The 204,198-nt window shown below is 38.7% G+C and overlaps 2 protein-coding genes and 1 long non-coding RNA gene across 38 annotated transcripts, besides 5 other annotated features; 1 reads left to right on the forward strand and 2 right to left on the reverse strand.

Moving 5' to 3' along the window:
• Positions 1-4,977: 4,977 nt before the first annotated feature.
• Positions 4,978-70,643, reverse strand: TMEM156 (transmembrane protein 156). 15 transcript variants are annotated; one of them, XM_017008629.2, is made up of 8 exons: positions 70,460-70,643; positions 66,679-66,831; positions 36,874-37,143; positions 31,972-32,232; positions 27,085-27,204; positions 24,570-24,653; positions 9,266-9,371; positions 4,978-5,875 (listed from the first exon to the last, which is right to left on the reverse strand). In XM_017008629.2, the coding sequence occupies exons 3-7, from the start codon at positions 37,019-37,021 to the stop codon at positions 9,304-9,306; spliced, it is 681 nt and encodes a 226-aa protein (XP_016864118.1). In that variant the 5' UTR covers positions 37,022-37,143; positions 66,679-66,831; positions 70,460-70,643; the 3' UTR covers positions 4,978-5,875; positions 9,266-9,303. The 15 variants fall into 15 exon arrangements, with proteins under 15 accessions (XP_016864118.1, XP_047272149.1, XP_047272146.1 ...); XM_047416193.1 differs by lacking the exon at positions 66,679-66,831 and adding an exon at positions 69,662-69,727; XM_047416190.1 differs by lacking the exon at positions 66,679-66,831 and having other exon boundaries at positions 9,266-9,368; positions 36,958-37,143.
• Positions 26,513-27,012: an enhancer, noted in NCBI's record as "H3K27ac hESC enhancer chr4:38989899-38990398 (GRCh37/hg19 assembly coordinates)". NCBI's record gives its function as "activates a minimal SCP1, AML or CMV promoter by ChIP-STARR-seq in primed H9 embryonic stem cells {active_cell/tissue: H9 hESC(primed)}" and the evidence as "EXISTENCE:reporter gene assay evidence [ECO:0000049][PMID:30033119]".
• Positions 75,161-75,690: an enhancer, noted in NCBI's record as "H3K27ac-H3K4me1 hESC enhancer chr4:39038547-39039076 (GRCh37/hg19 assembly coordinates)". NCBI's record gives its function as "activates a minimal SCP1, AML or CMV promoter by ChIP-STARR-seq in primed H9 embryonic stem cells {active_cell/tissue: H9 hESC(primed)}" and the evidence as "EXISTENCE:reporter gene assay evidence [ECO:0000049][PMID:30033119]".
• Positions 82,841-83,570: a silencer, noted in NCBI's record as "silent region_15366". NCBI's record gives its function as "represses an Ori minimal core promoter by ATAC-STARR-seq in GM12878 lymphoblastoid cells {active_cell/tissue: GM12878}" and the evidence as "EXISTENCE:reporter gene assay evidence [ECO:0000049][PMID:35858748]".
• KLHL5 (kelch like family member 5) lies at positions 83,061-181,335 on the forward strand. Of its 22 annotated transcripts, XM_047415750.1 has the most exons (15): positions 83,065-83,330; positions 100,793-101,269; positions 114,199-114,381; positions 119,337-119,473; positions 120,197-120,393; positions 124,749-124,961; positions 134,926-135,112; positions 141,521-141,745; positions 145,803-145,965; positions 151,254-151,466; positions 153,393-153,564; positions 164,928-165,091; positions 172,155-172,289; positions 173,521-173,804; positions 180,719-181,335. In XM_047415750.1, exons 1-12 carry the CDS (start codon positions 83,185-83,187, stop codon positions 165,027-165,029), a joined length of 2,415 nt encoding a protein of 804 aa, XP_047271706.1. In that variant the 5' UTR covers positions 83,065-83,184; the 3' UTR covers positions 165,030-165,091; positions 172,155-172,289; positions 173,521-173,804; positions 180,719-181,335.
• Positions 107,303-139,997, reverse strand: LOC105374418 (uncharacterized). The gene is made up of 3 exons (XR_925235.4): positions 139,958-139,997; positions 133,988-134,013; positions 107,303-107,368 (listed from the first exon to the last, which is right to left on the reverse strand). It is a non-coding gene; the product is annotated as an uncharacterized LOC105374418 (long non-coding RNA).
• Positions 173,796-173,845: a silencer, noted in NCBI's record as "silent region_15367". NCBI's record gives its function as "represses an Ori minimal core promoter by ATAC-STARR-seq in GM12878 lymphoblastoid cells {active_cell/tissue: GM12878}" and the evidence as "EXISTENCE:reporter gene assay evidence [ECO:0000049][PMID:35858748]".
• Positions 179,512-179,706: a silencer, noted in NCBI's record as "fragment chr4:39142898-39143092 (GRCh37/hg19 assembly coordinates)". NCBI's record gives its function as "represses an EF-1alpha promoter that drives an FKBP-Casp9 reporter gene in an ReSE screen in K562 erythroleukemia cells {active_cell/tissue: K562}" and the evidence as "EXISTENCE:reporter gene assay evidence [ECO:0000049][PMID:32094911]".
• Positions 181,336-204,198: the final 22,863 nt, after the last annotated feature.

The following is a 204,198-nucleotide window of genomic DNA, read 5'->3' on the forward strand; positions in this document are numbered from 1 at the left end:
CTCTCCCTATCCTTCCCTCTCTCTACCCTTCCCAACCTCTAATAACTACAATTCTACTCTCTACTTCTACAAGCTAGTTTTTTTTTAGCTTTTGCATGAGTGAGAACATTTGGTATTTATCTTTCTACATCTGGCTTGTTTCCCTTAACATGATGTCCTCCAGGCTCATCCATGTTGCTGTGAATGACAGAATTTTATTTGTGTGTGTGTGTGTGGCTGAATGGTATTCCATTGTTTATACTGATATGGTTTGGCTGTGTCCCCACCCAAATCTCATCTTGAATTGTAGCTCCCATGGTGGGGAGGGACCCAGTGGAAGATCATTGAATCAGGAGGGCGATTTCCCCCATACTATTGTCATGGTAGTAAGTCAGTCTCATGAGATCTGATGGTTTTATAAGGGGAAACTCATTTTGCTTGGCTCTTATTCTCTCTTGCCTGCCGCCATGTAAGACATGGCTTTCACCTTCTGCCATGATTGTGAGGCCTCCCCAGCCATGTGGAACTATGAGTCCATTAAACCTCTTTTTCTTTATAAACTACCCAGTCTTGGGTATGTCTTTATTAGCAGTGTGAAAACAGACTAATACATATATGTACCACATTCTCTTTATTCATTCATCCATTGATGGATCTGTAGGTTGGTTTCATATTTGGGCTACTTTGAATAGGGCTGTAATAAACACTGAGGTGCAGGTAGTTCTTGGATATATTGATTTCCTTTCCTTTGGATAAATACCCAGTAATAGCACTGCTGGATCGTGTGGTAGTTCTATTTTTAGTTTTTTAAGAAACTTTCGTACTATTTTTCATAATGGCTGTACTAATTTACATTCTCACCAACAGTGCACAGGAGTTTCCTCTTCTCTGCATCCTCTCCAGCATTTATGTTATTTTTTGTCTTTTTGAGGATGGCCATTTGACTTGGAGTGAGATGATACCCCAGCATGGTTTTGATTTATATTTCCCTGATGATTAGTGATGTTGAACATTTTTTCATATACTTATGTCTTCTTTTAAAAAAAAGAAGTCTATTCAGAACCTTTACCAAAGTACATAATTCCCAGTTCACAGAAGATTTTTTAAATGTATATTTTAGTTTTCATGGCTCTAGGTTAATCTGGTAATACACCTTACTTAAATTTTCAAAACTTAAGAACTCCTTTCCACTCATTATCCTAAGATTGCCATCCATCATAATAGTACAAATAGTTGGAGATGGTGAAGAAACATGTAGACAGAAAAAGAAGTAAAATAGACAAGGAGACAGAGAAGGAAGTAAATGGAGTCAAATTATGAGAATAAACTGTGTCAGAAAATTGAGTCCAAGTCTTTATTCCACAATGTTTGACAGAAAGGGAAAGGAAGATAGTTCAGAGAGAGAGAAACAGACAGGAGTTCTCTACTGACAGAAGGAGAAGGTAAGGATGGATGCAATTCAGTACAATATTTGTCTATTTTTGAATTTTATTTTACTAAATATTAAGTAGGTACTAAAGTTCATTTTACAATATATATAAGCTATATAGAATTGTGACCCAATGAACTCTCATACACCTGCCCCCAAGTTTATAAAAGAACATTATCCTTGGGCTAGAAGGCCCTGATGTGTGGGCCTCCAATTCCATCCCCTTACAGATAACCTGAATCTACAGCCAACATCTGGCTAACTCCATTAACCCAGATGACTATTGCTTGGGAGAAGCAGGTTGGAGAGAAGTGAGTACCTATCATCAGAGACTCAGAAGCTGGAGATGATATGGTTCCCTCTCTCACTCACAGTCTGGTAGGGAAAGAGAAATGAATACAACTAGCTGTGGTACAAGGCAAGATGTGAGAAGTACCATGATAAGAGGACTAAATCCTAGAAAAACACAGAAACAACAGACATTGTTCCATCTGGGGTGAGCAGGGGAAACTTCATGGACAAGGTGGCCTATCTGCCTTTCGTGTAAAGGATTTATAAAGATGAAAGGAAAGGGCAAATGTAACAATCATTAAAAAGGCAGGGAAAAGAAGGTGGTCTGAATGACTATTTCATCCAGGGATGACTAAGTATAGGAGAGGGAAGAGTCCAACTTCAGGCTAGGATGAAAGTACAGAGTTTGGTAGAAATCCCCTGGAAAATAAAAATTCTTCTAGAAACTAAAAACTAGCTATAAGTTTGGGCAATATTTATTTTCTGCACACGGGAGTCTGGAAGGTTGTCATGTGTGTCTCATCTCTCCTCCTTTCTCTGCCTACCCTATCACCCCTGCATCAAATCACTTACCAAGCACCACCAATTCTCCATCCATATCCTCTCTTCTATCTCTTCTTTTTGTCACTCTAATTCCACTGTGTGCTTAATGACTGAAAGACTCCTGCATGGTGCCATGTTTCCTCTCTCCCTCTTCAATCTACACCTGAATCCTTTGAAAGGCAGGCTAGGGACCTGGCTGCTTAGCAGGACACAGAGGTCAAGGAGGTGAGTGTGGCTTACAGCTGGGGAGGAAAGCCTGCAGTGAGAGCCACGAACACAGGACTAAGCCACAGGTCATAGGGAGGGGGTATGGGTGGGTCAAGGTCAAGTTTGGAACCAACTGGAAAGCAGGGTACACGAAAAGCTAGTGGTGTCAATGGGAAGCCTTCAATCATACCAGGCACCAAGGACCACTGGTTGGTTTTTACTGGGGCCAGTTGTATGGGGAGGGGGACAGAACTACCAGGCTAGGGGAGGCACACAGAACCAGTGACCACATAACAACTCCAGTGAGATGTCTTCTTCCAGGGCCCAGTTCACCCAGCCTCCTTGCGCTCCTTGAAGACATCTTTGACAGTGCTCTCAGCCGCAGCCACTTCTCTCAGGCACGCCCTCCATCCATTTTGCTCCCTTTGCCCTGTCTCTACCCCACAAGGCAGATTGTAGAAGCTGCACAGGTTTTGCAGCCTGACCAACCTAAGACTGAAGAATATCAATCAATAGGATTGGTGAGCTTCACTTGGCCTCAGCTTCCTCAGAGAGAATGACACCTGTTTCAAGGCATCATTGTGAGGAATAAATGAGAGTACACGGGGCCCATGCCAGGTGTAGAGTGAAGGCTCGATAAATAGGTCTTCTTAATTTTTCAGAGACAGGGTCTCACTCTGTTGCCTAGGTTGGAGTGCGGTGGTACAACCATAGCTCACTGCAGCCTCACACTCCTGGCCTCAAGCAATCCTCCTGCCTTTGCCTCTCACAGTGCTGGGATTACAGGTGTGAGCCACTGCACCCGGCCTAGTGCTTTACCCAACAAATATTTACAAAGAACCTACTGTGAGCCAAACACCTTACCAGCTGCTGGGGATTTTATGGTGAGCAGAACCAGACATGTTCCCTGTCCTCATGCAGCTTCCAGTCTAGAGGGGAAGACAGACATTAATTCGTAACCACAAAAATAATGACAAAGTAACAGGTATGAAAAGGGCTATGGGGGCTGAGAACGTGTTTATTTGAGAGGTTTGGTGATTCTGAGAATCAGGAAAAGCCATCTTCAAAACCCTGCTCAAAAGCCTGCCCTAATTCCTCCCAACTGGAAGTGATCCTATTGGCTTGTAAATTCTCAGCAGGAAGCATGCATCCTGCAATTGACACTTAGCTTACCGTATTGTGTCCAGTATTTTCACCAGTGGTGTACACATCCTGTCTCCTCTGCCAGAGTGTAAATTCTCTGTAGGCAGAGTAGGCCATCTACATCTTTGCGTGCGTCACAGTATCTGTTAAAAGTCGATTATTTTAATGAATCGGCGAAATTAGCTTCCTGAAAGCTGCCACAATTTAACTGGACTCGAAGCTTTATGTTTGCTTTTTGCAAGCCAAGTTCTCATTGATTTCTAAGTCATTGGTCAGAACATAAGAGGTGGTGTGTAGGGAAACAATAATTTGGCTTCTGAGAAATTGCATAATATCCATACCTCACAGGGTGTAATGCCCCTTCACTACCGCTGAAAAATCCCAGACCTGAGTTTGACTCACCTATTATTTAGGGATACACAGACCAGAAAAAGTGAGACTACTGTAATTCCGTTTGCGAAATCTTCAATCTCTAAATTTTACAATTAGAATCTCAATTTGTGATCTAGAGAAAAAATAATCGAATACCAGAAAAAAAAACCTCTGTGTGCTGGAATATTCATGCCTGTTAGATTGCTTATGTAGGAAGGGAAAAATATCTTTTCCTCCTACCCTTTTAAATTCAGAGCTGAATCCTTTATAATAAAAGATTAACCAGAGAAAAACATAGTGGTTTATTTAAACAAGTTCTACGTAACACAAGGGCCATCCTCAGGAAGTGAAGATCAGAGGAAACAGTTACACTTGAGTGTTTTTAGTAGTAGGTTTGATGAAGAATGGAGAGACACTTGCAGAAATATGATCAGGCAAAAAGAGTACTAGATCTAATAGGAATAAATGGAGGGAAACTTAGCAGAGCCCGTTTGTTCAGATTCTCCTCTGGGTCCCTGTGTCTTGGGAGATAGGGAACTGCCTTTCCTCTGTGGATACAGGAAGAGCACCTCTCACATGAGGGTCCTATGATGTGTTTTAGAGGAAGGTCAGCAAAGGTTTTATTACCTGCTTCCGGGGAGAAAGGTGGCAAAGGAAGGTCAGAGTAATATTTCCACTTAAAATTTGCCATTTTCTCAAATCCTTCAGCTTAAAAAATTCAGTTTGCCAAGGTGCCATATTTTGGGGCAGCGTGTCCTCAACCCCATCACTGATTATTAAATCTGACCCTGCAGTTAATCCTGTAAATCAACTCAGATAAGCAACTGTAGCCATATAATGATGGCCAGGAGATTAAGTTCCACCTTAACTCTGGAAAAGCATGTTTATATTTTAATGTCAAGAGCTGCCCTCTTGTCTATATGTGCTTTTTTATTGTTATTAGTAACTATAATTATGCTTGACATTAACAATGGCTATAACAAATATGAAAGCCAAAAGAATCAAAGGAAACGTTTTGCTATTAAAGTACTTAAGTATTTTATTTAAATTCGTTTTATTGGTATCTTTGATTTTTTTTTTTTTTTTTTTTTGAGACAGAGTCTTGCTCTGCACCAGGCTGTAATGCAGTGGCGTGATCTTGGTTCACTGCAAACTCTGCCTGCCAGGTTCAAGTGATTCTCCTGCCTCAGCCTCCTGAGGAGCTGGGACTACAGGCGCGCACCACCACACCCAGCTAATTTTTGTGTTTTTAGTAGAGACAGGGTTTCACCATGTTGGCCAGGATGGTCTCGATCCCTTGACCTCATGATCCTCCCACCTCAGAATCCCAAAGTGCTGGGATTACAGGCATGAGCCACTGCGCCTGGCCTCTTTGAATTTTTTTAAAAACATCCTGGTGCTAAAAGGCAGCAAGATTCATAAATGCAAACAAACATATAAATAAACAACCAGGCCCTCTTCCCTTTTAAATAATCTGTGAAATAAAAATAATCTATCTGCATAGGAAACAATTATCAAATCAGCATCTACAATGTGGCCCAATAAAAGAAAGGGTTTTCATATTTGATCCTGTTTTTGGTTCCTCAAAATTAAAAACTTGGCTCCACTCTGTGCTGTATAATGATAGATTTTTTTTAAGAAGAGAGAGAGTGGGAATTCTCTTGCTGTTTCCATGGGTTTCATCATCTTTTTTTCCATGACTCATAATGGCTTCTTGCAAACACTCTTGTTCCCTTGATCTCATGGAGCGAATGAATGCTCTTAAGCTAGTTTTCATCAACCAGTCAGCATTCCTCCTGCTTTCCAACTGTGCATCCTCAGCTGGACACAAACATTTTCCAGTCTACTCATTCACAAAATAAACTTCTGAGTATTCTTCAAAGGGCTCGGTCCAACTTGCCCGGGGATATTCTGAAGATTTAAATAAAAGCAAGAAAATATTATTCACACAAAAATTTTGTTAAGTGTTACTTGAATTAGAATGGGCAGAAAACAATTTTAAAACCGTTTGTTAAAACTATGGCTTATAAGACCACCAAAAAATGTTCTCAAGTCTCTGATTCAGGGCTCTTTCAGGGCAACCTGACCGCCTCAGCCTCCCAAAGTACTGGGATTACAGGCGTGAGCCACCACACCCTTCCATGACTTCTTTTCCTTTGGGTAGATACCCAGTAGTGGGATTGCTAAATGGAACAGTAGTTCTATTTTTAGTTTTTTGAGAAATCTCCATACTGTTTTCTGTAGTGGCTATACTAGTTTACATTCCTACCAGCAGTGTATAAGAGTTCCCAAAGTTGGGACAGTTATTCTCCCTTTTCAGGGTGACCCCAGGACTGATTCTGTGTTACGCCATGACACCCCCCATTATATCCCTAAGAAGACATTGTGCTCAGTGATAACAAACTTCTCAGCCTAGGACCAAGGAAACCTAGAGTCTCCACTAACCTCTGCTGCTACAGCATGTTTGGTTTATTTTCTATATCTATCAAATGAAAGTGTAAGTGTTCATGCCAGTTTCTTTCAATTATAACATTCCATGATTCTAACACAGAGACATAGAAATTGGGATTTATTCATTTACTCAACAAATCCTTATTGAACATCTAAACGCTAGGCATCATGTCCTCTGAAGGAGGAGTCTCTCTATCGTGCTCCCCAAGTCCCTCTCTTCACATGTGAACACCTTTATCATGTTACTTGAGTCTTTATTGGAATTAGGGCTTCTCTAATCTGACTCCTCCATTGACTACATTGTTGTTTTTGCCAATGAGTAGGATTCTCAACATACAGTAGGTGGTCAAAAATCATTTGGTGAATGAACAAAGAAAGAGGAACTCTTCAGATGCAAAGATAAGCATCCCAGAATGAACAACCAGAATGAGAGGTCTCGAGCATAATAATATCCAGTAATATTTCATTGACACAATCATATGACTACACTATATGCTACTTAGGAATTTCTGAGCCAACAGCAGACCCTGGTTGCACTGAGACCCAAAGTACTAAGACCTGCCTCTCTTTAACCTTGAACACAGACAGATTCTTGGCACTAAGTTTCAATTTGGCGTATTGAGCCATCGACGCTGGATCCCTTTGGCTGCCTCTCCCAATCTGCCCTCCACTCGTTTCCACCCTACTTGGTGCCCTGGGAGGCCAACTTACATAACTGCCTCCGCTGGGCTCCAGTGCCCTCTGGCTCTGGCTGGGTTTGGTCAATGGGGGAGTACTAGCACATTAGAGGAAGAGATGATGGCAAAGTTGGGGTTTGTTTGTACAAATTTATGGGGTACCTGTTAACTTTTGTTCTATGTATATAATGCATAGTGATTAGTGATCAAGTCAGAATACTTAGGATATCTGTCGCCCAAGTACAATACATTTTTGTGTAATTATAGTCACGCTACTGTGCTTTCACACATTCAATGTATTCCTTCTATCTGACTGTACATTTGTACCCTTTAACCCATTTCCCTTCACTTTAATCCATTTCCCTTCATCCTCTCCCCACAACTTACCTTTCCCAGTCTCTGTTCTCTATCTTTCCACTCTACTTCCATGTGATCAACTTTTTTAGCTCTCACCTACAAGTGGAGAACATGTGATATTTGCCTTTTTGTCCGTGGCTTACTTCACTTGAGATAATGACCTCCAGTCCCATCCAAGTTGCTGCATATGGCACGATTTCATTTTTTATGGCAAATATTTCATTGTATATATGCACCACATTTGTTTATCCATTCACCTGTTGATGGGCACTTAGGTCCATTCCATATCTTTGCTATTGTGAATAGTGCTACAATAAACATGTGAGTATAGGTATCCCTTTGCTATAGTGATTTATTTTCTTTTTCCGTTTCTTTCTTTTTTTGTTTTTTAAGACATGGTCTCATTTTGTCTCCCAAGCTAGAGCGCAGTGGCATGGCATGAACACAGCTCACTGCAGCCTCAACTTCCCAGGCTCAAGTGATCTTCCTGCCTCAGCCTCCCCAGTAGCTGGGATTTCAGACACGTGTCACCACGCCTGGCTAATTTTTGTATTTTTTGTAGAGACAGGGTTTCACCATGTTGCTCAGGCTGGTCTCGAACCCCTGAGCTCCAGCAACCTGCCCACCTCAGCCTCCCAAAGTGCTGGGATTACAGATGTGAGCCACCACACCCTGAGGTGATTTATTTTCCTTTGGGTAGATACCCAGTAGCGGGATTGCTGAATGGAAGAGTAGTTCTATTTTAAGTTTTTTGAGAAATATCCTACTGTTTTCTGTAGTGGCTATACTCTTCCTACCAACAGTGTAAAAGAGTTCCCAAAGTTAGGATAGTTATTCTCTCTTTTCAGGGTGACCCCAGGCTATAGTGTCCCTTGACCAAATGTCACAGCTCCTGTAGGACAGCCCTCCTCACACACTGTGTGTGTGTGTTTGTGTGTGTGTGTGTGTGTGTATACATGCATGCATGTCTGTCTCTGTCTCTGTCTCTCTGGGTTTCTTTCCCCTTTAGTCTTAAAGACAGTAGCAGGGCCCCACTCTTCCTAGTCTCAGGGTGCTGCATTCTCCCTTTTAGTTTTCCCACACCCTAGTTTAATATGCCCTTCATTAAACTAATCTCAAATTATTCAATTTGAGTGCAATATCAATTTCCTGATAGGACCTTGACTGAAAAACCACCCACGTATTCTGAAGAGTAAATGATATAACCAATTACCACAAAGCACAATAAGTGGGATGCTTATAAATGCTAGTTTCCCTCCCCTTCCCTGTTATAATTTTTATACCCCCTACAATGGCTATTCCTAGTGCCTTTAACATAATTGCTACTTAAGAAAGATTTGATGAATGAATAAAAAAAAATTTCAACACTTTTGACCATACTTTTAGACTTAAATTCATGGAAATCAATATGCATTAATTTAGATTATCAGATGTTACATTTAGAGAAGTTTTTATTTCAATAATTGTGGAGGAGGCAGTTTGCTTTACACATCTCATTCTCTATTTTCTCATAGTCTAACTAAGTTATGGCTCAACTCCGGAAAAACAGGGCCAAGGGATAAGCTATCATCTCAGGAGCAGTTTAAAAGACTAACAGATTAGTTTAACAGACTAAGAGATCCATCTACTGATCCTTCCTAGATCTTAGAGAAAATAGTCATTTTATTTCATGTCATCTAATTCATATGAACTGACTTTGCAAATTCATCATTTTCTACCTCCTACCAGATAGAAATGGAGTTTGGGATCAACTGTGCATCCTTGAATTTATCTGTGTTTATAATGAAGAAGTCGATAAAGCCGAATCATCACTCACCGTGTATATTGATCTCACTGATGCACTGTGGAAGTAACTTATAGTTCTGGAATTGGGGGAAGCACTTCCTGGACTTGATCCAAAGGCAGCCTCTGCGTGGTCTCTGCTATTTAAGAAGGAGAACTGTTTTAGTCTATATGTAGTAAATAGCAAAAAGAGACAGGCTTATTCTAATGTAGTAAGAGTAGCAAGAGAAGCATGCTCTACCTCTAGAAAGGATTTTGGGACTTTCTACCCTCACTAATTTTCCTGCCTACCTCTCTAACACCTTTCACCCATTTCTCTCAACTCCTCACCCCACGTCCTGGGCACAAATACCTGAAGCATAGTTAAGGAAGACAACGTAGAGAACAAATTTAAAGTCCAGTGTCAAGTAGCAAGCAAAGAATCTTAGTTTGGAAACTGACTGCAAACATTTTATTCTATCACATTTTGTTGAAATATGTCCCTAAGGAGAATATTAATGATGTCTTTGATCTCAGGGACAATTTTACCAAGAAGCAAAGTCACAAATTAGATGAATTCTAATCTGTCTTCCTGCTCATGACTGTATGACTTTTTAAAATTCTTCTAATATTATCCTCAGCTGACTTCGAGGTGGAAGATGAAACTTTATTTCCTACATCATGACATCTCGTTCATTCTCCTAAGATCCACGGTCTTGTTTTTCTAGCTTTTATATTGAGAATTGAGTTTTTGTTTCATAGACATCTCTACTTTTGATACAAAGCCCTGAACACAGGTGAAATTGAGGTGACCTATAATTTTTTTTTTTAAGACAGAGTTTCGCTCTTGTTGCCCAGCCTAGAGTGCAATGGTGCCATCTTGGCTCACCACAACCTCTGCCTCCCGGGTTCAAGTGATTCTCCTGCCTCAGCCTCCCGAGTAGCTGGGATTACAGGCATGCACCACCATGCCCGGCTAATTTTGTATTTTTACTAGAGACGGGGTTTCTCCATGTTGATCAGGCTGGTCTGGAACTCCCAACCTCAGGTGATCCACCCACCTCAGCCTCCCAAAGTGCTGGGATTACAGGTGTGAGTGACCGCGCCCAGCCGAGGTGACCTACAATTTAAAGAGAAGTTTGGGTGGTTGCTACTTAAGAAGAGAAATCAGAAAGGGAGATTTAGTGTATTCAAGAAAATTATGCTTCTTGTCCATGAAGATGATCAAACACTGGTACAGAAATACTGTAGAACCTTCTCTGGGAATTTTTTTTTTTTTTTTTTTTTTTTTTTTTGAGACAGAGTCTCACTCTGTCGCCCAGGCTAGAGTGCAATGGTGCGATCTCAGCTCACTGCAACCTCCGCCTCCTGGGTTCAAGCAATTCTGTCTCAGCCTCCTGAGTAGCTGGGATCACAGATGTGTGCCACCACACCTGGCTAAGTTCTGTATTTTTAGTAGAGACGGGGTTTCACCATGTTGGCCAGGCTGGTCTTAAACTCCTGACCTCAAGTGATCCACCTGCCTCGGCCTCCCAAAGTGCTGGGATTACAGGCATGAGCCACCATTCCCTGCCTCTTTCTTTCTTTTTTTTTTTTTCTGGGGAGTAGTGGGGAGGGATTCACTGCCTTCTATACCCAGAAGGTCAATATTCTTGGCACATAGTAGGCTCACACCAAAAAACTGTTTTTGGAAGAATTTATTCTGAATGAGCCTGAGCAACCTTTCACGTGTGTAAGCGCCAGCCGTTTGTATTTCCTTTTCTGTAGGCAGTCCAGTCTTATCCTTCACCATTTGCCTCCTGCATTGTGGTCTTTTCTTCAATTATTAGAAGCTCCTTATTTACTAGAGATTTAGTTGCTTACTCGATAAACTGCAAATAATTTTGCCCATTAATTGTTGGTCTTTTTTCTTAGCTTGTGATAGTTTTTTTGCTGTGTACATTTTTTTCCACATAGTCAATTTGATGAGTCTCTTCTCTGAGTTTTGTGTCATGATTAGAAAGACCAATTTTGCAGTTATAAATGAGTCGTAGCATTGATTCTTCTATTACTTTTATAGTTTAATGTTTAAATTAAAATCATTGATCCATTTAAAAGTCACCCTAATGTGAGTGTGAGATCTTGATTAAGTTAACTTGTTGTCCTAAACGATTATTCAGTCATCCCAATACCAGTCAGTTTGTAATCCAGTACCTTGATGGAATGAATACCTCTCCTCTATTCTTCTATTTCAATTTTTTCCTGGCTATTACTCACAGTTTACTTTTCATAGGGATATTGAAATGAACTTGTTTATTTCAAAAGATATTATTTTTATTTATTTAGGAAGAATTAGCATCTTTATATATTCGTCTTCCTCTTCAAGAACATGATACATTTTTCCTTTATTCAAGTCATTTTTATGTCACTCAGTAGCATTTTACTGAAGTTTTCTTCAGAAAGATCTTGCAAATTTCTTACTAAGTTTATTCCTAGTTACTTTATTTATAATTGTTTTAAATACAGTGTATCCTCTAACTGGTTATTGTTTAAGTAGGTGGATCCCATTAATTTTTTAAATATTTTTGTACCCTGTCCCTTACTAAATTTTTCTTTTTTCATGATTTCTTTAAGGGAATTGTCTTAGGTTTTCCAGGTACACAATTGTATCATCTGCAGAATACGTGATCATTTTACCTATTCTTTCCAGTTTTGAAACTTCGTATTTCTGATCACTTAACTAACTGTGTTGACTAGTACTTCCAATACAATGGTAGATAAAATGGCAGTAGTGGACACCCTGGAAAATTTCTGGCTCGGCAGGGCACGCTTTTAGTGTTTCCCTATAAAACATATTTCTGGGGTTTTTTGTTTGTTTGAGAGAAATATATTTTATCATTTTATCACATTAAGGAAGTATGTATTTGTCTTATTTTTATTAGAAGTTTTAATGAAAAATGCATTGTATTTTGTCAAATGCATTTTTAGTATAACCAACCATTTATCTCTTTACATCTATAAATATGATGATGAGTAACAGGTTTTCTAATGCTAAACTGTCCTATAATTCCTGGAATAGGCCCCCTTGATCAGGAAGGAGTGCGTGTGTGTGTGTGTGTGTGTGTGTGTATGTGTGTGTGTGTTATTTTTAAACTGTGCTACTGGATTGCTAATGTTTTATTTAGGATTTTTGCATGGATATACACAAGTAAGATTTCTCAATGATTTATTTATTTTTTCTTTCTTTCTCTCTTTTTTTTTTTTTTTTAGACAAGCTCTTGCACTGTCACCCAGGTTGGAGTATAGTGGTGCCATCATGGCTCACTGCAGCCTCAAACTCCTGGGCTCAAGCAGTCCTCCTGCCTCAGCCTTGCAAAGCCCTGAGATTACAGGCATGAGCCACTGCATCCAGGCTGATTTCATTTTAGACTCAATCTTTCTTGGATTTGAATATTATTAATAATGTTTATTTCAAAAATAGAATTAGGAAATATCTTTGGTCTTGCAACAGTTTAAATACATTGGAAATACCTATGTCTTAGAGATTGGTAGCATTCTCCTGCGAACTGCTCTTCCTGTTACTTTTTGAAGGACAATTAACACATTTTCTATTTCTTCCATGACAATTTAGATTTTCTAATTCTTCTGGTGTTGGGTTTTATACATTTTTCCCAGAAAATTATATATTTTAACTGAAGATTTTTTTTAATTAAAAGTAATTTTTTTTTTTTTTGAGATGGAGTTTCATTCTTGTCGCCCAGGCTAGAGTGCAATGGCATGATCTTGGCTCACTGCAACCTCTGCCTCCCGGGTTCAAGAGACTTCCTGTCTCAGCCTCCCAAGTAGCTGGGATTACAGGCACACACCACCACACCCAGCAAATTTTTTTGTATTTTTAGTAAAGACAGGGTTTCACCATGTTGGCCAGGCTAGTCTCAAACTCCTGACCTCAGGTGAACCGCCCACCTCGGCCTCCCAAAGTCCTGGGATTGCAGGCATGAGCCACCGCGCCTGATCTGAAGATTTTTAAAATTAAGATAGTAACTACTGTTTAAGGGGCAGGAATAAATAGGCCATTTCCAGCAGATATTGAGGGCCCTTAGATGTCTACGGAAAAACTAAAATCACCACTAAAGTTAGAATTTCTTCTTACCCTTTAGACTTCTAAAGGGTAAATGACAAAACTTCCTTTGACTTATTAGGACAAAGAGGGGAAAATGAGACCCGAGGCCATCTTTACCTGGCCCACAGCACTCATCTCCTGCTCTCCTCCACACACATCCATTGCATTTGAGCCCCTTGGCATCCTTAACTTTTATTTTATTGTCATTAAGTACCAACCACATCTATGGGGCTATGTCTGTCAGCCCAGTCTCACACTAGAAGTTCCTAGCAGTCTGTGATTTTTTTTCTTTTCTTTTTTCTTTTCTTTTTTTTTTTTTTTTGAGACAGAGTCTCGCTTTTTCACCCAAGCTGGAGTGCAGTGGTGCAATCTCGGCTCACCGCAACCTCCACCTCCAGAGTTCAAGTGATTCTCATACCTCAGACTCCCGAGTAGCTGGAATCACAGGCATGTGCCACCATGCCCAGCTAATTTTTATATTTTTAGTAGAGATGGGGTTTCATCATGTTGGCTAGGCTGGCCTCGAACTTCTGATCTCGAGGCCTACCTTGGCCTCCCAAAGTGCTGGGATTACAGGCATGAGCCACTGCGCCTGGCCTGTGATTTTTGTCTTTCTAAAAGAATGGCTGTGGATCATTCTAAGATAGTCCCCAGGAGTCCCACCCCCCTGATGTGCAATACTCATTATAATCTCCTCTCCTTGAGCGTGGGCAAGACCATGAACCAGATGGGATTTCACTCCTGTGATTAGGTCATATTATAAGGCATAGATGAAGGGATTTTACAGGTATGACTAATATCCCAAATCAATAAAAGGGGAGGCCATCTTGGATGGGCCTGAATTAAAGAGGTAAAATCCCTTAAAAGAGAAACGGCCCTTCCTGAGGTCAGAAAGACTCTCACTAGCCTTAAAGAAGCAAACTGCAGGCTGGGCGCAGTGGCTCACGACTGTAATCCCAGCACTTCGGGAGGCCAAGGCGGGAGGATCACCCGAGGTCAGGAGATCGAGACCATCCTGGCCAACATGGTGAAACCCCATCTCTACTAAAAACACAAAAATTAGCTGGGCATGGTGGTGCGTGCCTGTAATCTCAGTTATTTGGGAGGCTGAGGCAGGAGAATCCCTTCAACTCACTCGGGAGGCGGAAGTTGCAGTGAGCCAAGATCATGCCACTGTTCTCCAGCCTGGTGACAGAGCTAGACTCCGTCTCAAAAAAAAAAAAAAAAAAAAAAGCAAACTGCCATGCTGTGAAATGCCTATGGACAGGGACTCCTGGTGGTGACTGCCAAGTGGCCTCTGGGACCTGAGGACAGCCTCCAGTGGACAGCCGGGAAGATGCCAAGGCCCTCCGTACACAGCCGTAAGTGAATTCTTCCCATAACCCGAGTGAGCGTAGATGCATAGCATCCAGATGGGAATGCAGTCCAGCTGACATCTTGATTTCAGCCTGTGAGACCCTAAGCAGAAGATCCGGTTAAGCCACGCACAGATATCTGACCAACAGAAACTGTGAGATAATAAGTGTGTGCTGTTTTAAGCCACTAAGTGTGTGGTAATTGGTTACACAACAACAGAAAGCTAATAAGTACAGTGACTGACAGACCCTTGGCCTGAAAATCAACAGAGGTAGTTATTTAAAATGCATGTTGCAGATCTATTGAATTAAGAATCTATCTTCATAGAAGCCTAGGAGCCTGGATTTTTATAGACATCCAAGTTGATTCTGACGCACATTAAAGCTTCAGAATGAATTTACCATGCAAATAACAAAGCATCTTATAACCCACAATTTAACATTTGACATTGTTCTTTTGTTGTTGTTGTTGTTGTTGTTGTTCTTGTTTGAGACAGAGTCTGGCTCTGTTGCCCAGGCTGGAGTGCAGTGGCACAATCTTGGCTCACTACAGCCTCCACCTCCCAAGTTCAAGCAATTCTCCTGCTTCAGCCTCCTGAGAAGCCGGGACTGCAAGCGTGCACCACCACACCGGCTAATTTTTGTATTTTTAGTAGAGATGGGGTTTCACCATGTTGGCCAGGCTGGTCTCAAACTCCTGGCCTCAAGTGATCCGCCCACCTCGGCCTTCCAAAATGCTAGGATTACAGGCTTGAGCCACTGGGCCCAGCTGAGATCATTCTTTATAAAGGTTAAGATATCAAAAGAGCCTATTCATGAAACTAAATAATTATCCAAGGAAATTAACAGAGTTCTTTTCGTTGAAAAGCCAAACCGCTGGTTTGGCTGGTGTTTGCTGGTGTTTATAGCATAAAATATAACTGTAATTTACAACAGAAAGCGATTGCCTGTCAAAATGATGGCTAGTCTAAAGTAATTCTCTAGTGGGGCATTATCTTCAGTTTCTTTCAGTATCCAAAGTCATGTAACTTATATGGTAATAGCAAATCTTCTAAAAATTGATTAAAAGGCAAAAAGGTAGGATATATGTCATTTTAATGCCTTCTTCAGAATAGCTAAAACGGGTGGAAATTTTTTCTGGTTCTACATAAGAAATACAATTTCTTTCAAATAATATTAATTCACCAACACTAGTTAAGGCAGTAGAAACAGTCAGAAATATTTTAAAGCTTCACAGCAGTCTTTTCATGAATTTATCAAATCTCTGAAACAAACATTTCTATGACTTCTTTTCAGAAACTTCAAACAGCCTTAAAAAAATTTTTTTAAATCCCAGTCTGAATTTTGACCTGGCTGAATCTAGTGAACAAAATGGATTTTCAGGAGTAGAAACTGATTAAAAATAAAATTCCATGCCTTATGCTCTCAAATAAAGCCCCTATCACACTATCCCTGACCATGCCCAGGCAGCCCTCGGATGCTTCTTCTTTTTCTTCTTTTAGATAAAGATTTCTATCGCTTTTCAAAGGTGCTTTATATCCATGACATCTGGTATCTAACCTCAACTCATCTTTCCCAAGTAACTTTTGATTCCCACTGAGTACTGGAAACTTGCAAGGTGTTTTCGTTACTTTGGTCCTGATGATTTTCATGTCAAAGACAAGGTCCATCTCCCACCATGAAAGCTCATCTAAAACTTCTTCATCCTAGCCAGCCTCTCTTGACTGCTAAGGGAATTTGCCCCAGCCATTTTTTTTTATTCTCTTATCTCCAAAACTACTTGTTCAGCTACATTTTATATGGTTATTAAATTGGAAAGCCAAAAGTAACTTTTAAAAAAATACCAAGAAGGAGTAAATAGGGTTAGGAGATCACACAGTATCTGTCCCTCTGTGCCCTCCACGTCCCAAATAGAGAACTTACCCAACTTTGTTGTAATTACTCATTTGTCTGCCTCCTTGAGCACAAAGCTGGTATTCTGGGCACTGTTTTATTCCCCAGAACCTACCTTAGACACATAATAGGTACTCAACAAATATGGGCTGAATGATCAAAAGAATATCATTTAACGCCTCTGTGCCTCATTTCGCTCAGCAACAGGGTATGGGTTCAGGCAGTTCAAGGAGCAATTCCAGAGGGCCACCCATGATTTGGGGGTAACAAAAATAAAATGGTCCTCTGATTTTAATCTATAAAATCAGCACACGATCAGCACACAGACACACAAATTCATCTTCAAAAAATTATTCCCAATCCAAAGCTTGTTAAATGTTAAAACCTCTCTGTTAAATGAGCTTGTCAGGCTACCCCTAAAATGGGGAGAAAGTCTCAAGCTATCTGCCAAGGAATGCATTTTTTTTTTCTTTTGAGACAGGGTCTCGCTCTGTCACCTAGGCCGGAGTGCAGAGGCACAATCACATCTCATTGCAGCCTTCACCTCCCAGGCTCAAGGGATCCTCCCACCTGAGGCTCCCGAAATGTTGGATTACAGGTGTGAGCCACCACACCTGGACTGGCAAGGGAATGCATTTTAAGACCTAACCAACATCTGTTTCCTGTGATTTGACTTCCCACACGGATCTGTCTTGGGAGAGAAAATGCACATTTGCTGTCAGAAGTGTTTGATCTGTATTTCTCTCAATTGTATCATTCTTTATGGATTAATGCACTGGCCTTGAGGTTTTATAAACCTGTTGGTGTGAACTGCATTATACAATGGATCCTTCTTGATGTGCTGCCATTGCAGGAGGCTAAGTCCCCAGGCATAAAGGGAAGCACTGGACCAGATAGATTCACCGACATGAGGCACCTGTGCAGCCTTGTGGGCAGCAGCAGCCAAGCAGCCAGTCCTGGCAGGGTCCTGGCCTTGCCCCACACGTTCCATTCAAAGTTTTGGCAGTGGGGACCGACACCTGCACAACCAAGATCACTTCCCTGTGGCTTTCGCAAAGCTAGTGTGGCTGCCTTGAGGCTAAAAGGAGGAAAATAAAGGTAAGGATAAAATGAGATGAGAACTGTGAATTTTGATATATTATACTTGGGAAAATAGAAAGCACTATGAAGCACAAAAAATATTTTCACCAGCATCTTTTTAAGCCCTCCCAGGGGGCATGCACAGAATTTAGTAGGAGCCATATATATTCAGCAGGGGAGGCCTATGGGTAGCTGACCTTGGAAATGATGTCCCTAGCTCCTTCTTTTCTCCATCACACTTTGGGAGATGCAGCCATCATGACTCTTCATGGAAACTATGGCAATAAATGTCTAAACAGTTATCCATGAAGTATTTGGGTTTCCTCACAAGAGCTTCTCCAAAAATGAAGGAATTCAAGTTAGTCTTCATAGATTACTCAGGTCAAGACAGCTGTGAAAATTTTCTGATGGTTTAGTGATTCTTATTCAGTTCAGTGATCTGGCTTCAAAAAACCTTCCAGTCTTAATTATGTCTCCTTATTACCAGAGAAATGCAGAACTTCAATATTGCTATACATCATTCTGACCTTTTCATCACATAAAAACGTTGGCAGTTTTCTGTAAGCCCAAGATAGCGAGTAGCCTTTTAGGGCTAACAGAACCAATTATGGCCGCTTAAAATAGATTTCTGTTATTCAAGGTGCCAACTTCTTCCCATGTTCAAAGCTCCATCTGTTATTAACAATGATCCTAAAACTAGTCATCTGCTCCAAATCTAGTCAATGTGAAAATAAAATGAGGATGGAAAATAAATGACTGCAAAATTTTCCAGATTAACTAAAAAAAAAAAAAAAAAAAATCTTGAACTGACAGCTGCCAATATTCTGAGACACTGATTCAGTTTCTGGTTAATTCACACTGCAGGTATCTTTAATACTCCAAAGGATAAAACTGATGAAGTGTTTAACCATTTTCTTTTTATTATTTTGGATAGGCATAATCAAAAGTTATAAGTTAGAGGTGAAAGTATTTGAAAGGCTTTTGTAAGACAGCAGCAGCCATTCTTTCAACGCAGTCAATGTAGAGTTGTATTTATTTGGCAAATATTTATTGGGTACCTATGACATGCCCATATATATGCATTATGCTATGAGCTGGGGATGCAGTGATGAGTATCATCAGATAGTGTCCTTGACCTCAAAGAGCCAACTGGCTCATGGGAGAAACACTAATCAAATAATAACACAAAGCACAATAACACAAAAATGTAAAATAGCAACAGTGATTGTTGCTGCAAAGAAAGATGTACGGTGTTATGAGGGTGTGTAATAAGGAGAATCGACCTAGTCCAGGAGGTCTGAAACAACTTCGTTAGTTAAGCCAAGATCAGATGGGAAAGGAAAGATGGGAGCTAACGAGACAACATCAGGGTGGGAGGGGAGCAGGTTTGTAGAGGGTGGCAGGAGAGGCGGGATGGTTCAGGCAGGGACAATCTATATTAAGATGAAGGAGATGTTTATGTGCACATGTTTTACCATCAATTCTTCCAGGCCTGACATATATGCCTGTCACGTAAAGGCATTCAATGAATGACTGGAATAAATCGTCCTATTCCGCCTATAGATTCTTCACATTTGTGAATTTCTTCCTGCAAAAAGAATCATCCTCTTCACTTTGATCCATTCTGTAACCAAGCAGATGGCTGTAACCTTTCCTGTTTTATGAACCCAAATCTGTATTTTAAGAGTCATAAATAAGATAGTTAAGCAAGTAAAAATTAAATTTTCACGTTATCTTTCTTGGTTGCAGGACATCTGGCACCAGTAATTTATCTTCTCATCTGCAGGAAGTTGAAACCTGCTTAGTATTTATTATAGCGGCCATAAACATGTTCCAAATTATAATTTTACATTGCCATTAGTTTTATTTTGGTGTAATATAAATTATTGGGTCATCCACTTCCTTTTGACATTTAGTAATTCTCTTTCACAATAAAACTCCATTTTCTTTTGCTTCGTGTTCCCTCAGAACCCACTCACATTAATTGCAAGAAAATTTCAGCCAGTGCCACAATGAGGATGACTCACATTGTTATACACAAGCTCTTAGGACCTTATATAGACAAAATGTTTTGTCTCAGTTTCCAATGAGAAACTGAAAATGCAAAAGAGCAGGAAGGCTTTTGATCTGTGGCTTAAACCCCCAGTCCCCCAGTTCACTATTGACATTACATGGCGTGCTAGAAAGTGCATCAGTTGGACAGAACTGAGTTTGAACCCTGGCTCTGTTAGAAACCAGCTATGAACCAGTTACTTAAACTCCCTTATCTTCAGTTTTCTCATCAGGAAAAAAAACGGAGTTTTGAAATCAAATGAAATGATGTGCATGAAAGTACAGAACATACGGAAGGTGCTTAATGAGATATTAGTTTCCCTTCTCCTATGTCAACCACAGGTAGAATCTCCTTAACTATGTTGGAAGCTCTATAAAGGCAAGGACTGTGCCTATGGTATGTGCCCATTATATCACCAATGCTTAGTATAATGGCTGACCCGTAGTCAGTATTCAGTAAATATTGGTTAAATACTTAATGGTCGTAATGGTTAATATTGAGTGTCAACTTGACTGCATTGAAGGATGCGAAGTATTGTTCCTGGATGTGTCTGTGAGGGTGTAGCCAAAGGAGATTAACATTTGAGTCAGTGAGTTGGGAAAGGCAGACCTGCCCTCAATCTGAGTGGGCACCATCTAATCAGCAGCGATGGAGGCCAGAATAAAAGCAGGCAGAAGAACCTGGAAAGATTAGACTGACTGAGTCTTCTGGACTCCATCTTTCTCCATGCTGGATGCTTCCTGCCTTGGAACATCGGATTCCAGTGTTCTTCAGCTTTGGGACTCGGACTGGCTTCCTTACTCCTCAGCTTGCAGATGGCCTATTGTAGGACCCCACCTTGTGATTACGTGAGTCAATACTCCTTAATAAACTTCCCTTTATAAAGACTCAGCCTAGAGTTACTTTTGCATAGTTTTCAAAATCCCTTCTTCAAGACAGTCAATGTTATTTATGATTCTTTGATATCCATAGCCCTTCTACAAAGCGTACTATGCCTTCTTTAATAAAGTGGAATTCTATGCCCTGTAATTACTCTGTCTCTTTATCTGTTGTCATATTTCCCAATCTCTCAGACTCATTTCTTGCTCATCCGCTCTTTTTACTCTATACTCATTTCCCTTGAGGGTTTGCGAGATTTAATAAGCTGTTATAGTGCCAGATATTATGCTAGCAACAACAATCCACAGATAAAAAAGACAGAGATCACCTGTGTGAAGATGATAGTTAAATGAATAACTATCATTTAACTATCCTATTAGTTCTGTCCCTCTAGAGAACCCTGACTAATCCAATGTGAAGAATTTCAAGTTTTAAGGATTTCACTCTTTTTGATGGACATATAGGGGAGATATGAAATGAACTTTTCACTGACCCACACAGCAGGAGTGGATGGAAACTCTGATCCCGGAAACCTGATGTCGATATTTATTTGGCAGTCCAGCATGTGGACATGTCAGGGGTGATGACAAGTATGCAGAAAGCCAGAAGAGCAGATATTATCCCCTCTCCCTGCTTCCTGGCACCTGGAGTACCACTGTATGGCCTCCCCTCATACTCCTCCTTGGAGCTTGCAATCCTGAGGAGAGATGCAAAGCTGCAGGGTAGTCATAGGAGTGGCCCCAGCAGTTCAGAGGGGGGTGACACCAGCGGGAGCATTCTCACCAGACCATTCCTGACATGCAACTTGGACTGTATTTTTGGTTTCCTGCCCTCCCTCACCTTAATACCTGTTTATTTTCCACGCTTAGTTTCCCTAGCCTCCTGTTGTTTCTGTGGGCTACCTACTGGTTTTCCAACAAATGTCCTCTCTGCAGTCAGTCAAGTGGGCTTCTATCATTTGCATCCAACGATTCAGATTCTAATCCACTCCTCCTGCCCCTGGCTTTGGTTTCCCAACATGGTCAACTCATTAAGCACTCACTGTTTCTAGGGGTACGTTTTAAAGTTACTTTTTTTTGAGACACAGTCTTGCTCTGTTATCCAGTCTAGAGTACAGTGGTGTGACCTCGGCTCACTGCAGCCTCGACTTTCCAGGCTTAAGCAATCCTCCCACCTCATCCTCCTGAGTAGCAGGGACTATAAGCATGTGCCACCACATCTGACTAATTTTGTTTATTTTTTATAGAGATGGGGTTTCACTATATTGCCCAGGCTGGTCTTGAACTCCTGGACTCAAGTGATCCTCCCACCTCGGCCTCCTAAAGTGCTGGGATTACAGGCGTGGGCCACCACACTCGGCCTAGAGTTACTTTTGCATGTTTTTCAAAATCCCTTCTTCAAGACAGTCAATGTTTTTTATGATTCTTTGATATCCATAGCCCTTCTACAAAGCGTGCTATGCCTTCTTTAATAAAGTGGAATTCTATGCCCTGTAATTACTCTGTCTCTTTATTTGCTGTCATATTTCCCAATCCCTCAGACTCATTTCTTGCTCATCCGCTCTTTTTACTCTATACTTATTTCCCTTGAGGGTTTGCGAGATTTAATAAGCTTTTATAGTGCCAGATATTATGCTAGCAACAACACTCCACAGATAAATAAGACAGAGATCACGTGTGTGAAGACGATAGTTAAATGAATAAGATGGAAAGTAGATTAATGCCCAGCCAGGACACATAAGCTGTCACGCTTCTCAAAGCAAGGAGGAAAATATTAGAGACACATAAAAGATGGGGATTTGATTCAGTTTGACATCTCTTTCTACAGCAGCAGGATGCATTTATTCCATCAGTGTCCACCGTGCCCCTAGAATCTGCCAGGCACAATGTGGTGCCTGCGTCCTGGTAATCTCTCCTTATTTCTCTCTTGTAGGATGAATAAGCTTCTTTTGGAGGTACGAGCCCATTTATCTCTCTCTCTCTCTCTTTCTCTCTGTCTCTCTCTCTCTCTCTGTGTGTGTGTGTGTGTGTGTGTGTGTGTGTGTGTTGAACAATACTCACTTTTAAATGCATGAACAAATGGAGAGACATCCTGGAATGTGTGGCTAGTGTTGACAACAAGCTGCTTCTGCTGAATGTGACACAGTCACCACCGCTTTGAACTACATTTTTTTTTTCTACCCGTGTTACTGCATCTCCAGAGAACCATGCTGACACATTTTTCCCGTACATTCTCACTGCTGCCTATAATCCATCACTACAAAGAGAGGCCTTAAAAACTGCACTCAAGGGAGACATGATTTCCTTTCCCTTTCTCTGTCAGAAAAGCAACTCATAATAGGGAAGGAAAAGATTGCATTTAGGTTAAAGGAATATAAATAAGAAAGAGTCTGCCTCTTTCTCTCTTTAAGACGCTAAGCCTCAAAAGGGTTCTTGGTTTTAAAAAGGCCATCACCCCTTGACCTACACTAAACATTAATATTATATACCTGGTAATAAAGCCAGAGGATTTTTAGTGAGAGCTATGAAAGGGAAAGGATGGCTAAGACAGGTTTCTTTGGTGGATGAAAGTCACAGGCTCATAAATACAACTTTGCGAGGTTAGTCTTGTGGTTAGCTAGTACTTAAAATTTGTGATTCCCTCGACTATATGGGTTGACGGGGGAACTATAGACTTTTTCTCAGACAAGACAGCAGTGCTCAAAATTACGACTTGAAAACAGAAACGACCAGAATTCCTAAGGTGACCAAAAAGCCCCACAGAACTGTGTTAAAACTGTCCTCATATTTGGACACATGTACTGAGTAAGAGGGGAGCCCAGGGAAAAATGCCATTTTTGCCTTTTAAAAATTAATTTTGCCATTGAAAACAACGTTATAGCTTTTAATTTATTAATCAAATAAGATTTTCATTGACTGGACAAAATTTCCACCAACTTACCCCACATTTAACTGGTGTCAAATGATTATTTAGCTAATGCTTATTATCAGTCATAGCTTAATACTTTCACTGCTAATGCTGGGTAGAAAGCCTAAATTTTTAAAATATTTGAGCTCCTTAGGTGCACTCAAGCTAGGGTTCCGTGTATCTGCTAATTTAAATGGCTAACAAAAGCCCCCAGTGAACAAAGTCCCCAGTGAAATGCGGTGCAAATCTCTATGTCGCTACTGATGCAGCTGTAGGGTGGGGGACTGGAGGTTTGCTCGGCATCCTCCCATTTTTGAAAACTGTTTACATGCCAGACTTGAAGCTTCCTTTTTTTTCTAACTTCTCACAAAGTACGAAGGCACCTACTCGCTGGCTGTGTACAAGGAGCTTTGGTAACAGCACTCATAATTCTGTGGTTTTCACGGTCAAGGATATTATTTCTCTCTGCTAAAGAAGAGGGCTTCGTCCATGTCACATTCTCTCTCTTTCTCTTTTTAACGTGATTTGACAGCTTGAATCCAAAAGGAGGCTTCACAATTAGAAGAAAGGGATTGAACCACAACATCTGTGCTAACAGCCCCCATCACTGCTCTAATTAGAATTCCCTTATTCCATTTCTGTTTCTCAGGAGAGGACAGGGGGCTTTTTAATTGGGGCTATTAGAAGTTCTCTTTACACAATGACACCCTCTGCTAAGGGAAGGCTCCAGCGAAAGCCATGCCCACTCTGCAATTACTTCTTGCAATTCTGGGGAATAATGGTATCTTGTCTCATTTAAAAATAAATCTAAGTCTTATCCCTATTGCTTTCTCTCCTCTGCCTACTCACATGAATTTCTTCTTGCCAATTAAGCAAACTTTCCATTATTTAAGGAGATAGTTTAGATTGCTACTGTCCCCTGATAATAAGACATATTAAACTGGATTTCATTTGCCCACAGCTCTGTTATTCCAGATACAAGGCTAATTTACATAAGCTCAGATCTCAGATCTTGAGTTTACTGTGTAGTGAAACCATGCAGCTTTGGAATTTCCTGAGTGCTGTTTTGTTTACATGCCACAGAACTTACCTGAAAGAACCTGCACATTCAATGCTCTCAGTTTCTCCGAATCACTTCCTCTTAAGAGAACAGATGTAGGTTTGTCTCTATGACCTATTCCCAGAAAAGAAATGAAGTATTTAGATGATAAACAAGCGCATTGTTAACATATATTCCCCATGTTGGTTCAAAGGATTACCAAAAAGAATGGAGCCATTCATGGCCAGGCACGGTGGTTCACGCCTGTAATCCCAGCACTTTGGGAGGCTGAGGCAGGGAGATCACGAAGTCAGGAGTTCGAACCCAGCCTGGCCAATATGGTGAAACCCCATCTCTACTAAAAAATACAAAAATTAGCTGGGCGTGGTGGTGCATGCCTGTAGTCCCAGCTACTCAGGAGGCTGAGGCAAAAGAATCGCTTGAACCCAGGAGGTGGAGGTTGCAGTGAGCCGAGATCATGCCACTGCACTCCAGCCTGGACGAAAGAGTGAGACTCCATCTCAAAAAAAAAAAAAAAAAAAAAAAAAAAAAAAAAAAAAAAAAAAAGGAAAGCGACAGCTCTTATACACAGAAAAGTATATTTTTATCTTATTATATACATAGATATGATGTGAAGAATATTCAATGTATGTTTAATATTCAATAACATTTAATGTGCTAAGTAGTGTGACATTTTTTATTACTTTGTATGCTTGGATTTGCAAGCCTTTGAAAATCACTAAGTCTGTCATTTGGGCAGATATTTGTAAGAATTTAATTTGACTCCCCACTACTGGTCTCCTTCTAGACATTTTTTCTAGCTCACTTCTATCTCTCTTTGCTTATAGCTTTTCATATGGGAAAATGGGTCAAGAAACTCAGAACTATACACTATTTATAAATAACACACATTTACTTTAAATAATAGAATTTTCAAAACTAAATACCCTACATCTTAGTTCTGACATTTTACTAGCTGTGCAGCTTTGGATAAACACTTAACCTCTCTAAGTCTCAGGGGATTTTTATCTACAAAATAAAAATAGCATATATCCTGTTTACACAGTTTAAGAATCTAGTGAAAATGCTCTGAAAATGGTTATTCTACAAATAAACAGTATTGATTATGTTATTAACCACTGCACAAAGGGCTTTATTACTAAGGTATCAATGATAACACTTGATATGAAACTGCTCTCAAAAATATCTGCAACAAATACCTAGTCAAAAGAATGAATTGCAACTTTACTGAAACCTGGAGGCAACCACTTGTTCTGCCTACTGAAATGGCTAACACAGCCTTGCCTGGTAAAGAAGGAAAGAGTCTTGGGAAATCATACAACCACCACAATACTACTGTCCTTTAATGAAAACTAATTATGCACTAGACACTGTGGTAAACTTTGTAAGTAATCTCTGTATTTCCTTACCTCAACCCTGTGTGGTAGTGGTGATTATGCTTGTTTTACAGAGGATGTAAGGGATGCTCACATAATTTAAATAACTTGCTTAATGTCACATAGCTAGTAAGTGGTAGTACTAGGACTCTAACATAAATCTATTTATTTTTAGTGCCTATTCTTATAGTAATACATCTTGCACTGTCTTTAAGAGACTAGCTACTCATATTATGAATTGTCCATTGGGCCTGATAGTCATCCATTTTATGCACTGGGGACATGCCAGTAGAGCCAGTATTTGCATGGGTACACACCGGTAGCATCATACCAGTAATTTACAATCAATGTCCATCCTGATAGGTGGGTGCCTAGGTCATACGAGTTATTAAATATTTTTAACGTTGCTCCTACTGTCCTGATTCCTAATTTCTAATTTCCTTTAGCTCAGCCCTGCCAAAAATCTGATACCCCCATGCTTATTAAAGATCGACTCTGCCTCACACCCGTCACCTACAGCCACTCTGCTCAAGATCTCCAACTCTGAAATTCTTGTTTTTGTGACTGAGTCTTGCTCCATTGCCCAGGCTGGAGTGCAGTGGCGCGATCTCAGCTCACTGCAACCTCCACATCCTGGGCTCAAGTGATTCTTGTGCCTCAGCCTCCCAAGTAGCTGAGATTATAGGCTTGCGCCACCATGCCTGGCTAATTTTTGTATTTTTAGTAGAGACGGGCTTTCACCATGTTGGCCAGGCTGGTCTGCTGGTCTCAATCTCCTGACCTCAGGTGATCCGCCTGCCTCAGCCTCCCAAGGTGCTGGGATTACAGGCATGAGTCACCGCGCTCGGCCTGAAATTCTTTATCCCCACTTCCTGTTCTTCTCTCTCTCTCTGCCCTCACTTCCGCTAAGCCCTGCTCAATGTCCAGCTCATCAGCTTCTTCCTATTCACCCAGTCTTTCTTCTTCTCTTACTTGCCCGAGTAGAAGAAAGATGAATGAAGCTCCTTGCATGCTGGAACTGTGTTTTATCTACGTTTTTATTCCTTGAGTTACCAAGAATCACCACTTATTCACAGTAGGTGCACAAGAAATGCTAAATTGTACTAAAAAGGAAATGAAATCCATAGAAGAGATCAGGAGTTCCTCGGCACTACAGGGATTATACTTACTCTGCCACTTTTGCACTCTTCTCTGGCCTTCAAGTATTTTGCGGATAGTGAGGATGATCAAAAATATAAAAACTAATAGAACTAAAATATACCAAGTGATCTTCATGGAACAAGTGATATCTGTAAAGAAAACAAATACTGTAAAAACCCAGTAAAATTATTCAACAGATAAAAGGCAATGTGGCAGTGTAGCTGAGTTCTACAACATATTCTGCCCTGAATTGAAAAGCTGAAATTATGACCATCACTGTTACAGGGTCACTAGCTCTCCTGAATTCTTTCTTGATATATGAAATGAAGGTATTATACGGGTAAACTTGAGTAGGTAGCTTCCAGCTATCCATGTAGTTCCAAAATTCTAGGATTCCTTTCACTTACAGGTTATGCTGATATTAGTTTCACTATCCTCGCTGTAACTAAGGTAAGACCACAACATAGCAATCCCAGAATCAGAACCACTTACAATTCATAATTTTGACCCTGGGCCAGGCAGCCCAAAAATATGTCCTCAAATCAGCAAAGATGCAGTGAGTACAAGGAAGATGGGGAAGAAAGAGAAAGGCAGGCAGTCAAAGGACTGGTCTGAGGCATATAAGTGGCCAGGACAATGAATAATCAGACCCTCTTTCCACAGGGTAATAGGCGGTAAGTACAGTGCTTTGCACGCCAATGATCAGATCAAGTGCATGCACTAATTAAACGTAGTTGCCCTGGCCTAAATTTAATAAGGATACAGGTATAAACTCATTCATTCAGATGACAATGAGGCAACATGGGAAGGATGTTCACCATGCAGCAGTAGCTTAGCACGGTCTCCCATGGTCTCATAAAGACACACTGGCCAGCAGAACCAGGAATCAGTGACTCACACAAGGGTGGCATCATCATAGCTAACACACAACTGTCTACTGACTCATTTTTTATTTTATTTTATTTTATCTTATTTTATTTTATTTTATTTTATTTGAGACAGAGTTTCACTCTTGTTGCCCAGGCTGGAGTGCAATGGCGCGATCTCAGCTCACCACAACCTCCACTTCCCGGGTTCAAGCGATTCTCCTGCCTCAGCCTCCGAGGGGATTACAGGTGCTCACCACCACGCCCGGCTAATTTTTTGTATTTTTAGTAGAGATGGGGTTTCACCATGTTGGCCAGGCTAGTCTTGAACTCCTGGCCTCGGGCAATCCACCCGCCTCGGCCTCCCAAAGTGCTGGGATTACAGGCGTGAGCCACTGCACCTGGCCTGTCTACTGACTTTCTAAGCCCACCCTGTGTACACTCTTCTTTGCATACAAAAGACAGCTAGTACTTATGCACCTTAGCAGAATGTATACCATGTTTATACTCTTGGTATGAACTGCCTTTGTGGGGTTCATAACCTGGGTGTCCCCTTTACAGGAACCCAGATGTACACTAAATAGGCATTAAGCATTCATTTAGAGAGGTGGCTAAGTAGAAAAAGGGCAGAGGTGGATTAGGATGGCGGCGCTCAGCCTCCCCAAGACTATTCCACGCTCTTCAGCTGCCAGGCTTGCATTCCTCACGCAGCAAAATAAAAGCATGAAGTTAAATAGCAGAGAACACTGGCAGTGCCAGCAACGATCAGGATGGGTCCAAAGACCAAGGTGTCATTGGGCACTGATAAAGCTATGGAAACAGAACCAACTTCATATTGCAATAACACAAGACACATGATGGGGACCAGACCAGCCAGTGCAGCCACCAGCATGATCTCAGAAGAGTGTATCTCCTAGGGTCCTGTGCTGCCCACCCATCCCTGCAGCCTTCTTAGAGAGGAGCAAGGGGAAACAGACAGAAATCTGGGGGGAACATCGAGGAACAGTTTAAATTATTATCTCAGAGTAAATTTGCCAGACTGGATCACATTTAGTTTGACCCCCTGATGGAGAAGGCTTTTACTCCCACCAAAGTACAAAGTTGGTTGTTGCTGTTGCTTTGTTTTTTTGGTTTGTTTTCTGGTTTTTTTTTTTTTTTTTTTTTTTGAGAGGGAGTCTCACTGTCACCCAGGCTGGAGTGCGGTGGTGCGATCTCGGCTCACTGCAACCTCCACCTCCCGGGTTCAAGCGAGTCTCCTGCCTCAGCCTCCCGAGTAGCTGGGTTTACAGGCGCATGACACCATGCCCGGCTAATTTTTTGTATTTTTAGTAGAGACAGGGTTTCACCATGTTAGTCAGGCTGGTCTCGAACTCTTGACCCCAAGTGATCCACCCACCTTGGCCTCCCAAAGTGCTAGGATTACAGGCATGACCCACCTCGCCCAGTTAAGAAGGCTTTTAAGCAAGATCAAATTAGTTTTTGCACAGCAGAGTAAACTATGAATAAAGTTTTAACTGTCTTTTTCTTTTCTTTTCTTTTCTTTTTTTTTTTTTTGAGACAGTGTTTCACTCTGTTACCCAGGCTGGAGTGCAGTGGCCTAATCACAGCTCACTGCAGCCTTGTCTTCCCTATCTCAAGCAGTCCTCCTGCCTCAGTCTCTGAAGTAGCTGGGACTAAAGGTGTGCACCACACCTAGCTTATTTTCATCCTTTTTGTAGAGTCAGGGTTTCACCATGTTGTCCAAGCTAGTCTCGAACTCCTGTGCTCAAGCAATACACCCACCTCAGCCTCCCAAAGTGCTAGGATTACAGGCATGAGCCTCCACCGTGCCCAGCCACCTTTAACTTTCTACCCATGGCAAAATGAATATACTTTTCGCAGAATACAAGAGTACATATTTGTGCACCACTGCTATCTTTGTGGACACCCAAAAGCTGTTAACTATTATTTCACTTTGATTCTAGAATTTATGGATTTTTTTCCATGAACACACACACAAAAATCTTAAAATTATTATTATGGAAGTGCTTATTTTTTCTTTATTTTAGAAAAAATATAAAATACAGTTAGGTGGATATACAAATGTACATTGAAAAAAATATGTTTTTGATGTCTATAATCTAAACTTCTTTACCCTTCAGATTTCACTACAGTCACCTTCTCTAGGCAATCTTTCCAGAGTCCATCTTCCAATTCATTCACTCCTCAATCAGAGGGAACTGATCCTTCTGTTCAGATCTACTCAGATCCTCTTCCATAGCCCCCACTCATGCACACACCTTGAAATGACCCCTAATTGCAGAGGTTATAGGGCCGTGGGAAAACTTAGTCACAGGAGAAATTTCTTTGAAGTCTCACATTTTATCTTAAAAATGCGTGCACATTATATATTTCTGTTTGCTTTAAAGTGAATGTAATATTTTGAAAATCATTACCTTTACAATAATTAAAGCTTTAGAAAAGCAATCTGAAAGGCTTCCGTATGTCTGGAATATCAAAAAGGACAGCAAATTACTCTCCCATAGCACCTGTGGCACTGGAAGGCACTTGCTGGTGTAGGTGAGGGGTCGCCCTCTTTCAGATTGTTTCATATCATCTAACTTCATGACCCCAACACCTGACACACTGCCTAGCATACAGCAGGCACTCATTAAATGCATGTATCAAAAGATGCTCTCCAGGAATAGATTTTTTGGGTGAAGTAGGGCATACTGCTTAGTAGAAAGGAATAATTGTGGTATTTCAGAATAGGGTAACTAGGAAGTTAACCAACCTTAAACAGAATTAAGTTATGCAAGTATGTAAGATTTGTCTTTTAATCTCCTATTTTTTCCTCTAGGTGCCTAATCTGTACCTCACCCTATCTTCACAGCATTACAGCAAACTCCCATTTCATCCAGGCCTGGTTCTCAGCTCCAAGAGAGAACATGTTAAATCAACTCAAAACAAAAATTTAATAGCATATCACAATGTGCTACATATATATATAATATATTATATAATATATTATATAATATATATATATTATATATATATAATATATATATAATATATAATATATTATATATATATATATTTTTTTTTGTCTTTTCAAGACAGAGTCTCACTCTGTTGCCCAGGCTGGAGTGCAGCAGCGCGATCTCGGCTCACTGTAACCTCCGCCTCCCGGATTCAAGCGATTCTCCTGCCTCAGCCTCACAAGTACCTGGGACTACAGGCAAATGCCACCACACCCAGCTAATTTTTTATATTTTTAGTAGAGACGGGGTTTCACTGTGTTAGCCAGGATGGTCTCGAACTCCTGACCTCATGATCCTCCCACCTCAGCCTCCCAAAGTGCTGGGATTACAGGTGTGAGCCACCGCACCCAGCCAATATTCATATTTTAAAAGAAATGCCTCCCTTTAGTACACAAATATGGTGGTATTATTTCACTCACAGAAAATAGGCATGTTTCAAAGTTATTCTGTGGTGGCTCATACCTGTAATACCAGCACTTTGGGAGGCCAAGGCAGGTGGATTGCTTAAGCCTAGGAGTTCAAGACCAGCCTGGGCAACATGACAAGACCCCGTCTCTACTAAAAATACAAAAAATTAACCAGGTGTGGTGGTGCACACCTGTAGTCCCAGCTACTCAGGAGGCTGAGGTGGGAGGATCACCTGAGCCCGGGGAAGTCAAGGCTGCAGTGAGCAGTGATCGTGTCACTGCACTCCAGCCTGGGCAACAGAGTGAGACCCTGTCTCAAACAACCACCACCACCCCACTGCAACAATAAAAAAAAATTATTCTGAGGCAGAAGGTCTTTCCAGTGCTCCTCAAATCGTGACCCATAAATGCCTCCTCTTTCTCAGGTTACAGGTAGGCCCCATAAAAAGCATATTTTGAAAGAAAAATAAACAGATAAATAGACTAACATTCTTTCAGGCTATATTATTTCATCAGTAAAATTCTTCAGCTATTTGGCTTTCAGTTAATGTGATAGCCCTTACTTAATTTTACATATCTATATCGGATAACTCCTTTTCCCTTTAGTTTCCTTAAAAACTTACTTTTTATATCCATCTCTAGGTGCAAAGAAATGTGTATACAATCATTCGGGTATTCCATGATTCTACAAGTGTAGTTTATCGATTTCTCCTTGCTTGGCTCATCCTCCATGATTGTTGATCTTCCAGTGTGGTTTTTTAGATGACAGGTAGTGTTATATTCCTCCAAGTGGTCAACCAGAGGAGCTACACTGAAGTTAAAGTGCTGACAAGGTGAATGAAAATCATTTGCTTTCACTTCCATTGATCCTCTCCTGATAAGAACTAGAAAGTGATTAAGAAAATGTTATTTGCAAAATATTAATACATAGCAAGAAAACACATACAATTCAAAACTAAATCTCTTCCTTTCTATACAAGAAAGTAGAAACAAGAAGTTTCCTACACTAAAAATATATACATATTTTTGAGACAGGGTCTCACTCCGTCTCCCAGGCTGGAGTGCAGTGGCGTAATCATGGCTCACTGCAGCCTCACCCTCCCGGGCTCAAGCAATCCTCCCACCTTAGCCTCCTGAGTAGCTGGGACTACAGGTGTATGCCACTATGCTCAGCTAATTTTTTTAATTTTTTGTAGAGATTGGGTCTTGCTATGTTGTCCAGGCTGGTCTCCAACTTTTGGACTCAAGGGATCCTCCCTCCTCAGACTCCTGAATTGCTGGGATTACAGGCGTGAGCCACTGCAGCCAACCTAAAAATAATCAGTAAGGTGGTTATATTTTTTAAGATCATGAAAACCAGGTTGTGGTAGTGTTGGAATAGGATTGGAGCATCTAAAAGAAAATACACACATTTCCCCAGTGACTTGTGGGACAGACTGTATTGTGTGACCAATATGGTCACAACAATATTTCCCATTCCACACTGTACTAGTTTTTTAGGGCTGCTGTAACAAAGTACCATAAACTGGGGGGTTTAAAGAACAGAAGTTTGGGCCAAGCACGGCGATCCTGCCTGTAATCCTAGCCCTTTAGGAGGCCGAGGCAGGCAGATCACCTGAGGTCAGGGGTTCGAGACCAGCCTGGCCAACATGGCAAAATCCTATCTCTACTAAAAATACAAAAATTAGCCAGGCGTGGTGATGTGTGCCTGCAGGTGTAGCTACTTGGCAGGAGACTCGTTTGAACCTGGGAGGCAGACGTTGCAGTGGGTCAAGATTGCACCACTGCACTCCAGCCTGGGTAACAGAAGGAGACTCAGTCTCAAAAAAAAAAAGAAAAGAACAGAAGTTTGTCTCACAGTTCTAAAGCTAGAAGTGTGAGATCAAGGTGTTGGCACGGTTGATTTGTTCTGAGGGCTGAGCCCCTCTCCTAGCTAATGGTGGTTTGCTGATAACCTTTGGCATTCATTGACTTGGAGATGCATCATCCTGCTCTCTGCCTTCATCTTCACATGTCAGTCTCCCTGTGTCCATGTCTCTGTGTCCAAACTTCTCCTTTTTTGTAAGAATATCAGTCATATTGGATTAGGGCCCATCCTAATGACCTCATCTTAACTACATCTACAATGACCGTATTTCCAAATAATGTCATATTCTGAGGTATCGAGGGTTAGGACTTCAACATGTGAATTTGAGAGGACCCAATTCAATCCATAACACACATGTTACCCTAAAAACTTCACCATTTGCTCATTAAGGAATCTAATTCCTTTCCCCTTGAATCTGGTAGCATTCGTGATTTGCTTTTAATTCCTTTTCCTGGCTGGGCTCAGTGGCTCACGCCTGTAATCCCAGCACTTTGGGAGGCCAAGGCGGGTGGATCACGAGGTCAAGAGACTGAGATCATCCTGAGCAACATGATGAAACCCCGTCTCTACTAAAATACAAAAAATTAACTGGGCGTGGTGGCGCACGCCTATAATCCCAGCTACTCCGGAGGCTGAAGCAGGAAAATCACTTGAATCTGGGAGGCAGAGGTTGTAGTGAGCCAAGATCACGCCACTGCACTCCAGCCTGGTGAGAGAGAAAGACTCCATCTCAAAAAAATAAATACATAAATAAATAATTTCTTTTCCCTTGAATCTGGGAAGGTTTGTGATTTGCTTATAACCAATCAAAGGCAGAGGAAGTGACACTGCATGACTAAGTCAGAAAAGGCAAAGAAATTCCTGTCTTGCTTTTCAGAACACTCATACTGGAGCCTTGAACCACTACGTAAAAGTCCAAAACCTTAAGGCCACCATGATGTGAAGACACCCAGACTAGCCCAGGTAGAAAGACCACATAAAGGAAACAATCAGCAGAGTGAAAAGGCAACCTACAGAATGAGAGAAAATATTTTCAAACTGTTTATCTGATAAAAGGTTAATATCCAAAACACATCAGGAACTCCTATAACTCAATTGCAAAAAATATATATATCAAATATTTTTAAATGGGCAGAGGACTTTCATAGACATTTCTCCAACAAAGATATATGGCCTATTGATATATGTGAAAAGGTGCTCAATATTACTAATCATTAGGAAAATGAAAGTCAAAACTACAATCAGAAACACCTCGCACCTGTCAGGATGACCATTACTAAGAAAAAAAAAAAAAAGAACAGGTGCAGTGGCTCACACCTGTAATCCCAATACTTCCGGAGGCCGAGGCGGGTGGATCACATGAGGTCAGGAGTTTGAGACCAGCCTGGCCAACACATGGTGAAACCCCGTCTCTACTAAAAATACAAAAAAAAAAAAAAAATTAGCTGGGCATGGTAGCAGGCGTCTGTAATCCCAGCTACTCAGGAGGCTGAGGCAGGAGAATCGCTTGAAACTAGGAGGCAGAGGTTGCAGTGAGCTGAGATCGTGCCACTGCATTTCAGCTTTGACAGCAGAGTGAAACTCCATCTCAAAAAGAAAAGAAAAGAAAAAAAAACATAAGCGTTGGCAAAAATGTGAAGAAATTTAAGCTCTTGCACAGTGTTGGTGGGATTGTAAAATGGTCCGGCTACTATGGAAAACTGTCTGGCGGTTCCTCAAAAAATTAAAAACAGAACCACCATATGATCCAGCAATTCTACCTCTTGGTATGTAGCCAAAAGAACTGAAATCAGCATCCCGAAGACACAATCTGCATTCTCTTGTTCATTGCAGCATCATTCACAACAGCCAAGAATAGAAACAACGTCAATGTCCATTGATAAATGAGTAGATAAAGAAAAAGTAAACTAGATAGATAGGTATCTGGAGAGATGGATAGATAGATAGACAGATAGATCAATGTCCATTGATAGATGAGTGGATAAAGAAAATGTAATAGACATAGCTAGGACCCACACAAAAAAAGAAAATTTATTTAATAAAATTATTGCTGTTTAAAACCATTGAGTTTTGGGGGTACTTTATTACAGAGCCACAGCAACTGGGACAATGTGTCAATGTGCTGTTTTCACCTTTCAAGGAGGCAGAGAAGATCTGTGAGCTACCAACCCTTAAAACACTTCCTAGTTCTCTGTCATCATAGAGGCATTTTCACAATTTGCTTTCTGTTGCATTCAGCCCAGAACCTGGAGGAGTTACGGCACTACTTGAGTAAGAACTTCATCCAAAGTCAATGACAAGGGGCAGAGGGGTGAGGGTTGGAACATTACCTACTGGGTACAATGTTCACTATTTGGGTGATGGGCGCACTAGAAGCCCAAGCCTCACAATTATACAAAATATATTCATGTAACAAACTTGCACATGTACACCCTGAATCTATAATGATATATTTTTTAAAAGAAGAGATACATAAATGCCCAATAAGTACATGAAAACAACAGAAAAACAAGGTAAATGCCAAGAAATTATGTTCCCATTCTCAAAGAATGCCAAAAAAATAAATTTCAGTATCTAGTGATAAGGAGGCAACCTCTCTCACTGAATAAATACAAGTAATAAATTTGATGTTTGGGCTTGAGGCCATCAGCATATTTTATGATTGTAAAGGAATTATTTAATTTCTCAATGATCCATTTTTATTTGATTTAATTAAATAATATAGATTGGTCTCATGATAACTGCAAGGTTCAGTTAGGCACTGCAGATAATAAGCAGTTATTCTTTATTTATTCAGTTGTTCATTCCACAAAAATTTACTGAGTGTCTACTAGGTATTATGTCAGACATTGTGCACAAAGCTTGAAATTTAGTAGTAAGCAAAGACAAAGGCCCTGCCCTCAAGAAGCTTACTGGAGAGTCAGAGAAGTAAAAAGACTTCACATACAATGACTAAATGTTAAGCAGGAGTAGGTATAAATGCAAGGGCTCAATGATTCCTTAGAGAATCAAAGTTTGATTTTACTATAAGAAACTACAGATTCACTTAAAATTGTTTTTTAAAGATTTACTACTTTTGAAGAGAGTATATGCCAAATAATCCTCTACCCATCATGTGTATATGAATTACAGTGGCATTTTGATGTATTTTAAGAATTCTTTGTTTTCAATAAGTCAAAGTAAACCAAAACCGAGTAACATCCCAAAGCCCAGCAAGTCACTCATCAAGAGCCACATCATTGAATGTTCCAGTGCCACTGGATCTAAAAATGGAATATATTGGCCAGGCGCTGTGGCTAATACACCTGTAATCCCAGCACTTTGGGAGGCTGAGGTGAGTGGATCACAAGGTCAGGAGTTCGAGACCAGCTTGGCCAAGATGGTGAAACCCTGTCTCTACTAAAAACAAAAAATTAGCCGGGTGTGGTGGCAGGCGCCTGTGGTCCCAGCTACTCGGGAGGCTGAGGCAGGAGAATTCCTTGAACCTGGGAGGTGGAGGTTGCAGTGAGCTGAGATTGCACCACTGCACTCTAGCCTGGGCAACAGAGCGAGACTCCATCTCAAAAAAAAAAAAAGAATATATTATTAATACGTTTTTAACAGAATAAATTAATTTATACCTGATACCATTTTATTCTCACCTTCACTTTGTGTTTACCTTTTGATGTTTGTTCCTGAGAAATAAAATCCATGTTTCCTTTAGACTCACAAACCAAACACGAGGAGCACATTTTAAATTCACCTGTGATGTCTTGGCAAGTCCTGGTGAAGTTACGAAAATTGGAGGGATTTAGAAAGATTCTCATGATAATCTGAGTTTCCCTTACTGGTTGCAGAAAAGTCACAAAAGAAAAATTTAAGGAGGAGAGTGAATAGGTAAAATTAGATTGCAAACACACTTCCAGACATGATAGCTCCAATGTTCTTTCTGTAAAGAAAAAAGAAAAACACTTTCTTTACTGTAAAGCTTTGAGTTTTTGGCATTCAAATAAATACACAGTATGCTCCCAGTTTTTCTTAGGTGGATTCAGTACATTTCAGCTTATCAGAGACAAGACTGTTTTTTAAACTTGAATTAACAATAACTATTCCATTTAAATATTTCTATTTCATTATTTTTATTTATTTATTTTTTTTTTTTTTTTTTTTTTTTGAGACTGGATCTTGCTCTGTCGCCCAGGCTAGAGTGCAGTGGTGTAATCATAGCTTACTGCAGCCTTGGCCTCCCAGGCTCAGGCAATTCTCCCAACTCAGCCTCCAGAGTAGCTGTGACTGCAGGGGCATGCCACCATGCCCAGCCAATTTTTAAAAAATTATTTGTAGAGACAGGGAGCCATGGTGCCCAGCAACATTTCTCTTTTAAACCTGTGAACATTCCCTATTAACTTTCAGAGAAGAGGTGTCTTTATAAAGAAGCGCTTGGAATCTCAGCATTTTAACCATTCTCTATTCTGGGGAATTTTTTATGGACAAACCTTAGATTCTTCTGAATCCATCTGTTCCAAAATAAAGACTCAAGTCAATTGCATGGAGTTGAACAGGGTATGAAAACTTTGAACAGTATCTCTGTATCAGTTTCCTAGGGCTGCTGTAACAAATTTCCACAACCTTGGTAATTTAAAACAAGAAAAATTCATTCTCTCACAGTTTTGGAGGCCAGAAGTCCAACATCGTTTCAGTAGTCAGAAGTTGAGAGGTCTACATGATTGTACTACCTCTGGAGGTTCTAGGGAAGAATCTGTTCCTTGGCCCTCTGGTGGCTGCTGGCATTCCTTGGCTTGTGGCCACATCACTCTAATCTCTGTCTCCATAGTCATATTGCTTTCTCCTCTGTGTCTCTGTTTCTACTAGCCAAAAAGGCTAATCCAGAATAATCTTCACATCTCAAGACCTTCAACTTAGTCACATCTGTAAAGACCCTTTTTCCTTATAAGGTGACATTGACAGGTTTCCAGAATTAGCACCAGATATCTTTAGACGGCCATTATTCAGCCTACCACAACTTCTAAAGATGAAATTTAACAAGATGACAGCCTAATTTTTACTTTTGTCTGAAGACAAACATAAGATATGGAAATTATGGTATAATAGAAATAATACTGAGTTCAGAAACAAAAGACAAACACTCTAGGCTGGGTGTGGTGGCTCACACCTGTAATCCCAGTCCTTTTGGAGGCAGAGGTGGGCAGATTGCTTGAGCTCAGGAGTTTGAGATCAGCCTGGACAACATGGCCACCCCATCTCTACAAAAAATACAAAAATTAGCCAGGCGGGGTGGTGCACTCCTGTAGTCCTTACTACTCAGGATGCTGAGGTAGAAGGATCACTTAAGCCTGGGAGGTTGAAGCTGCAGTGAACCATGATCACACCACTGCACTTCAGCTTGGGCAACAAAGGGAGACCATGTCTCAAAAGGAGAAAAAAGATTCCAGTGCTATATCTGTCAGTCATTAGTCAAGATACTTAGACAATTTACTTAATCTCCACGAGTCTAATTTTCTTACTAGCAAAATAGAGATAAGCCTGCTAATCTCATGGGGTTATAGTAACATCAAATTGTATAGTACATATGAAAACACTTTTGAAATTTGTACAAATATATGTCATTTAAAATGCAAATCCAGGCCAGGCGCAGTGGCTCATGCCTGTAATCCCAGCACTTTGGGAGGCTGAGGCAGTTGGATCACTTGAGGTCAGGAGTTCGAGACCAGCCTGGCCAACATAGTGAAACCTCATCTCTACTAAAAATACAAAACTTAGCCAGGCATGGTGGTGGGCACCTGTAGTCCCAGCTACTCAGGAGGCCGAGGCAGGAGAATTGCTTGAACCTGGGAGGTGGAGGTTGCAGTGAGCCAAGATCGCACCACTGCACTCCAGACTGGGCAACAGAGTGAGACTCCATCTCAAATAAATTAATTTAATTAAATTAAATGCAAACCTATATTCCAAAGTAAAAATTTTAAATTCATCTTTCCTTTAGGACAGAATTATCTATGATTTAATTCATAAAAATAATCAAAGCTTACTGTGTAAAAATTGGGAATTCCTATTTAGCAGTAATGATCAACTAAGGAATAGGCAACCTATCTTTCAGAAATTCCCAGTCTGATAGTCTTTTGTTAGCATAAGAAAACAACCGACCACTTCGGGAGGCTGAGGCGGGTGGATCACGAGGTCAGGAGATGGAGACCATCCTGGCTAACACAGTGAAACCCCATCTCTACTAAAAATACAAAAAAAAAAAAAAAAGAAAAAATTAGCTGGGCATGGTGGCGGGCACCTGTAGTCCCAGCTACTCAGGAGGCTGAGGCAGGAGAATGGCGTGAACCCAGGAGGCAGATCTTGCAGTGAACCGAGATCGTGCCACTGCACTCCAGCCTGGGTGACAGAATGAGACTCCATCTAAAAAAAAAAGAAAAAAAAAAAAGAAAGAAAACAACTGACATGGTTAATTCCACCTTTATGTAGCATCTTCACCATTTCTCATATAATCATTTGGGGCAAAATATATTTTTAAGATTTCTAAATAATATGGAGCACAATGAAAGAATTACTTCTTCTTTTTTTTTTTTAATAATTACCCCTACTCTCAAGTCAATCCTAAGCCAAAAGAACAAAGCTGGAGGCATCACACTACCTGACTTCAAACTATACTACAAGGCTACAGTAACCAAAACAGCATGGTACTGGTACCAAAACAGAGATATAGATCAATGGAACAGAACAGAGCTCTCAGAAATAACGCCGCATATCTACAACTATCTGATCTTTGACAAACCTGAGAAAAACAAGCAATGGGGAAAGGATTCCCTATTTAATAAATGGTGCTGGGAAAACTGGCTAACCATATGTAGAAAGCTGAAACTGGATCCCTTCCTTACACCTTATACAAAAATCTATTCAAGATGGATTAAAGATTTAAACGTTAGACCTAAAACCATAAAAACCCTAGAAGAAAACCTAGGCTTTACCATTCAGGAAATAGGCATGGGCAAGGACTTCATGTCTAAAACACCAAAAGCAATGGCAACAAAAGACAAAATTGACAAATGGGATCTAATTAAACTAAAGAGCTTCTGCACAGCAAAAGAAACTACCATCAGAGTGAACAGGCAACCTACAAAATGGGAGAAAATTTTCGCAACCTACTCATCTGACAAAGGGCTAATATCCAGAATCTACAATGAACTCAAACAAATTTACAAGAAAAAAACAAACAACCCCATCAAAAAGTGGGCGAAGGACATGAACAGACACTTCTCAAAAGAAGACATTTATGCAGCCAAAAAACACACGAAAAAATGTTCACCATCAATGGCCATCAGAGAAATGCAAATCAAAACCACAATGAGATACCATCTCACACCAGTTAGAAAGGCAATCATTAAAAAGTCAGGAAACGACAGGTGCTGGAGAGGATGTGGAGAAATAGGAACACTTTTACACTGTTGGTGGGACTGTAAACTAGTTCAACCATTGTGGAAGTCAGTGCGGCGATTCCTCAGGGATCTAGAACTAGAAATACCATTTGACCCAGCCATCCCATTACTGGGTATATACCCAAAGGACTATAAATCATGCTGCTATAAAGACACATGCACACGTATGTTTATTGAGGCATTATTCACAATAGCAAAGACTTGGAACCAACCCAAATGCCCAACAATGATAGACTGGATTAAGAAAATGTGGCACATATACGCCATGGAATACTATGCAGCCATAAAAAATGATGAGTTCATGTCTTTTGTAGGGACATGGATGAAATTGGAAATCATCATTCTCAGTAAACTATTGCAAGAACAAAAAACCAAACACCGCATATTCTCACTCATAGGTGGGAATTGAACAATGAGAACACATGGACACAGGAAGGGGAACATCACACTCTGGGGCCTGTTGTGGGGGGGTGGACGGGGGAGGGATAGCATTGGGAGATATACCTAATGCTAGATGACGAGTTAGTGGGTGCAGCGCACCAGCATGGCACATGTATACATATGTAACTAACCTGCACAATGTGCACATGTACCCTAAAACTTAAAGTATAATAATAAAAAAATTTAAAAAATGAAATAAAATAATTACCCCTACTCATATACCTTGCTTCAAACTTGAAAAAAATCAAGCTCATGATTGATATTAAAGCATTTTTAAAATGTGTATAATTTGTATTTTGATAGTAATTCCATAAGTGTTGAATCACTGGTGATTTTTGTTTTTATTTAATAAATTAAGAGCTAATTTACTAGCCTTCTATATTTGAAATTTCTTCTGTAATAATTCACATTTAATTTCCAGCTATACAAAATTTACTCAAATACACAATTTCATTATGTCTTAATATATTTATTTATTTTATTTTATTTTAAGATGGAGTTTTGCTCTTGTTGCCTAGGCTGGAGTGCAGTGGCATGATCTCGGCTCACTGCAACCTCTTCCTCCTGGGTTCAAGTGATTTTTCTGCCTCACCCTCCTGAATAGCTAGGATTACAGGCATGCACCACCACGCCCGGCTGATTTTGTATTTTTAGTGGAGACGGGGTTTCTTCATGTTTGTCAGGCTGGTCTTGAACTCCCGACCTCAGGTGATCCGCCCACCTCGGCCTCCCAAAGTGCTGGGATCTTAATATATTTATAATCAAAGTTGTAATCAGATTGTAACTACAATAAAAAAAAATTGCCTTCACTAATAATGCCCCAGGAAGGATATGGAGATGCACCATCTGATGGAACTCCATAATCTGTATCTTTTTTAATATCACTAAAATACATGAAAAACTGATTTCTTGCCATCTTTCCATTTTCCTCACTGGCACTTTTCATTTTATGAAACTTTCAACTTCTTCAATTTATATTGCTATGATATGACCTAAAAGAGAGATAGAGAAATGTTTACTGTCAATAGTGTAGTCTTCTTATTCAATAAGTGACCAACTGAGCTTTCTAGAATTGATGACAGATCCTTTATATTCGGCTATGGGGTAATTTCGTGATGACTTTTAAACCTCAGCTTTAAATAATTGAATTGGAAAAGAAATAAATAGAAGACACATCCTTCCCCAGTATAATTTTAAGAAATAAATAAATTCTACTCAATCATTTTTGCTATCAGGTGGACTATATTCTCATCTCCATAAGCAAGGATTTATGAATTTAACTGCTGCCATTAATACTGCTGAGAGTCAACATCTAAATGTTCACTCTCAGAGATGGAAATGCATTCCAGAATTACTCCAGTACTAAGACTGCAACCTCTCAGAGGAAGTACATAGAATACTGAACAGAATTGGGAAAATACATGGCACTATAGGACAAATGCTCAAGTCAAATATTTTCTCTTTTTAAAGAAAAGCAACAGTAAGATTAAAGAAACATCAACTACCTTTCTTTTTAAACTTTTATTATAAAAATATATTATACACACATATATAAAATGTATTGTGCCAGTTAAATAATAATAACTAAGACCCATGTACCTATCACCCAGATTAAGAAACAGAATATTACCAATGCATTTGAAGCACCCCTATCTCTTCTCACCCCTACACTATAGCATAGTTTAGAAATATATACATATATATGGAATATACCATATGTATTCTGTGATTTGCTTTTACTTTGCTTAACATGTTTTAGTCATGTTGATACATAGAGCTGTAGTTAATTATATATGGTATTTTTATGAATGAATATACTATAATTTATTTATTCATTCTTCTGACAGTGAACATTTGTGTTGTTCCATTTTTTGCTGTTATGAATAATGTTGCTGTGAACTGAAACTCTCATACATTGCTGGTAGGAATGTAAAATAGTATAATCATTCTGGAAAACAGATTTTCTTATGAGTTAAACATATACTTACCATATGACCCAAAAATTCCACTCCTAGAAATTTACACAAGAGAAATAAAAACATATGTCCACATGAAGACCTGTACGTGAATTTTTATAGCAGCTTTCTTACTTATAATAGCCAAGAACTGGAAACAATTCAAATGTCTAAAAACTAGTGAATATATAAACAACTCTTGCTGTATTCATGTAATGGGATACCACTCAGCCACAAAAAGGAACAAACTACAAGCAACAGCGTGGATGAATCTCAAAAGCATTATAAAGAGGACAAAATCAAGTGACTATATATTGTATGATTCCACTCATATGACATTCAAGAAAATGGAAAAGTGCATTGGCAGTAGGAGAAGGGCTCTTCTGTAATGGAGCTTTGTAATGTACGATTCGGCTTTGTGTCCCTACCTAAATCTCATCTTGAATTATAATCCCCAGATGTTGAGGGAGGGACCTGGTGGGAGATGACTGGATCATGGGTTAGTTTCCCCCAGGCTATTCTTGGGATAGTGAGTGAGTTCTCACAAGATCTGATGGTTTTATAAGAGCCTCTTCCCTCTTTGCTCTCCCTTCTGTCTCCTGCTGCCTTGTGAAGAGCTGCCTTCTTCCCCTTCACCTTCCACCATGACTGTAAGTTTCCTGAGGCCTCCCCAGCCATGCAGAACTGGGAGTCAATTAAACTTCTTTCCTTTATAAATTACCCAGTCTCGGATAGTATCTTTATAGCAGTGTGAAAACAGACTAATACAAGCAAGAAGAAACTTTTAGGAGTGATAGAAAGTGTTATATCCTAATTGTGGTGGTAGGTACACTGGTGTGTACATTTGTCAAAACTCATCAAACTATACACTTAAAGTAGGAGCATTTTGCTGTACGTAAATTATATGTCTGTGAAGTTGATGTTAAAATAATGCTACTCTGAAAATTGATGAACATGTCTTTAGTGTACACTAAGGGTTTAATTACTGGGTATTTAGTGTTTCTTCAGTTTTACTAGAAATGCCATATCATTATACAAAAATGGTTTGTATCAATTTATATTCCCACCCGCAGTGTATAAAAATTCTTTTTCTTTTTTGAGTCAGACTCTCACTCTGTTGCCAGGCTGGAGTGCAGTGGTACGATCTCGGCTCACTGCAACCTCTGCCTCCCGGGTTCAAGCGATTCTCCTGCCTCAGCCTCCTGAGTAGCTGGGATTACAGGCATCTGCCGCCATGCCTGGCTAATTTTTGTATTTTTAATAGAGATGAAGTTTCACAATATTGGCCAGGCTGGTCTCAAACTCCTGACCCCAAGTTATCTGCCCACCTTGACCTCCAAAAGTGCTGGGATTACAGGCATGAACCACTGCCTGGCAGTTCTTTCTTTTTGACACACATTCTGACCAGTGCTTTTCAGATTTTGCCAATTTGGTGAGTGTTAAATAGAATCTCATCATGGTTTTAATGTATATTTTCCTAATTTTCTCGATTTTTTCTAAGTTTTGATTTTTTGTTAGGTTGTCTTTTATTTAATTAATGTTTAGAAGTTATTTACGTTTTCTGCTTAAAATTTCAATGAATTCTCTACATTTTTTATCAGGATATCTTCTCACAGTACCTTATCTATTTATTTTTTTTGATCTTTCAGTTAAAGGGAGCTCTTAATGTAGTGAATTTATCAACCACTTTCTTTCTAATTTGAGCTTTGTGTCTGAAGTCCTTCTTCCTTAAGGTTAAAAAGATCTTTACCTATATTTTCTTCTAAAAGTTGTTTTTAAAGTTTCGCCTTTCACATTTCATTTCTTAATATACGGACTGCCTGGGCACAGTGGCTCATGCCTGTAATCCCAGCCCTTTGGGAGGCCAAGGTGGGTGGGTCACTTGAGTCCAGGAGCTTGAAACCAGCCTGGCCAACGTGGCAAAACCCCATCTCTACAAAAAATACAAAATAATAATAATAATAATGATAATAATAATTAGCCAGGCGTGGTAGTGCGTGTCTGTGGTCCCAGCTACTACAGAGGGTGAAGTAGGAGGGTTGCTTGAGCCCAGGAGGTTGAGGCCGTGGTGAGCCATGATCATACCACTGCAGTCCAGACTGGGTGACAGAGCAAGAACCTGTCTAAAACAAACAAACAAACAAAAAAACAAAAACATGGAATTGTATACAGTACGATGTGTGGAACTAAATTTGTTTTTTCTTTATGTATAACCAATTACACTAGCATTTATTGAGTAGTCTATCTTTCCTTATCTGTAATGACACCTCTGTCATATAAAGTTTCCAGGTACATATAAGCGTGTTTCCGGGTTCTCAATTTTGTTCCTTTAGTCCATTTTTCCATCTTTGCAAAGGTATCATGCTGGCAAACTACTTTTCCTGTATACAAGCTCTTATATCTGAGAGGAAAAAGTCCCGTCGCCTTGTTATTTTTCTTCAGAAGTATCTTAGCAATCCTTCGCTCATTTCAATAAATTTTAAAATCAGCTTGTTAAGTGGTGAAGTACCCGGTGGTACTTTTGACTTGATTCTAGAAATCAGTTGGAGAAGAAAGATATGAAACTGAATCCCTCCTATCATTCATTTCTTCCTTTCTTTTTATTTATTTATGTATTTATTTATCTATTTTTTATTTTTTTATTTTTATGTTTTGAAACAGAGTCTTGCTCTGTCACCAGGCTGGAGTGCAGTGATCTTGGCTAACTGCATAACTGCAACTTCTGCCTCCCGAGTTCAAACGATTCTCCTGCCTCCGCCTCCCAAGTAGCTGGGACTACAGGCACGTGCCACCACACCCAGCTCATTTTTTTGGTATTTTTTGGTAGAGATGGGGTTTCACCATGTTGGCCAGGATGGTCTTAATCTCCTGACCTTGTGATCTGCCTGCCTCGGCCTCCCAAAGTGCTGAGATTACAGGCATGAGCCACTGCACCCAGCCCTTTCTGTCTATTTATGTAGAGTTCTTTGGTTTCTTTGATATCTTTCAATAAGTTTTCTAAATTTTCTCCATTATGATCTTATATATTATTAGATTAATAATTAGTTAGATTTCCTCCTAGGCGCCTTGCTTTTTGTTGCTATTGTCAATAGCATCTTTTAGGAAATATGTTTTCTGTCTGTTGGTAGTATATGGAAATACAATTGACCTTTAAATATCAATCTTATTTTTTGCCACTTTATTAAACTTTTTTATTAACTTTAATTTTTATAGCTTTTGGGCTTTCTATGCAAATATGCATATTGACTGCAAATAATTATAACTTTATTTCTTACTTTCCAATCTTCATACTTTTTATTTCTTATACTTGTCTTACTGCAATGTCAAGGACGTTCAGTACCATGTTGAATAGAAATTATGAGAGTGGGCATTCTTGCTTGCTCCTGATTTTAAGAACACTTACAATGTATCATCATTGATAATATTTCTTATAATTATTTTAGATGCCCTTTAGCAATTTAAGCAAATTCTCTTTTAGTCCTAGTTTGCTGGGAATTTTTAATTATAAGGGCTATTGAATATAATTGAATGCTCTTTCAACAATTATTAAGATGATTATATAGTATTTCTTCTTTGATCTGTTAATGTAGTGAATTACATTATTAGATTTTTCTAATGCTAACTTAATCTTGCACTCCAGTAATAAATCTAATTTGATCATTCTTCTACATTGCTGCTTGTGTATTCTTAATGTTTTGTTTCAAAGTTCTATGTCTATATTTATAACTGAGATTGGCTTGTAAATTTTTCTTTTTGTCTCATTTTTGTTGAGTATGAGTAACAAGGTATACTAGCCTTAAAAAATAAGTTGAATACCAAGAGGCACTCTTAAAACCAGACAAATACATGGAAACTCAACAACTTGCTCCTGAATGAAATCAAAAAATTCTTTGAAACAAATGAAAATAGAGAAACAATCTACTACAACATCTAGGTTACAACAAAAGCAGTGTTAAAAGAAAAGTTTATAGTGCCAATTCCTATATCAAGAAGATAAATCTTAAATTAACAACCTAAGCATACACCTAGAGGAACTAAAACATAAGAACAAATTAAACCCAAAGCTATCAGAAACAAAGAAATAACTAAAATCAGTGTAGATGAAATGAAATTGAGGCCCCAAAAAACCATACAGAGGTTCAATGAAACAAAAGTTGTTTTTTCAAAGGATAAACAAGATTAATAAACTGCTACCTAGATTAAAAAAGAAAAAGAGAAGAGCTAAATAACCATGATCAGAAATGACAAAGGTAACATTACAACTGATCACACAGAAATACAAAAGACCCTCAGAGACTACTATCTCTGCATACAAACCAGAAAATCTAGAGGAAAATGGATAAATTTCTGGAAACACACAACCTCCCAAGACTGAACCAGGAAGGAACAGAAATTTCAAACAGACCAATAATGAATAAGGAAATTGAATCAGTAATAAAAAACCTACCAGCCCAGAACAGCCCTGGACCAAATTAATTCACAGCCAATTTCTACCAGACATAAAAGAAAGAGCTGCTACCAATCCTACTGAAATAATTCCAAAAAATTGAGGAGAAAGGATTCTTCCCTAATTTATTCTATGAAACCAGTATCATCCTGACACCAAGATCTAGCAAAGACACAACAAAAAAAGGAAACTATAGGCTAATTTCCTTGATGAACATAGATGCAAAAATTCTCAGCAAAATATTAGCAAACCAAATCCAACAGCATATCAAGCAATTAATTCACCACAATCAAGTGGGCTTTATTCCTGGGATGCAAGGATATTTCAACATATGCAACTCAATACATGTGATTCACCACATAAACAGAAATAAAAACAAAAACCGTATGATCATCTCAATAGACGCAGAAAAAGCATTCAATAAAATCCAACATTTTTTCATGATAAAAGCCCTCAACAAACTAGACATTGAAGGAACACACCTCAAAATAATAAGAGCCATCTATGGCAAGCTTACAGCCAACATTGTACTGACCAGGCAAAAGTTGGAAGTGCTCTTCCTAAGAATGAGAACAAGACAAAGATGTCAACTCTCACCATTCTTATTCAACAAAGTACTGGAAGTCCTAGCCAGGGCAATCAAGCAAGAGAGAAATAAAAGGAATCCAAATAGGAAAAGAGAAGTCAAGTTATCTCTCTTCATTGATGATATGATTATATACCTAGAAAACCCTAAAAATTCCGTGAAAAGACTCCTAGATCTAATGACTTGAGCAAAGTCTCAGGATACAAAATCAATGTACAAAAATCAGTAGCATTTCTATACACCAATAACATTCAAGCTGAGAATCAAATGAAGAATGCAATCCCATTTAAAATAACCACAAAAAAACATGAAATAAAACACCTAGGAATACATCTAACCAAGGAGATGAAAGATCTCTGCAAGGAGAACTACAAAACACTGATGAAAGAAATCATAGATAACACAAACAAATAAAAAAGCATTTCATGCTCATGGATCAGAATAATCAATATCATTAAAGCATCCATACTGCCCAAAGCAATCTACAGATTCAACGCTATTCTTACCAAATTACCAATGTCACTTTTCAGAATTAGAGAAAACTATTCTAAAATTCATATGAACCACCCACCCACCACACACACAAAATAGCCAAAATAGCCAAAGCAATCCTAAGCAAAAAGAACAAAGCCAGAGGCATCATATCTTCCAACTTCAAACTATACTACAAGGCTAGAGTAACAAAAACAGCATGGTAATGGTACAAAAACATTAATAGACACATAGACTAATGCAACAGAATAGAGACCCCTGAAATAAAGCTGCACACCTACAACCAACTGATCTTTGATGAAGCTGACAAAAGTAAACACTGGGGAAAGGATACTCTATTCAATAAATGCTGCGGAGAAAACTGGCTAACCATAGGCAAAGAATGAAACTGGACCCCTTTCACTATATACAAAAATTAACTAAAGGTAGATTAAAGATCTAAATGTAAGACCTCAAACTATAAAAATCCTAAAAGAAAACCTAGGAAATACTTTTCTAGACATGAACTTAGGCAAAGAAATTATGAATAAGTCCTCAAAAGCAAACGCAACACAAACAAAAATTGACAATTGGAACATTATTAAACTAAAGGGTTTCTTCACTGCAAAATAAACTATCAACAGAGTAAAGAGACAACCTACAAAATGGAAGAAAATATTTGTAAACTATGGATCTTACTAAGGGCTAATATACAAAATCTATAAGGAACTGAAACAAACCAACAAGAAAAAAACCAACCCCATTAAAAAGTGGGCAAAGTACATGAACAGACACTTCTCAAGATATCCAAGCAGCCAACAAATATATTAAAAAATGCTCAACATCACTAATTGTTACAGAGATATAAATCAAAACCACAATGTGATACCATTTCACACTAGTCAGAATGACTATTATTTAAAAAATCACAGACATTCACAAGGTTGCAAAGAAAAGGAAGTTTATATGCTGTTAGTGGAAATACAAATTAGTTCAGGCCCTGTGGAAAGCAGTTTGGAGATTTCTGAAAGAACTGAAAATAGAATTGTCATTTGACCGAGTAATCTTATTATTGGGAATATACCTAAAAGAAGATAAATCGTTCTACCAAAAAGACACCTGCACTCATACGTTTATCACAGCACTATTCACAGTAGCAAAGACATGGAATCAATCCATCAGTGGTGGCTCATGCCTGTAATCCCAGCACTTTGGGAAGCCAAGGCAGGTGAATCACGAGGTCAGGAGTTCAAGACCAGTCTGGCCAAGATGGTGAAACCCCATCTCTACTAAAAATACAAAAATTAGCCAGGCATGGTGGCAAGGACCTGTAATCCCAGCTACCCGGGAGGCTGAGGCAGAGAATTGCTTAAACCCGGGAGGCGGAGGTTGCAGTGAGCCGACATCACATAATTGCACTCCAGCCTGGACAACAGAGTGAGACTCCATCTCAAAAATAATAATAATAATAAAAGAAAATATGGTACGTATACACCATGGAATACTATTCAGCCATAAAAAAGATTGAAATCATGTCCTTTGCAGCAACATGGTTGCAGCTGAAGGCCATTATCCCAAGCAAATTAATGCAGAAACAGAAAAACAAATACCACATGTTCTCATTTATAAGTGGTAGCTAAACATTGGGTACACACAGACACAAAGACGGGCTCAACAGACACTGGGTATTCCCAAAGTGGGAAGGGAGGGAAGGAAGCAAGGGCTTAAAAACTACCTATTGGGTAATATGTTCACCACTTGGGCAATGGGATCATTAGAAGCCCAAACCTCAGCATCACATAATATATCCATGTAACAAACCTGCACATGTACCCTCTGAATCTAAAATTTAAAAATGATATAGTACTTAAAAATATATTAATGAAATACATTACATCAGTGGGTCTAAAAGAATATGAACTACATCTAGATGCTTCAAAATCACGTAATAAATATCACATTTATTTGCAAATTACTATATTCTCTTTGTAAAAGAGAAATATTCTTACATTATAAAGTCTATCTGTCTCAGACCAAAATATCAATAGCACTAAGGATACTGATGTAAATATATTTTAGTGATAAACACTATAAATATTTATGTCAAAGTTATGAAAAAGCAAGAAATTTTCCCTATAAATATTTGCCAGGAAAATCTGCCAAAGCAATTAGGAGAAAACATTGATTAGAAATAGGTGGAGAAGGTCGGGTGCGGTGGCTCACACCTGTAATCCCAGCACTTTGGGAGGTCGAGGCAGGCGGATCACCTGAGGTCAGGAGTTCGAGACCAGCCTGGCCAACATGGTGAAACCTGGTCTCTAGTAAAAATACAAAAATAGACCGGGCATGGTGGCTCACGCCTGCAATCCCAGCACTTGGGAGGCTGAGGCGGGCAGATCACTTGAGGTCAGGAGTTTGAGACCAGCCTGGCTGACATGGTGAAACCCCATCTCTGCTAAAAATACAAAAATTAGCCTGCCGTGGGGCAGGTGCCTGTAATCCCAGCTACTTGGGAGGCTGAGTCAGGAAGAATTGCTTGAACCAGGGAGGCAGACGTTGCAGTGAGCCGAGATCACGCCACTGCACTCCAGCCTGGGCAACAGATTGAGACTGTGTCTCAGAAAAAAAAAAAGGAAAGAAAAAAAGAAAGAAGTGAAGGAAACAATGCTTGGAAGTGTTGGAAAAGAGTAGTATGAGGCTGGACATGGTGGCTTACGCCTGTAATCCTAGCACTCTGGGAGGCTACTGTGGGTGGGTCTCTTGAACTCAGGAGTTCGCGGCCAGTCTGGGTAACAAAGTGAGACCTCGTCTCTATAAAAAAAATACAAAAATCAGCCGGGCATGGTGGCACATGCCTGTAGTCCCAGCTACTCGGGAAACTGAGGTGGGAGGATGGTTTGAGCCTGCGAGGCAGAGGCTGCAGTGAGCAGAGATCTTACCACTGCACTCGGCACTCCAGCCTAGGCGACAGAGCCAGAACCTGTCTCAAAAAAAAAAAAAGAAAGAAAGAAAAAGAAAACAAAGAAAAAAAAAGAGTAGTATGACATAATTGGTTTATTTATTTATTTATTTATTTATTTATTTATTTATTTATTTATTAAGACGGAGTCTTGCTCTGTCGCTAGGCTGGAGTGCAGTGGCACGATTTCGGCTCACTGCAACTCTGCCTCCTGGATTCAAGCGATTTCCCCTGCCTCAGCCTCCCGAGTAGCTGGGACTACAGGCACACCTCACCACGCCCAGCTAATTTTTTGTATTTTAATAGAGACGGGGGTTTCACCATGTTGGCCAGGATGGTCTCAATCTCCTGACCTCATGATCCACCCGCCTCGGCCTCCCAAAGTGCCGGGATTACAGTCATGAGCCATCGCGCCCGGCCAATTGTTATAATTATTTACAGACAAAAGTGTGTATTTAAAAAAGCTAAAACAGTCAACTGAAAAATGGTAAAAATTAAGAGGATATATCTGTAATGTAGATATACCTATACATTTCACTATGTAAGATCATTCATCCAAAGGTTTAAATACTGTCAAATACTTATATTTTATAATTGTAGTGTAATGTAAATATATAGGCCATGGTCTGCAACTTAGTTTCTATAAGGGGTCATTTAGTAAATGTTTTAGCCTTTGTGGGTCATATGGTCTCTGTTGCAACTACACAATTCTCACCTTATAGGATGAAAACAGCCACAGAAAATGCATATAAAAATGAGTATGGCTGCATTCCAATAAAACTTTATTTATGGATACTAAACTTCAAGTTTAATATAATTTTTATGTCATAAAATATTCTTTATTTCCCAACCATTTTAAACAAAAGAGGCTGTAAAAGACCATAGTTTACTGACCCCTGAATAAGCTATAAGTGATATTATCACGAGTCAATCTGCCATGTATTACGACATCAAAAACAGCACTGTCAAAGTCCATATCATGTCATGAAGAATTTCATAAACTTAATGGAAGAAAGATGATTGACTAACAGATATATAGGCAGGAAGATAATTTTGAATGTAAAGGTTAGGAAGGGCAGGTAGAAGACATTGAGGGGTTTAATGAACCAATGAAATCATCTTCTCCAGTTTCTGTAGATAGAATCACAATAAATTCTGATGTTGCTTTTGTCACATCCCTATGCAAAAATCAGCAAGAGCCAGGTGTGGTAGTTCACACCTGTAATCCCAGCACTTTGGGAGGCGGAGGTGGGCAGATCACTTGAGGTCAGGAGTTTGAGGCCAGCCTGGCCAACATGGTGAAACCCTGTCTCTAATAAAAATACAAAAATTAGCTGGGCATGGTGGTGTGTACCTGTAATCCAGCTACTCGGGAGGCTGAGGCAGGAGACTCTCTTGAACCCAGGAGGCTGAGGTTGCAGTGAGCGGAGATTGTACCATTGCACTACAGCCTGGGCAGCAAAGTGAGACTCCATCTCAAAAAAAAAAAAAAAAAATCAGCAAGAATTTCCCAGTAAATAAAATTTTCATCTTTTTTTAAAAAAGAAATAAATAAATGTCTCCTCTTTTTTATGCTTTGAAAAAAATTACATAAAATTACATTTATCTGTTTGGTCTGTTTCTTGAAAGTTTGGCAGGAATTGCCTGGAAAATCATCTGAAACTAGTGTGAAAATCATCTGAAACAGAGAAGATTAAAAACCATGGACTGAGTTTCTTTAATTGTTGTAAAACTCTTGAGCTTTCCATTGCTTCCTAAGTAAGTTTCCTAGATATGTGTCTTTGTGTTTCAAATTTATTGACATAAATTATTCACAATATCCTCTTATTACATCTTTAATTTTGCTATGTCTGTAGTTATATCCCTTTTTAATTTCTAACATTAGTTACTTGTACCTTCTCTCATTTTTTTTATTATTCAGTTTTGGCAGGCAGAATAAGTGTCCCTATCTTAATTCCTGGAACCTGTAAATATATTACATAACATGGCAAAGTGGAATTAAGGCAGAAGATGGAATTCAGGTTGTTAATCAGCTGATCTTAAAATGAAGAAATTATCCTGGATTATCTGGGTGGATCCAGTGTAATCATGAATGTGGAATTGGGTAGCAGAAGAGTCAATGTCAGAGTGATACAATATGAGAAAGACTCAGCAGGCCATTGCTGGCTTTGAAGATGGAAGGAGGCCACAAGCCAAGGAATTCAGACAGCTTCCAGAAGCTGGAAACAGCCAGAAAATGGATTCTAGTCTAGAGCCTCCAAAAGGAACACAGTCTTACTGATACCTTGATTTTAGCCCGGGGATACCTCTGTTGAATGTCTAACCTATACTGTGAGACAATACATTTGTGTCATTTTAAGCCACTAAGTTTATGATCATTTGTTACAGCAGCCCTAAGAAATTAACTGATACGGTTTGGCTGTGTCCCCACCCAAATCTCATCTTGAATTGTAGCTCTCATAACTCCCTCATGTTGTGGGAGGGACCCAGTGGGAGATAATTGAATCACGGGGGCTGTTTCTCCCATACTGTTCTCATGAACAGTCTCATGAGATCTGATGGTTTTATAAGGGGAAACCCCCTTTTGCTTGGCACTCATTCCCTCTTTGCCTGCCACCAAGTACAAAGTCCTTCCGCCTTCCACCATGATTATGAGGCCTCCCCAGCCACGTGGAACTGTGAGTCCATTAAACCTCTTTTTTGTTTATAAATGATGTATGTCTTTGTCAGCAGCATGAAAATGGACTAATACATTAACATATGAATCTTTCCAGTGGTTTATCCATACAAATAGTCCTTTAAAATAACCAGCTTGGCTGGGTGTGGTGGCTCACGCCTGTAATCCAGCACTTTGGGAGGCCAAGGCAGGCAGATCACGAGGTCAGGAGATTAAGATCAGCCTAGCCAACATGGTGAAACCCCATCTCTACTAAAATACAAAAAATTAGCCGGGCATAGTGGTGTGAGTCTGTAGTCCCAGCTACTCAGGAGGATGAGGCAGGAGAATTGCTTGAACCCGGGAGGCAGAGGTTGCAGTGAGCTGAGATCACATCACTGTACTCCAGGCTGGGCAACACAGCAAGACTCTGCCTAAAAAAAAAAAAAAGAAGAAGAAAGAAAGAACCAACTTGTGATTTTATTGATCCTTTCTGTATCTATTCTTTTAAGTTCATTGACTTTTGCTCCTGTGTTTATTATTTCCTGCCATTACTTTCTGGGTTTATCTTATTGTTCTTTTTCTGATGTTTTAGGTATAAGCATTTAAAGTTATATGTTTTGGTAATATTGCATAAGTTTAAACAGATAGTATTTTTTAATCATTCAGTTACAGTATTTTCTATTCTCCATTATAGTTTCTTCTCAACTATAGGTTATTTAGAAGTGAATTTTCTAAATTTCCAAATATATTACCTATTTTTAGCTTTCTTTTTGTTACTAGAATCTAATTTAATTTCATTTAGTCAGAGAAGTATATTAAAGATTGTTTGAAATGTATTGAGGCTTGTTTTTATAGTCTGGTATTGTATTAGTCTATTCTCACGCTGCTAATAAAGACATACCCGAGACTGGGTAAATTATAAAGGAAAAAGGTGTAATGGACTTAAGTTCCACATGGCTGGGGAGGCCTCACAATCATGGCAGAAGATGAAGGAAGAGCAAAGAGATGTCTTACATGGTGGCAGGCAAGCGAACTTGTGCAGGGGAACTCCCATTTATAAAACCATCAGATCTCATGATATTTATTCACTATCACAAGACACAGTATGGGGGAAACCACCCTATGATTCAATTACCTCCACCTGGTCCCACCCTTGACAAGTGGGAATTATTACAATTGAAGGTGAGATTTGGGTGGGGACACTGCCAAACCATATCAAGTATGTATTTCTTCTTTTTTTTTTTTTTTTTTTTTGAGACAGAGTCTCGCTCTGTCTCCCAGGCTGGAGTTCAGTGGCACCATATCAGCTCACTTCAAGCTCCGCCTCCCAGGTTCACACCATTCTCCTGCCTCAGCCTCCCGAGTAGCTGGGACTACAGGTGCCCGCCACCACGCCTGGCTAATTTTTTTTGTATTTTTTTTAGTAGAGACGGGGTTTCATCGTGTTGGCCAGGATGGTCTTGATTTCCTGACCCCGTGATCCACCTGTCTCAGCCTCCCAAAGTGCTGGGATTACAGGTGTGAGCCACCGCACCCAGCCCAAGTATGTATTTTTATTCCCTGAAAAGAATATGTGTTCCAGATGTTGAGTTCAATATTCTAAATACATCCATTAGATAAAACTAGCTATTTGAATTGTTTGAATTGTCTATATTCCTATTCTTCACATGGTTGTATTTTATGACTGGGAAGTATGTTTAAAATCTCCCACTAAATAATGGATTTATAATTGTCTTTTTAAAGCTATCTTTGTTGGGGCATATAAATTTAGAATTGATGCATATTCTTGTGAATTGAAACTTCTATCCATATATCCTGACCTTCTTTATTGCTAGTAATGATGTTAATCTTAAAATCTTACATTAATACCATGGCATGTGCTTTCTTCAGTTACTATTTGTTCCGTATATTTTTCTCATCTTTTCACTTTTATCTTAATGCTTTAGATAGGTCTGTTTTAAATGGCATATTTCCGGAAATTGCTTTTTTAATCTAGTCTGATAATTTTTTGTCTTTTTACCTGGATAGATTTGCCCATTTACATTTACTGGGATCATTGGTATATTTAGATTTAATTATATCATATTATTAATGCTTCCTATTTGTACCATGCTTTCTATTGTTTCTTGCCTTTCTGGCTGTTAAATTGATTCAGTGATTTTTTTTTCTCATTCCATTATTTTTCCCTTTAGTTATGTGAGGTTAGATACTATATTTCTATTATTTTAGTAGTTACCATAGTAATTTTTAACATGCATTCTTAAAGCCTAAAGTCAATCAACAGTTAACCTCTCTCAAACAATACAAGGGTCTTAGGATACTTTAACTCGGATCATCTCCTTCCTGACTTAAAGGTTACTTTTATACAGCATTTTGGTTCTATCTTGTTTTTTCACTGACATACAAATTAGTTGAGTTTTTAAATTTTATGCATCTAATATTTTCAGGATTTGTTTAGATTTACTCACATGTTTATAATTGTTGTTGAGGTTTTTTTCCCTGCCATTTCTTCTTGCATCTCTGCCCTTCCTTCTGGGATTACATTCCTTCTCCTAAAGCTAATTATTTAGAAGTTCTTTCACTGAGGGTCTGATGATTGTAAACTCTCTGTGTTGTTTACCTGAAAATATACATCTCACCAATTCTAGGTCAACAAAAATTTTGCCTCAGCACTTTGCAGGCATTTTTCACTGCCTTCTGATTTTCATTGTTGTTTTCAAGAGATGAGCTATCAGACTATTGTTCCTTTAAACTTTTTAAAGACAATCTGCATTTATCCCTGGTTATTTAAAGATCTCTTGGCCGGGCACGATGGCTCACACCTGTAATCCCAGCACTTTGGGAGGCCAAGGTGGGCAGATCACCTTAGGTCAAGAGTTCGAGACCAGCCTGGCCAACATGGTGAAACCCCGTCTCTACTAAAAATACAAAAATTAGCTGGGTGTGGTGGTGGGCTCCTATAATCCCAGCTACTCAGGAGGCTGAGGCAGAAGAATCACTTGAATTTGGGAGGCAAATGTTGCAGTGAGCCAAGATCACGCCACTGCACTCCAGCCTGGGCGACAGAGCGAGACTCCATCTTAAAAAAACAAAACAAAAAAAAAAAAAAAACCTCTTCAGTTTTCATGCTCTGCAGAATTTCTCATCACTTATTTTGCTTGGGATTTGTGGGTTTCCTGAATTTGAGGATTTACGTCTTTCAATGATTCTGTAAATTTCTTAGCCATTGTCTCTTCAAATATTGCCTTTACCCTATTCTATTTCTTCTATCCTTTGCAGCTTTGATTAGAAATAGCTCCCTTTGCTTTCCATGTCTCTTAACTTCTGTGCTATGTTCTAGGTAATTTCTTTAGATCTCTATTCCAGTTCACTAATTCATTATTTAGTTGCATCTAATCTGTTCATTTCATTCCTTGCATTTCTAATTTATTATATTTTTCACAATTAGAACTTCCAGTTGGTTCTTTTTCAAATCTGCCTGGTAACTTTTAATAGTCTTTGTTCCTTGCTCATATTGTTTTTTAGAATCACAAAATGTGGCAGAGCATTGGATCTCCCCACATATTTGTTTTATATTATTTTTAGGCTGGGGGAATAAACGACTCTGTTTGTCCTCCCTATTAACTTTGTGTGTACGAATTGTTGCTATTTTTGCTATTTTCCCAATCACAGTACCTTACATTTTGCTTTAAACTTCATATATTTTCAGGTGCCTTTCCCCAAGTTTTATTAAGGTATACTTAACTAACAAAAATTATATATATATTTATGGTATACAATGTGATGTTTTGAGATATATATATTGTTAGGTGATTAAATCAAACCTAATAACATATCCATCACTCACATACCATTTTCGTTTGTGTGTGGCGAGAACATTTACTCTCTTAGCAATTTTCAAGTATATAATCCATTATTATTAGCTATAGTCAATATGCCATACAATAGATCTCCAGAACTTATTCATCTGTCTAAATGAAATTTTGTATCCTTTGACCAACAACTCTCCATTCCCCTCACCCCACCCTGTCGTCCACGGTAAACATCATTCTATTCTATTCTCTGCCACTGTGAGTTCAACTCTTTACGACTCCATATATAGTGAGATCATGTGGCATTTTTCTTTCTGTGCCTGGTTTATTTCACTTAGCATAGTATCCCCCAGATTCATTCATACTGTTGCAAAAGACAGAATTTTCTTCTTTGTTAAGGTGGAATAGTATTATCTTGTGTATATGTACCACGTTTTCTTTATCCATTCATTCACTGATGGACACTTACATTGATTCCATATCTGGACTATTGTGAGTAATGCTGCAATGGATATGGGAGTTCAGAGTGATTCCACATCCGGACTATTGTGAGTAATGCTGCAGTGGATATGGGAGTTCAGAGATCCTTTGACACACTGATTTCCTTTCCTTCAAATATAACCAGGAGTGGGATTGCTGGGCGATATGGTAGTTCTACTTTTTTTTAAAGAGACAGGATCCTACTATGTTGCCCAGGCTGCTCTCAAACTCCTGGCTTCCAGCGATCCTCCCAACTCAGCCTCCCAAGTAACTGGGACTACAGGTGCATGTCATTGTGCCTTATTAGTAGTTCTTATTTTGAATTTTTTTTATTTTTTTTGAGATGGAGTCTCACTCTGTCACCAGGCTGGAGTGAAGTGGCATGATCTCGGCTCACTGCAACCTCCACCTCCCGTTCGAGCAATTCTCCTGCTTCAGCCTCCCGAGTAGCTGTGACAACAGGCACATGCCACCATGTCCAGCTAATTTTTGTATTTTTAGTAGAGATGGGGCTTCACCATGTTGGCCAGGATGGTCTCGATCTCTTGACCTCATGATCTGCCCACCTCAGCCTCCCAAAGTGCTGGGATTTCAGGTGTGAGCCACCGCACCCAGCCTAATTTTGAATTTTTTGAGGAGCCTTTATGCTGTCTGTCATAATGGCTGTACTATTTTACATTCCCACAACAGTATACAAGGGTTCCCTTTTCTCCACATCTTCACCAGCACTTGCTATATTTTGTCTTTTTGATAATAGCCATCTTGGGTGTGAGATAATATTTCACTGTATTTTCATAAAATTTCAATTTGTATTTCCCTGATGATTAGCGATGTTGAGAATTTTTTCATATATGTATTGGCCATTTGTATGTCTTCTTTCAAGAAATGTCAGCCTGATGCAGTGGTTGATGCCAATAATCCTAGCACTTTGGGAAGCCAAGACAGGAGGATCGCTTGAGCCCAGGAGTTTGGGACCAGCCTGGGCAACATAGTGAGACCCCGTCTCTACAAAAAAAATTTAAAAATTAGCCAGTGTGGTGACCCACACTTGCAGTCTTAGCTATTCAGGGGGCTGAGGTGGGTGGACCGCTTGAGCCCTGGAGGTCAAGAATGCAGTGAGCCATACTACATTCCAGCCTGGGCAACATAGTGAGACCTTGTCTCAAAAAAAAATAAATAAATAAAAAGAAAAGAAAAGAAAAAAATGAAAAAAGAAAAAAGTAAAAAAGAAATAACTCTTCACTATCCTTTGCCCATTTTTAAATCAGGTTATTTTCTTGCTGTTGCATTGTCTGAATTCCTTATATATTTTGGATATTAAACCCTTATATATATGGTTTGCAACTATTTTCTCTCATTCCGTAAGTTTCTTTTCACTCATTTCCTTTGCTATGCAGAAGATTTTTAGTTTGATACAATCTCATTTGTATATGTCTGCTTTTGTTGCCTGTTTTATGGGTCATAACCAAAAAAATAATTGCCTAGAACAATGTCATTGATATTTTTCCCTATGTTTCCTTCTAGTAGTTTTACAGTTTAGGTCTTCAAGTCTTTAATCCATTTTGAATTGGTTTTTGTACATGGTGTGAAATGAGTCTGATTACATTCTTCTGTGCTTACTCATACTTTTTGATGTAATATTTTCTGTACTGAAACAAGCTAAATATTTTCTATTTTATATCTCATAATTCCAATATCGGAATTCTTTGAAGATCCGATTCTGCTGTTTGTTGTTTCTGTTGATTCTTGTCCATTGAGTCTTCACGTGTTTTATCATTTTTGATAATAGCTATTGTTCCTTGGAATTTTACTTTGGGAAATTATTTGAGGAATGGTGTAAAGATGTTTTCCTCCAGAGAGGATTGGTGTTTTCCTCTGGTGAGTGTCTAATGGCACCATTAACCCAAAGTGACTTTAACTACATTCCTGGATTGGACTTTTCACACGTCACAGGTAATGATTCTCAACATCCAAGTTATGGCCAACTGTGTTTATAAACTCTCAAAGGACTCTTTTTCCTTTCTCCACCCATAGCCAAAGTGAAGACAGACAAATTTCCTCAAAACCAGACATAATTTGTGCTAGATTACTGTTTTATGGAGCATATCACTTTTTAGTATCTCAGTCATATCTCAGTCTTACACTTTGCCTTCTGTCTCCTGACGTATGACCCAGTGAAACTGAAATTCCAGGCCACCAGAGATTTGCAAATGCTCCTGAGGCACAAATTTGTTCACTCTTGCTTAGCCATACGTATTTATAATTCCTACTCATTTTCTGCCTCCAAGGAGTCTTATTGTCTTATCAGTTTAACTCTACATTTCTAAAGTTTTAAATACATTTTATTTCACATTTTTAGATATTTTGTCCCAGGAGTATTTTTCAGAGTATGACTGCAAGAAAAGAAATCTCAACTATCCGTTGACCTCTACCAATAAGTGAAAACTTATTTGTAGAATATCTTTCCATAAAATTTTAATGTAAATTAAAATCTTCATTATTTGACAGATAGTAGGCACACCAGAGGCTACTCTAGGTCAACTCACATTTTCCCAAGACCTCATTAACTAGTTGTCAGGGAACTTTGGAAGAAATGTAGATTATTTCTTTGACTATACATATTCTAAGTGTTATTAATTCAGTATATTAAATATAAACTAGAGAAAATGAGAATTTTTTGCTACTAGAAATATTGCTAGTACAACCACTTTAGAGAAACATCTGTCAGCTTCTTGTAAAATTAAACGTACCCAGTGAAATGGACTAACCGTTTGTGTACCCCTAAAATTCCAATATGATGGTATTTGAAGGTGGGGTCTGTGGGAGGTAATTAGGTCATGAGAGTGGAGAGCTAATGGATGGGATTAGTGTCCTTATAAGAAGAGACCAGAGAGGTAACTAGTCCATCCTGTAAGAATACAAAGAAAAGTCAGCATTCTGCAACCCAGAAGAGGACCCTCATCAGAATCAACCATGCTGGCATACTGGTCTTGGATTTCCAAACTCCAGAACTGTGAAGGCTGTTGTTTACAAGTTACTCCGTCTACAGCACTTTGTTACAGCAGCCCAAGCTGACTAAGACACCCAGGTATTCCACAACTAGAGCATTATTGAATAGAAATAAAAACATATACTGACACAAACATTTGTACAATAATGTTCATAGCAGCATATTTATAATAGCCCAAACTTGAAATAACCCAATAGATAAAGGGACAAATGTTGTGTATTTATATGATGGAGTACTTTGCAACAAAAAGATAGGAGCTACTAAATCACTCAGTAGCATGGATGAATCTCAAAAACATGCTAAGTAAAGAACCCAGACCAGGCCAGGCATGGTGGCTCACGCCTGTAATCCCAGCACAGTGGGAGGCCAAGGTGGGCGAATCACTTGAGGTCAGGAGTTCAAGACTAGCCTGGCCAACTTGGTGAAACCCATCTCTACTAAAAATACAAAAAATAAAAATAAAAAAATCCAGGCATGGTGGTGGGCACCTGTAGTCCCAGCTACGCAGGAGGCTGAGGCAGGAGAATCACTTGAACCCAGGACGCAGAGGTTGCAGTGAGCCAAGATAGCACCACTGCACTCCAGCCTGGGTGACAGAGTGAGACTCCGTTTAAAAAATAAAAAATAAAAATAAAAAAAGAAGCCAGACCAAAAATATTTACTGTGTGATGAGTCCATTTACACAAAATAAAAGAAGAGACAAAACCAATTTATGGTGACACAGGTCAGATGTTGCCTTGGGGATGCTGGAGGAGATTTGAAAGGAAAGAGCCAGAGGAATCTTTTGTTTGTTTATTTATTTGTTTGTTTTTTGAGATGGAGTCTCGCTGTTCCGCCCAGGCTGCCATGAAGTGGCGCCATCTTGGCTCACTGCAACCTCCGCCCCCTGGGTTCAAGTGATTTTCCTGCCTCAGCCTCCTGAGTAGCTGGGGATATAGACGCGTGCCACCACACCCAGCTAATTTTTGTATTTTTAGTAGAGATGTGGTTTCACCATGTTGGCAGGCTGGTCTCTAATTCCTGACATCCTGTGATCTGCCTACCTTGGCCTCCCAAAGTGCTGGGATTACAGGCATGAGCCACCATGCCCAGCCGAGCCAGAGGAATCTTTACTGGGGAGATGTAAATCTGTATCTGGTATGTGATAGTAGTTACACAGGTGCACACGAATGTCAAAATTCATGAAACTGAACACTTAAGATCTTTCCATAAAGAAAATGTGGTATTATATACACCATGGAATACTATGCAGCCATAAAAAAGAAAGAGATCATGTCCTTTGCAGAAACATAGATGGAGCTGGAGGCCATTATCCTTAGCAAAATAACACAGGAACAGAAAACCAAGTATCACATGTTCTCAATTATAAGTGGGAGCTAAATGATGAGAACACATAGAGGGGAAAAACAGACACTGGGGCCTACCAGAGGGTAGAGGGTGGAAGGAGAGAGAAGATCAGGAAAAATAACTAATGGGTACTAGGCTCAATACCTAGATGATGAAATCATCTGTACAACAAACCCCAGTGACATGCATTTACCTATATAACAAACCTGCACATGTAGGCCTGAGCTTAAAATAAAAGTTTTTTAAAAAACATCTTTCCATTTTATCGTATGTAAATTATGCCTGTTAAAAACATAGTCGATTATTTCTAAAAATCTTTCACATTATTAGTTATTCTATAGCATAATTCAGCAATTTAAAAATATTAGCTGTCAGGATAGGAGAAACCTTATGGTTTAGCTGCCTAATTTACAGAGACATTCATTAACATATGATGTTTTCCTTTGGTCACAGGTCTGCCTTCTTTAACAGTTGGAATAGGCCGGGTGCGGTGGCTCATGCCTGTAATCCCAGCACTTTGGGAGGCTGAGGTGGGCAGATTGCCTAAACTCGGGAGTTTGAAACCAGCCTGGATAACATGGCAAAACCCTGTCTCTACTAAAAATACAAAAATTAGCCAGGCGTGGTGGGGGCGCCTGTAATCCCAGCTACTTGGCAGGCTGCGGCAGAAGAATCGCTTGAACATGGGAGGCGGAGGCTGCAGTGAGCTGAGATCGCACCACTGCACTCCAGCCTGGGTGACAGAGCAAGACTGTCTCAAAAAAAAAAAAAAAAAAAAAAAGATTGGAATAAACTCAAAAAGATTATCCACTTCAATAGCAAAAACTAGATTATATTTCAATTTGGAGGCCAATCATTGAAGGCTCTCTGGTAATATTGAGCAGAAAAGAGGGAAAAACATATCATATTGTGTATGGGTGATATATCTGTAGTGTCAGCCAGATCAGGAGCAAGGGACTACGGATTTATTCATAGGATATTTGGGAAAGACCATTTGAAATGTTTGCTGGAGGCAGGGAGCAAAGTTTGGGATAACTTTCGACATACCATAGCAATATTTGAAAGGCAGGTTTGAGACATAGGAGACTGCTCATTTTACTTGTCAAAATAAGAGAAGCAAATGAATATTATGAAATTCCCTGTAGATAAAGAAAATGGCAGGAAAATGACTCAGGGTAAAAAGACACATACCTTTCAAGTAAAATATTCTGCAAAATAAATTTCACACGCTAGCACAACTTAAAATCTCTAGGTTTGTGATGAAATTTAATCTTTCAAAAATATGAGGATAACACTTGGCCTGCCTAAATCACAAGATGTTTGTGAACGTCAGATGAGAAATGCCTCCTTCAAGGTTTTCTTTTGATTTCCTTAACAGTATGATTCAGCAAGTTTGCTCCCTCAACAGATATTCATTGAGTGCCCTTAATATGACAGACACTCTCTTAATTGCTTGAAACACATCAGTGAACAAAGCAGACAAAACCTCGGTTTCATGGAGCTTACATTCTATTTGGAGAAATCAGATAATTTTAAAAAATGCATAATAAATAAATCATATAGGTGATAAAATATAAGTGATAGGAGAAAAGAAACAGAACAGTGTAAGGGGAAGATATATCACCATATGAATGTTTTAGAGAAAGTCTTTTTTTTCTATTAAAGCAAAAAAGATATGCTACTCAGGAGGCTGAGGTGGGAGGATCACTTGAACCCAGGAATTGGAGTCCAGCCTGGGCCATAAAGCAAGACCCTGTCTCTCTTAAAAAATTTTTTTAAAAAATTAAAAAAAAAAGAGATATACTAAGGGAGCATTTATCCACCAAAACAATGAGACAAGCAGTTAGAAAGCACCCTAAGCAAGGATTGTTGGTAGGTATTGCAACCTAACAGATTAGAGAATAAAGCCAGTTCTGTCAAAGTGATGAAAAGCGTTATATTTAACACATTTTTTTGCCAACACCTAGTGCCTAAAATATATATATGAAAATATTGTGTCCATTAGTGGCCATTTTAAAATTGTAATGATTCAGAAAATTCAATAAGAAACAAAATCTGGCTGGGTGTGGTGGCTCACACCTGTAATCCCAACACTCTGGGAGGCTGAGGCGGGTGGGTCACTTGAGATCAGGAGTTCAAGACCAGCCTGGCCAACATAGCAAAGCCCCATCCCTACTAAAAATACAAAAATTAGCTGGACATGGTGGTGCGTGCCTGTAGTCCCAGCTACTCGGGAGGCTGAGGCAGGAAAATGGCTTGAACCCTGGGGTTGGAGGTTGCAGTGAGCCGAGATCACGCCACTGCACTCCAGCCTGGGTGACAAAGTAAGCTGTTGTCTCAAAAATAAATAAATAAATAAAAATTTTTAAAAAGAAGCAAAATCTTACCACAAAGTACATTTATCCATCTAGTTTTATTCCTTCTTTCTAAAGATTTTCAGAACATTCTCTCTTGAGAATGATGCTGCGCCATGAATGAGTAGAAATATTTGACACATTACTGTGAATTATTATTTTGTAAAATATATGTCAAAGTACTTGGCATATTACTGGCACATGTAAATGTATTTGTTAAAATAAAAAAATTGTTTAAATAGTCATAAGGCCTTATTGGGGATTACTGATTAAATATTTATGAATAAGAAAAAGAGCATTCATTTTTGAGAACTAGAATAACACTTTCAGGAAATTAATTGCAATTACCCTTGATGTGGTGGTCATTATAATATAGACTTAAACACTGTGAACATATGCTCATATTATGTCAGTTTATCCTATAGTTGCTTTATCCTTTGTTTTCTTCAATTTCACTGTTCATTATACCACCATTTCCTTCACAAAGCGTGAAAGAGAAGGGGAAATGAAAGCTGGTAAACAGAGTTTATGTCAGTTTGGCTCTTAAAAGAAAGTGAGGAAGTCAAAACAGATAAAATTAGGTCTGAGGTGTTTTCATCTATACTATTCCTTTTTTTTTTTTTTTTTTTTTTGAGACGGAGTCTTGCTCTGTCACTCAGGCTGAAGTGCAATGGGGTGATCTCAGCTCACTGCAACCTCTGCCTCCCAGGCTCAAGCGATTCTCCTGCCTCAGCCTCCAGAGTAGCTGGGATTACAGGCACATGCCACCACCATGCCCAGCTAATTTTCCTTTTTCTTTCTGTCTTTTTTCTTTTTCTTTTTTTTTTTTTTTTGAGAAGAAGTCTCGCTTTGTCCACAAGGCTGGAGTGCAGTGGTGTAATCTCGGCTCACTGCAACCTCCGCCTCCTGGATTCAAGTGATTCTCCTGTCTCAGCCTCCAGAGTAGCTAGGATGACAGGTGTGCACTGCCATGCCCGGCTAATTTTTAATTTTTTAGTAGAGACAGGGTTTCACCATTTTGGCCAGGCCGGTCTTAAACTCCTGACCTCAATTGACCCACCCAGCTTGGCCTCCCAAAGTACTGGGATTACACCGCGCCTGGCCCCAGCTAGTTTTTTGTATTTTTAATAGAGACGGGGTTTCACCATGTTGGTCAGGCTGGTCTCAAACTCCTGACCTCAGGTGATCCACCCGCCTCGGCCTCCCAAAGTTCTGGGATTACAGGCGTGAGCCACTGCACCCAGCCTCATCTGTGCTATTCTTATCCTGTATTGCCACAAATCACTGGGAGTACACTTGTGTGACTCACTGCAATTGCCACTTTCAGGAACTATTGATATACTGATATGAGAATATTTTATTTAATAATCGTCATCATTTCTTCTCTTGAAAAGTGCTTTTGCAAGCAGGTAAGAAGGAATACTAGGTGATCATTTGAACTCTGACAATTATTTATTTCTCTTTGCAAATGGAAATACAAGGAACGTCCTCCCAAAGACTGACGTGGAAGCAATACTTATGTTTCCATTGCATCTTGTTTACATCCCTGTTTCAGTTAATTCCTGTATTTTATTTAGTTGTTTGCCAGTCAGTTGTCCTCCCGACTGAAAACTCCTTGATCAAAGAGTTGTCTTTCCTTTTTGTAGCCCCAGGTTTCTAGCACAGGTGAAAGAATAAATAAATAAAAGATCACTGGGATTTACATGAGGGTTAGCCAAGTTCTGTCTTAAACACTGTAAGTCCAACAAAAACAGGTTGGAAAGTTTCTTATTTGGGAGTAAGCTAGCTCCCTTAATTGCAAGAAGCTCTGAATCAAAATATATCCACCACTCCCTTTTGTATCTCCATTATCTACATGTAATATAAATGCATCAAACCATTATATTAACTACTATATCTTAGCTGCCTTTCAAATAAATGGAAAGGTTAAAAAACACTGCTGTAAAATAGGTTATCTTGCTAATAGTGCATACCCAATGCAAACCCATTAAAAGTCTCACACAGTGTTGAAGTAGCTCCCTTTTTTGGTAAAGTTAGACTAAATAGCTTATACTGTGTAATTGTGATAATGGAATATTCCTACTAATAATTACTCAGAGACTCAGATACATTCTTGATGAAAAATTATCAAACAAGTTGCTTTATTTTTAACTTAGGACTTCAGAGGGCTTATTATTTCGAAATCAAATCTATTAAACATCATGAGTATATTATTTCTCATTAAGATTCCTTTTGAATTCATTTCACATGTTAAAGACAGGGTATCAGTGAATAATTTATAAGTAAAAATTATTTTATAATATTTATCTTAGAAATTAAAGTGAATAGAACATGAGAAAAAATGAAAAAAAAGGACAAGAAACGAATGGAGTAAGACTAGGCAGGGGAATTTCACAAGGTTAATTGCAGCACTTCTAGAGCACTCTTAGCTTACCATCAAATAATTTTACTAGCTATTTTATTTAGCATTAGTTGTCAATTTAACTCATTTCATAGGTCAACTATTATTGTGATTAAGAACTAATTTTTTTGGGAGGCCGAGGCGGGCGGATCACGAGGTCAGGAGATCGAGACCATCCTGGCTAACACGGTGAAACCCCGTCTCTACTAAAAATACAAAAAATTAGCCGGGCGTGGTAGCGGGCGCCTGTAGTCCCAGCTACTCGGGAGGCTGAGGCAGGAGAATGGCGTGAACCCGGGAGGCGGAGCTTGCAGTGAGCCGAGATCGCGCCACTGCACTCCAGCCTGGGCGACAGAGCGAGACTCCGTCTCAAAAAAAAAAAAAAAAAAAAAAAAAAAGAACTAATTTTTAAAAACCAAGACAATTATGTCCAAGTTTTCTTCATTTAATCAATATGGGACTATATTAAATGAGGCTATAAAAAGATGTTACTGGTGATCCATAAACCATTAGAAAAAAATAATGGTTTTTATTATTATTATTTTATTATTATTACACAATTGCATGTGTATAACATTTTGCCTAGTAATCAACTTTTTGTTTATGGCAGCTCTGTGCAAAATTCCTTCTACCACTAAATAATGTAAAAGAAGACAGTGGTTTTTGAACATTTTTGTTTGTTGGCCCCAAGTAGGGTTCCTTTGAAACAAAATTCCCCAATAAATCCACCTGAGTGTGGTGGTATGTGCCTGTAGTCCCAGCTGCTTGGGGACTGAGGCAGGAGGATTGCTTGAGCCCAGGAGTCAGCCTAGGCAACACAGCAAGACCCTGTCTCTTAAAAAAAAAAAAACAACCCATCAACCCAGAAAGAGTTTGGAGCATTATCTATGCTGTTCTTGGACCAGGAGAAGAGAAACAGCCATTTTAAGTTTGGGAAGGCAGTAAAGGTAGTATTGGGAGCTGATATAACCAGTTTTGAAAGCAAGAGAACAAACATCATTATAAATGATGGTTGACTATTGACAAGATGAAGAAGAACTGACACATTACTATTAGGCCAAGGAAGTTTGGCTAAGATGGATTTTATAAGAGCTCTTTCTTCTACCTACCAATAGAAGGGGCTCCCATCTGTCCCCCACTAAGAATTTCTCTGTGCTTCATCTATCTTCTTTCTGCTCACCACTGCCCCAGAAGGCCATGCTTCTCACTTTGAGAAACAAAAACTAAAAGAACTACATGTCTGCCCCAAAATGAAAACCTTTAACATGCTCCTGTAGTCACCAGTTCTCATAAAATACTAACCAATAGTTAATTAAGTCATTTTTGGGATGATTACCTGGTTTTTATTAGATCCAACCTGATTTTTAAGAGGTGCTAGGTGTAGATCGATAGCTAGCTAGCTAGCTAGATAGATATATAGATAGAACCTACTCCGGATAACTATTAAATGAGCTTACTCTCAGCCCACAATATCTTAAAAATAGATTATCTTTATTCTAACTATTCTCTTTATAACACATTTTCACCCAGTGGAATCAAGCACTGAAAATATGTGCTATGATTGCTTCATCTAAGTAACATAATGCCAGAAAACCAAATTGTAGTCATAGTGTTTATTTAGCAAAAATATTTTTAACTCGCTACTTAGCATCATGTAAATGCAACATCAAATAATCACTGAAATATGTCATCAAATATAATTAGCAAAAATATTTTTATCTGGCTATTTAGCATTACATATATGCAACAATAAATATTCATTGCAGCAAATAATCAAATATGAGTTTTTCTCTGATTTTAATCAAATTCATATAAAGACTATTTAATGATAGAATACAGCCTTTTCTTTTCACCTTTTCTTCTTATTAAATGCTAGGGAGCACAATTACCATTTGAACCTCACATTAATAAATTTTCAAGTCCTTTGCTAACATCAAAATAGTTTAAATTTATACCTATTTATTTTCCTAATCTAGGTTTCAGCAATTATATCACAATTTTCTGAAACGTTCACAAAGTTAATTTTGTTCCATTTTTCTCCAGTTACAAATACATACACATACATCTGTTTAAATTTCCACTCACCTTATTTTGATTGTATTTTCAAAATATATAAACGCTTTTTCTTGTCAAAAGGTGACGGTAAGTTATCTGTGTGAAATAGTTGTAGTAAAGGGAATTCTAGCATTTTTAACACAATAAATATCACTTTCTTCATTAAAGAATTCCAAAATGTAAAAAGCATACTTAAAGCTGCTTTGGGCCAGGCACAGTGGCACAAGCCTGTAATCTCAGCATTTTGGGAGGCCGAGGTGGGTGGATCACAAGGTCAGGAGTTCAAGACCAGTTTGGCCAACATGGTGAAACCGTGTCTCTACTAAAAATACAAAAATTAGCCAGGCATGGTGGTGGGCGCCTGTAATCCCAGCTACTCGGAGGCTGAGGCAGGAGAATTGCTTGAATCCGGCAGGCAGAGGTTGCAGTGAGCCAAGATTAGGCCATTGCACTCCAGCCTGAGCGACAGAGACTCCATCTCAAAAAAAAAAAATAAAAAATAAAAAAATAAAAAAAAACTGCTTTGAAGAAAGTGTTTCAAAGAGCAAAATCATGATGCAATTATTGTAATCTCAATGTCTGAAATCTAGACTACAGATTTTAAATATTTTCATTTTTAGGTATGCTATGATAATTAAGTACTATGAATTAGGTTACTGTACTATATAACAGTCAACTAAAATTGCAATCTTGTTTTATTAGTTTTTCAGATCTAGAACTTCAGCCTATGCAGCATGTGTCCAAAAAGAGGATCTTTTCTGTAACCACTAGCTGACACTAATTTTTTTAAATTAAGAAAGGAAAGCTAGATTACAATTATATACTCACCTTTCGGTGTCTTGAAATATTCCGGCAAAATTAAAATGAATGTGATCACTATTGCCACAAATAATTTAAGGAGGGCTGTTTTTGTCATGTCTCTTCACATGACACAAATGTGTTCCCTTGCAGTACATTCATGGTATGTTGCTTCCTGCTTTAAGTTTATCTCTGCAGCACTTTAGGTTAATGCAGTTCACCTCATACTCACTTCCTTTTGAGTAAGACTTAAAAAAAAAAAAAGGTCTTGAACTGAGACTTCACTTTTGAGTCACTTCCCATTAAAAAAAAAAACTACCCCCCAAATAAGCACTTTCAGACCATTTATTTGTCTTTCTAAGCAAGAAAGGTAAATAAATGATCTCAAGAAGCAAGGGGATCTTCTCCCCACCCAATTTATAAATATAAACCCACAGTATACTCACAAAAATAAAACGGTGGGCTGGGCGAAGTGGCTCACATCTGTAATCCCAGCACTTTGGGAGGCCAAGGCAGAAGGATCACTTGAGTTCAGGAGTTTGAGTCCAGACTGGTCAATAGAGCAAGCCCTCCTCTCTACAAAAATAATTTTAATATAGCTAGGTGTGGTGGTGCACTCCTGTAGTCCCAGCTACTCAGGAAGCTGAGGATCACTTGAACCCAGAAATTTGAGACTGCAGTGAGCCATGACAGGCCACTGCACTCCAGCCTGGGTGACAGAGTGAGATCCCTTCTCAAGAGAGAAAGAAATAAAAGGGTGAATGTCAGTCATGTCTAGGTTGCATGCACATGACTCATTCATTTACTTATTAAATGATTGTCGATCCTGTTTGGTGCCAGGTGCTGTGCTGAATTCTGGTGTTCAGAAAATAGTACATCTAGAAGATAGAAACATTTTAACCATTGCCAATTTAAAAGGAAAAAAAAGTATTGTTTAATTTGCATTTGTTTGGTTGACAGTAATTCTAAAGATTTTTAATATTTGCTGGCAATTTGAATTTCTTTTGTTAATTGCATGTTCATGTCTTTTATTGCAGCATTTATATCCTTCCTGTTGATCTATAAGACTTTTTTCTCTATTGGGAATATGAAATCTTTGCATATGTTTTGCAAACATTTTTCCCAGGTTGTCATTTGCCTTTTCATTTTGTATATGGTGGGAGTTTTTCCACCCAACTATTTTGTAACAGAGTATAAAACACGTACCTAAAAGTTTTATGCAGAGAAACACAGTTCTTCATTGTATTTCTAATATTACACGAAATAATGTATAGTTTATCAATTTAATCATTTATTCTTTTGTTTTTGTTTTTTGTTTTTTGAAACGGAGTCTCAATCTGTCTCCAGGCTGGAGTGCAGTGGTGCAATCTTGGCTCACTGCAACCTCTGCCTCCCAGATCCAAGTGATCCTCCTGCCTCAGCCTCCTGAGTAGCTGAGACTACAGGCATGCACCACCACGCCCAGCTAATGTTTTGTATTTTTAGTAGAGACGGGGTTTCACCATGTTAGCCAGGATGGTCTCGATCTATTGACCTCGTGATCTGCCCACCTCAGCCTCCCAAAGTGCTGCAGTTACAGGCGTGAGCCACCAAGCCCGGTCTCATTTATTCTTAAATACAAAGTTTACTTGCAGCCTGATTTTGGCTTCCTGAAATGCACCAAAACTCGGTCATCTCCCTTGAAGTGGCAACATCTGACTCTCTAACATCCTGTTAGGGTTGATGATAATACTAATGGCCCACATCTCCATAGTTTTGTTTTACAATTTCCAAAGCACTTTTACAAATATTAGATTATTTTTTAAAAACACAAATATTAGATTATAAAGGGGATTCTAGGAACTGCTAGAAATGGCTACAAATCTGCAATTACTTACCCACTGCAAGCTTCTCCTTCCTATTTCAATGAAGGAATAAGAGATTAACGAATCTCAAACACAAGAGGTTGTTGCTACTACGCTAGTGTTTAACTTTCCTAAGTCTTATATTTCATATCTGAGATCCAGGTTCTCAAAAATACTTTAATGTGTTTCTATTTCTAATCAAGACCAAACGTCTTAATTAAATAATTATGCATTCTGTGTTAGATACAAATGTTTAAAATTGAGAGGATCTTTTATATCAAGGAGGTGCTCTACCCTAGGAAAGCAAAAGCAATATACTTTTTAGAAAATTATAAATAGCAGCCTTAAAAAGGATAGTTTAAATTTAACTTCTACATATTTATTAATATACGAAATATACGCTTTTATATACTTTATATGAGTAATTTTTTTTCCTAGTTGAAACTGTCCTCTATCCCTTCACTATATTCTGTGGAAAGGTCTTTATTGGATCAACAGCAGCAGCAACAATCGATGGCATTTACTGAACATTTACTATGTGCTACTGCAGTGTTGAATGTTTTGTATGAATTATTTTATCCAATTCCCCAGCAACTCTCTCAGGGAGTTGCTGTTATTCCAATTGGATAGACAAAGAATATGGGGTATAGCGAAGTCAAGTAAGGGCTCAAAAGTCACATAGTTAATAAAGGGTGAAGCTAGGTGTCAAACCTAACTCTCAACCCAACACTCCATTATACCTCCACTGTCAGACTGTGTGGGAACATTTGTCAAGAAGGGCCACTTATAAAATAATAATCATAGCAAACACCAATACAGTTTTTACTATGTGCCTGATGCTGCACTAACCCAGGGTTTCTCACTGGTGGCACTATTGATATTTTGGGACAGGTCATTCTGTGTTGTGCGGGATATCCTGTACATTGTAGGATGTTCAACAGCTGGTTCCAGTAGCAGCCCTCTCCACCCCAGTTTTTATTTTTTTAATTAAAAAAAACAAAATTAAAAGACAGGGTCTCTATCACTTATGCTGGAGTGCACTGGCATGATCACGGCTCACTGTAGCCTCGAACTCCCAGGCCCAAGCAATCCTCCCACCTCAGCCTCCTGAATAGTTGGGACGATAAGCATGTGCCACCGGGCTTGGCTAATTTTAAATTTTTGTAGAGATGGGGCCTCACTATATTACCCAGGCTGGTCTCAAACCCCTGGCCTCAAGCAATCATCCCACCTCAACCTCCCAAAGCGCTGAGATTATAGGCATGAACACCACACCTGGCCTCCCCGCCCCAGTTTTGACAAACAAAAGAAAAAAAATGTTTCCAGATATTGTCAGATGTCCCTGGGGTGACAAAACAGCTCCCAGCTGAGAACCACTGCATGAAACGCTTCACTTATATTAGATCATTTAAAAAATTTTTTTTTATTTCCATAGATTTTTGGGGAACAGGTTATATGAGTAAGTTCTTTAGTGGTGATTTGTGAAATTTTGGTGCACCCATCATCTGAGCAGTAAACACTGAACCTAATTTGTAACATTTAATTGTTGTAACCACCTTATGAAATAGTTACTATCATTATTTCCATGTTAGTCACTTCAGGCCAGTTCTATTCTAGGTAACCTAATCAGCCAGAAAGTAAACTTAAAAGACAATCCATAACCTGGATCAGCCTAACTACTTATCTTTCTTTTCTTTTTTTTATTTTTGAGACAGGGTCTCGCTCTTTTGCCCAGGCTGGAGTGCAGTGGCACAAGCAAGGCTCACTGCAGCCTCAACCTCCTGGGCTCAAGCAATCCTCCCAACTCGGCTTCCTGAGTAGCTGAGACTACAGGCACACATCACCAGGCCCAGCTAATTTTTGTATTTTTTATTTTGTATTTATTTTGTATTTGTATTTGTATTTTAGAGAAGGGGTTTCGCCATGTTGGCCAGGCTGGTCTCAAGCTCCTAGGCGCAAGTGATCCACTCAGCCTCCCAAAATGCTGGGATTACAGGCGTGAGCCACCGCTCTTGGCCCCTAATTACCCCTAATTGTGTTACTGGCAGATAATCATCTACTTTGGCAACACAGCAATTCTTAGATTAACACATTTTTGTGGGGAAAAATAATCTCTTTTTAACAAGGTCTACCTGAGTATGGAGAGGGTCCCCGGAAATTCCAGTATCCTCATTCATTTTGTGGTCCATTCAAAAAATATTTACCCAACACTAACAAGACACTAGGCAGCGTCCTGAACGCTGGAGATCTAGCAGCAAGCACGCAAGGTTCTCACGCTCACATTCTAGTGAGAGCGTACATTCCAATGAGAGAGAGTAATTAAGTAAATAATAATTTATTTTCAGTTATTGTGGGTGTCCTGAAAAAAAAATCGGGCAAAGTATGAGGGTGAGATGTGCCAGCAGAAAGTTGGGCAGGGCACATGTTGGTTTAAATAAGGATGTTAATGAAGGCCTTGTCATTAATACAACACTTGGGAAAAGGCAAAACCACAGAGACAGAAAATAGATCAGTGGTTGCCAGAGGCTGGAGACAGAGGGAGGGGTTAATGACAAAGGGACATAAGGGAATTTTTAGGGTGATGGAAATGTTCTATATCTTGATTATGGTGGTGATTATACAACTGTGTGTTAGTCAAAATTCTAGACCTGTACCCTGAAAAAGATGTACATCATTTACTGTATATAAATTATAATTTAATAAACATAATTCTGTCTCTCTCCACTCACACAGCCTGTTTGCTATTTTAGAAACAGATAATTAAGAAAGGGGCTGTGGTGTCTCTGAGGCTGGCGGCTCTCCCCTGGGCTGGAGCTTGAACTTAATAGAGCAGAAATCTAGAGAGAACCTCTGAGCAGGCCAACAGGAGACAGCAGTGGTACCTTCAGTGGCTGTGGCAAGGTTGCGGCAAAGAACTCCATGACATGAGTGCACACAGGAGGTCACCCCTTCAACAGCCAGGTTGAGTCAGCCCCTCAGAGAACCGGAAAAGGTGCTCAGCACTGCTCAGACCCCAGGCTGCGGGTCACTGAGCTGCCTTATCTTTGTTCACTCAGTGCATTTCTTTTTTATCATTATTATTTTGTTTTTTTTGAGATGGAGTTTCGCTCTTGTTGCAGTGAGCGTGATCTCAGCTCCCTGCAACCTCCGCCTTCCAGGTTCAGGTGATTCTCCTGCCTCAGCCTCCGGAGTAGCTGGGATTACAGGCGTGCGCCACCACGCCTGGCTAATTTTTGTATTTTTAGTAGAGACGGGGTTTCATCATGTGGGCCAGGCTGGTCTTAAACTCCTGACCTCAGGTGATCCACCTGCCTCGGCCTCCCAAAGTGCTGGGATTACAGGCATGAGCCACTGCGCCTGGCCCACTCAGTGCATTTCTCCTGTAAGTGGGGAAATATGGTTTGACCTGCCACCACCGGGTTTAGAATCCTCAGTGGGCAGAGTTTGCCCCAGGCCCTCACACTCAGGCCTCCTGAGACGTGGCTGGTCTTCTCATGCGCAGCCCACACAGGGCTGCTTGGCCCATTGTGTCCTGACCCCAATCACCTGTGGCTGGAAAGGCAGTTTGTTTTCACTAACAAAACCCCCTGCACTGAGACTGCAGCTTAGACAGGAAAGAACCTGTTGGAGCCTCTTTCCTCAAAAGAACTATGAGTCAGGCTTGTCTGCCCAGCTGTATACTCACAGAGTTGCGGGGACAAGGAGGGAAAACCACCCTGGAATGGATTCTGGAACCACTGTGGTATATTTCAGCCTCTGGAAACAAAGTCTGGCAACCGAACCACAGAATTCATTATATTGTTAATTACATGCATAAACAGGCAGGAAAGCATAACCAAAACATTCTTCATGATGGTAAATATAACAACCATTGAATATGTACGAGATAAAGTAAAATAAATTGCTCAGAGTCTGAAAGTATCAGGCCTAATAGATCCAGTCTCAGATAAAAAGAACTGGCTGCAACAAGAGAGCCCGTCCGACTCTAAGTAATACCATTTCTTGGTTTTCTTGGGGATAGAGCAGAGGAGAATGAAATGCTTGGTTTTGTTTTTTTTTGTCTGTTTGTTTTTTTCTTCCTTCTTTGTATTGCTTAGCCCGTTGACTCTGAATGTCTTCAAATGTGTACAGAGAGTGCCACCCTCTATTCACTCACTGTTTGTGTATTTCAGGTCAGCTGCTTGTTACTTAGCTAGAATCTTTCCCCAAGAATTCTGTGCTAAGTATAGTCACTGAATATAGAATGCAGGTGTGAATACAGGAATATGTGCTTTTACAAAGATGAACAAGATGGAGCTAGAAGAAGCTTAATAGTTGATAAGAACTTTGCAGTTTACATATCTGATTCATCTTTATTCATTCTCTCCCTCATAACAAGTAGCAGTGTTTTCTATGCTGTAGCCCTCTTTATAATATTTGGTAAATATTTTGTGATTTCTGTACACAAACTGTCAGCACAGTAACAAACCTAAATGCTTAAACTTGTATAGCGGTTATGAACTTATTCTCTCACAACATGAAAACAGAAGTCAGATTGAGTAGTTCCATTCTGTTAGTGAATCAGGAAGTAATATATCAAATACAAAGATTCATCCTGGAACTTTTTTTTTTTTTTTAGACGGAGTCTCCCTGTGTCGCCCAGGCTGGAGTGCAGTGGCACGATCTCGGCTCACTGCAAGCTCCTCCTCCTGGGTTCACACCATTCTCCTCCCTCCACACCATTCTCCTGCCTCAGCCTCCCGAGCAGCTGGGACTACAGGCACCCGCCACCATGCCTGGCTAATTTTTTTTTTTTGTATTTTTAGTACAGAAGGGGTTTCACTGTGTTAGTCAGGATGGTCTCGATCTCCTGACCTCATGATCCACCCACCTTGGCCTCCCAAAGTGCTGGGATTACAGGCATGAGCCACCGCGCCCGGCCCATCCTGGAACATTTTTAACTCATGAGACATCAACATCAATTAGTAGTCTTGCAACTGTTATTTTCAAAATGTAAAATAATTATATAGAGATGCTGAAATAATTTTTTAATACATGAAAGTATGAAATAATTTTTTCAATGCATGGAAATAAATACAAGAACTTTGTGTTCATAACCTTGTCCTTGTAAGTTTCTGAAATCCTAAGTTAATGACCTTCTAAAGTTTAATGAAACTCGTAGTAAAACACTATAGAGGAAAGGTCCTGTCTGTATATGTTATAACACTCAGTGGAAAAATGGCCATACTCAAGTAAGTTTTTGTTTGTAAAGGCTTCATATGCAGGGGGAGGGTGGATTTCATTCATTCATTCATTCATTCACTCATTCATTCAGAAATATTTCTGAGTGCCTGCCATCAAAGACCTCTCAGCTAGTCAAGGAGATAGACAACTAAGCCAATATTCACAGCCCATTGAGTAACTGCTACAATGAAAGGGGCATCCAGTGTACTTTGGGGGTACGAAGAAGGAACTCGTTCAGCTTGGAAAGTTCAGGATAAAGATCACCAGAGGAGGTGACCCTGGAGCTGAGTCTTGAGGGCTAGCAGATATTGGAAAGCAGGGTATTTCAGAAGGAGGAAACTTATTTAAAAGCACAGCTGTGGGATAAATGATATGTTCTCGATGCTGCAAATAGTTCAGAATGGACATAGGGCTAAATAGGTAGATAGGGGTTAGATTACAAAGGACCTTACAACAATGCTAAGGTGTTTGAACTTTACTTTTAAAGCAATAGTCACTAAAGCATGTTAAACACGGTCCTGAGGGATGAACAGAATTAAATTTGTATTTGAGAAAGGTTAAGGAGACTGACAGGAAGTACGGAAAGTCTTTTTGCAAAGACCTTTTTATTCAGTCAGTAACTATGGCCTGGTTACAGGAGACCTACTTGTAAATGGGTGAATGGAAATACTTGCATGAGAGAATGCACATTCCTTCCCCATGTCCCCAACGCTGTGTTGGGCAGTTCTTTCGGGAATGCTCTGGGGACTGCAAGGAGTGGCCTGACAGTGGGCCGGTGATGACCTTCCCAACACGTGTAAAGAGTGAGTCTCACCTGAAGAAGCAGCTCATATATTAGGACAGTCACCATAGTCCCGCAGTTTGACCCGGACTATGCCATATCCCTCTAACCAGAAGAATGGGGACAGAGGACAAGTGGGGCTTTTAGTCTTGGCTGTGACTGGGACAGGCTTGTGGCGGCCATGTGAAAGACAGAAAAGTGGGCCAGGCATGATGGCCCATGCCTGTAATCTCAACACTTCGGGAGGCTGAGGAGGATCACTTGAGCCTGGGAGTTTGAGACCAGCCTAGGCAGCATAGTAAGACTCCATCTCTACAAAATAAATAAATAAAATTAGCCGGCATGGTGGCTTGTAGTCCCAGCTACTCGGGAGGCTGAGGTGGGAGGATCGTGCCACCGCACTCCAGCCTGGGTGACACAGCAGGACCCTGTCTAAAAAGAAAAAAAATAATAAGACAGAAAAATGACCTTACTGTGCAGAGAAAGAAAGAGAGCCTAGAGGGAAGGAAACTAGGCAGGTTGCCTGCAAATTTATATCTCCCCTTGGGGATGGAAGTTTGTTCCTGGAAGAATGTAAATGGAGAAGAGAAGCTGAGCAAATGAATAAAGTTATCGGTGTTGCTTATATTTTCCATAATATAGTAATAATTTCATTTTTATTCTCCTTTAGATTTTAGCAAAGTTCACTTAGAAATTCTAGATTGGTTTAGCTGTGGTGAAGAGAGCTGAGGCTGGGCGTGGTGGCCCATGCCTGTAATCCCAGCACTTTGGGAGGCCGAGGCGGGCAGATCACGAGGTCAGAAGATAGAGACCATTCTGACCAACATGGTGAAAACCCGCCTCTACTAAAATACAAAAAGTTAGCTGGACATGGTTGTGCAGGCCTGTAGTCCCAGCTACTCAGGAGGCTGAGGCAGGGGAATCACTTGATCCCAGGAGGTGGAGGTTGCAGTGAGCCGAGATCATGCCACTGCACTCCAGTCTAGCAACAAAGCAAGACTCCATCTCAAAAAAAAAAAAAAAAAAAAAAAAGCTAAGGAAATTCTCTTTCTTGTCTTTTCTTTTTTTCTTTTTTTGTATTTGGGCCAAATTGACAGGTGAACCAAGAGAAACCAGAGTGAGAATATAAGGTAAACTTCAAGGGACACACTTTTAGTTGGATTTACTTGGCCACCTTTCTCTCCTGATTTGGAGATTTGCTTCCCAGGGGTACGATCTGGTCATATTTATATAGCTCTCTATTTTAATGAGACTGATTCCACAGGAGGCTGTTCATGTCAGAACTTGGAGAGCAGAAATACTACTAAAAGAACTCCTAAGTCCTCTAAAAAAGATCACATTCCTGGGATCCAGATTTTGAACATATATACTGTATATAATCATAGTTTAATCTTTTAATCCTCCCCACCCACACACCCAGTAGGCAGAGTACAAAATGAAAAATCAAACCGTTTCTTTATTAAGCGCATTTACATACTAGGGTTAAGTTCTCTTTACTATGTATTGGTATTACACTTTAACCAGACTAAAACATTGTTAACCTCATCATCATAATTATCAATTAAAATTATTTAAGCATTCACAAAAGACATCCTACTGACATCATGTATCAAATTATCAGTAGAGTTGTCAAATTTTCTGATTATGGCTGTGTTTCCTCTCATGGAAAATTATTAAGACTTTCACAGCATGTATTGATCCATCATACCCCTCTGATTCTATGGATCCATTTATGGGCAAAGTTATAAGATCTCAGCGTAAATTCTTAGCTGTGAATGCTTCTTCAAATCCTGTTCCTTAGTATTGCCAGAATGAGAGATAAAATGCCTTTTCAAATTCTACGTTTTTTTTCTTTTGAGATGGAATCTTGCTCTGTCTCCCAGGCTGGAGTGCAGTGGCTCAACCTCAGTTCACTGCAACCTCTCCCACCCAGGTTCAAGCAATCCTCCTGCCTCAGCCTCCCAAGTAGCTGAGATTACAGGCATCCATCACCACGCCCAGCTAATTTTTGTACTTTTGGTAGAGGTGGGGTTTCACCGTGTTGCCCAGGCTGGTCTCAAGCTCCTGACCTCAAGTGATCCACCCACCTGGGCCTCCCAAAATGCTGGGATTACCCGCATGAGCCACCGCTTCCGGCCAAATTCTACTTTTAAATAAGGTAAATGTGGGCTGTGTTTTAGACCTTATTAATACATCTAAGTCACATGATTCAGTTATAAGATAAATTGCACGAAAGCTGTTTGGCCACTACAAAAGGAATACGAGCTATCTCTCCTATTTGGATTCATTAATTCATTCAAAAAATATTTGTTGATTATCTACTATATGACAGATGTGGTGAATAATAGGCACTGGAGATTTAAAAGTAACAAAACAAAGCTCTGCTCTCATGAAGTTTACATTCCAGTGGGAGCATAGAGATAAATAAACAGATGTATATGTCAGGTGGTGCTCAGTGCTGAGAAGTGAGGAGTTGGGGGGCGGGTTACAGGTTTACATGGATAGTCAGGAAAAGTGACATGATGGAGGAGGGAGTTAGCTGTGAGAACAGCTAAGAGCCTGCTAGACAGAGGAACATGTGAAGGCTGCATGGGCAAGCACTTGGCCTGTTGGCAGAAGAGGAAGGAATCCAGTGTCTGGGAGTAGCATGAGAGCCCATGGAGGCAGCCAGATCACAGGGGATGTTTTATTTAATTGTTTTTACTGGGCTGATGGAGCAAATGAGCTGAAAATACAGATCAGTAAATAAAATAAGTTTCAGGATAGAACAAACAATATATTTCACCAGGAAAAATAAAAGATCATGTATGGGAATGCCTATTTCTTTCTTTCTTTATTATTATTATTATTATTATTTAGATGGAGTCTCACTCTGTCACCAGGCTGGAGTGCAATGGCACAATCTTGGCTCACCGCAGTCTCCACCTCCCTGGTTCAAGTGATTCCCCTGCCTCAGCCTCCCGAGTAGCTGGGATTACAGGCACGTGCCACCATAACCAGCTAATTTTTATATTTTTAGTAGAGACGGGGTTTCACCATGTTGGCCAGAATGGTCTCGGATCTCCTGACCTCGTGATCCACCTGCCTTGGCCTCCCAAAGTGCTGGGATTACAGGCATTAGTCACCACGCCTGGCCGGGAATGCCTATTTCTTAAATCAGGAATTTTTACTGCAATTGTTATCTGATTAGATTGCAATGCTTTTCTAGTCTTTCTCATTATAAACCTGAAAGAAAAATGCTGAACTAAAAATCCAAGACTGAACAAGTAACTATGAGCAGGGAAGAAAAAAAAAACAACTATGAGAAGAATGTCATTGCGGTTAATGTACACAAAGGTAAACACTGAAAAATCCAATAAGGGCTGAAACGTAGTACCAAATTCCAAAAATTCAAGCAGTGGGTTTGTTTACACAATTGTCTTTTGTGTTTAAAAACAAAGTTACTGAGGTCATTTTTATCTATGGGCGTAGGTGTCATGGCACAGGAGGTGGAGGGTGTCTCTTCCACATAGCTCCGATAAAAAATGTATCCTGTACTTTGTGGTTGGAACCCTCCTTGGGAGAGTTTGTGATGTATCTTCTTCCTGACTGTAACAATCTTAAATTGTCCCATCCGCTTCCCTTTGAACTAGCTGTCCATGTGAGTACTTCATTCTTTTACATCATATTGTTTTTTCCTAACCACTTCCCCAAGTGGAAGTGCACAAAACATCCCTAAATAGATCTCCCAGCCACCCCAGGCTACCACAATTTGGTTATGTTATTTGATTATCAGTCTTCTGGACCACTTGCTTTGCTTGCATTGGGTTTTTATTACGGAGACAAACTGAAGAGCTCCTGAACAAATGTCATCTGGGGGGGAATGACCACATTCAACCATCACGGACGGAGAGCATACAGCTAACTCAGAGTAGCAAACACTAATCTACGAATAATGAACATAGGCATTATTTTAAGAACCAAAAGAAAGCACGTGGGCATTTGGTTTACACATCACTCAGAGACAAAGTAAGGAAATCCCTCCCTTCCTAATGCATCATGAGCTACGGGGGGCAGGGACCATAGCTGTTTTGCTCAAACCTGATGATGAATTAATATGTAAAGTACTTTAGTGTTTTCATAAGGCGCCAAATAAATTAGTTGTTATTCTCACGACCTAGCATATAGGAGTTCAATGTTGGGTAGAGGAATGAATAAAGAACCTACTTTTTCTGATTCTTATTATTCCACCACTGGAAAACAATGATTATGGTCACAGTGCTGAGGATCATAATTTCGATGCCACAAACCCACCACCTAGAGCACACTAATTATCAGATTATTGCAAGGGGAATGGTTACTGAGGCTGGAGAAGGGAGGCGAGTCTTAGTGAGTTCCCTTTAAGCTCTGAGACAACAGAGGCCGCCTCTCTCACGGCCTTCCAGCCCTGCAGAGGGACCTCTTCCTAACTTCCACCCCCAGGAATTCCCCTAACCCCAGTTTCAAGGGGCGGGGAACAACCAGAATCTTTGTCAGGTCCTCTACGCCACGCCCCCTCCTCGCCAGAGCCCCGCCCAGCCTGACGTCCCCTTCCCCCACTAGCTCCTCTTGCCACAGACGCTCCCGTTCCCCCACCCCCTTCCCCGGCTCGGGCCGTCCCCACGCCGCGCAGGAGAGCAAAGAAACCCCCGGCGGGGCAGTGGCGGCCGCGGCCTCTCCGGGCGCGCGACCCGGCGAGGGGGCGGGGCCTGGCGGGAGGGGGCGGGGCGGGCAGCCGACTGCGCCGCGCCGGGACTGACGGGCTAACCGGTCCCCTACCCCCACCTACTCGCCCGCCCCCTCCGGGGCCACCCGGGGACTCTGACCCCCCGGCCTGGCGCCGCCTGACGGAGCGGGAGTGGCTCGCTCCGGGCCGGCCGGCGCCGGGGATGAGGCTGCCCGGACAGGGTCTAGGGGCGCGCGAGGGGCCGAGCATCCCACTCAGCTCGCCGGCCCCGGCCCCCGCCTCCCCCGCTCCTCCCGCCTGGCCGCCCCGGCCCGCCGTGACCCACGGCCGCCTCCGGAGCCCGACGCGGTAAGTGCGACTTCCTTCTCGGCATCGGGGAGGGGGCCGCCTCGGGCAGGGCCCGCTTCCCGCCCCCACGCGACTCTCACGCCCCGCTGCGGCCTCCCGGAGCGCGCGGGGCGCGAAGACGCTGCCCCTCCCGGAGGCGGCTGCGAGGCCCTCGGGTCCGGAGGGGCTGGGCCGGGCGGGGGCCTCCGCACACCGCGCCCGGGGCTCGAACCCCGGCCCGGCCTCCCCGCTGCGCACCCCCGAGCGCCGGAGCCGGCGCCCGGGCCGCCCTGGAGTTGTGGAAAGTTGTGGACGCGGTGCTGGTGGCCGGCAGTGAGGAGCGGACTGCGGTGCACCCGTTGCTGCTTTCCCGGACTGTCCCTGCCAATAAAACAAACTGGAAACCATTTCGGATTTTTTTTTTCCTCTCCTTATTACTTGCAGGCAATTTTGACCTAAGTTTTTAAGCTTTTCTTTTAAATAATACCCTCGCCCCCGGAGTGTGGAGAATAAGACGGGGACTTCATTTTCCCGAGACCCGGCGTGCCTGGTGAAACTTTTGCATTTAGGCATTTATTTCAGTGCATGCTCTGGGATCAGAAGCTGGCGGTAAAAGTTTGCTATGTCAGAGAGTAAAGCGTTACTGTCGTTTTTTATCGCTTCATTTCATTTTCAAAAATATTCTTCAGTAGTCGACAAGTTCACAGAATTCAAAAGGTACAAAAGGGGCAGACAGGCTCACCCCACCCACCCCTGCACCCTCCCAATATTCTGTTTCTGGTGTCTTCTTCCAGAGGTTAGATGTGCGGATGCCCCTCCTGCTTGCTTTGAAAAATGAGCTGCTGTTATGTGCCTGGCATCTGCTGGTGCTAAATAAATGTTGATTCTCCTTCCTGTTAGGAAACAGTTTAATAACTCTTTTTGGTTATTAGACCTCTGGCGGCAAAAAACCAATCATGACTTTTTTTTTTTTTTCTGGTTTTCAGCATTTACAGATTTGACTGCATTGTGAATGTGTATGTCCTATTGGCTTGTTATGACTTATGTGAATACTTTTACACAAAGATGAATACACTGACGTTGTTGGGTAATTGGGCAGGGAGGGCAGAATCAACATGAAATTGTAAGAAGATGCAATATGTACAATATATAGTTCCAGAAACTATATATTTGAAGCAATCTAGCGACCATGTAGTACCATAGGATAAAACAAACTAAATGGGAAAATTGAGGTAGAGCAGGAAAAGAAGAACACAAAGTCAAGAAAAAAGATAATACCAAGTTCCTATTTAAAAGATCCTGTACTAGAGATGAGTCACAGTTTGGGCCTTGGGCTTCCTGGGAGCTAGGTAAAAAGAGAAAAAGGAACAACATAAGTTTCAGCCTGTTTTGTCTGGGCGCGGTGACTAACGCTTGTGATTCCAGCCCTTTGGGAGGCCGTGGCGAGCGGATCGCTTGAGCTCAGGGGTTCAAGACCAGCCTGGGCAACATAGTGAGACCCCTGCTTGAAAAGATAAAATAAAATAACAAAGTTTCATTTTGTTTCTAATTCCAAGATTAGAAACAAACCAGTTCTGCCCTAACCAAGGCGTTTTCCAGTAATGAGGCCTGAGAGGCGTATTTTCCTCCTGGGCCCTAATGAAAAAAGGAGATATGGGATGCAGTTGACAATATCTTTAAAACGCCCCTAAGGAAAATAGTGAATTTTGCACGACAGTGTTTTTCAATATAGGAGAGTGATAAAACTGTTAATAAGTTTTCTGAAGGAGTGGAGTCACTTGATCCATTTATAACATTTAGAATGATCTAGAACAGTATTTCCCAAACTGTGTTCTAAGGAATGAGAAAATATTTCCTTTCTTGCAACAAGATTCTGAGCTCAAGTAAGTTTGAGATAACTAGATTAGAAAATTGGTTTTACTACAGAATTTCTTGGAGATTTACTATACTAATGTTCAAGTTGCTGTTTTAAAGCGGGATGTATTTTGTAATATTTTCCAAATCTATATGACTATGTAACACAAATTGAGGACCACTGAACCTAGAAAAATAGATGAATTAGCTGGGCACGGTGGCTCACGCCTGTAATTCCAGCACTTTGGGAGGCCAAGGTAGGTGGATCACTTGAGGTCAGGAGTTCAAGACCACCCTGGCCAACACAGTTAAACCCCGTCTCTACTAAAAATACAAAAATTAGCCGGGAGTGGTGCCACGTACCTGTAGTCCCAGCTACTAAGGAGGCTGAAGGAGGAGAATCGCTTGAACCTGAGAGGTGGAGGTTGCAGTGAGCTGAGATGGTGCCACTGCACTCCAGCCTGGGCAACAGAGTGAGACTCCATCTCAAAAAATAAAAAAAGATGAGTTATCTATTCTTCAGGCAGTTCTTCATTAGTATTTCTTACAACTGAGGTTTAATGAGAATTGGAAAGCAAAGAGTTGAAGTTAGCCAATTTGTTAAGGACCAAAGTGAAGATAATCTAAAAGTCGGCATTTTAACATACTGTATAGCAAAGGAGAACACTACTTTCCCCCGAATTCTTTCACATTTCTTCATTGTTCTGCAAGTTGCCTGTTGAAGGACCTCTAGGGCACCTTCTTCTGTGCTTCAGGGTACTTAGTGTCTATGAATTAGACTAGGCATAGGCAAGTTGAAGTCCTTGAGGAATGACTTTATTCTTGGATGTAAATATGGGATTGACATTTTTTATCACAAACACTATTTGTACTGTTAATTTACTGTCAAATCATAAGCATTCCATAGCTATGAGAAACCTAAGAGAACACAGTACAGAGTGGAAAGAGCGAAGATTTGAAGCCAGAAAGTCTGGGATTGTGTCACTGCTGTATGTGCAGGGTTGTTTCCAGCCGGTTGATGAACCTCCCTGAATCTATTTCCTTATTTGTAAAATTAGAATGATGAGAGCACATAAATTCATTTATGGAATAAATGTTGAGAATCTACTGGGTACTGGGTAGTAGAAAAACAGCTTTAAGAGAACAAATGAAATAATGTATCAAGAATCCTTCACTGTCTAAATTTATTCCATTCCTGAGTGCAGGTGGCAAGAGTATGGAAGGCAAGGAATTGCACCTATCCAAATGTATTTGGTTCCAGAGTTCGAGATGGCAAGTACAGAGAGTTGAGAGAATGAGGTGTTGGTCCAAAAATTTATCAGAATCCATTCGGTTCTTGTGTTCGGATGATGAGTTTGGATAATGAGGGGCACTTCCATTCCAAAGTATTCTCCAAATGATAGTGCTATACAAAATGATACCATTCTGAAAATAGAGGGCCAGAGCTGTTCATTGCTTCACTCCATTTATGAGAAAGGGGTTTGCTGAGTATACCAGGCAGGATAGATTATGCTGTGGTAACAAAAGAACTCTCACATCCTGTTGATTTTAAACAGCAAAGATTTTTTTCTGTTATACTACATGCTGAAGCAGGTCAGCAAGAGAACTCCATTACAAATGGTCAGTCTCAGGCTGTTGGAGGCTGTATCTCAACACATGCTTCCGCAGTTGTTAGGACAGGGAAAAGGATGTGGTGATTTTACATTGGCTTTTTTTTTTTTTTTTTTTTTGGAGATGAAGTTTCACTCTTGTTGCCCAGGCTGGAGTTCAATGGCATGATCTCAGCTCACTGCAACTTCTGCCTTCCAGTTTCAAGTGATTCTCCTGCCTCAGCCTCCCGAGTAGGTGGGATTACAGGCGCCCACCACCATGCCTGGCTAATTTTTGTATTTGTAGTAGAGACGGGGTTTCATCATGTTGACCAGCCTGATCTCCAACTCCTGACCTCATGATCCACCTGCCTCAGCCTCCCAAAGTGCTGGGATTACAGGTGTGAACCACCGCGCCTGGTGTACATTGGCTCTTCAGGGCTTCTGTCTGGAAGTGACACTTAACTTCCACTGCTATTTCATTGGCCAAAAGTCACTTGACTACACCCAACTTCAAGGAGATGGGGAAATGCATTTCTACCATGTGCCCAGAAAGAGGAGAACTGGAATAGTCTGTGAACGGTCTTAATGACTACTAAAGAGGCTTCAGAGTCCCATGAGCTAACACAGAATCTAAATAAATCAAAAGCCAAATATGTCAGTACAGTATTCTATTTAGAAAATAGAAAACAGCATTTCTTTGTGTATGTGAGTGTGTTTAAACAGAATTATGCTAATGAGAATTATGAAGAATGTCTTTTATTAGTTTGAAATGAAATGCTTTTGAGAACTTCACAATTAAGTTTGTTATTTTGGCCAAATGAATTTCATTCTTTTTAAATTGTATGTCCATTCAATAAACATTTGTTGAATGTGTATAAGGGGCCAGGTGTAGTGGCTCAAGACTGTGCAGTCCCAGCACTTTGGGAGGCCAAGGTGGGAGGATTCTTCAGTCCAGGAGTTTTGAGACCAATCTGGACAACGTAGTGAGACCCTATGCCTACAAAAAATAAATAAAATTAGCTGGGTGTAGTGGCATGTGTCTCCAGTCCGAGCTTCCTTGGGGGCGGGGGTAGGGAGGTGAGATGATTGATCATTTGTGCTTGGCAGGTCAAGGCTGCAGTGAGCCATGATCAGGCCACTGCCCTCCAACCTACGGGACAGCAAGACCTTGTCTCAAAAATAAATAAATAAAAAATAAATAAATAAATAAATAAATGAAAGTGTATAAGGCACTGTGTTAGGCCTGTGAGGATAAAAAGATAAATGAGGGTCGGGCATAGTGGCTCACGCTTTTAATCCCAGCACTTTGGTAGGCTCAGGTGGGCAGATCACCTGAGGTCAGGAGTTCGAGACCAGCCTGGCCAACATGGTGAAACCACATCTCTACTAAAATTACAAAAAATATTAGCTGGGCATCATGGTGCACGCCTGTAATCCCAGCTACTCCAGAGGCTGAGGCAGGAGAATCGCTTGAACCCGGGAAGCAGAGGTTGCGGTAAGCTGACATCACGCCACTGCACTTCATCCTGGGCGACAGAGTGAGACTCCATCCCAAAAATAAATAAATAAATAAGTGGGGAGTTTACAATCACAATAGAAAATAGCTATACTTGAGTTTTCTCTCCCTTTCTCTTTAAGGCATCATTTACAGTATGTAAATGATGTGTATACACACATATATAAAATAGTGAAAAATACTAAATATATAAACTGTTACACTTTGTTCCTCTCTGCCTTTTTGGACTTAAGGAGTATTTCATGACAAATTAAACAATGTTACTTAAATTAGCATAAGCAAAAGAAATGTTATGTTAGAAAAGGAATATAGTTTGTATCAGAGTCCAAGGGCAAGAAGTACAGCTGGGCCTCAAAGCAACTGGCACCAATAACAGAAAGCTAGGAGCTAGGGCTACTTTCTCTCTCTCCAAGTCTATATGATTTCTTGCTAGTGTCTCTCTCTGCACATGTATTTCTTTCTTCTTTTTCTCTATTGATTAATTTTTCTCTATTTTGCTGTTACATGGATGTTTTAATCTAAGAGTTTATGAACTTGAAACTAGAGGCTTTAACAATTTCAGACAATCTAAAAATGTTTAAGTGCATTGTCTTTGTAAGCTCTTAACCACCAGACTTAGGAAATAATGCAGTTGACTCTAAGGTATAACAAATTAGTGTAATTGACAACTTTATAGTAGAGAAAGAGGCAGTTATAATAGCTTTCAATCAAAGAAACCGAGGTGCCATGGAAAGTTCTACACAATTAACATGAGCTTGCAAATTCTAGTGAGACAGGCTGATTATGATAATCAGGATAAGAAGGTATAACTGGATCTGACTTAAGTAACTACGATATTCCCTCCCTGAACACTGGCAAATGCCATCTCCATTGTAATCCTTTCATCCATCCCTTCTTCCTCTCCCAGGGTAAGGATTGACTGAATTGTCTAACTCTTATAAGTCATCTGCTTTGATCCTGATACAGAGCTTCCTGGCTTCTCCTCATGGGTAATAATGCAGGAAGAACGGCACATGTAATATACTACCTAGCTCTGCTCTTTTCTTCCATCCAAACTGGTCTCCTAGACACTCTTTATCTGGACATTTTACATTTTAACATGCTATTATCATATCTCTTCACCAATTTAATCTAATTTTATTCTCAATAAATTTCTATCATTTTCTGTTAGACTCGTGTATGTAGCTTCACTAGCAGAATTCCCTTGCATTTTCAAACTACGCGATAATCTCCTTTCTTCCTGTTTGAAAAATATCCATAGCTTCACCTCATCAGTGGCCGAAGAGATTAACTATGGGGAGATGGTATATGTTACCTGAAGAGGATTTCCCAGAAAAAAAAAAAAAACAAGAATATGAGTAAAAGCTGTGTATGAGATTAGATTCAGGTTGTAGAATATCTGGAATGTCATATTAAGACTCTTAGACACTTGTTTCTGTGCAAATGAAGGGGTTTTCTTGGGTTTAACTAAACTTCAAATTCAGAAAGCTTGTTTACTCAGAAGGCTATCAGACAGGAATCATAGTTTGCCAGCAGGGCAGCATCAAATGTTCCTCCTCAGTGGGAGTGATTTTCACAGCAGTCCACGCAGGCAGCTCATAGCCATCTGGGCAGCACCTCAGAGGAAGCTCACACTAGGTGGTGCAGGAGCTGCCTTGGCTTAAAAAAAGAAAAAACAAACAAACAAACAAACAAACCAGGTCCCACAGGAGCCAGTGTCTCTTACACAACTCCATAGACTGAGTTTCCAGGGTTCTGTAAAAGCTATGCTAATTAAAAGAGCCATCACAGGGAAGTCAAAGCTATAGCTTCCTTATGAGGTATTTATGGTTCATTTATAGTTCTTGAGTCTTGATGCAAATTTACTAATCACAGGGATCATTTTTACTACAAGTAGTGTTACCTAATAACAGTTGAGGTACCTAGTTTTACAGATGGCCAGGGAACAGAGCCAAAAGAGTTAACTGAAGCTTAACTCTACTCATACTTGTATTATCTGCAGTGCCTTTCATTAAGAAGTATTCCATAATATTTCTTTTGCTTATTTTGATGTAGTGTTTTTACTCTTTTTAAATTTATTATTATTGTTATTATTATTTTTGAGACAGAGACTCGCTCTGTCACCTGGGCTGGAGTGTGGTGGTGTGATCTTGGCTCACTGCAACCTCCGCCTCTCAGGTTCAAGTGATACTCCTGCCTCAGCCTCCCGAGTAGCAGAGATTACAGGTGCCTGCTACCACGCCCAGCTAATTTTTTGTATTTTTACTAGAGATGGGGTTTCACTATTGGCCAGGCTGGTCTTGAACTCCTGACCTCATGATCTGCTCCCCTCAGCCTCCCCAGAGGGCTGCGGATCACAGGTATGAGCCACCACACCTGGCCCATTTACTCTTTTTTATAATGGAGAAAGTGAAATAAGTTGAGAGGAAGGTGAGCCTGGAAAGGCAGGCAAAGACTACTAGATCATTAAAAATCCTGAATTCCATGCTAAAGATCTTAGCTTTTATTTATCTTGTAGCTGATCAAAAACAAACAAAAGTAAATGTTTTAAGTAGAGTGATGTAGTCAAGAATTGCACTTTAGAAGGCTACTTTGGCGATAGCATGGAGAATAAGAGAGGATTTAGACTTGAAGTTGGTTGGTTCATTTCTACTTAATATTTGCCTTTCTTTGGGGAGCTATTTCTCTGATAAGCAGAAAGAAGGAATACTCAAGTCCGTGCTCCGCAGGAGTTTAGAATTGATGGCCTGGTTTCTGCATGGTTCTTTGGAGAGGCCTGAATCAGTTTGTCCTAAATTTATTTGTCATCTCCTTCCCCCCATTGGAGTTTGGGAGGACTACTCTGAAGTGCCTCCTAAGAACATTGGATTTAATCTAATGCATGATTAACACTAAGAAATTCTAGCCTCGACTGATCTCCACTAATCTCCATTTGACCACTAACATCCTCATTTTGCTTTTTGCTGAAGTTAAATTATTGAACAGGTTATTGGTGGCTTTTCTTTGGGTCTAGTTTTAGGGCAAGCTAGGCAGTTTCTTTAATGGTTAACTGGTTTAATTAACATTTGTAGTGATTAACCATTTCTAATTATGAGCAGTTGAGAAATAGTGCTTCACATTTTCTCCTCTTTATTGCTTTCACTGCCCATTACTACCCTTTCCCTACCTGACTTATGCTGTTCTAACAAAAATAGATAATTTACAAAATCTGGATTGGTCCTACAGCAGAATCAAGTTGATCTGTGATTGGCTCATTATGTGATCAGAGAGCCCAGGCAACTTTAATTGATTATACTTGTGTCTGGAGAGTACTGATTCATTATTTTTCAGAAAAAATTTTTTTTAATCTCCATCACCATAAAGCTACGTGAAAGACAGAAACACTTCTGGATTTGGTTGAAGTCAGTAAAAGACAAATTTGTGGTTATCCAGATTGTTACTTTTTATGGCACATAAGATAATTGGGTGTCTCAGCACATGCCAACTGTAATGGATCAGGCAAGAATTTAGCAGTGGTTTTCCATCATTTTTTTAATGATATTACAGTTTTCTTCCTTGTGCACAGCAAATATGTGCTTAACACTGACAAAAATCTAAGGAGTGGATAGCAAGGGAACCTTGTGTTTTACCAGTCATCAAGCTGAAGGAATGTTTTCAAAAGTAACGATTTTGTTATATCATAGTAGTATCAGCTGTAATAACTTTTACAGGTGAGCTTAAAATAAAGGCTATATAATATTAATTTAGCTGAGTTTTAAAATGTCCCTTGCTTTACTACCAGGTATCAGTACTGATAGGTAGTTGTGGAATAAAACGATTCTTTTGATGTTACTGTGGGCCAGTACTTTGTAAGAAACAGCAGCAGCAATTGGGAGGGAGCTAAGTAGGGAGAAATCTGTGAGGCACTTGTACTTGGTGAATAAATGTCATTTTGGCATTTAACTGCAGTTACGATGAACTTAATTTAAGTTTCTTCTTATTTAAGAAATCATGTGTTCCTTAAGTATTCTGTTCCCCCTCCCCGCTGCCTTTTGTGCCTTACTTGCTTTTAGTTTGGTCAGATATTATCGGCAAAGAATTTGTCTGTTCTGCTACTCTCTACTAGACATCTAACCTTGTCCAAGTCAACTATACTCTCAATCTACTTCCTCATTTGCACAACTACTCTACCTGCCTCACAAGGTATTTTTGAGTAGTGAATGAGAATACTTCTTGCTTTGAAAGCAAGAAGCACTGTGGTGTATTCGAAAGTATATGGTTTTTAGGGTCCATCCTGGACCCTGCCACTCACCAGATATAGGTATTAAGTCAGGTTAATTAATCTCACTTCAGTATCTTCATCTATAAGGAGTGGTGGGCTGGGGGCAGGAATGACCCCTGTTGGACAGAGTTTTTCTGACAACAAAATGCCCCAGTCAGTGTAAAGTATTTTATATATTATTGTGCTCATTTGGGCACTTAAGAGATAGTAGCTGCTGCTATAAATCCTGACCGTTACTCAATACTTAGATGTGCCACTTACTTAATCCTATTACTGAAGAGAGAACTGAAGACAAAGGAGGTGAAGTGATTTGCCCAAATTATACAGCTAGCTGGTGAGTGGCTTAGCTGTTGACTCAGGCTCTTTCTGCTGTGTCACTTAGGCTACCATTAATAAGTGATAATGTGGGAAAATAACAGCAGAAGCGCTCTCCACCAACTGCTTCTGAACTGACTTACAGCTCTAACTTGAGGCACACTCTTCTGCTGTAAAATGTACTTACTGATAGCATGGGCCAACTGAACACTCATGGGTAAGCAGGCAGCTCCATAGCTGACCTGTACATCTCTGCTTACTCGTTGAATTGAGTACTTACCAGAAGTTGGTTCTGTTTATTCACAAACCTGTTTTTAACAGTTATACTTGTTATAGTAATTATAAAACATTAGTAAACATGTAAATTGATGAAAGTGTAAAGAAAAGATAATTCTTCCTATGAAAATTAAGTTGAATGCTTTGGGATGCCTCTATATAAATGAGTTATTTTAAAAATTCTATCAAGTTGGATAAAGGCTGGATAATTCTAAGAGACTAGGGAAAAAGTCATCAAAGTCTAAAGCAGGGCCTGTCAAAGGCCATCAACCAGCTACCTGGTCTTCAGACTACTAGGGGTCCTCAAGAATATAAGGAGTGCACATTAGAATATTAATTAACTACATTAGGCAAACTAATGCACACTGGTTCAGCAAATGTTTTGTTTTCATGGTGAGACTTTCTCCTTGAAGAAAGCGATGCATTAATTTACAATCTGGCACAAGTTTTTCCTGTGGTGGACAGACCACTGGTCTAATGGATTCTGTATTCATATTATTTCAGAAGTGCTTTTAAGTTCTGTTTCCATTTATAGAAACCATAAGTGGAAATCATAGATGATGGATCATTGTGGGTACAGCTTATGCAAGACAAAGGACCCAAACTCAGTAGGAGACCCCTATCAAATATATGGCATTAACCCTATATGAAAAGATTTACAAATGAATGTGCATGTATATGTTCAAGTTAAAATAACATCTTTAAAGGAATGTATTTATTATTTTTATGATTATTGACTTTTTTCTTTAGTGGACCATCTACAGGTTTCATCTGAAAAGGGGGCTTTCACTGTACTCAGAGTTCCAGGTTGACTGGAAATAAATCTTTGACCTCTGCAGCTGTCTAAGCTTGCCTTGCTATATCTTAGCTTATCATATGCATTCTGTGTGTATCTTCGTCATGCTGTATTATAATTTTTAAATTTAATGTCAGTTCCTGCATTGTACGTGATATGGTAAAGGGACATAGTTTAGTTTAAAGGTTAAAGTTTACTCCATTTACTTTTTTTGCCTTGATTTTTTTCCTCTTGATCTTCCCTCGTATACTTATAGGTATATATTACAGTGATTTATTTAGGATACACAAAGAAATAAAATCCCTATATTACATGGCTTTTACCATGAAGTCATCTTCAGTTTTCAGCATATATCAAAGTCCTTGACTGCTTAGTTTTCAGTCTACCATGTGGTTTGTAGAGCCAGATGTCTTGGTATAATACAACTGAATTTAAATTGTGTGTGTGTATGTGTATTGTGTCAATCTTGCCCTGTTGCCCGAGCAGCCGTGCAATGGCACAGTCTTGGTTCACTGCAGCCTCCACTTCCCAGGTTCAAGTGATCCTCCTGCCTCAGCCTCCTGAATAGCTGGAACTACACTGCATCCGACTAATTTTTGTATTTTTGTAGAGATGGGGTTTCACCATGTTGGCCAGGCTGGTCTCGAATTCCTGACCTCAAGTGATCCACCCTCAGGGGTGCTGGGATTATAGGCATGAGCCACTGCACCCGGCCTGAATTTAAATTTGACATTTTAAAATTTTCATTTACCAATTAAATTAGAAGTATTTCCCAGTTGTTTTTAACAAAGTGAAAGATTTAACATGGTGCTAGAAATCTTAGTTTTGAATTTCAAACTATAAGTTTTTTTAATTACAGAAGAAATTTTGGTGCCATGTGTTTGTGGTATCGAGTGAATAGAATACAAACATAACCAAAGATAACCAGTGTTAACCCAGGGCTCACTTGTTCACACTTTAAATTTCCGGTTTCTTAAATAGATTAATTTTTGGCTCTAGAGTCCTATCCTAGCTGTTTGATTGCTTGATATATAATTAAAACCAAACATGTCTAAAGCCTCACTCAATCCTCCTGAAACAATATCCTTACCTCCTTACTTATGTTAATTTTAGTGTTCTTCTTCCAGTCACTCAAATTTGAAAATGCTGTCATCTTTGACTTTTTCCTCTCCATTTGCCACAGCCATCCTATAAGGTCTCTGTAAAATCTTCAACTTCAACCGCCCTTTCAGATCTTGTTGCTTCCAGTCAAGTTTGAGCTGTGCCTCTCACATGGTAGAGTTTTCTAATTTGTTTCCTTATGAGGTATCTTCCCTTGTAAATCCATTTTTCACCATTGCCAAATTAATCTTAAGATATTATCTGTAAATCCTCACCTCAAAAACCTCAACTTCAACCAAATAAAGGACATACTTACCTCTTCTTAATTCAGTAAGAGTTTCATTCAAGACCCTCTGTTGCTGGATTTTAAAATCTTTCAAGTCAAGAGCTGTGCCATTAATTTATTCATTTTTTAAAATTTAAAGTCAGAAATTATTTAAATACCATGCACTGTACAGGTTGTTAGGGATATAGTGGTCCCTGTCCTAATTGATTTTTGTGGTCTATTTCCTTATCTTTGCATTCTGTTCTGCTTACAGAACAAAAGATTTGTTGCATTTACAGAAATACAGGATATTTTTTACATTTTTAATGTTTGCTTTTTATGAGAATGGAGAAGCAGTACAGAATATCTGGTATATTTCTAGAATTAAAGTCAAGGTTAGTAAAAATAGATCTCAAATCTTTTAGGGTAAATAACTGAAATTTTCCACCATCATACATTTTTAAGTGTTAGGGAATTTACATGTTGGTAGAATTATACTAATATTCAAATATTTTAAATCAAATTCTGATAGACCTAATTTGACAAAGTTTAAAAAGTATCCCTGAATTATTAAACTTTGGAGGGTGCTTCAAAATCATGCAATGCAACTTACTCTTTTTATAACTGAGGAAAAACAGAGAGGTGAGAGCTGCTGGGTTAGTATGGTAAAATTCTTGATTTTTTTAATGCAGTGCATATCACACACTTAAAACTTTAGAAATAGATTTATTAAAATTGATGAGCCATAAATACTGTTATCTAAAAAACTCTATGTGAAGAGAGATTGATGTAATTATGATTACTAATATAAACTAGTTACCAAATAGCCATGATTTAAGTTGAGTGAAGACATAGCTTTAAAAGCCACACTGTTGAAGTGAGCTCACCTTCAGTCTATCTTAATGACATTTCAGTGTTTCTATTGTAATACTGAATAGTGTCATCTTTTAAATTCACAGACAAGATTTGAGCGGTTTTGAAACAGAAGTTGCACATGGGTCCTTTAATTACATTTTGAAAAATGTATTCATAATTGACACATATTATCTATTTTAAATAATACGTGAGCTTTTGTATCTCAAGTTTAACCTGAAATAAAGCAAGGTTATAAAATTAGAGGTATAGAATATAATTTTGTAATTAGTTTGAAGAAAGTGTGTCCATTTGAAAAGACATCTGTTTAGCCATTGGATTTCAAGTGATAGAATTTTATGCCTTAAGAATGAATAGAAAAAAGAAATTCTTAGAATAACATTGTGATTTTTCTCCTAAGTTGAAAAAATACCGTACGATTTTGTCAGCCAGGCAGCGTGGCTGTAATCCTTGGACTTTAGGGGGCCATGGCGGGTGGATCACTTGAGCTCAGGAATTCGAGACCAGCCTGGGCAACATGGCAAAACCCTGGCTCTACAAAAATTAGCCAGATGTGATGGTGCGTGCCTGTAGTCCCAGTTACCTGGGAGGCTGAGATGGAAGGACCCCCTGAGCTCGGGAGGTTGTGGATGCAGTGAGCTGAGATCGAGCTACTGCACTCTAGCCTGTGTGACAGAGTGATACCCTGTCTCAAAAAATATATATATATTTTGTCACCAAGGTAAATGTGTCTGTAATTTTAAAATTAGATTCTTTATTTTATAATTTAAAAAATAGTATAAGTATATACTTTTATTATTGCTCTTATAATTGTTGGATTTTATTATAGCTCTTATAATTGTTGAATAATTTATGTATTCATTAGAGAAATATTTATTGAGCACCTACTGTCTCCTAGGTACTATTCTAAGTGCTGGGATTACAGTGATAACCAAAACAAAGCCCCACTTAAGCTTACTTTGTAGTGAGGATAAAGACAATAAGCAAATAAACATCTAATATGCCAAGTGGTGGTAACTGCTATGAAAAAAATTAGGAGGGTCAGCGGGCTTGTGAATGATGAGTCTAATTTACAGAGAGTAGTCAGTGAAGACCATTTTGATAATTTAATAATGTAATGATTTTTAATACGTATTGATCGTTTATAAATAATTTTCCTGGGAAATACTTGGCATCAGAGCTGGACAAATTTTGGGGCAAAACAATTTTATATTGTTGGTGAAAGTTGTCGGAACAGAAAAAAAAGTGTTATTTAAGTGAATGCTGAATTTCATGCCATAAAGGCATTAATGTTTAAGCTTACTTCATATTTTTATAAAGAAAATATCAGAAATATAAGAACTACAGATCAAGAAGATAAAGACTGATAACTTAATAGAAAAAAAAAGGGGCCTAAATAGCCACTTCATGGAGGATATCCAAATAACCAATAAACATGAAGAGTTATTCAGCCACATTAATAATGAAGAAAATGTAAAGGAAAACCAAATGGGATACCATTACACACCTGTCAGAATGACCAAAATTAAAAAGAGAATATGGCCAAGCACGGTGGCTCACGCCTGTAATCTCAGCATTTTGGGAGGCCGAGGTGGGCCGCTCACTTGAGATCAGGAGTTTGAGACTAGCCTGGCCAATATGGTGAAACCCCATCTCTACTAAAAAAAACAAAAATTAGCCAGGCTTGGTGGTGCACGCATGTAATCCCAGCTACTCAGGAGGCTCAGGCAGGAGAATTGCTTGAACCTGGGAGACGGAGGTTGCAGTGAGCCGGGATCACGCCACTGCACTCCAGAAACCCTGTCTCTAGTAAAAACATAAAAAATTAGCTGGACATGGTGGTGTGTGCCTGTAGTCCCAACTACTCAGGAGGCTGAGGCATAAGAATTGCGTGAACCCAGGAGATGGAGCCTGTAGTGAGCCAAGATCACACCACTGTACTCTTGCCTGGGTGACAGAGTTAGATTCTGTCTTAAAATAAAACAAAATAAAATGCACATACCTTCAACCCAGCAAGTCCACTCCTGGCAATAAATTCTGTAGATATAAAAGCCTCACAAGGATGTTTCTTTCAACATTATTTTAATGGCAAAAACCCAAAAACCTGAAATCAACCTGAATGCCCATTAGCAGGGAGATAGTTTAATAAATTGGTTTTTTTACAGTAATGAAATATCATGTAACTCTTAAAAAGATTATTAATTTATATTTCCATGTATATATAAAATTAGGTGAGAAGAGCAAAATGCTAAAAGATGAATACAATATGATCTCTTGTATAACAATAGCAAATCTCTTATATATGTGTATATAAGTTTGTCCATGATTTATAAACATGGAGAGAGGTGTGAAAGGCTATATGTACCAAGCTTGGCGTCAGCAATGATTACCATGGGAATGAGTGGAGGAGGATTGGCAAAATAAAGGTATCATTTTTCATTGCCAGATGTTTGCTGTCTCTGGCCCCTGCACACTCAATGCCTATAGCACTCTGGTCATTCCAACAACTAAAAATCTACCACCACCACCACCACCACCACCTATTTTCCAGAAGCCTTTAGGAGCAGGTTGATGCTTCCCTTGTTGAGAACCAGCTACTTAGAGTAACTGAAGTGTTTACAAAGATGATAGTGCCTGAGCTAAATCTTGAAGGATGAAGTGTGTTTTTTAAACCAGAGTTTCTCTGGGAGGCAAACAGTGTTATAAAAGAGGGAACACCATAATGTAGACTGCCTTGACCAATGAAGTGGTGTGTCTATGTTGGAAAATGGTTAGAAATAAAGTTGGATAGCTAGAGTGAAGTTAGAAGGATGTTGATCAGAAGGAGTCTGACAAAGGTGAGAGGAGAGGGGAAAGTGTCATTTCACTCTCTAATGCGTCCTGCACAGTACTGCCAAGTTAATTTCCTAAAACATTGTCCTGTTCAACAGTCCATTCAATAATGTCTTTGCTGCTTGCTCAAGGCATTTTATCTCATCGTATTCATCTAACTTTATCTCTTACTACACCTTAAAATTAATTTGGTATGGCTGGCTGATCAAACTGATTATTTCCCACTTCTTCCTTGTAGATATGCCCACTTCATGCTTTTATTAGAATCTTTTTCTGTAGAAATCTATCATTCTACCTAAACAATGTTTTACTATTCTTAGCAGCCTTCTCCCTAATGAAACTGGCCCATACCACTCCATTGCCATCCTGATATCTCCTTTCTTTCTTACAGTTTGTATGGTTTTTCCCGTATTATTTAGCATGAAATCATACTTGGCTTTTTATGCTTCTCATTCTTGTTTCTCTGAATAATTTGTATTAAGATAGACACCTCACAATATTTTTGTAAGCCTCCAAAGTAGTTTTTGTTTTTGTTTTTTGGTCAGCTTAGATAGGCATTGCCTTTTGTATGGAATTAGTTGATAAAGGAGTAAATACTGAGCACCCTGAAAACTCAAATTCTGCATTGATAGATCACACTTTAATATTGCAGCATTTTAATGTTTCTTATTTTACCTTATCAAATATTTTGTATTTGGTTCAATAGCTAGATTTAATTATTTTGGGGGTTAGGAACCAAGATATATATATCTCTGTGTCCCTGACAATGCCTAGTAGATTGCATTGTTCACAATAACTACTCAGTATTTTTGAGTTTATTTGTATTTGCTTTATCAATTTGCCTTAACTGTAACCATGTTCAAACCATTGTTTGTTTTGCTAACAACAGAGGGCACCATTAGGGCACTTGTACACCCAATAGTCCTATCCCAGTCCCTGGTAGCTTTTTTGAGCCGCACTTTTCCTTTTCCTAAGTAATGTCATAGAAATTTGGATGTTACACTAACTGGCAGTGGCCCATTTCTACTTATAGAGAAATCCTGGCCTCAGTTTATTTGAAAAAGAGTATTTGTTACATTTTGATCCTTTGTAGTTTTCAAACTTTTTATTCTCCTCATTATTCTTTATCCAAGTGAAATCTTACCCAGGATCTTACTGTATTAATTAGATCCATTTGTTTTCTGAAGGGAGAAGATAGAGGTGAAGGCAATAGTCTGGAGCCCCACCTTTGTACTCCGCTTTCCTCCTCATTCCCCATCCAAAGAGCACACCTGGAAAATCACCATAACTCATCTAATTTTACAAATGCTTTTTTAAAAACTTGTTTTGTGGTATTTCACTTAGGGACTTAGTTTAGAAATAGAAACATTTTAGTTTTAAAGTGATTATTTTTAAGTACAAAGGGAAATGCTATAGAATACATTTATTGTTTCAGCAATGAAAGAGTTAATATACTAAGCAGCAGAGACTGAGATACTGCAACGGGGATAGTGTTTTCTGTCTCTGTCATTTGTGGTTTAAGAAAAAGGGGGTGGTGTTCTGCATTTGAAAGGACTTTAATGAATGCTGTCAGTGTTTGTGAGACCTAATGGTCAGTATGGGAAAGGAGAGCCGGGAAAGTGGTCTAGCTGCTTCAGGATAGGTGGATGAGAGTTTGCTCTGATTGAACGGAATGTTCCACCGTGTTTCATCTTTATTCATTATCCTTTGTTCTTTAAAATCTGATATATTGGCATAAAAGTAATTGTAGATATATATATGAATGTGATTTATTTTCCTTTACATATTTTTGTTGTGTACAGCAGGGCATATACTTCTCTTGTCTTGGTTGGATGCACAAATCTGTGTGCAGTGCTTTTTGCCCGTTGCCTAGACGATCACTTGGTTTCTCTGAGGATGTCTGGTTCTCGTAAAGAGTTTGATGTGAAACAGATTTTGAAAATCAGATGGAGGTGGTTTGGTCATCAAGCATCATCTCCTAATTCTACAGTTGACAGCCAGCAGGGAGAATTTTGGAACCGAGGACAGACTGGAGCAAACGGTGGGAGAAAGTTTTTAGATCCATGTAGCCTACAATTGCCTTTGGCTTCAATTGGTTACCGAAGGTCCAGCCAACTGGATTTTCAGAATTCACCTTCTTGGCCAATGGCATCCACCTCTGAAGTCCCTGCATTTGAGTTTACAGCAGAAGATTGTGGCGGTGCACATTGGCTGGATAGACCAGAAGTGGATGATGGCACTAGTGAAGAAGAAAATGAATCTGATTCCAGTTCATGCAGGTTGATTATTTTCTTACTGTTAGAAAAGGGGTGTGGGGGTATGGCTCTATAATGTTTTTAAATAATTTAGTATTTATTATTTAAAATCTGATTATATATGTACATCTGCATACATATATATAATATCTTGGTATGAACATGTGATACTTCTGCTAGGGTTTTTTTAATGTTCTAATAGTCTGTAAAATTACAAAGACAACAAATAGCATTCATTTTGAAATATCTTGTGTTCTATATATAGATCTGGCTCAGCTTTGAAAATAATATATAGTAGCAATTTCATGTATCATTGCCTGTGGTTTGCTTCATTCATTAACCTTCTATATTCATATCAAAACTATAGAAGATATTTCTATAGTATGAAATTTTATGTGACATTTTAGTTTATAACAGATGATAGAGTCATTTTTTAATTTAATGAAAAGGAAAGGTTTTGCAAAGAGATGCACATTATAGTCACCAATTTTTTGACACAATTGTAGTTGTCAATAATATTTTTCTTATGGTTATTTCTCTTTGTCCTGTCTGTGTTACAGCTCTCCAGACTAATATAGAGAATACTAAGTAACATGTCTCTAAGATGACAGCTACTAATTCCTGTTACCTTCACTTTCACTGAAATGTGTGCTATTTAGGGAAATGAAGGACATTCCTCCAGGAGAGTTTAAGGGAATGTAGAGGGGCTAGATGTGATTATCTGGTGAAAAGGGGACAGGAAGAAGGGGAAATCAGTTAGAAGAAAGAAAATAAGGAAAAAAATAGGTAATTTCATAGTGACTTTATCTACCTTTATCTTGGAATCTGCCTTTATCTTTGAAATGGATTTTCTTATTCATCAGTTTAAACTACAATAAGATTATATAACAACTTAGAGCATGAAAGTCATCTTTCTGATTAATCTTCATTCGAAAATATTTCTAAATATTTAAAGGCACAAATAGCTTATCATTTGTCTAATTTGATTATTATATTTTTCTCTTAAAATTTCTGTGCAGCTTTTGATAACACTTGTAATTTGTAAGTTGGTTATTAATGATGTAGGTGTCATATGGATTGAGACAAAATGAATTTATATATTTAAGTGTCTCTTACTTGAGGATATTTACCACCTTTTCCTCTTCTAACCTTAAGAATGTGGACTTGGAAGGATAAAAAATGTTTACTCTAGTCATCTGTCATCTTCTGTGTAATGGAGAGAGGGGAATATCTGTATGTAGGTAAATAGTGTATTTAATTTAAATTTTTTTTAATTAGTTCATGACTTGGCATTATCTTAAGGGAATAGAAGCCACTAATTTAATTTGGAGATCAATTGAGCTAATGTGGTTCATTGTTTGTATTTTCTTTGGAGACTTGTTGCCATAAAGAGAACAATTTATATAGTAAAAGATTCATCATTTTTGTGGAGAACCAAAGAGTAAATGTTTCATTTGAAAATCAATATATCAAGAATATTTTAACAAAATTAGAAAAAATAAAACATTCATTTACCAACATAAGTAAATTCACATATAAAACTCTTAACATGTTATCTACTACTGGAGAAATTATAATGTGAATATAAAATTTTTATACATGTGTAATCTTGGAAAAATTATACACACATTGGTTGCTATAATTCCTTACAACAAAGGTAGTTTGCATGGCTAATGATTACTGAAATAAAATTAAGCTATTCTTTAGTATGCATACAGAAATATCTTGGTGGGCTATTCATTATGAAATAAAAAGATTATCCTTTTTTGACTGAGAGATTGCTATGTGCATTCTTCAAGAATTTTAAATTGACGTTTTTCATTTATAGGAGATATAAAAATAAAATGGCATTTTTAAAAATCTAAAATAAATGAAGTTGTTTAAAAAATGCTACTCAAGAAGACTCATCAAAGTAAGACGGGTGTGGACAGTTTACATCTTCAGTGACCAAACTATTCCAAAAATAAAATTTCAAAAATAAAATGTACTGTGAGAAAATGTTTTTGATTTTTAGATATGAGGGGAAATATGTCAAAGGAATTTAATATTTTGGATGGTTTGAAATTTCAATCTTCTTATTGCAAATAAGAAAAAAACATTCAAGATTTTAGAAAAGTCCTTTGTGTGTATATTCTTTTTCTCTATTTTTTTCTAGATTAAATAGATCTAATTTTTACATCTTCCTTCAACACCCTGGCTGAGTCTTTGACCTTTGTCATAAAGATACATTTATTTGCCCTCAGCTTTTTGATTAAGTGAGCAGTCAGACTTCTCTAAGTAGTTGTTCACCTACTGTAAACAAATCAAAGCCTGTCACTGTTAATGTCACACTGACATTCATCAATTTTTTTTTTTTTTTTTTGAGACAGAGTCTCGCTCTGTTACCCAGGCTGGAGTGCAGTGGCGTGATCTCGGCTTACTGCAACCTCTGCCTCCCGTTCAAGCCATTCTCCTGCCTCAGCCTCCCAAGTATCTGGGACTACAGACATGTGCCACCACTCCCGGCTAATTTTTGTATTTTTAGTAGAGATGCTGTTTCACCATGTTGGCCAGGCTGGTCTTGAACTCCTGACCTCAAGTGATCCGCCCACGTCCGCCTCCCAAAGTGCTGGGATTACAGGCGTGAGCCACCACACCTGGCCTCATCAATTTTTTAAATATAACTTTGGAACAATTCTTTTTCTTATATAATATTTTGCAAATAATATATAGTAAATATATAGTAAACATTCTGAGCATACTACAGATTGATATCTTAAAATGTTAGACATAATGAAGAAATGCATATGATATACTAATTACTCGTTTTAACCGTCATAATATTTACATGGATTTCAGAACTTAAACTGAAATTTTGAGTTATTAGAAAAAGGGGAAGACAGCTAAGTGGTCTTACATACTCAGAATCTCATTAACCATGGTGGATCTGGACAGTTTAAAGCAGGAATTAAGGGACAGCGTATGTTGGTCATGTTTTATCAATTGTATTCTAACAAGGAAAAATGTCTGTCTGAGTCTTAGACTTCTGGTAATTTCTACTGCCATCCACCTAAGTGATTTAAAAGTTTCTTGTCTTTTAACTTTGACTTTGCCTCTGTAGCCTAGCTACCTTTTCTCCATGACAGTCATCTAAGTCATTACTTTGCTATTAAAATACAAACTTAGTCTTCTTATAACATGAGGAATTTTAGACCTTAAGTAACAGAGCTGTCACCTTTTATGTGAGCAATAGGATCCTAAGTCCTTAATTGAGGAGGAATTCATACCAGGGCTAGCAAAATCTATATGGCGGCCCACCATGTAACCATAGTATAAACATGATTTATACTTCCCTTGATTTACTGACCTTGAAATTATGTAATTTTTGACATATTTTCAATTGGAGGAATTTTATTTCAAATTTCATTTATAAAGTTAGAGTTTAATATCAGGCTGTTTTTTACTCCTTTTGCATACAATTTTACTGCACTTTACAAGTACAGATGCCTCCTGACATAAAATTTTTCAACTTTACGATGATGGAAAAGCAACATGCATTCAGTACATTCCTCAACTTACAATGGGGTATGTCCCAATAAACCCACAATATGTTGAAAAAATATCCTAAGTTGAAAGCGCATTTTCTATTTTTGATGGGTTTATCCAGACACAACACCATCATAAGTTAAGGAGCATCTGTGTTAAAAAATAATCATTGCTGATACTAAGCAGTGCTTCCTAACTGTGAGGCACTGTTCTAAGCACTTTACTATATTAACTCATTTAGTCTTCACAACAAATTCTTGAGTTAGGTTGCTGCTATTATCAACCTAATTCTAATTTTATAGATGAGTCAAGTGAGACACAGAAAAGCTAACTTGCTCAAGGTTAGTAAGTAAAATAGCTGCATTTTTTAAAAAGAAACTTTATTTTTTTAGAACCATTTTACATTTACAGGAAAATTACAAAGATGATACACTAAGTTCCTATATACCCCATACCCAGGTTCCCCTGTTATTTATATCTCACATTAATATGGTGCATGGGTTATAGTAATGAACCAGTGGTGATACATTATTATTAACTAAAGTCCATACTTTATTCACATTTCTTTAGTTTCTTACCTAATGCCCTTTTTCTGTTCGAGGATCCTATCCAAGATATCGCATTACATTAAATCATTATGTCTCCTTAGCCTCCTCTTGGCTGTGACAGTTTCCTAGATTTTACTTGCTTTTGATGACCTTGGCAGTTTTGGGAGTACTAATCAGGTGTTTTGTAGAATGCCTTACTCAGTTGAGATTTGTTTTCCCATAATTAGACTGAGGTTATGGGCTTTGGGGAGGAATATCACAGAGATAAAGTGCCATTTTTTTCACATCATATCAAAGATACACACCATTAATCTGTCTTACCACTGTTGGTAGTGACCTTGATCACTTGGAAATGGTTGCATTTTTGAACTCAAATTAAGTTGTAGATTTCATGCTCTTAACAAACACTGTACTATTAATATATTGCCTATATACTTGTGACTAATCACAGAGTTCAGCTGTAGCATATAGCTAATTATTCATTCTAACTAGTTTCACCTTCTTTCTTCAGTTAATTCTCTTCTCTTAGTTCTTGAGAATGCCAAGCTTGGCTACATTACAAGTATAATCTCTTGACTCACCCATAACTCTTTTTTTTTTTTTTTTAGTGAGACAAAGTCTCACTCTGTCACCCAGGCTAGACTGGAATGCAGTGGCGGGATCTTGGGTCACTGCAGTCTTTGCCTCCTGGGTTCAAGCGATTCTCCTGCCTCAGCCCCCAGAGTAGCTGGGATTACAAGCACGTACCACCATGCCTAGCTAATTTTTCTGTATTTTTAGTAGAGATGGGGTTTCACCGCGTTGGCCAGGCTGGTCTCAAACTCCTGAGCTCAAGTGATCTGTCCACCTCGGCCTCCCAAAGTGCTAGGATTACAAGCATGAGCCACCACACCTGGCCCCATAACTCCTTATCCACAGTCTTCTACCCCATCTTACTGGTTGCTTGCCTCTCTGTCTTTCCACTGCAGATAGCCCAAACTCTTATTTTTTGGTCAGTTGATTTGCTACTCTTCAACTCATCCTGAAGGCATAGGTCCTCCTCCCCTCCCAACAAGAGGTTATCTGCATAATATCACCACTCCTCATGGGCATTCTCCTTTTTCTTGACCTTCTTTATGTTGTCTCTGCATCTTATTATTTGATCTAGTCTATTAATTCTGGTTCAGTTTTAAATTAAATTCCTCTAATGAAAAAAAAAATGTGTTTCCAGGGATAGCAGAAGAAGTTTATAATGAACTTGTATCTGGAAAGGATAATATTGCATTGTCTCCCCTCTCACATATATGCCCACATCTTATCATGGACTCCATTGAGAATGTGACATAAGCTATGTAACCTCTCCCCAGAAAACACTGTGTGTGTGTGTGTGTGTGTGTGTGTGAAATATTTCATATAGGGTTCAAGGAGTTCATGAACCCTCTGAAGGCTATCTGTATGCTGCATCCATCAAAGTTCTTAGTTTTAAGCAACTGAAGTTGACTGGATGATTTAAACAGAAATAGGAAGTTATTGAATCATAATAGTTCCCAGAACTGCTGGGAAGGCTGAAGAATTGGCATACGAAAAGGATAGGTCCTACAGTTACACAGTTGACCTTTTAAACTCCAAATTGTTTAAGCAGAAAACCTGTCTTTATGCCATTTATTGCTCACATTTTATTTTACCTGTGTTTCACTTGGAACTAGAGAGTGAAGTTTTAAGTGTTTAGAATCAGATATATTAGGCATGAAAACAATGGTATGTACATACACACACCTCATAGTTAACTACGTAACTACATAACTTGCTCATTTAACTTTAGGAAGTATATTAGTAAGGCATAGGCTAAAATGATATAACAAAGAGATTCAGAAACACAGTGGCTTAAATTAGATGGAAGTTTGTTTTTCTATCACCTCATAGGTGGGCAAGTGGCCCAGGGCGGATAGGTAGCTCTGCTTCACAAGTTCATTCAGAGACCCAGGTTCCTGTTATATTGTTTCTCCTTCCTGTAGGATATTATCTTTTCTCCATGATTGAAGCTTACTCAGCTGTCCCTCAGCATGCCAACCTGTAGGAAGGACCGAAGAGAGGAAGAGAAAACATTAAGCAAGCGACACAAGTTGCACATATCAGTTCTGCACATATTCATTGGTCACATGGCCACAACTGGTTACAAAGGAGGCTCAGAAATACAGTCTTACCCTAGGTAGCCATGTCTCCAGCTAAAAGTCATTTACTGTGGTAGATATAAAGAATGGATCTTGGGTTATAATCAACAGAGTGCAGGAAGTGAAGATGGCTGAATAGAACTCTTCAGAGTTCTTTGGATCTAATTTTTAAGTGAATTTTTCCCTATTAACATTTTATATATATATATATATATATATATATATATATATATATATATACACACACACACACACACACACACACACATACATATTTATACTATTTTTATACTTTTTTACCATATATATATATATATATATATATATATATATAAACCATAGAGCCATCAGAAAATAGAGATAAGTAAAAATGAAAAAAGTAAAAATCATCAACTACCTAGCCACCTCAAAATACCAACTGTTAATTTGGGGAAGTGTCCTTCTGGTATATTTTCTATACGTGTATAATGTGTTTTTAAAATAAAAATCTCAATCTTATTGTACATATTGTTTTGTAGCCTGCTTTTTTTTGCCCTAATGTAAGTTTTTAAATTAGGACTCGTGGTTGAAAATGACAGAAGCCCAAATCAAACTGACTTAAACAAAAACTAGAAATTTTCGGTTCACATAAATAAAAAGTCCAAGGATAGAGTCTAGCTTTAGACATAGCTGGATCCAAATGATCAAATAACACCAATAATCTGTTTTTCTCCATTTCTAAATTCTGTTTTCCTTTGTGATGGCATTATCTCAGGTAGTCTCTCAGTGCAGTAGCGGAAAGGCCATTAACAGCTCCAAGTTTACTTTTTGTCAGCTTAGCAAGCTCAATGGAAAGAAAGTGACACTTTTCCAAGAGTGTGATCAAACATCATGAAATTGACTCTGATTGGTCTTGTTTGGGTCCTGTGCCCACGTGAACCAACTGTTATTGCCAGGAGCTACAATACTCTTATTGGCCAGGCCTCATTGGCTTCTACACCTCTGACCATTCCCTGTAGACTAAGGCAGGGAATGTGTGGTTTCCCAAAAAGTAGAGGTGGGTTTTATTACCGTAAGAAGGAATGCTGGATAGGAAAAAACAATGTCCACTACACAGTTCTCCAGGCCATTAAATATTCTATATCTTTTCAAATGGCTCCATCATTCTTCCATGTATGGATTGTCTTTTTGTTTATTTGACCAGTATTCTATTTTTTTGAATGTAGATTGTTTCCGGTATTTCTCTATTAGAAACAACCTGTGATAAACCCTGTAGCTAGATCTCTGTACCTATTGATGATTCTTTCCTTTGGACAAAATCCCAAGGGGTTTTCACATTTGAGGGGTTTTGATTTGTATTTTCAAAGTCATTTCAGGAACATTTCTATTTTAATTCTCACCAGCATTGTATAAAAATGTCCATTTGCCCTTCCCCTTCATACTGGTTATTATTTAAGAAAATTGGATTCTTATAAACAGCATTTAACTCTCTTCACCACAGATATTCTGGCACTATCCCAGGGGAAAAACGCCCTATAAATTTCCAAATCAAAATATATTTCTCTTGAGGAGGGAAAGGGTGAAGACATCCATTTTCCTTAGCTCTTATTATTTCTCTTTACACAATTGCCTTGTCTCCTCTTCTTCCTCACCCATATAAATGTCAAGACATTTCAATTCTCACCTACTGCTTGTTGACTTTTTAAACACTAGCCCATACTGATCTTCCCCTTTTCTGTATTCCAGTAGCAATTATACTCCAATTAAAGATGCACAAGGTGATCAATTGGAGTAATGGTTAAAAATATATATAAAAGCTTCTATTTATATTTTATCTTTTAAATTTCTGTTTTTGTCTGTATATTATATAGAAATTGTACAATGGTGTCTATATCTTTTATAAATTAGTAAATTTGGGCACATGCTTAAAAGTATACTGAAAAGGATATGTATCAAATTTAGAGACTGCTAGCCTATACCTAGCAACTTGTAGTTTTGAATATTTGTAGAAGATGACAAAAGATTCATAATATAGTAAGCACACTTCTGCAAAAACATGAATTCTGAATGCCACAAACTAGGAGTAAATCACTTACCTAGAGAGTGAGCCAGACTATTTAGAGTTTCGGAAGAGCTTTTTTTCCTACTCATAGACAGTATAACTTTTATAAATTAATTTGTAAAACTTCTTTTGAAAAATTACTCCATTAAGAAATTCTAGTGTAAATTCTGGCGATAAAAGTAAAGGGATCTAAATAGTTTACAATAAAAAGGTGTATTGGCCATGGTGTGTATTGTGTGAGCACATGTACATGTAAGCACATTTAAAATCTGGGGAATTACAAGGGTTAGAGTTGCTATTTCACTTTTTCCAGATATGGAGCTTGACTCTTCAAATTCCAAATCCCTTCACTAGGGAATAATATATTTCTTAGCATTTCCCCAGTTTCTAACTGGTGCAGTGCTGCAACATTAATAGTTGCTCTGTGAATAGTTGGTGACTTGTTTCTATTTGATACTTGCCTCTTTTCTATGTTTAGGCATTTTTCTGACTTTAAAATTCATTGCCTACTGCAGAGAGAGACATAAGCTACAAATTAAATGTTTCCCTGTAGACTAGAAATATTCAGCAATGTATTCATTACAGTGAAAGTCTAATATAAAAGATTTGAATGATCTTATGTAATTTTCTGAAATATGATTTAGTGGTATCATATAAGCAAAACTAAGCAGAGATGTTAGATGTATTTCCTCTGTTGTTATGTAAAAGATCAAGTAGAAATCAGAGAGAAATATATTTTAAATGCTTCAGGAATGGCCTATTCCCAGATATTTGTGTTGTGGGTTAGGATGTCTACTGAGTTTACTAAAAGCCATTTTAAATAAGAAGTATGAAATTTAGTTATAAAAAATGATGATGCCAGGGATCATTTTTTAAAAAAGACAACCATCCAAACAACATTATATAAAGACAAAAGACTGTAATTACAGGCCTTCCCATTGGCCACTGAAAAGCAGGGTTCTACTAACAATAGCTTTCCTTGATTGTGTACTAATCTGCACTAGGGCTGTGCATGCATTAGATCGTTTAATAATCTTCTCTTGAGGGATCCCCTAAAAGACAGCACTATGTATTATTTCTGTTTTGCTGTTAAAGAAAGTAAGCCTTAGAGAAGTTAAATAACTTGTCCAGAATTATACATAGTGAGTGACAGAGTGAGAGTTGAACCGAGGTCTATAGGACTCTAGACCAGCACTGCACAATGGAACTTTCAGCATTGATGGAAATGTTCCATATCTGTACTGTCCAATTTGGTAGCCACTAGCCCCAAGAGAATACTGAACACTTGAAATACGACTAGTGCAACTAAAGAACTGAATTTAAAATTTTTATTTAAATTAAAATAGCCTCATGGGGCTAGTGGCTACTGTATTGGACAGCACAGCTCTAGAAACTTCCTAAAATGTGCTTCATCGCTCACCAATACCTCCTTAATTCTCTTTTCCTATTATATGCTAAACAAAAGATATAATAGGAACAAAAAGAGTAAGGAAGTCTTACCAGAGGTGCTTACCAGAGGCTGAGGATGGGGAGTGCCAAAGAGAGACTTGGGTCAGTGTGCACAAAGTTACAATTAGGAGGAACAAGTTCTCGTGTGCCATTGCACAGGAAGGTGACTATGGTTAATAGCTAAAAGAGAGGGCTTTAAATAGCTAAAAGAGAGGGCTCTAAATGTTTTTCACCACAAAGAATTGATAAATATTAGAGTTAATGAATTTGTTAATTAGCCTGATTTGAGCAGTTCACTACATATACATGTATCAAAACATCACATTATACCCTATAAATATATATAATTGTTATTTGTCAATAATATTTAAAAAATTATTTTTAAAATATGGTGTTCAAATCTCGCCTCCGACCTATTGAATCAGTCTCAGGGTATGAGGCCTTGAACACTGCGACTGAAATGCTCCCTGGGTTGTCCTGACTTGTTTCAGCATCTGAACCAAAATACCCTGAAAGTTCTTGACAAGAAAATTATTAACTGGGCATATGCCAACATCAGAAGTAGCCTATAATAACAGTGATGATAGTATTACAAAGTTCTGTTGTTCTTTCAGAACTTAACATTGATTAGCATCTGTGTTAGATGATGGCAGTTCATCACTCAAACATTCAACTAATTTATTTGTTTAATCATCACTTGTAGTTTGATATGAAGTACAAGAAATGTGATACAAAATATAGGAGTCTTAAGAAAGACGTACTTGATTTATTTACTTGTTCTTGAATTTATGGCTTATAAAAATTAGATATTATAATTTTTCCCCTCAGGTCACTAATGCTCTTATAATCATTTGTCAATATTTTAACAGTATAAAACTTTATCAAAAAATATTTTAAATCTTCAAGTTATTATTATTTTTATTTATTTATTTATTTTTGAGATGGAGTCTCACTCTGTCGCCCAGGCTGGAGTACAGTGGTGTGATCTCAGCTCACCGTAACCTCTGCCTCCTTGGTTCAAACGATTCTCCTGCCTCAGCCTCCCAAGTAGCTGGGACTACAGGCGTGTGCCACCACGCCCAGCTAATTTTTTTTTTATTTTTATTTTTTTTTTTGTATTTTTAGTAGAGACGGGGTTTCACCATATTAGCCAGGATGGACTCAATCTCCTGACCTCATGATCTACCCTCCTCGGCCTCCCGAAGTGCTGGGATTATAGTACCTGCGAAATCTTCAAATTATTATTCATCAAAACCACCATTATTTTTTTGCTTATGTTATCCTGTCTCCTAAATTTTAAAATAGTTTCTAATTCTCATTTATTTGTATAAGCATATATAATTACATACTATTCAACCCATTTTTATAATAATGATCTTAAATGTGAAGTTGAGTATTACTTGACTTGGATTTTCCAAGTCATTACACCAGTAATATTCATAGTGTACAACACATCCTTTCTAGATAATATACATTTGACTTCTGTTGTCATTATTGACAATTATCCTCCAAGGGCATTTATCTGATGCCCATGTTTGTATGGTACTGAAAATACATTGGACTAGGAGGATTTAGGAAGGAATATTTATCAGTTAAGGCACTGTTAACTTCTAAAACAGATAAATCTTAGTTCAATGTGAGTGTTCTTGCTTGAGTTATCTTTTATGTATTTTACTTCTTCCTTTTTCTAAGTCTTCAATCCTCTCCCTTCAACCCGTGTATAGAGAAAGAAAATATGGAAAAGCCATACCTGTTCTTAGCCACTTTAAGGTGAACTGTGTGATGTAATAGTTCATTTCCATAAGAACACATCTATTTGCAAGAGAGGCTGGGAAATATAGTCTAGCTATATTCTCAGGCGGAAAAAAGAATATTTTGGTGAACACATAGCAGTTTCTGTGATAGCCCTATCTCTGCCATGAATGAACTCTGACTCTTGGCAAGGCACTTAATCTCCTTAGCTTAAGTTCCTTTACTTTAAAAGTAAGAAATATGGTGACTTTTTTCTTTTTTGATAAGGTTATTATATTAACAAGATTCTCTTAAGATATAGTGGGGCTTGATTCAACAAAGCATATGTCACAACCATCATATCCTTAAAAGAAGATCTGATGAGAAATGAGAACTAAGTTATGGCACAGTCACTGGTTTTATAGTTAATTGCATAACCAACCGACTTTGATTACTTGATTTAAGTGATCCTGGAGAGGAGAACTGGGTGTGAGGGTGAGGAGGAAAGAACTGGACTCAGGACTTCATTCTTAGTCCTAACCTTTTCACTTTTTCACAGTTTTTATCAGTAAATCATATGAAAACAGAACATACAGGTGGGTGCGGTGGCTCACACCTGTAACCCTAGCACTTTGGGAGGCTGAGGTGGGCAGATCTCCTGAGGTCAGGAGTTCGAGACCAGCCTGACCAACATAGAGAAACCCCATCTCTACTAAAAATACAAAAGTAGCTGGGCGTGGTGGTGCAAGCCTGTAATCTCAGCTACTTAGGAGGCTGAGGCAGGACAATTGTTTGAACTCAGTAGGCGGAGGTTGTGGTGAGACGAGATCGCGCCATTGCACTCCAGCCTGGGCAACAAGAGCGAAATTCCGTCTCAAACAAAAAAAAAAAAAAGAAAGAAATCAGAATGCCTACTCTTCAAATTATAATTTAGAAATTTCAAATAATTTTTTAGACAGCTGTATTAGGCTATCAAATTCCTTTAACCTGTAATATAAGTTATAGATTACCTGGGCTTTTGAGGACTGGACAGAGAACCAAAATAATTATTTATAACACTGTTTTTATGACAATATATTTTTTAATGAACTTGACTTGAATTTGTATTTCCAAAATAATTTAATTGCCTTTCTGCCTTCAAAGATGAATGATCTCTTATATCCTTAAATATAACGTTAGGAGATGTGGTTATCAATATGAATATAGCTTAGCTCTTTTTCAGCAGAGACATTGGCTTTAACAGAGAAAAGACCTCACAAAAAGATACTACAAAGAATATATGTAGCAATTAATTAACAGTTTATATTCACTTACAGTGTTTACAAGAATCATATGACTTAAGGCATCATTGATTTTTAAGAGACTAAAATGATGAATGATTATACATTAATATTGATAGGTAGCATTGATTTCTTCTATTACATTTGAAGGCTTTCAAAAGACTTAATAGGAAAGATCTTTTTAATGTGATAGTGATATTTCAAAATGTGTGTTTTTTTTTCTTTTCAGGACTTCCAATAGTAGTCAGACATTATCATCCTGTCATACTATGGAGCCATGTACATCAGATGAATTTTTCCAAGCCCTTAATCATGCCGAGCAAACATTTAAAAAAATGGAAAACTATTTGAGACATAAACAGTTGTGTGATGTAATTTTAGTCGCTGGTGATCGCAGAATTCCAGCTCACAGGTAGTTGTTTTCTATATTTCTGTATGTGTGAAATATTTCCTCGGTAATTTAGATATGTATATTGAGGTAACCTACTTCAATTGACTATTATGTTTTTGGGAAGGGGTGTAGTTCATGGAATTTCCATCAAGAAAACGGTGCATATGAAATTATTACACATTTGGTGATCCTAAAAGGGTCATTTTCCTGCTGTAGAAGCACAATAACAAAACATACTAGCCTCATATAAGTTGGTATTGTTCGGTGTAGATTGCAGCTACTATAAGAAGCTTTTATGCCATATTCTACCTATTAAATACTTTAAGTAAACTCAGTGGCAATTAAAGTTTGTGGATATTTAGAAGAAGAAAAGCTGGTGAAGTGGACTAGCAAAAACTCTTAAGAGTTTTTAAAATAGCCATATCTATCCCAACTTCTGTTTGCTGATTTCCAAGAAGTATGAAAAGCAGTGCTAGGGAAAAAAAGCCTTTCCTACAAATTACATATTATTTCTTGAAGTAAGAAAAGGAAAAGAGCCATTTAATAAAGAATAATTCATTTTTTTATAATTCTGTATTCAGTTGTTCATTGTTAATCACCACTATGATTCTCAAAGGTTTTTTTTTTTTTTTTTGGATGCCCATCAAAACTAATTGACACTGTGTCCCAAAGGTTTTTTTTAAAAACCTTCCAAAGAGAGATAACATCGGAAAAAGCCTTCTAGACATTGGCTTAGGCAAAGACTTCATGACCAATAACCCAAAAGCAAATGCAACAAAAACAAAGATAAATAGATGGGACTTAATTAAACTAAAAAGCTTCTGCACAGCAAAAGAAAGAATGTCTGTAAGTTAACAGACAACCCACAGAGAGGGAGAAAATATTCACAATCTGTACATCCGACAAAGGACTAATATCCAGAATCTACCAAAAAACTCAAATAAATCAGAAAAAAAAAAACAGTCCCATCAAAAAGTGGGCTAAGGACATGAATAGATAGTTCTCAAAAGAAGATCTACAAATGGCCAACAAGCATATGAAAACATATTTGGCCGGGCGCGGTGGCTCATGCCTGTAATCCCAGCACTTTAGGAGGCTGAGGCAGGCAGATCACGAGGTCAGGAGATTGAGACCATCCTGGCTAACACAGTGAAACCCCGTCTCTACTAAAAATAACAAAAAAAAATTAGCCGGGCATGGTGGCAGGCACTTGTAGTCCCAGCTACTCGGGAGGCTGAGGCAGGAGAATGGTGTGAACCCAGGAGGCAGAGCTTGCAGTGAGCCAAGATCGCGCCACTGCACTCCAGCCTGGGTGACAGAGCAAGACTCCGTCTCAAAAAAAAAAGAAAACATGTTTAACATCACTAATGATCAGGGAGATGCAAGTCAGAACCACAAGGCAATACCACCTTACTCTTGCAAGAATGGCCACAATCATAAAATCGAAAAATAATCAATGTTGGCATAGATATTGGTGAAAAGGGGACACTTTTACACTGTTGGCAGGAATGCAAACTAGTGCAAACACTACAGAAAACAGTGTGGATATTCCTTAAAGAACTAAAGGTAAAAAAAAAAAAAAACAAAAAACAAACAAACAAAAAAACTAAAAGTAGATCTACCATTTGATCCAGCAATCCCACTACTAACTATCAATTCAGAGGAAAAGAAGTCATTATATGAAAAAGATGTTTGCACACAAGTTTATAGCACCACAATTTTCAATTGCAAAATTATAGAACCAGCCCAAATGCCCATCAATCAACAGGTGGATAAAGAAAATGTGGTGTATACATATATCATGGAATACTACTCACCTATAAAAAGGAATGAAATAATGGGATTCTCAGCAACCTGGATGGAACTGGAGACTTACTCTAAGTGAAGTAACTCAAGAATGGAAAACCAAACATCATATGTTCTCTCTCATAAGTGGGAGCTAAGCTATGAGGATGCAAAGGCATAAGAATGATACAATGAGGCCAGGCGCGATGGCTCACACCTGTAATCCAGCACTTTGGGAGGCTGAGGCAGGTGGATCACGAGGTCAGAAGTTCAAGACCAGCCTGACCAAGATGGTGAAACACCATCTTTACTAAAAATACAAAAATTAGCCCGGTGTGGTGGCAGGTACCTGTAATCCCAGCTCCTCGGGAGGCTGAAGCAGGAGAATTGCTTGAACCCAGGCAGCAGAGGTTGCAGTGAACCGAGATCACGCCACTGCACTCCAGCCTGGGTGACAGAGTAAGACCCTGTCTCAAAAAAAAAAAAGAATGATACAATAGGCCAGGCTTGGTAGGCTCAGGACCTGTAATCCTAGCGCTTTGGAAGGCCGAGGTGGGTGGATCACTTGAGGCCAGGAGTTCCAGACCAGCCTGGCCAACATGGCAAAGCCCCATCTCTACTAAAAATACAAAAACTAGCCAGGCGTGGTGGCGTGAACCTGTAGTCCCAGCCACTTGGGAGGCTGAATCATGAGTATTGCTTGATCCTGGGAGGCAGAGGTTGCAATGAGCCAAGATCATGCCACTGCACTCCAGCCTGGGCGTGGAGACAGAGTGAGACTCTGTCTTCACCCCCAGCAAAAAAGAATGATACAATGGACTTTGGGGACTTGGGGGAAAGGGTGGGAAGGGAGTAAGGGATAAAAGACTACACATTGGGTACAGTGTACTCTGCTTGGAGGATGGGTGCACCAAAATCTCAGAAATTACCACTAAAGAACTTATTCATGTAACAAAACACCACCCATTGCCCCAAAACCTACTGAAATAAAAAATAAAAAATAAAAAAACCTTCCAAAGTGGAAATAAAATCATTAGGAGGAATTGGCTTGGTATTAAAATTTTCAGTGACTCAATTAGCATACATTTATTGAGATACTACTATGTACTGTGACAGAAAGTCCAGGTTATGAACGTGGGTTTGTTAGAAAAGCTATTTCAACCCGAATTTCATAGAGGCACCTCAAATTCTGTATTTCCAAAACTGAACTCATTCATTACCTTACCTGCCATGCTTGTGTGAGCCATCAACATCTCACTTAGATGACTGATGCAAAAGCCTCCCAACTGGTCTCCCTGCCTCCACTCTTTGCCCCTACATTCTGTTTTAACGTAGCTACCTGAGTGATCCTTTAAAGTGGAACTCAGATTCAGTCATTTCTTTGATCAAATCTTTCATTGACTCCTCATGTCACTGAGTGTGAAAGGGAAAGTACATGCAATGGCGTACACGATCCAGCCTGCCGTATCTCTCTAGTATTGTCCTATTGGTCTCTGTCTTGTTCAGTCAGCATCAGCCACTCAGAACCTCTTGTAGTTCCTTGCATGTGCCAGGCATGCTGCTCCTACCTTTGGAATTTTGCACTATTTCTTCTGCCTGAAGGCTATTTCCAGATACCTGCATGACCAAATCCTAAACCTCCTTCACATCTTTGCCCGTGTCACTTTCCGGTGAGACCACCTATTTAAACTTACCACCCTTTCCCCATTTGCCTTTGCCCAACTTTTTTTCCCCTTAGCACTTATCACCTCTTAATGTACTACAGAATTTACTTCTACTGATCATTGTCTCCCTACCCTCTAAATGTAAGACTCCATAAGAGAAGGGATCTTTTGTCTTATTTTGTACCCAATGTATCTCAAGTATCTAGAACAGTACCCAGTATTTACTGGACACACATCAGTATTTGTTCATTAAATGAATGAATGAATGAATGAATGGGCAGTTTTCTGAAGAAGCAACCAATGGCCAATAAACATTTGAAAAACCTCACTAGCAATCAGATAAATGAAAATTGAAACAACAATGAGATATCATTTAACACTTTATGGCCAAAAATTTTAACATCTGATAATATTATGGGGAAAATGTTAGTCTTATACAATGCTGGTGGGGTCTAAATTGGTACCTTACTTTGGCAAATCTAATGGCTCAGCAGTGCCACTCCTGGGGAGGTAAGAAAATGGAATTAGAGAGGGAGCCAATGATTATCTGTATCATAATTTTTATTACTTTTAAAAATGAAAATGTTTATTTAAAATCTATTTAAGTGTGTTGACATGGAAATATCTTCAAGACATTATCCAGTGAAAAAATGCCTGTTTCAAAAATACGGCCAGGTGCTGTGACTCACTCCTGTAATCCTAGCTCTTTGGGAGGCTCAGGTGGGCTGATTACTTAAGGCCAGGAGTTCAAGACCAACCTGGCCATCATGGCGAAACTCCATCTCTACTAAAAATAAAAAAATTAGCTGGACATGGTAGTCACGTCTGTAATCCCAGCTACTCAGGAGGCTGAGGCAGGAGAATTGCTTGAACCTGGGAAGCAGAGGTTGCAGTGAGCCGAGATCATAGCATGGCACGCCAGCCTAGGAAACAGAATGAGACTGTCTCAAAAAAAAAAAAATTATAATTTAAATGTATTATATATGACCATTAAAAACTTAGAGACATAGCTAATATATTTTATAATTATAAAAAATATAGTTTTATAGTGTTATTACAACATAATTTTAAAACAAAATGCAGACTAAGATAATAATAGAATATTATAAAAGTTTAAAACTTGCTAGCAAAAACCATTTTCAAATGTCTCCCATATATTCACTACTTCTATAATTAAATTTTTTTAAAAATGGCTTAGTTTATTTTCAAAAATGATAAACAATAACTTTTAAATTTTTTCCTTTATATAGTTGATTTGATGCTATGGGCTTATAGCTTGTTTTCTGGATGTCATATAGCATTATTTGAGTAGTGAAGTGGTAAAGCATTCACCTCAGCAGAAAATTTGGTAATGGTAATTTATTATTCAAAGGAAGGAACTAGAGCATAAAGCAATTTGTCAAGCTTAAAATGCATTTCCTAGTACCATGCACTGTGAGTAACAAATAAAAAAGAAGCAGCAGCATTTATTAATGAACATCAACTCGAATGTGGTCATTGATTTTTTTTTTCCTAATGTGTTCACAGATTGGTGCTCTCCTCTGTCTCAGACTATTTTGCTGCCATGTTTACTAATGATGTCAGAGAGGCAAGACAAGAAGAAATAAAAATGGAAGGTGTAGAACCAAATTCGTTGTGGTCCTTGATCCAGTATGCTTATACAGGTAACGAGTCTGAAAATGTAAATTAAAACCTCTTAGATTTATGTTGTATTATTAGATTTCAGATTTCTGTTTTTAGAAAGCATGCCATAGCTAACAGTTAGTTCTGCTATTGTCATTACTACCCTTTGTATTTAACCTGGTGATGAATTAAAATTTCCATACTAAAACCTTTAAAATGGTTATCATAATTAAGTTTTTGAATGGCCCTTTAAAATGTTAATATAAAAATTAAATGAATTACATAGTGTCAAATTTTTGCATTTAAAATTTGAGAGTTGGCCAGGTGCAGTGGCTTATGCCTGTAAATCCCAGCACTTCGGGAAGCCAAGGCAGGACGGATGATCGCTTGAGCCCAGGAGTTCGATGCTGCAGTGAGCCATTGGTTACACCACTGCACTCCAGCCTGGGCAATAGAACAAGACCGTGTCTCAAAAAAAAAAAAAAATTGAGAGTTATACAGGTATATAGTAGACATAAGTTACTAACGTATCATTTTAAAATTCTGAAAATAAGCCATTAGTTTTTATTTTAGTAGATGTCTCAAGGAGCTAATAATTTTTTCCCCATTTAGTCCTTCTTTTCTTTTTGGGATGTCTTAAACCATGTAGGTCTGTAATGCATGTAATGAGCTCTTATATGGAACCACTACTGTTAACATCAATTATTTTATAAAATAAGGTTAATGTAGTTCCATGGCTAATGGAATTTCTTTTTATCATTAAGGCCGCCTTGAATTAAAAGAAGATAATATTGAGTGCCTGTTATCTACAGCTTGCCTTCTTCAGCTTTCACAGGTTGTAGAAGCATGCTGTAAGTTTTTAATGAAACAGCTTCATCCATCCAACTGTCTTGGAATTCGTTCTTTTGCTGATGCCCAAGGTTGTACAGATTTGCATAAAGTGGCTCACAATTATACTATGGTATGTATTTTTTGAAGGTGAGAAAGTCGATCCTCCATATGCATATTTCTTATTGTTGCAGGCTTATCTGCATGTTACTGTTTTCCCATGGCTCTGCCACGTGTCTTGCGATTGAGCTTCATTGCCTAGTGTGTCATATTTTCATTGAGTTATAATGGGAAAGCACCAAGTAATACTTCTCGTGGGTATCTGAATCAAGCCCTAAGTTACTGCAGTCACTGGGAAGCAGAACAGTGGCCTAGGACTGTTCCATTAAGATTTTCAGATTTGCTGCTTTTTAAAATAGGACTCTCCCCAAACATTTTACTTTGCTGCACATGGATGAATTTCAGGATTGTTCACATATTCACTGATAGAAATTGGTGACAGAGGTTGCAGCATATTGGTAGAGGACAAATGGGAGGCTTTTTGTTAAGGATAAATCTGACTATGTATAAACTATTTACAGCCATGTAGAATGATGTTTTTATTCATTATAGCAAATTATGTGCTCAATAAATCATAGAAGAGGTTCTGATTCAGTAGCCTGAAGGATGATAAAACGAAATAATCTGTACAACAAACCCCCATGATACAAGTGTACCTGTATGACAAACCTTCACATGTACCCCTGAACTTAAAAGTTAAAAAATGGATTGACCTAGGATAGTAAGAAAATAAGGGCATGTTGAGAGCATAGTGTTAGGACCACCCTCTGTGGTCTTAACAGTAGAGGGGTGCAGGCAAGGGAGGGTGTTATGGGTTTTTGAGGAATGTTGCCACACTGTAGCAGTTAGTTCTTCACACCTGGGCAATGACTGAAGAGTGTTGCTTTAAATGCTTCAGTTTAGGGCAATACAGTTTCTAAGAGAAGAAAAAATGTGAATATTCACATACATATGTACAGTTATGGATATTACCAATTTTATCAACATTTAAGAAATGTTATTTTGCCTACCCTCTCCTCCGTCGTTCCACTGAGTTGGGATATGAAGAGATTGAGAGTGCTTTAGGAATCTTTCATTAGAGAAATAGAGATTTGGAAAAATTGTAAGAATAGGTATTTACAAACTATTGGCAAGATCAATTCTGTCTACTTCATGAGCTTGGTGTGAGGATTAGATGAGTTAATGGAATTTTAACACTCAGAACATTGATTGGCATGTCATATATCCAGTCAGTGAGTCTCATTCCATTGTTGTCATCATCATTATATAGATTTCCTCTATCCAAAACAATAGAAAATTATGGGAGGGAACAAAAGCACTCACAAAACCACAGCCTTTAATGACTGGTTTTCCTCCCTGTGGTGTAATCATTTCTCAGGAATTTTTTATGATAGTCACAGAGTCTCAACTGAAAAAATAAAGAGATTGTACAACAGGATGATAATATATAGCCCTAGCATGCTATTATGTTGACATTTTAAAAATTAAGTCCATTGAAATGTTTTTTTCCCTCGGTCTTTATCACTCTTTATAGATTCTCATTTTAACCATACACCTGCAGTTTCAACTACTTTTTTGAATGAGATGAATATAAATAAAGTTGGATTTTTTTCTTCAAAATCAGTTTAGAATTTGAATAATCATCTTTTTTCTAGGAAGGTGTTTTATTCAGGTGAAAACATTTGTATGCATTTAGGTCACTCCTGTTGTTTACAGTAGAGGCATGATTGCTGCTTTAAGGCTTACACAGAAATTAAATTTAAATTAGCTGGATGTTTTTAAAGCTATTTTCATAGCCAATTAGTTGTGTTAGATTTTTTTTCTCAAGGCCATTATTTAACATTATTCAGTTTTAACAGAGACATGAAATTGAATTCTAATAACAATAAGTAATTTAGAGGCAGCTTGTCTGATTTGAATTGTTGCTATGGGAACCAAATGAAAATGTATAGCAAAATTCAATCTTCAATTTAAATAAATCCCTCCGTAATTTCAGTTGCCTAAAAACTATTCCAAAGGGGGAAAGGTCACAATGCTAGCAAGCGTTTGGTAACATGATAGTTGTGTATATTATAATATGGATTTAAAATGTAAAGCATAATGCCACGCCAGTGAGTTCAATCAGTGAATGGTGCGTGGACTGGGGATGTTCACTGATCCTGCACGAATACAAGTGGTAAAAAATGAGGAGTCCTCTCCAGGATCCATGAATCTGGAAACCTGTTTTCTCATTCTGCCTGCCACTGAACATGACCTGGAGCAAGTCATGTAACCTCTAAAAAAGTCTTAAGACTGGTTGTATGATTACAACTATTTAATGTCATTTTGAATTTATGACACAAATAAAAACATTTAATTTTAAAACTTAAAATTGTCTTTCTCAATCTAGAAGACTTATAAAAAACATTGAGATCTGCTAAAGTAGCTGCTTCAAAACCAAATTAATACTTTTGAAAAATACTTTGTATTCAACCTTGAGTTCAGTAGTATTTCATAAGTTGTTGAAAAACTCAGTTTTCACTTAATGTAAGTTATACTAGAATGGAATGGGCATTATTCTGAAATAGATATATCAACAAATAATTCGTCAAGTGCATATTTACGTGATAGTCCTTTTGTTACTGATGAAATCCAATTAATGCCATTTGAAAGTATGGCATAGTTATACCAATGTATAAATCTGTCAATTATACTTTATATGTTTAAGGAATTGGAAATATATATTATTATTTCAGTTTCTTCACAATCTCACATAACATTTTATCATAAGTACCTTTCCATGTACCTACGTGATCTTTGTCTTTGAAATTTTTAATGCTTATTTAATATACAGCTCCCTATAACTGAACATATAGGCTATTTCCCATTTTTTACCATTGTAAATAATAATACAGAGAAGTATTGTTAGGTAGTCAGCTTTGCTTTTTGCTTACAAATTATTATTAAGGTTTAAATTACAAGTGGGATAACTGGGTTGAGAGTTTCAACATTTTTGTAGATCTTGCTATGTGTTACCAAAATAATGTCAGTATGCAATTCAATAGAACCTTTTGCTTGAAGCCATTCTAGCACTGAAGTTTTATTAAAATATGTTTCTGAAAATGATAATCCATCATTTAAAATAGACTCATTTAGACATCCTTGAACAAATCATGATAAATTGAAGCAATTGAAATTCATTAATTATTCATGAATGGTTTTCCCCTTTAGAACTTCTACTGATAGGAATGTCAAGCTAATATATATTTTAGATTAGTACCTCACTCAGGTTACCACAGGCTATATGGAAAATATAATTCTCATTTTAATATAGAAGATAGTTATTGATAGTCCTTATTTCTAGCTCTAATTTAAACAGCTTTAGCTTCTTTAGTAAACCTCTGCATGCTGAGACAGCGATAATACATCAGGAAATATGAGAAAAACATTAAGGGACAATATGTGTCTAGTATTTGCATTTATAACCGTGTCAACTATCCATTCATTAAGACTTAAAACCTTTCAAATCAGATGGTATGTTTTCCTTCTCTCCAGATTATTTAGCATAATAGCCTATCAAGGTCATCTCACACCTAAGGGCATTTTTATTTCCCATTTCAAATTATAGAGGATTTGATTCTAACGTGAGGCCAGGACTGAGTCATCTTCAGTCTAATGTCCTGATCCCAGGGCATTATAGGTCACTACTTTTTTTTCCACCTTTGGTCCTTTTTCCTGTGAGACCAAAAGAGCTTTGTAAATAAATTATATTAGAAGAGATTAAAAATTTAAAAACAGACCCTTAAAAGAGATTAAAAATTCGAAAACAGACCCAAAATCCTAGATGATCTTATAAATATCATTAAAACGATCTTGAAGACCGATTTGACTGTCGTATAACTCTAAGAACAAATACTCATTCCAGGGAGGATCTGAGAAGACATCTGTGGTCTAGAATGATTCTGGGAAATGTAGCCACTCTGGAGGCCATTTCTTAGTAAGAGAAGTAACCAAGCTCTCTAGGTATTTGGCTCCACTGCTGGCCGAATTCTTCAGCACCCACAAATCCAAACCGCAAATCCACCCACTTCTGGTGTTAGAGTATCATACATCTCAGTGTCTAATTCATTATTTCTCTCTTCCTTCAAAAGAATTGCCAAAAGTATTTCCTAACTTGAGTGAAGTAACACTTAAATGTCCTAGGTCCATTTTTTAAATGTAATAAGTGATACAACACTTTAATTCTACTTGCATATGTTTAACAACATAATTGCAGTTTAATTTTTTTTTCTCTGCTGTGTTTCTTTCCTAACAAGTAAGTATTACATTGTAAGGTCTAAAATATAAATTGTGTGTTGGTAGCTAATATAAAAAGCTTTTACTTTCTTCTAAGTAAATTGTGAAGGTCAGAAGGAACAATATTGTTTATCTGCTATTTCTTCCCTCTAGGAGCATTTCATGGAAGTAATCAGAAACCAGGAATTTGTATTATTACCAGCCAGCGAAATTGCAAAGCTCTTGGCTAGTGATGACATGAACATTCCTAATGAGGAGACAATATTGAATGCACTTCTTACTTGGGTCCGTCATGATTTGGAACAGAGACGGAAAGATCTAAGTAAACTTTTGGCTTATATTAGGCTACCTCTTCTTGCACCACAGGTAATTAATAGGCACTTGTTTATAGGAATTTTTCTTTGCCTATTCTATCAAAGAAAATAATTGTACATGTATTCCTATGAAACGTGTAGGTGAAAAGATAGTGAGCTAACAAAATTCTGCTTATGCTTTCAGTCCAGAAGATCTGGCTACTTAAATTGCTTCAATTAAGTAACATTCTTTTTTTTTTTTTTTTTTTTTTTTGAGATGGAGTCTCACTTTGTTGCCCAGGCTGGAGTGCAGTGGCATGATCTCAGGTCACTGCAACCTCCGCCTCCCCAGTTCAAGTTATTCTCCTGCCTCAGCCTCTCAAGTAGCTGGGACTACAGGTGCATGCCACCATGCCTGGCTAATTGTTGTATTTTTAGTAGCGATAGGGTTTCACCATATTGGCCAGGCTGGTCTCAAACTCCTGACTTCAAGTGATCTGCCTGCCTTGGCGTCCCAAAGTGCTGGGATTACAGGCATGAGCCGCTGTGCCCGGCCTCAATTAAGTAACATTCTTGATTTTGGGTTAGTAACTTAATTGACTCAGCTACAAACCTATCCTACCAATTGGAGGAGAATTACCAAAACTGCTAATAAAAGGAGCACTGGACTCTTGAAACCAGAAAATTTAGATTAATTTCTTTGCCACATGTTTATTAAGTATCCACTAAATATTGGATTCTGGTGATATATAGATTAACAAGGTATATTAATAGTCAAAGCTCTGACATTTTAAAACTCTGTGACTTGGCATATTCACACAGCTGAGTTTCTTCATCTGTCAAGTAGAGATAACATCTTCCCTGACTACCTCACAGGATTATTATAAGGATCAGAAACATGCTCTATGATATAAAATGTGCTATGAATAAAAATATTATTTCAGAATTAAGAGATATCTAGTTGGTGTGTTCAAGGCAATCAGTCATAACATTTACATGCATAGTTTTCCCCTTTTTACAATTTTCACTGGAATATATAAAAATTTTCCCTGCATACTTTGCTGCCTATCTCAAGGCCTTGAATGCTGAAAGAGGTCTTGAAAGCAGAAAAAGAATGAGCTGTTACTGTTCAAGTTCAGACTTTCTTTTTCTTTTTTTAATTTAAAGTGTCACAAATGTTCTCATATTTGCAGTTATCTTGAGCATAATGTATTATTTCCTGCTGTTGTGAGCAAAAGTTACTGTTTGTTTTTTACAGAGACAGTAATCAATATGGATGCTTTCTAAGACCTTCCTCTTCAGAAATAGAATATTGTATGAATACATAGAACTGAAACTGCATGTGTTGATGATAATTCAGGAAAAGTAACATAATAAAATGTTTCTCTTGAAATCAGATTTTTAAAAGGGAGTTACATTTTTACTGCTACTTAGCAGATTTTTAAAAATTCTTTCTAGATGAAATCAAACCGAATTTGAAAAATCCGATTCGACTTTGAGAAGAATCTGTGTAATTAAGTAACCTGACAATTGACTTCACTTCTGTAGTTTCAGATATTTATGATACTATATTTGCATGACTCTCATAGACCTTTAAAATATCTCTTATCCAGGATACTGCTGATAATCCTAGCCATAAGTTCTTAGGGTTGAAAGGCATTTTGGAGATCATTTGTTCGAACACCTGTTGTACAAATGAAGTGACAGACCAAAAAAGTAAATCCATATGTTCAAAATTACAATGTGATTGCATAAATTCCTCTCTTTCTGCATTGTAGTTTTATTTAGTTTTTGCTATTTGGCTAACATCATAGGGCTAATAAGAGGCAGAGGTGGGACTTGAACCCAAGTACAGTTCTGTGCCTTGTCCACTAAACCATTCTGCCTCTTGAGTGTACTGTGTGTAAAATTGCTGGGGGTGGCAGGGAGATGGTATCAGATGGTGGAAGAAATAGATTAAAAAAATAAATCAGTGATTATAATGAGATGAAGACTGTGACAGATACATGAATGTGGCATTCTGAAAATAATAGAAGTAGCCCACCAAAAAGAGGGGGTTTTGACGAGAAGGCAGGGAGAATTTCTTACAGTGTTATTTGATCCACATTATGAATTAGCCACCCAAAAGAGGGGGCATGATAACCAGGAGAAATAGGAGCTTGTACTTCATCATGAAGTCATGAGCAAATATATTGTGTTTTGGAATTTGAAGGTAGTTTGCATGGCTGGACTGCAGAAATAAAAGGGGATAAAGTAAAGAGATGAGGCTGAAGAGGGGAATGGACCAGAACATGGAGAACCTCTAGTTATGCCAAGGAGTTTGAATTTTATCCTGAAAGCAATGAGGAAGCACTAAAGGATATTTTAATAGGAATTTTATTTCAGAAATTTTATTTTATTTCAGAAAGATTACTATAACTGCATTGTGGAGAATGGATCTGAGGGGTCAAAGCCAAAAACCAATTAGGAAGGCTTTTGGAATTCAGACAAGTGAATTAGGCACACTGTGGCAGTGGATATAGATAGAAATTACCAGACTCAAGAGCTATTTATGAGGTCAAATTGACAAAACTTCATGACTGAATGGTGAAGGTATACAAAAAGAGGAATCAAGAATGACTCTGATTTGTGCAATTAGGTTAATTAAAAGGTGCCGGCAATTGAAACAAGGAATATAGAATGAAGAGCTAATTCAGGGAATGGGGAAGGAAGTTGAAGAATCATGTTCCCAAAGCTTCTTGGCACCTTTAATTCTTTTAGAGTCTAAGGACTCTGAAGTCCTTAGACTTTTTTGAAAACTACTTCCTTAGATTGTTGAATCCAAAGGCAAGAGAATGACACTGGCCAAGGAGTACACAAGAGTGCTTGGGATGGAACCCTAGGAAACACAGTATATAGTGGTTGTTCCCAAACCTGGCTAATTAACTGAGTGTTATTAAAAATTGATGTCACACTTGAAAAAGGACGAAGTTTTATCATCATCCTTTGCTACAGAGAAGACAAGGAAGAAAAATCCAGTGGATTAGCCCAGTGGTTCTTAAAGTGTGATCCCTAACAGGAAGATCAGCACTACTGGGGAACTTCTTGGAAATACAGATTAGGCCTCACCCCACACCTACTGAATATGAAACTGTGGGGCTGGGGCCTGGCAAATGGTGTTTTAATAAGTCTTCCAGTGGCTTTGATGCATCCTCAAGTTTGAGAACCATTATCCACCACAAGTAGTGGTGATGGAAGCCACATTGCCTTGTATAATTTAAACAAGTTACTTTACCTCTCAGAACATTTTTCTTTCCTACAGTGATAATACTGTGCTGCAGTATTGTGACATTTAGAGATATTGTCAGGGTTGATTTTTTTTCATTGCCAAAAGTGAATGGCAAGATTGCAGAATTAGAGTTATCAAGTAATAAAGTTTTGAAGTAGACACTAAAATAATGAAGAAAATGTTGGATTGTATTCGGTATGTTTTATTTTAAAAGGTAGGAAAATATAACAATCATTAAATTGCCATATGCCAATCAAATAATAAATGACTAATATTTTAAAAATTGGGATTAGGTCTGTTTACCAAGAGAATTTATTTTTGTGAAATAGTTCCTTTTCCAATGATACCAACTAAATGAGATTTTATTCTACTCTGTTAATATGAAACATTCCACTTACCCTAGCTAGAAGGGATTCAACTTACATACAGTAATTTTATCATCGTGTCTCCAACAGTAGACTCTTAAAATAATATAGGAAATAATGCCTGTGATTGTAATCCTCTACCAAATGATCCTTTTTGTATGGTTTTTTTTTTTTTTTTTAGACTGAGTTTTGCTCTTTTTGCCCAGGCTGGAGTGCGGTGGCACAATCTCATCTCACTGCAACCTCTGCCTCCTGGGTTCAAGAGATTCTCCTGCCTCAGCCTCCCGAGTAGCTGGGATTAACAGGCACATGCCACCACCCCCAACTAATTTTGTATTTTTAGTAGAGATGGGGTTTCACCATGTTGGCCAGGCTGGTCTTGAACTCCTGACCTCAGGTGATCCACCCACCTCGGCCTCCCAAAATGCTGGGATTACAAACTTGAGCCACCATGCCCAACCTTTGTATGGCTTTTTAAAAAACTCTGAATAATCCAGAAGAGAAGTATTTATGGTCATTTTATTTTATATTTTGAGGCAGGGTCTCACTCTATTTCCCAGGCTGGACTGCTGTGGTATGATCATGGCTCACTGCAGCCTCAACCTCCTAGGCCCAAGAGATCCTCCCACCTCAGCCTCCTGAGTAGCTGGAACTACAGACACACACCACCAACACCACCATGCCCAGTCAGTTTTTAATTTTTTTTTTTTTTTTTTTTAAGACAGAGTCTCACTCTGTTGCACAGGCTGGAGTGCAGTGACACGATCTCTGCTCACTGCAACCTCCCATCTCCCGGGTTCAAGCAATTCTCGTACCTCAGCCTTCTCAGTAGCTGGGATTACAGGCGCATGCCACTACGCCTGGCTAATTTTTGTATTTTTAGTAGAGACAGGGTTTTACCATGTTGGCCAGGCTAGTCTTGAACTCCTGACCTCAAGAGATCCACCCACTTCGGTCTCCCAAAGTGCTGGAATTACAGGTGTGAGCCACCATGCCCAGCCGGTTTTTTAAATTTTTTTGTGGAGAAAGGGTCTCACCATGTTGCCCTGAGTGGTCTTCAACTACTGGACTCAAGTGATCCTCCCACCTCGGCTTCTCAAAGTACTGTGATTGATTTTATTTTACTTTTGAAAGCATTCCAAACATTTCAATTTGATCAAATTTTAAACCATGTGAATAGAAATACAGACATATATACATTATTTAAAAGATTTTGACACCTAAATTATGAACGTTTTCAATGTTTAGCCTGAATTTATAAGTATCTGAGTCTCCACTATTCTGCTCTCAGTTTAGTATTGTTTTCTACAGAAAGTCAGAAATATAAAATGAGTCAGTATTTACCTTTAGCATTCTTTTAGTTTACAAGGTCTTGATACTAAAACAACTTTTTTTTTTTTTTGGACAGGGTCTCACTCTGTCACCCAGGCTTGAGTGTAGTGGCACAATCATAGCTCACTGCAGCCTCAAACTCCTGGGCTCAAGTGATCCTCCCACCTCAGCCTCTCGAGTAGCTGAGACTACAGTCACTGTGCCCCATCACACATCTGACTAGTTTTTTTTTTTTTTTTTTTTTTTTGTAGAGACAGCGTCTCACTTTGTTGCCCAAGCTCTCTCAAACTCCTGGCCTCAAGCAATCCTCCCGCCTAAGCCTCCCAATATGCTGGGATTATAGGCATGAGCCACCTCGCCCAGCCTCCAAAACATTTTTTTAACATCTATAGAGTTAATAAATTATTCACATTCTATTTGTGTTTGAGGGGACAGTTTTAGAGCAATAGTCATAAGGTGAACAAATACGAAAGTGAGGATAAAAATTTACAAAATGAAAATTTATTCCTGTATTATGAATGCTTTCAGTTTAATAATTTGCTCTTCTTTTGTAGCAGAGAAGGCATTTAGTATTCACCAAAAATGCAGAGTTCATGAAAGTATATATTTTGTAGTTTTTCTCTCAGTGTCTTCTGAATAATTTTCTAAATGATACCTGGTTCCTCCCATTTGATTAATCTGATACTTAGATTAATGGCTTTTCTTACTCAAATAAAATTAATCCTACTTATTCATAATTTATAGATACTATCTGTATATTAGGAAATATACTTTGCTTCAAATTGCAGTTACTATTAAGTCTCCCAAGAGTTTACTTTCTACATTTTTTTCACATTTATTTTTATTTAGAAAGGACTAAAGTAATTGTATATAATAGAATTAACATAAACATTAAAATTAACCTTAATGAGCCAACTTTATGCATATTCACTAATGGTTTCTGTGACAAGTATAACTAGGTTTTGCGTGCATAGAAAAAAATGTGGAGTAATTAATACCAAAATGTATATTCTGGTGTAGGTCGGGGACTTAGGTCTTAATTTGGCTTTTTTGCCTTTCGTATGCAGTGCTAGTTTCCAAATACCACCAACTTTTTTATAGTGACTCTTTTTAGAGACTGTTTCTCTCTTCGTCTATAAAAACATGAACATATCATCAACATCATTAGTCACTAGGAAAATGCAAAATAAAACCACATTTTCCACCTTCCCGAATGGCTAAAATAGAGACAAACTAACAATTGGCGAGGATGTGCAAAAACAGGAACCCTCGTACAGTGCTGGTGGGAATGTAAGACGGGGCTGCCACTTTAGAAAACAGTTAGGTTGTTTCTTAAAAAGTTAAACATAAATTTGCCATATGCCCCAGCAGTTCTACTCCTAGGTAATAATTACCCAAGAGAAATATATCCACACAAAGACTTGGACATAAACGTTCTTGGCAGCTTTATTCATAATAGCTTGAAACTGGAAGCAACCTAAGAAGCATCCATCAACTGGTGAATGGATAGATAAAATGAGGAGTACCCCGATGGTGGAATATTACTCAACAGTAAAAAGAAATGAAGCACTGATACGAGGAGCTACAGCAGGGACAAGTCTCAAAAGTGTGCTAAGGGAAAGAAGCAAGACACCAGAGTCTCCATATTGTATGATTCTCTGTATATGAAATGTCCAGCAAAAGCAAATCTGTAGAGACAGATTAGTGCTTGGGAGAGAAGATGGGAATGAGGATCAACAGTAAATGGGCATGTGGGATCTAATTGAGGTGATGAAAATGTTTCAAAACTGTTTTATGGTAATGGTTCCACAACTTGGTAATTTACTACAAATCATTGAATTGTGTACTTTGAATGGATAAATTAGGACACGTAAAATATGCCCCAATAAAATTGTAAAGAAATATATTGTCAAATACAACCCACAGTGTATCAAAAGGATACACTCTGACCAGAAAGGTCTTTTTCCAGGAATACTAAAATGATTATTAAGAAATCTATGAAGGGGCAAGGCATGGTGGCTCATGCCTGTGATCCCAGCACTGTGGGAGGCCAAGGTGGGAGGATCACTTGAGGTCAGGAGCTCAAGACCAGCCTAGCCAACATGGTGAAACCCTGTCTCTACTAAAAATACAAAAATTAGCTGGATGTGGTGGTGCATGCCTGTAATCCCAGCTACTGAGGAGGCTGAGGCAGGAGAATTGCCTGAACCTGGGAGGCAGAGGTTGCAGTGAGCTGAGATTGCGCCACCACACTCCAGCCTGGGTGACACAGAGACTTCCCGTCTCAAAAAAAAAAAATCTATGGAAGTCTATATTATCTTTATTGAATATAATAAAAATAGATGACTAAATGTTACAGCAACTATTATCCTAAATAATGAAACACTAAAACCATATCAATTCAAACCAGAAACAAGATACTCTGTATCGGCCTAATTATTTAACATTTTTTAGAAGGCTTTAGCAATTGCAATAATAAAATAATTGGCATACACATTAGAAAAAGATACTCAACTATCCCTATTTGGTGACAGTTATGATTATTTGCATAACACGTAGAGTTTAATAAGGGAATTTGGTAAAGTAATAGGTTAATACAAGTGTAATCAGTAGATTTTCTCTCCTGCAAAACATATATGAAATAAACTTTTAAAACCCATTCCCAATAGCAATGAAAATAATAAAATATATAGGAAATATATAATCAAGAAAGGTATAATATGTAGAAACCTATAGAATAAATGGAAAGGCTTCTTGAACAGAAAGACTTAATATAAAAATATCAGTTCTCCAAAAATTAATAAAATTAATAAATTTAATTAATAAATAAATTTAAGTTCTTATTAGAATTCCAAGAGAATCAGGATAAAAAGAACTGAATAAATTTGTCTTAAGTTTACATGAAAAATAAAGGCACAAAAATACCGAAGGAAGCTATGAAAGTTAACAGCGAGGGAAAACTTAAAAATACTGGGTATCAGAATATGCTATAAAGACACTGTAATATACTATTTAGAAATAGGAATAGACAAATAGATCGATAGAACAGAATAAAGAATAAAAAAAAACAAATCTCATATACTTTGAGATCTATTTATGAGAATGTAGTATGGCCAAGATTCAATTCAGCTGGAAATGGAGGGGGTTATTTAATAAGTGGTACAGAACTGGCTACTGATCTTAAAGAAAATAAAAATGCTCCTCCACTCATACTCTATTTAAACATTAATTTCAAAAAAATGAATTTCACATGGATCAATGGCCTAAATGAAAGAAAGCAATAAAATCTTGCCAGATAATCCAGAAGACTACATCTACAAACTGAAGCAAAAAGACAAGACTTTGTAACCAGGACTATGAAAAGAAAGACACATATTTGATGACCTAAATATGAAAAATTATTTGAATGGCAAAAGTATTATGAAACAACCTTAATAGACAAATGATTAAAAATCTAGAAAAATACAATTGAAAAATAAAGGATTAGTGTGTGTATTACAAGGAACTCTTAAAATTTTTAATCAAAAGATAGTAGAAAAGAGGCAGATAAAGGAAGAAAAAAGTACAAATGGTCAAAATATTTTAAAATGCTTATATTCACTTATCAGGAAAATTCAAATTAAAGGGAAAATGTGATATCATTAACAAAAAGAGCTAAAACACTTATTCCTGGCAGGAATGTTGTGCTCTTGTGCTCTTATACATGGCTGTAATGGAATGTGAGCCACTTTGCTATACATGGCTATAATGGAATGTGAGCCACTTTGGAAAATCTGACAACATTGATCATACACATAGACACACACAGATACACATATATGTGCACACACATGCATACATAACATACATACATATATACTTTGACCCACCTGGAGTCAATTCAATTCTTACAAATCTATCCTATAAAGGTAAAAATTAATACATAAGGACTTCTGTACTGGACTTGTTTTTAGTAGCAGAAAAAAGTATGTTTACATATACACGTATATATATACATATATATACATATGTATATATGTATGTACATACTGAAACAAAATTGATGTCTGTAATAAGGAAATGGCTAAAAAATTAGCATATCTATATACTATGGAGTATTATTCAGTTATTAAAAAGAATAAATCAGAACTATACCTTTTCAGAAGACCTGGAGGAATTTTCTTGAGATAATGTTGAGTAAAGATGGTAAGATGCAGCAAAGTATATAATAAAACAATTAGTAAAAGAAAAAACTGTAAAAATTATTACATATATTTATATATGTTATACATATAAATGTATGAGAATTATGTCAGCAGAGGTTTGCATAAATATGAAGAAAATATGAAAGGCTGCACACCAGGTTGTTTATAAGGCAGGGAAGAATTGCAGGATGGGGAGGGGCAATGGAGAACCAAGCACAAAAGGAAAAGATTTTTAATTTTTTTTGTTTTATTTAATTTCCAATGTGATCATATTTTCATTTTATTTTTTAAAAGACAAGGTGTAATCATATTTGTGCTAAACATATAAAAATTGTATTTGTGTTATATAAATATATAAAGCTGGATTCAGTGACACAAAAGGGATTTTAATGTTTTTAGACCAATCACTGTTTGGAGTTCTTTTCCCCTTGAGAAACTGGTAACTTTTGTTTTTGCAGTTGTGAGCTGAACATCATTTAGCAAAGTTAAGTGAACGCAGCATAATTAGTCAACTCCTACTTATAATTATTCTTCCATTAGAATTATTTCTGATTTTAATAGTAAAATTATTTATTTTAGAAAATCTGGAAATTATAGAAAAGTAGTAAAAAAAACTTTATTTAAAAAGCACCAGTATTCCTACTACCCAGAGATAAGCACTACAGTACTAAGATTTTAGAGTATACCATTTATGCTACTTGTGTTTTGTTTTTCAATGAAATTTAAAATGTAAATCTTGTAAATGTTGCATATTTTAGTTAAAAATATGTGCCTATGCTTGAATTTTTTAAAAATATGTAAAATCCATTTGAGAACTATGTCATTTTTTTCTGTAAACCCTACCATTTTCTTAGTCATTCAGTATACATACCTACTATTCTTTTCTAGTTCCTGGCAGACATGGAAAATAATGTACTTTTTCGGGATGATATAGAATGTCAGAAACTCATTATGGAAGCAATGAAGTACCATTTATTACCAGAGAGACGACCCATGTTACAAAGTCCTCGGACAAAACCTAGGAAGTCAACTGTTGGTACATTATTTGCAGTTGGGGGAATGGATTCAACAAAAGGTATCAAATAATCTTTTATTTGGGGAGGGAGGACCAGAGAAAAAGATATTTTAATAAGTGTATATATGGCCAAAGAACTCTTTGGAGAAATGGCTGGCTGCAGGACAGGGGCAGAAAAAGTACCAGATAATTGTGTAACATCCTCTAGGCCAGAAAATAAGGAAGTGCTCAAAGAATGATGGAGATAGGTCAAAAGACACAGGAAACAGCTTGCAGGGGCTACTACTGTACAAATCTGGGATAATTTGAGCATCAAAATAAATAATAGTAAAATATTATAACCTATGAAATCAGTAAGTTTCCACGGTTCCACACCTATACAAATAAACAAGGGAGAAAGGAAAGCTCTTCCTTACAGAAGAATGCCAACGAATGAATATAGAAGGAAAGATGAGATTACAAAAGTTACCATTTAGTAACCACCAATAACCAATTCAGTCAAGAATTATCAGCGGATGCTGAGACTAGTGGGAAAAGTTTGAGAACAAGATAGTCTAAAAGTGTCTCTCAGCCACATGTTTACTAGTTACAAAGAGTAAAATAGTGTATTTACAGTAGAAAAACCTGGCACACAGCACTTAAGCAAACGATCAAAGATAATGTTGACAGAAATCAGACTAAGCAGCAGCATTGTGCAAGATAGGTTGCACGGAGAACTTAGCCGCCCATCTATGCCGTCCTTGCCAGGAGCATATAACCTGAATCTAATCATGAGGAGGAAACAAATCTAAGTTGAGAGACAGTCTACAAAATAACTTATCTGTCTATAGTATTCAAAAATGTCAGTGTCATGAAATATAAAAAAGATTCAGAAATTGTTCCAGATTATAGGAGACTAAAGAGACATGACAGCTATTATAATGCATCATCTTGGATTTTCTTTTGCTGTAAAGGACGTAACTGAGACAAATGATAAAATCCAAACAAGGTCTGTAGATTAGATAATAACATTGTATAAATGTTAATTTCAGGCCAGCTACTGTGGCTCACGCCTGTAATCTTAGCACTTTGGGAGGCCGAGGTGGGTGGATTGCTTAAGGTCAGGAGTTTAAGACCAGCATGGGCAATATGGTGAAACCCCATCTCTATCAAAAATACAAAAAAATTAGCCCAACAATGGTGGTGCATGCCTGTAGTCCCAGCTACACGTGGGAGGCTGAGGCAGGAGGATCACCTGAGGCCAGGAAACAGAGGTTGCAGTGAGCCGAGATTGCACCACTGCACTCCAGCCTGGGTGACAGAGCAAGAATCCATCTCAAAAAAAAAAAAAAAAAGTTAATTTCCAGATTTTGATTATTGTATTTTGGTCTTATAATTTCTCATTTTGAGGAAGATACACTGAGTATTAGGGGTATAATGCCATCATTTCTGCAAGTTACTGTTTTTTTGTTTTTTTTGTTTTGAGATAGAGTCTTGTTCTGTCACCCAGGCTGAAGTGCAGTGATGCTATCTCAGCTCACTGCAACCTCTGCCTCCCAGGTTCAAACAATTCTCCTGCCTCAGCCTCCTGAGTAGCTGGGACTACAGGCACATGCCACCACACATGCCTGACTAATTTTTGTATTTTTAGTAGAGATGGGGTTTCACCATATTGGCCAGGCTGGTCTCAAACTCCTGACCTCAAGTGATCTGTCCGCCTCAACCTCCCAAAATGCTGGGATTACAGCTATGAACCAGCGCACCGGGCCACAACTTTTTTTTTTGAGATGGAGTCTCGCTCTATCACCCAGGCTGGAGTGCAGTGGCATGATCTCGGCTCACTGCAAGCTCCGCCTCCTGGGTTCACACCATTCTCCTGCCTCAGCCTCCCGAGTAGCTGGGACTACAGGCACCTGCCACCATGCCCCGCTAATTTTTTTGTACTTTTAGTAGAGATGGGGTTTCACCACGTCAGCCAGGATGGTCTTGATCTCCTGACCTCGTGATCTGCCCTCCTCGGCCTTCCAAAGTGCTGGCATTACAGGCATGAGCCACAGTGCCCGGCCACAACTTACTCTTAAAACAGTTCAGGAAAAAAAAAATACCTACATAGCAAATACAGTAAAAAGTAAACATTTGGGAAAACTGGGTCAAAGGAATCTTAAGAATTCTTTGTACCACTCTCACAAGTTATTATTAATATTAAAAATAGGCCAGGATTATGCCTGTAATCCCTGCACTTTGGGAGGCCAAGGCGGGTGGATCACTTGAGGTCGGGAGGTTGAGACCAGCCTGGCCAACATGGCGAAACCCCATCTCTACTAAAAAATACCAAAAAAAATTAGCCAGGCATGGTGGCAGGTGCCTGTAATCCCAGCTACTCAGGTGGCTGAGGCAGGAGAACCACTTGAACCCGGGAGGTGGAGGTTGCAGTGAGCTGAAATCATACCACTGTACCCCAGCCTGGGCAACAGAGCAAGAGTCTGTCTCAAAAAAATAATAATAGCTAAAAATAATAGCAATAAACACTATGCACAGTGCCTACAGGGTGTCAGTATTATGCTAGAAGCTTTCTGTGTGTTATCCCTCAATATGCATTGATCTCCCCTTTCTTTGAACTCCTAGTACTAGCAGGCTTCAATCTCCTGACAATCTCTCTGACTTCTGGCTACCTCTCTGATGTCAGCTCATTCTATTAATACTTCTTCCCTCACTGATGCTTTTATTTCAACCCCATTGGCCTTTTCATTCATCTAACAGGCCAAACATTTTATCCATATCCAGGATATTGCTTTAGCTGATGCTCTCACTGGCATGCTCTGCCCCCGGATATTGAAGTACCTAGCAGAAATTATTCACTCAAATCTCTCAAATGTCAGCTTACCAAGGAGCCCTTCCATGACCATTCAATAGCAACCCCCGACTACCACTTTCTAACCTGAATAACATATAACATAGCGCTATTTATTTGTAGATGCTTAAGTTTTAGATATAGGCCTGATGACTGCATGGTACAGAAATAAATAACTTAAGATAACTGATTAGGGTTACAGTATAAATATTTCAACATTGGAAAAGATTTTCCATTGTTCAGATAATCTGCAAATACTTATTAAGTATCATCTGTGTACCTGGAACTGGTGCTAGCTTTTGTAGTCATTACTAGCACTCTTCTTCTCCCTCTTTTTCTCTCCTTTTCAAGGCTTTAACTGTTATCTCTATATTTATGTATAATACCCTCACTTTGATTTTATTCTCATATTTCCAACTTGTATAAAATATCTATTTGATGCTCAGCTTTTAACTCAAACTTGGTACATGGAAAGGGAAGGAAACTTGCCTTGGTACATGGCAAGGAAAATGCGTATCTGTCTTTTCAGCTTTCTGGGAGATGAGTTCCTGCTTCCCATCAAGGCTCATACATACAGTGGAAAACTCCCCAAGCTTGGGAAGGGGACTAGATACTAAGCACCCAAAGTAAACAATTCTCATTCTCTCTCTGTCTCTCTGGAACCTTAAATTCTGACAGTCATCAGGTCTTTTTTCAAATGGGCCTTATATCTAATTCTTCCAAATTTCTGCTGCCATCCTTCTAATTCCAGTTAGCCTTCTGTCAGCCTACATATTTTGGTCATGTTAATTTAGAGGGAATAGCATTCATTATGTTGTTAATATATGGAAGGCATTATGCTAAGCACTTAGCCTATATTATTTCATTTCATCTTCTTAACAGTTCTCTTTTATAGATAGGGAAGCTAAGACTTGGAGAACTTAAGCAACTTTCCAAAGATTAGACAACTAATTAGTGATAAGATCAAGATTCAAACAGGCATTTTGGCTTTGGAGATGATACTCTACTCCATTAACTCTTCAGTGAACATGCCATTATTCTGCTCAAAAACTCCAGCAGTCTATTTCTTACCACATAAGATGCAAATGCCTCATTTAAGACTTTCTCTAATCTGGCCCTTCTGTTTGACCAACTTTATTTCTGAGTTTTTTTAGTGATTAAATATTCTGACCTATCCTGTTCAAGCTATCTGCCTGGCCCTAATTTATCTTATTTCCCATCTTTGTAATGAAGAGCAGTTTGCCTTAGTCGGTTGGTAGTCTGACCATTGGACTCTTGGTCCCTTCATATATCTGTTTAGTATAGGGCCAAACAAATCAGCTAATACGGGCTCCAAATAGCCACTGTGAAAATGTTAGAGTATATTTGTGCTTACTTTTATAAAAGGTTAATTATTTGGTATAAATTAGGGAAGTCCCAAGCATTTACATAAAATTTTATAATTATTAGGATTTTGTTAATTTTGGATATTTGGATTTTATATATATATATATATATATCTACCTGAGACTGTGTTTTAATATCTTTATGTTTGAAATTAGCAAAATAACTTTTAGTTACCAATTCATATGAATATGATACTGCTTAGTAAACTAGATCTAAAAGAAATAACTTAAAATTCAAAAGAAAAGTATTCCCTAAATGTATTCATGAAGAAAGATGATTAGCTTTTTATTTGTTGGAGGGAATTTTCTAATTTGATTTGATTTATTTAATGGAAGGGATAATATTTTAAGATCAAATTTAGAGTAATTAAATATACTATTACTATGTATGTTACTATTATAATGTAAGCATATGAGTAAAAAACCTCACTATAGCTAGAAACTATAAAGAAAAAGTATTCAAACATATTTTTCAACAGCTGTACTAAGTATAAGGGACTCTGTTTGGTGCTGTGAAAAATACAGAGGTAAAGGCCGGGCAAAATGGCTCATGCCTGTAATCCCAGCACTTTGGGAGGCCAAGGCGGGAGGATCACTTGAGGCCAGGAGTTCGAGACCAGCCTGGCCAATACAGCAAAACCCTGTTTCTACTAAAAATACAAAATATTAGTTGGGAGTGGTGGTACATACCTGTAATCCCGGTTTGGGAGGCTGAGGCACAAGAATTGCTTGAACTTGGGAGGTGGAGGTTGTGGTGAGCCGAGATCATACCACTGCACTCCAGCCTGGGTGATAAAGCAACAGTCTGTCTCAAAAAAAAAAAAAAATATATATATATATATATACACACACACACACACACATATACACACACACACATATATATATACATATATACACACATATATACACACATATATATACACACACATATATATGTATACATATATATATATATATGCATGCAGAGGTAGAAAAAGACTTGTCTATCCCAAATAATTTAGAATTCTGTAGGGTAAATAAAAAATAATAAAAACTATAACACGAGAAAATCTATATGTATAACACAACTATTTCTAAATTTTAGGAAGTTATCAATAATACTAGTGCTCTGATGACCAAATTATAACAAATACTTTAGAATAAGTGTTAGTCAAGATTATAATTCTATAAGGCTAGCGCGGCTTACATGATGTATTAGAAGCTTAGAAGAGAGAAGTGGGTTCTAGTTGAACTCTTCACAATTGGGGGTTAGGTTTTTTTAGAGGGTTTTGTTTTTTTTGTTTTTTTAAACATCTGCTCATCTTAACTCATAAAGAGAACAAAGGAGTCCTGGAATCTTCCAATTCTTAAAAAAAAAAAAAAAGAAAAGAAAAACATAGATGCCTTCAGGCAGCAACTTCCTGAACTCCCTACCGTCATAGTTCCCAAAGTACCCGATCCGTACTTACCCCGCCCTTGCTTATTGCAGTAGAATATGTTCCCTCCTCCCGTGAAAGACAGCTCTTCTGCCTATGCCCTGGATACTGTGCTTTCCTGCCTCCCCACGAACCATAATGAACATGGTTCATTATGTTCGTTATGATCCCTTTCATCTCCTGTATTTTTAGCTGCTTTCCTCTCAACCAGATCCTTTTCATTCACATTTAAGCAAACTCTGAGTTTTCAAATTTTCAAAGCAAAACAAAACAAAACCTTCCTCAACTCTTCTAGTAATTTCTATCTCTCCTTACTTTGATAGCCAGACTTCTCAGAAGAATCTTCTATGCTCACTGTGTTTCTTCATCTCCCAGTCACGTCTCAACCACTCAATAAGGAACCTCCCCCTGAAGTCATCAGTGACCTCTGTGTGGCTAAATCCAATAATACTTCTGAGTCTTCATCTTATTTGATCCTTTCAGTAGGATACTGTTAGCAGACCTACTGCTATAAACTTTCTTCCTTTGGCTTCCATGACACTTAACGCCTCTGCTTTTTTCTCCCCCGCTTCTGGGTGTTGTTTCTCACCCTCCTTTGACAGTTAATCCTTGTCCATTTGACCTTTTCTTACTGGGGCCTGTGTATGCCCTGGAGAATAGTAGGAGATGAGGACACAGAGGTAGGCAGAGGCTAGATCATGCAGGACCTTCATGAAATATAATAAAATTATTATTCTCAATGCTAATAAGATTATATTTTTGTATCTGTAATTTCATAAAATTACCAATCATGGTATAATTTCTATTTACATAACTTCTATATATTACTATGAAGGAGCAACAAGCATTGAAAAGTATGATCTCCGTACAAATATGTGGACTCCAGTAGCAAATATGAATGGGAGGAGGCTACAGTTCGGTGTTGCAGTGCTAGATGACAAACTGTATGTGGTTGGAGGAAGAGATGGACTGAAGACTTTGAATACTGTAGAGTGCTACAACCCCAAAACAAAAACTTGGAGTGTGATGCCACCTATGTCCACACATAGACATGGCCTTGGTAAGTACAACTATGCAGATTCACTCAAAATATCACATAGCTCCCACGGCACATTTACATTCTGAACCAGGCAGAGGACCCGTGTGGCAGCCACTGCGTCAGCAGCAGTCACCAAGCATTCCTCACATGCTGCAATAAAGAATTTGGTAGGTCATCATAAAAGATGAGGCCGGATGCAGTGGCTCATGCCTATAATCCCAGCAATTTGGGAGGCCAAAGCAGGAGGATTGCTTGAGCCTAGGAGTTCAAGACCATCCTGGGCAACATAGGAAAAAAGTCTCTACAAAAAATTTAAAAATTAGCTGGGAAATTTTTTTTTTTTAATTAAAAAATTTGGTGGCTTGGCCTATAGTCCCAGCTACTCAGGAGGCTGAGGAGGGAGAATCATTTGAGCCTGGGAGGTCAAGGCTGCAGTGAGCTGTGATTGTGCCACTGTACTCCAGCCTGGCAAAACATCTATCTCAAAAAAAAAAAAAAAAAAAAGGATCAATACCAGTGAAGGTATGGTTGAGTTTAGATAGTATGGTTTATACAATACTCAATTTATTAATACCACCAGAGTAGAGGCTTCCCCCAAATAACAATAGAGAGTAATGAAAACTCTCTAGGGATGAAGATTGAAATGGGAATGGTGGTGGGTACAGTAAAAGATCAAAGAGACATAGATTTCCACTAGTTGTAATTAGTTCTCAGTGAAAGATGATTTTAAGTTTGATAAGGAAATAAAACCAGAGGGTTAAGGCAAAGACACAGAGAAGGAGCTTAAAATTAACTATATGAAATTTAACACAGTAAACTTGTAAAACATTACTCCTGAGTCCATAAAATCAACTATTATATAGGCACAGACTGGGAAAATGTGAGTTAAGCATGAATGAGACTTAGAAATTTGGGTTGACCATAAAATCCAGGGTAAATAGAGTGAGTCAACTGCGTGCTTCCCCTCCCCTACCATGGGGAAGAAAATATAATTCTAACACAGGCTAAATCCTTATGGATATAGTACATAGAATGTGATTGCTCATAGTCCAGCTGTTTCGTGCAGATGACATTGTGCATTGAATACTGTCATTAGTTCTAGGTGCCATACAAAAGACTTTATTGAACTGCAGCAAGTTGAAAGGAAAATGATCACATAGCTCAAAACTGTCTTCTTTAAGCCCTAATTTAAAATTTTTGTGTCATTCAAAGCAGCAATGTTCTTATTAAGTTACCTTATAATTAAATAACTGTTACAAATTTGAACTTAAGAAATAAACTTTTTTTTTTTTTTGAGACGGAGTCTCGTTCTGTTGCCAGGCTGAAGTGCAGTGGCACAATCTCGGCTCACTGCAACTTCCGCCTCCCGGGTTCAAGTGATTCCCCTGCCTCAGCCTCCCTAGTAGCTGGGACTACAGGCATGTGCCACCACGCCCAGCTAATTTTTGTATTTCCAGTAGAGACACGTTTCACCATGTTGTCCAGGATGGTCTCGATCTCTTGACCTCGTAATCTACCCAACTCAGCCTCCCAAAGTGCTGGGATTACAGGCATGAGCCACCACGCCTGGCCTAAAATAAACTTTTAAGAAACATTCCTTTTATCTCTTCATATGTGGTAATTATATGAAAATTTCATTTAAAAAAGGAGTTCTGCTAAATTTTTTTTTTTTTTGAGACAGGTTCTTGCTCTGTCACCTAGGCTGGAATGCAGTGGTATGTTTTTGGCTCACTGCAACCTCTTCCTCCTGGGCTAAAGCAGTCCTCCCACCTCAGCCTCTCTAGTAGCTAGGACTATAGGCATGCACCATCACACCTGGCTAATTTTTTAATTTTTGGTGGAGACAGGGTTTCACTATGTTACCCAGGCTGATCTCAAACTCCTGGGCTCAAGCAACCTGCCTGCCTCAGCCTCTCAAAGTGCTAGGATTATACTTGCGAGCCACTGCACCAGGCTTAAAATTTATTTTCAAAGTCATTTTTTAATGGGTTGAATTAGGTGAACCCCTTAAGTTTTCTGCCCCCTTTGACATATTATGCATTACATATATATGTATATATGTAAAATTAGAGATATACATATATCATAAACATGTATATACAGTATGTGTATATATTATATATGTATATTTTAATGTGTATTTATATGTTTATATATATACACATATAAAATGTGTATATGCACATATATACATATAAATAACATGCATGCATATTTATATACACATATATGTGTGTATATATGTATACACACACACACACACACACACACACACACACACACATAAAATCTCCAAAAGCTAGTACTGGTGGGGCACAATATATAACATATGAGTGGAACAATCTGTTGATTTGGATCATGCATGAATGATGAGTATTTTTCTTATCTGGCTGTGATTTCACAAATTAAAATATATCTGTAATACAGGGGTTCTTTTGGCCCCCAAGTGACATATTTTATCTCACCTGGCCATGATCATGTCGCACCTCTTCTCAAATCCCTCTACCTCAAAGCCATCTCAAAGCCATCATGGAGACCGTTCTCCATCTCATTCAGAATAAGATCCGAAGTCCTTACAAGAGATAAGATCAGAGTCCTTATCTGCAGTCTCTGACTGTCCTGCATGATCTGGCTCCACACTCTCCCCCATCTCTTACATTTCCCCCTCACTCACCCTGCCTAGCCAGACTGGCCACCTTGTTGTCCCTTAGACACAGTGAGCATACCTCAGGACCTTTGCACGTGCCGTTTCCTCTGCCTCACCTTCTCTTTCCCCAGCTATCTCCAAATCTGGTTTCCCAACTTCATTCACATTCCTGCTTAAATGTTACCTTATCAGAAAGGTCTCCCCTGACCCTCTCTATCCTTTTACTCTGCACCACTTTTTAAATTAGCACTTGTTATTACCTAAAATATATTTTATGTCTATTTCCTGACTATAAGATTTATGAGGGCACAGCCCTTACCCGTTATATTCTATTGAGTGCCCGGTACTTAGTAGACATGCAGTAGGTATTTGTTGAATAAATTAACAAATGAGTCTAGCTCAGCTCCGTGCTGATGAATCATACCAATAGATTATGGTATCAAATCTAACTATAGTAAAATCTCATGAATTTGAATTAACAGGGGGGAAGGTATAAAAATACTTTTCCAAATATATCTTAAATCCAAATTGTTGAAAAATGTTTTAAATAGTAGCAATGTATGCATCTGGTGCAGTTTTAAAATAATTTTCCACTGTTGTACCTAAAAATATTGCCTCTAAAACTTTTAATTTTTTTTAGAGACAGCGTCTCACTCTGTCATCCGGGCTGGAGGTGTGATCATAGCTCAATGCAACCTGAAACTCCTGAGTTCAGGGGATCTTTCACCTTGGCTAAGACTATAGGTGATGCCATCACGCCTGGCTAATTAAAAAAAAAAAAAATTTGTAGAGATGGCACTCTTGCTGTGTTGCCCAGGCTGACCTCAGAAGAGATCCTTCCACCTTGGCCTCTCAGAGCTCTGGGATTACAGGCTTGAGCCACCGTTCCCAGCCTCTAGAACTTTTTTTTTTCTTTTTTTTTTTTTTTGAGACGGAGTCTCACTCTGTTGCCCAGGCTGAAGTGCAGCAGCATGATCTTGGCTCACTGCTACCTCTGCCCCCAAGGCTCAAGCGATCCTCCTGCCTCAGCCTCCCAAGTAGCTGGGATTACAGGTGCCCGCCACCATGCCTGGCTAATTTTTGTATTTTTAGTAGAGAAGAGGTTTTGCCATATTGGCCAGGCTGGTCTCAAACTCCTGACCTCAAGTGATCCTCCCACCTGGGACTCCCAAACCGCTGAGATTACAGGCATAAGTCACCGTGCCTGGGCAGTCTCTAGAACTTTTAAACCAGAACTACCGTGCTATTTCAACCCACCCACCCACCCACCGACCTACTAAGAATAGTGAGGAGGACACTTGTCTGCATCATAAATGTTTACTCAGTTCTATTTGTATGTTTAAGGCTTATTGTACTTATACTTCAATTAAAATGTGATTTTTAAGACAGCAGCCAATCTGAAGTCGTTAATTGTTTCCTGTCTCCTCATAGGTGTGGCTGTACTGGAAGGTCCCATGTATGCCGTAGGAGGACATGATGGCTGGAGCTATCTGAACACAGTGGAAAGATGGGACCCTCAGGCTCGCCAGTGGAATTTTGTTGCCACTATGTCTACCCCTAGGAGTACAGTAGGTGTGGCAGTACTAAGTGGAAAGTAAGGAAATATTTAAAGTTCCATTTAAAATGCAATACACCAAATTTATTAAGCTATATCATTTCTAATTTAAAGATATACATAAATACTTACAGTGATTTGAAGAAACTTTTAAAACAATGTCTCTTTCTATAATAGTTGTAAATATATTGTTTTAATAGTTGTTAAGCTAGGCTTTCATTTTAATGTGCAGATACTATACATTTTTAGTTATCATTTTGAGTGAAGACATTTTATATTAATGTTCAATATTAATAAGTTGTACTATAAAAATCTGGTATATCTATATTAAAATAATATAATTTAAAAGTATATTATCTATATTATGTTTAAAAGTATATATGGTCTTTTAAAAGTAGTGTAGTCTTTCTCAGTGTTTCTCTAAAAATTCCTTCCATCTTTTCTACTGATTTATCTTGACTTTTACCTCTTTTCTTTCTTATCTTGGAAAACTGGTGAAAACTAGAATGGATTTATAAAGAGGTACTCTCTTACCTCTTGTCTGCTCTGAATAAACAAATATAGGTAGAGCCATCACTAATAGCTCTCAGTTACTCAGAGAGTAAATATTTTTTCAGTCCTTTCTTCTTCCATAAAATGAAGCTGTCTGTGGTTGTTAAAGAAAGTTATTTGTGGGGTACCTTTTGCTCATTTAGAATGCTTTATCATTGTTTCCAGAAAAAGAAATGAATCAAGGTTAAAATAGAATTAAAATTATGTATAGAATTGTGTTATTGATTATTATAAGAAAAATGAAAAAAATAGTGAAATTTTTTATATTTTAGGACCTAAGATCTTGTTTCTTCAGGACCTGTCAGTTATGTTCTATTTTTTGATACTTTTTGTAAGCACTATTACATGTGATAAGATGGATAAATGGAAATCACTTTTTAGATGTTTTTTATCTCCATGCCCCTCCCCTCATTTATTTTAGCTAAAGAAATCACTTCAAAGTTCATCACTAGGTATCTTTCTAAACTCTTTGGTAAGAGTCAGCCATTAAAGAATCTAGTAAATGAGAAAAAAAGAAAATGAAACAGTATCTTCTTGGTTTTGACCCTTTGGTTTAAACCTTTGGGATTGATTCATTGGATTAATTTTTGTTCAGCAACATATTTCTTAGCCCTTATTTCTAATAGAGGACAAAAGAATAACTGCCTTCTCTAAAACCTGATTTCCGGACCTACCGTAGCTTAGATTTCTAGGCATAGAAACATCTTACTTACTTACCTTTTCTTGCCCTCTAATGAGAAATATTTCAATCCTTAACCCACCTAAAGTACAGTTAATTGAATATAATTCAGAGACAACCTAATTAATCATATCAGAAGCTAAGGATCTCTAATCTACTAACTATTAAGAAATTTGATTTTGAATGTATAGTATAACTAAAGAATCTGGAGTAAGTAGAAAGTATGCGGTTGGTTGAAAAAAACCAACGATGCATCTTTTCTTATCATTGCTTTGTGATTTAGAACAAATCATTTCTCTGTGCCTCAATTTTTTTATTCTGTAAAATGAAGAGCTTTGATTTTTGTGGTTTTTGTTACTTTAACTTATTACTTATTTATTTCTTTATTTTGAGAGAGAGTCTCACTCTGTCGCCCAGGCTGGAGTGCAGTGGCATGATCTCGGCACACTGCAGCCTCCTCTGCCTCCCAGGTTCAAGCGGTTCTCCTGCTTCAGCCTCCCAAGTAGCTGGGACTACAGGTGTGCACTACCATGTCCAGCTAATTTTTGTATATTTTGTAGAGACGGGGTTTCACCATGTTGGCCAGGCTGGTCTCGAACTCCTGACCTCAGGTGATCCACCCACCTTGGCCTCCCTAAGTGCTGGGATTACAGGCATGAGCCACTGCACCTGGCCTATTTTAACTTATTTATAATTTCTTTTTCTTTTTTTTTCTTTTTTTTTTTTTTGGAGGGGGTGGTGGGGAAGTGGACAGACTCTTGCTCTATCTCCCAGGCTAGAGGGCAGTGGGCAATCTCAGCTCACTGCACCCTCCACCTCCTGGGTTCAAGTGATTCTCCTGCCTCAGCCTCCTGAGTTCCAGTGATTCTCCTGCCTCAGCCTCCCAAGTATCTGGGATTATAGGCACCTGCCACCATGCCCAGATAATTTTTGTATTCTTAATAGAGACAGGGTTATTTACCATGTCGGCCAGGCTGGTCTCAAACTCCTGACCTCAAGTGATCAGCCCACCTTGGCCTCCCAAATCTTAAAATTTTTAAGGTGTTAAAATTTTTCTTCCTACCATGTTTGACAGAAAGAAACCTTATTTAGACTTCCAATTGCTCAGGCTACCTTTAAGCCACTGGCTGGCAAATATTTTTAGCAGTTGAATCTCTCTTTCAAATGAAATCTTAAAAATACCTCAACATTTAAAAGGCAAATGGAAGTTCAAGTTTATTTTAAACTTATTTAAAATGTATTACAAGTTCAAGCATATCATATTTACTTATTATAAAAATCTGTGAAGAAGAGTAAGTGCTGAAGAACAGAAGAATAAACTTTAAAGAACACAGCTTATTTCTGTGTTTTGTCTTGATTGTCTAATATGAGGAAAATCTTGATCCACAGATAAGAGGCTGAAATGGTAACAGTTATTTTAACTACTAGAGTAATTTAATTGGAATTTCAGGAAATTCTTCAGTTAAATTGCCCAGTTTGAAAGTAGTAATAATTTTTTTTCTAAGTTGAATCTCAAACAGTATCTGCCAATTACTTGCATTCCTTTTACTTTTGAGACAGGGTCTAGCTCTGTCGCCCAGGCTGGAGTGCAGTGACACAATTACAGCTCACTGCAGCCTCAACCTCCCTCCCAGGCTCAAGCTATCCTCACACCTCAGCCTCCTGAGTAGCTGGGACTACAGGCATACACCACCATGCCTGGCTAATTTTAAAAAAAATTTTTTTGTAGAGATGGGATCTCACTGTGCTGCCCAGGTTGGTCTCAAATACCTGGGCCTAAGTAATTCTCCCATCTTGGCCTCCCAATGTGCTGGGATTACAGGTGTGAGCCACCGTGCCCAGCCTACTTGCATTCTTGATCATAATTTTAAAAGTCAGGCAAGACCTAAATCTTATTATTAAGTATATATAGGTAGTACAATACTTTCACAACTTGACATAATATTTCTCTTTTTATTGTAATAGACACTATCGTGGTGAAGAGAGATGAGTTCTGAGTCTTACATGGCATTTAATTGAGCCAGGTGATATTTTTGAAAATTAAAAATAATTTTTAAAATTTGAAATTCAAATGAACCATTTTTTAGACTCCCTCAATTTCTTCATAGAGTCCTATTCTTAGAACACAGCTTGAAAATCATTGCTTGAGATAATGATTATTTAGGAAGTGTTACCAATTGGTTTTAACCCTTAATATTAGCTGAATATAAACATTGTTTGTACACTTAAGATCTCCTGTAAGTGCTATTTTCTACAAGAACACAGAGACGTAATTAATTTTTCTCTGTAAATGTTTATGCCATGATTATCATGTACTAGGCAGTGTTCAAAGTACTTTAAATTTAATTATTAAGCATCCTGTGAGGCAGGATTTATAGATGATGAAATTCAGTTGGAGGTTAAATAACTTGTCCATAGTCACACTAGTAAGTGGTAGAACCAGAATGCAAACCCACAGATTCTGGTTCCAGAGTTCATGCTCTTAATCATTGTACTATGCCATTCTTTACAATAAAGTCCCACGAATCCACTGTTCAAGAGGGTAAGATGCTTTAAAGCCTATTGTGTGTGGGTATGTGTGGGTGTGCACACGTGTGCACACACATATGCATGTGTGAATTATTTTAAATCATTGATATTCCTTAATTGTTAAAGGCTTCTCATGTTCTGTGATCCATACTTAGATAACTCTTCTACCAAGTATTAGTTGATGATAAGAATAATATTAAGAACTAGAACATAAACAAGTTACTAATAGATAAAAGTTTTTAACAGATAAAAAGTTTTATGATAAATTTTAATAGATAAGTTTCAAATAAATTTCAATTTCCATACTATTAATATAGTTTAAGTTTAGAACAAGATATTGCTATAACCATATGTTGCTGTTTAAGATATGGTCATCTTATTATTTAAGAAACAGTTTCAGTGACATAGTGGCATACCTTAATTAGGAAATCTGTGGTTAAGTATGTAGATTTACCCAAATATAAATAACTAGAGTTTTAATTGGCAGAAATTTGGGATACTTAAAATATTATTTCTTGAGAAATGATAAAAACAGTTAAGTATTAACTAACATTTGTAAATTCAAAATGTATAATCTTTTCTATGAGCAACAACGTAAATTTACTCTTTTAAAAAACTAGTAGAAAAAATATTTATGGAAAGCTTCCCAAATGAATAGTAAGTACAAGAAGATTTTTGCTTAACAAGAAATATTGTGTTCAAATATTTAAAATATTTTACAAACTTTTAGGTTCAGAGTAAAAGACTTTCAAATTAGTGCAGTGTATTGATTGATAATGAATTTAAATTGATCTACTAGGTAACATTTAGGTTGCTCACATGATAACCTATATCCTTTTCTGCAGTAATTTAAATTAATGAAGGATCATTGTTCATACATAACAAATGTTACTTTTTATGCCATTGTTTCAAGCTATATTTTTATTCTCCTATTTCACTATTACAAGTACATTCTACATGACTGTGTTGACTGTCCAACTGTTCATTAATGAAACTATGTGTCCCAATTCTGCTGCTTACTGGGTGACCCTGTGCAAGTCTCTTACTCTCTGTGAACCCTTGTTTCTTTACACTGTGAAACAGGGATTCAAACAGTTTCTCATATCACTGTGATGATTAAATCGGTACATGTGAAGTGCCTAACCTATGGTAGGTGCTCAGAGAAGGTTAGCTTCTTTCCTTGATAATAAAGTCTTAACTATTAAAAAAAAAGCCATGGTATATTTATACACCATATTTTGTCTATTCTAAGACATATTTTAACACCTCTGAATTTCCATGCATATTACAACCAATGGTGACTTGTCAAAGAGATGGCAGTGATGAAACAGTTGTCACTGCCTTCATGTGCAGTTTGTTTTCCTTTTCATGTATATACAGAGTGATATATGATACTTACATGTGTCATTTCAAACATAGCATACTTTTTTAATGACACACACATTGACAGTGTGTTTTATAACTGATGGCACCTTAAATTCAATGAGATAACAACATAAGAAGAGCCTCTTTGTTCTAAGCATAATGGCACATGTCTTATTTATCATTTCATATATTCTTTTTGCAGACTTTATGCAGTTGGTGGTCGTGATGGAAGTTCTTGTCTCAAATCAGTAGAATGTTTTGATCCTCATACTAATAAGTGGACACTGTGTGCACAGATGTCAAAAAGGAGAGGTGGCGTAGGAGTGACGACCTGGAATGGACTGCTGTATGCTATAGGGGGGCACGATGCTCCCGCATCCAACTTGACTTCCAGACTCTCAGACTGTGTGGAAAGGTAATTTCCTGGGAAGAAAAACTAGGAACAAAAAAGATATATATAAGTCTCTGATACTTACATATATTTGGAGAACGTGTTGGAGAATTGGAAGGGAAAGTCGGCATTCAAAAATGCAAAGCAACTTCACTTTATAACAGCCTGCTCTCACAGGAAGTGATACTTCCAGAAAAATAAGTTTGTATTGAGCATGCACTACATGCAAGGCAATTTTATTTTATATGGGATATTGGACCTAATAAGAAGAGGAGCTTGATGAATTTTAGGCAGAATGACTTAAGGGCTGTAGACTAAATAAAAAGCAAAAAGGATAGGGACATTTCTATGTGTTTTGATATGAAATAAAAAACTAATAATAAGGCTTACAAACGTAAGTCATCCCAACTGGCCTCACAAAACTCAAGTGTGGTGCCAGGTAGAGAGCCAAATAGCAGTGGAAGATTTGGATGGTAGGTCAGGTTCCCATTTATTATGTTTAGTCTAGTACAAGGAATAGAGAGAATTGAATGGATTTAGGTGGTACAATCAATAGGAGCTTGTCTGAACACTCCAAAGCAGAAAGAAATACTGAAAGGCAGCCATTGTGGCTGAAGAGCAAAGAGTGATGGGGAGGGAAAGGCAGGAAAGGAGGCGGAGTGGGCAGGGTGGTGCAGATCATCTAGACTCCTTGAGACATTGTTAAGGGTTTTGGACTATAAAGAAAAATAGGAAGTTAATGAGTGCCCATGTGTGACAGAGAGTGTGTGTGTGTGTTTGTGTCTGTTGGATGTGATCAGATTTTTTTAAAGATTAGTTTGATGTATTTAAGTTGTAAGTGACCAAGTGACCATAAGAAGGATAAAAAGTAAAATCAAAGTTTGTTGATGATAATGAGCACTATCTTAGTCTGTTTCCCATTGCTATAACAGAATATCCAGGACTGATTAATTTATAAAGAAAAGAGGTTTATTTAGCCCACAGTTCTCCAGGCTGGGAAGTTCAAGATTGGGAGGCTGCATCTGGCAGGTTCTGGTGAGGGCCTTGTGCTGTGTGATAACATGTTGGAGAATTGGAAGGGAAAGTCGGCATTCAAAAATGCAAAGCAACTTCACTTTATAACAGTCTGCTCTCACAGGAACTAATGCATTCACACAAGAACTAACCAAGGAGAAAAACACTAATCCATCTTATCAACCTGATCACCTCTTAAAGGCCCCACCTCCCAACACTATTACATTGGCAATTAAATTTCAACGTTGAGTTTTGGTGGGGATGAACCACATCCAAACCATAACAAGTGCTTTCTGTATTGGTGTTGTTTGAGAAAGCAGGAAAGTTACAACTGCATTTCACTATATTGGGGGGAAAACAATTGAGACCTATGCTCGTTGCATGTTGTAATCCAGGAAAGGAATGTGGAAGTGTTTATATACTTGGCCCCATGAATTATGGGCTTGCTGTTGTACTACACTCAGTGGAAAGCTGTTCATTGATACAACAGATTTTAGGGGCAGTATCAGTCATCTTAGCATGATGTATCTGCTCTTAGCTATACAACTTTGGGCAATTCTAGTTAAGACACCTCATGAAAAGAGCAAGACAGCCCAAAAATGGACAGCTACAATGATTGAGGGTGTAAGTCATCTTACACAGAGCTTAATGCATTGCTTTCCCCAAATTTTCGGTAGGTAATCTAAGGTCTGAAAGCAGTCTTCAGTATTGACACTAGCTCCTTTTAAGTGTTATACATCTGTTAAGTGGATCTATTAATATAATACTGTAAGTTAAAGTTTTCAGAGAAATACTGATATTTTTCTCTAAAATATGTTCAAATGTATTTGATTACATAGTAGATAATGAGTCAGAAGATAGACTTGAAGAACAAAACTGTTTTTACATAAATATTTTAAGAATAATGTCAGCTCCGGTTCTAAAATTTTCTTACAGATATGATCCCAAAACAGACATGTGGACTGCAGTAGCATCCATGAGCATCAGCAGAGATGCAGTGGGGGTCTGTTTACTTGGTGATAAGTTATATGCTGTTGGGGGGTATGATGGACAGGCATACCTTAATACTGTGGAGGCTTATGATCCCCAGACAAATGAGTGGACCCAGGTATGGCATTCATGTTTCATTATTACACTGACTCTCTTTTTATTAAAACAATTCTTATGGTAAAACAGATCCCCTCAATCTTGTCCAATACTGAAATATATGGCATAAATATGACAATCACGTTTTGATTAGCGATGAGAAAAAGAGGCAATGTTTAATTTTATAACATAATTAAAATCCAGAATTACCTTTGAGATGTAAGTTAATACTCAGAGAAATTATTAATTATCTGCTACCACTTGCATGATGAAGTGTTCTAGCCTGATTAAAGCTGATAGGACTACTGGAGGGCTGCAACAATGGGAGGGGAGACTGGAAAATAAAAACAAGGATAGTAGTCAGAAAACTTTGAACAACTTGCCCATGTGTGAGCAGTCGGATTTTTAAATACTCAACCCATTGATATCTGGGAGCAGATTAAAGTCCTGATAACCTAATGAAGATGGCAACCCTAAATTACACTGAGTAAGAAACCTGATCTGGCAGTCTTACTAACAGAAAGAATTTCACCCTTGTGTATTTCTGGGAGGGTCTAGCACTTCTAAAAATGATCTTTTGAGATCTTTGCTTCCATCATCACCAAGAACAGAATCAGGAATTTGTGCTTGTGTCACCCAGTTCAGTACTTGGTACATAAAAGACAATAAATGTTTAACTGAGCCAAGATTTTCTTGTATACAAGGAGCCATGATAAGTATGGTCAAGAAAACAAAGCTTCTAGGCCAGGCATGGTGGCTTATGCCTATAATCCCAGCACTTTGGGAGGCTGAGGCGGGCAGATCACGAGGTCAGGAGTTCAAGACCAGCCTGACCAATATGGTGAGACCCCATCTCTACTAAAAATACAAAAAAATTAGCCGGGCATGGTGGCACGTGCCTGTAATCCCAGCTACTCGGGGGGCTGAGGCAGGAGAATCGCTTGAACCCAGGAGGCAGAGGTTGCAGTGAGCAGAGATCATGCCACTGCACTTCAGCCTGGGTGACAGAGTGAGACTCCATCTTAAAAAAAAGAAAAGAAAAGAAAGCTTCTGAGAAGACCCATGGTCATGTAACCTGAGGTCTTGGGTAGGTAAGATCTACATGTGCAAGAGGAGAATGCACCACACAAGGCAGTGGGTATTTAGTGTCCCATGGTACAGGCGCCAAGTGATACGGGAGATAAGAGAGAAAAAAGAAAGTGGTTATGGGGAAAGCTTTAGTGAGAATGAAGGGGGATTTAAACCAAGCCTTAGTGAATTGATCCAATTCAAAAAGATTGGAAAGAAGAAATTGTGAGAAAATGTGAAAGAAATGTCACCAAAGCAGAATTGTGTAATACGTATTGAAGTATGACTGGTTATAGGATCTGTGCTTGAGAGGAGAAGGAGTGCTTACTGGAGAGGAAGATTGGGGTCAGAATGGAGATCTGTGAGACCAAAGTGGGAGGATCGCTTGAGGCCAGGAATTCCAGACCAGCATGGGTGACAAAGTGAGGCGCCATCTCTGCAAAAATTTGTGGGTTTTTTTGTTTTGGTTTTGTTTTTCAGACAGAGTCTTGCTCTCGTCACCTAGGCTGGAGTGCAATGGCACGATCTCAGCTCACTGCAACCTTCACCTCCCGCATTCAAGAGATTCCCCTGCCTCAGCCTCCCCAGTAGCTGGGATTACAGGTGCCCGCCACCACACCCAGCTAATTTTTCTATTTTTAGTAGAGACGGGGTTTTGTCATGTTGGCCAGGCTGGTCTCAAACTCCTGACCTCGTGATCCACCCACCTTGGCCTCTCAAAGTGCTGGGATTACAGGCATGAGCCACCATGCCCAGCCCCCAAAATTTTGAAAAATTAGCAAGGTGTGGTGGCACGCACCTGTAGTCCTATCTACTTGGGAGGCTGAGGCGGAAGATCGCTTGAGCCCAGGAGTTGAGGCTGAAGTGAACCATGATCATGACACTGCACTCCAGCCTGGACAACAGAGCAAGACTCTGTCTCTTAAAAATAATCATATAATAATGATTTTTTAAAAGAATGGGGATGTGTGAAGGCCAAGCTAAAGAGTTTGGTAACAAGAAGCCAGCAGAAACTTTCAACCAAGAGAATGATGCAGTTGGGGTCGCATAGGTTGGGTTAGGGGCAGGGGAAGTGAGGGCTGGATAAAAGGAAAAGTATTTAGAGGATTGCTTCAGTTGCAAGGCTTGAAGCATTCAATGTAGATGGATTCAAGAGATATTGCCAGGTCTTGTTGATCTTTCTTTATATACACACACTTACTGGGTTGAATTGGGAGGTGTGGTCTCTGAAGAAAACAGGAAAGGAATGATGAGAGAAGTTCTCAGAAGACAATGGAATAGAGCATCTAAAGGGAGGAGTAAGGAGTTTCAACAGTGTAAGAAAGAATGAAGATTTGTCATTTTTAAAGTTGTGGGACCCTCTGAAAATCTGATAGAAGCAGAAGCCAGCACACAGTTTCAAAAGTAAACAGAAGAGGCCAGGTACGGTGGCTCACACCTGTAATCCCAACACTTTGGGAGGCCAAGGTCGGCGGATCTTTTGGGGCCAGGAGTTCGAGACCAGCATGGCCGACATGGTGAAACCCTGTCTCTACTAAAAATACAAAAATTAATGCTCCTGTAGTCCCAGCTGAGGCACAAGGCTGAGGCAAAAGAATCGCTTGAACTCAGGAGGTGGAGATTGCAGTGAGCCAAGATCGTGCCACTGCACTCTAGCCTGGGTGACAGAGCGAGACTCCATCTAAAAAAAAAAAAAAAAAGTAAACAGAAGAATAGAGTGTAGGAGCTAGAGAGGCATGCAGTTTTTAAATGATGATGATAGAAAGTTAGTATTTATTGAGCATATCTTACAGGCCAGGCTCTGTTCTAAGCACTGTAAAGAATTTAATCTTCAACAACCCTATAAGGTTGAGTTCTGGTATTTTCGCACTGTACAGGATGAGGAATCTGACACAGAAGTTAAACAGCTAACCCAAGGCCACATAGCAAATAAATGGTGGAGTTAGAATTAGAGCCAAGGATTTTTTTTTTTTGCTCCACAATAGAGATGACAAGAAGAGGGTAGAGAGAGATTCCAGATACTAGAAAGAAAAAGTGAAACTGAAGGGCACCTTTCTGAGAAAAGGGCAGGAAACAGAATTAAGAGCAAAGACTGGGGGCAGGGCGCAGTGGCTTATGCCTGTAATCCCAGGACTTTGGGAGGCCAAGGCGGGTGGGTCACCTGAGGTCAGGAGTTCATGGCCAGCTTGGCCAACATGGTGAAACCCCATCTCTACTAAAAATACAAAAGTTAGCTGGGCGTGGTGGCGTGCACCTATAATCCCAGCTACTTGGGAGGCTGAGGCAGGAGAATCGCTTGAACCTGGGAGGCAGAGGTTGCAGTAAGCCAAGATCACGCCATTGCACTCCAACCTGGGTGACAAGAGCAAAACTCCCTCTCAAAAAAAAAAAGCAGACTGGTCACCCTCAGACTAGAAGAAAGATCTTACCCTCCAAGGCTTGGGAAAAGATGAGAATTTGAGTGTAGAAAGGTACAGGGAGTTTTTAAGTGAAGAGAAAGAGAAGAAAAGGACTTAGATTGTGTGGGCTTTATCCTGTTTCTTAAGTGAGATCACTTGATGGAGGGAGGAAGGGATAAGATTGAGAGCTACAAGATTTCATTGGAAATTAGATGATTACCTAATATCAGCTTCCCACTATGGCAAAAATAGTTGTGAATGACACCCAAGGAGCTCAGAAAGATAAGAATCTCTTTTTCTGACATGTATTTAAGCCCTAAGTCCAGTTATATATATGATTTAAGACCTATCAGCCAGTTATTTGAGACTTGTTATTATTTATAATTAATGCTTTATGCTAAATCACCCCATATCAAAATTGATCATCAGTGTCCACATAGCTATTTTGCTTGCAAGCCACCTCTCTATGTTAAAGCACCTAAAAATGTGAACTCGTTATCATAGTGTCTGAAAAATAAAAGTTTTCCTGGGCCAGGCATGGTGGCTCACCCCTGTAATCCCGGCACTTTGGGAGGCCGAAGCAGGTGGTTTGCCTGAGCTCAGGAGTTCGAGACAGCCTGGGCAACATGGTAAAGCCCTGTCTCTACTAAAATACAAAAAATTAGCCAGGTATGGTGGTGTGTGCCAGTAGTCCCAGCTACTCAGGAGGCTGCGGCATGAGAATTGCTTGAACCCAGGAGGTGGAGGTTGCAGTGAGCCGAGATGTGCCATTGCACTCCAGCCTGGGTGACAGTGCAAGACTCCATCTCAAAAACAAGCCAAACAAACAAAAAAATTTTGAAGTTTTCCTTTCAGTGTTCTGACAGATGGACATTTGTATAGGCACTAAAATGAGATGACAAAGTCCTAAGCCACTACCCACCTCACTACCAGCCTTACCTCAAAGCAAGAGGTGATTGCATTGTATTTAACAAATTCTCTAAGCTACACTTTCTAGCTAGTTGTCATGACAGTGTCAGCTATTCACAATGTAGAGACTAAGTGTCTTGGATGATTTGAGAAGAGCTACTAATTATAAACTGACATTTTGATATAAATGATTTTTGAGGTCAGTTCGATAATGCTATCAATAAGTATGGTTTTAAAATAGGTTGATTGTTCCAAGAGACTTACAGTGATCAAAACAACTGATTCAGATGGAGAACTACTGAGAATTCTCTTATAACTGAAGTCTGACCTGTTCTTAAAATCTACTCATTGGTCTAGGGGGTCGAACTGATTAGGAAGTCATTTTGGCATTTGACAAAAATACTTTAGTACATACCCTAACATATATAAGTACAAAGCAAACTTTCTTAGTACTTTGCATTACTCACCCGCTGAATCCATGTTAACATTTTAACTCTCCTGGGTCAAATGCATAGATTCTTACTGTGTTCAGAGTAATTCTTCAGAACTATTTTTGTCCACACTTTTATTTCCACTATGAATTACCCAGTGTCTAGAGTTCCTATTGTTCAAAAAAGAGGTGAAAGATTTAAGAATTGTTCTTTATCCATAAATTTAGATTGCATTCCTTCCCCTAGCAACCCTCCCCTGACTTCTATCTCACTGTAATAGAGCTCATTCACTGAGTTTGTTTCCACTCCCAGGGGAGTTGGATGGGTAGCATTTATTATTTATTTAGTCTGCTAAAAAGTAGTAGAATGGGTTTAGACTTTTCAGCCATGCACGTAGAAGGTAGTCAAAAAATGTGAGGTTATGAGTTCTTCTAGAATAAGCAGATCCCCAGGCATTCAGAGTATTTTGTGTGCTACCTCTGAGATAGCATGGCTGTTAGAGGACCTCTCTAGATAACACTTGATCTTTCCTCCATATTGGTCACAGAGTTACTGTAAGTGTTCAGCATTTCTTCATATCCATACTGTGTATCATTTTGGCTAAAATAGAGTGTTTCATGTAGATTAATTCTTGAGCTGTTTTAAAAATCACCTTTAAAGAAGAATGAATGCTACACAATCATGATGTACCCAAAACAACTTAGTCTATGAAACTTTGCCATGGAAGGTGGCTCTTGGGAAGGGGACCAGGCCAGAAACAGCGCTGATACAGCAGGGGCCAGGGCAACAACCCTTTGCCAACAAGTACAGGCTGTTTCAATATTTCACCAACTGGCATAGTAGTGTTGACATTTTAACCTACAGATCCAATACATATCTCTTTTTCCTTTTTAGGTTGCTCCACTGTGCCTAGGAAGAGCTGGAGCTTGTGTTGTGACTGTAAAATTATAATTTAGTGCCCCGTTTTCTACATGAAGACACCGTCTTCCTTTATTAATTTAGTATAATTATTCTATCAATGGATACATTTTTAGTAAATGTGCATTGTCACAATCCTGGGCACAAAGTGCCTGATGTCAAAATGAAGATAGTAAAACAAGGGAGGAAGCAGTGGATGGACCAGGATTAATTCCTTTCATTTCTTAGTAAATTAAAACCTGCAGCTGGTGGATTGTGATCACACATTCCCGAAGTAATAAGTGAGGACGAATGCACTGCTCTGGAACATAACCCAGTGCTAACTGGGGGTTTCATTTATTCAGTCAAGCACATCTTACTCACATCCAGATTTATTTTCCTACAGTGCAAACACACCAGATGAAACTTTAAAATGTTACTTTTTGTAAGCTTATCATAAATGAGTTGCAGTAATTTGTTTGCTTGTTTGTTTAACCACAACCACTATTTTAATGATATACTAAAGATAACACTATTTAGTTTTTTCAGAAACATCTGCATTATATGTGTGTTGGTTGTGGATTTTGTTTCTAAAATTGGCTTAGTCCAATAAATAAAGAAAAGCATTAAGGACTTAAAGCAACAATAACCAAATAAAAACTTGATAGGATCTTTGAAGTCTATTTAAATATTCATTCCATTACATCTAGACTCACCAAGAACTACATGTTATGATGTTAAGTTGAAGTTGAAACATGATGTTTTGCATTAAATTTAAGATATGCAAATTTATGTAGAGAAAATAAATGTTATATACCCTATAATCTTTCACCTAATTAGTATTTAATTATATGGATTTGTTTTATATTATAAAAGATGTTTTGATTTTGTCTTTTGATATTGACAAAATTGTTTGGATATCCTTATGTTCTCAAGTCTGTATCTGCCTCCCCTGCCTTATTTCTTATGTTTTGCCACAGTTAACCCATTGTGCTTCTTTGTAATCAAACAGTTTGTGGGAGAATGGGCTTATTGAATGTCTAAAAAATAAGTTTAAAGTGTTTGTTACCCTAAGTTTTTTACATTTTTAAACTCTAATTACATATGTGAATGTTATTACTCTCAGTGAATTGTTATTGTTTGCAAAAATGCACTGGGCAGTAACATTTTGTGATAAATCCTATAAGATATAAGTCATTGAGATGTCTAAGATGCTTTTTATTTTAACCCCAGTTAATAACCACCTTACGGAAAATAATATTTGCTAATATTGTTTATTGTGAACTAGGAATCAAAGTTTTTGTATGCATCAATGCACTTAATCCTTATAACAACCTTATGAGGTAGTTCTATTCCCTTTTTATAGCTAAGGAAATTGGGGTACAGAGAAGTTAGCCCCAAGGTTATATATTGCAAGTAAGTGGCAGAGCAGGGATTCATACAAAGACCTTCTCACTCAGCAGTCTTCACTCTTACTATTCCTGCCACTAGGTAGAAAAAGAAAGATTTCGGCCGGGCACAGTGGCTCACGCCTATAATTCCCAGCACTTTGGGAGGCTGAGGTGGGCGGATCACGAGGTCAGGAGATGGAGACCATCCTGGCTAACACAGTGAAACCCCGTCTCTACTAAAAATAAAAAATAAAAAAAAATTAGCCAGGCGTGGTGGCGGGTGCCTGTACGCCCAGCTACTCGGGAGGCTGAGGCGGGAGAATGGCGTGAACCCAGGAGGAGGAGCTTGCAGTGTGCCAAGATCGCACCACTGCACTCCAGCCTGGGTGACAGAGCGAGACTCCATCAAAAAAAAATAAATAAAAAAAAAATAAAAGATTTCATTTTATGTGAGGAATTATTTTAATAAAAAAAAGAGGGTTTATGCTCTATAGTAATAAAATTTACCAGTAACACCCAATCAGAAAATTTTGGTTCCTTAGTATTTAGGGAAGACTTTTGTTTAAATCTCTTATGGAATTTTACATGTTTTGATTTAGAAAAGTAGATGCAATATAATATATTTCAAGTTTTATACATATTAGATGAATTGCATGGTATTTTAGGCAACTTAACTATAAACAAATTTATTCATAGAAGCATTGTTGCCAACAATTTAGATGACCTCGATGAAAAAACACACCAATTGACAAAACTGGCTCAAAAGGAAATAAAAAATCCAAACAGACCTGTAACAAGTAAAGAGATTGAACCAGTAATCAAAAATCTCCCAACAAAGAAAGTCCAGGACTAAATGAGTTTACTGGCAAACTATGCCAAACATATAAAGAAGAATTAACACTAATCCTTCTCGAACTCTCCCAAAAAATGGAAGAGAAAGGAGCACCCTGTGACATTCTATAAGGCGGACATTACCTTAACACCAAAGCCAGACAAAGACCTCACAGGGAAGCTACAGACCAATATCCCTTATGAATATAGATGCAAAAAAACTTCAAAATACTAGCAGGCCAAATCCAGCAGCTTATTAAAATGATCACACAGCATGACCAAGTGAGATTTATCAAAGAAATGCAGGGATGGTTCTACATACAAATGTCAATCGATGTAATAATATACCATATTAATAGAATGAAGGGGAAAAAACAGCATGATCACCTCAATTGATAAGAAAAAGCATTTGACAAAAATCCAACACCCTTTCATGGTAAAAACACTCTGCAAACTAGGAAGAAAAGGGAACTTTCTTAACCTGATAAAGACATCCATAAAAACCCACAGCTAACAACATAATAGCAAAACATTGAAAATTTTTCCCCTAATATCATGAAAATTCCTGATTTCCCCACTGCTATTCAACATTATACTAGAAGGTCTAGCCAGAGCAATTAGGCAAGAAAAAGAAATAAAATGAATCCCAAATAGGAAGAAGTAAAACTACATTTGCAGAAAACATGGTCCTATATATTAAAAATCCTAAAGAATCCACAAAATGATTCCGGCTGATTTTAAAAATTCAGCAATGTTGCAGGTTGCAAGATCAACACACAAAAGTCTAAGAAAAACCTGAGGGGAAATTAAAACAATTTCATTTACAATAACATGAAAAAGAATAAAATACTTAGAAATAAATTTGACCAAGAAAGTGCAAGACTTGGACACTGAAAAGTACAAAACGTTGCTGAAAGAAATTAAAGAAGACCTAAATAAATGGAAGACATCCTGTGCTGGCAGGTTGGAAGACTTAACATTGTTAAGATGGCATTACTCCCAAAATTAGTCTATAGATTTAATACAATCCCCATTAAAATTCCAGTGACCCTTTTACAGAAACTGAAAAGCTGACCCTAGAATTTATATGGGATTGCAAGTTACTGAAGGTACTCAAGTCTGTTCAAAACAATCTTGAACAAGAATAAAGTTGAAGGACTCACATTTTCCAATTTCAAAATTTACTGCAAAGCTACTTCAATCAAAACAGTGTTGTGCTGGTATAAAAATATATAAAGCAATAGAGTAGAATGGAAAGTCCAGAAACAAATTACGCCAATACACTATGGTCAATTGATTTTTGACAAGGGTTCCAGGACCATTCAATGAAGAAAGAACAGTGTCTTCAACTAATAGTGCTAAGACAAGTGAATATTCACATGCAAAAGAATGAATTTGTACCTGTACTTCATACCATATATAAAAATTAATTCAAAATAGATCAAAGACCTAAATGTAAGAGCTAAAACCATAAAACTTTGAGAAGAAAATACAGGAATAAATCTTCATGACCTTGGATTTGGCAATGGTTTCTTAGATATGGCACCAAAAGCACAAGCAACAACAGCAAAAAAAAAAAAAAAAAAAAAAAATCAAAATTAAAAGCTTCTACATATCAAGGGACACTATGAAGAAAGTGAAAAGACAACCCACAGAATGGGAGAAAATATTTGTAAATCTTACATATCTGGTAAGGAACTAATACCTAGAATATATAAGGAACTCCGATGCTCGACAACAAAAAGACAAACCAATTTTAAAATGGGCAAAGGACTTAAATAGACATTTCTCTAATGAAGATATACAAATGGCCGACAAGCACATGGAAAGCACTCAACCTCATCAGTCATTATGCAAATCAGCGCCACAAGAAGATACCACTTCACACCTATTAGAATGACGAAATAGACCTAGGATCTAAACCTACAGGAAAAAAAATGAATAATAGAGAAAATAAATGTTAGAGAGGATGTGGAGAAATTGAAAACCTTCATTCGTTGTTGGTGGGAATGTTAAATGGTGTAGCCACTGTGGAAAACAGTTTGGCAGTTCCTCAATAAGTTAAAAAAAAGAATTACCATATGACCCAGCAAGTCCACTCCTGGGCATATACTGAAAAGAACTGAAAACAGGTGTTCAAGCAAAAACTTTCACGCAAATATTCATTGCAGCACTAGTCACAGTAGCCAAAAAAGAGGAAACAACCCAAATGGCCATCAGCTGATGAATGAATAAACAAATTGTGGTATCTCCACACGGCACAATAGAATATTCAGCCATAAAGAGAAATGAGGGACTGATACATGCTAAAGCATGGATGAGCCTTGAGCGCATTTTTGCCAAGTGAAAGAAGGCAGACACAAAAGGCAACGTATTGCATGAGTGCATTTATATGAAATATCCAAAATAGGCAAATCCATGGAGACAGAAAGCAGATAAATGGTTGTAAGAAGCTGAGAGAAAGGAGTGGGGAGAGATTGCTAAAAAGGAGTTTCCTTCTAGGGTGATGAAAATGTTCTGGAACTACTTATTGGGGATGATTGCACAACATGGTGAAGGTACTCAATGTCACTAATGGTAAATTTCACATACACTTTACCATAATTTTTAAAAAGCTTTATTAGCTACATTATGTTATGATACTTAAATGTCATAACAATAGCATTCTGTACGCTTCACTAGGATAAAAACTTCGGATTTATATGCATCTGGAAGAGAAATTTTTCACTGTAATTTGCAAATAAATGAATTTCTAAAAATCTAACAGAAAGGCTCTTAAATCTTAATTTCAACCTAAGAAGGGAGTGAGAAACAACGAGAACCATGAGGGGAGAGTTAACGGGGAACTTCCCCACCGTCCGGTACATGGCAGGCATTCCACAAATGTTTTCTGAAAGTTGAAATAGACATCTTTTCATGAACTCTGTAATATTTGAAATTATTGATAACTCTTACACAAAAACAAATATTCAATAAAATGATATTTAATTTCACTGTGACTAGATAATACTCATGTAATATTTTTTATTTTTTAACTGGAGTAAAAAAAATCAAATGCCATGAAAAATTACAGGCTACTTATGGCATTTTCATCATTCTGAGTCTTAAAGAACTTATATGAACGCACCACCTCTTCCATCACAGCCTCTGTCCTCATTCCTGAGATGTAGGAGAGTACCGTGTTTTTTTGTATCTTCTCCTGGGGCTGAACAACTTGCAAGCCTCTTGAAGAAATGCCGTATTGACAGATGTGGGTATTGGCATCATCGCTAGACTTCACTGCCACCCTCATTTCCCCCTAGTCCTGGGTAATTATTTGGGCTAACGAGGTATAATCTAGAAAGCAAACCCAGGGAAGCTCGGGAAGCAAATCTAGTGCCCTGGATCTTTGCCCAGGTTCAAGCTGGTTCCATTTGACCATATTTCTTTGTGGATAATAAACAATTATATTTAATTCAGGTATTTTCACATACTTTTGAGGACAGCAAAGATCACCTGGTGGCCATCAAGCAGACCATCTGGAGGCAAAACTCCTTATCTGAGGAATTCAGAAGTCATTAGACTGCCCTATTATCTAAAGCCGGCATCTTGTACTAGGCTTCTTTACCAAAAATGTATTTAATGTAAGTAACTAGAATTTTTATACATCTCCGGAATGAATGTGTGTCAGAAGTTACTGGGCAACCCTTGCTGACGTCAAGGCACCAAAATGTGTACAAATGTAATCGTTTACCATGACCTGTGTAACGAATGTGGTCAAAATTACCCTTACACTCCTGCTTTAAGGTCCATAAATACCTTGTTATTACTCCATTTTCACACTGCTATAAAGAACTCACACCTGCAATCCCAGCACTTTGGGAGGCTGAGGCTGGGGGATTGCTTGAGCTCAGGAGTTCGAGACCAGCCTGGGCAACATCTTGAGACCCCTGTCTGTACTAAAAATACTAAAATTAGCCAGGAATAGTCCCAGCCACTTGGGAGGCTGAAGTGGGAGGATCACTTCAGCCCAGGAGACGGAGGTTGCAGTGAGCTGACATTGCACCACTGCACTCCAGCCTTGGTGACAGGTGACCTTGTGTCAAAAAAAAAAAAAGTTACAAATAATACAACTTAAATGAGTACTGATTTTCAGGGAGGCGTTCACCTTCGGGGGAAGAAAAGGAAAAACAAAAAGGACGTAGAGTAAATTTGGGGGTTTTTTGTTTGTTTGATTGGTTGATTTTGTTTTGAGACAGGGTCTTGCTCTGTCGCCCAGGCTGGAGTGTAATGGCCTGATTATAGCTCACTACGTCCACAACTTCCTGGGCTTAAGCAGCCACCTCAGCCTCAGCCTCAGCCTCTCAGTAGCTGGGACTACAGGCATGCACCACCATGTTTGGCTAATTTTTTTTTTCTGTTTTTATTTTTTGTAGAGACAGGATCTCACGTTGTTACCCAGGCTGGTTTCAGACTCCTGTGCTCAAGCGATCTTCCCGCCTCCTCTTCCCAAAGTGCTGGGATTGTAGGCCTGGGTCACCACACCGACCTGGCGCAAATTTTGTGGAAGGAAAGAGGTCCCTGCTTAGTGGTAGCTGGAGTGATGAGGTTAGGGAGAAGCTGTCATTCAGAGCCATCTCTGCAGTGACAAGAATAGCTGTGCTGTGTGAGAACCTCAGAGAAGAAAAATGTTGGGTAATAAGTTTGGCAAAAGCTGACCTACCTATTGTCTGATTCTGTATCAGAAACTCAGTAGCAAAGCAGCAGAGACGGACTGGCAGAGTGAGTTAATCCAATAGAGAATCCCTTGACCTCAGAAACTTTCTGATCAATAAGGCATTGAGCAAAACAGTAGGGAGACTAAGATCCTATACAGTAATAGATGATAAAACAAAGGAGGGGAGAGAATGGTAGTTCCTTAAGGCCACATATGGCGGTATATTTTTGTATTCCCTGCAGCACTTAGCACTTTATCTATTGTTATACCTTCACATAATTAGCTTCCACTAATTATTCATTGAATATAAATATGAAGTAGATTTGATCTTTTGAGGTAAACCATCTCCGAGGTATTGGAGTGTGAGTTTATAGTATCACAGATTCTGAAACACAGAACAGAAAGAATCCTTGCAGCTTCCTTGTTCACATGTTGGTGGGGGTGGACTAGGAGAGGGGTGGAAAGCCTGGGCATGGAAGAGAGAAAGCCAGGATACCTTCAGAAAGTAGTGAGTGGCCCAGGCTGGCTGCAGTGTGGAACATGTGCAGAAGGATGGAGGGAACTATCTGCCAATTTATTGTTTTTAAAATTAATTTTATCATTACAGTTTGTAATTCATTGTTTCAAATTAAAAATGCCAGCCATTCAGTGCTGGGATAAAGACTGCCAGCAGAATAAATAAAGTAATAACAAAACTAATTTTTAAAATGCCAATCATGCCTTCTGTCTGTACATGACTAATATTATGGATGCTAGACGCAGTGGCTCACACCTGTAATCCCAGCACTTTGGGAGGCCAAGGCAGGAGGATCACTTGAGGCCAGGAGTTCGAGACCAGCCTGGGAACACAGGGAGACCTCGTCTCTACAAATATGTTTTTTAAAAATTAGCCAGGCGTGATGGTGTGCACCTCTGGTCCCAGCTACTCAGGAGGCAGAGACAGGAGGATTGCCTGAGCCTGGGAGGCCAAGGCTGCAGTGAGCTACGATCAGCCTGGGTGACAGAGTGAGACCTTGCCTCAAAAAATAAAAAATAAAATAAAATATATGGAGACACAGCAGCTGGTCATAAAATTGCCAAAGATGCAATCAGCAAGCGGGCCCCCATACACTCAGTCCAGCTGCTCCTCCCTCCCAACCTTGTTTAAGTAGCCATACGGACTGCTTCCAGCTGAAATACATTAACTAAGCGGTCTATTTTCTCTTCTCCCAGCAATATTACAACATATTTTCTTAAAAAAAAAAAACAATTACAACTTTTTTTTTTTTTTGAGACGGAGTCTTGCTCTGTTGCCCAGGCTGGAGTGCAGTGGCATTGCCCAGGCTGGAGTGCAGTGGCACAATCTCGGCTCACTGCAACCTCCGCCTCCTGGGTTCAAGTGGTTCTCCTGCCTCAGCCTCCTGAATAGCTGGGATTACAGGCATGTGCCACTACATCTGGCTGATTTTTTTGTATTTTCAGTAGAGACAGGGTTTCACCATGTTGGTCAGGCTGGTCTCAAACTCCTGACCTCGTGATCCGCCCGCCTTGGCCTCCCAAAGTGCTGGGATTACAGGCATGAGTCACTGTGCCTGGCTTCAACTTTTATTTCAGAGTTAGGGGGATACAAGTGTAGGTTTGTTACATAGGTATATTGTGTGATGCTGAGGTTTGGGGTACGGATGATCCTGTCACTTCGGTGGTGAACACAGCACCCAACAGATAGTTTTTCAGCCCACAGCCCCTACCTCCCTTCCCTCTGTAGGAGTCTCCAGTGTCTATTGTTCCATCTTTATGTCCTTTATAACAGATTTTCAAATGTTATTGTATTTTACTCAATATTTGGGTTGTGGAGAAATTTTATAATTTATTTGCATTACATAAATCCTTCACAATGAGAAACAGTCATTGCAAAGATTGTACCAGATGATTGGTCAGATCCCTTCCAGCTCCAGTATTCACTAAGGTAGACTGAATATCACATGACTGTCTCCTGGGAACCCACCCAGCAACTATAACATCTTTGAATATGAATCCCAGCCAGAACCTGGAATGCCACAGGAGTTGTTACCCCATTGCTTGAACTACAATCCAGTGATTCTCAACTACAGTGTCATGGTAGGATTACCTGTGCTGAGACTAGCTCGGTCGGGGAGACCCTAATCCAGCGGCGCTAGAGGAATTAAAGACATATACGCAGAAATATAGAGGTGTGAAGTGGGAAATCAGGGGTCTCACAGCCTTCAGAGCAGAGAGCCCCGAACAGAGATTTACCCACATACTTATTAACAGCAAGCCAGTCATTAGCATTGTTTCTGTAGATATTAAATTAACAAAGTATCCCTTATGGGAAACGAAGGGATGGGCCGAATTAAAGGAATAGGTTGGGCTAGTTAACTGCAGCAGGAGCAAGTTCTTAAGGCACAGATCGCTCATGCTATTGTTTGTGGCTTAAGAATGTCTTTAAGCAGTATTCTGCCCTAGGTGGGCCAGGTGTTCCTTACCCTCATTCCCGTAAACCCACAACCTTCCAGTGTGGGCGTTATGGCCATCATGAACATGTCACAGTGCTGCAGAGATTTTATTTATGGCCAGTTTTGGGGTCAGTTTATGGCCAGATTTTGGGGGGCTTGTTCCCAACAACTCAAAGAATTTTAAAATACATAGATGCCTGCACTTCACTCCAGGTGTGACATCTTGGGATGCCAATCCCAGCCAGAACCCAGGTGATTCTAATGTGCAGCCACCTTTAGGAGGATGACCAGGCCCCATTCCACACAATGGTGCCGTAGGCTCCTCTCACACTGCGTCCCTGACTCACCAACTTCTTCAAATCCGGGCCCTTTGTGTTATTCCACGAGCAAACTTTTCAAGCACCCTCAAGCACGTTTACAAGAGCCAGTTATTTACATAATTATGAGATTACAAATAATTCTTTTTTTTTTTCTTTTGAGACAAGGTCTCACTCTGTCTCCCAGGCTGCAGCTTAATGGTGTGATCTCGGCTCACGGCAACCTCCACATCATAGGCTCAAGCAATCCTCCTGCCTCAGCCTCCCAAGTACCTGGGACTACAGGCATGCACTACCATGCCTGGCAAATTTTTGTATTTTTTTTTTTTTTTTGTAGAGATAGCATATCACCATGTTGGCCAGGCTGGTCAAGAACTCCTGGACTCAAGAGATCTGCCTGCCTTGGCCTCCCAAAGTGCTAGGATTACAGGTGTGAGCCACCGTGCCCAGCCTGACATTACAAATCCTTTTTATCTGCTAAAGTTCCCTGAAGACAACTACTAGGTACTTTACTAGTTGTATCAAGCCAGTGCAAGATATACAATTTAATTTATTTTAAAACATCATACCATGTGGAGGTTTCTACTAATTTAGTTGAGCTTTCCCAAATTATACCAAATCAGTGAGGCTGACAAATATCATATTTTTGTAAAAGAAATGGAATATTTTAATTAAAGTTACTTAAAGAGATATTTGTGAGAGTCTAAAATGGATCAGAGCTTTTAAAGCCATGAACAACTCAGCAGACATTGGTTTCTGGGTACCATGTTTGAGTAGATTATTCAGAAGAATCATCCTGCTTAAAACCACCACAAATTCAGAATGAAACATAAAATATGTTATCTTTAAAGCATTAAAGCACAGACAAAATTTTCAGGATTAAGAGGACAAAAATCTAAGTGAAAGCCAACCAGGTGCAGTGGTTCATGCCTGTAATCCTAGCACTTTGGGAGGCCCAGGCAGGATTGCTTGAGCCCAGGAGTTTGAGACCAGCCTGGGGCAACATAGTGACATCTGTCTCTACAAAAAATACAAAAATTAGCCGGGTGTGGTGGTGCATGCTTGTAGTCCCAGCTAGTTAGGAGGCTGAGGTGAGAAGATTGCTTGAGCCTGGGAAGTTGAGGCTCCAGTGAGCCAAGATCACACCACTGCAGTGCAGCCTGGGTGATAGAGCGAGACCCTGTCTCAAAAAAAAAAAAAAAAGAAAAAAATCCAAGTGAAAGGAGAGAAGACTTGGAAAAATAAGCAGAGAACTGAAGCTCTTTTGCCCCAAGGGCATTTGCCAAACTCTCAAAAATTCCCCTTCGGTTCTGTCGACCTCCCAGGGGATGGGATAGAGAACTCAAAACCTAGGATCTGTCCAAGGTGGGAAGATCCTATTTCTATATAGCTGGGACCTCTAAGTACTACAGCTTCGAAGGTAAGGACAAACCAGAAGAACACCTACCTCACTCCCCATTATCAGGAGACTACAAAAAAAGGAAAGGAAATGCATTGGAATGTCCAGGAAGAGGTGACCACAAACCAGTCTCCCCGGAAAGCTGCAGCCCAGATTCACGTTACTTGAAAAAGGAATCTGAATAATCCTATTTATTTAAAGAAAATCTTCCCACAAAGAAAACTCTAAACTGGGCGTGTTGGCTCACTCTTGTAATCCCAGCACTTTGGAAAGCTGAGGCGGGTGAATCACTTGAGCTCACAAGTTCGAGACCAGTCTGGGCAAAATGGCAAAACTCTGTCTCTACTAAAAATAAAAAAAGTGGCCAGGTGCCATGGTGCGCACCTGTAGTCCCAGCTACTTAGGAGGCTGAGTTGGGAGGCTCACTTGAGCCCAGGAGCAGAGGTTGCAGTAAGCCGAGATCACCGCACTGCACTCCAGCCTGGGCGACAGAGTGAGACCTCATCTCAAAGAAAAAAAAAAAAGAAAGGAAAAGAAAACTCTAGGCCTTGATATTTTCATTGTCATTTTCTACCAGTCAAGGAAGACTATCTTTCTGAAAGGTATTTAAGCAGAAAAATAAATGCCCACAGAAAATAGCACAAGGGAAACGCCCTAGCTACACAATTTTAGTACATTTCTCATTCATATTCCCTTCAACAATGCTAAAACGTGTTCATTTCATTACACTAAGCAATTCTATAATTACTCAAAATATGGTGAAAGACTTTCTTCTCTAATTCTATCTAGTCTTTCATATTGCTCACTATATTGACTGCCATTACTATAATCTGTTAAATAATGAGCATTTCAGAAAGTATTGTAATACCTAAAAATGTTAAATGATAGTCTAGTCGCAGGAATCAAAACCACAGTCCATCCACATCTGCACACTGGTGACAAGTCGTCTGACCATAATAAAATAATAACTTAATATTATATATTTTAATAGTCATAATTTTAAAATTATTCTCTCTTGTTAGTAATAAAAATTATTCAGGTCAATTTTTCTTTGGCTTATCCAGCAGATGTTTTAGATTAAATCAAAGTGTTAAAAATTATGCTAATTTATGATTCTTGGTTGTTTGCTGATACTGCATAGTTAATGGTATTTAGCACATTGTCATTTTTTCAACTAATTACATTGTGCTTTAAGATTTGAGCTAAAGATTTTTTTGCACTGAATTATGTACATTCATATAATAACCTGTGAGTATAGACTCCCAGGGAGCCAGGTAGAACTATTCAATTAAAGTTCATGATAAAAATGTGATAAGTATTATTGGCATAAGGAATATACTTAAAATTAAGGGTTTCATCTGTATGACTCACACCTGTAACCCAAGTGCTTTGGGAGGCTGAGGCAGGAGGATTGCTTGAGGCCAGGAGTTCAAAACCAGCCTGGACAACATAGCAAGACCCCATTTCCTAAAAAAAAAAAAAAAAGTTTTTAATTAAAAAAAAATTTTTTATCTGTAGTAAGGCAAAGTTCCCAAACAAATACATATTTAAATGAGCACCTTTCTGAAGGACAAAGATAGAGAAAAATGCCCAATATAATATTATACCTCAGCATTCTAGGTCAAAAGACCTAGAAACTATAGCTCTATAGTCAGCAAACTACAGCCCACAGGTCAACTCTGTCTGCTATTTGTTTTTATAAATAAAGTTTTATTGGAACACAGACATGCTCATTTGTTGATGTCTGTAGCAGCTTTTGTGTTATGACAACAAAGTTGAATAGCTGTGACAGCGACTATATCTTTTTCTTGACATTTACAGAAAACATTTCCAACCTGTGCATGGGGGATCATTCTTCCGTCACCTAGAATATGAGGCCTCCGAGAGGATGAGAATGAGGGAAAAAACTACAAAGAAAATGGTAGCAAATACTAGCAAAGAAAATGGTAAGCCAAGGTAAAGCTTCCAATGATAAGAAAGTAATTGAAAGAAGAGAGCATGGGGTGAAAGACCGAGGAATGAGGGCCTGAGCTCCACATGTCAGGGCCACCCTGAGAAAGTCTCTAAGAGCCTCTGAGAAAGTTTTCTCTGGGTCTGAAAACAATTAGGGACTATCTTAGCTGTGGAGGCACCTAAGTGAAATTGAGTTAAAAATTCATATTTTATTAAATTGCTTTAGACTTGTTCATTTGATTATTTTAACATAGGGAGGTTGAGTCAACTTGATATGTGACAGACACTGTACTAAGTAAGCATTTCATATGTATGTTAACTCATTTAATTTTTACAACAGCTGTATGAAGTAGATATGACTATTCCCAGTTAATGATACGCAAACTAGCTAGTAAATGTCAGAGCCAAATTTCAAAACCAACCAGATCTGTATGACCTTAGAGCCTTTTAAAAAATCTTTGCAAGATTGCTACATGGAGGTGAGTTTAAGCTGTCTACATTACACAGGATGATACATACTTGATGCCAAGATACATCCTCACCACATCTGTGCTACATTTTAAGTTTTTACTTTTAGTGAGTAGAAACAGGCTATATAATTCTGCCTATGGTGTGCCTGAATGGATACACACACAGAGAGGTTTCATAAGTGCCTTTCTATTTTCTTTTTAAATATGTTCTGTGAAAGGACAAAAGAAGGGCATTTTAGAAAGGATGGCATAGTTAATGACTTGGGTGCAGAGGGCTGTTGCTGTCAATAAAGCAGAGAGCAGGGATGCTGAGTGGAGCAGTCATGAATGGAAATGAGAGCATGAGCCATTAGCAGGAAGTCATAAACCCATTATTAGAAGTTTCATGTCATTGAAGGGAGCCAAATGCTTTACAATTCTAAGGACTATGAATAGCCACCTAAGGAGGATGCGTCTGCTGCTGTGATGTATCAGACAGAGTCCAGTTGGGAGACAGAAATCACAGGGTAATCTGAACAGGGAAGATTTTAAATAAATAATCATGTCCCATAACAGAGGATTGGACTCAGAAAGGATTGGCTGGTTATCAGGATCTGAGATTTGCTTTTGCCCTACTGGAGCTAATAAGCTGACCTGTTATGGTTTCATGGATGCTGGCAGAAGACATCCATGGGTTGAAGGAAAAGGATTTTATTACTGAAGGCACAGAAAGCAGTAGGAATATCGTGTTGGGGTCACTTCCCTGTGCCCTTCAATTCCCACAGGAACAAGACAGAGGATCCCAGGTGGAAATCCACGGAGCTTGGGAAATCCACTGCTTTTATAGTAAGTGGTAGGCTATCCTGCTCTTTGTCCTGGAGATTTCTCGCTGCAAACACAACCCTGAGAAATGGCCCAGCTAATCAGTAGTGGGCGGGGACGCTCAGAACCCGCAGCAGAGTGCCTCTCCCCTTCCTTCTGCAATGTCTCCAGCACCCTCTACCGACAAAATTAGCACTGTGCAGACTGGCGAAGGAGAAAAAGGCTCATGTCCACGTTGACTGAGCAGGTAATGAAGACTGGATTTGTAGATGAGAAGCACTAATTAAAAACTGGTGTGGGCCGGGCGCGGTGGCTCATGCCTGTAATCCTAGCACTTTGGGAGGCCATGGCGGGTGGATCACCTGAAGTCAGGAGTTCGAGACCAGCCTGGCCAAGGTGGTGAAACCCTGTCTCTACTAAAAATACAAAAATTAGCCGGACGTGTTGGTGCGCTCCTGTAATCCCAGCTACTTGGGAGGCTGAGGCAGGAGAATCACTTGAACCTGGGGGGCAGAGGTTGCAGTAAGCCGAAATCACACCATTGCACTCCAGCCTGGGCAACAAGAGCAAAACTCCATCTCAAAAAACAAACAAACTGGCGTATATGTTTATCAGCAGTACCAGACACGGCCGAATTATGATATGGTCCAAAAAGGGACAGTGATTCAATTCATTCTAACACGTGTGTGTGTGTGTGTGTGTGTGTGTGTGTGTGTGAGATCGCCACTATGTTCTCAGAGCTAAGGTAGCTCAAAGACATGAAAAAAAATCTACTCAAAACATAGATAGTACTTAAATAATTTAAAGTTTATTTTTAAAAATCATTTCCCTTCCTTAATAATAATAATTTTTTTTTTAACTGAGTCTTTCTCTGTCACCCAGGCTGGAGTCAGTGACATGATCTCTGCTCACTGCAACCTCCACCTGCCGGGTTCAAGAGATTCTCCTGTCTCAGCCTCCCGAGTAGCTGGGATTACAGGTGCCCACCACCAAGTCTGGCTAATTTTTGTATTTTTAGTAGAGACGCGGTTTCACCATGTTGGCCAGGCTGGTCTCCAACTCCTGACCTCAGGTGATCTGCCTGCCTCAGCCTCCCAAAGTGCTGCGATTATAGGCGTGAGCCACCATACCCAGCCCCTTCCTTAATAATTCAGGCCTAAAGCCATTAGGTAGTGTATAGGAAGGATGGCATCCACAGTGGTGTCGAGAGGACTCATGGTGACCCAATGTGGGGTATTGGAGTCCAAGCAGGGTGAAGAGGGTGGGCTACAGGGTGGGTGACCTGGCACAGGGTCTCAGACCCCCATCAGAGTAAGGACAGCGTCCACACAGCACGGCAGCCTGGCCCGGACTGTCAGAGCCTGAGTAGGATGAGGGAGATATCCACACCTGAGAACAGCCCAGCACCTGGGGGATTAGAGCCTGGGCACGATGGGGAAGGTGCCTGTCCAGGGGACAGCCTGCAGTGGCTAGTTAGCCAGGGCCCAGGGAGGGAGAGGACAGCACCCCTGTGCATGGTGTGGGCTTTCAGAGCCCAAGCGTTGCAAGGAGGCCATCCACGACGGAGAACTGCCTGGAAAGGAGAGTGAGAGCCAAGCAGGAAAACATGGGCATCTGGGCCGGAGTGGGTGTGGTAGCAGAAATTGGAGATTGTTTCCATAGAAGATTGATCAAACTAGTAATTATCTTAAGGAAAATGAAAGACAAGGTTTTCACTGTTGGAGAAGGAAGTTACAAATACAGCAGAGGAAAAAACAAGGATGACCCCCGTGGTGTTGAATTGGAATTCGGCATATTGTTGTAAACTCACGGTTTTCAAGATAGAGATAATAGATTAATAAATACATATGCAAATATGTGCGTGTGTGTGTATAGAAAGATAAGTAGACAGATATAGACCAACAGATATTCCTTAGGTAGACAGATACAGACCAACAGATATTCCTTAACTCTGAACTGAGCCAGCCTGAGAATAGCAATAAACACACCTCATGTCCAGGTCTTGGCTTCTAAATACCAATTTTTACAAAAAAAAAAAGAATGATCTTCACTTTGGGAGGCCAAAGTGGGGAGGATCACTTGAGCCCAGGAGTTTGAGACCATCCTGGGCAATATAGTGAGTCCCTGTCTCTACAAAAAATAAATAAAAAATTATCTGAGCATGGTGGTGCACACCTGTAGTCCCAGCTACTTGGGAGGCTGAGGTGGGAAGATTGAGCCCAGGAGGTCGAGGCTGCAGTGAACCCTGATCACGTTGCTGCACCCCAGCCTGGGTGATGGAATGAGACCCTGTCTCAAACAAAAACAAACAAACAAAGAATAAAATATCTTGGAGAAATGGCTGATTCCAGAGCTGGGGCATGGAAAATACAAGGTGAACCGGGAACATCTTACCATCTAACCAAAAAACGAGGTTGTGCTCAAAGACTGATGAAGACATTGTGGCCCAGTTGGATGGGCTTCCACTGGCCAAATAGGAGACAATTTAAGCATAAAAATAAATAAGATCTAATAGCCAGCATCTATATGGAACTTAAACAAATTTACAAGAAAAAAACAACTCCATTAAAAAGTGGGCAAAGGACAAGAACGGACACTTTTCAAGAGAAGACATACATGCACCAAGAATCCATGAAAAAAAGCTCAGCATCACTGATCATTACAGAAAAGCAAATCAAAACCACAATGAGATACCATCTCACACCACACTATTATTACAAAGTCAAAGAATAACAGATGCTGGCAAGGAAAAAGGAGCACTTATACACTGAAGTGCTCCTTTTACACACAAGTTACACACAAGTGAAAAAGCACTTATGCACTGTTGGTGGGAGTGTAAATTAGTTCAGCCATTGTGGAAGATGGTGTGGTGATTCCTCAAAGACCTAAAAACAGAAATACCATTTGACCCAGCAATACCATTACTGGGTATATACTCGAAGGAACAGAAATCATTCTATTATAAAGACATATGCACATGTATGTTCATCGCAGCACTATTCACAATAGCAAAGACATGGAATCACCCTAAATGCCCATCAATGATAGACTGAATAAAGAAAATGTAATACATGCACACCATGGAATACTATGCAGCCATAAAAAATAATGAGACCATGTCCTTTGCAGGGACACGGATGGAGCTGGAGGCCATTATCCTTAGCAAACTAACACAGGAACAGAAAACCAAATACTGGATGTTCTCACTTATAAGTAGGAGCTAAATGATGAGAACTCATGGACACATAGAGGGGAACAACATACACTGGGGCCTAATGGAGGGTGGAGGGTGGGAGGAGGGAGAGGATCAGGAAAAATAGCTAATGGGTACTAGGCTTAATACCTGAGTGATTAATTAATCTGTACAAGAAACCTCCATGACACAAGTATACCTATGTCACAAACCTGCACATGTACCCCTGAACTTAAAATAAGTTAAAAAAATTAAATTAAAAAATGAGAACCATGAACTATAACCATTTGAATAAAATAGGAACGCATATAAATATAAATAAAATAAATACATAAATTGAAAGTTTGATGAGGAACAAGATGTTTACATCGTTTTAAAGTAGCTCCCCCCAAATATTTATTTTTTTCAAAGGTCAGAGAGTAACTTTCAGTTGAGAAGCCTTGCAGACATCACCTTAATTAAGTCATCAAACTGCACACCATCAGCTGGGCGTGGTGGCTCACGCCTGTAATCCCAGCACTTTGGGAGGCCAAGGCAGGTGGATCACCTGAGGTCAGGAGTTGGAGACCGGCCTGTCCAACATGGTGAAACCCCCTCTCTACTAAAAATACAAAAATTAGCTGAGCATGTTGGCAGACGCCTGTAATCCCAGCTACTCGGGAGGCTGAGGCAGGAGAATTGCTTGAATCCAGGAGACGGAGGTTGCAGTGAGCCGAGATCACACCACTGCACTCCAGCCTGGGCATCAAGAATGAAACTCCATCTCAAAAAAAAAAAAAAAAAGAAAAGCCCATCATCAATACTGGGACAAATGATAATCTTGCCTAAACTATGGAGACAGTAAAAAGATCGGTGGGCACTAGGGGTTAGGGGAGAGGGAAGGATGAGCAGACAGAGCACAGGGTTTTTTCAGGGCAGTGAAACTATTCTGTATGACACTATAATTATGGGTGCATGTCATTATGCGTTTGTCCAAACTCACAGAATGTACCACACCAAGACTGGACCCTAATATAAACTGTGGACTTTAGGTGATGATGCATCAATGTGGGCCTCAGTTGTAACAAATGTAGCACTCTGGCGGGGGAGGTTGATAACGGGGGAAGGCTATGCATGTGTAAGGCAGGGGATATATGTGAACTCTGTACCTTCCGCTCAATTTTGCTGTGAACCTAAAAAACAAAATCTATTTCTTTAAAAAATCTTACTTCACATGATAGGATGCAATGAGAGGACGCAATAGTATCACTTCTGTGATGTTCCTGCCAAAGATGCATAATCTGGATCTAATCATGATAAAACACCAGACAAACTAAAATGGCAGGTCATCCTACAGAATAGCTAGCTTGGAACTTTCAAATGTGCTAAGGGATGAGATCTGAGGAAAGACTGAGTAACTGTACTAGATCAAAGACAAAAGAGACATGAGGCTGGGCGCGGTGGCTCACACCTGCAATCCCAGCACTTTGGGAGGCCGAAGCAGGCGGATCACTTAAGCTCAGGAGTTCGAGACCAGCCTGGGCAACATGGCAAAACCCCATCTCTAAAAAATAAACAAAAATTAGCAGGGTGTGGTGGTGCATGCCTGTATTCCCAGCTACTTGGGGGGGGCTGGGGCAGGAGGATTGCTTGAACCCAGGAGGTCGAGGCTGCCATGAGCCAAGATCACCCCACTGCACTCCAGCCTCAGTGACAAAGTGAGACCCTGTCTCAAACGAAACAAAAAAGAAACATGACAGCTACAAGCAGTGCATAATCCTGGATTGAATCCTTTCGCTATAAAGGACATTATTGAAACAACTGTCAACTTGAATGGCTCTGTGAATTAGATGATAGTAATGTATCAGTGTTTACTGCCTAACTTTTATGATTGTATTATGGTTTTATAGATAAGTGTCTTTGTAGGAAATACAAACTATTTCAGGGTGATGGACCCGCATGCTGGCAACTTATTCTCAAACAGTTCAGGGGAAAAGGTTTATTTAAACTATACTTTCAATTTTTCTGTAATTTTCTGATTGGTTCAAATTTTGGTTAAATAGTAAAAAAACAAAAATAGGCCCATTTTCAGGCTTGATACATGTTCTCCACATCCTAGGCTTCCTCCTTCCAGCTTCCACACAGCAAATATTTTTGTCTTCCTCAGATGCATAAGAAACATTAGTAGAGTTGAAAATAATCTACAAATAATTGATTATTGAAAACTGCACATCTGATCTCAGAATTGCCAATGAAGGTTCTCTGCACATTACCTCATCAACTCTTTCATCCCAGGGGTATGAGATGAATTTTATGAAAATGATCCATACTTGTGACATTGCAAATGAAGCAGATAAAATTCTATTTTCCATTTGTTCCTTTTGGGGAATTCTTAGAAGTAAATTGATACCCTTCCCTGTGGAAGAGATAAGAGAAAGTGAATGAAGGTTTGAAAAGAAGCATGGAGACCTTCAAAATTATCAAATTTTTGAGTTTAAGGTGATATTTACATTAAAATAGCTTGCCAGTGATGAGCCAATGAAGGGAAAAGCTTACTTTTCAGTTAGTTATGATTTCCAGGGCAGAGGAAAAGTAACAAGGAGACAGGGTCAAAGGAAGTGAGAAGCTGAACAGAACTTTTAAAGTTTAAACTTAAAGAATAAAAACACAAGAGAACCAGAAACAGGTTCAATTATGCTGAATACTCTATTTCCCAAACCTATCCTCTACTTGTCTCATTAATGTCTATATTTCTGAGCTATATTAAACATTCCACTTCCTTCATTCCCGCCTTCATTATTTTTTAGTCTTTTTTTTTTTTTTTTTTTTTTGAGATGGAGTCTCGCTTTGTTGCCCAGGCTGGAGTGCAGTGGCGCAATCTCGGCTCACTGCAAGCTCCACCTGCCGGGTTCACGCCATTCTCCTGCCTCAGCCTCTCGAGTAGCTGGGACTACAGGCGCCCGCCACCACGCCAGGCTAATAATTTTTTGTATTTTTAGTAGAGACGGAATTTCACCGTGTTAGCCAGGATGGTCTCGATCTCCTGACCTCGTGATCCGCCCACCTCGGCCTCCCAAAGTGCTGGGATTACAGGCATGAGCCACCGAGCCCGGCCTATTTTTTAGTCTTGAGACAGGGTTGAAGGTGGGTGTGGTGGCTCACACTTATAATTGTGCCCAGCAAATTGTGCCCAGCAATTTGAGAGGCTGAGGCAGGAGGAACACTTGAGCCCAGGAGTTCGAGACCAGCCTGGGCAACATAGCAAGACACTGTATCTATTTAAAAAAAGAAAAGAAAAAGAAAGAAAAAAGAAAAAGAGGGTGTTGAGGCTAGCAGCAGCCACAATTCGACTATGTGAAGGTGTTGTGCTACTGAATCATGAGAGAACATGAGCAAATCATTTAGAATTCAGTGGGCAAAAAGAGACAATTATGTTGTCTTCTAAATCTTTGAAAATATTGTTTTCATGATTCTTTTAACCAAAGTACCCTATAAACAATTATTTTTATCTCTGAGCCATTATCACTCACGACCACCTCCACCATTCTGTTATGTTTAGCATGCCGTGAAATCACAAACTACACAGGATCAACTGCTTTTTGACAACATCTGAATCATGACAGAGATATTAGAAAAATAAAATGTCTGAGTTCCAAATAAAATTTAAAATACAGTATATTCAAACTCAACATTTTAAGAAAATAATTGTATTTCCCTTTTCTTTTAAAAATTGATTTATTTATACAAAAATTAGCTGGGCGTGGTGGCGGGCGCCTGTAATCCTAGCTACTCCGGAGGCTGAGGCAAGAGAATTGCTTGAACCTGGGAAGCGGAGGTTGCAGTGAGCTGAGATCGCGCCATTGCACTCCAGCTGAGCGACAAGAGCAAAACTCTGTCTCAAAAAAAAAAAAAAAGATTTATTTAGAGAAATGTGGGAGACTTCTTCGGTAAAGTCAGTACTTCTGAAAGAGTATTTTCTCTCTTAAAAGACTGCATCCACTCTGGAGAAGCACCCAGCTGTTCCTTTTGAAACTAAGCATGGACTCATCCTATGATCCAGCAAGGGCACTCGTGGTGTCACTCATGGTGTACCAGAGAAAATGAAGACTGACTCCCAGCACCTTCATTCATAACAGCCCAACACTAGGAACTACCCAAATGTCCTGTAATGGTGAATGGTTAAAGAACCTATGGGACATCCATACCATGGAATACGATCCAGCCATAAAATGGAACAAACCTTTCACACAGGCAACAACTTGGAAGAACCTCAAGGAAATTATGCTGAGTGAAAAAAAAAAAAAAGCCAGTCTCAAAAATGGTGCATACGACATAGTTCTATTTATGTAACATCCAAAAAAATAACATAATTACAGAGATGAAGAACAGATTAGGGATTGTCAGAGGTTAGAGATATGGAGAGAGGATGAATGTGGCTGTAGAGGGATAGCTCTAGGGAGTCTTGTGGTGATGGTAGTATAGTCTCTTGATTGTGGTGGTGGTTATGCAAGGCTATGGATGTGGTAAAAGTGTATAAAGTTACACACACACACACACACAAGTGCATATGTAACTGGTGAAATCTGATTAAACTGTATGGATTGGACCAGTGTCAATTTCTTGGTTTTGATATTATTTTACAGTTGTGTATGATGCTAATATTTAGGAGGCTGAGAAAAAGGTACATGAGAATTTCCTGGACATTTCTTTGCAACCTCCTATAAATCTATCATTATTTCATAAGAAAAGAAAAAAAGCCCACGTACACACATTAAATCTTTATATTTAAGGTGACTTGTTTGAAGATACAAAGACGAGCAGGGGAGCAGGGGAGGGAATTGCTAGCTGTTTGGCATGTATGGTGGCCACTCCCTATGTATTGCCATAGCAATATGGCAGTATTTCCTATGAACAGCGTATTTTTAATATATTAACCAGGAAGATAAAAATGTGTTCTGCATTCAGTGCTAGCCACAGAGTTTCAAAGACCTGATGGAACCAAAGTGTGTTAAGGCCTTAGCTCTGTGTTATACTTGCCAACCTTCTAAGGGTATGGGTATCACATAGAAGAAATCTAAGGACAGGTTTCAGGGCCCTTGATCATTCCTCAACCTGTCAGATCCTGAGTGTTTATCACAGAATGTTTCAGTAAATCAGTTATATTACTTGCCCACCATTTTCACTCCTCCAGAAGATTATTTCTCAAACAATAACAACTTTTTCTAGGTTCCAAATATTATATCCATTGTTTGGCCTTAGTTTTTGTGTGTGTGTGTGGTTTTTTTGTTTGTTTGTTTGTTTGTTTAGAGATGGAGTCTCGCTGTGTCGCCCATGCTGGAGTGCAGTGGTGCGATCTCAGCTCACTGCAAGCTCTGCCTCCCAGGTTCACGCCATTCTCCTGCCTCAGCCACCCAAGTAGCTGGGACTACAGGCACCCACCACCATGCCCGGCTAATTTTTTGTATTTTTAGTAGAGACGGGGTTTCACCATTTTAACCAGGATGGTCTCGATCTCCTGACCTCGTGATCTGCCCGCCTCGGCCTCCCAAAGTGCTGGGATTACAGGCGTGAGCCACCGTGTCCGGCCTTGTTTGGCATTTTTAAATACCACTAGAGTATCCTTATATCTTTTTGTGAAGAAAAATCTAGATTTCTGGTATGTTTTCAAAACCTGAAGTCTCTAGCTACTTGTAACATTTTCACATCTCTTATGCTGATTTTTCTTATTCTCTTAATTTTTAAAAAACTTTTTTTATTTCATTAGCTTTAGGGGTAGGAATGGTTATGGGTTCCATGGATGATGAGTGGTGAATTCTGGGCTTTTAGTGCACCAGTCGCCCCAATAGTGTACATTGTACCCAATAGGTAGTTTTTCACCCCTCATCCCCCTTCCACCCTCCTCCCCCTTTCTTATTTATTTATTTATTTTTGAGACAGAGTCTCGCTCTGTCACCCAGGCTGGAGTGCTGTGGCATGATCCTGGCTCACTGCAACCTCCATCTCCCAGGTTCAAGCGATTCTCCTGCCTCAACCTCCCGAGTAGCCGAGATTACAGGCACGCGCCACCATGCCCAGCTAATTTTTTTGTACTTTTAGTAGAGACAGGATTTCACCATGTTGGCCAGGCTGGTTTTGAACCCCTGATCTCAAGTGAGACACCTGCCTCAGCCTCCCGAAGTGTTAGGATTACAGGTGTGAGCCACCGCGCCCGGCCCATCCTCCCCATTTCTGAGTCTCCAGTGTCCATTATAGCACTCTGTATACCTTTGCTTACCCATAGCTTAGTTCCCACTTGTGAAAACATGCGGTATTTGGTTTTTTGTCCCTGTGTTACTTCACTTAGGATAATGGCCTCCAGTTCCATCCAAATAGCTGAAAATACATTATTTGGTTCTTTTTATGGCTTAGTAGTATTCCATGGTATATATACACCACTTAAAAAAAATAGAGACAGGGTCTCACTTTGTTGTCCAGGCTGGTCTCAAACTCCTGGCTTCAAGGGATCCTTCTGCCTCAGCCTCCCAAAGTGCTGGACTACAGGCATGAGCCACTGTGCTTGGCCTATATACATCACACTTTCCTTTATCCACAAGCTGATGGGCACCTTGGTTGACTCCATATCTGCAATTGTGAATTGTGCTGCAACACACATATGTGTGCAGGTATCTTTTTGATATGGTAACTTCCTTTCCTCCTTTTGGCATGCTTCTCCTCTGTCCTTTTGGGGAAGGCAGTATCTTCAATATTTTTAGCCTCAGAAGACATGGCCAGAAGTTTTGAAATCACCAGCATGAATTATTGAGACAAGGGATATCCCTTGGTCCCTGAGTGCTCCCCAGTGAAGACCTAAACACAGACTTAAAAAAAAATTAAAATTTCCAGATACAGTATCTTCTTAGATGTATTCAGAATGTGGGCAAGTCACAGCTTCTATCTAAGGCTGGTTATGAGACAAACAAAAAGCCTGGATCACAGAATTAAGTTAATTCAACAGGTGTTTTATGACAAGTTTTAATCTGATTTCCAGAAAAGCTAGTTTTTTGAGGTTTTTTGTTTGTTTGTTTTGCTTTGTTTTTGTTTTTGTTTTTGTTTGAGACAGAGTCTTACTCTGTCACCCAGGCTAGAGTACAGTGGTGCAATCTTGGCTCACTGCAACCTCTGCCTCCCGGGTTCAAGTGATACTCTGCCTCAGCCTCCCGAGTAGCTGGGATTACAGGCGCCTGCCACCACGCACCACTAATTTTTTTGTATTTTTGGAAGAGACAGGGTTTCACCGTGTTGGCCAGGCTGGTCTCGAACTCCTGACCTCGTGATCCACCTGCCTTGGCCTCCCAAAGTTCTGGGATTACAGGTGTGAGCCACCGCACCCAGCCGAAAAGCTAGTTTTCTTTAATCAAGAAAAATTAAAAGTAAAGATTTAATGTTTGTAGATAGGTTTTTTTTTAATTAAGGCAAAATTCACATCTCATAAAATTAACCATTTTAAAGTGAACAATTCAGTAGCATCCAGTACATTCATACTGTTGTGCAAGCAATACATCTAGTTCCAAAAGGTTTTCATCATCCCAAAAGAAATACCCATACCCATTTAGCACTTACTCCCCATTCTTCCTTCCTCTCAGCCCCAGCAACCACCAATATGGTTTCTATTTCTAGAAATCTACCTATTCTGAATATGTCATATAAATGGAATCATACAGTGTGACCCTTTGTGTCAGGCTTTTTTCATTTAGCATGTTTTCAAGATTCATCTATGATGTAGCATGAATCATTACTTCATTTCTTCTTGTGGCTGAACAATATTCCATCGTATATACCACAGAGCATTATTCAAGGACATTTGGATGATTTCCTCCTCTTAGCTATTGTGAATAGTGCTGCTATGAACATACATGTACAAGTATTTAAGCATCTGTTTTCAATTCTTTGAAGGTATATCACCTATGAATGGAATTGATGGGTTATATGGTAATTTTATGGTGTTTAATTTTTTTGAGAAACTGCCAAACCAGTTTCCACAGCAACAGAGCCATTTTACATTCCTGTGCATTGATTTTTAAAAACAGAAGCTATGAATCTTCAGAAATGAAGTAGGCTTTCCATCTGCTTCCTTGGATTTGGCATACTCTAGAATAAATCGGTGGTTCTCAACTCTGGCTTGACAACATAGGGAGCTCAAAAAGAAGAAGGTAACAGCCTCCATCTCTAGAAATTCTGTTTATTTCTAATAAATCTGGGTTGAGCCCATGCCACTCCAAGTGACCCTCAAGTAACTCTAATGGCTGCCAGGATTGAGAACTACTACTCTACATGAACTCAGGGGAAGTAGTGCAAGAATTTTTTCCCTACAGAATAGGAATCATTAAATTGTCATGGAAACAGAACTCATTTCCATTTCTTAATTCCCTTGGCTGTTTGATTCACAGCCGTGTATCTGCACCTAGAATCATTATTGGCACAGAATTGAACAAATATATTGGCTTAATGTTGAATATCCAGTTTTATTTTAAGCTTAAATGGATCATATAAAACAGCAGTTAATAATTTTAAATGACATCAGTATTTTTAGCTACCAATAGTTAGAAAACCAGAAGGAAACCTGAAATTCTCTGGTTAGATATTATTTTTAAATACACTATCTTTCTCTAGTTATTAACTATGTTTTTTAGACTTTCTATGTAATATTGGTAGAAAATGATTTATTTCCTCAAATAACCTTTATTTTATTTTATTTTTTATATTTTTTTTGAGATGGAGTCTCACTCTGTTGCCCAGGCTGGAGTGTAGTGGTGTGACCTCAGCTCACTGCAGCCTCCACCTCCCAGGTTCAAGCGATTCTCCTGCCTCAGCCTCCCAAGTAGCTGGGATTACAGGCATGCACCACCACACCCGGCCAATTTTGTATTTTTAGTAGACATGGGGTTTCACCATGTTGGCCAGGCTGGTCTCGAACTCCTGACCTCAAGTGATCTGCTCACCTTGGCCTCCCAAAGTGCGGATTACAGGCATAAGCCACTGCGCCCAGCCTAAAATAGCCTTTATTTTAAAGTATGCAAGGCTAAATGATAAATTGGAAGCAAAAATATAAGATGATCAAACAATCCTGACATTTTCTAGAATTGTAGTATGCAATTAAAAATCCCTATATTTATATTTATTTATTTTTATAATGTGAATTCTATCTAAATGTCCCAGTTCTGTACTTAGTATTAAATGTGATTTTTCTCCATCCCCAATGTCACAGCTATCCCCCTTTCCCTTACCTTGGAAACTCTTCCTCCCCCACTGCAATCCCTGTGAATATATTTTTCTGATTTGCAGCAAACCATGCTATTAATTTTTCGCGTATCTTTCTGTTGAGCTTCACATAATCTTAACGAGTTTTTATAGCAGAGTCTGACAAATACTACTTTCTTATAATGCCATCCTTTCCCAAATAAATTAGAGGTTTCTGAAAATTACTATAACAGGTATTTATTTATACTTAAATAATCAATTTTAAATTGCATAGCTATTAAAAAGCTCTGTGCTCTTTAGAATCACCCTTCCCGCCCCCCCTCCACACACACACACACACACACACACACACACACACACAGGTTGTATAATGGCTTCACTAACTCTTGAATGAATATCTCCGAAACAAGTGGATGCCAGATTCTTTCCCAGAGGCCAGGTTTCATCATGTTCCTGGTTCTTACATTTTAGAATAGGAAGCTGAATTTCCCTTTTTATCCAGAAATTATATTTACAAAAGATTATTCAGATAAGGATACGACTATTTGCAAAGGACACAAATATTTTCAAAAGAATAGCACAAATAAAAATATCTTTAAGTTTCAAATAAATTATATTTCAAATGACTTTAAAATAAGTGTTTTGTAAGTTGGCCAAATCTGAAGATATTTCTCCAATTAAAAACAGAAACTAGGCCTGGCACGGTGGCTCACACCTGTAATCCCAGCACTTTGGGAGGCCGAGGCAGGAGGATCACTTGAGCCCAGGAGCTCGAGACCAGCTTAGGCAACATGACAAAACCCTGTCTCTACAAAAGAAATACAAAAATTAGCCAGGCATGGTGGTGTGTGCCTGTGGTCTGAGCTACTTGGGAGGCTGAGGTGGGAGGATCACCTGAGCCTGGGAGGCCAAGGCTGCAATGAGCTGTGATCGCGCCACTACATTCCAGCCTATGTGATAGAGTGAGACCCTGTCAAAAAATAAATAAATAAAATTTAAAAATAAATAAAGAAAAACGAAAGCTCTATACTTATTTGTTGGAGAACCTAAAACACATACATCAACAAGGACATCTTCCTCCAGTGGATCATCATCATCTGGAAAATACTGACTTCGGATATCTTACTACAGGGAGAGTGTGAGAGAGAAATGCAAAGAGATAATGCTAGACCCAGATAAACACAATCTTTAGCAAATCTGGCCACATTTGCTGAAATAAGAGTTCTGTCCGTTGAACTTCAGTGGCCTCCTGCCATTTTCTTCCTTCTGATAAAAGGTTAACATATCTAAAGCATTCTAGCAAATAGATCTTGATGACCTCATCAAGGGTAACTGTATCTTGATCCCTTGGCTATATTAAATAAGAGGTACTAACTGCAGAAGGAATGAGAAAATGAATGAATGAACAAATGGACCCAATTGTTTCGTCCTAGGACTGCCCAAAGAAGGTGAAGCAAGTAGAGTCCCTGGTGACGTGTAATGTAAGCGTAAGTAGCAGATGCTAACCAGATGTCTCAAACTAAGCCTTGGTGATCAGATGGAAGACCCCAAGGGAGAGTAGTGACAATGACAGATACGGGGAATCCCCAGATCAGGGGTTGGGGTACAAGTGGGGGTTACAAGTGGGCTGACCTTGACAGTGTAGTCACAGGCTACCGATGCATCAGGTGTGGTGCGCTCAGGTACATAGATGAAGCTGGAAACCATCATTCTCAGCAAACTAACACAGGAACAGAAAACCAAACACCGCCTGTTCTCACTTATAAGTGGGAGCTGAACAATGGACACAGGGAGGGGAACATCACACACCAGGGCCTGTTAGGGGGTGGGGAGCAAGGGGAGGGAGGGAGAGCATTAGGACAAATACCTAATGCATGCAGGTCTTAAAACCTAGATGATGGGTTGATAGGTGCACCATGGCACATGTATACCTATGTAACAAACCTGCACGTTCTGCACATGTATCCCGGAACTTCAAGTAAAATTTAAAAAAAAAAGAAGTATAGACTCTCTGAGCATCAGTCTGGACTTCAAAACTAGGATACTGAGGTTAGAAACTAAGTTATTTCATGCTCTTAGCAAAAATGGGCAGGACCAAGATACTGATCATCAGAGCCCACTGACTGTCAGAAGGTAGGGAGAAAATTCAGCCACTCAAGCTGCATCACCCAGTCTCTGAATGCTAACCAACTCAGGGCTTCAAGCATGTAGTTCAAAGAAGATCACTTTGAAGGATATGTGGACAGATAGGAAGGAAATGTGGACAGTTAGCATAGCACCAGGCATAGAACTGACCCTCAAAAAATATTTAAGCTCATATGTCAGAACTAGAAAGGAACCAAAAGTCATTTAATCCAATTCCATCAGTATCAGTTAGAATTCGTGTAGGCTGCTTGTAATTGAAAGTAACATGGCTTAAACAAGACAATGGTTAACTTTATCTGTGTAAAATAAGCCCATATAAGTGGCTTTTGAAAATTGTTATAACAACAATGAATGTATATAATTACAAAATATAGGTGCAGCACCAGACAGGGTCAAATTCTCAGCACTGAAACAACCAAGGGAAACTCTCTACCTAGTCAGGGACAAACCAGTTCAAACTTCTGAGATCTTAAATTTTTTTTTATCCTAATCCTAAGGAGTCTTGCTCTGAAGATTAGGGTTCAGTCCAAGTGGGGGCAGGGGATGGAGAGGGAGGAAGGGAACAACAGCTCCCATCTCCAATCCCTCCTATTCAGTTATTATGTCAGATCTGCCCAGAGGAACTCTACTGTCAATCTTCAAGTACGGATACCTTGGACAGAAGTCAACTTTCACAACTTCTCACTTCAGATACAAGAACCACAGGTAAAGGCCGGGTGCGGTGGCTCACGCCTGTAATCCCAGCACTTTGGGAGGCCGAGGAGGGTGGATCACTTGAGGTCAGGAGTTTGAGACCAGCCTGGCCAACACAGTGAAACCTAGTCTCTACTAAAAATCCAAAATTAGCCGGGCGTGGTGGTGCTCGCCTATAATCCCAGCTACCCGGAAAGCTGAGGCAGGAGAATTGCTTGAACCCGGGAGGCAGAGGTTGCATTGAGCCAAGATTACGCCACTGCACTCCAGCCCGGGTGACAGAGCGAGACTCTGTCTCGTTTAAAAAAAAAAAAATCAAAAGGCTATTTCTAATAAGAGAGACAACTTTAGCCACTGGAGAACATAAAGGAGGGGAAAAACACCTCAGTTTACCAAATTATGCTTTAAAATTACAAATTAAACATCAAAGAAGTTTCCAATGATGGTTGTTCCTCTTCTCAAATGTGCTATTGGAATTGATTTTTTTTTTTAATTAGCCTAGGGCAAAGAAGAGCTCTACTTAAATGGGCCAAGCACATAGAAACATGCCAAATGGGCACTCTACCCCACCAAACTGTGAATTTAAAACAGCACTAGGTCCCAAGGACAGTAAATAAAATCATTAGTATATACACCTATTAACTTCTCCCTTTTCATACATTAGGTAGGCTGCTCAAAAAGACAGATGAATCCAGGAACATTAACTATAAATTACAGGAAGTAAAATGGGGATCTGGCAACTATGGTTAGTGTTGCATCAGACATAGTTTCTGTATTAGATCTTTGTAAAATGCTCCTTGAGTAGTATGCCATGATTGGTCTTACTTAGTAAGTTATTTACTAACTTTAATTTATTGGTATTAAAATACCAATAAATTTCAGCTTCAAACAATAATCAGAATAGAGACTGACTGCACTTTACTTTCATTGTCCTGCCATAAAGATATTTAAATTCTCTAATGTGTGTTATAATCTGATAAACAGTGTTTAAATAGGTTGCAGTTTCTCATTTTATTGATGACAGGCTCATTAAGGATGATTCAGAAACCATAATATTAGAAGTTCTGTCTTCCTTCATTGCTTTCATGACTGAAGGGAACAGGGCACTAAAGAGAAGTACAGAGAAGTAATTTGCCCATAGAGACACAGCTCAAATACAGATAATGTGGCTCTAGCACCCTGGCTCCTAACCACTCCTCTATGCAGCATTAGAAATAAGAATGTTGGCCAGGCACGGTGGCTCACGCCTGTAATCCCAGCACTTTGGGAAGCCGAGGCAGGCAGATCACAAGGTCAGGAGATCGAGACCATCCTGGCCAACACGGTGAAACCCTGTCTCCCCTAAAAATACAAAAATTAGCCGGGCGTGGTGGCACGTGCCTGTAATCTCAGCTACTCGGGAGGCTGAGGCAGGAGAATCGCCTGAACCCAGGAGTTGGAAGTTGCAGTGAACCAAGATCGCCACCGCACTCCAGCCTGGCGACAGAACGAGACCCCATCTCAAAAAAAAAGAAAAAAGAAAAAAGAAATAAAAGAAAGAATGTTTGGCTGAGAGCGGTGGCTCACGCCTGTAATCCTAGCACTTTGGGAGGCCAAGGCAGGTGGATTGCCGAGCTCAGGAATTCGAGACCAGCCCGGGCAACACGGTGAGACCCTGTCTCTACTAAAATACAAAATAATTAGCCAGGCATTGTGTTGTGCGCCTGTAATCCCAGCTACTTGGGAGGCTGAGGCAGGAGAATCACTTGAACCTGGGAGGCGGAGGTTGCAGTGAGCCTCGGCTCCACTGCACTCCAGCCTGGATGACAGAGTGAGGATCCGTCTCAAAAAAAATAAAAATATAAAAAAGAATGTTCATTGTTGCATTTTCTAATTTAAAAAACCTTGCTGGAAACTAAATGTCCATCAGAAAAAGAATGTATAAGTATATTGTGATGTAGCCATACAATGGAATACTGTTTAGCAGTTACAAAGGTATGCGTCAACATAATGAGTCCCAGAAACACAGGGTTGCATTTTGTTTTAAAGGCATGTGGCTAGGCACAGTGTCTCATGCCTGTAATCCCAGCACTTTGGGAGGCTCAGGCAGGAAGATCACTTGAGCCTAGGAGTTCCAGGCTGCAGTGAGCTATGATCATGCCACTGCACTCCAGCATGGGCAACAGAGTGGGACTCTGTGTCTAAAAAATAAGTAAATAAATACATAATTTAAAAGCATGCAAAACATGATTCAATATAAAACCATGTATATATAAAAATTTGTCAAAAAATTCTATACAGTCTATATATTCCTTCCATATATTCTATGTAGTGTTTCCAGATACATATATATATAGCAAAAGTATGAAAATATTCATAGCAATAATAAACCAAATTTGGGATAGTGGCTGCCTTTGAGAAATAGAATCAGGAAAAACAGGCATGCAGCCTTAAACTTATCTATAAGGTTTTGTTTTTAAAAATGTATTAGGCTGGGCATGGTGGCTCACGCCTGTAATCCCAGCACTTTGGGAGGCCGAGGTGGGCGGATCACCTGAGGTCAGGAGTTCGAGACCAGCCTGGCCAAGATGGTGAAACCCCATCTCTACTAAAAAAAATACAAAATTATCCAGGCATGGTGGCGCATGACTGTAATCCCAGCTACTCGGGAGGCTGAGGCAGGAGAATCGCTTGAACCTGGGAGGCGGAGGTTGCAATGAGCAGAGATTGCGCCATTGCACTCCAGCCTGGGCAACAAGAGCAAAACTCCATCTCCAGAAAAAAAGTATTAAAGTCCTCATCAAATAAGGCACAATGCTAAGACTATTCCGAATCTGGGTGATGGGCATAAGAGCATTTATGATATTTATTTTCTTTATTGTTCTGTGTCCCTGAAATTTTACATGATAAAAGTCCAGCATTTGTTCACATTAAAATGGTTAATTTTATGTTATATGCATTTTACCTCAATAAATATTTTCTCTTTTTTTTTTTTTTTGAGACGGAGTCTTACTCTGTTGCCCAGGCTGGAGTGCAGTGGCATGACCTCAGTTCACTGTAGCCTCTGCCTCCCAGGTTCAGGCGATTCTCTGCCTCAGCCTCCTGAGTAGCTGGGATTACAGGCATCACCTGTACAGTGTACAGTGCCACCACACCAAGCTAATTTTTGTATTTTTATTAGAGATGAGGTTTCACCATGTTGACCAGGCTGGTCTCGAACTCCTGGCCTCAAGTGACCTGCCCACCACAGTCTCCCAAAGTGTTGGGATTACAGGCGTGAGCCACTATACATGGCCTCAATAAATATTTTCTTAATATTTAAAAAATGAGTTCAGGTGGAACTTAAAGCTCTCACAAACGTTAATGACATTTTCTTTGACCATATCTACATAATGCAAAAAAAAACAATAAAAAGATGTAACTTTATTTTGTATTAATTATACCAGTGTGGGCCAGACAAGGTGGCTCATACCTGTTAATATAGTTGGGATTTGTGTTCCTACCCAAATCTCATGTGGAATTAGAGGAGGGACCTGAATGGAGGTGACTGGCTTATGGGGTGGATTTCCCTCTTACTCTTCTCATGATAGTGAGTGAGTTCTCAAGAGATCTGATGGTTTAAAAGTGTGTGGCACTTCCCCCTTCACTCTCTCTCCCTCTTCTGCCACCATGTGAAGAAGGTGCTTGCTTCCCCTTTGCTTCCGCTATGATTGTAACTTTCATGAGGCCTCCCAGTCTTGCAGAACTGTGAGTCAATTAAATCTCTTCTTCATAAATTACCCAGTCTCAGGTAGTTCTTTATAGTAGTGTGAAACAGACTAATACACCTGTAATCCCAACGCTTTCGGGCGCCAAGGCAGGAGGCTCTCTTGAGCTCAGGAGTTCAAGACTAGCCCGGGCCACATAGTGAGACCTCATCTCCACAAAAAAATTTAAAAATTAGTCAGACATGGTGCTGCATGCCTGTAGTCCCAGCTACTTGGGGGCTGAGATGGGAGGATCACTTGAGCCCACCATTGCACCATCACACTCCAGCCCGGGCAACAGAGTAAGACCCTGTCTCAAAAACAAATAAAAAATTGTATCATTGTGGTCCTCATAAGTGTGATTTTTAATAGGTGTACGGTTCCATATTCAAATCATTCTAGAAAAAGAATAATTAGGACCCTTTAAATAAAATATTCTTCATTCAGTGTACTACAAATAATAACTTGTCATTATCTACCTTCCTTACTCACTGGGTGACTTCATGTCATCTGAACCCTGGCTGAGACAATTAACTAGATGTAAGGGATTAACACAAATTGTTCACAATTTTTCTAAGCAGTCAAATATCCTCCAACTGAAAAAAAATGTTCCTAATAAGAATGGTTTTTAATTTAGCTATTGACTCATTTCCCACCAATGTAGTATCACATTTATAATTTAGATTTTATTATTCTAAATGGCTATTTGAGGGCATATTAAGAAAGAAGCTACAATATAAAGAACAAGTATTAGAGTTAAAAAGAAAACTAATAATTACATAGCCTCTTTGAACCTTTAAGGCCCTTATTTACAAAATGTACAACAATGCTTAGAGAAAAGGATAACTGAGATAATTATTCAAGAAGCATAAATAAAAGCTTTTTATAAATTCCAAATGACTCCACAGAAGTGGGTAATTTAAATTTAAAAACCAAACGATTGAATCAAAATATCAGTTGGCTTCTTTGCAGAAATCAACAAGCTGAATCCAAAAATTAGTATGAAAATTTAAGGGACCCAGAATAGCCAAAACAATGTTGAAGAAAAAGAAAAAAGTTGGAGGATTCACACTTTTTCATTTCAAAATTTATCACAAAGCTATAGATATTGAGACAGTGCTGTACTGTCATAAAGATAGACATGTTGATCAATGGAATGGAATTGAGAGTCCAGAAATAATCCTTAACATTTATGATCATTTTTGACAAGAGTGCTAAGATGATGGGGAAAGAATAGTCTTTGCAACAAGTGATGCCATACACATGCAAAAGAATGGACTTGGACCCTATTAAACACCATATACAAAAATTAACTCCAAATGGATCAAAGATCTAAATGTAAGAATGAAAACTATAAAACTCTCAGAAAAAAACAGAGGCATAATTCTGAATGAACTTGGATCAGGCAATCATTTTTTTTTTTTTGAAACGGAGTTTCACTCTTATTGCCCAGGCTGGAGTGCAATGGCGCGATCTCGGCTCACTGCAACCTCCGCCTCCTGGGTTCAAGCAATTCTCCTGCCTCAGACTCCAGAGTAGCTGAGACTATAGGCACACACCACCATACTTGGCTAATTTTTTTGTATTTTTAGTAGAGACGGGGTTTCACCACGTTAGCCTAGCTGGTATCGAACTCCTGACTTCAGGTGATCTGCCCACCTCAGCCTCCCAAAGTGCTGGCATTACAGACGTGAGCCACCTCACCCAGCCAAAAATTTTAAAACTTCTGTGCTGCAAAACACATCAAAAAGTTGAAAAGATAACTCACATAATGGGATAAAATATTTGCAAATCGTCTATCTGATAAAGAAAGGATTTGTATCCAGAATATATAAAGAACATGTACAACTCAACAATAAAAACTTAAATAACCCAATTTTGAAAATGGACAAAGGATATGAAAAGTCAGTTCTCTGGAGAATATACACAAATGGTCAATAAGCGCATGAAAAGATACTCGACATCATTAGTCATAAGAAAATGCAAGTCAAAACCACAATGAAAAATCACTTCACACTCACTAAGATGGCTATAATAAAAGGAACTGATAAGTGTTAGCAAAGATGTGGAGACGTGGACCCCTCATACAGTGCTGATGTGATTGTACAATGGTGCAGCTGCTTTGGAAAACAGTATGGCGGTTCCTTAAAATATTAAACATAGAGTTAACACATGACCCAGCAATTTCACTCCTAGGTATCTACCCAAGAGAAATAAAAACATATGTCCACAAAAAAAAATGTGTACACCAATGTTAATTGCAGTAATATTCAAAATAGCCCCAAAATGGAAACAACCCAAATAGCCATCAACTGATAAATGGAAAAAGAAAATGTGGTGTATCAATTCAATGAGATATCATTTGGCAATTAAAAGGACTGCAGTACTGATACATGCTATGACATGGATGAGCCTAGAAGACATTACACTAAGGGAAAGGGGCCAGGTGTGGTGGTGCACACCTGTAGTCCCAGCTACTCGGGAGGCTGAGGTGAGAGCCTGGGAGCTAGAGGCTGCAATGAGCCGAGATCACGCCACCGCACTCCAGCCTGGGCAACAGAGAAAGACTGCCTCAAAAAGAAAAAATATATATATATGCAATCTGAATATTAAATCACCTCCAAGAACCAAGTGTTTTTTCAGGAAAACATGGAGCATCTTTCTTTCATTCAGTTGCCAACAACTGTCCATCATTTACCATCCACACAGTAAAATATTAATGTTTACAAAAGAAAATACTTACTTTTATTGTACCATAGAACTTGATTTTTAAAATACAGGGCCATAAATTCCTTACCACAAAATGATCTTAGCCAGGTAGTTATAAACCTTCTGTTTTTAAACCAAAAAAATCAAATAGCACTTACATATTGGTAGAAATATATGTCTGTGAGTGACCTACTACCTATTGATTTGTATTATACATCATATTAGACATTGCCAATGTCTTGTAGTCAGGAACAGACCTGTGGTTGAACAAGTTGTGTTTATTATTCACACACACCATGAGGCTGTGATCCCAGCTATGTGGGAAGCTGAGGCACAAGAATCACTTGAACCTGAGAGGCACACCATGAGGCTTGGCACACCTCTTTAAGAGGCTGTTAGAATATGTCATGTCTGGTTGTGATTTGAGGGAGAGTTCAAGGAAGCAGGGGTTCACCGTATACTGAGTGTTGGCAGAATATGAGGACAATTCTGTGACTGGCTACCTCAATAAATCTTATCTATAGGGAGGGCACTAGAGCATAGCTCAAGCTATAATTGGTAGAGAAGCAACTGTCACTAATATTAGCCAGGAAGGGGGATGTTTGGTATTTTGGGGATGACACGGTAGCCTTATTTTTTTGCACATTTAGAAAAAAATGTGTGTTTATCTTGTATTGCATCACTTTAGCATGGTCTCAGATTGGCCTTGTCTAATGCTGATGTTTTGTGAAACTATGTCCAACAGGAGAGCGCCAAAGCCTACCAGTGAGTGCCAGGCTGGCCCCACAGGTCAAGGGCTGCCCTTCTCTTTCTCAGCATCCCTAATATGGTACATATGATTTTAATTGCCAGCACTTAAAATGAACTTGTGATAAAATAGCTGTTTGGAAGGTAATTGTGAATAACTGTCATCAGAAAATGTTTAATAATAAATAATATGTTTAATACACATCTTTTATTAAGAAATTTATAAAAGTCAACACACCAATTTGAAATAAAAACTTAGGACAATAATAAAACATTCTCAAAAATAATGATTTTTTTCTAAGATATTTTTGTAGAGGTTACTTTCTGACAAAATATCAAGAATAGCACAAAAAAATCACATCTACCTTTTACTTGGATTTACCAACTGTTTACATAAAGTGTCGCTTTGGCCCTAAATACTTCAATATGCATTTTCCTAAGAACTAGGACATTTTATTATATAACCACAGCACAGTCACTGAAATAAAGAAATCTAATACTGATACAAAACGATTTTGAGACTTGAGTCTCCCTCTGTTGATCAGACTGGAGTGCAGTGGTGCCATCTCAGCTCACTGCAACCTCCGCCTCTCAGGTTCAAGTGATTCTTGTGCCTCAGCTTCCCACACAGCTGGGATCACAGGCGTGTGTCACCATGCCCATCAAATTTTTGTATTTTTAGTAGAGATGGGATTTCGCCATGTTGACCAGGCTGGTCTCCAACTCCTGGCCTCAAGTGATCCACCCACCTTGGCCTCCCAAAGTGCTGGGATTACAGGTGTGAGCCACTGCACCAGGCCCTATTTTCTAACTTATGGTCCGTCCATATCCAAATTTCATCACTTGTCCCAATAATGTTCTTTTTTTTTTTTTTTTTTTTGAGACGGAGCCTTGCTCTGTTGCCCAGGCTGGAGTGCAGTGGCACAATCTCGGCTCACTGCAACCTCTGCCTCCCAGGTTCAAGTGATTCTCCTGCCTCAGCCTCCCAAGTAGCTGGGATTACAGGTGCCCACCACTACGCCTGGCTAATTTTTGTATTTTTAATAAAGACGGGGTTTCACCATGTTGGCCAGGCTGGTCCCGAACTCCTGACCTCGTGATCCACTCACCTCAGGCTCCCAAAGTGCTGGGATTACAGGCATGAGCCACCGCGCCTGGCCCCAGTAATGTTCTTATAGATGTCATCTTCACCTGGAGCAGGATCCAATCCAGGTTTATGCACTGCATTTAGTTATCACATCTCCTTTGTTTTTTAAAAAACTTGCAAGTCTCTCAGCCTTTGTGTTGCTTAGCCTTGACATGTTTAAGGAATCCAAGCCAGTTATTTTGTAGAATGTCCCTCACTTTGGGTCTGTCTTATGTTTCCTTATGATTAGATATAGGTTACACACTTTAGGCAGGAATGCATTTTTATGTTATATCTGATTCTTGCCAACAAAGACAACTCAAGTATAGTTGCATAAATATACAGAGAAAATACAGTCCCAAGAGTGATTCATTTATTTCTTTCAATTGCTAATTGTTTATAATTTAAAAGTCTAGATCTAGAATATGATGTGGTGTATGTCTGTGGTAGCAAGTAGAGTAAGAATCTTTCTTCATTACATGATTATTTCAATGCGGTATTTCCTTACAAAATAAACACTCTCATCAAGTTGATTTAGCAGTGCTGAGAGAGAGGAACTTTTACCAATTTCTAATGTAGGCCCATGGTTTACTTTATGGCAAAGCTGCACTCCAGGTAAACTCCAACTAGGAAGCCCAACAAAGGTACCTGATGTGAAGCAAGACTGGGTTTAAGGGATCTAAGCCAATTCAACATATTATTCATGATTTCTGCCATGTAGCAGCTTCTCTAACTTATTTTGTTAATAGAGGCCTCCTGAAATCAATGTCTTGGTTATTGTGCTGGTATTTCTACCCATTTATTTTCTCCTTATAGACATATTCTAGTTGTAATGTACCAAGAAGATCTAGAAATTTGATATGTGCTTTTTTCTAAAACAAAGCATAACTTATGGTCTTCTAGTGTTGTGGGGGGTGGGAAGAGAGAAAAAAAAACAGAGAAACTCCACCTATAAAAATACTACCTACACAGATTCTATGATTTAAAAAAAAAAAACAGTTTCTGGGTACAGTGGCTCATGCCTGTAATCCCAGCACTTTGGGAGGCCGAGGCAGGCAGATCATCTGAAGTCAGGAGTTCAAGACCAGCATGGCCAACATGGTGAAACCCCATCTCTACTAAAAATACAAAAATTAGCTGGGTGTGATGGCACACACCTGTAATCCCAGCTACTTGGGAGGCTGAGGTGGGAGAATTGCTTGATTCCGGGAGACAGAGGCTGCAGTGAGCCAAGATCATGCCACTGCACTCCAGCCTGGGTGACAGAGCGAGACTCTGTCTCAAAAAAAAAAAAAAGTTTCTACATGTCAGCAATACGTACTACCCCCCAAAATCTAATAATGCAAAATATTTGGGGAAATAGGTTTTAAGCTTCACATGTATGAAATTGTCTTAAATGTTAAGCCCAAAAGATAATGATGATTTTATATCCACGAGTTAAGTCATAAGAAAGTAAATTATTTTTTGTTCAAAAGAAAGGAGTGTGTGTGGATGGACACACACACAAAAGGAAGAAAGGAGAAAGGTGAGGGGGAATGAATGGATCAATAAAAAAAAAACAGCCCCAGAAAGCACAATACTAGTCTTTATAAAGCTGAACCATGAACTTGAAGAAAAGATGCACAGGTGAGAAAAATCATTCTTTAAATGCTTTCAGTAGAAGCGGAAAAAAAAATTCGAGTTATTGCTATTTTATATGACTCATAGCAACTTAGTTTACACTGTGGAGGACAGTATAGCTCCCTACTTCAATCTTAGGTCAAATTTCTACCCAGAAAATGTCTTGAACTTGTCTTCACCCTTCCATTTCTACTGCCAATACTCATAAAGTCCTTAAATTAGTTCTTATTTCAATAGGTTCTAAGTGTCGTAACTAGTCTGTCTCTAGCGTCTTATTCTTCCGATCTTTTCTCAAACTCGTAATCAAAGTTATCTTTCTTATGTCTATTACCTTGATTGTGTTGATAGTTTTACAGGTATGTGCATATGTCCAAACTCAGCAATTGTATGTGTAGTTTATTATATATCAACTATACCTCAATAAAGTTGTTTTCTTAAAAAGCAAAGTTATCTTTCTACAACACATATCCAATCACATCCCTCTCCTCGAAAACCTTCAGTTGAAGACATGTAGTCCAGACTTCTCAGCATGACATACAAGGTCCTTCCAGCCTCAGCTCCCACAGGCCTGCATATTAGAAAAGGCATCAATCATGGAAAATGCCAGGACTTTCATATCGCCATGCCTTTGTTTAGATTGTTCTCTCTCTGGAATACCCATTCTAATCTCTTTTCCATCCAACCAAACCCTACTCGTTCTTCAAAGCCCATATCTTCAACATTATAAGCTTTTCCTGATTCTTTCCACATACCCTCAATCCATTGATATTAAACCCGTCCTATGCTCCACACTTCCTTCACACCTCAGTAACAGCAATAGGATTGAAGTACAGTTCGATGTAGAGCAAGGCACTTGATAAATGCTCAGAAAATGTTTGTTAAATGAGAGCATTGATTTTAAAATAATTTTGTGGGGTTTTTTTGTTTTTATGAGACAAGGTCTCACTGCAGTCACCCAGGCTGGAGTGCAGTGGCATGATCTTGGCTCACTGCAACCTCCACCTCCTGGGTTCAAGCGATTCTCCCACCTCAGCCTCCCAAGTAGTTGGGACTACAGGCGTGACCCACCACATCCAGTTAATTTTTTCTTTTCCTTCCTTCCTTCCTTCTTTCTTCTTTTTTTTTTTTTTTTTGGTATTTTTTGTAGAAATGGGGTTTCGTCATGTTGCCTAGGCTGGTCTTGAACTTGTGAGCTCAAGTGATCCACCAGCTTCGGTCTTCCAATGTGCTGGGACTACAGGCATGAGCCGCCACACCCAGCCCACCCAGCTAATTTTTAAATTTTTTTGTAGAGGCAGGGTCTCACTATGCTGCCCAGGCTGGTTTTAAATTCCTGGGCTCAAGCAATCCTCCTGCCTTGGACTCTCAAAGGGCTGGAATTACAGGCGTGAGCCACTGCGCCCAGCCTGAAACTTTTTATTATGAAAACGTTCAGGCATACATAAGAATAGACACAATAGTATAATAAATTCCCATGTGATTATCCCCCAGCTTTAACAATTATGAACATTTTACTCCGATCTTGTGTAATCTCTATTGCTTCCTGTCATCACTGTCTGGATATTCTCCTCCATACATTTTCTTTTTTGAAGAAATTGCATCTGTCATTTTTCAACCTAGAAAATGTTTTTTATTAGTTTGATGGGTATTATACCTTTATTTTTATCAAGATTTATTGCGATATACATGAATTATAATGTTGAAATAAAAAACAATTTCAACCTTGAACTTCTCGTTGCTTAATAACAGTAACAACATTACCTCACCTATTACTTATTGAGTGCCTACTATAGACCACGCATGGCTAGCAACCATCATATATGTTATCTCATCTTTTTAACAACCCTCTAAAGTGGATATTATTAGCTGTATTATAGACAAGAAAAGTGAAGCTGAGAAAGTTATTTCCAAGTTATTAAAGGATTATTACTGAGTTCAGATCAGTTTGTCTGTGTTTTCCACTCTACCTCATTACCTCTAAATATCCCTTCCCTTATATCTACCTACTGAAATCTTCTTATCTATTCTGTCAGCCTAACGAGAAAAAACAGAATACATAATAAAAATCAGAAAATGAGGCAGTAATCAGGGTCCCTAATTTTAAAATTATAAAATGATATAAGACAATAAAATTATATAAAATATCAAATGCATCTTGCAGCTTAAAAATAATAAACTGAAAAGTGACTTTCAGAAGGCATATAATAGGAAAAGATTTGTTGCTTCATAAACAATCAATATTAAAAAATACATGCTGTTTTTCATATAACTCATATGACAAAAAGTGAATGGGATTTTGGAAACAATTATCTAGGGATCAGTGACCTCAAAGTGTGCTCCCTGGACCAGCAAAATCAGCATCAGCCAGGAACTGCAATTTGAAATGCAAATAAGTTGACTTATTTGTTATGAGAAAACTAAAAATCTATTTAAGATTATATGCTTTTTTATTGCTCGATACTGAACAGCATAATAAATGTGTTAAATTTTTTATTTGACCTAAATAAACGTGTTAAATATACACATATACCATATTCATAAATACATAGTAAAATAGATATACATAGGGGCAAAAACCAGAAGGAAATATGCAAAAAAAGTAATATACATTGATAATTGGATTTTGTTTTCTTTTCTCTTTCTTTTTAACTGATTAAATTGTCTCTAAAACTAAATTCCATAAACATTTTTATTCCTATTTTATACATGGGAGCACAGGTTCAGAGGAGATAATTTTCCCAAGGTCAAAGAATCAGTAAGTTCCATGAACTGGGTTTAAAGTAGAGGTTCATGACCAAGTTCAATTTGCTATTACACCATGTGGTCCTTAAGCAAGTCTTATCATTTTACAATAGAAACACTTAAAATATAAATATGTATTGTAAGGCAATGCACAAAAATAAATTTTTTAAGAACCCAAATGTGATGTTTAATATCATGTTTAAAGATCAAATGTGCAATGGTCATTATCTACCAGCTTCGTTTAGTTACTAGGTTTTTGCAATGTTGAAAAAATTATGTTCACAAGCTTGAAAAATGTCTCAGCCAATTTCTTGAAAATATGTTAAATTGACCATATTATTATGGTCAATTTATTATTATGTAATTTTTATTTATTATGTAATATTTATCAAACTTGAGGTAAAAGTGAATAGTAAAAATGAAAAACTAAGATAGTAGAATTTTATAATATAATAAAAAAGATAACAATGGGTATAGTATATCAGTAAGTTCTAGCATTCCTAAAAGACTTCCAAAAAAAGTCCTTTGGTAGGACTAAGGATTGTTGAGTGGGCAATATTAATCATAAGGAAAATGATTAAGAAGAGGGAGAAATGTAAGGTTAGTTAATAAAAATAGAATAAAGTCAGTGAAAGTAGGGGAATTATGTAAGTTACTAAGACCTTATAGAAAACAAAAAAACAAAATCTAACCAAAAAAAAAAAAAAAAAGACAGAATAAAGAGGAGACTAATGTGGAATGTTTACATTCTTGCCTCTACCAGAATTCTAGGCCAAAAGTAGAGCATCAGTTTGACTTTCTGGAAAGATTTCTTCTGAGACTGAATTAATTGATATGGTTTGGCTGTGTCCTCACCCAAATCTCATCTTGAATTGTTACTCCCACAATTCCTACGTGTCGTGGGAGGGACCCAGTGCCAGTGAAAGGTAATTGAATCATGGGGGCGGGTCTTTCTGGTGCTGTTTTCATGATAGTGAATAAGTCTCACGCGATCTGATGGTTTTATAAAGAGGGGTTCCCCTGCACAAGCTCTCTCTCTGCCTGCCGCCATCCACTGAAGATGCGACTTGCTCCTCCTTGCCTTCTGCCATGATTGTGGGGCCTCCCCAGCCCTGTGGGACTGTAAGTCCATTAAACCTCTTCTTCTTCCCAGTCTCGGGTATGTCTATATCAGCAGCATGAAAACGGATTGATACACTAAATAAATATAAGGTGTCCTGGCCATAGGACCCCCTCCTGAGTATAATAAAAATATATGTGGTATTTTAACACAATTAGGAGGTAGCAAGCTCTCTACCCCGGGTGAAGGTCTGGAGAGGAGTTTGGGCTGAGTTTAGTATAAAAGAAGATCTGCATCTTATACCATATGTAAAAACTAATTCTATATTAAAGACTTAAGTGTAAAAAAATTAAAATCATTCAATAAAGTCTCCTATAAACAGATAAAAACTTCAAAGCCAAGACTAGAAACCAAGTAGCTATTTTTAAAATAGACATGTTTAACTACACAAGAATATGAAAAAGAGCTCTTACAAATTGACAATAAAAAAAGAAAAACAACTCCATAAAGTTAGATAGCAGAAGAACAAATTGAAATAGCCAACAAACATATGAAAAGTGTTCAAATTCATTAGCTCTCAGGGAAATGCAAGTTAAAGTAAGAATGAAACTTTATTCCTATCAGACTAGCAAAAATTAAGAGAACCTATGAAAATTGTTGATCGTTTCTGGTGAGAAAGTGAAGGAAAAGTACTTTCATAAGTTGCTAGTGGGAGCATTAAGCATTATAATCTTTTTGAAAATCACTCTGATAAATCTATTAAAATTAAAAATACATATACTCCTCAGCCCAACAATTCTACTCATGGGAATTTATTCCAAAGAAATAAAAGTATGATTATGTTAAAAATATCTATAAGGACCTCAATGTTCTAGTAGCAAAACCCTGAGCATAAAGTGGATGCCACAGGGGAAAGATGAAATGGGATTTGGAGGAATATCCAGAAGATATTATTGAATGAGAAAGGTAAGATACAGAAAAAAAAAAATGTGTATACATTACCATTTGTTCAACAGTGCCACAAAAACACCATTACATATATGGATACACACACACAAACACATATACATGTGTGTGCCACATTTATGGTTTATGACCATAGAGGAAAAGTATGGCAGAATTCATATTAAGTTGCTAACATGTATTGTCTTCTTGTGGGGAGGGGGAAAGGGTTTATGAGGAGGAAGAAGGGAAGGGAAGAAATGGTGAAAAAAAGGAAGGAAACAGCCACACTAAAAATTATTACACTCTTTTTAGTGGATCTTACTGCTACCCCTATTTTCCCTTCTGCTGACCAAGGTGGTCCACCACATTCCTAAGAAACACGAAACACATTACACTAAAAATGAGTGCTGCAAAAGCACTAAGCAACTGGAAAAAATTATACAGGTTAAAGAATAGGTAATTCTTATATGAAAAGAGCAAAATTATATCCATTCTTTCATTTTTTAGCTAGCTAATACAAGGAGTTTCTTTTATCAATAAGTATCTTGATGGCCAATTCCTAGCTAATAAATGCCATCAATTCATATTAAAATATAAACTGAGTGTTTATTCTGTGCAAGGCACTACTCAAGGCACTGTAGAAAACACAAAACAACAAAGGTCCCCCACTTTCCTTTCTGTTTTAACATGTGGAAGACTGGAAGACTTCCATCCTCACAT

The sequence above is a fragment of the Homo sapiens genome, chromosome 4 (assembly GCF_000001405.40).
Source record: "Homo sapiens chromosome 4, GRCh38.p14 Primary Assembly".
Lineage (NCBI taxonomy): Eukaryota > Metazoa > Chordata > Mammalia > Primates > Hominidae > Homo > Homo sapiens.

Coding starts and splice junctions, on each gene's coding strand:
- TMEM156 (NM_024943.3), bottom strand. CDS start 70,547: ATGACAAAAACAGCCCTCCTTAAATTATTTGTGGCAATAGTGATCACA. Junction 27,205..31,971: donor CCTAGAGATGGATATAAAAA/GTAAGTTTTTAA, acceptor TTTTCTTTACAG/ATATCACTTGTTCCATGAAG. Junction 9,372..24,569: donor GAATGTGCAGGTTCTTTCAG/GTAAGTTCTGTG, acceptor CTTCTTAAATAG/CAGAGACCACGCAGAGGCTG.
- KLHL5 (XM_047415749.1), top strand. CDS start 83,185: ATGAGGCTGCCCGGACAGGGTCTAGGGGCGCGCGAGGGGCCGAGCATC. Junction 83,331..100,792: donor CGCCTCCGGAGCCCGACGCG/GTAAGTGCGACT, acceptor TGTTGTGTACAG/CAGGGCATATACTTCTCTTG. Junction 101,270..114,198: donor TCTGATTCCAGTTCATGCAG/GTTGATTATTTT, acceptor TTTTCTTTTCAG/GACTTCCAATAGTAGTCAGA.